The sequence below is a fragment of the Triticum aestivum genome, chromosome 6D, assembly GCF_018294505.1.
Source record: "Triticum aestivum cultivar Chinese Spring chromosome 6D, IWGSC CS RefSeq v2.1, whole genome shotgun sequence".
Taxonomy (NCBI): Eukaryota; Viridiplantae; Streptophyta; class Magnoliopsida; order Poales; family Poaceae; genus Triticum; species Triticum aestivum.
The window spans coordinates 131,397,466-131,676,723 of NC_057811.1; the positions used below are offsets into that span (position 1 = coordinate 131,397,466).

A 279,258-nucleotide genomic window follows, 5' to 3' on the forward strand; every position below is an offset into this window, starting at 1 on the left:
CTCTAGGCCTCCCCGTGCCGAGCTTTTTCTTCGGCGATCCCCACGCCACCGCCCCGCCAACGCCCCGCCACCGCCGGCGACCACCGCCCCCATCCTGAACCCTAAGATAGATAGTGGGGTACCTCTCCGGCGAGCCCCCTCCCCGCTGCGGTAGGTTCTTCCTTCACCCCGGCGAGCCCCCCTCCCCACCCCTCGAAAATCGACTGACCCAAAAGTTGATTCAGTCGACTGAAGTGTAGCTAAATCGGAGCAGCATCACAAGCAAGAGCAAGAGCGAGAGCAGCAGCGCGAGCAAGAGCAATAGCAAGAGCAGACAAGGCAGGGGACCGAGAGCAAGAGCAGAGCAGCAGCTCCTACTGATGTGGACGTCGCCGCCGAGGGAGCGACGCCATGGAGGAAGTGGCCAGCGACGCCGCCGTGGATGGAGCCGCGCCCTGGCGGCTCAGGACCGAGCGCCGGCAGCACCGTGAGATCGAATCAAGAAGAAAATGCGGCGATTAGTGTACAATCTCTTTGGTGGCGCCGATCAGGCCGCAGCTTCATCCGAGGAAACGGTGATGATGATGCTCTTCCGGTGGTGCAGGTGAAGACGGTGGTGTGGGAATGGAGGTGGCGCGAAAGACGAGGGGAACGTCGGGGCAGCTCCTTCGAGGTGGAGGACAGGGTGGCTGAACCAGCGGGATGATGAGATCGATGACGGATCCTCATCCGGTACGGTGGATGAGGGACGTCGAGGTGTTGCTGTGGACGACGTCGTCGGGGAAGAGGCTCCGGCTGGGTGGCGGACGGAGCAGGGTGTGGGGTTTCGTCACGGGTTTTCGCGGCCTCGGTGTACGAATGGGTGGGCGGATAGGATGGCAGTGGGGAACCATGGCTTAGAGACGCGCTTGTCCGAAATGTGGGGTAAGTTACGAAAGTGCCCCCACCGATTTGAGGCGGTTCTTTCGGTTCAGGGGTACCACGGGCATTTCACGTGTCGGGATTTCACAGGAGGTGGGAGTTTTCGGCGCGTTGTAATTTCGGAATAGCAAGGCGCGGGTTGAGATGGAGGGAGTTGTCGGAGCACAACGAGACAAAGATATATCTTAAATATTTCAGGCTAACAAGGCGCGGGTTGAAATTTCCGGACAAGCCTAACGTGTACTGTACCAAATCAATGCGCACTACAAATGTCATTCAAAACTTTGAATTCATGTTATGTTCAATTAAAATATTTCGCTACGTGTATAATGCATGCAACCTACTACTCAAATGAACGTTTTAGTGCATTCCAAACGTATATACTACCACTTCAATATGAACTAAATTTGAATTCGTTTCTCTATTTGAATAAGATATACAGTAATGATTGTTGTGAATTCAAAGCATTTGAATTCGTTTCTCTGTTTTAATAAGATCTACAATCATCATTATTGTCAAGTTAAACCATCGTTTGTGTATTATCTTCACAGCACACCACATGATTAGTCTCGAGTTACATATGAACTATGTGTACTATATGAACTCGAACTAGATTTTTTGAATCCACTTTATTTTGATTTCAAATCACATTACATGTCTAGCTCTAGCTAGATCTTCATAATCTAAACCATGTCTCATATGTATAATGTGTTTATCACATTATGTATGGTGCCCCGCCCCCTACGCCTACAAGTATTTAGATGTGAGTTGCAAACACCACACATTACCACAAATTCAAATAAAATGTGAGAATGTTCGATATATAGTATTGTTTAGATTGTTCGATATTTAGTTGTAAGCTGCAAACGCCACACATTATCACAAATTCAAATAAAATGTGAGATTGTTTGATGTATAGTATGGTTTAGATTGTTCGGCATTTAGCTGTGAGTTGCAAACGCCATGCATTATCACATTATGGTATAACATGTGCACAGCACGTGTATCACCGCTATATTCATTCATGCAATGTTTAAAACACTATGATCTCCTATTCAAATATATGAATCCGCTTTCATATCAAATTATGATCTTTGTTAGTCTCTTACACCCACACAATCCTCTAACCTTTGTAGCTACCACTAACTTTCTCTTGTGCATGCACACGCCCTCATCGCCCTCCCCCTCCCTCGGCATTCTATCCACCGGGCACATTCATTTTTTTCTTTAGGTCGTTCTCCCAGAGTCTCCACAACTCCTTTCCGACACACACCGATCGATAAACCTCTCCAGTGATGCCTGCCTACAACATACACACACACCTCTTCAATCTCCTCCTTTATGTGTCCTTGCCTCGTGTCTCTCATACGGTCAGACACACGTGTAAACTCTCGCCCCTCTTTTCATCGATCTCACAACCGCACACTCCTCCCCCTATCTAGCTAGTAGTTGGGCCTCTCGCACCACCTCCTAGCTCCATTCTCTCTGTCTATCCATCTCGCTGGGCCTTATTTGCCTCTAACAAATGGACGTACACCGACCGATCTCTCGCTATACATATAGCTAGCTAGGTCCTTATAACTCGTTTTTACCCACACGTCAATCGATCTACCTCATTAGTTGTGTCTCTCCCTTCCTCTGACAAACAACAATTGATCTACCGATCTAGTTAGGTTTGCTTACCAAACACTTGGTTCCCCTTCATCATCCATGGATGCGTCCCGACAGATCTATCACGCACAGGTACACACAGAAACACATCCCCACTCTTATCGATAACATTGCAGTTCCACCCTCAGTTTGTCTAGTAGGCCTCTCCCACCATCTTCGAGAAGCAACTCCATCACCCATCCAGCACTCTACCCCTCTCCCTCCCTCTCCCTCCCTCTCTCTCTCCTCTCTCTCTCTGTCCCATCATATTTCTCGTCCTTCAGTTATGTGTGGATGTCGACCGATCTCCCTCAAGACATAGCTGGGTCTCTCCTTCTCAACACATATACGAGTCGTTCTACCTCTATAGTTAGGCCTCTGCCTACCTCTCCCCCACCCCCCTCCCCCCCACACACACCGATACATCGAGCGCTCTAGCCAGTCGCCCTATATCTTTGACTTGCACACACACACAATTTTGATGGCTCTCTTCATCGATCTCGCACCCACCCACTTGATCCTCTCTTCGACTCTATCGATAGCTATGACCCCTCCCTCTCTTCTCGTGGATTGCCCGACCCTCTATGTATGATATGGATAGGCCTCCATTTCACACACATTGCATGCAAAAATTTGTTTGAGATGTCATCGACACATATTCCCACAAATAATTCACGAAATCAACCCCCCACCCCAAAACAAAAAAACACTCACGAACGCAGTTTGTATCTCTCACACACACCCACGTAGGTGGGGGACGTGCACGAAGAGAAGAGGTGCATGCACGGCGCACGTACTCCCGTCTCTTTCCCAACCACACCCGCGCGGGTACACGGTGGAGCTCATTTCTGTACGAAAAAGGCAGCCCACGTGGTAATTTGGCACGTGTACTAGTTGTCCACTTGGTGGAGGGAGGATCGTCTACCACGGGTGAACAAACAAATTGCGACTTGACGTGTTATGTTAAAAGAGAGGCAAACCATGTGGGGCCTACCTTAGAGGCAAGGCTCTATACTGGAGTACTTTTGATGTGTCCCGTCAACTCGCAGAACGAGGAGAAGCTTGCTTAGTACGCCGTCTCCCCCGCCCACGGGCGCGGTGGCTCGCAGGATGAGGTGAAGCTTGCTCCGCCTTACGCCCGCTCCCTCGCCCATGCGCGCGGTGGCTCGCAGGACGAGGAGAAAAATTTACTACTCCCTCCGTTTACTCCTCGTCCCTACTACCTTGGTTATAGAGATTATATCATATTGTTTGGAATATATATGTCCTTTAGTAGATTTCAATATGAACTACTAGTACATACTCCAAACAGTGATGTATATAGACGTATTTTAGAGTGTAGATTCACTCATTTTGCTCCGTATGTAGCACTCTCCCTTGCCCCTCGACCCTCGCCCACATGGTGGACGTGCAGCAATTCATTCGGTCTCATATAGCCAGAACGATATATACTGCACTACCATTATTGCTCGACTTCCTGAAGAGGCGAAGAGCCAATCGCAAGGTTAATATTTTGGAGATGCCAAGCGCAAGGTTATAGGAGAACGAGTAGTAGGTGTCGCGTCATTTATAAATAAAGTTTTATTTTCTTCAGTGGCACGTACGCAATATGATAGGTTCATATGGAGAGAAAAGGAAACCGCTCCACTATATACATAGTCAGGACGGGCCAGCCTACACGGTTGCTTGCTGGGGTTGCTCTCTTCACACTCTCTCGCACAAAACGACTGTGGCCACATCTCTAACATCCCGGCGGATCATGTTCGCTTGGGGAAGGGGTGGATGCTTAGTGTAGATGCGGTGGCCGTCGCCGACGGCGAAAACCCACTGTCGGCACGTCCCGATCAGGGGTCCCCGCCGTTCTCTCTCACAAAGCCGGTGAGGTTGCCTTCATCCCTTGCTCACTGCCGCGACGTGGGCAGTTGCCGCCTCCCGCCGCCCTCCTCAAGGTTGAGCTACGTCCCTCAGGTACAACTCCCTTTACAGCCGGCTTGCACCACTGCTCCAGCTGCCCACATCACTCCCTGTGGATATTTCTCTACTTCTTTGCCCCGCACATACCTCTACTGGCTTCTATGTACTATATTTGTGATGAGTTTATGTCTCAACAACTAGTCCCAGTAATCTTATTCTAATCATGCTTCTTCAATTTCTTTGCCACAGGGATGCTCATCTCGATTTTGGTGAAACTGCACAAAATGATCCGATGGTCAAAAGGTTGCAAACTTCATTTATTAGGAAGCTCGAACATTGTGAGCAAATTGAAGCCTGGTCAAGGTTCACGGTTCAAGGGCTAGGGACTGCATGGATCGTTTTTTTCTTTAGCTGCCTCTGTTCCAAAATAAGTGTCAACTTTAGTAGTAGTACAACTTTGTACTAAAGTTTGCACAAAGTTGAGACACTTATTTTGGAACGAAGGGAGTACATATTTGCTATGATCTGTCAATCATTGAGATGCAATAGCATGCATGTTAGTCTCCTTCGTATTTGATGAAATGTTGCAACGGGCAACCTTGGACGCAAGATACATGTAACAGAAGCTGGAAGCTTCATAGCATTGTACAAATTTATCTCGCTGATAAATTACAGTACGTACTATACTAGTACTTCCTCCGTTCCTAAATATAAGTCTTTGTAGAGATTTCACCATGAACCACATGCGGATGTATATAGATGCATTTTAAGTGTAGATTCATTCATTTTGTTCCGTATGTAGTGGAATCTCTACAAAGACTTATCTACCAGTAATAGCTAGCCCCCACTACTAGGAATTCTCTATCCTCTCCTTGAGCCACATCATCAAAATTGATGTAGCCGTTAGATGAAGTAAATCAGTCCATAATAGTCGTCTGATCTAGACGTTGAGAGGCTCCGCACTAAGCCACATGCAAGCATGGCAGAAATACCGTGGCACATGCATGTGAGTGGGTTTTAAATCACATCAACATGTCTACATGCAAGCATGCACCGGTAGCATGCATGTAAGTGAGCTTTTAAGTCCCATTAACATGTCAAAAAGAAAAATATAATCCCATTATGCAGTAGGAGTTGGCTGATCTTTTTTCCTTACGTGGGATGATCTAAATGATGATGGGAGTTTATTTAGTTTGGCTACCACATTTGTCATGCGGTTATAGAGTTTTTTTTAGTTCTATGAAATCGATAATTTTGTGCAGAGAGATATACCGCTGTTCCGCGGCAACGCGCGGGGACTCATCTAGTAATATTTAGGAACGGAGGGAGTACTATGTAAAGAGTTAGGTGTCGCACGGTGATAGTGTGAGGTGGGCCATGTAATCACTGAGCCTGTGTGTTTTCAGTGCTCTTGCACGCCTCCGCTGTAAGAATGGAGAAAATTGTAATCTAGTAGTAGTACCTCCTTTCGCCGAAAGCGTGGGACATCCAGCAGTCCTACCACCTCAGTAATAAAGACCAATGAGCCGTCAAATCACATAGACCCAGCAGTAAGTTGGACGGACGAAGCAACCATCACTCTTGCGCCAGTGAGAGGTCGCGTCCGCTCTGCCCGGGCATGAATGCGGCACCGATTCTTTGGAGCGGCGCTGACCGTTTCGGGCGGGAAGCGCGCGCGGGCGATGGAGGGGCTTTGGGTGGGCCAGGCTGGTCAGGAGCGGGCGTGGCAGCTGTCCACATGTCCCTACCGGACACGCCCAGAAACAAGAGGATGCACCGACTCTCGCGGCTAAAATCATACTACACTACACAACATCTCTCTATAGGAGTAGGTCGATCTGTCGCTCTCTCTAACACACACATGCTGTTAAACACACACACACACACACACACACACACGCACCTTGGTCCCGTCGCACCTTCTAACGTGACTTATTACACCTAGACGGAGGGAGTAGTAAGTATACGAGATACGGTGGCACACTGACTTAAGTCGAATACAAGTGCCCAAAATTTGTGTGCATGTTATAATAAGGATTCACTTAAAATAGTACGTGAGCGAACAGAGGGAACAATTGGACAGTGTTCCCAAGCAGTAGCGAGATGTGTGAGGTAAGATACACCGCTGGCGCTTTTAATTTTTCTTATTAATTTGTTTGTTTCACCCTCTGACTGGTGGGACCCAACGTACTACGTGGAGAGAGGTAAGGTGACTAAGGCTGCATTATTTCTGCACCACTGTGGATAGTCTTACCACCAAAGCCACATGACACAATTATGATTGAAATCCCAATGACTCCCACACACACACACACAAAAAACACAGCATGCTTGTCACACAAATGCAGGAATGTATAAAAGGTTATTTCCCTCTCGTTGAACATAACGGGAGGGTTGTGTAGCTGGTTAGCCTGTTCGCTCATCAAACTTGAGGTATCGGGTTCGATAACTACACTTGAGCATAATTTGTGCCAGGAGGATTCTTTGTCTGGTCAAAATGTTTTCTAGGGTTTGCATGCTTCACTCTCTCCAGTATATATACACGCTGGAACCTCAGCGCTTGTAGCTGCTCTCTTCACACTCTCTTGCCCTCTCCCGCTGGAGCCTCAGCGCTTGTAGTTGCTCTCTTCACACTCTCTCGCCCTCTCCAGATCTAAACAAGACTTCGTTGGCCTCTCTCTCCCCTCACTGCTGCTCAAAGAGCCGGCAGGATCCATCCGCCGGGAAGGGAAGGAGGCTTAACGCTGTCGCCGTCGGCGAGGGACTACCGGCGCAGCTGTTCACTTTCCACCCAGCGGCGGCGCGGGAGGGCCTCCGACCCCTTCTTCTTCGCCGCTGTCCTGTCGCCCACCGAACCACGCCCCAAGAACCTTAAGGTATAATTTACTTACTCCACATGCATTGCTCTAGCTGCATGTATACCATGAATCTAGGACGTGGTTCAAAGAGGAAAGGAGTGGGGGAAAGTAGTGGGAAAAGTTGTATATAGCATGAATCTAGGGACGTGGTTCAAAGAGGAAATGAAGGGGGAAAGTTGTATAGCATGAATCTAGGACGTGGTTCAAAGAGGAAGGAATGGGGGAAAGTAGTGGGGAAAGTTGTATCGCATAAATCTAGGACGTGATTCAAAGAGGAAAGGAAGGGGCGAAAGTACTAGTTCAAAAAGGAAAGGAAGGACAAGGCTGTAGAGTTTGAGCAGGACTAGATTTGCTGCGCTCACATAGGAAAGGTGTCTAAAGATAACAAAACTGGGACCAACACAAATATGCTCCTTGGTTGTTTGTTCTTTGTTGCAACAGACTGTGCATGACCACAGTACATCGGTAGATGCACTTGGTGCTGGTGCGTCCACTGTCCCGTGCAACTCATTAGCTGTTGTTAATCTAAGGCCCTGTTTGGTTAAAAACTCCCTAGTCCCTACCTGCTTGGTTCCAGGGACTAAACATGGACTAGAGGTTATTAAATGACATGCTAAAAGACCATGTTACCCCTAGTAATGAACTAATAGAGACAAGGTGCGATGCGTGGCAGGGGCAACTGTTTGGAAAAAGTCCCAAAAAGACTCCCTCGGGGTCTTCTTTCTTTAGTCCCAAATGCCCACTTTTAGTCCCTAAAAGTCCCTCCTGTTTGGTTTAGATGGGACTGACACGGAGTTTTTTTAGTCCCTACACCAAAATGTCCCTGTAAACAAACACCCTCTAATAATGCCGCTGGAAAATTGATGCAATGCCACAGTTTAAAAGCAAATTACATGTTTAACGAATTTTATTGTTAATATAATCTCTATGTTAATATTAATCAATGCCACCGTTTGAGAAATGCTACTGTCTTGCTTTCTTTCCCATTTAGATAAGGTAGATGCTTCTTTTTGTTGGCTTCTGTGTCATCCACCGTTATTGACCACTAATTGTTTCCTTTGCACCTCTGTGTAAACAGGGTTATCTACTTCACCTCGTTGCCATTGTGACCTTTTGTTGCACTGCACAAAACACTTTTGTTTTAAGAGTGTTTTGTGCAGTTCAACCAAAATGTCACACCGACAACGTTGCTTGATTGCTTGATCTTAGTGGAACTGCACAAGAGGAGATCTTACTTCCTATCCGTTAAGGCGAATTTGGTTCAGATCTTCTTCTTGTGAGTTGTTTGAATTCTGCATCATGAGAGGTCAGTACTAGCCTTCTTTCACATGATTCTGCAGTGTGCTTTCATATGTTGTGCTACTTGTACGATAATGTTGCTTGATTTTAGTGAACTGCACAAATGGAGACAAGACTTCCAATCTGTATGTGCACCGTAATATCCCATTGAGGTAAGATAAGGATATTTCACAACTGCTGGCCTGTATTTTTGCCACTTTCATCAGAAAATTAAGTTTAGTACTATACTTGTGCTCCCTAATTGACATGCCAAATCTTACATTGAAGGCGAAGCTTGTCTGTTATTGAACCAAGTGATGAAGGGGAAGAACAAGCGGAAGAAAAACAAAAATCAACTCCCGGTGCTGTAATGAAGCACTGGAACTGTGATGACACAAGTAATGATATAGTTTTGCATCTTAATTTATTGCTATGGCTGGAACGAGCAATTGTTTTGCCACTGATTTGATGCCACTCTTAATGTAATATGTAATTATCTCTACTTGTGCAAACAGGGATCTTCTTTGAAGATACCATATATTTTAGTGGAACTGCACAAGAAGATGTTGGAAACATTAAACTAATCGAGGAGTATATAGTAAGCATGGCCACCACCGTAGATAGCAACAGATGGTTCCGGAGAAGTGCTTCATCTGTATGCTCTACACAATAAGCCTCCTGACAAAGGTTGGTACTCGCCCACTGATTTCATCCATATGATTGAGCTTTGTCATCTCTATTGGTGTTGTGCTACTGTTTAGATACTGTCATGAAAAAGTGGTATTGTCCTTGAGAAGTGCTTCATCTGTGCTGTTTTAAATATTTCCTTTCCTTTTTTCGAGCAAACAGGGATGCTAGCATTTAGTAGTCCTCTTGTCTTTGCACAACAGGATCATCTTCCTCTGAAGAAGAATATGGAGTACGTGAAGTGACTAGTTCCGATTATGCCAGGATGAAGAAGCCCTGTCTATCTTCTCATCAGAAGGAGCAGTTGAAGGATGGTTACATTACTCCCCACAAGACCAAACTAACTTCAGCTCAGAAGGACTGACAAATCTCCATTTTTTTGCTGTGATGCGCGAGTACAATGTTGTTCTAGGATTCTTTCTGGTGAGTTCCATTTTTCTAAAAGTGTGCTCTACATGGACCATGTATGTGCCTGTTGAAACTGTCAATTCATAGTACAGTTTGCTTTATACTAATCACTTTTTTGTATTTGTGCAAACAGGGGTGCTCAGCTTGATTTCAATGGGAACTGCACAAAATGTTCATGAATACATCGAATCATTCATTTCCACCACAAGAAAGGAGGTGCCGATAAGTTCAAGGCGTTGCAACATATGAGGGCGAAATCATACAAGCTACGCGCGAATTTGGTTGATTTTGGTGGAACTGCACAAAAAGAACAGCTGGTTTATTTAGCACGAGGTGCCATGTCAATGTCCGAACTGATGGCAAACCCTGCCCATTCCACAATCGTAGGCATTTGATATTTTGGAATGGGACAACCTTGTCAAATTTTGCTCATTGATTTTAGCAAGACATGCGTTTGATATTTTCGAATGGGACGCCCTTTGCTGTCAGCAGCGTCGATCAATTTTTTCTTTATTCTTTAGTTGTGAAGTAAATATTGCCTCTGACATGTGAGTCGCTGAGATGCATAATCATCGATTGTTTTGAATGTTCTCTATGAATTGCCAGGCCTGTGTGTTTGATTGCAATGTACAGAAACGCTAAAAAGCTGCTCAAACTCTTTGTACTCCTTCTGTTCCTTTTTACTTCGCACATTGTGAAAGTGCATACTTTTTTGTATAAGATTGGTCAAAGTAGAGATACTTTGACTGCAGACAAAACTTGTATGCAGACTAGAAAGGACCGGAGGGAGTACATGTGAAACTGCTGCAAACGAGGTGATCACCCTGGGAATAATGCTAGTACGTATTGTTTTGCATGTTCATCCAATGCCAGTGATACAGGAATTCGAACTAATCGAAATAAATTCATTCATACACGGTCGGATTTCATATAAACATGCCGGATTTCATTACATTTCATACATTCTTCAACTAAAAAGGGGTGCGCTGGAGGTATAATTAATTAACCGAAGCTACCCACCTGTGTCCCGCTGAGCCGAACAGAAGCTTCAGTGACTTAACTGCAGGTGCAGTTGCGTAACTGACATGTGGCCTGTTGGGCCCACGTGTCAGTCAGCCAACTGCACCAGCAGTTAAGTAGAAGCAGCGTTCTTCTCCAGCGCAGCTCTCCGACTCCACGTCGCCGCCAAGAAGCTAACCGGCCGTCAATGGTCAACCCGCCTAGCTTGGCTTCAACCGGAGGGTAGCAGCGGTGGCCTTACTTGGACCCGAGCGGCGGCGACCTACCGTGTTCTACTCTTCCTCGTTTTCTGTGTGGCGCGGCCTCGTTGGCAGCGGGGCGGGGCCTCGGCGGAGCCGGCGATGTCCTCTGTCTCGTTGCCGGCGGGCGGCGCCTCAGCGGAGCGGTGGAAATCCTCCCCCACGTTGCCGGCAGGGTGGGGCCTCGGCTGAGCCGGCGATGTCCTCTGCCTCGTTGTTGGCGGGCGGGGCCTCGGCGGAGCCGGCGGTGTCCTCTGCCTCGTTGTTGGCGCCGCGGGGCCTCGGCGGAGCAGGGCCTCGTCGACGCCAGCGGAGCGGGGACTCGTCGGAGCCGGCATTGTCCTCTGCCTCGTCCTCGGTCTCGCCAAACAGCGCCTCGCCCGCTTCATCGCCCTCTTTGCTAGCCTCTTTGTAGGCGGCCGCAGCCTCCGCCACCCGCATGCGGTACCGCCAGCGCTCGAGGCGGCCCTTGCGGGCGGAGCGGTACGAGTCGAGCAGCGCCTCCTGCTCCGCCCGCTCCGCGGCGATCTGCTCCTCCGCCTGCAGGTGCTCCTGGAGGAGATGGTGGTTGTAGGCGGCGTCGGCCTGCGCCTCCCGGAACTGCTCCTCACGCATCTGCCTCACCCTGTCCATATATTGGGCACGGGCCTCGCCGATGGTCATGGTGCAATGCACCGGCGAGGATGGCGCGGAGGAGGGGGTTGGCGCCGGATCGTCGACTACCATGTTCTCCATTGGGACGTCGTCGTCCTCCGGCTGCCTGCCGGCCAGCCGGTCGGCAGCAATGGCTGCCATCTCCTTGTGGTCCGTCGTCCGCCCGTCCCGAAGAGCGCTGGAGCGCGAGGAAGCCATGGTGGGCAGTAGTGGTGTGGACAGGAGAAAGGGAACGGATGCGGATGACTGCGGCTATGGCCGGCGCAGCAGTTTATATAGCAATGGTGGGCGGGCGGAGGGACGGACGTGTGGCGCCGGAGTAGCCGCCTCGGCAACCGCGTATCATTAATGTGGGCGGCAGATGGACGGACGGACGGCACTTGTGTCGTTTGAAGGCGGAGCAATCGCCTGCACCGGGAAGCGGGGCGGGCGGCGCTGACTGTTTCGGGCGGAAAGCGCGCGCGGGCGAGGAGATGACTTTACTTGGAGAGGATGACAATGGGGACCCACCAGGTCCATAGCCTCACGTACGCAAGTGCCTCCTTATTATATATATATATATATAACTATAATTTATTTTGCTTCCTCCTGGTTTCCTGACATCACGGTCCCACACCATTGTCAACCTATGTAGTAGTCAATAAACGAGAGAATTGCACAAGAAGCGGCCGACAGCTGGGACCAAGCAGCTCGAGCAGTATTTGTGTTTTTGAGGTGTGAGCACTGCAGAGTTTTTCGATGTTTAGCCCAGATATTAATTTTTCTCCTCTGAACAACAACGAAAACATCGCTGCAGGTATTAACTGGGCGGGCTGTGGCCCGTCTAGCCCAGGCCAGATATCCAGCCCAGATATTAATTTTTTTCAAGCTGAAAATGGCTAGCCCAGCTATACTTTTTTTAGGAATACCCAGGCAAGGTCAAGTTGTTATTCTCCGCCCCGCTGGGCTGCAAATCTTTCCTAGGAGGGATGCATTAGGCTTAACAAGAAAATGGGCTTTAAGAAATAATAAATGGGATGTAATTATAAAAACTGGGCAGTAACTATAAAAAATGCACCAAACACGTGATTACTTTATAAAATATTATTTTTGGATATTGAAAATTTTAATTTCATTAATTGTTGCGAGCGCAATGTTTCGTTGGATTTTTACGTAATATAAATTTATATTGAAATTGTATTTAATCTGACTAGAAATTTCGGGATAAAAATATTTCGGATCCCATCAAAATGTGGGAAATTTTATTGAATTCTGTTTTGAACGGTTGGTTGAAATGGGCTGTACTTTTAACAAACTGTAAATGGGCTGTAGTAAATTCCATTAGAATTCAAAAATGGGCTACACATTCTTACAAATCTCAAATGGGCTATAAGTTCTCTGCCACACACTTCTGGCCTTACTAAGTTGACGCGTCCCCTAAAAAACAGAGTTGACGCGTATGCAAGGCTTTGTCAACTTATAGTCAACACACGGTTCTAGCAGCAGTGGCCGTTGGATGTCCATCCAACGGATGCCGTGCTTCTTCTTCAATCTCGGATATTCTAGCTTCACCCGCCCAAAAAATGATTCCTCCCCCTGACATCTGGGGCGCACCGTTTCGGAAGCTGACCTGTGGGCCTACTAAGTTGACGTACCAAGGGCTTTGTCAACTTAGTCAATATAAACGATTCTAGCTGCAGTGACCGTACGATGTCCATCCAACGGCCGTCGTGCTTCTTCAACCTCTGGTCTTCTTGCTCCAGCCGCCCAAAGCAGCGCCGGTCATGCCGCCTGCTCCTGCCTCCCATGGCCGGCTATGCTGCCGCGGAGGCCTCACCGCCCCCTACTACTCCCCCCGCTGGCCAGGCCATCCCTCCACTCACCCACACCCCCTGTTATTCTGCGGCGACGGCAGCGCAGCCGAACCAGTGAACCCTCGTACTCCTCTCCGCGTGTGCATCCACTGCCGCGTCTTCCCCGGCTCCGCGTCGTCCCCTTCCTAGGCCTCGCCGTCGTCCACCGCCCTGGTGCTCTCGGTGCGGCGTGGTCAACGTGGTCAAGGAACGACTTCCATCGGACGTGGACTGTACGTGGAGAGGCTGACAGCTGGGTCCAGCTATATCTTCGCACGCAAGGAAGTGCCTCCTTATTACGCACCAAAAAATGAATACCCCCTGCTAGCTGGGACCCACCATAGTGGGTGGCTGACTTGTGGGCCTACTAAGTTGACGAGGATGGAGGGCTTTGTCAACTTAGTCAATATGAACGATTCTAGCTCCAGTGACCGTACGATGTCCATCCAACGGCCATAGTGCTTCTTCAACCTCTGGTCTTCTTGCTCCAGCCGCCCAAAGCAGCGCCGGTCGTGCCGCGTGCTCCTGCCTCTCGTGGCCGGCTGTGATGCCGCGGAGGCCTCACCGCCCCTACTACTCCCACCGCTGGCCCAGGGTATCCCTCTACTCACCCACACCCCCTGTTATTCTGCGGCGACGGCAGCCTCACGCCGCAGCCGAACCAGTGAACCCTCGTACTCCTCTCCGCGTGGGCATCCACTGCCGCGTCTTCCCCGGCTCCGCGTCGTCCCCTTCCTAGGCCTCGCCGTCGTCCACCGCCTTGGTGCTCTCGGCGCGGCGTGGTCAATGTGGTCAACGACCGACTTCCATCGGAAGAGTACTGTACGTGGAGAGGCTGACAGCTGGGTCCACGGCCACAGCCCAGTTTTTTTGTGATTTGCCAAGTAAGTCGCTTTGTCAGGCCTGTTGGGCTGCAAATCTTTCAAGACGAGGAGAGCTTCATTCGGCTGGCCGAGAAAATGGCCTATCAGTAATGAGAAATGGGTTGTACATTTTTAAAACACATCAAACCGGCAATTAGTTTCAAATATCTTTTTTTCATTTCGAGATTTTAAATTACATTAATTTTTATGCGTGGAGAATTTGTTGGATTTTATATTGATATACATTTATTTTTAAAATCAGTTTGAATGTGAGTCGAAATTTCGGGATTAAAAACAGTTCGGACCGCACCGAAATATGCAAAATTTCGTATATTTTTTTAACCGTGGCCACAATATGGGCTGTAATGCTAACAAAAACAATATGGGCTCCAAAAAAACCTTAAGAATTAGCAAATGGGCTGTAAATTATTAGAAATAATGGCAGATGGGCTGTATGCTGTTTTCCACAGATTTGAGGCTTTCCTAAAAAAAGGTTGACGCACAAGCAGTGACTGTTGGATGTCCATCGAACGGCCGTCGTGCTTCTTCAATCTCTGCTCTTCCTGCTCCAGCCGCTCAAACAAGCGCCGGCGGGACTGCCTGCTCCCTCCTCCCCGCGGCCGCTGTGCTGCCGCGCAGGCCTCACCGCCCCACTGTACTCCCATCGCTGGCCTAGCCATCCCTCTACTCACCCACACCTGCTGTTATTCTCCGGCGACGGCAGACGAACCAGTAAACCCTCGTACAGTCGTACTCCCCTCCGCGTGGGAAACAACTGCCGAGTCTTCCCTGCCTCCGTGTCGTTCCCTTCCTAGGCCTCGCCGTCGTCCACCGCCCTGGTGCTCTCGGCGCGGCCTGGTCAACGTGGTCAACGACCGACATGCATCTGAAGTGGACTGTACGTGGAGAGGCCGACAGCTGGGTCCACGGCCGCACGCAAGGAAATGCCTCCTTATTACGCGCAAAATAATGATTCCTCCACCTGACATCAGGGACCCACCGAAAGGGCCTCTGTATTTCGCGAAAAAAACGTTACCGCCGCTGACAGCTCGGACCCACCAGCTATATCTTCGCACGCAAGGAAGTGCCTCCTTATTACGCACAAAAAATGAATACTCCCCCTGTTAGCTGGGACCCAGTATAGTGGCAGGCTGACTTGTGGGCCTACTAAGTTGACGGGGACGGAGGGCTTTGTCAACTTAGTCAATATGCACGATTCTAGCTCCAGTGACCGTACGATGTCCATCCAACGGCCGTAGTGCTTCTTCAACCTCTGGTCTTCTTGCTCCAGCCGCCCAAACCAGCGCCGGTCGTGCCTCGTGCTCCTGCCTCCCGTGGCCGGCTGCGATGCGGCGGAGGCCTCACCGCCCCCTACTACTCCCACCGCTGGCCAGGCCATCCCTCTACTCACCCACACCCCCTGTTATTCTGCGGCGACGGCAGCCTCACACCGCAGCGAACCAGTGAACCCTCGTACTCCTCTACGCGTGGGCATCCACTGCCACGTCTTCCCCGGCTCCGCGTCGTCCCCTTCCTAGGCCTCGCCGTCGTCCACCGCCCTGGTGCTCTCGGCGCGGTGTGGTCAACGTGGTCAAGGAACGGCTTCCATCGGACGTGGACTGTACGTGGAGAGGCTGATAGCTGGGTCCATGACCGCAGCAAGGAAGTGCCTCCTTATTACGTGCAAAATAATTATTCCTCCACTTGACAGCGGGGACCCACCGGACGGGCCACCGTATTTCACGAAAAAAACGTTTGCCCCTGACTGCTGGGACCCACCAGCTACATCTTCGCACACAAGGAAGTGCGTCCGGGCAAAAACAACGATTCGCCCCTGACTGCTGGGACCCACCAGCTACATCTTCGTAGGCAAGGAAGTGCCTGACAGTCGGGACCCACCTGGTCGAAGCGTACGTAGCGTTGTCATTCTGGTCGCGAACGTGTACGTACATATATACTGGTGGATGTAGAGGCGCGCACGTGTCGTAGTAGGGGCTCGTACGTGTCGTAGTAGAGGCGCGCACGTAGCATGTACACGTACGTACAGCGGCCAGGGTGCAAGAAAGAATATACGGCCACGTATATGTGCATACGGGCGGGGTCTCGAACGCCTACTCGCGCATACGTTCGGCTAGGGCTCGTGTACATGGCTGGGTCGAAACGGAGAAACAACGTCGTCGTCGTGTTCATGGGGAGGCAACGGAATGCGTCGTGTTCATGGGGAGGCAACGGAATGCGTCGTGTTCATGGGGAGACAACGGAATGCGTCGTGTTCATCGGGAGGCAACGGAACGCGTGGGAGCCAACCGGCTGGGTCGGAACGGAATGCGTGGTCGTGTTCATCGGGAGGGCTTGGACGTAACAGGCGATGGAAATGAGGCCCGGCGTACCGCAGAACGGAGGAAACGGACCTCCTACGGTCGAAACGGGGGTCCTGTTGATCGGGAGGGGTGTGGCGTACCGCAAAACGGAGGAAACGGACCTCCTACGGTCGAAACGGGGGTCGTGTTGATCGGGAGGGGTGTGGCGTACCGCAAAACGGACGAAACGGACCTCCTACGGTCGAAACGGGGGTCCTGTTCATCGGGAGGGGTGTGGCGTACCGCAAAACGGGACTCCACGGGATACTGTTCATCTCCACCGTCGACCTCCTCCAGCCTCCACGGGCTCATGTTCATCCAGCCTCCACCGCGCGCTACTCCACCGGCTACTGTTCAACCACCCCTCCACGGGCACCCCTCCACCGTCTACTGTTTATCCAGCCCTCCACACCACGGGGTCCTATTCAACCACCCCTCCACGGGCACCCCTTCCCGTCTACTGTTCATCCAGCCCTCCACACCACAGGGTCCTGTTCAACCACCCCTCCACGGGCACCCCTCCACCATCTACTGTTCATCCAGCCCTCCACCACACCACGGGGTCATGTTCATCCAGAGGCAACGACACCGCTCACTGTTCATCCAAACCCCCCCCCCCCGCAACGCTCACTGTTCATCCAGAGGCAGCATCGATCGGCTTCAGTTAGCAGCAGTAGCGAAGGAATCGCTCGATCGGGTTCAGTTAACAGCCATCGATCGATCGCTCGGGTTCACAGTAACGTGTAGCCTGCAGTGCAATCGCTCGGGTTTAGTTAGAGCCCAACGCCTCGCTCGGGTTCAGTTAGAGCCAACGCCTCGCACACACGCGCATACGTGTACGAGAGAAACGCGCATCACTCGGCCCCCGACCTCCACCGTAACCGGGAACTCCCCGAAATTTTCCTCGCCCTCGATTCTACCACGGTTTTTTCCGTCATGGACGGCCCAAAGAATGTCATGCAGTTGCGTCTCCGGCCCGCCCAGGACGAAAAGCCCATTTTCTGTCATGATTTTTTGTCATAGAAGTAGGAGCCCACCACATATATGATGATACCGGGTTTTGTCACAATTATCGTCATAGAAGTGTCATATGTATGACAGAAAAAAAAAAATTGTTCGGCCCAAAATGTCACGGATGTGTCTTTGTTTACTAGTGCAGGTTAATTAGTAAAGGGAAACTTGCTAACCCGCATGCATGTGGATGAAACAATTATAATTACGGTGGAAGACAAACGTACCGAAACTACAAGGATCCCATGCAAAAACAGTTCCACGAGTGGTGGAAGCAAACACAAGATCCTCGTATTCAATTGCATCATAGTACTCATCATCCGTGTACAGAAACTGATTTTTGAGCAATATCGATGGACGAACTGTGGAATTAGTAACGACGGCAACAAGCTTGTCGAAGATAGCAACAACTTCATAGTTCTTGTAATTCCAAGAGCGGTTGGGAACTCGACAAATTGCTATCTTCCGTAGACGACAGCCACCATGATTGTATTTGAACGTACGTAGATCATCTGTGTGCTCAACCTCAGGGCACTCTGAGATTTTTGGAAGTGGAATCCACTGACGAGTGTACACATTCACAAGTTCCCACTCGCAATTGTACCCAATATAAACAACCGAGGCCTTACCCTTAAGCGATGGCATCTTGACATCACACGTATCATTATCAAGCGGCATCAACTTGCACAAGGCGAGGCTTCCCTCGTCCCCGCGCCAGTCAGCAGGGTCACGGCGAAGAAGATAGAGGAGATCAAACCGCTCCTGGACCCTTGGGTTCCTTGTAATGATGTTATTAGTTGAGTCGAGAATGGTCTTGAACGAACCTACCATGCTAGCCGAGGTGATGACGTCGCACCGATCAATGAGTTCCCCCACCACGTCATCTTTCAGATCGGGGCAAGAATAACAGGGTCGTTTCCGGCTTGTTCCCTCCATGGAGAAGACGATCGAACAATGGCAGAAGGAAGGGTGAAGGCAAATGGAGGAGGGAGGAAGAGTGTGCGACAGCAGTTCCAAATCGAGAGGGAAAGCCGAAGAGTCGGTGGACGGTTGCCAGTTTGCCACGGTACACGAAGAGGCGCCCCGGCCTACACATCCTTTCAGAAATTGTACAAAAGGACTCGCTGTCGTCTCACTGACATGTTTGTCGGGGGGATGGACCCGGGCAGGCAACGGAACCCGGATCCTCTTCAAAAAAACAACGGGGCTGGCACCGCCCCTCAATACCGGCACGCGCTTGGCCGGGTCGCTCGACCCGGCCAAGCCCCGCAAGCCGGCCAGACTAGCCGACCCGGCAAGACACATCGACTCGGCCTCAACAACTAGTGCAAGACAGCCGAACCCGGCACGGCCAAAGCCTCCTCAACAAGCCAGCACCACCCATGGCGTGCTACGCAATCCAGCCGCGGGTCAACTCCCGTCCCATCCAGGCCGTATGACGGGGACGAGACTTCAATCAACGATGACCGAGGCAACAGTGCCCCGCCCATGCCTCTGGTCAGCAGGATTGTGGCAACAGTGCCCCTCACCTACCCACTGACCAGGGCCGGCGTGGCTACAGTGCCCCCGCCCTCACCGCTGACGACAGCAAGCGGCAACCTGACGGAGAGCACTGTACGCGACTCAACTCGGCCACGCCCTGACGATCGACAAGACGGCGCACAGTCCCCCTAGGCATGCGGGGCCCGCACCTAGGGGAACCCGGCGAACCACAAGCCCTCAGCGGGACCCGGCCTGGGTCCCCGGACACCGACAATACGGACCCACCGACTTGTAACATTACCATTGTACCCCCGGGGGGTTGGACTATAAAATCCCCGGGAGCCCACGATCATTCGGGGGGCGAGCGAGAGGACTAGCCACAAAACAGCAACCCCGGAGAGAAGGAGCAGCCCAAGCCTTGGCCAGCTTCCTTCCTCCTCCATACAGCTCCAGGAGCAACATTGTACTATCAATCATCCAACTACACTCGGCAGGACTAGGGGTATTATCTCTCCGGAGAGCCCCGAACCTGGGTATGTCCGGCGTCCCGCGCTCGCTCATGCCAACCTCGCCTCTGGAGTCCACCAGCACCCTCGAGCCTCCTCCTCTCTTTAGCCATCCCTTGGCATCTGTCGTGCGCCCACCACGACAATGTTGGAACGGGACCACATGTCAACGAAACATGGTGTGTAGTTTCTCGTGCAAAATGCGATCTGGCCGCGTTGGCCCAAAGTGCCGCATTATTTCTCAACTTTATTTTTTTAATGGCGTGCCGTTCAGTTTTGAAGCACGACTAACTGGTACTGTTTGTAGAGAAAATATAAACTACTCTACCACTACTCCACCTCTAGTACTAGTAGTATAAAAAAGATATAAAGGCTGGAGCTTCAGAGCTTTCTTGCTAAGGGCTGCCCACTTGCTTCTCACACTATCACCCTCTCTCCAAATCTAAAAAAGACGGCCTCTCTCTCCCTCCTCGCCGGTGGTCACAGATCCGCCGAGGAAGAAAAGGACGTGCAGCATTGACGCACTCATCGTCGGTGAGCGAGGTCACGCACTGACGACAAGGCCGTCCTCTCAGACCTAGCGCCCGCGCGGGATGGCCTCCGTCCCCAAGCTCGCTGCCGTAGTGCATGCGGAGGACGACGACCACGAGCGAAGCCACTTCCCGCCGACCCTCAGGTATGAAACCTCTTTTCGAACCATACCCTTGTTCTATTGCCCCATCTGCCACGTTGCTGCATGTGGATCTTTTTCCACTCCACCATCTTCCCAGTTTGCTATCATCTGCTCTGCTGGTCACGCAGACGAAAACCTTAATTTGCACTATTAAAGGAAACCCTACTTCATGCAGAATAATCCATGTCTGGGTTGAATAAGGAAAGTAAGGGAGACTGTACTGTCCAAGAGAGTAGGCATCGAACCCGCATCTAGGTTGAAAAGGGGAAAATCAGTAGCTAAGGAACGAGTCTCGTGTCTCTTGGTTGAAGAAGGGTAGAAAGGAATGACAACGCAATAGAGAATGACCAGGTCGGTTGGTTTGTTGTCCTCACATAGGAAAAAGGTGGCTAAAGAGAAAAAAAATGGGACGTAATCCACATATGCTGCCTGGATATTTGTTGCTCTGGGCAACCATACCTCCCTCACCACTCTATGCGTCCGTGGAGGTACATCGAACTGGTGTGCCCACTGTCCGAATGGGCCTCCCATGCTCTTATTGTCACTTTTTTGCTGTTAGTATAACGCCAGCAGTCAAGTCAAGCAATGCTACTGCTAAAGTGATGCCACATTTAACTAATGCCGCACTCAGTCTAATGCCACCGATAAATTTAAGCAATGCCATTTAATGTCATTGGATTATTTCAGGGTTAGCTGTTGATTGTGGGTGTATTAAAGATTTTTCAGCTAAGGCATTCTAATGCTGTTGCACAGCCAGTATACCAATGATGAAACTTGTTACTACCTTCAGATTTTTGCACTGTTAATGCTTATAGAGTACATACCTCACTTTCATGAGATAAGTTAATTTTTTTGTACAGTGTCACCAAAATGCCAAGGCGCTTATGTCATTTTATTTTGGTTAAACTGCACAAAAAATTATGAAGACAAGAGGAAAGGTCAAGAGTGGGCACGTCCTCCTCCGGTTATTCTCTTGATTCGTTCGATCAAGTTTTTATGTTTGATCAATTATCAAGATTGGGATAGCAATTTTTAAGGTCCCCCCGAGTTCGAAATGATATTTACCTTGGAGGTACATAGTTTGCAAATTTTTTATACTATCATTAGTTAATAATGCTAGTTACCTTCAGACTTTTGTATTTGGTTTAATGCTCATGCACAGCTAGTATACCAATGCTGAAATTTGTTACCTTTACATTTTGTATTTTTAATTCTTATAGAAATCTTCCAGTGCTAGAGTTTATTGAAATCTGTTCAGTAAAACCATTGTACTGTACCCTGTAATAAAATAACTACTCTACTGTTGTGATAACCCACAAGTATAGGGGATCGCAACAGTTTTCGAGGGTAGAGTATTCAACCCAAATTTATTGATTCGACACAAGGGGAGCCAAAGAATATTCTCAAGTATTAGCAGTTGAGTTGTCAATTCAACCACACCTGGATAACTTAATATCTGAAGCAAAGTATTTAGTAGCAAAGTAGTATGGAAGTAACGGTAACGGTAGCAAAAGTAATATTTTGGGGTTTTGTAATGATTGTAACAGTAGCAACGGAAAAGTAAATAAGCGAAGAACAATATGTGAAAAGCTCGTAGGCATTGGATCGGTGATGGAGAATTATGCGGATGCGGTTCATCATGTAACAGTCATAACATAGGGTGACACAGAACTAGCTCCAATTCATCAATGTAATGTAGGCATGTATTCCGAATATAGTCATACGTGCTTATGGAAAAGAACTTGCATGACATCTTTTGTCCTACCCTCCCGTGGCAGCGGGGTCCTAGCGGAAACTAAGGGATATTAAGGCCTCCTTTTAATAGAGTACCGGACCAAAGCATTAACACATAGTGAATACATGAACTCCTCAAACTACGGTCATCACCGGGAGTGGTCCCGATTATTGTCACTTCGGGGTTGCCGGATCATAACACATAGTAGGTGACTATAGACTTGCAAGATAGGATCAAGAACTCACATATATTCATGAAAACATAATAGGTTCAGATCTGAAATCATGGCACTCGGGCCCTAGTGACAAGCATTAAGCATAGCAAAGTCATAGCAACATCAATCTCAGAACATAGTGGATACTAGGGATCAAACCCTAACAAAACTAACTCGATTACATGATAAATCTCATCCAACCCATCACCGTCCAGCAAGCCTACGATGGAATTACTCATGCACGGCGGTGAGCATCATGAAATTGGTGATGGAGGATGGTTGATGATGATGATGGCGACGGATTCCCCTCTCCGGAGCCCCGAACGGACTCCAGATCAGCCCTCTCGAGAGAGTTTAGGGCTTGGCGGCGGCTCCGTATCGTAAAACGCGATGAATCCTTCTCTCTGATTTTTTTCTCCCCGAACGTGAATATATAGAGTTGGAGTTGAGGTCGGTGGAGCACCAGGGGGCCCACGAGGCAGGGGGCGCGCCCTAGGGGGCGCGCCTCCCACCCTCGTGGAAAGGGTGTGGGCCCCTGTCCTTGATTCTTTCGCCAGTATTTTTAATTATTTCCAAAAATAATCTCCGTGAAGTTTCAGGTCATCCCGAGAACTTTTGTTTCTGCACAAAGATAACACCATGGCAATTCTGCTGAAAACAGCGTCAGTCCGGGTTAGTTCCATTCAAATCATGCAAGTTAGAGTCCAAAACAAGGGCAAAAGTGTTTGGAAAAGTAGATACGACGGAGACGTATCAACTCCCCCAAGCTTAAACCTTTGCTTGTCCTCAAGCAATTCAGTTGATAAACTGAAAGTGATAAAGAAAAACTTTTACAAACTCTGTTTGCTCTTGTTGTTGTAAATATGTAAAGCCAGCATTCAAGTTTTCAGCAAAGATTATGAACTAACCATATTCACAATAACACTTAGGTCTCATGTTTACTCATGTCAATGGCATAATCAACTAGCGAGCAATAATAATAAATCTCGGATGACAACACTTTCTCAAAACAATCATGATATGATATAACAAGATGGTATCTCGCTAGCCCTTTCTGAGACCGCAAAACATAAATGCAGAGCACCTTTAAAGATCAAGGACTGACTAGACATTGTAATTCATGGTAAAAGAGATCCAGTCATAGTCATACCCAATATAAATTAATAGTAATGGATGCAAATGACAGCAGTGCTCTCCAGCTGGTGCTTTTTAATAAGAGGGTGATGACTCAACATAAAAGTAAATAGATATGCCCTTCGCAAAGGGAAGCAGGGATTTGTAGAGGTGCCAGAGCTCAATTTTAAAATAGAGATAAATAATATTTTGAGCGGCATACTTTCATTGTCAACATAACAACCGAGAGATGGCGATATCTTCCATGCTACACACATTATAGGCGGTTCCCAAACAGAATGGTAAAGTTTATACTCCCCCTCCACCAACAAGCATCAATCCATGGCTTGCTCGAAACAACGAGTGCCTCCAATTAACAACAGTCCCGGGGGAGTTTTGTTTGCAATTATTTTGATTTGGTTTGCATAAAGCATGGGACTGGGCATCCCGGTGACCAGCCATTTTCTCGTGAGTGAGGAGCGGAGTCCACTCCTCTTGAGAATAACCCGCCTAGCATGGAAGATACAGACAGCCCTAGTTGATACATGAGCTATTCGAGCATACAAAACAGAATCTCATTTGAAGGTTTAAAGTTTGGCACATACAAATTTACTTGGAACGGCAGGTAGATACCGCATATAGGAAGGTATGGTGGACTCATATGGAATAACTTTGGGGTTTAAGGGATTGGATGCACAAGCAGTATTCCCGCTTAGTACAAGTGAAGGCTAGCAAAAGACTGGGAAGCGACCAACTAGAGAGCGACAACAGTCATGAACATGCATTAAAATTAATAAACATTGAGTGCAAGCATGAGTAGGATATAATCCACCATGAACATAAATATCGTGAAGGCTATGTTGATTTGTTTCAACTACATGTGTGAACATGTGCCAAGTCAAGTCACTTGAATCATTCAATGGAGGATACCACCCTATCATACCACATCACAACCATTTTAATAGCATGTTGGCACGCAAGGTAAACCATTATAAACTCCTAGCTAATTAAGCATGGCATAAGCAACTATAATCTCTAATTGTCATTGCAAACATGTTTATTCATAATAGGCTGAATCAGGAACGATGAACTAATCATATTTACAAAAACAAGAGAGGTCGAGTTCATACCAGCTTCTCTCATCTCAATCAGTCCATCATATATCGTCATAATTGCCTTTCACTTGCACGACCGAACGATGTGAATAATAATAATAGTGCACGTGCATTGGACTAAGCTGGAATCTGCAAGCATTCAATAAACAGGAGAAGACAAGGCAATATGGGCTCTTGGTTAAATCAACAATAATGCATATAAGAGCCACTTCAACAATTTCATTATGGTCTTCTCCTCTCGACCCCCAAAGAAAAGAAAAGAAATAAAACTATTTACACGGGAAAGCTCCCAACAAGCAATAGAAGAACAAGAAATCTTTTTGGGTTTTCTTTTAATTATTACTACTACAGCAAGAAAAGTAACTAGCTAAAAGCTACAACTGATTTTTTTGTTTTCTTAAGGTTTTTCAAACACACAAGAAGAAAGCATAAAAAAGGAAAATAAACTAGCATGGATATTACAGTGAAAAAGTATGAGCACCGACAACTAGCAATGAGTGTGTGAACATAAATGTAATGTCGGTGAGAAATACATACTCCCCCAAGCTTAGGCTTTTGGCCTAAGTTGGTCTATTTCCACGGCTGGCCTGGCGGATATCCGAAGTTGTAACTGGGGTCGTACTGAGAAGAAGCCTCGGATTGCCACTGGTTGGCAATCACCTCCGGATCCCACTGGTAATCAGACTGTCGTGGAGGATCAAATTGTGGTCCCGGCTCTGGCTCTGTAGCTGATGTAGGGTTTAGATGGCGCGAATAGTCTCCGGCGGAACAAGTACCTGCCTGCAGACAAATCAAACAAGGAAGGAGCAGGCAGAGTAATAGTCTCAGGGTGATTTTTACCAAATATTAATTTGTACTTAAGCGCCCTTTCCCTATTCTTAACAATAAAATCATGTGCTACCATACTCTTATAGTCTAGAAAAGCAGGAGGCAACAATTTTTCTTGTTTCTCATAATGCCTAATAGGTATATTATAGTATGCAACGAGGCGCGAGGCGAAGATGCCTCCCAAGATGGGTCCCTTAGTACGGTTAAGGTTTAATCGCTTTGCAACAATAGCGCCCATACTAAATGTGTCATCACGAAACAAGGCATGGCATAAAATAACAATATCAGGGGCACTCAGGTTTCCACAGTTTCCGCGACCAATTAAGCATCTGCTAGCAAATATAGCAAAGTAGCGTAGAACAGGAAAGTGTATGCTAGTGACTCGTGCGTCGGAAACCTTCCTCGTTTCCCCTACAGCAACTGTATCAATAAACCCTCCACATCGTCACGATGTGGTTCCTCTATGATGCCCGGAAAGGGCAACTTGCAAACCTCACAAAATTCATCAAGGGTCATCTCCTTATACTCATCATATAAATAAAAATCCACCGTAGGTGGTGACCTCCTAGAATGGAAATGAAAATTTTGCACAAAGATATTGGTGAGTAAGAGATACTGTTTGCGTTGGTCGCGGAGGAAGTCGGTGAGGCCTGCATTCTCAGCCAACTCATAAAAATCATCATAAATCCCGGCTGCTCTCAAGAAATCATCACAAGGCCATTCACACGGCCGAACCTCCGCGGTGCGAGGTAGATTATATTTGGGCCTCTCTTCTTCTTCACTTTGCTTATCCTTCGAGCTTCGGCTCGAAGAGCCCCTCAAAAATCTCTTCATCATTTTCTAAAAAAATTAGTAACTTCAAATAAAAGTGAACCAAACTCAACAAAATTGATAGCAACTACTCCTACAAGTGCCTAGAGACTATATCATGCATTAGAATTACTTGGGACCATATAAATTTGACATGCAAGCTCAAGAACATGGTCACCTAAGCAGCAAAAATTTGCAATGAATAAGGCACTAGAACAAAAACTAATTGGACCATTGGAGGAGTCACATACCAAGGAACAATCACCCAAAGCAGTTTTGTGAGAGGTGCTTTGAGCAAGGAGATCGAAAATTGCAGCAAAATGAGCTAGAACTCGTGATTGAGCTGGTTGGTGATTTTTTTGGGAGTAAGAAGGAGTGTGTGGGTGCAGGAATAAGTCGAGGGGAGCCACCATGGGCCCACGAGGCAGGGGGGCGCGCCCTGTAGGGGTGGGCGTGCCCTGGACCCTCGTGGCCTGGTGCTTGCTCCCCTGCTGTGTTCTCAGTGCCAGATATTCTCAAATATTCTAGAAAAAATCATATTTCAATTTTGAGGCATTTGGAGAACTTTTATTTTCAGGGTATTTTTTTATTGCACAGATAAATCAGAAAATATTATTTTTACTTTATTTCAACTAAACAACAGAAAGTAAAAGGAGGGTACAGAACGTTGTGCTTTCTAACTTCATCCATCTCATGCTCATCAAAAGGAATCCAGTAACAAGGTTGATCAAGTCTTGTTAACAAACTCATTCCGAATAACATGGAACCGGAGAAATTTCGAATAACACTATGTTACCTCAACGGGGATATGCACATCCCCAATAATAAGAATATCATATTTCTTCTTGATAGTAGGAAGAGGAAATTCAAAACCTCCAAAAATAATCGATGGAAATTTACCAATAGAGTTGATACTATGAACTTGAGGTTGTTTCCTCAGAAAGTGTACCGTATGCTCATTACCATTAACATGAAAAGTGGCATTGCCTTTGTTGCAATCAATAACAGCCCCTGCAGTATTCAAAAAGGGTCTTCCAAGAATAATAGACATACTATCGTCCTTGGGAATATCAAGAATAACAAAGTCCGTTAAAATAGAACGTTTGCAACCACAACAGGCACATCCTCACAAATACCGACAGGTATAGCAGTTGATTTATCAGCCATTTGCAAAGATATTTCAGTACTTGTCAACTTATTCAAATCAAGTCTATGATATAAAGAGAGAGGCATAACACTAACACCGGCTCCAAGATCACATAAAGCAGTTCTAACATAATTTCTTTTAATGGAGCATGGTATAGTGGGTACTCCCGGATCTCCTAACTTCTTAGGTATTCCACCCTTAAAAGTGTAATTAGCAAGTATGGTGCAAATTTCAGCTTCCGGTATCTTTCTTTTATTTGTAACAATTTCTTTTATATACTTAGCATAAGGATTCATTTTGAGCATATCAGTCAAACGCATACGCAAAAAGATAGGTCTAATCATTTCAGCAAAGCGCTCAAAATCCTCATCATCCTTTTTCTTGGATGGTTTGGGAGGAAAAGGCATGGGTTTCTGAACCCATGGCTCTCTTTCCTTACCGTGCTTCCTAGCAATAAAGTCTCTCTTATCATAACATTGATTCTTTGATTGTGGGTTATCAAGACCAACAGCAGGTTCAGTTTCTACATCATTATCATTGCTAGGTTGAGCATCAATATGAACATTATCATTAACATTATCACTAGGTTCATGTTCATCACCAGATTGTGTTTCAGCATCAGAAATAGAAATATCATTGGGATTCTCAGGTGTGTCAACAACAGGTTCACTAGAAGCATGCACAGTCCTATCATTTTTGTTTTTCTTCCTCTTAGAAGGACTGGGTGCATCAATATTATTTCTCTGAGAATCCTGCTCAATTCTCTTAGGGTGACCTTTAGGATACAAAGGTTCCTGAGTCATTTTACCAGTTCTAGTAGCCACTCTAACAGCAAAATCATTATTCTCACTATTCAATTCATTGAGCAAATCATTCTGAGCTTTAAGTACTTGTTCTACCTGAGTGGTAACCATAGAAGCATGTTTACTAATGAGTTTAAGTTCACCTTTAACTCTAGACATATAATCACTCAAGTGTTCAATCATATAAGCATTGTGTTTTAATTCTATACCAAAATAAGCATTGAAGTTTTCTTGCTTAACCATAAAATTATCAAACTCATCCAAACATTGGCTAGCAAACTTAGTGGGAGGGATTTCAGCTTTATCATGTCTATAGAGAGAATTTACCTTTACTACCTGTGTCGGGTTATCAAGACCATGTGTTTCTTCAATAGGTGATGGATTAAAACCATGTATTTCTTCAACAAGCGGTAAATTAAGACCATGTATTTCTTTAATAGGAGGTAAATTCTTAACATCTTCAGCTTTAATGCCCTTTTCTTTCATAGATTTCTTCGCCTCTTGCATATCTTCAGGACTGAGAAATAGAACACCCCTTTTCTTCAGAGTTGGCTTAGGAGTTGGTTCTGGAAGTGTCCAATTATTTTCATTGGTCAGCATATTATTCAATAGAATTTCAGCTTGATCAACAGTTCTTTCCCTGAAAACACAACCAGCACAACTATCCAGGTAGTCTCTGGAAGCATCGGTTAGTCCATTATAAAAGATATCAAGTATTTCATTTTTCTTAAGAGGATGATCAAGCAAAGCATTAAGTAATTGGAGAAGCCTCCCCCAGGCTTGTGGGAGACTCTCTTCTTCAATTTGCACAAAATTATATATTCCCTTAAAGCAGCTTGTTTCTTATGAGCAGGGAAATATTTAGCAGAGAAGTAATAAATCATATCCTGGGGACTACGCACACAACCAGGATCAAGAGAGTTAAACCATATCTTAGCATCACCCTTTAATGAGAACGGAAATATTTTAAGGATATAATAGTAGCGAGTTTTCTCATCATTAGTGAACAGGGTGGCTATATCATTTAATTTAGTAAGATGTGCCACAACAGTTTCATATTCATAGCCATAGAAAGGATCAGATTCAACCAAAGTAATTATATCAGGGTCGACAGAGAATTCATAATCCTTATCAATAACAAAGATAGGTGAAGTAGCATAAGCAGGATCATATTTCATTCTAGCATTCAGAGTTTTTTTGTTTCAGCTTAGCTAATAATTTATTAAGATCACTTCTATCATTGCAAGCAAGAAAGTCTCTAGCAGTTTCTTCATCCATAACATAGCCCTTAGGCACAACAGGCAATTCATATCTAGGGGGAGAATCTTCATCATCACTTTCATCAATATTAGCAGTTTCAATAATTTCATTCTCTCTAGCCCTAGCAAGTTGTTCATCCAGAAATTCACCAAGTGGCACAGTAGTATCAAGCATAGAAGTAGTTTCATCATAAGTATCATGCATAGCAGAAGTGGCATCATCAATAGCATGCGACATATCAGAATTAATAGCAGAAGCAGGTTTAGGTGTCGAAATCTTACTCAAAACAGAAGGTGAATCAAGTGCAGAGCTAGATGGCAGTTCCTTACCTCCCCTCGTAGTTGAGGGATAAATTTTTGTTTTCTCGTCTTTCAAGTTCTTCATAGTGACCAGCAGATATAAATCCCAATTGACTCAAAGAATAGAGCTATGCTCCCCGGCAACGGCGCCAGAAAATAGTCTTGATAACCCACAAGTATAGGGGATCGCAACAGTTTTCGAGGGTAGAGTATTCGACCAAAATTTATTGATTCGACACAAGGGGAGCAAAGAATATTCTCAAGTATTAGCAGTTGAGTTTTCAATTCAACCACACCTGGATAACTTAATATTTGCAGCAAAGTATTTAGTAGCAAAGTAGTATGGAAGTAACGGTAACGGTAGCAAAAGTAATATTTTGGGGTTTTGTAATGATTGTAACAGTAGCAACGGAAAAGTAAATAAGAGAAGAACAATATGTGAAAAGCTCGTAGGCATTGGATCGGTGATGGAGAATTATGCCGGATGCGGTTCATCATGTAGCAGTCATAACATAGGGTGACACAGAACTAGCTCCAATTCATCAATGTAATGTAGGCATGTATTCCGAATATAGTCATACGTGCTTATGGAAAAGAACTTGCATGCCATCTTTTGTCCTACCCTCCCGTGGCAGCGGGGTCCTAGCGGAAACTAAGGGATATTAAGGCCTCCTTTTAATAGAGTACCGGACCAAAGCATTAACACATAGTGAATACATGAACTCCTCAAACTATGGTCATCACCGGGAGTGGTCCCGATTATTGTCACTTCGGGGTTGCCGGATCATAACACATAGTAGGTGACTATAGACTTGCAAGATAGGATCAAGAACTCACATATATTCATGAAAACATAATAGGTTCAGATCTGAAATCATGGCACTCGGGCCCTAGTGACAAGCATTAAGCATAGCAAAGTCATAGCAACATCAATCTCAGAACATAGTGGATACTAGGGATCAAACCCTAACAAAACTAACTCGATTACATGATAAATCTCATCCAACCCATCACCGTCTAGCAAGCCTACGATGGAATTACTCACGCACGGCAGTGAGCATCATGAAATTGGTGATGGAGGATGGTTGATGATGACGATGGCGATGGATTCCCCTCTCCGGAGCCCCGAACGGACTCCAGATCAGCCCTCCCGAGAGAGTTTAGGGCTTGGCGGCGGCTCCGTATCGTAAAACGTGATGAATCTTTCTCTCTGATTTTTTCCTCCCCGAACGTGAATATATAGAGTTGGAGTTGAGGTCGATGGAGCACCAGGGGGCCCACAAGGCAGGGGGCGCGCCCTAGGGGGGCAGGCGCGCCTCCCACCCTCATGGAAAGGGTGTGGGCCCCATGGCCTTGATTCTTTCGCCAGTATTTTTAATTATTTCCAAAAATAATCTCCGTGAAGTTTCAGTTCATTCCGAGAACTTTTGTTTCTGCACAAAGATAACACCATGTCAATTCTGCTGAAAACAGCGTCAGTCCGGGTTAGTTCCATTCAAATCATGCAAGTTAGAGTCCAAAACAAGGGCAAAAGTGTTTGGAAAAGTAGATACGGCGGAGACGTATCATGTTGCACTAGCCACTGGATTAGTGTATATTTGTAGTATTCGGATGGTGTTGGATTAGCGTATGGACATAAATAAAGTGTGGCAAGCTTTCCCAGATATGTGCTCAAGAAAACTACTACCTGTTTTTCTAAATACTAGACATTTGGGTACTTTGAATTGAACCACGAAACGTCTTATATTAAGGAACAGAGGGTGTAGAGTTCACTCAAATTATCCCGATAAAGCTAGTCACACCTTTGTTAAAGTAATGTTCATTATGTTATCGGAGGAGGTTTGTATGTTTGTCTCTAATGCATGTCGACTACATACTTGACATCATGATGTAATGTTAAGTCGTTTCCTTTTGTAGAGTGTCACTGAATTGTCAAGGCGGTGATGGCATTTTATTTTAGTTGAGCTGCACAAAATATGCTTAAAAGAAGAGGAAAGGTCAGGAATCGATCATTCTTTCAGAAAGAACTATATATGCCTTTCTGACATCAGCCGTTGTTGCCTTATTTATTCCTTCAAACAGGTGGTTAGAAATAGTCTTGCTACCTTTTCCCATTAAGAAATTGGAATGCTTATATTTGTGAGTCTATGCTTCAACTAGTGCCACTTTTATAGTAATCACGCTTTCAATATCTATGCAAACAGGGATGCTCGATTTTAGTGGAACTGCACAAAAAGTCCAACTGGTTCAACTTTAGGAGCATGTTTTCTTCCAAACCTTTATATCCAATTGGTGGCTCTATGAGCTGTTCATTACGAAGGTACATGGTTTGCTACTATCTTGCTACTCTTTTTGTACTGTCATTAGATAGTAATACTAGTGGTTTGCATGTGAATTTATTGGCAGGGTGGGCCTACATTGGAGGTGCAGGACAGGATTCAATGATTGGATGCTCAATTTCGGTTGTATCGATTTCACCTCTTCCATCACTGCGAACATGGATATCCTTGGTCTGATGAAGAATAGGCGCTATATTTCTGCTCTGAACCAGCAAATCAATTCAGTATGAAATTGTCCAGGGCAAAACATGACTGTATCAAATTGTCCAGTGCAAAACATGACAGATGCTAAGCGGAAGAGACATATTTAAACCGGAAAACAAGGTGGGGTATATGTTTACTAGCTGCTTGATATTTGTGCAGACAGAGATGTCTACCCGTTGCTATTCGGCAAACACACAAAGTGACCGCAATTTTGGTTAAACTACACAAGAGAATAGTATAGTCACTGCATGCAGTGCCATTTGAAAATAGACACAGAAAGATTGGGTAGTCACTTCATGGACTGCAGAAAAGTAGTATTGTACTATTTATTGGCCAACACTAGGTGCTTCATTGCTTTGGTCTGATTATACAATGGGCATCATTTTGCCTAAGTTAAAGTTTGTATTCCGAAAATAGTCTCGCCGTGTGATCGAGAAAAGACCAAATCATATTTCAATGGATGTTCCTCCGTCATGTGTGGTTCATTCTCATGGTTCCAACTGTTGGTGAAACCACTTACGTTTGCAAGAGGAATTGTAGACTTCACAAACAAATTTGTCTTTCAGTCTGTACTGAATGTTGGCCAAGAGAAGCATCCATGTTAGTAGGAAGAACAGATGTTTTTTCTAGATCTTTGCTTTTGGAGCTACATATTTGTATATCATCTGTGAATCATTGAGATGCATTAACATGTTGATCTTATGTATGGGAATCGTACTAGTTGGTTTTAGTTGCGACGCAAGATCCGAAGTGGCTGATCTTTGCTTTTGGAGCTACATATTTGTATATGATCTGTGAATCATTGAGATGTATTAACAATTCCTTATTTCTGTTCGCTTAGTGTTTACAAGTTACTGATCGATCACTAGCTAGCCTACTAATGCGCTCCTGGCAATTTTAGTTGTGACGCAAGATCCGAAGTGGCAGTTTTTTGAATAAAAATGCCTACCTCTAAAGAAACTGACAAGCTGCTCTAAAGAAAATGTCATGCGAATCTGAAGAAACTGCCAGCGAAAACGTTTGCAAATGCCTTATCTCCCAGCTAAAGTTCATCAACTAATGTGATCGTACACATACACCATCCGACATACTCGATCCTACACGTACACTATCCGACCTACTCGATCCTACACGGATAAATAGTGGATCACGCACGTACTACCTCCTTTCCGGTTTGCAGGGCTCAATTCAAGAAACGACCTACTCGATCCTACACGAATAAATAGTGGATCACGCACGTACTAGTACCTCCTTTCCGGTTTGCAGGGCTTAATTCAAAAATCTCACCAACCAAGGTACTCCCTCTGTCCGGGTTTATAAGTCCCGTAATTAAGGCAGCTAACTGATGCAAAAAAAGATGCACTTTAATTGTTGCGGGCCTTTTAAATCCGTGGAATCATTATTGACAAGGAGGGATATGATTCGAGTGCACTCGTTTGACCGTCATGCCGGCGTGCGACCCAGCACGGACGGGACAGGACGGCACAGTCATAATTTCAGTTTCTCTAGTTTTCCACGGCAAGCTGGCGTGCTAAGCCATGCCTGCTTATGCATTGAATTCCGATGACCGTCGCGCTACCTTCCGCCTATAAGTACGGTTTCCCGGCCTTCTCCGGTGGCATCGTGACCCAACTCGCCCTATCCTCATAAGCCCCCACCGGCCCAACGTCGCTCGCCACTTATCCTCGCTCTCGCCACGTCCGCCATGCCCCCGCCCGTCCGCGATAGGCGAGGCCAGAGGCGGTCACCGCTGGAACTAATGTTCGGTTTTTCACCGGAAGGCAAACGAAGGGAGGAGGCATTCTATCGGTCTTTAGATGGCAACGCAGAGATCGAGTACTTGTTGGAGCGCGACCACCTGGCGGAGGAGCAGGAGTTGTTGGAGCGCGACCACTTGGCGGAGGAGCAGCGTATCGCCGATTTGCACCGCCAGCGGGACATGGAGCAGCAGCGCACCGACGCTCTGAGTCACGAGCAGAGCGCCTGCAACTGGGCCGACTACGTGGAGGTCGGCGCCCGACAAATAGCCCTGGAGGCTGTCGGGCACGCACGCGTACGCGACGCCGATTTTTACTACCAGCTCGTCAAGTGGGTTTCCCGCTTAGAAGCTGTAGCGACCCGACCTCAGACGGTCAAGTCTCTGTGCTTCAGTGTCATTCCTGGATCGGTAATGCTGACACACACAGTACTCGAAGGATTTATAACAGAGTAGCAATCACACACTCATTACATTGAATGTCTCCAAAGAGAACTCATTACAGTAAATATGGCTTAAGGCCATCTAAATAAGATAACAGTGGAAGGCTTGGAAGATAAAGTGAGTCCATCAACTCCAACGGCATAGCTGAGTGCATGACAAACGACCTAGCGCACCTTACTCCTCATCTGAAAAGTCTGCAACATGATATTTTGCAGCCCGAAAATGGGTCAGCACATGGAATATGCTGCCAATATAACACAGTAGAGCAATGAACAGATAAATACTATCACTACATGCATATTTGGCTGGTGGAGGCTCTATGGTTATATGGTTTTGAGAAAAGCCAATTTTTCCTACAACAAAGGCATAAATTTTATTTAACTATCATGGTGGTTGAAACATCATTGCGAAGGTTCCTCCAACTCAATCCCATTTAAAGTAATCATAACCCAACAAATTAATTTTAGAGTGATGAGATCAAATCAATAATTCAAGTACCAGATACTCAAGTTGTCCATAACCGGGGACACGGCTAACCATGATTAGTTTATACACTCTGCAGAGGTTTGCGCACTTTTCCCCATAAGACTCGATCTCCTCCATTGGATTTCTCGCACTGCATGGTGTTTGAGAAATGGATGACCGAGACATAGTCTTTCAGAAGCAATAACTCTAACCCCGGGTAGACCGTACCAACCTACATCCCCTACATCTGCTAGCCTACCATTGGAAGAGGTCATGCAACATACTCAACTATGCCAGAGCCCATAATGGCTTGTGGCTGCACACGTAAGTTTCTAGCATGAAAAATCTTATGATCCCTTTGAGCCTGGGTGGCGGACCGTAGGATGATCACACGGGTACTCCGGGATATCCTAGGACAACACTGGATTCTCCAGGTGCCCACAAGCAATCCACCCAGATGTGTGTTAAAGTTGCCACCTTAAGTTGAACCATTAATTAACAATCTCACATTTGTCATGGATACACTCAAACCCAATCCACGTCTATGAGCATAGCATGGCAATATAAGCTTAACGTAGAAGTAACTCCCAAGGGTTTGATAATAAAACAGGTAATAGGTCCCACCTCATCATCTACTTCCCAAACCCACATGTTAAGAGAACCTACTCATGCAATGTGTGAGGGTTGTAACTACTGCATAAAAACTGGGTAATAAAGGGGTATGATCAATGTGTTACTTGCCTTGCTGACGATCTGCAAATCCTAAAGACTCGTAGTAGCACGCTTCGCACTCCGGGAATTCTGTCACAAAAAAACAATAGCATACATAAGCAATAAAGCAAATATGCATGGGTAAATCTCAAATAATAAGATCTAACCAGAAAGTTCAATTGAAGAACTCCGGTTTGCAAAAAGAATCAAATCAAACGGAGCAACGAAACTCAAACTGCGAAAGAAACAAGATCCGATTACTATTCTAGACGAAAGTCAAATTTTACAGTACCAAAATCATGTTCAAGTTGGTTAAACAGAAAGAAGGCTTCGAGACAAAGACCTAGGCGCTTGAATCGCCTGATTCCGATAAACGAGCGAAAAGTTATACTAAAACAAAAATCAGGGCAGAAATCGTGATCGAAAATAATCGCGAAAAACCCTGGAAAAAGAAAAACTGACGCACAGGCTAACGAACGGACGTTCACTGTCTGCGGCTAACGGGCGAACAACCTTCGTCAAAACAAATGTACGAACGAACGTCCGCTAAATAAATAAACCGACGGAAAAACCGAACCGATCTATTAAAAAACGGATCTAGGGTTTCTAAAAAACCGAACGAACCGAAAAAACAAACGGTTTTCTCGCGAAAACCGGTGACGGCGGCGGCGCTACCTCCGGCGAGGTCGGCTACGGCGGCGGCGGGGTCGCGGGTCGGTGGCGGCGGGCGGCTCCGGCGGCGGGGCGGCGGGACGACGGCGCGGCGCGGCGGCTGGCGGTGGCGTGGGCGCAAGGCGGCGGCTAGGGTTAGGGTTGGGCACGGCGTGGGCTTCGGTGGGCTGGGGCGGCTCGGGCGGCGCGGCTTATAAAGGCCGGCTGGGCGGTGTCCTAGTCGGGCACGGCCCGGTTAGGTCGGTTACCCTTTTTAAAAAAAATCCGACGCGCAGAAAAATATAGAAAAGAAATACTAAACGGACTCCAAAAATCCCGAACTAAATTTTCCCCGTCCTCTAAAAATATGCCGGACAAAGTGAACATTTATTTGGGCTTCTAATGCAATTTTGAAAAACGCGTATTTTTCCTAATTCGAATAAAATTGCAATAAAAACCAAATAAAAATCATTTATTTGATTTTAATATTTTTCCTCCAATATTTCATTTATTTTGGAGAAGTCATATTATCTCCTCCTTATTTTTGATATGAAATATTTTCGGAGAGAAAAATCATTAAAACCAAAATGATCCTTGTTTCAATATTTGATAAAATTCAAATATGAGAAACGTGAAATCCCCAACTCTCTCCGTGGGTCCTTGAGTTGTTTAGAACTTCGAGGATCGAGAAACGAAATGCAGTAAAATATGATATGCATGAATGACCTATGTATAACATTCCAAATTGACAATTTGGGATGTTACAAACCTACCCCCCTTAAGATGAATCTCGCCCTCGAGATTCGGGTTGGCTAGAAAATAGGTGTGGGTGGTCTTTGCGTAGATCATCCTCTCGTTCCCAGGTGGCTTCATCCTCGGTATGGTGGCTCCACTGAACTTTCCAAACTTGATAACCTTGCTGCGAGTAACTCGGCTGGCAAACTCAAGAATCTTGACAGGTTTCTCCACATAAGCCAAATCACTATCCAACTGTATTGCTTCCAGGGCACTGTATCTCTCAGAGGAATATCGGCCATCTCGGCATGGCACTTCTTCAACTGGGAAACGTGAAACACATCATGAACTCCTGACAGTCCTTCGGGTAACTCCAACTTGTAGGCAACCTCTCCCATGCGTTCCAAAACACTGTACGGCCCTACAAATCTCGGGGCTAACTTTCCCTTAACTCCAGAACGCTTAACTCCTCGAAGAGGTGACACTCGCAGATATGCTCTGTCTCCGATTTCATAGACTACCTCGTTGTGTTTCGAGTCTGCATAACTCTTCTATCTGGACTGAGCTACCTTCAGTCTATCTCGAATCAGCTTAACCTTCTCTTCGGACTCCTTAATCAAATCCGGTCCAAACAACTGGCGGTCTCCAACTTCATCCCACATCAACGGTGTTCGGCATCTTCTTCCATACAGGGCTTCAAACGGTGCCATCTTCAAACTGGCCTGGTAGCTGTTGTTGTAAGAGAACTCCGCGTAGGGCAAGTTGTCATCCCAACTAGATCCATAATCTAGCGCACAAGCTCTCAACATGTCCTCCAGAATCTGATTGACTCTCTCGGTCTGTCCATCTGTCTGCGGGTGAAAAGCCGTACTGAACTCCAGCCTGGTTCCCAAAGTTCGGTGCAGTTGGTGCCAAAACTTTGAAGTAAACTGTGTTCCTCTATCTGATACGATGGTCCTCGGAACTCCGTGCAGACATACGATCCTGGTCATGTATATCTTGGCCAACTTTGCACTGGTATAGGTGGTTTTCACTGGGATAAAGTGAGCTACTTTGGTTAGGCGATCCACCACTACCCAGATAGAATCATATCCCGATCGGGTCCTGGGTAATCCGGTGATAAAAGCCATGCCAAGCTTGTCCCACTTCCATTCAGGAATCGGCATAGGCTGCAGTAATCCTACTGGTTTCTGATGTTCTGCCTTCACTCTCTGACATACATCACATACCGCTACATACTCGGCAATATCCTTCTTCATTCCGGTCCACCAGAAACGCTCCTTCAAATCCAAATACATCTTAGTATTTCCGGGGTGTATCGAGTATGGCGAATCATGAGCTTCCTGTAGTATCAACTTCCTAATCTCTGCATTATTGGGCACATATACACGGTCATCAATCCACAAGGTGTCGTGCTCATCCTCACGAAAACCTTTGGATTTTCCTTCACTCATCTTCTCCTTTATTTTGGCAATTTCTTTGTCATCCTTCTGAGCTTCTCGAATCTTTTCCAATAATGTTGACTGAACCTCTACTGCTGCAACAAAACCTTTAGGAACTATCTCCAAACGTAGCTCCCTGAGATCTTCTACCAACTTTGGCATACCTCCGCTTACGAGGGTATTGACATAACTCTTCCGGCTCAAAGCATCTGCTACGACATTGGCCTTGCCTGGATGATAGTGCAACTTCATATCGTAATCCTTTATGAGCTCCAACCATCTCCTCTGCGTGAGGTTCAACTCCTTCTGAGTAAAAATGTACTTCAAACTCTTGTGATCCATGTACACATCGCAACGGTTACCGTTAAGAAAATGTCTCCAAGTCTTGAGCGCATGTACTACGGCTGCTAACTCCAAATCATGCGTGGCATAATTTAACTCATGCGGTCGAAGTTGCCATGAGGCATATGAAACAACTCTTCCGTCTTGCATAAGTACTCCTCCCAGTCCTAAGAGAGAGGTGTCGCAATACACTTGGAAATCCTTGCGTATATCCAGCAGAATCAGCACTGGGGCTGTAGTCAAACGTTTCTTCAACTCCTGGAAACTTGCTTCACACTCTTCAGTCCCATGGAACTTGGTGTCCTTCTTCAATAATGCCGTCATCGGCTTCGCAATCTTGGCGAAATTCTCAATAAATCTCCAGTAGTATCTCGCGAGTCCAAGAAAACTGCGGATCTCTCCAACTAAGGTGGGTGCCAACCACTCCGTGACTGACTGGACCTTGGTAGGATCCACTGCGATACCTTCTCCTGATATAACATGCCCAAGAAATCCAACTTCCTTCAACCAACACTCACCTTTGCTGAACTTGGCATATAACTGATGTTCCCTGAGCTTCTCGAGAACTAATCGCAAATGTTCCTTGTGTTCCTCTTCGTTCTTCGAGTATACCAAGATATTGTCAATGAACACCACGAAAAACTTATCCAAAAACTCCATGAACACCTTGTTCATCATACTCATAAAATAGGCAGGGGCGTTAGTCAATCCAAATGACATAATCGTATACTCATACAGCCCGTACCTGGTGGTGAAAGTTGTTTTAGATATATCTTTTTCTCGAATCTTCAGCTGGTGATATCCTGATTGCAAATCGATCTTCGAAAACTCTTTAGCTCCTTGCAGCTGGTCGGACAAATCATTGATCATCGGCAGTGGGTACTTGTTCTTGATTGTTACTTCATTCAACGCACGATAATCTACAACCATTCTTAACGATCCATCCTTCTTCTCAACCAAGAGCACTGGGGCTCCCCATGGTGATGAACTTCGTCGAATGTAACCTTTCTCCAACAACTCCTTAATCTGCTTCTTAATCTCCTCCAGATCATTTGCGAGCATCTGGTATGGTCTCTTCGATATCGGTCCGGTGCCTGGCAATAGTTCTATCAAAAACTCGATGTCTGGCGGCATGCCTGGTAACTCCTCTGGAAATACATCTGGGTAATCCTTCACTACCGACACTTCCTCCTGAACAACTCCCATGAGAGAATTTACTTGGGTCCTCCTCGGCGCATGCCTGGAAACATACTTGATCCTTTTTCCCTCCGGGGTGGTGAGTAGAATAGACCTGCTAGCACAGTCAATGTTTCCTCCATACTTCGAGAGGCAATCCATTCCTAGTATCACATCCAAACCTTGTGATTCCAAAATTACTAGGTCTGAGGGGAAAACATGGCTACCAATGGTTAAGGGTATCCGATCGCACCATCGGCTGGCCATATACTCTGCACCTGGTGAGCTTACTAGCAAGGGTGTCCTAAGGGCTAAGGTGGGTAACTTAAACTTGTCGACAAATCCCCTTGAAATGTATGAATGCGATGCACCAGTATCAAAAAGAACAACTGCAGTAAATGACTTAACCAAAAACTTACCGATAACTGCATCAGGCTGATTTTCAACCTCCTCCACGTTCACATGGTTTACTTGTCCCCTATTGAAAGGGTTGGGCTTCTTCCCAGCGCTTCCATTGCCATTACCGTTCTTTGCCTCAGGGCACTCAGTGGCATGGTGTCCAGTCTTCCCGCACTTGAAACGAGTAATGTGACTTAGGTCCCTCTTGGCGGGTGTGGCTGGAGTGGAGCGGTTCTGATTACTACTTGCTCCATTCCCATTCCCATTCTTGGGGCCATTGTGGTTATGCGAACTTCCTCCACTCTGAGTATGGCCTCCATGGTTATGGGTATATCCTCCGAGTTTGGGGTTAAACGAGGCTTCTGCTGAGCTCCAGAATTGTACTTTCCTTGTCCATACTTCCTTTTGCGGCTCTCAATCTGCTGTTGCTTCCCTTCCATCATAAGAGCCTTGTCTACCAACTCCTGGTAGTTGTTAAATGTTGCCAGCATCAACTGCATGCTCATCTCATCATTCAGCCCTTCCATAAACTTCTCCTGCTTTGCGGCATCTGTGGCCACATCATCAGGGGCATAACGGGATAGCTTACTAAACTCATCTACGTACTGAGCCACAGTATGATTTCCCTGGCGCAAGTTGCGAAACTCACGCTTCTTCATGCTCATAGCTCCAGTTGAGACATAGGCTATGCGGAATGCTTGCTGAAACTGATCCCAAGTGATATTGGCTATCGGGAAGGTGGCTGTGTAATTCTCCCACCATGATGCTGCTGGTCCATCCAATTGGTGTGCGGCAAAACGCACCTTCTCAGCATCAGTGCAACCTGCGGTGGTCAACTCCCTTCCAATCTTGCGTAACCAGTCATCCGCAACTATGGGCTCGGTGCTACTGGAAAACACCGGTGGCTGCAACCTCAGAAAGCGGGCTAAGTTGTCAACAGGGGAGAGATTAGAATAGAAAGGAGGTCTAGTGAGAAAGCACTACCCATATGCACATGAGACAAACACAATCATATCATATCACTCAATCAATCAAGCAAGGGCATACAATCGGTCTAGAACTAGCATTAAAAGTGCTCAGACTACTACTATATACAGGGTGAATACTACTAATCATATGGTGGTCATCTAGAAATTTTGATCGGTGGAAGACTCCATGATATCCGCTCCAGCTTCGTCTTCATAATCATCATCACTATCATCGGGGTCGGAGTCGGTGTCGTCGATGATGATGTAGTTCTCCGGACAAGTGGAATCGTCGTCCTCTTCCCCTGGCGCGGGGTCTCCCATGAAAACTCCTAGCTTCATTGTCAGGTCGTCATTCTTCTCCACGAGTATCGTCATTTCCTCCTCATATCCATCGCGTGTAGACTTGAGCTCCTCTTCTAGCTCGGTGATCCTTGTCATTTCCTTCTTCAAATCTATCATGCTTGCGCACAATTGGTTCTCCTGGCGTCGAATGTGCTGGTTTAGGTCCTGGATGAATGCTGCAATGGATCTGTCCCCCCTCGTGCTGACTATCTCCCATTGCTCATCTCGGCGCCCACATATCTGGTAGATAGTATCCTTGAGATCCTTGTGGTAAACTTCGCCGATGCATCCCATGGCGATGTGGGCTGCCATGCTCTTTTCTAGACTCCAGGTTGGTGCATCAATGGAAAATTCTATGGGCTCTGTAACTGGCGTGAATGTCCTTCCTGGAACTTGAACTCGAATCATCCATCGCTCCTCTTCTGGTAAAGTGGTGGTGTAGGTTCTGGTGAAGCTTGGTATTCCGATGTTCGGGTATCTAGTGACTTCCTTCAAGTGTCGTCCAAAGGGTGTGTCTTCATCCGATTGTGCAAACTTGTTCCCTGAGTCCGCCATCCTAAAGAGTAGAAAATGGGGAGGAGTCAGAAATGAGTAGAGAAGAGTGACCTATGGCTTTTCTTAGTGGTCGTGTCCTACATTCAGCGTGTGCTCTGATACCATCTTGTAGCGACCCGACCTCAGACGATCAAGTCTTTGTGCTTCAGTGTCATCCCTGGATCGGTAATGCTGACACACACAGTACTCGAAGGATTTATAACAGAGTAGCAATCATACACTTATTACATCGAATGTCTCCAAAGAGAACTTATTATAGTAAATATGGCTTAAGGCCATCTAAATAAGATAACAACGGAAGGCTTGGGAGATAAAGTGAGTCCATCAACTCCAACGGCATAGCTGAGTGCATGACAAACGACCTAGCGCACCTTACTCCTCATCTGAAAAGTCTGCAACATGATACGTTGCAGCCCGAAAACAGGTCATCACATGGAATATGCTGGCAATATAACATAGTAGAGCAATGAACAGATAAATGCTATCACTACATGCATATTTGGCTGGTGGAGGCTCTATGGTTATATGGTTTTGCGAAAAGCCAATTTTTCCCTACAACAAAGGCATAAATTTTATTTAACTATCATGGTGGTTGAAACATCATTGAGAAGGTTCCTCCAACTCAATCCCATTTAAAGTAATCATAACCCAACAAATTAATTTTAGAGTGATGAGATCAAATCAATAATTCAAGTACCAGATACTCAAGTTGTCCATAACCGGGGACACGACTAACCATGATTAGTTTATACACTCTGCAGAGGTTTGTGCACTTTTCCCCATAAGACTCGATCTCCTCCGTTGGATATCTCGCACTACATGGTGTTTGAGAAATGGATGACCGAGACACAGTCTTTCAGAAGCAATAACTCTAACCCCAGGTAGACAGTACCAACCAACATCCCCTACATCTGCTAGCCTACCATTGGAAGAGGTCATGCAACATACTCAACTATGCCAGAGCCCATAATGGCTTGTGGCTGCACATGTAAGTTTCTAGCATGAAAAATCTTATGATCCCTTTGAGCTTGGGTGGCGGACCGTAGGATGATCACACGGGTACTCTGGGATATCCTAGGACAACACTAGATTCTCCACGTGCCCACAAGCAATCCACCCAGATGTGTGTTAAAGTTGCCACCTTAAGTTGAACAATTAATTAACAATCTCACATCTGTCATGGATACACTCAAACCCAATCCACGTCTACGAGCATAGCATGTCAATATAAGCTTAACGTAGAAGTAACTCCCAAGGGTTTGATAATAAAACAGGTAATAGGTCCTACCTCATCATCTCCTTCCCAAACCCACATGTTAAGAGATCCTACTCACGCAATGTGTGAGGGTTGTAACTAATGCATAAAACTGGGTAATAAAGGGGTATGATCAATGTGTTACTTGCCTTGCTGACGATCTGCAAATCCTAAAGACTCGTAGTAGCACGCTTCGCACTCCGGGAATTCTATCGCAAACAAACAATAGCATACATAAGCAATCAAGCAAAGATGCACGGGTAAATCTCAAATAAGAAGATCTAACCAGGAAGTTCAACTGAAGAACTCCGGTTTGCAAAAAGAATCAAATAAACGGAGCAACGAAACTCAAACTGTGAAAGAAACAAGATCCGATTACTATTCTGGACTAAAGTCAAATTTTACAGTACCAAAATCGTGCTCAAGTTGGTTAAAAAGAAAGAGGTCTTCGACAGGAAGACCTAGGCGCTTGAATCGCCTGATTCCGATAAACGAGCGAAAAGTTGCACTAAAACGAAAATCAAGGCAGAAATCACGATCGAAAATAATCGCGAAAAACCCTGGAAAAAGAAAAACTGATGAATAGGCTAACGAACGGACGTTCGCTGTCTGCGGCTAACGGGCGAACAATGTTCGTTAAAACAAACATACGGATGAACGAACGCTAAATAAATAAACCGACGGAAAAACCGAACCGATCTATAAAAAAATGAATCTAGGGTTTCTAAAAAAACCGAACGAACCGAAAAACGGTTTTCTCGCGAAAACTGGCGGCGTCACCGGTGCTACCTCCGGCGAGGTCGGCAACGGCGGCGGCGGGGTCGCGGGTCGGCGGCGGGCGGCTCCGGCGGTGGCGCGGGGCGGCGGCTGGCGGTGGCGCGTGCGCAAGGCGGCGGCTAGGGTTAGGGTTGGGCGCGGCGCGGCGCGGGCTTCAGTGGGCTGGGCCGGCTCGGGCGGCGCGACTTATAAAGGCCGGCTGGGCGGTGTCCTAGTCGGGCACGGCCCGGTTAGGTCGGTTACCCTTTTTTTTAAAAAATATTCCAACGCGCAGAAAAACGAAGAAAAGAAATACTAAACGGACTCCAAAAATCCCGAAATAAATTTTCCCCGTCCTCTAGAAATATGCCGGACAAAGTGAACATTTATTTGGGCTTCTAATGGAATTTTGAAAAATGCATATTTTTCCTAATTCGAATAAAATTGCAATAAAAACCAAATAAAAATCATTTATTTGATTTTGATATTTTTCCTCCAATATTTCATTTATTTTGGAGAAGTCATATTATCTCCTCTCATATTTTTTTTGATATGAAATATTTTTGGAGAGAAAAAAGATTAAAACCAAAATGATCCTTGTTTCAATATTTGATAAAATTCAAATATGAGAAACGTGAAATCCCCAACTCTCTCTATGGGTCCTTGAGTTGTTTAGAATTTCGAGGATCGAGAAACGAAATGCAGTAAAATATGATATGCATGAATGACCTATGTATAACATCCCAAATTGAAAATTTGGGATGTTACAGAAGCTGAAGCTTCGGTGGACCACGCCGGCATGGAAAGGGCCAACACGCGCGAGCAACGCGCCCTATCGCACCTCTGGCAAGTCCGAGGAGAGGCGGAGGACGCCGGTGCCGGCGTTTTAGCGTGTACCGCAGATGGCGGACGACATCGTCTAGTTAGCTAAGAGTAAGTTAGTACTTGTACGCTACTAGAGTATTAGTGGGAGTAGATAGTTAACTTGGCTATGATGGTTGTCAACGTGGAATTCAGTACTCGATATGTGGATCAGACCTGTTACTTTGCTATGAATGTTTAACTTTCCGTTTGAATGTATGGAATGGGCTGTTATTTTTTTAAATGGGTTGTATTTGTCCTCCACGGGTTTAGAGGCTGACTTGTGGGTCTATCAAGTTGACGCGTACACAATCAGGAGATGATTGTACGTGGAGAGGATGACAGTAGGGACCCGCCAAGGTCATGGCAGTACGCAAATAAGTGCCTCCTTATTTCAAGCCAATAAAAAAATGGCTCCTCCTAATGGATTTTTGACATCTGGGTCCCATGCCATTGTCAACGTAGTCAATAAATGAGAGAATTGCACAACGAGCGGCTGACACCAGGGACCCAGCAGCTCGCCAAGTTATTTGTTTTGGGTTAATTGATAAATGCCACTCCAAATCTGGTGTTTCCGAGAAATGCCACTGCAATATCCAAACTTTGAAAAATGCCATTTCATGCCATTTCCAGTGGCATTTCTCGAAGTCTGGAGTGGCGTTTTTCAAAGTTTGCAAATTGCAGTGGCGTTTTCCAAAGTTTGCAAAAATTGCAGTGGCATTTTTCAAAGTTTGGAAATTGCAGTGGCATTTTTATGAATCGCCATAATTGGAGTGGCATTTATCTAATTTGTTTTTGAGACGGAAGAGGGGTGTCAACTGGGCTGTGCGGGGCACTCTGGCCTGTCTAGACAGCCCTCTCTTTTATGTTTACCACAGACCAGCCCAGTAGTTTTTTTCTTCTTTCTGAAAATGGCTAGCCCAGTTTTTTTGTGATTTGCCAAGTAAGTCGCTTTGTCAGGCCTATTGGGCTGCAAATCTTTCAAGACGAGGAGAGCTTCATTCGGCTGGCCGAGAAAATGGCCTACAAATGGGCTGTACATTTTTAAAACACATCAAACCGGCAATTAGTTTCAAATTTCTTTTTTTTCATTTCGAGATTTTAAATTGCATTGATTTTTATGTGTGGACAATTTGTTGGATTTTATATTGATATACATTTATTTTTAAAATCAGTTTGAATGTGACTCAAAATTTCGGGATTAAAAACATTTCGGACCGCACCGAAATATGCAAAATTCCGTATAATTTTTTAACTGTGGCCACAATATGGGTTGTAATGCTAACAAAAAGAATATGGGCTCCAAAAAAACCTTAAGGATTAGCAAATGGGCTGTAAATTATTAGAAATAATGGAAGATGGGTTGTATGCTGTTTTCCACAGATTTGAAGCTTTCCTGTTGACGCACAAGCAGTGTCTGTTGGATGTCCATTCAACGGCCGTCGTGCTTCTTCAATCTCTGCTCTTCCTGCTCCAGCTGCTCAAACATGCGCCGGCGGGACTGCCTGCTCCCTCCTCCCCGTGGTCAGCTGTGCTGCCGCGTAGGCCTCACCGCCCCACCGTACTCCCATCGCTGGCCTAGCTATCCCTCTACTCACCCACACCTTCTGTTATTCTCCGGCGACGGCAAACGAACCAGTAAACCCTCGTACAGTCGTACTCCCCTCCACGTGGGAAACAACTGCCGAGTCTTCCCTGGCTCCGTGTCGTTCCCTTCCTAGGCCTCGCCATCGTCCACCGCCCTGGTGCTCTCGGGCGGCCTGGTCAACGTGGTGAACGACCGACATGCATTTGAAGTGGACTGTACGTGGAGAGGCTGACAGCTGGGTCCACGGTCGCACGCAAGGAAATGCCTCCTTATTATGCACAAAATAATGATTCCTCCACCTGACATCTGGGACCCACCGAAAGAGCCTCTGTATTTCGCGAAAAAAACGTTACCACCGCTGACAGCTCGGACCCACCAGCTATATCTTCGCACGCAAGGAAGTGCCTCCTTATTACGCACAAAAAAATGAATACTCCCCCTGCTAGCTGGGACCGAGTATAGTGGGAAGTTGACTTGTGGGCCTACTAAGTTGACCGGGACGAAGGGCTTTGTCAACTTAGTCAATATGCACGATTCTAGCTCCAGTGACCGTACGATGTCCATCCAACAGTCGTAGTGCTTCTTCAACCTCTGGTCTTCTTGCTCCAGCCGCCCAAACCAGCGCCGATCGTGCCTCGTGCTCTTGCCTCCTGTGGCCGGCTGCGATGCTGCGGAGGCCTCACCGCCCCCTACTACTCCCACCGCTGGCTAGGCCATCCCTCTACTCACCCACACCCCTTGTTATTCTGCGGTGACGGCAGCCTCACACCGCAGCGAACCAGTGAACCCTCATACTCCTCTACGTGTGGGCATCCACTATCGCGTCTTCCTCGGCTCCGCGTCGTCCCCTTCCTAGGCCTCGCCGTCATCCCCCGCCCTGGTGCTCTCGGCGCGGCGTGGTCAACGTGGTCAAGGAACGGCTTCCATCGGACGTGGACTGTACGTGGAGAGGCTGACAGCTGGGTCCACGGCCGCAGCAAGGAAGTGCCTCCTTATTACGCGGAAAATAATGATTCCTCCACCTGACAGCAGGGACCCACCGAACGGGCAACCGTATTTTGCGAAAAAAGTTTCCCCCAGACTGCTGGGACCTACCAGCTACATCTTCGCATGCAAGGAAGTGCGTCCGGGCAAAAAAACGATTCGCCCCCCTGACTGCTGGGACCCACCAGCTACATCTTCGCACGCAAGGAAGTGCCTGGCAATCGAGACCCACCTGGTGGAAGCGTACGTAGCGTTGTCATTCTGGTCGTGAACGTGTATGTACATACTGGTCGATGTAGAGGCGCGCACGTGTCGTAGTAGAGGCGCGCACGTAGCATGTACACGTACGTATAGCGGCCAGTGTGCAAGAAAGAAAATACGGCCACATACGTACATACGAGCGGGGTCTCGAACACCTACTCGCGCATACGTACGGCCAGGGCTCGTGTACATGGCTGGGTCGGAACGGAGAAACAACATCGTCGTCGTGTTCATGGGGAGCCAACCGGCTAGGTCGGAACGGAATGTGTCGTCGTGTTCATCGGGAGGGCTTGGACGGAACAGCCGATGGAAACGAGGCCTGGCATGCCGCAGAACAGAGGAAATGGCCTTGTGTTCGACGGGCCATGTTCAAAACGGGATCCTGTTCATCGGGAGGGGTCTGGCGTACCGCAAAACAGAGGAAACGGACTTGTGTTGGACCTCCTACGGTCGAAACGGGGTCCTGTTGATCGGGAGGGGTGTGGCGTACCGCAAAATGGAGGAAACGGACTTGTGTTGGAGCGCTACGGTCGAAACGGGGGTCCTGTTCATCGGGAGGGGTGTGGCGTACCGCAAAACGGGACTCCACGGGATACTGTTCATCTCCACCGTCGACCCCCTCCAGCCTCCACGGGCTACTGTTCATCCACCGTCGACCTCCTCCAGCCTCCACCTGCACTGTTCATCCACGGGCTCCTGTTCATCCAGCCTCCACCGCGCGCTACTCCACCGGCTACTGTTCAACCAGCCCTCTCCACGGGCTCCTGTTCAACCACCCCTCCACGGGCTACTGTTCATCCAGCCCTCCATCGTCTACTGTTCATCCAGCCCTCCACGGGGTCGTCCTGTTCATCCAGCCCTCCACGGGGTCCTGTTCATCCAGCCCCAACCGGCTCGATCGATTGGGGTCCTGTTCATCCAGAGGCAACACCACATGGTCCTGTTCATCCACCCCCAACGGGAACTGTTCATCCAAACCCCCCAGCAACACTCACTGTTCATCCAGAGGCAGCATCGATCGGCTTCAGTTAGCAGCAGTAGCGAAGAATCACTCGGGTTCAGTAACGTAGCTAGTGCAATCGCTCGGGTTCAATTAGAGCCCAATGCCTCGCACACACACGCGTACGTGTACGAGAGAAACGTGCATCGCTCGGCGCCCCACCACCACCGTAACCGGGAACTCCCCGAAATTTTCCTCGCCCTCGCTTCTACCACGGTTTTTTTCGTCATGGACGGCCCAAAGAATGTCATGCAGCTGCGTCTCCGGCCTGCCCAGGACGAAAAGCCCATTTTCTGTCATGATTTTTTGTCATAGAAGTAGGAGCCCACCACATCTATGATGATACCGGGTTTTGTCACAATTATCGTCATAGAAGTGTCATAAGTATGACAGAAAAAAAAATCGTTCAGCCCAAAATGTCACGGATGTGTCTTTTTTGTAGTGGCTGCCGCGCACCCGAACTAGTCAAGTTTCCCACTCCTCTCCATCTGCGACTCCAGTGCTGCGTCTTCCCCATCTCCGAGTCATTCCAGTCTGGGGCCTCGCCGTCGTCCATCGGCCTTGGTGCGCTCGGCACGGTGTGGTCAACGTGGTCAACAACCGAGAGTCATCGGAAGATGACTGTACATCAGAGGCTGACAGTGGGGACGCACCACGCCCATGGACGCATGCATGCAACTGCATCCTTTTTACCCTGAAAAATAATGTTTTCTCCCCCTGACTGCTGGGACCCACCAGCTACATCTTCGCACGCAAGGAAGTACGTCCATATTACGGGCAAAAAAATGATTTGCCCCCTGACTGCTGGGACCCACCAGCTACATCTTCGCACGCAAGGAAGTGCCTGACAGTCGGGACTTGTTAGGGAACGCAGTAATTTCAAAAAAATTCCTACGCACACGCAAGATCTATCATGATGGTGCATAGCAACGAGAGGGGAGAATGTAGTTCACGTACCCTCATAGACCATAAGCGGAAGCGTTATGACAACGCGGTTGATGTAGTCGTACGTCTTCACGATCCGATCGATCCTAGTACCAAAAGTACGGCACCTCCGCGATCTGCACACGTTCGGCTCGGTGACGTCCCACGAACTCTCGATCCAGCTGAGTGTCGAGGGAGAGCTTCATCAGCACGGCGGCGTGATGACGGTGATGATGAAGTTATCGATGCAGGGCTTCGCCTAAGCACTACAACGATATGACCGAGGTGGAAATCTGTGGAGGGGGGCACCGCACACGGCTAAACAATCAACTTGTGTGTCCATGGGGTGCCCCCCTGTCGGAGATGGGGTTCCGGCAAAACCCTTAGGGTTCGAACTCTGGGGTGCGCACGAAGTTCTTTCCCTCCTACCGATCCACGCCCTAGCTCGCTAAGATCTCGCGGACGAACTCGACCCGCTCTTAACACAGAAAGACACGAGGTTTATACTGGTTCGGGCCACCGTTGTGGTGTAATACCCTACTCCAGTGTGTGGTGGTGGATTGCCTCTTGGGCTGATGAAGAATAGTACAAGGGGAAGAACAGCCTCCTTAGGTTGAGGTGTTCTTGTGCTTTTTGGACTGGTGGATGAGAACTCGGTCCTCTCTACTGTGGTGGCCAGCTCTACTTATATAGGCCCTGGTCCTCTTCCCAAATATTGAGCGGGGTGGGAGCCAACAACGGCGGGCGAATTTGACAGGGGACAGCTAGTACAAGCCATCCTGACAAAAGCGGTCTTCGCCTGCAAAAGGCTCTGGTGGTGACGCAGTCTTGGGCTCCACGGTGACCTCCGTCTTGCCGTCCTGCTGGTCTTGGTCTTGTTGCACCGATATGGAAACCTTTGCCTGATGCCTCGGTACTCTGCGCCTGCGCTTGCTTCCTTAGCACCAAAGAGAAAACAAGGACGCTGCGTGCGCCGGCGCCCGCCTGATGCCGATCGTCATGGCTCACGTCACATGAGCCTCGTGAGGTTTGCACTGCCTTGATATCTCCACTCCTCGCGAGGCAGCCTAGTGAGGCCGCTCCTGAGGAGGTCTTGTGTCATCCGCCTCGCGAGGCTTGGCCCCTCGCGAGGGTCTTCAATGCTTTGCTGATGAAGATGGGCCATACAGGCCCGCTAGCATAGCCATGCCGTGGGCCGTAGGCAGGCAAGTCTGGGGACCCCCGTTCCTAGAACGCCGACAGTAGCCCCCGGGCCCAAGGCGCGCTCGGGCTTGGCTTCGCGGCGAAGCCAGGGGTCAAGTACGGAGCGCCGCGGGCCCCAAAAGCATGCGGCCTTGGTCGACGCGTGGCGGTTGATTGGACGTGGGCGTCTCCACTTCCCCACGCTGCCTCGGCAACTACACGACTTGACAAGTCCCTGCGACATGCAAGGAAAACCATCATTACCTGTGATCGTGGGGGGCGCCGGATAGCCTTCTTCCACTATAAATGGTAAACGGGGGGCGGAGCCCCCGTCGCCCATCTCTTCCTTGCTCGCTTGCTTCTTCCTCCTTGCTCCATTGCTAGCAGCGTCACCAATGGCACCACGACGGAAGTTCTCTGCCGCCAAGAAGGGGGAGGCCCCTCGCGAGGGACCCGGCTCCCCGGCGCCCAAGCGCGGACGCGGCCGTCCGCGCAAGCACGTCGCGACCCCCGCCGCGGCTCACCATCATGGCGGCGCCGCGGCACATGGAGGGGGTCGTCCCAGCCATGGCGGCCCAGTTGATGAAGGGAGGCGTGCCATGGTGGCGCGGCCTCCCCGTCCACGCTTCCATTTGGCGGAAGTGTCGCCGGAGTTCGTCGTCTGGTCGGAGAACCCGGCCAGCAACTGGCTCCAACTTCGACGCTTCTTCATTGACGAACTGTCGGCCTCTGGTCTAGGCGGGCTTTGGTTGCAGGCGGATGGTTGCTGCAGTAAGGCCTCTTGGGTTGCGGTCGAGACTTCCACCACATGCAACATAGCCATGTCCCGCAGCTGGCAGACGTTCGCCCGCGCGCACGGCCTGGGCAGGCGGTGCACCCTCCACTTCAAGTACGATGGTGGATCGACCCTCTATGTGAGGGTGTTTGGGGAAGATGGTCGCCGCGCCGGGTGCTGCCCCGAGGCGAACGACGGCGAGGAGGTGCTCGGCCTTGGTGACGGTCGCGACGAGGATGAGGGCGAGCCTGCCCTCGGCGGCGACCGTGTCTCATCCAGCTACGGTGGCTCCTCCTCCGGCGACAGCTCTAGCAGTGGTGGCTACGACCAGCCGCCGCGCCGGTGTGCCCGCTTTGAGGGCGGCAGCGGGTCATCTCGTCGCCGCGCCTCCGTGAAGCGCGAGGAAGGGTCTGGCTAGGCTCGGGGTGTCGCTAGGGGCCTGCCTCCGCGGATCGCTGCAACACCGCTTTTGTTTTGCTCTTTTTCCTGCATCAAAAATGAAACCAGTATGGGCCTAGAGGGGCGTGTATCGAACTGTGGTTCCTTGGTTATTGCACTGTGCGTGTTGTTCCCGTGTCGTATTGTTACTTTGCTCAAAGATAACTTAACTTGGTGCATTCGGGACGCCCTCTTCCTTACGAGGCGTTTGTTTCCTCGTGTCCATCTTGACCTGGTGGTCTGTGTTTGCTCAGGAACTGCAAAAATTTGTTAGGAGGTGCGCTAGAAGATTTGCCGTTCACCCAAGCCTTGACCTGGCGCTTTGTATCGCGGTACCCGGGGGCACGGACTAGGAGAGATGCGCCGGTTTTTGGGCTCGAACGAGGGTGGCTCGCGAGAAGGCAGAGAGGAGAAAAATACTCGCGAGGGCACCTGCCTAGCCCCCTCGCGAGGTATGCAAGAGAGAGAACACGCGCGAACCAAAGCCGGAAAATGCGGCAAGAGGCGAGGGAACCGAATCAGCAAGGAACACCAAAAGCAAACTTCGATTAAGGAAACGCGAGCCAACTACGGAAAGCAAATGAAAAGCCGCGTCCGGCACCTAGTCTAGTCTTCAAGTCTTCTCACCAATGCGGAGCTAAGTGCTGCCACTAGGCGTGGGCGGGAGCCCCAGGGCCTGAGGCCGGCGCTCCTGAGACTCCGGGGCGTGTACAGCCCCATTCATTACTAAGTGAGAGTGTCACGGGCGGTGATTCTTCACACGCACCGGGCCTTCTTCACAGGCTCTGGGCCTTGCTTCATGGGTAGAACTTCCGGAGGTGTTGGATGTTCCAGGCATTCTGGATAGGTATCCCGTCCTGCGTCTCCAGGCGCGCGGTGCCAGGCCTGGAGACATGGACAACCCTGAACGGGCCCTCCCACATGGGTGAAAGCTTGTGCATCCCTTCCCTGGAGAGGACCCGCCTCAGGACGAGGTCGCCTACCTCGAGTGTCCTGGAGCGGATGCTGCGGCAGTGGTATCGCCGCAGCACTTGCTGGTACCTTGCCGCCCTTAGTGCGGCTTCGTGACGTCGTTCCTCCCCAGCACGAGGTCCATCCCCTGCGTGGCGTCCTGCTGCATTTCATCGAATGCCAGGACCCGTGCGGAGCGATGCTTGACCTCGTGAGGGAGGACCACTTCAGCTCCGTAGACAAGGAAGAATGGGGTCTCGCCCGTTGGCTTGGTGGTGGTGGTGCGGATGGACCACAGCACGGACTGGAGCTCGTTGTACCAGCCCCTGCCATAGGCCTCAAGCTTCTTATTGAAGGTCCTGGTCTTGAGGCCCCTTAGGACCTCCGTGTTGGCGCGTTCGGCCTGACCATTGCTCCTGGGGTGCGCCACCGAAGCGTAGCAGACCTGCGTTCCAAGGTTAGCACAGTAGGTTTTGAAGAGGTTACTAGTAAACTGCAAGCTGTTATCTGTGATGATGCGGTTGGGGACCCCGAAGCGGCTCACGAGGCCCTTGATGAACTTGACAGCAGAGCCGGCTGGGATGGTGCGGACGGCTTCCACTTCCGCCCACTTGGTGAACTTGTCGATGGAGACGTAGAGGTAACGGTAGCCCCCAGGCGCTCAAGGGAATGGGCCCAGGATGTCCAGCCCCCAGACCGCGAACTGCCACGTGAGCGGAATGGTTTGGAGGCCCTGAGCCGGCTGATGAATTTGCTTGGCGTGGAACTGGCAGGCTTCGCAGGACTTCACCAGCTCAGCTGCGTCGTTGAGCGCAGTGGGCCAGTAGAACCCATTGCGGAATACTTTGCCGACGAGGGTCCGTGACGACGGGTGATGCCCGCAGTCACCACCGTGTATTTCAGTTAGCAGCTCCTTCCCCTGGTCTTTGGAAATGCAGCGCAAGGAAACGTCGTTTGGCCGCTTCCTGTGCAGCTCGCCATCCCTGATGCAGTACGCCGTGGCTTGCCGAACCACATGCTCTGCATCCTCCTCCTTCTCTGGCAGCGCCCCTTGCATCAGATACTCCTTGAATTCCTTGGTCCATCATCCCTCCTGAGGTTCAAGTGCCAAGAGCAAGCGAGCCCCTGAGGTCGGGCCACAGGCCGGGGCTCCTGAGGCAGGAGTCTGTGGAAGCTCCTCCCGAGGCTGAGCTGTGCTTGAAAGTGGTGGTGTCGCCGATGGCTTGAAGAGCCGTTCCTCAAAGACGCCGGGCTCTTGTGGCTGTCGCTTGGATGCTCTTCGGGCGATGTCATCGGCTTCCTTGTTGGTGCCCCGGGGCACGTGCTGCAGCTCTAAGCCCGAGAACTGCTTCTCCATCTTGCGCACCTCTGCGAGGTATGCCTCCATATGCTCGCCCTTTGGCTCGTATACTTTGTTGGAGAAGTTGACGAGGAGCTGCGAGTTGCCTCTGACGGTAAGGCGCTTCACCCCCAGAGCTGCCGCGGCCTTCAGGCCAGCTATGAGGCCTTCGTATTTTGCGATGTTGTTGGAGACCTTCTCGCCATGCTGAAAGCAGAGTTGCACGGCGTAATAGAGCTTATGCTGAGTGGGCGAGATTAGTACTGCTCCAGCCCCTGCGCCTTGGTGCGCGAAGGCGCCATCGAAATACACGACCCAACCGTCCGGTGCCTCGCTTCCTGGCGAGGTGGATCGGTCTTCACCTTCTTCGAGTGTCGGGGCATCTGTCCATTCTGCCACAAAATCTGCGAGCGCAGCCCCCTTGACAACCCTGGTAGTGCTGAACTCTAACTGGAATGCTTGCAGCTCGATGTTCCACTCGGTGACCCTTCCAGCTAAGTTGGGGCTCCTGAGCACCCTCTCCAATGGGTAGGCCGAGACAACCTTGATGGGGTGGCCCTGGAAGTAGTGCCGCAGCTTGCGTGAGGCCACCAAGAGCGCGAGCAGGAGCTTCTGAGGCATGGGGTATCGTGTCTTGCGTCCCACAAGACCGTGCTGACAAAATACACCGGGTCCTCGACAAGGGCTGGCGCGTTGGCGAGGCTCGGGTCTTGCGGAGGTTGGGGCGTCTCCTGAGGTGGAGGGGCTCCTGAGGTCTGAGTGCCTTCGGGAATCTTGTCGACGTCGTCTTGCCTGACTTGGTCCTCTGGTGCTGAGGCTTTTGCGGTGCCTTCCTGACCCTGCATTACTTTAGTTGTAGCTTGGCGCGGCGCGCCCTTGGCTTGGTGCTCCTCCCGAACCGCCACCAGTGCTACACTGGCGGAGTACGGGGTGGCAGCAAGGTAGAGCACTAAGGGCTCGAGAGGTCGTGGTGCCACCATCACCGGAGGGCTGGTCAGGTATTTCTTGAGGTCTTGGAAGGCTCTGTCGGCCTCTGGTGTCCACTCGAATGGGCCCTTCTTCTTCATGAGCTTGAAGAAGGGTAAGGCGCGCTCTCCCAGCTTGGAGATGAAATGCCCCAAAGCGGTCACTCGTCCCGCCAGCTTCTGCATCTCTTTGAGGGTCTGCGGCAGGCTCATGTCCTCGATGGCCTTGATCTTCTCCGGGTTCGCCTCGATCCATCTGTGGGATACGAGGAATCCCAGCAGCTTGCCGGAAGGGACACCGAACACACACTTCTCCGGGTTAAGCCGCAAGTTCACCTGGCGCAGGCTCTCGAAGGTCTCCTCCAAGTCTTGAATCAAGGTTCTCGCCTTCCGAGACTTCACCACTATGTCGTCGACATAGGCCTCTGTGTTTCTCCCGAGCTGCCGCCCCAAGGCGATGTGCATCAGCCGCTGAAAGGTCGCGCCCGCGTTGCACAGCCCGAAGGGCATGCAGGTGTAGCAGTACACCCCACACGGGGTCAGGAAGGCTGTCTTCTCTACATCTTCCACCGCCATCTTGATCTGGTGATACCCCGAGAATGCGTCCGGGAAGCACAGCAGGTCGCACTCGGCGGTGGAGTCGACAATCTGATCGATGCGTGGGAGCGGGAATAGATCTTGGGGGCAGGCCTTATTGAGCTTGGTGAAGTCGACGCACATCCGTTCCTTCCCGCCTTTCTTCGGCACTACGACGGGGTTCGCCAGCCATGTGGGATACCGAACCTCGCGAATAGCACCCGCCGCCTCCAGCTTACGGGTCTCCTGGACGATGAAGGCTTGCTTCTTCGTGGATTGCAGCCTCGCTCGTTGCTTGACAAGGCGCACATTGGGGCACACCCTTAAGTGATGCTGAATCACCTCTCTCGGAACCCCCACTAGCTGATTGGGCTCCCATGCGAATATGTCCTTGTTTGCGCGCAAGAACCCCACCAGCGCCTCTTCTTGGACGGAATCGAGGCCGTCACCTATGGTAAAGGTGGCTCCTGAGGGTCCGTCCTCATTGACTGGTACCTGCTTGGTTTCCGCCTTGTCTTGGGTGAACAGCTGCTTCTTCTTGGTAGGCGTGGCCTCCTTGGCTTCGGGGGTACCGGCGCCGGCAGGCTGCGCCGCCGCTGCGGTCTTGAAGGCAAGCCTGAGTGCCGTTGCGGCCTCCTTGGTGTCCTCCTTGATGGTGAGGACACCCTTGCTCCCAGGCATCTTCATGAGGTTGTAGGCCGGGTGAGTCGCCGCCATGAACTGGGCGAGAGCTGGGTACCCGAGGATGGCGTTGTACGGGAGGCCGATGCGGGCGATGTCGAAGTCGACCAGCTCGGTGCAGTAGTTGTCGCGCGTGCCGAAGGTGACTGGGAGACGGATCTGTCCCAGAGAGTGGGCAGCGCCGCCACCAACTCCTGAGAAGGGCTTGCTGAGACTGAGCCGCTCGAGCGGCACGTGAAGGAGGCTGAAGGCCTCCACGGAGAGCAAGTTGAGGCCGGCACGGCCGTCGATGAGGGTCTTGGTAATAGCCACATTGCAGATGGTGGGCGTGCAGAGCATTGGGAGCTCGCCCGAGCCAGCAGTGGAGTCGGGATGGTCTTCTGAGCTGAAGGTGAGGTCGGCCTCTTGGCGGAGCCCCCGGGCGCTTGGAAGCGGCCCCAATCTGACGGAGGAACGGCTTGACGTGGCGACCTGAAGGCGGTGCTTGAGAGCCGCCCAGCAGGGCTGCGACTGCGTGGTGCACCGGCACCGCGTAGCAAGCAGTGAAGAGGTCGCGGAGTTCCCCCTAGGACGTCACCGTGGATCCAGGGAGGTTGAGCAGCCAGGCGCGTGGCTCGCTGGTAGGGCCATGGGGAACCAGTTGGCCATGACCTTGTCGTTGCCCCCGGCCTCGAGGACAGCCTCCTCGTACGCCAGTAGGAACGGCGACGGGTCCGCCGCGCCGTCATAGCGCGGCGGCATCTCCGGCCTGAAATTGGGTGGCCATCGCACCCATCGCAGGGCGGGGGCCAGGGCTCGGAGCCCCCTGGCCCCGTCGTCAACACCGGCCGCAGTAGCGGATGGCGGGGCACCCGCCATGGGGGGTGAAGTGCGGCAGCACGGGGCGTAGGCCGGTGGACATAAGTTATGGCGCACCCCTACCTGGCGCGCCAAATGTCGGAGATGGGGTTCCGGCAAAACCATTGGGGTTCGAACTCTGGGGTGCGCGCGAAGTTCTTTTCCCTCCTACCGATCCACGCCCTAGCTCGCTAAGATCTCGCGGACGAACTCGACCCGCTCTCAACACAGAAACACACGAGGTTTATACTGGATCGGGCCACCGTTGTGGTGTAATACCCTACTCCGGTGTGTGGTGGTGGATTGCCTCTTGGGCTGATGAAGAACAGTACAAGGGGAAGAACAGCCTCTTGAGGTTGAGGTGTTCTTGTGCTTTTTGGACTGGTGGATGAGAACTCGGTCCTCTCTACTGTGGTGGCCAGCTCTACTTATATAGGCCCTGGTCCTCTCCCCAAATATTGAGCGGGATGGGAGCCAACAACGGCCGACGAATTTGAAAGGGGACAACTAGTACAAGCCATCCTGACAAAAGCGGTCTTCGCCTGCAAAAGGCTCTGGTGGTGACGCCGTCTTGGGCTCCACGGTGACCTCCGTCTTGCCGTCCTGCTGGTCTTGATCTTGTTGCACCGATATGGAAACCTTTGCCTGATGCCTCGGTACTCTGCGCCTGCGCTTGCTTCCTTAGCACCAAAGAGGAAACAAGGACGATGCGCGCGCTGGCGCCCGCCTGATGCCAATCGTCATGGCTCACGTCACATGAGCCTCGTGAGGTTTGCACTGCCTTGATATCTCCGCTCCTCGCGAGGCAGCCTGGTGAGGCCGCTCCTGAGGAGGTCTTGTGTCATCCGCCTCGCGAGGCTTGGCCCCTCGCGAGGATCTTGAATGCTTTGCTGATGAAGATGGGCCGTATAGGCCCGCTAGCATAGCCACGCCGTGGGCCGCAGGCAGGCAAGTCTGGGGACCCCCGTTCCCAGAACGGCGACCCCCCTAGGCTCCCTTCTCCTCTCTCCCACTATGGCCCAATAAGGCCCATATACTTCCCGGGGGGTTCCGGTAACCTCCCGGTACTCCAGTAAATGCCCGAACTCACCCGGAACATCAAAACACATAAACTCATAATACCGATCGTCACCGAACGTTAAGCGTGCGGACCCTACGGGTTCAAGAACTATGTAGACATGACCGAGACTCATCTCCAGTCAATAACCAATAGCGGAACCTGGATGCTCATATTGGTTCCTACATATTCTATGAAGATCTTTATCAGTCAAACTGCACGACAACATACATAGTTCCCTTTGTCATCGTATGTTACTTGCCCGAGATTCGATCGTCGGTATCTCAATACCTAGTTCAATCTCGTTACCAGCAAGTCTCTTTACTCGTTCCGTAATGCATCATCCTGTAACTAACTCATTAGTCACAATGCTTGCAAGGCTTATAGTGATGTGCATTACCGAGAGGGCCCAGAGATACCTCTCCGATACTCGGAGTGACAAATCCTAATCTCGATCTATGCCAACTCAACAAACACCATCAGAGACACCTATAGAGCATCTTTATAATCACCCAGTTACGTTGTGACGTTTGATAGCACACTAAGTGTTTCTCCGGTATTCGGGAGTTGCATAATCTCATTGCCATAGGAACTTGTATAAGTTATGAAGAAAGGAATAGCAACAAACTAAACGATCATATTGCTAAGCTAACGGATGGGTCAAGTCAATCACATCATTCTCTAAAGATGTGATCCCATTTATCAAATGACAACTCTTTGTCCATGGCTAGGAAACTTAACCATCTTTGATTAACGAGCTAGTCAAGTAGAGGCATACTAGTAACACTCTGTTTGTCTATGTATTCACACATGTACTAAGTTTCCGGTTAATACAATTCTAGCATGAATAATAAACATTTATCATGATATAAGGAAATATAAATAACAACTTTAGTATTGCCTCTAGGGCATATTTCCTTCAGTCTCCCACTTGCACTAGAGTCAATAATCTAGATTGCATTGTAATGATTCTAACACCCATGGAGTCTTGGTGTTGATCATGTTTTGCTCGTGAGAGAGGCTTAGTCAACGGGTCTGCAACATTCAGATCTGTATGTATCTTGCAAATATCTATGTCTCCCTCCTTGACTTGATCGCGGATGGAATTGAAGCGTCTCTTGATGTGCTTGGTTCTCTTGTGAAATCTGGATTCCTTTGCCAAGGCAATTGCACCATTATTGTCACAAAAGATTTTCATTGGACCCGATGCACTAGGTATGACACCTACATCGGATATGAACTCCTTCATTCGCTGCTTCCGAAGCAGCTATGTACTCCGCTTCACACGTAGATCCCGCCACGACGCTCTGCTTGGAATTGCACCAACTGACATCTCCACCATTCAATAAAAATACGTATCCAGTTTGTGACTTAGAGTCATCTGAATCAGTGTCAAAGCTTGCATCGACGTAACCGTTTACGACGAGCTCTTTGTCACCTCCATAAACAAGAAACATATCCTTAGTCCTTTTCACGTATTTCGGGATATTCTTGACCGCTGTCCAGTGACCCTCTCCTGGATTACTTTGGTACCTCCCTGCTAAACTAATAGCAAGGCACACATCAGGTCTGGTACACAGCATTTCATACATGATAGAACCTATGGCTGAAGCATAGGGAATGACTTTCATTTTTCTCTCTATCTTCTGCAGTGGTCGGGCATTGAGTCTGACTCAACTTCACACCTTGTAACACAGGCAAGAAACCTTTCTTTGCTTGATCCATTTTGAACTTCTTCAAAACTTTGTCAAGGTATGTGCTTTGTGAAAGTCCAATTAAGCGTCTTGATCTATCTCTATAGATCTTGATGCCCAATATATAAGCAGCTTTACCGAGGTCTTTCACTGAAAAACTCTTATTCAAGTATCCTTTTATGCTATTCAAAAATTCAGTATCATTTTCGATCAACAATATGCCATCCACATATAATATCAGAAATGCTACAGAGCTCCCACTCACTTTCTTGTAAATACAGGCTTCCCCAAAAGTCTGTATAAATCCATATGCTTTGATCACACTATCAAAGCGTATATTCCAACTCCGAGATGCTTGCACCAGTCCATAAATGGACCGCTGGAGCTTGCACACTTTGTTAGCACCTTTTGGATCGACAAAACCTTATGGTTGTATCATATACAACTCTTCTTTAAGATATCCATTAAGGAATGCAGTTTTGACATCCATTTGCCAAATTTCATAATCATAAAATGCGGCAATTGCTAACATGATTCGGAAAGACTTAAGCATCTTTACGGGTGAGAAGGTCTCATCATAGTCAACTCCTTGAACTTGTTGAAAACCTTTCGCAACAAGTCGAGCTTTGTAGATAGTAACATTACCGTCAGCGTCAGTCTTCTTCTTGAAGATCCATTTATTCTCTATGGCTTACCGATCACCGGGCAAGTCAACCAAAGTCCATACTTTGTTCTCATACATGGATCCCATCTCAGATTTCATGGCCTCAAGCCATTTTGCGGAATCTGGGCTCATCATCGCTTCCTCATAGTTCGTAGGTTCGTCATGGTCAAGTAACATGACTTCCAGAACAGGATTACCATACCACTCTGGTGCGGATCTTACTCTGGTTGACCTACGAGGTTCAGTAGTAACTCGGTCAGAAGTTCCATGGTCATCATCATTGGCTTCCTCACTTACAGGTGTAGGAATCACTGGAACTAATTTCTGTGATAAACTACTTTCCAATAAGGGAGCAGGTACTATTACCTCATAAAGTTCTACTTTCCTCCCACTCACTTCTTTCGAGAGAAACTCCTTCTCTAGAAAGAATCCATTCTTAGCAACGAATATCTTGCCTTCAGATCTGTGATAGAAGGTGTACCCAACAGTCTCCTTTGGGTATCCTATGAAGACACATTCTCCGATTTGGGTTCGAGCTTATTAGGTTGAAGCTTTTTCACATAAGCATCGCAGCCCCAAACTTTAAGAAACGACAACTTGGGTTTCTTGCCAAACCATAGTTCATAAGGTGTCGTCTCAACGGATTTAGATGGTGCCCTATTTAACGTGAATGCAGTCGTCTCTAAAGCATAACCCCAAAATGATAGCGGTAAATCAGTGAGAGACATCATAGATCGCACCATATCTAGTAAAGTACGATTACAACGTTCGGACACACGATTACGTTGTGGTGTTCCAGGTGGCGTGAGTTGCGAAACTATTCCGCATTGTTTCAAATGAAGACCAAACTCGTAACTCAAATATTCTCCTCCATGATCTGATCATAAAAACTTTATTTTCTTGTTATGATGATTTTCCACTTCACTCTGAAATTCTTTAAACTTTCAAATGTTTCAGACTTATGTTTCATCAAGTAGATATACCCATATCTGCTCAAATCATCTGTGAAGGTAAGAAAATAACGATACCCGCCGCGAGCATCAACACTCATCGGACCGCATACATCAATATTTATTATTTCCGACAAGTCTGTTGCTCACTCCATTGTTCCAGAATGGAGTCTTAGTCATCTTGCCCATGAGGCATGGTTCGCAAGCATCAAGTGATTCATAATCAAGAGATTCCAAAGGTCCATCTGCATGGAGTTTATTCATGCGCTTTACACCAATATGACCTAAACGGCAGTGCCACAAATAAGTTGCACTATCATTATTAAACTTATATCTTTTGGCTTCAATACTACGAACATATGTATCACTACTATCAAGATTTAGTAAAAACAGACCACTCATCAAGGGTGCATGACCATAAAAGATATTATTCATATAAACAGAACAACCATTATTCTCTAATTTAAATGAATAACCGTCTCGCGTCAAACAAGATCCAGATATAATGTTCATGCTCAACGCTGGCACCAAATAACAATTATTTAGGTCTAAAACTAATCCCGAAGGTAGATGTAGAGGTAGCGTGCCGACGGCGATCACATCGACTTTGGAACCATTTCCCACGCGCATCGTCACCTCGTCCTTAGCCAATCTTCACTTAATCCGTAGCCCCTGTTTCGAGTTGCAAATATTATCAACAGAACCAGTATCAAATACCCAGGCGGTACTGCGAGCATTAGTAAGGTACACATCAATAACATGTATATCAAATATACCTTTCACTTTGCCATCCTTCTTCTCTGCTAAATACTTGGGGCAGTTCCGCTTCCAGTGACCAGTCCCTTTGCATTAGAAGCACTCAGTCTCAGGTTTAGGTCCAGACTTGGGCTTCTTCACTTGACCAGCAACTTGCTTGGTGTTCTTATTGAAGTTCCCCTTCTTCCCTTTACCCTTTTTCTTGAAACTGGTGGTCTTGTTGACCAGCAACACTTGATGCTCCTTCTTGATTTCTACCTCCGCAGCCTTTAGCATTGCGAAGAGCTCGGGAATTGTCTTATCCATCCCTTGCATATTATAGTTCATCACGAAGCTCTTGTAGCTTGGTGGCAGTGATTGAAGAACTCTGTCAATGACACTATCATCAGGAAGATTAACTCCCAGTTGAGTCAAGTGGTTGTGGTACCCAGACATTCTGAGTATATGTTCACTGACAGAACTATTCTCCTCCATTTTGCAGCTATAGAACTTATTGGAGACTTCATATCTCTCAATCCGGGCATTTGCTTGAAATATTAACTTCAACTCTTGGAACATCTCATATGCTCCATGACATTCAAAACGTTGTTGAAATCCCGGTTCTAAGCCGTAAAGCATGGCACACTGAACTATCGAGTACTCATCAGCTTTGCTCTGCCAGACGTTCATAACATCTGGCGTTGCTCCTGCGGCAGGTTTGTCACCTAGCGGTGCTTCCAGGACGTAATTCTTCTATGCAGCAATGAGGATAATCCTCAAGTTATGGACCCATTACGTGTAATTTCTACCATCATCTTTCAACTTAGCTTTCTCTAGGAACGCATGAAAATTCAACGGAACAACGGCATGGGCCATCTATCTACAACAACATAGACATGCAAAATACTATTAGGTACTAAGTTCATGATAAATTAAATTTCAATTAATCATATTACTTAAGAACTCCCACTTAGATAGACATCCCTCTAATCATCTAAGTGATCATGTGATCCATATCAACTAAACCATGTCCGATCATCACGTGAGATGGAGTAGTTTCCAATGGTGAACATCACTATGTTGATCATATCTACTATATGATTCACGCTCGACCTTTCGGTCTCAGTGTTCCGAGGCCATATCTGCATATGCTAGGCTCGTCAAGTTTAACCCGAGTATTCTGCATGTGCAAAACTGGCTTGCACCCGTTGTATGTGAACGTAGAGCTTATCACACCCGATCATCACGTGGTGTCTTGGCACGACGAATTGTAGCAACGGTGCATACTCAGGGAGAATACTTATACCTTGAAATTTAGTGAGAGATCATCTTATAATGCTACAGTCGAACTAAGCAAAATAAGATGCATAAAGGATAAACATCACATGCAATCAATATAAGTGATATGATATGGCCATCATCATCTTGTGCCTTTGATCTCCATCTCCAAAGCACCGTCATGATCACCATCGTCACCGGCTTGACACCTTGATCTCCATCGAAGCATCGTTGTCATCTCGCCAACTATTGCTTCTATGACTATCGCTACCGCTTAGTGATAAAGTAAAGCAATTACATGGCGGTTGCATTTCATACAATAAAGCGACAACCATATGGCTCCTGCCAGTTGCCGATAACTCTGTTACAAAACATGATCATCTCATACAATAAAATTTAGCATTATGTCTTGACCATATCACATCACAACATGCCCTGCAAAATGAAGTTAGACGTCCTCCACTTTGTTGTTGCAAGTTTTACGTGGCTGCTACGGGCTGAGCAAGAACCATTCTTACCTACGCATCAAAACCACAACGATTTTTCGTCAAGTGTGCTGTTTTAACCTTAAACAAGGACCGGGCGTAGTCACACTCGATTCAACTAAAGTTGGAGAAACTAACACCCACTAGACACCTGTGTGCGAAGCACGTCGGTAGAACTAGTCTCGCGTAAGCGTACGCGTAATGTCAGTCTAAGTCGCTTCATCCAATAATACCGCTGAATCAAAGTATGACATGCTGGTAAGCAGTATGACTATTACCGCCCACAACTCTTTGTGTTCTACTCGTGCATATAACATCTACGCATAGACCTGGCTCTGATGCCACTGTTAGGGAACGCAGTAATTTCAAAAAAAATCCTATGCACACGCAAGATCTATCATGGTGATGCATAGAAACGAGAGGGGAGAGTGTAGTCCACGTACCCTCGTAGACCGTAAGCGGAAGCGTTATGACAACGCGGTTGATGTAGTCGTACTGTTGGAGATATGCCCTAGAGGCAATCATTTATGATGATATTTCCTATGTGTTTATGAATAAAGATAGTCCTTGGACATTGTCAATGATGTGTATCAGCAAGTATGTGACTTGTTTGTGGGACTATGCATTGTATGATGACTGTCCTAAAAGGTCCTTAGTCGAAAGGGCTGTGTGGACGCGCAGCCGACTAGACTAGCATATGACACGGTCGATGGCTTGGTCTCACTAGCCATGGAGCATTGGATGCTAAATGGATAATATGGACTTGGAAAGATCTGGTCGGATTCGACGTAGTCGGATCCGAGTCGAGATAAGGTCCGAGTCGGACAGACCCAACTATGAGACGCAGCGATATGTCATCTGTGAGTCTCTAGTGCAACATATGTTCTATGTCCTAAGACCTGAGCTGGCGCATGTACTCGGGATAGTGACAGACTTGCTTTGGGCCGACCAAACGCTACTCCATGACTGGGTAGTTACAAAGGTAGGTTACAGGCTTGTCCTGACCCATGCTGCGAGACATGGTCGAGCAAGATGGGATTTGCCCCTCCGATCAGGAGAGATATACTCTGGGCCCCTCGTGTGATCCGACCAGGATAAGCATGGCCATGTGACAAGGATTATGAGATAATCCGGATAGTGGTCGGCATCACTGGAACGAGAAAGAGGTCGGGCTAGCACAAGGATGACAGACTCGCCTTGAGCCCGACAACATATATCATGTGGCAAAAGGAATGGAAGTATGATGTACAGGTTCGCCTAACCAGCTTCATAGTCTGCTTGGTATTCAGCATGCCTTGCTAGAGGCCGCTACCAATCATGCAGTTCGGAGGTGATCCGAACTATGACCAAGCCGGCTTGAACCTAAGGGGTCGCGCGCTTAAGGGAAGGAACCTACGAGGTCCGGTCTGGGGACACTGGTCGGATGTGATCCGAGCTGTATCCAGATTGTGGCCGAGTAGACTTATGGGCTTTTAGGGTCCGTGCAAGGCCCAAGTGTTGAGCCCGTGACGGACGCCTATATAAAGTGGGGTGTGGCACACTCATGCGGTTGATCGCTTCGGCGCTGTCACTAGGGTTTGCATGTGTTGCGAATAGACACCTCCACTCACCGCCGGTTGTGTGATCGGACCTAGCAGTCCCCCGCACAACGTTCCTCCTGCACGCGCGGATACCGTTAGAGGTGGTGCACCTGCGCCGCTCCGGTGAACTTGTACGTGGGATCGGACGACCGACTGTTCGAGGGAGATCGCACGAGGAGGAGACAATCCACGCGGATGCGCTGTCCCAACTCTTCTTCCACTGCACGGCACTGCGCGTCTAGTGGTAACGAACTGTGATCCATCTCCCGTAGCATGTTCTTGGTTGTTCTGCGCGTAGGAAAATTTTAATTTGCAGTCAACGCACCCTATCGTAGAACCCAACAGTGGTATCAGAGTCTCTGCTATAGGATTTGGTTTCAGATCGTATGCATATTAGATATGTGGAGGCGACAGATGAGATCTATTGTCGTTGATAAGATCGTCTATGTGCACGGTTGATGAGATCAACTGCACATGGGGGATGACGTGGCTATGTTTTCTGATAATCGGGATCGATGAGGTCGTGACACAATCTACCCCTACTAGTCATTCATCCACCATCGGGGTTAACAGTGAAACGTAAATCCGAATCGGATTCGCGATGATCGATGAGATCGGTCAGATCAGAGAATTCAGCGTGATCGGAGTTCAGATGTGATCTGTGATTTCCGAAAACGTCCGGCGCTGCCCCTTCGAACCCCGCCCGCTAACCGGCTAGCGGGACCGCCGTGTGCGTAGCGCCTTGTATTTCGTACCCGACACACAAACCGGTAGAATGCGATTCTATGCATAACTTTGTTTTGCAGGTTTGATGTGAATAGTATGGCTCATGTGTATGTGATGCATGTGTGTAATTTATACATGGCCTGCGCGTTGTGTTTGTTAGCCGGCAGGAGCCAAAGTGCTATCATTATATTGTATAACGACCTGCGTGTCGACTTGTGACTCTATGTAAAATTCATTACTAGTTGTAGTAGTTGGATAATAGAGATCAGGTTGGTGGCTTGGCGTCCGGGCGTGACAAACAAGATGGAGTTCCTAGATGGTCATCGGAGTTGGAGCCGACCTGGAAGAACGTCCATGAAGGAGCCATACTATTTCACAATATATGTTTATTTGTGATTGTTATGCTTCTTGTTTTCTATGCATGTTAGAATGGTAGAAAGATCCCTCATGAATATCAAGCGAATTGCCATCCCCGATGTTGCACCTTCACACGTCAAGTACGTCTAGTAGTGGGCTCATAAAATTGAGGTGCTGCTGGATGTCCTTGAACTGAAGGGTTCGTGTCGGACACGGACATGCACTGCATCAGGTTAACTTGACAAGGCTATCAAAACGGTTTTGGGCCTTGTGGCAAAGAAGGTTGGGGGCCGGGGTATGAGATACCTTCCCGACCGACAGGAGTCGTATAGAGATACGATTAGCAAGGAGTTGCTTACCGAATAGGCATGTTGTCTAGCAGTCACGCTAAAGCTCACTAGTCGCATGTGCTAGTCGGATCCTGAATCACTGAGAGTTTGCGGAGGGATGCCAACTTCAGTGGGAGTATTATCGTTTAAGGCTAGAATTACTCTACATATACACATTGCTTAGTGATTGCATATTTTCTGTTGTAGATCAATGGCACCACCTGCTCAACCCAACTTTGTATTGAAATCAATTCTGGAAAAGGATAAACTGAATGGAACAAACTTTACCACCTAGTATAGAAATCTAAGAATTGTTCTCAAGCATGATAAAAAGGAACATGTTCTAGAGGATCCACTTCCAGGGGAACCTGCCGATAATGCTAGTGCCACAGCTAAGAATGCCTACCAGAAACTCGTTGATGAATCAACGGAGATCAGCTGTCTGATGCTGGCTTGTATGGAGCCTGATTTGCAACAGCATTTCGAAATGTTGAGGCTTACGATATGATCGAGAGTCTCAAGAGCATGTTTCAGACACAGGCTAGGACCGAAAGGTTCAACGTCTGGCGATCCTTGATGGATTGCAAGCTGAAGGAAGGTGATCCACTGAGCCCACATGTGATCAAGATGATCGGATATGTGCAAGCTTTGGATAGGTTGGGCTTCCCGCTCTTGGATGAGCTGGCTACAGATGCAGTTCTGGGTTCTCTTCCGCCTAGCTATGGGACGTTCATCTCGAACTATCATATGCACGGCATGGATAAGAAGCTCACTGAATTGCATGGGATGCTCAAAGTGGCAGAGCATGATATTAAGAAAGGCACGCATCAAGTGTTGATGGTGCAGAAATTGGCTAAGTTCAAGAAGAGTTGGTCTAAGAAAAAGGCTAAGGCAAAGGGCACAGAGACGGTAACCTCCGCCGCTGCGCTAAAGTCTGGACCGAACTCAAAGACCATTTGCTACCATTGCAAGGAAACTGGTCATTGGAAGAGGAACTGTAGCAAGTGGCTTGCAGAGCATGGCAAGAAGGCCGGAAATGCTTCTTCAGGCAAAGGTACACTTGTTGCATATGTTATCGACATTTACCTTGCTGACATACCTAGTAGCTCTTGGGTATTTGATACCGGATCCGTTGTTCATATTTGCAACTCGATGCAGGGGCTGGTAAGAACTAGGCGTGTGGCACAAGGGGAGATTGACATCAGGGTCGGCAACAAAGCAAGAGTTGCTGCGTTGGAGGTCGGCACGATGCAGCTCCAGCTTCCTTCTGGATTTATTTTGGAATTGAATAATTGTTATTACATTCCTGCACTTAGTCGGAACATTATTTCTGCCTCATGTTTGATGAGTCAGGGTTATGAATTCAATTTAAAGGACAATGGTTGTTCATTTTATTTGAATGGTATGTTCCACGGCTATGCACCCATTGTTGATGGGCTATTTATATTGAATCTGGAACAGGAACCGGTCTATAACGTGAATGTCAAGAGGCATAAGCCTAATGAGATAAATCCGACATACTTCTGGCATTGCCGGCTTGGACACATTAGTCTGAAACGCATGAAGAAGCTCCATGATGATGGGCTCCTAACTTCGTTCGACTTTGGGTCGTTCGAGACATGTGAATCATTCTTGCTCGGCGAGATGACTAAGTCTCCTTTCGCAAAGAGTTGCGAGAGGGCATCCGATCTGTTGGAACTTATACATAGTGATGTGTGTGGTCCAATGAGCACAACTGCCAGAGGTGGCTATCAGTACTTCGTGACTTTCACCGACGACTTGAGTAGATATGGATATATCTATTTGATGAGGCACAAGTCGGAAACTTTTGAAAAGTTCAAAGAGTTTCAGAACGAGGTTGAGAATAAGCTCGGCAAGACTATAAAACTTCTACGATCAGATCGTGGAGGTGAGTACATGAGCCAGGAGTTTGATGACCATCTGAAAATCCGAGGTATAGTACCTCAGCTCACACCTCCGGGTACGCCACAGAGAAACGGCGTGTCGGAACGGAGGAATAGGACCTTGTTGGACATGGTCCGGTCTATGATGAGCAAATCGGATTTACCCTTGTCATTCTGGGGATACGCTCTAGAAACTGCAGCTTTCACACTTAACAGGGTACCATCAAAATCCGTAGACAAGACACCACATGAGATGTGGACCGGGAAGAGTCCCAGATTGTCTTTTCTAAAGATTTGGGGCTATGAAGCATTTGTCAAGCGACTTATGTTAGACAAGCTTACACCTAAGTCGGATAAGTGCATATTCGTGGGATATCCGAGGGAAACCTTGGGATATAGCTTCTACAACCGGGAAGAGAATAAAGTGTTTGTTGCTCGTAACGGGGTTTTCCTTGAGAAAGAGTTTCTCAGTCGGGAGGCCAGTGGGAGGACGGTCCGACTTGAAGAAATTCGAGGACCACTTGGGGACGGCTTGGCTGGTGATGAGATCATACCGGAGTCAGTCAGGGAACCCGTAGTGGAAGCGGCACCGGAACCACGGAGGTCAGAGAGATTACGCAGAGTGCGCGATGTATTGTTGCTGGAAAGCGACGAGCCGGCCACATATGCAGAAGCGATGGTGAGCCTAGATTCCGAGGCATGGCTGGAGGCCATGAGATCCGAGTTAAAGTCCATGGATGAGAATCAAGTCTGGGACTTGGTTGATCCGCCGCCTGGCGTAAAAGCCATTGGTTGCAAATGGGTCTTTAAGAAGAAAACCGATGTGGATGGAAATGTTCAGATCCACAAAGTTCGGCTTGTCGCTAAGGGTTATGGACAAGTTCAAGGAATTGACTACGACGAGACTTACTCGCCGGTAGCGATGCTGAAGTCGGTGAGGATCGTACTAGCTATAGCTGCATATTTCGATTACGAGATATGGCAGATGGATGTCAAGACGGCTTTCCTCCATGGAAATTTAACCGAGGACGTGTATATGATACAGCCCGAGGGTTTTGTCGATCTGACTAGCACTAGTAAGGTATGCAAGCTCAAGAGATCGATTTATGGGTTGAGGCAAGCATCTCGGAGCTGGAATATTCATTTTGATGAGGTCGTCACTGGTCTCGGTTTCATTAAAAGCGAAGAGGACGCTTGTTTATACAAGAAGTTAAGTTGGAGCTCGATAGTGTTTTTGATCTTGTATGTGGATGACATACTACTGATCGGAAATGATGTTTCGATGCTGAACTCGGTCAAGGAGTCATTGAATGGCAAGTTTTCGATGAAGGACCTTGGCGAGGCAATGTACATTTTAGGCATCAAGATCTATAGAGATAGATCGAGGAGGCTGCTCGGCTTAAGCCAAAGCATGTACATAGATAAAGTGTTGAAGTGGTTCAACATGAGTGAGGCAAAGAAAGGGTTCTTGCCACTCTCACATGGTATAAGGCTAAGCGAGACTCAGAGTCCTTCGACATCTGATGAGCGAAGCAGGATGAGTAGGATTCTGTATGCCTCGGCAACCGGATCCATCATGTATGCCATGATATGTACAAGGCCCGATGTTGCTTTTGCAATAAGCCTAACAAGCAGATACCAGGCCAACCCAGGTGAGAGTCACTGGGCAGCGGTAAAGACTATTTTGAAGTACCTGAAAAGGACTAAAGAGATGTTCCTAGTTTATGGAGGTGACAAAGAGCTCGGTGTAAGGGGTTACGCCGATGCTAGTTTCCAAACCGACAAAGATGATTGTCGATCACAGTCCGGATTCGTGTACGTCATGAACGAAGGAGCAGTGAGCTGAATGAGTTCCAAGCAAGATACGGTGACCGATTCTACCATAGAAGCCGAATACATTGCGGCTTGTGAAGCTGCGAAGGAAGGTGTTTGGATCCGGAACTTTCTGGATGATCTTGGTATTTTCCCAGCCTCGGTAAAACCGTTGGACCTTTATTGTGATAATTCTGGTGCCATCACACAAGCCAAGGAGTCGAGGAATCACCACAAGGTCAGACACATAGATCGGAAATATCACCTGATACGAAAGATCTTAAAGAATGGTGATGTAGAGTTATGGAAAATTCACACGGATGCAAATGTTGCAGATCTGTTGACTAAGACGCTTCCACAACCCAAGCATGAGGGGCGCGTTAGAGCTATGGACATTCGATGTCTATTTGATTGACTCTAGTGCAAGTGCGAGACTGTTGGAGATATGCCCTAGAGGCAATCATGTATGATGATATTTCCTATGTGTTTATGAATAAAGATAGTCCTTGCACATTATCAATGATGTGTATCAGAAAGTACGTGACTTGTTTGTGGGACTATGCATTGTATGATGACTGTCCTAAAAGGTCCTTAGTCGAAAGGGCTGTGTGCACGCGCAGCCGACTAGACTAGCATATGACACGGTCGATGGCTTGGTCTCACTAGCCATGGAGCATTGGATGCTAACCGGATAATATGGACTTGGAAGGATCTGGTCGGATTCGATGTAGTCGGATCCGAGTCGAGATAAGGTCCGAGTCGGACAGACGTAGCGATATGTCATCTGTGAGTCTCTAGTGCAACATATGTTCTATGTCCTGACCTGAGCTGGCGCATGTACTCGGGATGGTGACAGACTTGCTTTGGGCCGACCAAACGCTACTCCGTGACTGGGTAGTTACAAAGGTAGGTTACAGGCTTGTCCAGACCCATGCTGCGAGACATGGTCGAGCAAGATGGGATTTGCCCCTCCGATCAGGAGAGATATACTCTGGGCCCCTAGTGTGATCCGGCCAGGATAAGCATGGCCATGCAACAAGGATTATGAGATAATCCGGATAGTGATCGGCATCACTGGAACGAGAAAGAGGTCGGGCTAGCACAAGGATGACAGACTCGCCTTGAGCCCGACAACATATATCGTGTGGCAAAAGGAATGGAAGTATGATGTACAGGTTCACCTAACCAGCTTCATAGTCTGCTTGGTATTCGGCATGCCTTGCTAGAGGCCGCTACCAATCATGCAGTTCAGAGGTGATCCGAACTGCGACCAAGCCGGCTTGAACCTAAGGGGTCGCGCGCTTAAGGGAAGGAACCTACGAGGTCCGATCTGGGGACACTGGTCGGATGTGATCCGAGCTGTATCCGGATTGTGGCCGAGTAGACTTATGGGCTTTTAGGGTCCGTGCGAGGCCCAAGTGTTGAGCCCGCGACGGACGCCTATATAAAGTGGGGTGCGGCACACTCATGCGGTTGATCGCTTCGGCGCTGTCACTAGGGTTTGCATGTGTTGCGAATAGACACCTCCACTCGCCGCCGGTTGTGTGATCCGACCTAGCAGTCCGCCGCACGATGTTCCTCCTGCTCGCGCGGATACCGTTAGAGGTGGTGCGCCTGCGCCGCTCTGGTGAACTTGTATGTGGGATCGGACGACCGACTGTTCGAGGGAGATCGCACGAGGAGGTGACGATCCACGCGGACGCGCTGCCCCAACTCTTCTTTCGCTGCACGGCACTGCGCGTCTAGTGGTAACAAACTGTGATCCATCTCCCGTAGCATGTTCTTGGTTGTTCTGCACGTAGGAAAATTTTAATTTGCAGTCGACGCACCCTACCGTAGAACCCATGACGTACGTCTTCACAATCCGACCGATCCTAGTACCGAAAGTACGGCACCTCTACGATCTGCACACGTTCGGCTTGGTGACGTCCCACGGACTCTCGATCCAGCTGAGTGTCGAGGGAGAGCTTCGTCAGCACGACGGCGTGATGACGGTGATGATGAAGTTATCGACGCAGGGCTTCGCCTAAGCACTACAACGATATGACCAAGGTGGAAATCTGTGGAGGGGGGCACCGCACACGGCTCAACAATCAAGTTATGTGTCCATGGGGTGCCCCCTCCCCCGTATATAAAGGAGTGGAGGAGGGGGAGGGCCGGCCCTCTATGGCGCGCCCAAGTGGAGTCCTACTCCCACCGAGAGTAGGATTCCCCCCCCCCATCCCTAGTTGGATTAGGAGAGGAAGGAAGGGGAGAGAGGGGAAAGGAAAGGGGGGTCGGCCCCCACCCAATTCGGATTGGGCTTGGGGGGAGCGCGCCCCCTCCTAGGCTCCCTTCTCCTCTCCCCCACTATGGCCCAATAAGGCCCATATACTTCTCGAAGGGTTCCGGTAACCTCCCGGTACTCCAGTAAATGCCCGAACTCACCCGGAACCATTCCGATGTCCAAACATAGTCATCCAATATATCGATCTTTATGTCTCGACCATTTTGAGACTCCTCGTCATGTCCGTGATCATATCCGGGACTCCGAACAACCTTCGGTACATCAAAACACATAAACTCATAATACCGATCGTCACCGAACGTTAAGCGTGCGGACCCTACGGGTTCGAGAACTATGTGGACATGACCGAGACTCATCTCCGGTCAATAACCAATAGCGGAACCTGGATGCTCATATTGGTTCCTACACATTCTACGAAGATCTTTATCGGTCAAACCGCACAACAACATACGTAGTTCCCTTTGTCATCGGTATGTTACTTGCCCGAGATTCGATCGTCGGTATCTCAATACCTAGTTCAATCTCGTTACCGGCAAGTCTCTTTACTCATTCCATAATGCATCATCCCGCAACTAACTCATTAGTCACAATGCTTGCAAGGCTTATAGTGATGTGCATTACCGAGAGGGCCCAGAGATACCCCTCTGATACTCGGAGTGACAAATCCTAATCTCGATATATGCCAACTCAACAAACACCATCAGAGACACCTGTAGAGCATCTTTATAATCACCCAGTTATGTTGTGACGTTTGATAGCACACTAAGTGTTTCGCCGGTATTCGGGAGTTGCATAATCTCATAGTCATAGGAACATGTATAAGTTATGAAGAAAGCAATATCAACAAACTAAACGATCATATTGCTAAGCTAACGGATGGGTCAAGTCAATCACATCATTCTCTAATGATGTGATCCCGTTTATCAAATGACAACTCTTTCTCCATGGCTAGGAAACTTAACCATCTTTGATTAACGAGCTAGTCAAGTAGAGGCATACTAGTGACACTCTGTTTGTCTATGTATTCACACATGTACTAAGTTTCCGGTTAATACAATTCTAGCATGAATAATAAAAATTTATCATGATATAAGGAAATATAAATAACAACTTTATTATTGCCTCTAGGGCATATTTCCTTCAGGACCCACCCGGTCGAAGCGTACATAGCGTTGTCATTCTGGTCGCGAATGTGTTCGTACATATTGGTCGATGTAGAGGCGTGTGTGTATCATAGTAGAGGCGCGCACGTAGCATGTACATGTACGTATAGCGGCCAGGGTGCAAGAAAGTAAATACGGCCACATACGTACATACGGGCGGGGTCTCGAACGCCTACTCGCGCATATGTACGGCTAGGGCTCGTGTACATGGCTGGGTCGGAACGGAGAAACTGCGTCGTCGTCGTGTTCATGGGGAGGCAACGAAATGCGTCATGTTCATCGGGAGGCAACGGAACGCGTGCTTTTCATCAGGAGCCAACCGGCTTGGACGGAACAGCCGATGGAAACGAGGCCTGGCGTACCGCAGAACGGATGAAACGGCCTTGTGTTCGACCGGCCACGGTCGAAACGGGATCATGTTCATCGGGAGGGGTCTGGCGTACCGCAAAACGGAGGAAGTGGACCTCCTACGGTCGAAACGGGGTCCTGTTGATCGGGAGGGGTGTAGCGTACCGCAAAACAAAGGAAACGGACTTGTGTTGGAGTGCTACAGTCGAAACGGGGGTCTTGTTCATCGGGAGCGGTGTGGCATACCGCAAAACGGGACTCCACGGGATATTGTTCATCTCCACCGTCGACCTCCTCCAACCTCCACGGGCTACTGTTCATCCACCGTCGACCTCCTCCAGCCTCCACCTGCGACTGTTCATCCACGGGCTCCCGTTCATCCAGCCTCCACCACGCGCTCCTCCACCGGCTACTGTTCAACCAGCCCTCTCCACAGGGTCCTGTTCAACCACCCCTCCACGGGCTACTGTTCATCCAGCCCTCCACCGGCTACTGTTCAACCAGCCCTCCATGGGTTCCTGTTCATCCAACCCTCCACGGGGTCCTATTCAACCAGCCCTCCATGGGGTCCTGTTCATCCACCGGCTCGATCGATCGGGGTACTGTTCATCCAGCGGTAACGGCCTCTACTACCACGGGGTCCTGTTCATCCAACCCCCCACTGGGAACTGTTCATCCAACCCCCCCCAACAACGCTCACTTTTCATCCAGAGGCAGCATCGATCGGCTTCAGTTAGCAGCAGTAGCGAAGGAATCACTCGGGTTCAGTTAACAACAAGGGATCGATCGCTCGGGTTCAGTAACGTAGCTAGTACAATCGCTCGGGTTCAGTTAGAGCCCAACGCCTCGCTTGGGTTCAGTTAGAGCACAACACCTCACACACATGCGCGTACATATGAGAGAAACGCACATCGCTCGGCCCCCGACCACCCACCGTAACCAAGAACTCCCTGATATTTTCCTCGCCCTCGCTTCTACCACGGTTTTTTCCGTCATGGATGGCCCAAAGAATGTCATGCAGCTGCGTCTCCGGCCCGCCCAGGACAAAAAGCCCATTTTATGTCATGATTTTTTGTCATAGATGTAGGACCCCACCACATCTAGGATGATACCGGGTTTTGTCACAATTATGGTCATAGAAGTGTCATAAGTATGACAGGAAAAAAATTCGTTCGGCCCAAAATGTCACGGATATGTCTTGTTTTGTAGTGTATGTATGTTAATCTCCTTCGAGAGCTATTCGATCCTCTGTTCGGCCTTTCTACGCGAACACCGAACAGAGTCTCAGGGGCTACTATCTATACACAAGCATTCCTTTTTTATAGTTAAAAAGTATTACATCACATACCTCAAAGCCTCTCAGAAGGCTAGTATAGGCCTCGTTCAATCCGCTTTTAGTGGACCGAACCTTTTCAACCACCGTACCCATAAGGGTACGATGTTCCTCCACAATGGAGGCACTTTGAAGTGCTTCCACCAGAGTGTCCGGCGCCTCCGGATTGATAGAGGTCGCTGGTGGGGTTGACGCACCCCCTTCTTTTGACGGAGGCTGCTCACCTGATTCCGGAACCGTGCGGGTCTCCGGAATAACATTTGTTTGTGGGCCAAATTGGACATGACCCCCGTCGCCAGTCTCCATGGGGGTCAGTTCCCCCATGTTCTCGGCAGCAGAGGTATCACCCTCTGGCGCTGCCTTGACGGCTCCCCGCACCTCTCCCTGACCCGGAAGGGTCCTTCGGGACAACACTTCGGTGTTGTCTGTAGCAGTGGGGGGAGGCCGGTGGAGGTGACTCGCTCTCCATCATGTTCGGACCCAGCGAATTCCCAGAAGATGAGGATCGCTGGGGAGGTCACGAGCCAGACTACAACACGCAATTCAATGTGTTAAAATCACAAGGCGAAAAGCCGAATATACATACAGTGCCCTTGAGTACTTACGATCCGGCCAGGGGCTTCGCCCTGGGGCGCCACTCGGGGACGTCGGCGGCATCCGATTCGGAATCATCCGTAAGGGAGATTCTCCCTTTCTTGGATGCCTCCGCCTCAAGATCCACGGAGGCCCCCCTTTTCTTCTTTCCCCCCTTAAGGGGAGAATTGCTCTCTTCCTCCTCTTCTTCATCGTCGTCATGAGAGGAGAGAGTTTTGGTATCTTCGGACACTACGTCTGAAGCGCCTTTATGGCGGAGGCCACCTTTGGCCTCCTTGACCTTCTTATTTTCCGGTGCCTGATACGGCGCCGGAACCAGCATCCTCGTTAGCAAAGGAATGGCTGGGTCTTCGGGTAGTGGAGCCGGGTAGTGGATCCGCTCCGCCTTCTTTGTCCAGCCCTGTGAGGAGAGCGGAAAGCTTAGTATACTCCTCGGATCTACAAATTAAGGTTATCAGAAAACTTACGGGAGTGGCCGGACGAGTGTGGTCGAGGCCGAGGTCTTCGGTCGTTTTCGGCCACGACTTCTTGGCCTTGAAAAGTAGCTTCCATATGTCTTCGTGCGTTGTGCCGAAGAACCGCTGCAAGGTCCGGGGACCGGCCGGATCGAACTCCCACAGATACTGAGTCCGGCGTTGGCAGGGGAGAATCCGGCGAAAAAGCAACACCTGGATCACACTGGCGAGACTGGTGTTCTTATCTATCACGTTCTTGACGCGCTTCTGCAGTGTCATTACCTCGTCGGACGACACCCAATCCAGGCCCTTGTTGAGCCAGGATGTGAGCTGCATTGGAGGCCCGGACTTAAACTCGGGAGTGGCGGCCCATGCGGTATCACGAGGTTCCGTGATATAGAACCACTCCTGTTGCCATCCCTTCATGGTCTCCACAAAGGTGCCCTTGGGCCAGGTGACGTTGGGAAGCTTGCTCACCATAGTGCCGCCGCACTCTGCATGTTGACCATCAACCACTTTCGGCTTCACATTGAAGACCTTGAGCAATAGGCTGAAGTGTGGGGGATGCGGAGGAATGCCTCACACACGACGATGAACGCCGAAATGTTGAGGAAGGAATTCGGGGCTAGATCATGGAAATCTAGCCCGTAGTAAAACATGAGACCGCGGGCGAAAGGATGGAGGGGAAACCCTAATCCATGAAGGAAGTGGGGGATGAATACTACCCTCTCATTGGGCTCCGGAGTGGGGACGATCTGCTTTTTGGCCGGAAGCCGGTGGGTGATTTCCTTGGCTAGGTACCCCGCCTCCCGAAGTTCCTTGATGTTTTCCTCCATAACGGAGGAGACCATCCACTTGCCCTGCGCTCCAGATCCGGACATGGCTGGAGTGTTTGCGGGGGATGGAAAGGATTGAAGCTTGGGCGCTGGAGCTCGAGGGTGGATGGGCTGAGGAGGAAGAAGGCGTGGGGTAAAAAGGTGGATCCTTACCCTCTTATAAAGGCATTGAATGTCAAGTGCCCCCTCCTCGGCCTTAAAATTTGCCTACTCCCAAGGCGTCGTGCGGATGGCGCGGTTGGATTACCCAAGCCCTCATTGATAAGAATCCCATAATAAGGGGGCACGATCTCTGCTTTCACAAGACGTGTCACCAGAGGTTGCATCTCAAAACGCGAAACGGGAGGTCAAGAAATGATTTGAAATAATGAAGTGTCCAGATGTAACGTCTCACTAGCAAAGCTGTCAGCAAAGACATACCATGTTCTTTGTATTATGCTCTTGCGGTTGTGGATTGTAACTGTTAGACAGAGCCGGATATAGTTCTTTTGATCAACTACTTTGAAGTGTTCGGAGGAGGAACCCACCTTGCAATGCCGAAGACAATCTACGCGCCGGATACATCGTCATTGAAGCCTGGTGCAGGGGCTACTGAGGGAGTCCTGGATTAGGGGGTCCCCGGGCGTCCGGGCTATGTGACATGGGCCGGACTGGTGGGCCGTGAAGATACAAGATAGAGGGCTTTTCCCCGTGTCCGGATGGGACTCTCCTTTGCGTGGATGGCAAGCTTGGCGTTTGGACATGAAGATTCCTTTCTCTGTAAACCGACTCTGTACAACCCTAGTTCCCTCCGGTGTCTATGTAAACTGGAGGGTTTAGTGTGTAGAGGCAACCATAATCATCATATAGGCTAGACATCTAGGGTTTAGCCATTACGATCTCGAGGTAGATCAACTCTTGTAACCCATATACTCATCAAAGTCAATCAAGCAGGAAGTAGGGTATTACCTCCATTAAGAGGGCCCGAACCTGGGTAAACATTGTGTCCCCGTATCCTGTTACCTTTGATCCTTAGACGCACAGTTCGGGACCCCCTACCCGAGATCTGCCGGTTTTGGCACCGACACCGACAACTTGGGTTTCTTGCCAAACCACAGTTCATATGGTGTCGTATCAACGGATTTAGATGGTGCCCTATTTAACGTGAATGCAACCGTCTCTAAAGCATAACCCCAAAACGATAGCGGTAAATTAGTAAGAGACATCATAGATCGTACCATATCTAATAAACTATGGTTACGACATTTGGACACACCATTACGCTATGGTGTTCCAGGTGGCATGAGTTGCGAAACTATTCCACATTGTTTCAAATGAAGACCAAACTCATAACTCAAATATTCTCCTCCACATCAGATCGTAGAAACTTTATTTTCTTGTTACGATGATTTTCCACTTCACTCTGAAATTCTTTGAACTTTTCAAATGTTTCATACTTATGTTTCATCAAGTAGATATACCCATATCTGCTCAAATCATCTGTGAAGGTCAGAAAATAACGATACCTGCCGCGAGCCTCAACACTCATCGGACCGCATACATCAGTATGTATTATTTCCAATAAGTCTGTTGCTCGCTCCATTGTTCCAGAGAACGGAGTCGTAGTCATCTTGCCCATGAGGCATGGTTCGCAAGCATCAAGTGATTCCAAAAGTCCATCAGCATGGAGTTTCTTCATGCGCTTTACACCAATATGACCTAAACGGCGGTGCCACAAATAAGTTGCACTATCATTATTGAACTTGCATCTTTTTGCCTCAATATTATGAATATGTGTATCACTACAATCAAGATTCAACAAAAATAGACCACTCAACAAGGGTGCATGACCATAAAAGATATTACTCATATAAATAGAACAACCATTATTCTCTGATTTAAATGAATAACCGTCTCGCATCAAACAAGATCCAGATATAATGTTCATGCTTCACGCTGGCACCAAATAACAATTATTCAGGTCTCAAACTAATCCCGAAGGTAGATGTAGAGGTAGCGTGTCGATGGTGATCACATCGACTTTGGAACCATTTTGCACGCGCATCGTCACCTCGTCCTTAGCCAATCTTCGTTTAATCTGTAACCCTGTTTTGAGTTGCAAATATGAGCAACAGAACCAGTATCAAATACCCAGGGGCTACTACGAGCATTAGTAAGGTACACATCAATAATATGTATATCAAATATACCTTTCACTTTGCCATCCTTCTTATCCGCCAAATACTTGGGGTAGTTCCGCTTCCAGTGACCAGTCCCTTTGCAGTAGAAGCACTCAGTCTCAGGCTTAGGTCCAGACTTGGGCTTCTTCACTTGAGCAGCAACTTGCTTGTCGTTCTTCTTGAAGTTCCCCTTCTTCCCTTTGCCCTTTTTCTTGAAACTAGCGATCTTGTTAACCATCAACACTTGATGCTCCTTCTTGATTTCTACCTCTGCAGCCTTTAGCATTGCGAAGATCTCGGGAATCGTCTTATCCATCCCTTGCATATTATAGTTCATCCCGAAGCTTTGTAGCTTGGTGGCAGTGATTGAAGAACTCTGTCAATGACACTATCATCAGGAAGATTAACTCCCAGTTGAGTCAAGTGATTGTGGTACCCAGACATTCTGAGTATATGTTCACTGACAGAACTATTCTCCTCCATTTTGCAGCTATAGAACTTATTGGAGACTTCATATCTCTCAATTCGGGCATTTGCTTGAAATATTAACTTCAACTCCTGGAACATCTCATATGCTCCATGACGTTCAAAACTTCGCTGAAGTCCAGATTCTAAGCCGTAAAGCATGGCACACTGAACTATCGAGTAGTCATCAGCTTTGCTCTGCCAGACGTTCATAACGTCCAGAGTTGCTCCTGCAGTGGTGCTTCCAGGACGTAATTCTTTTGTGCAGCAATGAGGATAATCCTCAAGTTACGGACCCAGTCCGTGTAGTTGCTACCATCATCTTTCAACTTAGCTTTCTCTAGGAACGCATTAAAATTCAAGGGAACGGTAGCACGGGCCATTGATCTACAACAACATAGACATGCAAAATACTATCAGGTACTAAGTTCATGATAAATTAAAGTTCAATTAATCATATTACTTAAGAACTCCCACTTAGATAGACATCCCTCTAGTCATCTAAATGATTACGTGATCTATGTCAACTAAACCGTGTCCGATCATCACGTGAGATGGAGTAGTTTTCAATGGTGAACATCACTATGTTGATCATATCTACTATATGATTCACGTTCTATTTTTCGATCTCAGTGTTCCGAGGCCATATCTGCATATGCTAGGCTTGTCAAGTTTAACCCGAGTATTCTGCGTGTGCAAAACTGGCTTGCACCCGTTGTATGTGAACATAGAGCTTATCACACCCGATCATCACGTGGTGTCTCGGTACGACGAACTGTAGCAATGGTGCATACTCCGGGAGAACACTTATACCTTGAAATTTAGTGAGGGATCATCTTATAATGCTACCGCCGTACTAAGCAAAATAAGATGCATAAAGGATAAACATCACATGCAATCAAAATAAGTGATATGATATGTCCATCATCATCTTGTGCCTTTGATCTCCATCTCCAAAGCACCGTCATGATTACCATCGTCACCGGCTTGACACCTTGATCTCCATCGTAGCATCATTGTCGTCTCGCCAACTATTGCTTCTACGACTATCGCTACCGCTTAGTGATAAAGTAAAGCAATTACATGGCGATTGAATTTCATACAATAAAGCGACAGCCATAAGGCTCCTGCCATTTTCCGATAACTGTTACAAAACATGATCATCTCATACAACAATTTATATATCATAACGTCTTGACCATATCACATCACAGCAAGCCCTGCAAAAACAAGTTAGACGTCCTCTACTTTGTTGTTGCAAGTTTTACGTGGCTGATACGGGCTTCTAGTAAGAACCGTTCTTACCTACGCATCAAAAACCACAATGATTTTTCGTCAAGTGTGTTGTTTTAACCTTCAACAAGGACCGAGCGTAGTCAAACTCGATTCAACTAAAGTTGGAGAAACAGACACCCGCCAGCCACCTGTGTGCGAAGCACGTCGGTAGAACCAGTCTCATGAATGCGGTCATGTAATGTCGGTCCGGGCCGCTTCATCCAACAATACCGCCGAATCAAAGTAAGACGTTGCTGGTAAGCAGTATGACTATTATCGCCCACAACTCATTGTTCTACTCGTGCATATAACATCTACGCATAGACCTGGCTCGGATGCCACTGTTGGGGAACGTAGTATTCCAAAAAAAATTCTTACGATCATGCAAGATGTATCTAGGAGAAGCATAGCAACGAGCGGGGAGAGTGTGTCCACGTACCCTCATAGACCGAAAGCGAAAGAGTTTAGTAACGCAGTTGATGTAGTCGAACGTCTTCGCGATCCAACCGATCCAAGCACCGAACGTACGGCACCTCCGCGTTCAGCACACGTTCAGCTCGATGACGTCCCTCGAGCTCTTGATCCAGTTGAGGACGAGGGAGAGTTTCGTCAGCACAACGGCGTGGCGACGGTGATGATGAAGTTACCGGCGCAGGGCTTCGCCTAAGCACTACGACGATATGACCGAGGTGTGTAACTGAGGAGGGGGGCACCGCACACGGCTAAGAGAAACTTTGGTGTGTCTTTGGGGTGCCCCCTCCCCCGTATATAAAGGAGGGGGGAAGAGGAGGCCGGCTGAGGGAGTCCTGGACTAAGGGGTCCTCGGACATCCGGCCTGTTATTCATTGGGCCGGACTGATGGGCCGTGAAGATGTGAAGGCCGAAGACTATAGCCGTGTCCGGATTGGACTCTCCTTGGCGTGGAAGGCAAGCTAGGCGACCAACTATGAAGATTCCTTCTTATGTAACCGACCCCATGTAACCCTAGATCTCTCCAGTGTCTATATAAACCGGAGAGCGTAGTCCGGATAAGGGGATACTCATTACCATATTCACATAGGCTAGACTTCTAGGGTTTAGCCATTACGATCTCGTGGTAGATCAACTCTTGTAACACTCATATTCATCAAGATCAATCAAGCAGGAAGTAGGGTATTACCTCCATAGAGAGGGCCCGAACCTGGGTAAACATCGTGTCCCCCGTCTCCTGTTACCATCGATCCTAGATGCACAGTTCGGGACCCCCTACCCGAGATCCGCCGGTTTTGACACCGACATTGGTGCTTTCATTGAGAGTTCCACTGTGCCATCGATGAAAGGTTTGATGGCCCCTTCAATTGTCAATAATGACGCTGTCCAAGGAAGAACCTTCCTCCCCGAACAGATTTTTGTGTTCGGCGGCTTCGTACTGCGGGCCAACTCGCTTGGCCGTCTGGAGCAGATCAATAGCAATGCCCCTGGCCACCAGGAGATGGATCCTGTTGCTGCAACGGGCCCAGAACCAAAGCAGATCGTGCCCTCCGAAGCCACAAAGTCCGCGGCGTTGGAGCCGCACACGGACTCGACATCTTGCAATGTTTGCGTCAATGGAACTCCGGACTCGTCTCCGGCTATACGTTCCGGACCAGGTACGCCTGCGGACACCGAGCTGGATCGGTTATCGATTTTCGAATTTAGCGTCGCAGACATCTTCCAGCATTCACCTTTGGGTGACGTGCTAAACTCTTTAAAGAACTTGTCCTTGGAGAAGGACTCACAGCCGAACTATATTCGGTTCGAGCTAGAGGCGGACGACGAGGAATTTTGCTTCCCACCCGCCACCCACTTCATAGCCACTATCGATGACTTAACCGACATGCTTGACTATGGCTTCGAAGACATCGACGGTATGGACGACGATGCCGACAAGGAGCAAGGCCAAGACCCGCCATTCACTGGACGCTGGACGGCCACCTCTTCGTACGACGTGTACATGGTTGATACACCCAAAGGATCTGGCGACGACAAAGAAGAACCAGATGCGAATAAACCCTCCGAGACGCAGTCCAAGCGCCGGCGCCCCAAACGCCGTTCTAAGCCTCGTCGCTCAAAAGATGGCAACACTGGCACCGGAGAAAATAGTACTCCGGGCGACGCCGAAAACAATGAAGACCCTGTCGGAGCGGCATCCGAACAGGAGGAACATGACAACAGGCAAGACAACCCTGATGAACAGGCCATAGAAGATGGCTCGGAGGACGATAGTTACCGTCCACCCTTCGAGGAGGAGACAAGCCTCGGCGACGAAGACTTCATCGTGCCTGAGGATCCTCTGGAGCAGGAGCGCTTTAAGCTTCAGCTCATAGCCACTGCAAGGAGCCTGAAAAAGAAGCAGCAGCAGCTTCAAGCTGAACAAGATCTGCTCGTCGACAGATGGACTGATGTCCTGACAGCCGAAGAATACGGCCTCAAGCGCCCAGCCAAGAGCTACCCGAAACGCAGACTGCTACCTCAATTCGATGAGGAGGCACCGGAGCGCACATCTCCCTCGCGTAATGCGGAACGACCACCACGTGGTCGAGACAGGGCGGCCGACCGGCCACCCCGCGGTCGGGATAAAGCGGCAACTCAGGCCGAACAGCAGCCTGCCCCACCGCCCCGCAAAAATAGAGACGAAAGAGTTCGGGGTCACACGTACGACCTCCGGCAGACCCTGGACAGTAGAGCAGGACATACAAGATCGATCTACGGATCGCGAGGACGTGCCTCGAGGCACGACGACGGCTGCCTATTCGGACGTGATAAACCCAACCACGCTCGGGCCGAATGCCGCAGATGGACTCCATCAGAGCTACGCCGCGATGCGGCCCGGTACAGAGGTGCCGCACACCCTCTCTGCTTCACAGATGAAGTACTTGATCATGAATTCCCCGAGGGGTTCAAGCCCGTCAATATCGAATCATACGATGGCACAACCGATCCCGCAGTATGGATCGAGGACTTTATTCTCCATATCCATATGGCTCGAGGAGATGACCTCCACGCCATTAAATACCTCCCACTAAAGCTCAAAGGGCCAGCTCGGCACTGGCTTAACAGCCTACCTGAAAATTCTATCGGCAGCTGGGAGGACTTGGAAGAAGCCTTCCTGGACAACTTCCAAGGAACCTATGTCCGGCCACCAGACGCCGATGACTTAAGCCACATAGTTCAACAACCTGGAGAACCAGCCAGAAAATTCTGGACTAGGTTCCTAACCAAAAAGAACCAGATCGTTGACTGTCCGGATGCTGAGGCCTTAGCAGCCTTCAAACACATCATCCGCGACGAATGGTTAGCACGCCACCTCGGCCAAGAAAAGCCGAAGTCCATGGCAACCCTCACGGCACTCATGACCCGCTTTTGCGCGGGTGAGGACAGTTGGCTGGCTCGTAGTAACAACACAGCCAGCGAGACGGGCCCCTCCGAGGCCAAGAATAGCACTGGCAAGCTCCGGCGCAATAGACACAAACGCCGAAGCAATGGCGACAACACCGATGACACCACAGTCAACGCTGGATTCACTGGCTCCAAGTCCGGCCAACGTAAGAAGCCCTACAAAAGAAACAATGAAGGACCTTCCAGCCTGGACCGCATACTCGACCGTCCGTGCCAGATACACGGCACCCCGGATAAGCAGGCCAATCATACCAACAGGGATTGTTGGGTTTTCAAGCAGACTGGCAAGTTAAATGCCGAAAACAAAGAAAAGGGATCACAAAGTGAGGACGAGGACGAAGAGCCCCGGCAGCCGAACACTGGGGGGCAGAAGAAATTTCCCCCTCAAGTCAAGACGGTGAACATGATATACGCCACACACATTCCCAAAAGGGAGCATAAGCGAGCACTTAGGGACGTCCACGCGGTAGAGCCAGTCGCCCCAAAATTCAATCCGTGGTCATCGTTCCCGATCACCTTCGATCGTCGAGATCACCCAACTAGTATCCGCCATGGCGGTTCAGCCGCACTAGTCCTCGACCCAATTATTGACGGGTTTCACCTACACGAGTCCTGATGGACGGTGGTAGCAGCCTCAACCTGCTTTATCAGGACACAGTGCGGAAGATGGGCATTGAGCCCTCACGAATCAAACCAACAAAGACTACCTTTAAAGGAGTCATACCAAGCGTAGAGGCCCGCTGTACAGGCTCAATCACGCTGGAGGTGGTCTTTGGTTCTCCGGACAATTTCCGAAGCGAAGAGTTAATCTTTGACATCGTCCCCTTCCGCAGCGGCTACCACGCACTGCTCGGACGAACATCGTTTGCTAGATTCAACGCAGTGCCACACTATGATTATCTCAAGCTCAAAATGCCCGGTCCACGCGGCGTCATAACAGTCAATGGCAATACGGAACGCTCCCTCCGAACAGAGGAGCACACGGCCGCCCTAGCAGCAGAGGTACAGAGTGGCCTTCTCAAGCAGCACCATAGTGCGGCTGGCGAGCCCCTGGACATCATTAAGAGGTTCCGGACTACACTGCAGCAGGACAGCGCGGCTCATCAAGAGCTCGATTAGCAATTCGGCCTCCGTCCCAGTCCCAATGAAGTAGTGGCACTCGCACCACACGTACATAATTACGCACTCAAAATCCCATGGACATCGACGGAGGCAGAAGCTAACCCGGGATCTACAGTTCGGCTAGACCGATCCCGGACACACATACTTTCACCTTTTTTTTCAGGTTCCTTTCCCCACGGGCCTGCTGACTAGTCCCTTTGAAGGATTGGCATATAAAGGATGCAAGCAGCATAGGTGCGTAGAGTAACCTCTATACGTCTTCTTGACGGTATTTATATTCATTTCTCAAGACCCGCACGCTGCGCCCTCTTGATTCCGGCATGTTAAATAGCTCGGATGCTTACCGCAATATTTGTACTAGATACGCCTTGACGTATCCATCAAGTTATAATGAAAATATTTTGTGGCACAGTTCCTGTGGTTTTCGCTTCCTACTTCATTTTATTTCGATCTGCTTATCGACTGCACCCGTACACTTTGGTACGTTTCATATTCGCCAGGGGCTCCCCATCGCCCCATCATACGGCAGCAAAGTCCGAACACTTCTTATATATAAGTTCGGCACCCCGAATTTAGCATTATATGCATTGGCTCCGAATCATGTCTTTGGTCAATAGTTGGGTTGCCCGGCTCCTGTGCTTGCTACCCTACGTTCCGCTCCATCGGCTAGGGTAGTAAGGGAGAACTACTGCGATTGTGCCCTGGCCTTGACTGGATGAGCACCTCAGTAGAGAAAGCCGAAAACTGACTGTCATGATACGGCGAGAGCCGGGCAACTGTTCGAGGGTTACAAAATCGTTGGAGATTTTTTCCGTGTTATGCGAAGGATCGGCACTTCCCAATCAGATGCTGACAGCCCCCTGGCTTGGACCAGGGGTTGTGCACTGGTTTTATTATAAACTCCTATGGCTAAGTGAGGGCGTTTAAGCCGTATAGTCTGATTGCCTTGTTCGTTGTGCTAAACAACTCCTTCAAAGGACCATATAATTGGATCAAGATTGTTTAGATTCCATCCCGAACACCTCCGTACTACCTACGCGAGGGCAGAAGCCGATGACTGGCCAACCCTCAGATTACAAATAACACGGACGCACAGGAGGAAACAATTAAAGCACAAAAAATTTACATTACAGGCTTTGTTTCCATAATACAAGGCAAGGGCAACATGAATACATTTATTCAAATAAAATGTCCTGCGAACATTGAGCTGCCACAAGTCGAGACCCTTCTATGACATCCGCAAAATATCACTCGGGTGTGCGGTGCTCCTTGCCCATAGGCGGCCCGCTGGCAACTTCAACGGCGTTCATCTTCGCCCACCACATCTTGCAACGAGCGAAGGCCATACGAGCACCTTCAAAACAGGCAGAGCGCTTCAAAACGTCCAGCTGCGGATAGGCTTCCACTAGCCGCCTCATGAGTCCGAAGTAGCTACCGGGCATAGCTTCGGCTGGCCATAGCCGGATCATCAAATCCCTCATGGCTAGTTCGGCCACCCTGTGCAGCTCCACCAGCTGCTTCAGTTGATCGGTGAAGGACACAGGATGCTCTGGCGCCGCATACTGCGACCAGAATAGCTTCTCCGTAGAACCCCCTCCTTTGGCTCGGTAGAACTCCGCAGCGTTTGATACGCTGCGTGGCAGATCCGCAAAAGCCCCTGGGGAACTCCGAACCCGGGTTAGTAAAAGGTACTGCTTCTCTGCATACTTGCTTTGCATCTTAAATGCCTTACCCGCCGTGATCTTGTTGGCCTCCTGGATCTCCTGGAGGGCGGCCTGGGCCTCATTCCGTGCGGTCTCCACGCTCTGACGAGCCTTGGCGAGTTAGGCCCCTTGAACCGACCGCATCATGCTCCAAGGACTCACATTTTTTCACTGCATCCTGGAGCTCCGGCTGGACCTCCTTGACCCGGGCCTTGAGCTTTTTCCGGGCGGCTTGCTGCTGGACAGCCTTCTCCTCGGCCTCGCCCAGTGCCTTCCTTAGGGCCTCGACCTCGGTCGCGGCTCCTGCACATATTATGACACTACAGTCAATACACAGCGCCTATGCTTTCCGAATACACAGCAATTTGTTACTTACCTTGCTGCTGGAGCCGAACCTTAACCTCGCCGAGCTCGCTCTTGGTCTGCTCCAGCCTCTGCCTCAGTTCAGAGATTTCGGCGACATGCGAGGTTGCGGCCAACAGCGACGCCTGCTTATGCATACATATCACGTTAGTCTCCTACAATAAAAGATTGATCCCCTGTCCGGTTCTCCTCGCCGAGCACCGGACAGTGTCTCAGGGGCTACTGACTACATGGGGTTTTTCTCTTCCTATGTCACTTACCTCGAAACCTGTCAACAGGTTGCTGCAGGCTTCGTTCAGTCCACTCTTGGCGGACTGAACCTTCTCAACCACCGCGCCCATAAGGACACGGTGCTCGTCCATAACGGAGGCGCCTCGTAGCGCCTCCATCAGGTTATCCGGCGTCCCTGGATGGACAGGGGCCACCGGCAGAAGCGGCGCACCTCCCTCTTTCAAAGGGAGCTGCTTGTCCGACTCTGGAGCCATATGGGTCTCCGGAATCGTATTCGGCTGAGGGCCGAGCTGGATGCGGCCCTCTTCGCCAGTCTCCATGGGGGTCGGCTCCCCCATATGTCCGGCAGTGGAGGCTTCGCCTCGTGGCGCCTCCCGGACAGCGTCCTGGGCTCCTCCCCGGCTCGGAGCAGCCCTCCGGGACAACACTTCGGTGTCATCCCTGCCCCCAGGGGAATAAGCGGGCGGTGGTGACATGCTCGCCATCTCCGATGGAGCCAACGAACCTCCAGACGAGGATCGTTGGATTAGGTAGTGGGCCGGACTGCAATAGTACAGTTAACTATGTCAAGATAATGGAGAGAAAGGGCCGGATGTGCGCACAAGCGAGCCATGTCACTTACGATGCGGCCTGGGGCTTAGCACGGGGGCGTTGTTCCGGACTGCTATCAATGTCCCACGCGGTGTTGACTGTCGGGACGCCCTTCCCCTTCTTGGGCGTTTCCGCCTCTAGATACGCCGAAGCCGCCCTCTTCTTCTTCTTCTCCTCAGGGGGAGGGTTGTTTTCTTCCTCCTCCTCCTCTTCCTCGTCATTATCCTCAGGGCAAAGGAATGGGCTTCGTCGTCTTCGGACGTCACATCCGAAGTGCCCTTGCGACGGGGGCCACTCTTGGCCCCCTTTGCCCTCTTCTTGGCCTTCTTCTCCGGCGCCTTGTATGGCGCCGGCACCAACATCTTCGCCAGACGCGGGATGACTGGTTCTTCAGGCAGCGGAGCCGGACACTGGATCCGCTTCGCCCTCTCCATCCAGTCCTGAAAAGGCAATAATAAAAGCTCACACATCATCTTTGAAAAAATTAAGTTGAGGGTACATAAAAAATACCATACCTCGCTGGCGGGGTGTTTACAATCGTGACCACGGTCCGAATCCGTGGCCGGAGGTTTCTCGTTGCCCTTAAAAAGCAACTTCCAGGCGCCTTCGTGAGTAGTCTCGAAGAGCCTCACCAAGGTCTAGTGCTTCTTCGAATTGAACTCCCACAGAGGGCGGCTTCGGTGCTGGCACGGAAGAATCCGGTGAACTAGCATCACCTGGATTACATCGACGAGCTTGACATTCTTGGTCACCATGCTTTGGACGCGTGTCTGCAGCGCTATCAGCTCGTCAGGCGAACACTAGTCCGGACTCTTTTCGACCCAGGAGGTGAGTCGCATGGGAGCGCCGGGGCGGAATTCGGCAGCTGTGGCCCAGGTGGTGCCGCGAGGTTCAGTGATATAGAACCATTGCTTCTGCCACTCCTTTACCGTGTCCACAAAGGTGCCCTTGGGCCAAGAGACGTTGGACAGCTTACTCACCATGGCTCCTCCGCACTCCGCGTGCTGGCCATCCACCACCTTCGGCTTCATGTTCAAGACTTTGAGCCACAGCCTGAAGCGGGGTTGGATGCGGAGGAAGGCCTCACACACGACGATAAACTCCGAGATGTTGAGGAAGGAATTCAGGGACAGATCATGGAAATCTACCCCGTAATAATACATTAGCCCGCGGACGAAAGGGTGGAGTGGAAACCCTAGCCCGCGGAAGAAATGAGGGAGGAATACTACCCTCTCCTTGGGCTCCGGCGTGGGGACGATTTGTCCCTCGGCCGGCAAGCGGTGGGCGATTCCCTTCGCCAAATATCCGGCCGCTCGGAGCTCAGTAATGTCCTCCTCCTTGACGGAGGAGACCATCCACTTGCCCTGACCGCCGGATCCGGACATGGTTGCTTGAGTGGAAAGGAGATGAGAACTTGGGCGCTGGAGCTCGAGATTGGAAAGGCGGAGACAGAGAGAGAGCGTGAGAAGAGGAAGAGGGAATCCTTATCCCCTTATAAAGGCAGCATATATTAAACGCCTCCTCACTCGCCTTAAGATCCGCCTATTCCCAAGGGCTATATAAACGGCACGATTGGGTTACCCATGCCCGCATTGATGAGAATCCCGCAATAAGGGGACACCATCTCTGCTTCGACAAGACACACCAATAAGAACCACGTCTTGAAACGTGGGATGGCAGACGAAAAACGATTCGAAATTATGACCGGACAGACGTGATGTTACGTTGCAAAAAGCTGTCAGCAGATGGAACTCGTGTAAAAATATATACTCTCTCTGCGGTTGTGTGTGGTGTGTGTAACAAGTCCGGATACAATCATCGCATCCGAAGACTATTCTGGAGTTCGGAAGGAGGGAACCCGCCTTGCAATGCCGAAGACAATCTGCGCGCCGGACTCCTCGTCATTGAAGCCAGGTTCAGGGGCTACTGAGGGAGTCCTGGACTAAGGGGTCCTCGGACGTCCGACCTGTTATTCATTGGGCGGGACTGATGGGCCGTGAAGACGTGAAGGCGGAAGACTATACCCGTGTCCGGATTGGACTCTCCTTGGCGTGGAAGGCAAGCTAGGCGACCAACTATGAAGATTCCTTCTTATGTAACCGACCCCATGTAACCCTAGATCTCTCCGGTGTCTATATAAACCGGAGAGCGTAGTCCGTATAAGGGGATACTCATTACCATATTCACATAGGCTAGACTTCTAGGGTTTAGCCATTACGATCTCGTGGTAGATCAACTCTTGTAACACTCATATTCATCAAGATCAATCAAGCAGGAAGTAGGGTATTACCTCCATAGAGAGGGCCCGAACCTAGGTAAATATCGTGTCCCCCGTCTCTTGTTACCATCGATCCTAGACGCACAGTTCGGGACCCCCTACCCGAGATCCGCCGGTTTTGACACCGACACCGGCCCTAGAGGGGGCGCGCCAAAGGGGGGAGTCCTACTTGGACTCCCGGTCCAAGTAGGATTCGCCCCCCCCTTTCCTATTCCAACTAGGAGAATGAGGGAAGGGAGAAGAGGGGAGAAGGAAAGAGGAGGCCACCCCCAACCCTAGTCCAATTTGGTTTGGGCATCGGGGGTGCGTGCCTCCACCTGGCCGCCGCCTCCTCCCTCCACTAGGGCCCATTAACTCCCCGGGGGGTTCCGGTAACCTCCCGGTACTCCGAAAAAATGCCCGAACATCCCGGAACCATTCCGATGTCCAAACGCAACCTTCCAATATATTAATCTTTATGTCTCGACCATTTCGAGACTCCTCGTCATGTCCTTGATCTCATCCGGAACTCTGAACAAACTTCGGTTCATCAAATCACATAACTCATAATACAAATCGTCATCGAACGTTAAGCGTGCGGACCCTACGGGTTCGAGAACTATGTAGACATGACCGAGACACATCTCTAGTAAATAACCAATAGCGGAACCTGGATGCTCATATTGGCTCCTACATATTCTACAAAGATCTTTATCGGTCAAACCGCATAACAACATACGTTGTTCCCTTTGTCGTCGGTATGTTGCTTGCCCGAGATTCGATCGTCGGTATCACCATACCTAGTTCAATCTCGTTACCGGCAAGTCTCTTTACTCGTTCCATAATGCATCATCCCGTAACTAACTCATTAGTCACATTGCTTGCAAGGCTTATAGTGATGAGCATTACCGAGAGGGCCCAAAGATACCTCTCCGATACACGGAGTGACAAATCCTAATCTTGATCTATGCCAACCCAACAAACACCTTCGGAGACACCTGTAGAGCACCTTTATAATCACCCATTTACGTTGTGACCTTTGATAGCACACAAGGCGTTCCTCCGGTATTCGGGAGTTGCATAATCTCATAGTCAGAGGAACATGTATAAGTCATGAAGAAAGCAATAGCAATAAAACTAAACGATCATTATGCTAAGCTAACGGATGGGTGTTGTCCATCACATCATTCTCTAATGATGTGATCTCATTCATCAAATGACAACACATGTCTATGGCTAGGAAACTTAACCATCTTTGATTAACGAGCTAGTCAAGTAGAGGCATACTAGGGACACTCTGTTTGTCTATGTATTCACACATGTACTAACTTTCCGGTTAATACAATTCTAGCATGAATAATAAATATTTATCATGATATAAGGAAATATAAATAACAACTTTATTATTGCCTCTAGGGCATATTTCCTTCATAGCCTACCCTAAAATAGTGGTCCTCGACCCCTCGACAACAACACAACCATATAGACCCTACCCCAAAATAAGGGTCGTCGACCCCTCGACAACTACCCGACCTAGCCTACCCTAAAATAGTGGTCACCAACCCCTCAACAACAACCCAACCATATAAACGGATAAACCTTACCCCAAAATAGGGGTCATCGACCCCTCGACAAAAAACCAACCATATAAACCCTACCCCAAAATAGGGGTCGTCGGCCCCTCGACAACAACCCAACCATATAAACCCTACCCCAAAATAGGGGTCCTCGAACCCTCGACAACAACCCAACCATATAAACCCTACCCCATAATAGGAGTCATTGACCCCTCGACAACAACCCAACCATATAAACCCTACCCCAAAATAGGGGTCATCGACCCCTCGACAACTACCCAACCATATAGACCCTACCCTAAAATAGTGGTCATCGACCCCTCAACAACAACCCAACCTACCCTACCCTACAATAGGGGTCATCGACCCCTCGACAACAACCCAACCTACCCTACCCCAAATAATGGTCATCGGACTCTCGACAACAACCCGACCATCTAAACACTATGAATAGCATAATTCTATTACTCACAACATGTCTCATGTGTCAAAAATATGGCACTTTCATCAAACACAAAATAGGTAGAAATAAGGCATTAATAGCATAATCCAGTAACATAATTAAATTCAGTAGAAGCACAAATTTCAGTACAAATGTCTTGCAATTTTTAGCGATATAAATAGAAGATACTAGTACAACAACATTAAATCATTCATCAACTATCTCCTTGATCTTCCTGATCTTCCCCTTGGTGGCCTCCTTCTCTTTGAATAGATCACCTATGATGTACTCCAGGTGCCTTTTCTCTTGCTTGAACTTCTCCCTCTCCTCCAACAAATTGTCCCTCTCCTGCTTGATCTGGTCCATCTCCTGCAGCAGCTTCACCTTCTCTAGCTTCTCTTGGTCTCTCTCTTTCTCTGCTTTGGCCCTTAGCACCTGATGGATGTTAGTGTCTGCTTTGACAACCAACTTATTTTTCTCAAGCTCTTCCTTCAGGTGACTAAGAGCTATCTGTGCATTGCCTAACTGGGCAATTGCATCCTCCTTGTCAGCCACCATTTTAGCAAAGTTAACTTTAAAGAACCTCAGGTCATTTTCCATCTTCCTCTTATATTCCAGTACCTTGCAGACTTCTTCAGCATTAACTACATTCTGTCTCAACCTCTCGGTCACCTCCTCCTCATACATAGTCCAGATCCTAGCTAAAGCTTGCTTCAATGGGATTGGCCACTCATAATCAAACCATTCCACATACTTGCACTTAGGTCCATCCTATGAATGTGTGAAAAAGGAAATAACATTAAACCAATGCAGAACCAATTTAGTGAAAACAATGCAAAACCACTTAACCAATTTAATTGTGCTAATGTTCTACTTGTAGAAATATAAGATAGAGCTAAAATATAAGAGCCTTAAAATTTTATATCAAGACTAATGGACGGAGCATAAAAAACTGCCTCCCTACTTATGTCAAGAATTATGAGCAAAACATTACACTTTTAACATCCTGATTGCAGACCTAATTCTATCAGTCAACTAAGAAGATAACAATTCATAGATTCCACAAAATCACTAAAACAACTAAGCAATAAAATTTGTACACTTTAACACCTAATTGCACTACTAGGTTACCTTTTTTGCACAGCCTAGAAACCTCCTGCCACTATTAGTGGATTCAAACGCCACCAACTTTTCACAGGGGGGCTCGATGCTCACAACGTGCAGGATGATTCAGAGCCAGGCCGCTCCATTTCGTGCACTCCATGGTCACATGTGGCTAAACATAAGGAAAATGAGTTCAATTTCTACCGGGAACAGATATTCCCCTTTCTCCCTAGAACCACAACCCTAGATGCACATGAGCAGAAGCTAACCTGGGTCACACAATTATCGCCAGACGACGAGGACGAGTCAAAACCATCAGACCAAGAAACCATGTCTTCCTCCCGTCAGCGGTGCAAAGTGGTCGCGGCGGCGGATGGCGGCAGGTGCTGCGCGAGAGGGGAACAAACGGAGAAGAGAGCGGTTGGATGAAATGCCCTACCGCGCGCGAGGAGGCAGCAGACTTAACGAGCGGTGGTAACGACCGTCTGGCCTCGGCCGTTAGCCCTGGCCACGTGGTTCCGACAAATGGGGTCGATATGTCAGCTTTCCAATTAGTCGCGGGTCACAACTCGTTTAATGTGTTTTGTTATTCACTTACCACATAAATGATGGTCTTTTGTTACTTTCGGCAAAGATAATAGTTTTGGAGTACCATAATCACAAACGTGATAGTTTTAAGCAATTTACTCCCTCAAGCGCATTTTACCGGTCGGCCAGTTGCGGGATCTATGCTCTCATTACAAAATTCGGACAAAGCTTGGATCTGACGTGGTGCTGTATACTGACCAATTCGAAAAAGGCATTGAATCAGTGCTTGCCGTTTGATTTCCCCAACGTTTATCAACTCGTCTTCCCCAGATCTCCGCCGCACACGCTCCTCCTCCGCTCCCCCTCCCCTCCGCTCCTCTCCCAAATTTCAAATTCTCCTACGCTCCCCTCCCATTCCATCCGCCTCCTCCCCGAAACCCTAACCGCCGCCGCTGCCATGGGGGGCTCGCACAGCCGGGAGGACCACGACCTCTCCGACTCCGACGACGACGACACCTCCTCCCGCGCCTCCGACGCCTCCTCCGACTTCTCCACCCCTCCCCCCGCCTCCGCCTCCAAAGCCGCCAGATTGGCGACCCCGGCCTCCGTCGTCGACGACATCGACCACCACCTCCGCAACCTCCAACTCAAGTACTCCGAGCCCATCTCCCCGAACCCTAGCCCCGCCCCCAACCCCGGCGCCTCCGCCTCCGCCGTCAATGCGGTCAAGCTGTACCTCCACATAGGCGGCTCCACGGCCGCCGCCCGCTGGGTGAACTCCGAGCGCCTCGCCGCCGTGTCCTTCGTCCGCTCAGGCGAGGGCGCCTCCGACCCCGACGAGGACGACGAGCCCACCGGGCCGTGGTTCCTCGTCGTGGGCTCCAAGATCCGGGCCAAGGTCGGGCCCGAGCTGCAGCTCAAGACCTTCCCCGTGCAGCGGCGCGTCGACTTCGTGGCCGACGGCGTCTGGGCGCTCAAGTTCCTGCACGCCGACGGCTACGGCGACTTCAACGCCAAGTACCAGAGCTGCCTGTTCGAGAACAGCTACGGCGTCGAGGCCACCGACGAGGGCCGCGCCAAGGTGTTTGGAAAGGAGTTTGCTGCGTGGGCGCGCCCAGAGTGTGGCGATGAGTCCATCTGGGAGGACGCCAGTGATGCTTTCTCGCCAGGCCCCAAGGGCAGCCCGATGCCTGCACGGAGCCCGATGCTGAGACCTCTGATGGAGGATTTCAGGGAATTTGAGGAGCCTGTGGAGGAGGGTGATGGTAACATACAGAGCCTTGCGCTGGGTGCTCTTGACAACAGCTTCCTTGTTGGTGATTCAGGCATTCACGTGGTCAAGAACTTTGAGCACGGCATACACGGGAAGGGTGTCTCTGTGAAGATCTCTGGAGGGGGAACAAACTTCACCACACCAAAGAAAGCACTTCTGATGCGTGCCGAGACTAACATGCTCCTGATGAGCCCAGCAACTGATGGGAAGCCACATGCCAAGGGGGTGCATCAGCTTGACATTGAGACAGGGAAGGTGGTCTCACAATGGAAGTTCGGGAAGGATGGAGCTGACATTAACATGAGGGATATCACTAATGATAGCAAGGGCGCACAGATGGATGCGTCTGAATCCACATTCCTGGGACTAGATGACAACCGATTGTGCCGGTGGGATATGAGGGATAGGCATGGAATTGTGCAGAACTTGGCTAGTTCGATGGAGTCCCCAGTGTTGGAATGGACCCAGGGCCATCAGTTCTCCAGGGGAACAAACTTCCAGTGCTTTGCATCAACTGGTGATGGGTCCATCGTGGTAGGCTCGTTGGATGGGAAAATTCGGTTGTACTCAAAGAGCTCTATGAGGATGGCGAAGACGGCCTTCCCAGGGCTGGGTTCACCAATCACTCATGTGGATGTGACGTACGATGGGAAGTGGATACTGGGAACCACTGATACCTATCTGGTACTCATATGCACCATTTTCATTGACAAGGATGGGAAGGAGAAGACAGGATTTGGTGGAAGAATGGGGAACCGAATTGCTGCACCAAGACTGCTCAAGCTCAGCCCACTCCACTCTCATCTTGCAGGGGACAACAGCAAGTTCCGTGAGGGCAGGTTTTCATGGGTCAGTACATCTTACCACTTCTGCTATTGTGAATTCCTGCTCAAATTTACTTATTGTTGCATTACATGAAGACTTGATCAAATTTACTTATTTGTGGTCTGGTATATAGATGCTATGTTGCATTTAAGTTGGGACTGATCGGTGATCAGATGACTGAAAGTGACATTTCTTGATATCTTGAATATTAGTAACCACCAATTTATGAGGTCTACTCCACATCTTATGGGCATAGTAATTCTGTAGAAGGTTTTCGGTCACACACGGTGCTAGATTCTATTTTGTGGCTTCTGCTCGTCACTTTTTGGATTTCTACCTTTATGTTTACTTATTTTTACTTTTATAGGTCATGTATGCTATATGATTGAATATTTGTGCAGGTCATTTATTTGTTGATATTGCCATATTGGCTATGAAATAATTGATGTATCGATTACATGGCAAGGCATATGCTAGTGTGTACTCTTGAGTCATATCACCTCCATTTTTGGCACTAGCATATAGGACCAGCAAGCCGGTTTGACTTTTTGTAGAAATTGAAATTTTGTCACTGTCATATTTTGTTCATACATGGCAGAATATTTGTAGCTACTGCAAATACCATTGTACCTTCCCTGTCTAATATGTTTAATATTTTGTGTTAACTATAGAGTGTCTAGGTTTCAATGTTTGAGCTTCTTTTGCATATTTACACACGGTAGACATTTGTGGTCTTATGCATGGTTAGGAAATCTGGCTGCATTTTTTGTTGCTTCATTGGCTGCAGTTCTGTGGTTCTATGTTTGAGCTTCATTATCTTTGTTGATGGGTAATGGTTGACTCTGCTGCATTTAAATCACCTAATATTCTTGCACTATAAACAAAATGGCAACGAAGCCATTCTTCTAGCTATCACAATAGCCTGAACGATCCTCTTTTGCATTGAGAAAATTTTCTGCCTGCACTGAACAATGTGTGTGCATTTACTATCTGGTATCAAGCACTCAATCTAGTAACTACGTAGGTCACGGATAATGGCAAGCAGGAGAGGCATCTCGTGACGACCGTGGGGAGGTACAGCGTGGTGTGGAACTTCCTCCAGGTGAAGAACAGCCACCACGAATGCTACAAGAATCAGGAGGGGCTCAAGAGTTGCTACTGCTACAAAGTGATCCCCAAGGACGAGTCCATCGTGGCCAGTCGCTTCATGCACGAGAAGTACGACGTGAGCGACTGCCCCGAGGCGCCGCTGGTTGTCGCGACACCCATGAAGGTCACCTCCTTCAGCGTGTCTAGCCAGCGCTAGCTCCGCGCTCCCCCCTCTCAGTGTTCTTTTTTTCAGTTGGGCTGTTGGTCTCCGTGCTGTCATGTAACTTCTTGACCTGCGGATCTGGACTTCCAAGTGTGGTGATGACTATCTATCTTAGTCATAGCTTGTTACAGGATTTATGATTATGTGGATTGCTAGCAAAACTATCTTACGGAGTGATGATTTGTACTGGCTAGATTGATTGTGAACTTCTTTGAACGAAGGAATGAATTTCAACTCTGCAAACATGATGTATTCATCTGTCCATGTGTCATGGTTTGATTCCTTTGGCCCTACGGCAATGCAAGTGCCCATTTTTGTTGAAGTTAAACTGTTTCCTGCGCAATCTCCACAAAATCATAGATTGCAGCTGCTTTACAGTATCTAAGCATGGACAAAATTTGCTCTTTAATTAATACTACGCCCTCTGTAAACAAATATAAGAGTGTTTAGATCACTATTTTAGTGATCTAAACGTTCTTATATTTCTTTACGGATGGAGTACTTGTTTTTGAACTTAACAAATATGTACTACTTGTTTTTGAACTTATAAAGGCCTCCTTTGGTTCAGAGGGATTTTGTAGAAAAAATTCCTTTGGAGCCCTTTGGTTTGTAGATGGATTCCTATTCCTATGTAGGATAGAAACCAATTCTTCACATTTCAAAGGGAAAAAACATTAGTCTAGACTCAATGAAAAGATCTTATTCTATGAATCAAGTGACATCTCTTTCTCTATAGGAATTGACATGTCATCTCACTTCCTATAGTTTTCCTATTTCTATCCTATGAACCAAAGGAGGCCAAAAAGTCTATATACTAATATCTGTGGTGGCGACATACTGACATGTGGTTTTTAGTTTTTATGGAAGACTGATTCCGAATCCTGGTTTGTATGAATTCTATAGGATGGAATTCCTATAGGAAATTTTCCTTCAGAGCCTTTTGGTTTAAAGGAATGATTCCTTATTCCTATGTAGGATTGGTTCCTATCCTCTCAAACAAAGAAAAACATTAGCTCACATGTAATGAAATTTGTCTTTATCAACCAAATGGCATCTTTTTTCCTATAGGTCATCCAATACACCATCATTCCTATGATTTTACTATTCTTGGTTCATAGGATAGGGCATAGGAACATGAAAATTATAGGGAGTGAGATAACATGAAAATTATAGGGAGTGAGATGTCATTTGATGCATAGGGTAAGAATTTTTTCATTGAGACTTTTTTTTCTTTGAAATGTAAAATATTGGTTTCTATCCTATACATAGGAATAGAAATAAGTTCCAACAAACCAAAGGGCTCCAAAGGATTTCTTTTTTCTCCTTTGAGAATCCTATCATATAGAATTCCTACAAAAAAAACCTGCAAACCAAAGGAGGCCTGCCCTTTTTTGAGCGAAGAATTGACTTTTGTCCGTGTGTCTTTGTTTGGTGTCTCAGGCCCTTTCTTTGGCAATGCAAGCAACATTTTTGTTGAAGTTAAACCGCTTCATCTGCAATCCCCACTAACTCAGAGATTGCTGCTGCTTCACAATTCTAGGCATGGCAGTGTGAACCCATCGTATTTGTTCATCAAGATACGACCAAATCGATGAATAAATCTAATATCGCTGGTGGTGATCCATTTATCAGCGGCCCTTAAATCTAATTTAAAATGTTTAAGTAATACTTCAACTATCTTGGGCTCCCAGCTAGTAGTACATGCTATGACATAAACATAGCATTTCCTTTTGGATAATTACGCATAGAGCTTGATGAAAGTATGAAGGTCAAGGCAGCATAGCAAACTGCACCTGAGAGGAAATGATAGGGTTTCAATTCTTGTCATTCACTGCTTGATATTACGGTCTAGCCGGAATCAGGTTCAAAACTGCTCCAGGTCTACCAATACAACTGTTTCAAATGAAAACACAAGGGAACTGTCCTCTACAATGAAGTCCTAAATGAATTGCTTTAAGGTACGAGGATAAGAAAACCAGCGCCGCCTCCATGAATGGACACCATCCTCTCGTCCTGCGGCCCCTCACCTGGGAAAGAGTAACAGAAAACCTTAGACTGGTCACGATGTCGATATAGCAAAATAAATTCACCAGGAGCAGAAGGAAAAAAACATGTGCTAGCAGGTGTGACTAGGGGTTGCAGCAGACACATCAGGCCGATGATATTACTTGTGTGACGCACAACAATGATGCCAAGATTGTAATGATATGCACATGGATCGCCATTTCATTAAGCAATATTGCATACAGAATGTGAACTCCACACGTCCTCAGAATTAAACATACCATACCAATTGATCAAATACAAAGTTGGGTGATATGTTTAATGTTTGAGGACAAGAGTAATTGCAATTTCATAATTGATGAAAGCAGCCCTCTTGGAATAGCAAGCAAAATGCAATGAAGCCTAACCAACTCAAATGGTTGACAACCAGCTTCTATCATGAAAATGTTGGGCTCATGACTAACTTGTCTTAGCACTGGTTAAGGGTTATAATCCAGGATTCAAGGTTTAGAATATATTTGCTATAAATTCAACTTAAATAATTTGCAGGTTATCAAACAAAAATATTTGGCATATTCCAGTCTTATATACCATCAGAAGTTGCAAAGTTTAGTTTGTTCAGACATATGTAGTTCAACAATGTAAGATCACATGTTTTCTGAATCCTGAATCAGACACACTCACAAATTAAAATGCAAATATAAGGAGGCACACATTCTTCTGATATATCAGATGGATGTCGTTGACTGTGATCACATGAATACTTGAAAATATCAGCATACGGTTATTTAAAAGGACCTGGTGCATAAAATACTGCTTCCACATGCAGGCACACAAGCCTAACTTATCATCACCATGGTTCTACCTTGCAATTTTATATAGGGTAGAGCAGGTCACTGAATGAAACATTGTCAAGATGATCAAAACAGCGTGAATAATGAAAACCACAGTAAGCCTCTAAAGCAGATCAAACCAACTGTTTAGAGGATATTAGCTTGGAAGTTTGCACTTCTAAACGCAGGCGAACAAAAAAAAGGCACAAATAGAGGCATTTAATTTCATCAAGAATTGAGTATATAGAATAAAGAAAATAACTACCTGTGTATGGATAGTTAAATATAAGCACACATTGTTCAAGTTTGCACTGGCTGTTACAATGAAACATTTGACACAGAAGGAGATGATGCATATACTACTTATGGTGACTCCCTTAGGGCATCTACAGCCGGGCTCCTCAAATGCCCTCCTATACGTCCAGGCAGATGGCCCGGTCAGTGACCGGTTACGAAATCACGACCAACCGGGCTCCTCCAACCAAGTAACTCGCACCTCTAGGCTTCAATGCTGGTAAGGTAAGTAACTTGTGAGAGGCTAAGAGCATGAGAATACCCGGCCAGAGCCCAAAAATCGGCTCCAAACCAAAAACACTACTCTAGCACACAAAAATGGAAATCACGGAAGCCACTAGAGTCAATTCAGTGAGCACTCGTCTCAAAACTATGGCACCCTGGTGAAAACGAACCAAAATGACAATTCTAACCCAAACATAGGACCACTGCATCAATCACACTACCGAATAGACACGAACATAACACACATAATTGGAGCCAGTTCTGCCAAGTAACCCATTCGATCTCACAGATCTACGATGCCATACCACAAGGGAGAGTTTCACGACGGCGAATCGCACGCACAACATCCACAGACAAACGTATCCGGACAACGGGCGCACAGAATTTCCCACGAAGAAACCAGATCCCAGATCGGAGGGGGGGGGGGGGGGGGGGGTGCGTGGAGCGAAGAAGTACCTGCGGAGACGAGATCAGCCGGACCCGACGATGATGTTGTTGATGGGGATGAAGATGAGCTTGACGAAGAACCCGACGAAGCCCATGACGACGAACCCGATGGCCGTCCGAATGGCCACCTTGGTGAACTCTGCACACGCCAGAAAACGATACGGCGTCAGATCTGGGCCAGAACTACGACCGCCGCGGCGGCGGATCCGATGCGCCGGAGGAGATCGCCGGGTCCTTACCCTTTCGGTCGGGCTTGTGGCAGCGCTTGACGAGGCGAACGCTGTCCTTGGCGAACTCCCGGAGCGGGTCGACCACGGAGTCCACGGCGTCCATGGCTGGCTGCGGCGCGGGGCGGAGAGAGAGATCTCGCCGGAGAGGTGGGAGGCAGAAGGTGGAGGTGCGTTTGCTCGTGTCTGACGATGTGGATGGACGATGCGTGTTTAATGAGACAAGTCTGCTGCTTTCTTGGATGGGCCTCCTGGGGTTGCAGACTGAAGAAAATGGACCAATTTGGGCTTCAGTGAGCCCAATTGCTTGCAGACTAAAGAAAAGGGACCAACTTTCGTATTGCTGTTTGGGCTTCAATGCGCCCAATTTTATTGTGTATATATATCTGGGTTCCTGTTGATTCTCGAAAAAAAAAACTAAAAAAATCTGGGTTACTGTCCCTCAAAAAGAAAACTGGGTTCCTTGGAAATGACAATATTCCAGGGAGCACAAGCAGTTATCAAGTATTGGCGCGTTAACAAACGTAGCAGTTGGAAGCCGTATGAGAAGAAGAGAGGCGACGACAACTGGGGGGGGGGGGGGGGGGGTCATATCCTTCCAGGCATGTTTAAAAGTTTTCAAGTACGATTTTTATGGTATTTTATGTTCTTGCGGAGGGTGCAATACCGGTGAGAATAAAGTTACTTAGTTTTTTCTATTGTGATGATGCCTTATCAGGTAGTATCACAGCTAGAGATGTCTTTCCTACGCAGGTCTGATCTTGCGGAAGTTGGATTTATGTCTTCGCAGATGCGTTCACACGGATTTGTGTTAGTGTCTGCTGCTTTTGTTTGTATGATCTCTTGTGGTTTGGTGTGCTTATCTGACATCTTGGTAAAGAGTTTGTGGTTCGACGACCTATATTACTAGGGGTTGTCCCCGGACCAAGAACGTTCCACACTCACAACTTCCCATATTTTTAGACGTAGGGCAGCTCATAGAGCTTCAGAAACCTTTTAAGGTAGTTAAGTTTATGCAGGTATACGGATGGCAGTGCCACGACTTCAGACTAACCGCATTATCTTTGTTGAAGCCTGGGTAGTAATTCATGTTGCAAGGATTGTCACCACAAAGAATAAAGCCATCAAGAGATTTCATTGTAATTCTTAGAAACATGAGCCATTATGTAATTTTTTGGGTCTATGATCCAAAGCATCTGTACCCATAATGGTTGCCGAGTTTGAATAAAATTACACGTGACTCTAAAAAAGGGCATGCGCTCAGTGGGCCGGTCCATGCTTCTTCTTTTTTTCTTAAAGATTTTCTAATTTTAGAGAAAACATGACATATATTTATTTTTAATTGTTTTTCAAAAAACTGAAAAATTCTTTAAAACATTTTTTAAATGTGATTTTTTTTCTGAAAACCCAAACATTTGTAGATTTTTTGAAATTCTAAATTCCAAATTTTTGATTTTTTTTCTTTGAAAATAATAAATAAACCTTTTTTACAATCAAATAGTAAGTAAAACTAAAAGGCCGGTAAGGGAAAAATAGAACAAAGAAAACCAAAGAACAACCCAGACCAAAATCATTTAGAAGGTTCCTCGCGAAAATCCTGGCTAAATAGGCGGGCCCGTTAAGTTGCTTGGTCTTTAGCTCTGCGCGATTAGCGAAATGGCCCGATCACTCAGTTGCTTGGTCTTTCGCGAAGCCCGAGTGGGCTTCGCCCGCTTTTGGGAAGATTTCACATGTTTTTTTTGGGTTTTTATTGGTTTCATCAATTTCTATGTTTGTTTTTCGGGTTTTATTTTCATTATGTATTCCTTGTCTTAGTTTTCCCTTTTATCTTTTCAATTACATGTCAAATTTTAAAATATATGTTGTACATTTTTAGTAGACAAGTTGAACATGTTTCAGATATACATCAAACATTTTCCAAATATACAATGAGTGTTTATCCGAATACATGCCAAACATTTTTTAAATGGTCACTGAACATTTTTTAATACACAATGAACATTTTAAAACACATAATGAATTTTTTTGGTGAGATTTGCTAACATTTCGTAAGTGTGTATGAACATTTGATTTAAATGTAACAATTTTGTTATGTGTGATGAACATTTCGAACGCAATTTTTTAAATGTCACAAACAATTGCTTGGATGGTGCAATCATATTTGACAAATTATGTGAGCAATGTTTTACATTTTCATGAACATACATAGAAAATGTCAAGACCATATTTTAAAACGGGCGGACATTTTAAAATGACACAAATGCTCTTTTTGAATGGTATGAGTTTTTTTAAGAAAATTGCACGAAGAAATTTTCACAAATATTTTTACAATACTTTCATTTTTCCAAGAAAAAATATAAAAATTAAAAGGGACCACTCCTTTAAATCTATATTAAGCGACAGGGGTTTCTCTACTACCGCAAGTTCAACACCATTTCATGGTTGCATGTTGCGAGCAAGTGCGTTTGATGAGGTGTCTTTTGAATTCTGTTCTACTGAAGGCGACATGGCAGCTCATGAGGTACCTAGATTAATTTCTACATTGTCCGAATTTTGTACTTGGGTTGATGAACCTCTAGTTTACTGCTCATAAATGATGTAACCATGTTCGATAATGAATAAATTGGCCCGAGGGATTTCCTGCAAAAATAAATCAAACGATGAATAAATTAGCCCGAGAGCTTTCTCAAAAAAATAATTTATGTTTGACTTTATCGTTGCTGCAACCTGCTTATTACCCCATGTTAGCAATGTGGACTCAGCTGGATTTTGATTCGTAATGGCTTGATCTTGGTATCAAACATTGGATGCAACTTGTTGGAGGTAGAATCAGACTCCTTTCTTGCTGCTTAAGCATTGCAGAAAGATGAGAAGTCCTACATAGTCGATCATGCGTGCAATTACCGCACGGCTATGCAGTAGGGAGACGATCATGCATGCAATTACAGTTACAAAAATGCTTATGCTTTTAACTCGTAAAAAATGTGAGGAGTTTCAGTTGGGAGCGACTAAATCTCAAGTATCTAGAAAAATGATTCATGATAGTTACTCTTTTACTGTTTGTTAGACCTGCATCCAGCGGTTTGGAAGTAGTCTTGCTCTTAACCAACTTCTTCATGAAGCCACAATCCTATCCAAGGGCGGAGCCAGGATTTAGGCATGACGGGGGCGAAGAAGATAATCATAGCTAAAGAGAAGGAAAAGGTCCAATATGGACTGGACTTTGGCACATTCATGCGTCCTTGCCCATGTCCATGTAAGTCAATATGAATATCGCTAGCAAATTGAACTGTGGGGAGCCGGTGGCAGCACAAAAGTCCATTCCATGTGTTTTGTCCATATTTTCCCTGTTATGTTAATTCCCAATGCAACATTGATATGAAATCATAACAATATATGTTGACTATTAAAAAAGTACTATATTTCTCCTAGAAGAAATTTAGATCTATGGTTGTGAATAAGATCAAACCAAATTAGTTTTTCTTGTATTTTATGTCGAATATAGATTAATCTGTTGAAACTGAAATAATACAATCACACTAGTGGACTATAATCCATAGGGGGAAAATCGTACTGGTAAAGTTGTAATTCAGAAAATCACATCGAATCTAATTGAGAAAAGGCAAATCCAGTCAGAAATTAATCAATCCATTGCACGTTTATGCAAACAAACTAATTAACCAGACCACTATAGTTTCCAGTTCATGGAAAATCATGCTAGTAGAATGTAATCCATGGAAAACACTAATTACTAGTGTACCTTCAGGAATGAAGAACAGATGAGATCCACGAAGTTGAAGTTGGAGCGAAGGCAGGATTAAATAGAGGCTGGACGCCATGGGTAGCAAGCAAGAAAGCGATCTGTCAGTACTCGGTAAGATCGGTTAGGCGACAACGGCGGCTAGGTCTTTGCGTGAAGCGGTGAAGGTCCAGACCCTAGCGAGCGTCTTAGATTTTTGTAACGCCACGGTGGCCTCAATGGCCTGAACATGGGCTGAATTAGTGGGCCTTTGTATGTACAGTATAAAATAGAATTAGGATTGGGCTTAATGAAGTGATTAATTAACAGCTACGGAGATTAGCACGCTACGCATTGGTGGGGGGGGGGGGGGGGGGGGGGGGGGCCTCCCCCCCCCGTCTCCGCCCCTGATCCTATCTAGCCCTTGCATAACCTTCGACCCGCTCGCCCCATCCGCCCGCCCCCACCGACTCACCGCTTCACACTGTAAACCCTCTGCCCTCATGTTCCGACGCCGACAGCCTCCACACCCGCACGAGTCAATCTGCTTCCTCGCCTCTACCTCAGACGTCGTAGCTCGCTATTGCTCCAAGCGTTTTCCCCGTTTTCGGCAAGGTCCTGGCTCGGCCTCGTCGGAATCGACTCACGTCACTGTGCTCCTCACGCCGCCCTCACCTTCTGCCTCCGGCGAGGCAGAAAATTGACTGACATGCGAAAATGTTTCAGGCACATGCATATTAGCAAATTCGGTTAAAATCTGAGGGAAATGGATGGAGAAAATGTAAGCAGTTCCATTAGGTACGTGCACTATGCAATTTTGGCTACCACGAGCAGCGCACGTCAATCATTGCACTTTTCTGAAAGATCTAAAAGTAAGTTGTTTGAAAGATCTCAATTATTGCACTTTGGTTTGTACTGTAACAATGAGCACAGTACGCCCCCTTTCTTGGTCTGCTGGTGATACAGAAAAATGGGTGACATCCCATCGACTCACGCAACCACCTAAACTTTCTACTACTGTTTATCGTCATGGGCGGAGTGTCTGATCTGACAGATAATGCGCATAATAAAAGAGCCAATGCAACGGAAGAAGGTCTGCATGCGTGATCCGAGCCAAGCTCGAGCAATCCACCGCGCGACTTCCCGAGAATCGACATGGTCTGTGGCGAGAGCATGCCATTGGAACGCAAGAAGGTATGCGTGATCGGAGCCGGGATGGCCGGGCTCGCCTCAGCCCGCGAGCTGCGCCGGGAGGGCCACGACGTGACGGTGCTGGAGCAGAACGCCGACGTGGGCGGGCAGTGGCTGTACGACCCGAGGGGCGACGGCGCCGACGACCCTCTCGACGCCGCGGGGCCGGTGAAGGTGCACGGCAGCTTGTACGCGTCCCTCCGCGTCATCAGCGCCCGGGAGAACATGGGCTTCACCGACTTCCACTTCGCGCCCAAGGATGGCCGCGACGGCCGCCGCTGCCCGGGCCACCGCGAGGTGCAGCTCTACCTCAAGGACTTCTGCGACGCGTTCGGGCTCATGGAGGCTGTCCGGCTCAACACGCGTGTCCTGCGCGTCGCCATGGCGGTGGCACCGACGCGGCAGTGGGCGGTGAGGTCCGTACACGAGGGTACGGAGGAGGAGGAGAGGAGGTCTTCGACGCCGTCGTCGTCGCCAACGGCCACTACTCGCAGCCGAGGCTGCCAAGCATCCAGGGCATGGAGGCGTGGAGGGGGAGGCAGATGCACAGCCACCCGTACAGGCTGCCGGAGCCGTTCCGGGGCGACATGGTGGTGGTGGTGGTCGGGTGCGGGGCGAGCGACAAGGACATCGCCATGGAGGTCCGCGGGTAAGGAGGTTGTTACGCTCTCAGTTCGATTTGGGTACAGAGAGTCTCGGATTACACGAATTTTAGGAAGGTAGCTGGGGATCTAAGCCAGAAAGAAAGGGGAATCAGAGAGGGATAGCCGCCGCCGTCAGGAGTCGTCTCGTTTCTGCCGGTTTCTTCTAGTCTCTCCTCGCTGAATAAGTTTTTTTTGAGGGGAAAGCCAGTTCTTTATTGATCGAATTCCACAGAAAGTGGGATAATGCTTACATCATGTGGTTGGCCAAACTACACATGACGCCCAGGTGCTAGATTAAGAGCGTATCTAGCTAGGCGGTGAGCTTCTACGTTGCTATATCGACTTTCAAAAATAAAACTACAGGAAAAAGCAGTAGAACGGGCTTTGATCTCGTGGACAATTGCGCCATGTTTGTCGTGGGAACCTTCAGCAATATCTCTCACCACCTGTTTTGCGTCTGACGCGACCACAAAACTCTGCAACAAAAGATCCTCAGCTGCACAAAGTGCCTCCCTGCATGCTATCGCCTCCAAAATCATTGGGTCATCCACTCCTTGCACCACCAGGGCTGTGCTGCCCAGGTAGTTTCCTTCGGCATCCCTGCATACCACTGCTGCCGAACCACCTCGCCCTGGTCTCACGGCCGCGTCCACATGAAGCTTAGCATGGTTTGCCGGAGGAGCTCTCGGGCGAGTTCTACGCTGCAAGTTCCCCCCCCCCGTCCCGTCCTTGATATCCCAGCCGGTTTGCCTTCTTTAATGCTCTCGAGCTCTCCAATGAATCTGGTGGTGAATGAGAAAATTGATTGGGGACTTTGGAAAATCCCCTCGTGGATGGACTTCCTCCTTGCCGACCAAATAGCCCACAAAGTGACGGCTAGCTTGACGAAATGAGCATGTGATAATGCCTCCATTTGTGTGAAAAGCCACTGTTTGGCTTTCGGCTCGCTATTGCGCACCAGCAAATGCCCTATTTCCTCCTCTACCAACGCCCAAGTGCATCTGGAGGTAGTACACTCCAGGAGTGAATGGCGCCATGAGTCCGGTGCCCCACAAAGGCCGCATGCCACAAAGTTTGACATATGTCGGTGAGTACGGACATCCTCGGTTGGCAACGAGTGTTTTGAAAGTCTCCATAAGAACATTCTAATTTTTCCGGGCACTTGCGTTTTCCATAGAGTTTTCCACTCGTTCTGCTCGGCCGTGTTGGTAGACGAGCTAGCATTGCCGTTTAACCAAGCCTCACGGCGATTCCTTGTTGATACAAGCATGTTGTATGCCGATCTGACAGAAAATTGTCCATTTTTCTCAAAGTGCCAGCTCCATAAGTCAGTTATATTACGAGTGCACAGTGGTATACTAGTAATGACTTTCACATCCATGGGGAGGAAAGCCTCTCGGACCCTCTGTATGTTCCATGTCGCTGTAGTTGGGTCTATGATTACTGACACAAACTGAGGCAGGTTCTCTGTCATACAGCCATATGGACGTAGCATCTCATCCCTAGGTAACCAGTTTTCAGTCCAAATACTTGTATTCTGCCCATTACCGATTCTCTTTATTAGCCCTTGCTGGAGAATATCTCTTCCTTCTATTATGGCTCGCCAAATCTGACTCGGGTGGGATCCGAGGCTGGCTTCAAGAATAGTTGAACCTGGATGGTAAACGCTCCTGAGGATGCGAGCACTTAGTGAGTCTGGGTTTTGAAGCAAGCGCCACGCTTGTCTAGCCAGCATAGCCAGATTAAAGAGCTCAAAGTCTTTGAAACCCAAACCCCCCATGCCTTTTGGTTGAGTCATGTCCTTCCAAGAAACCCAATGCGGCTTACGATGACCTTCTTTACTCCCCCACCAAAATTTCCTTATGAGCATATTCAAATGTTCACACAGCCCTCTTGGTAATTTGAAACAAGACATAGAGTATACTGGCACTGCCTGAGCAACCGCCTTAACGAGAACCTCTTTTCCAGCCGTGGACAAGGACTTCTCTATCCATCCTTGAATCCTACTCCACAATCTGTCCTTCAAATATTTGAAAGCACCGTTCTTTGAGGAACCGATGTCAGAAGGCATACCCAAATATTTTTCGTTCAATGTCTCATTTGGTACATGCAAGACGCCATTTATTTCATTACGAATATTTTCTGGAACTCCTTTGCTGAAGAAGATGGATGATTTTGCATAATTAATCCGCTGGCCAGAAGCTTGACAATATATATCCAAAACTTGGTTCACCTCCATCGCACCCATACCATTCGCCTTGAAAAACAGCAGGCTGTCATCTGCAAATAGCAAGTGGTTTACCGGTGGCGCCGTGGCTGCCACTTGAATCCCACTCAAGTTTGATGACTCACTTTTTGATTGTAGGAGGCACGAAAGGCCCTCTGCTGCTAACAAGAACAAGTATGGAGACAACGGGTCCCCTTGTCGGATTCCACGAGATGGTTTAAATTCTTCTAGTTTCTTCCCATTGAACAAAACTGAAAAATTAACTGAGCTCACCAGATTCATGACAATATCCACCCACCTGGTAGTGAAACCCAGCTTCAGCATAATTGCCCGCAAGTAGGGCCATTCAACTCTGTCGTAAGCTTTCGTCATATCAAGTTTCAAGGCACATGATTGATGCTTCTTTGCCTTGTTGCGCTTCATGAAATGCAGGCATTCATATGCTGTAATGATGTTATCAGTAATGAGCCTCCCAGGCACAAAAGCAGACTGCTCCTCCGAGACTATATCCGGTAATACTACCTTAAGGCGGTTAGAAATCACCTTCGAAGCTATTTTGTATAACACATTGCACAAACTGATTGGGCGAAATTGCGACAAAAGTGTGGGATTTTTTTACCTTAGGTATAAGAACTAGGATGGTGTTATTTATGCACTCCGCCGACTCAGAGCCCTCCACAATCCTCAGAACCACTCTAGTTACCTCGTCTCCGCACACGTCCCAGTGTCGCTGGAAAAAATGTGCTGGAAATCCGTCGGGACCCAGCGCCTTAATGGGGAACATCTGGAACAAAGCTAGCTTGACTTCTTCCTGAGTATACGGGGCATTCAAGGATTCATTCATAGCTGCAGTCACCTTTACTGGAACAGTATTGAGCACATGATCCATGTCCTGCACTCCTTCAGAGGTGTATAGCTCTTTGTAGAATGAGGTTGTCAAAGCTTCCATCTCATCTTTATCATCGGTCATCTGTCCGTCCGGGCGCTGCAGATTTTTGATTTGATTCTTCCTTCGTCGTCTACTAGCTCGGAGGTGAAAGAAATAGGTATTTTTATCTCCGTGAACTAGCCACCCACTTGTGGGCTGGGTAGCGCTCGCTGGGCCTTCTCACCCTCTCGGCTGGTTACTGGGACTGCTCGCCGATGGGTCCGTAGTCGTACTGGGTTGGGCCGTAACAGTCCCCCCTTCTTGAGAAACATCTTGTCCTCAAGCTGGAGCGTTGGGGTAGTACTGTTGTAGCTCGTCGCGGTCTTCCTATGTAGCCAGCGACGCCGGTTGGTCCGTCCACCGGACCAGCACCTGCTGAACCGTGGTCACGCTGCACGTTGCGTTGTTGCTGTCGATTGGCGAGGATCTCCACCGGTGCCGGACTTGGCACATCATCGACGGGTAAGTCGTCGAGGGCTTGCTCCGTTGGTGGTAGAGCCCGCCGCAGTTGTGAGACGTGGATGACGGGATGGATGGTGCACGTCTCGGGAAGTTTGAGCTTGTACGCCACTTGACCAACATGCTGGATTACCTGAAAGGGGCCAAAATATCTGAAAGAAAGCTTCTGGTTAGCTCTTGTCGCCAGAGAGCGCTGGATGTATGGCTAAATCTTGAGGAACACCCAGTCATCCACGTTGAAGGTTCTTGCAGACCGATGCTTGTCAGTAGACTCCTTCATTTGTTGCTGAGCGCGGAGCAGGTGTTGTCGGAGCAAAGCCTCCATCTGGGCACGATCTTGTAGCCAATCGTGCAGGTCCGGAGCAGCGCATGCCACCGGGTCCATGATGCCGAAATGCCGTGGAGCATGACCATACAAAGCTTCAAATGGAGAGATCCCCAATGCTGAATGAGGGGAAGTGTTGTACCAGAACTCTGCTAGTGCCAGCCACGAGGACCACTTGGACGGGCACGCATGCACAAAGCACCTTAGGTACGTCTCGAGGCACTGGTTCACCCGCTCAGACTGCCCATCGGTCTGCGGGTGTCGTGCCGTGCTCATGCGCAGCTTTGTGTGAGTTAGTCTGAACATCTCCTTCCACGTGGTGCTTGTGAAGATAGGGTCTCGATCCGAGACGATGGCCTCCGGCAGACCATGGAGCTTGTAGATGTTGTTCACGAAGGCCTGAGCGACTTGAAACGCCGTGAATGGGTGGACCAAAGGAATGAAGTGTGCGTACCGTGAAAACTTGTCCACGACCACCAGGATAATGTTGTAGCGAGAGGATTGTGGCAGCCCTTCAACAAAGTCCATGGTAACGAGCTCCCATGCCTGTTTGGGCACGGGCAGTGGCTCCAACAATCCTGGGTAGCGGACACGCTCCGGCTTCGCCTGTTTGCACACTTGGCACTCCTCAACAAATAGCTTCACATGCTGCTTCATACTCGGCCAAGTGAATAGCCGACGGATGCAGAGGTATGTGGCGTTGAATCCTGAATGACCGCCAATGGCCCCGGAGTGGAGGGCTGCTAGGACTTGCTTCTGTAGCAGCACGTTGTGCCCCAGCCAGACACGCCCGTTTTGCTTGATGATGCCGTTATGTAGCTGAAACCCGTCGTGGCCGTTTGGCTCTGTAGCAAGCCGAACCAGCAGTTTCTGGGCCGCTGCATCAGTGTTGTAGCCTTGTTGCACCACCTCCAGCCAGCTAGGTACTGCCACCGTGACCACGGCCAAGTCTCCTTGTGGTGGTCCGGGGCGTCGGGACAGCGCGTCAGCCACACGGTTGTCCTCTCCTCGTTTGTATACGATTCTGTATCTCAAACTGAGCAGCTTCGCCATAATCTTCTACTGCCAAGGTGTGGCCAATCGTTGATCTTCCAAGTGTACCAAGCTACGCTGGTCCGTGTAGACGATGAACTCATCATTCTGAAGGTACGTGCGCCAGTGCTCCACTGCCAGCAGAATGGCCAAACCCTCCTTCTCATAGGTGGACAAGGCATGGTTCTTGGGTCCCAGTGATTTGCTAAGAAACGCCACTGGGTGTTTGCCCTGGCGTAGCACCGCTCCAATGCCTCAATCTGAGGCATCCGTTTCTAGCTCGAACTGCCTCGTGAAATCAGGGAGGGCTAAAACCGGCGCCGTGACTAGCGCCGTTTTGAGCTCCTGGAATGCTGCAGCTTCGAGCTCAGTACAACGGAAGACCGTGTTTTTCTTGACCAGGTCCGTTAGTGGCCGATTGATTATGCCAAAATTCTTAACAAACTTACGATAATATCCTGCTAAGCCGAGGAACCCTCGCACCTCATTGACATTCACTAGGGTCGGCCATTTCTGAACTGCCGCCACATTTTTTTCGTCTGTGCGAACTCCATCTCCACTGATCTCGTGCCCTAGATAGGTGAGGCTGGGCCTTGCGAACGAGCACTTGCTCAGCTTGATCTTCAGCCGGTGCTCGTCGAGTAACTGAAACACTTGTCGCAGGAGCTTGATGTGTTGCTTCATCTCGGCGCTATAAACCAGGATGTCATCGATAAAAACTAGCACTCCCTTGCGATTCAGCGGTACCAACACGATGTTCATCCCCCCTTGAAAGGTAGCCGGGCCACCAGTGAGTCCATATGATAGCATCCAGAACTCGAAGTGACCATGGTGAGTTTTGAAGGCCATTTTGTGCTCATCCACCGTCCTCATGCGGATTTGATGGTACCCAGCTCACAGGTCCAGGCTAGTGAAGAGATTGGCACCCGCCAATTCATCCAGCAGTTCGTCGATGACGGGTAGCGGAAATCGATTCTTCATCGTCACAGCATTGAGGTGCCGGTAGTCCACGCAAAAGCGCCAAGTAAGATCCTTCTTTTGTACTAGTAAAACCGGTGACACGAACGGGCTGGTGCTGGGCACTATAATGCCGTGAGCTAGCATGTCAGCCACTTGTCTTTCAACTTCGTCCTTTTGTGCCGGGCTGTACTGATACGGTCGGACGTTGACTGGTCTTGCCCCAGGCAGCAGGGGTATGGTGTGGTCGAACGCGCGCTGCGGTGGCAACCTGCGCCTTGCAAGAGATCTGTAATTGCGGAAGGAACTGGCAGTTCTGTGGCCTTGATCTCTTCGTCCACCATAGCACAAAGGTGTACCACCTGCGCCACTCCGGCACGCTGCAACAGTGTGTGCAATTCCTGACTGGAGAGCTGCTGACATTGTGTTGTATCTGCCCGCGCACCTTGCAAGTGAATGTGTTCTCTAGCATGATCAAAACTCATGGTCTTCTCCCTCCAGTGCACCTTCATCGGACTATGCTGCGCCAACCAATCGATCCCGAGAATGACATCATAACTGCCCAGGGGAAGCACCTTGAGGGTGGTGGTGAAGGTGATGCCCTGAGTGCGCCACTGGCAGTCTGGCAGCTCACGATCACTGCGCATCACACCCCCCATTCGCCACCCGCACGGTCAACGAGCTCTTGGAGGCTTGCACTCCCTGCAAGTGGTCTACCAGGGCCTCACATATGAAGCTATGGGTGGAGCCCGAGTCCACCAGCATGATAACTTCATGATCCTGAACCCAGCCATGGAGGCGCATGGTGGTAGGAGATTCTGCACCCTCCACTGCCTCCTTGGAAATAACACAACAGTATGCATCTTGCTCGCTAGAGATGTCCTCGCCGTGCGCCTCTTCTCTACCCGGGGACCATGGGCGCATCGATACGCTCGCAGCGCCGCCATCCTGTTTTTGGTGGTGGCGTGTGTGCCGCCTCCATGGCGCGGCGGTCCGTACTGCACGCTTCGGAGGAGGCCGCCTGCTTGGGTGGAGCCATTGGTGGAGGTGGTGGTAGAGGCAACACCGTTCGTGGCACTACGCGCGTCACAGTGGGCACGGAATAGTGTCGCTCTTCGCGCTTGTCCTCCCGGTGCATCGTTTCCATCACCTCTTACTGTAAACAAGCAAGATCGACGGCAGTATCGAGAGATTTTGGTCGATGCAAAACTACAGCTGCTCTAATTTCCTTCTGCAACCCATTAATGAAATGAGTAATAAAGTATGATGGCTCCCATGACTCATGATGTGCCATGAGATTGTGCATGAGATGAGTAAATTTTTCAGCATACTCTGTCACTGAATCATTCTGTCGAAGCCTATTAAACTGGCGCAGGAGGGATTGAAATTCCTCTCGCCCGAATTGAACACAGACGGCCTAAACAAAGGTGTTCCAATCAGTGTAAATCAAGTGAGCCTTAGTGGATTGCAACCACGCTAGTGCCCCGTCGATGAAATACATCGCGGCGCAGCTCACCCATGTATCTGGACTAAGAGTACACACTCCAAAGTAGGCCTCACATTTCAAACGCCAAGCTCTGGAACCATCCCCGTCGAACAACGGAAAATCAAATCGAGGTGGTGGTGGAATCGGTGGTAGTTTCGGTCCCCAAAACATGAACTCTCCCCGGGCGGAAACTGAGAATTGTGCGTACCCATGACCGGAGGCGCCCGCGGGGTGTGCTCCCTCAGTGACATCCCCCGGTGAGTTGTTGTCCTGCCGTGGCCAATGGGCCCGTGGCCGTCGCCACCAGGAGCTTGTAGTGGCTCCCCCACCCGAGGGAAGGACGCGTCCGTCACATGGCCTGGGATCGACGACAGGTCCGCCAGTCGGATCAGCGATGGTTGGAGAAGCAGCGGCGCTTGGTGCTGTGCCTGCGCCTGCGGAAGAAGCAACACTTGTGAAGGGCCCGTCGGCGAGGGAGCGCGCGACAGCGTGAATGAGTCCGCCGCCTTGCCCTTGTCCAACAGCTGCTGTAACACCCCAAAAATTTATTCATATTTTCATTAAGTAAAAGTTGGTCAGAAATAAATTTTTTGAGCTATTCGTTAATTTCACAGCCTTTTCCGTTTTATGTTTTACAAAATTATTCCCTCCATAGAAGATTATTTTGTAGAATGTTGTGGTCCTTGGTTGTTTTGTAAATAATTTCATTTATATCATAAACAACAGTAGGAAACATTTTCATAATAAAATTTTCCACAAATAATTCTTTTACTAGCATTTCCAATTCTTGAAATGCTTCTGTTGCACTACAAAGATTTTAAACAATTGTTTTAAAATCCCACAAAAATTATGAGAGGTCAGGTGATGCCTGTATGTCACTTTTGAGAAAAAACCTAACTATGTCCTTTGAAAATTTTGAGTGAAACATCCTCTTTTCATTTCTGCCCCATTCTTGAGTTATAACTACAACCCTCTTTTTCCTAGCTCCAATGATTCTGAAACTTTTCCATCTTGTAGTCCTTCCAACCAAAACCTTAACTCCAGAAGATCAACTCCATTGGAATCTTTTTAGTCCACCAAACATGCCTCTGAAGTTTCTGTCTAGAACTGAATTCTGGTAAAACTTGCACTAGCAAGTTTCTCATTTTGCCAAACTAACTCCTCCATCACCTCTATCATCTAAAGAGACCCCACCCTGCCAAGTTTCAAATCCATCAAAGTCCTCTAGCTTGCCCTAGCATTCTATCGAACACCTTCAGCTCATGATAGGATTTGGCAAAGTCCTCTATCATTTGGCAAAACCAGCATGTCCATTAGCTCTCTCACAACTAGGCTCATAGTACTGTTAATTTGCACTGGCATCAGAGGCTCCTAGACCACTGAAGCATTTTGTCGAGCAAGGTACGTGCACGTCTGAAGCGTGTCCAGAGCACGCGTTTGGCACGCGTCGGCACCGAGCTGCTGCCGCCGCTCTGCTGCCTCCCCCTCTCATCCTGATCCTTCTCTAGATCGGCTCGACCACCTGGAAGCTCGCCGACACCCTCGCTTGCCCCTAGCGCCGTCCACCGCCATCTACGACGACCAGGACCGCCGCCCGATGAGTCCCACTTGGCCACGTCTCTGCCCAACCTGCGTGGCGCGTCCCGAGCAGCCCAGCTCCTCCCAGGAGTAACTGCGGGCTGCCACCGTCCTCACCGACCACCCTGCCGATGGCCTCACCTGCCGCCGTAATGATCGCCACCGCCGTGCTTATCCTGTGGACACCGCGTAGCCGACCCCCTCGCCCTATAAAAGCTCACCCCAGGGCTCTCTACGATACTCACCACACTCCCCTCCCCCTCTCTGATCCCCCCTCAAGCACCCAAGCGACCGGACGAGGTCATCTTCCTCGACTCCGGCCAGGGCACCCGCCACCAACTTCCGGTCGATTTCGACGCCACTAGGGCCTCCCCCTCTCCACTCTCTTCACCACTAGCCTCCTGGACCCCCCGCTGATCCACTCCCCCTTCCAATTTGGCTTGGGAGCCGCCGGAGGCAAGAGCCCACCTCTGCCCGACGGCCGCCGGCCGCTGCAAAGCTCGCCGCCGGCGACCCTGTGTCCTTCACGGGCCATGCAGCACATCGGACTGACCACCGTGACTCCCTGAGCAAGACGATGGCCTCCTCTTCCTGAACGGTGCCACCGTTCGCCGGCAAGCCTTGCCGGAGCGCCACCTCTGTTCGGCCAGAGGAGAAGACGCGGGTGGCTGACCAGTCAAACCTGACTGGTGGGGCCCTAGGGACCACTGTCAGCGACCGAAGCCACGCCGGCGTGTCCGTAAGTGGAGTCGGGTTCCGTCGGAATTGCTTTCCCACTGGGAAAGCGTATTCCGGGCAATACACCTTCGACGTCATCAGCCCTCCCGCGCGGCCGAACGGCTGGGCTCGGCCCAGTTGTGCCAGACGGCTAAGTCTCGCCCAGTGCGCACTTCTGCCCTTCTCTTTTTCTTTTCCAGCAGATCTCAAATAATTCTACAGCAGTCATTTCTCATCCAAATTTGATTGTTCAAACTTCTACGTACCTGTAAATTCATTCTCTATTTTATCAAATAGGGCGAACATTTTTCCTAGGCCTGGTTTTTGCTGGATCTAGTAAATAGTCCATTTCCTTGATTATTCCAGCTTAGTAAATCCATAGGAAAATCATATGAACTCCAAATGACTTGATTTTTTTTCTGTTAGTTCTCAAATTTCATCTAGTTATTTTAGTATTTATTTCAAAAATTTCCAACTAACTTTTTAGCACTGTTTTGGATTTATGTGGTAATTAAAATATTTTGAAAATAGGAAATGGAGGGGAGATATATTTCTCAAAGTTTTTGGAGTGCACCCGATCTTTTTGCATGCTCAAGGCAAGCATCTTGAACACATGATATGGTGAATGCATAGTTGTTTGCTTGCATGTAGAATTGAGTTATGACTATGTTAAATTCATATAGAATTTTCATGGTACTAGTCATACATGCATGATCCCCCTTGATGGTGTTTATCCTTCACTTAAACATGAAGTATAAGTAAGTACGGTTGTTTTCATGTGCCATATGTGCCTGTGTTGGTCCGGGCTAATTTGCAGGAAGAATCAGTCACGAGAAAAGTGACCGTGAGACTGAAATCTCGTGGTGACGAGAATGATCAGTGAGGGTATGTTGGGACATACCAGGTAGTGACCCTGTTGGGTACTGCCAAGGAATTATGTTGTGCTAACCACTGTAGGAAAAACTTAAACCTCCTGAGTTGACCGTAGATCGAGTCTTGTTCCGCTAACCCACATACTGGTTTCGTGCTACCACTTGTCCCCCGCCACAGGCAAGGTACGGTTCAGTAAGTTGTTAACCCTTTTCCCTGCACACACTGTATAGAGAGGCCACGATGAGGGTTTCCAGGTACCGACTGCAATGCCAGTCATCGGGCCATGGGGCATGGGTGTATCCTGCTGGGCCGAGAGGGGGGCACCCGTTGTAATCCGCGCGTGTTAATAGTGATCCCATGCTACTCGAGACGATGGTCTCCCCGCCTTAGAGTTTCTCTTGAACGGTGCTTTGGGTGATTCTTGGCATCCAGAAAGTTAATCTGGTGTGTGCTGGTCAGGTGTGTTTTCATCCCAAAGACCGTAATCGGAATTAGTCAGCGTCTCGGTGTTGGCTAAAGAAATCCTTTACTTGTGGGTAAAGAGTACACCCTCTGCAGAGTTATATATATTCGAATAGCCATGTCCATGGTTAAGGACTACAGTCTGGGTTGGTCAAGTGTCGGTCTTAGTGCCAATCTCCAAAGGAAATAATTAAATTGATCATGATCCATTCGTAGGATGTTCATTGTCAGTACTAGTGCTATGATGTATATTGTTGTTGACCTGAGTATTATTATGGACTAACCTTTTCCTCTTTATGTGAAATCTTGAGTATCTCTTGGGATGGCTAGACTACTCGGGATACTCGTTTTGTTTTCTTTCCTGAGTATCACTTGGGATGGCTAGTCCACCTGGATACTCATGTTAATTTCTTATAAGCCCTTTATGACGCGTCGCTTCAGACACCCGACCATGGCATTTATTTTCAAGACCTCTCGAGGCGTCGCTTTTAGACACCCGTTTGGCATTTCTTTTCAAGACCTCTCGTGGCGTCGCTTGAGTTCTCGGGCAGTCCTGTCTCGCCCGATTCTCTTTTAGACACACGTTTGGCATTTCTCTTGGAACTCTTCGGGCAGTCCAACGCCCAACGTTCCGTTTCATTTCTTTGATTTACTAATAACATGACTTATTTTCTGTATGAATATTTGTCATGCCATGCTTTAATACTCAGTCAGCACATGCATATAATTTAATTCATCATGAGCATATGCATCCGGTATATCTTTTGTTCTTGATGTTTGCGAGTACATTCAAACGTACTCACTGGCTTGTCCCTGGCTATTGTCTTGGCTAGATCATGATTCAGAGAGGAGCACTACGAAGACACCCCCGCAACCTAGGATTCGGAAATAGCAGCCATGCGAGATAGGGGTCAGCTGTTCCTGTGGGAATGGAGTTCCATCAATCTTGGAGATCCATGAGTCGCTTCCATCATCTGCCACTGGAAATCATTGTTGCACCCAATGGACCTATAAGGTCTTGTACTCAAATCCTTGTAATTGCTTGGAATTCTGTATCAAGGAAATATCCACCAGCAACAGTAATCCTGGGGCTGGTGGTGACATAAGGGTCGTTTGCTGGGAATTTATGTCCGGAAATCCGGCCACTACAACCTTGGTATCAGAGCCAGGCTGACCACTGACTAATCCTATCTTAGCCTGGTCACTATCCCTAGGTTTCCACACCGTCCATATCTTTTCTTATCCACCGTCAAGCTCATCCTATCCGATAGCCTGCACAGTGGCGAGCCTGAGGTCTTCCTTTGATCTTGTTGGCTACTCCGATCAGACTATGTGGGTGACAAGGTTGATAGAAAGTCCACTTCAGGTACTTATCAATTTCTTGGTAGATCTCTTGTGTCTTGGTCCTCCAAGAAACAAAACTCGGTATCCTTATCCACCGTCGAAGCGGAATACATTGCTGTCGGTTCATGTTGTGCTCAATTACTTTGGATGACCCAAACTCTTAAGGATTATGGGATAAATGTGAAACATGTTCCATTGCTTTGTGACAATGAAAGTGCTATTAATATCGCTCACAATCCCGTGCAACATTCTCGAACTAAGCATATTGAAGTTCGTCATCATTTCATTCGAGATCATGTTACTAAAGGTGATATTGATCTTAAGCATGTTCGTACCGATAAGCAATTGGCGGATATATTCACCAAACCGCTTGATGAGAAAGTATTTTGCCGTTTGAGAGGTGAATTGAACATCATTGATGCTTCATACTTGGAGTAGGAACTCCATGTGGATACATGCAAGGCATGAGCCTATGACTAATCCTTGACTTCTCTCTTATGATGATGATCATGTGTCTTGGATATATTTGTACCCTTGCATGCTAACCATTGTAGGTACTTGGATGAATATAAATCCATGGGATTTCAACTCACTCACATCTTGAGCAACCTCTACATCACCAAGTCTCTACACCAAGGTGGTTGAAAACAAGAAAGCATGAAACCCTTCAACATATCCTTTGACTAATCAAATTTCATTTGGTATCAAATCATGATTGTCATTTTGGATACACAAGTGCTCTTCCTTGCAAGACTAACCCATGTAGGTAGATGAACTCAAATCCAAGGGGTGCTCCAAATCCTTGATGCGCTACATCAACCTTGAGCATCCCACGCAAGTTCAACTACATGACCAAGTTCAACACCACCACCCCAGGTATGATATTCCATCTTAGAGAAGCTTTACCCCAAGTTATGGGTCAAAGCAGCTCAACAAGATGTGAATACATCAAAATGCTTAAACGAAAAATGGTAACCCCATTTTGATCTTAAACGATGAGTATGACTTACGATCAAGTGTTCTCACTTGACTCCTCAGTCAATATACTCTAACATAGGTGACTTTGTCGCCGCCCAATTCTAGATGAAGTTATCTAGTGTTTCTCTAAGTTCTTGCATTTGTTCCTTGCATATTTGTTTGCCTTCTTTTTCAAAAAAAACTTCATCTATATTTTCTTTTCTTTTCTCTGTTTTGTTCTGCATTTCCTACATCAAATTCATTGCAAATCCTTCAGTTAATTCCTTGCAAATCTTTGTGAGATCTTATCTGCCTAGTGAGCTGAGGTGACAAACATTCTCTGTGTGTTGAACTCGGTCACACCAGTCTGTCACTTTCGGTCAAACCGAACCATTTCGGTGCAACCGAAGAATACAACTCGGTGTCACCGATTTCACTGCACAGAAGACAATTTGCCACTTGTTCCTGCATATTTTTTCCAGCTCCGCTCAATGATTATTGTCCTCTACCTGCATCACATTCTACATGCTGCTCTGTTATGTGACTCAATGACCAAACCTATTTTGACTCACACTCCAGAAGATCCCTTCTTGGAAATTGATGTCAAAGGGGGAGAGAGAGCTCACATCAAAGCTTAATCACATCGAAAGGGGGAGAGAGGTAATCGCATCAAAGGCCCCAGATGCTTGGTGTTCAAGAGGAGAGAAGACACATGTCTTTAAGAGGGGAAAGACATGTTAGTTTATGTTATGTTCTGTGCTCTGATCTGTTTTGCTCTGATTTTGTTTCCCTATTTTCTCCCATTATCCAATATAAGATTCAGGGGGAGAAAGACTTCTAGGGAAGGAAATATTTGAATTCATTGCACATCTTTACCCTTGGGGACATGTCTATATCCAATAGGAGTACCTGGTACTCATTCTCTACATGTCATCCCAATCTTGGTACTCTTGTGGCTCTTTTGTTTGCTTTGTCTAGTAGATGTATCTGTGTTATCTAACCTTGTTTACTCAGGTTCATCTCTTCCTAAGCCAGCTCAAGACCATGAGGTAAGTATATGCATCACACTCATGTGCATGAAGATCTCTTGCTAATGTACATATTGTTTGCAAGAAGGACTCATGAACATGAAGGTACAATTCCCATATTCACATCATTTGCTCTGATGCATATAGCCAAGATACATGTAACTCACTGCTTGCTCTGTCATGCTTATGCATTCACATGCCCTTACATTCTATATTTACATGATTGCATACATGTAGGGGGAGCCTACGCATGCTACATGTCTTTCCAAAGCTTTACTTGCTATTCCTTATATCTTTATCTAAGGCTTTGATGTATGTTGTCATCAATTACCAAAAAGGGGGAGATTGAAAGCACAAGTGCTCCCTGGGTGATTTTGGTAATTAATGTCAACATATCTCTTGTTGGACTAATGTTTTTATCTAGTATATTTCAGATAAGTTCAACAGATGGAGTGGCGTGGACAAGAGGATGTGGAACCCTTGCAAGATGCTAAGGACAAAGGATTGGCTCAAGCTCTAAGGCTCAAGACTCTGCATTTTCATTTTAGTGATGCAAGATCACATTGAGTCCTTAGGAAAGCCAATACTATTAAAAGGGGATGAGGTGTTGCTTAATGGCTTGCTTGCTCAAAGTGCTTAGTGATATGCTCCAAAGCCCTCAACCACTTTCTCATATCTACATATGTCCCAAACTAAAAGTCAAACTCGGCCCCACCGATTTGATCTATCCGGCGCCACCGAGTTCATTTGACATAGCCACTGCCAAAAACCCTAATCAATTCGGTCTCACCGATGGGATCCCGGTGTCACCGAGATGGGCTTGCAAACTCTCTGGTTCCTATTGTAATAAATTCGGTCTTACCGAGTTTTGTGATCAGTCTCACCGAGTTTGCTTGACCAACTCTCTGGTTAGCTTATCGCCAAAATCGGTCCTACCGAGTTTGTGTAATCGGTCAAACCGAGATGAGGTTTTACCCTAACCCTAGAACATCGGCCCCACCGAGTTGATCATACCGGTCCCACCGAAATGCCTAACAGTCACATTATGAACTAAATCGGTCCGACCGAGTTTTCTGATTCGGTCCCACCGAGTTTGGTGAATTGTGTGTAACGGTTAGATTTTGTGTGGAGGCTATATATACCCCTCCACCCACTCTTCATTCGTGAGGAGAGCCATCAGAACATGCCTACACTTACAACATACATTTTCTGAGAGAGAACCACCTACTCATGTGTTGAGGTCAAGATATTCCATTCCAACCAGATAAATCTTGATCTCTAGCCTTCCCCAAGTTGCTTTCCACTCAAATCATCTTTCCACAAAATCCAAATCTGTGAGAGAGAGTTGAGTGTTGGGGAGACTATCATTTGAAGCACAAGAGCAAGGAGTTCATCATCAGCACACCATCTATTACCTTTTGGAGAGTGGTGTCTCCTAGATTGGTTAGGTGTCACTTGGGAGCCTCCGTCAAGATTGTGGAGTTGAACCAAGGAGTTTGTACGGGCAAGGAGATCGCCTACTTTGTGAAGATCTACCCTAGTGAGGCAAGTCCTTCGTGGGCGATGGCCATGGTGGGATAGACAAGGTTTCTTCTTCATGGACCCTTCGTGGGTGGAGCCCTCCGTGGACTCGCGCAACCGTTACCCTTCGTGGGTTGAAGTCTCCATCAACGTGGATGTACGATAGCACCACCTATCGGAACCACGCCAAAAATCTCTGTGTCTCCAATTGCGTTTGCACACTCCAATCCCATCCCTTTACATTCTTGCAAATTGCATGCTTTACTTTCCGCTGCTCATATACTCTTGTCATGCTTGCTTGATGAATGTTTAAACTTGTGCTAAAACTCCAACTTAACTTGAAGAAATTAAAAACTGCCACTTTTCTTTGCTAAGAGTCTATTCACCCCCCTCTAGACACCTCTTCTCGATCCTTTCAGGGCACCACATAAGAGCATCCCTACCGGTTCACCAGAAGGACGACCTCCGACGAGCCCCAAGCCATCCAACTTGCAGCCCGAGAGGGTATAGTTCATCTTCGGCATTTGTCGCCAAGGGTTAACAACCGCCCTTTCTTCTACTACCCTAGTCGTGAAGGCTATAGTAGCCCGACCCAGGTCGCCAACGGAGACCATGAGTCGGATCCTTCTCTAGTGCATCTGGTGCGCTACGTGAGAGCTCAAGAAACACTATTCGATCAGGTCACCAATGATCTGATTGTGACCCGCGGAACGCTTGCTATCCTGACACCGGTGAGAAGTGAAGCTGCAACCGACACCGACACCCCGATAATGCTGCTTGGGAGGCCAGTTGAGCCCCCAAGGTCTGCCCCTGTCATCTACCCTGGCAATGCCTTCGCCTCCCCAGGGGAAACTCCGTCGTCTCTTGGAGACCTACTCCAACTGGATTGTGACCACGAGACCCCATGAGGGGCATCATCGCTATCCCAACACAATAGCTCCACATCCCACCCCAAACAACTCCGACACTGAAGCTCACGGAGAAGCTTCAACATCTGCAAGACACGCCCGACTAGATGTCAACGAGGTGGAGGAGTGTTGTTAAATCTTAGTAGTCCTGTTGTCTTGTATTTTCAAGGTAGCAATCGCATGGCATAGTGAGCTTGTAAGTTACCCGCGTGCCATTGTTTTAAATGGTACTATGTGTAATCTAGCGTAAGGGGTTGGCGTATGGCGACAGAGTAAATGCTAGACGTGACTGCCGACACACATAGTAATACGTCACACTCCTTTTGAGTAGTGGTGTCCGAGAATTTGACTTGGACAACCCTATGTCGGATCTGATGCACAAGTCGTACTAGTGCAACATCATGTTTCCTGACCCAGGCACCTTATAAGGGGCCGTATCCATACACCACACCAGCCACCACCACACTTGAGCATCGCTCTTCTCCATTCATCCTTCCATGTCTCACCCCGGAACCTACCTACGAACTCCAGATGCAAGCCCTGGTAGTTTTGTTAAGGTTTTGTGGGATTTGACCCGCAATACACTTGGTTCTAGCCACCCACCCCAGTACGAGTGAGGGAGTCCTGGACTAAGGGGTCCTCGGGCGTCCGACCAGTTGGCCATGGGCTGGATTGATGGGTTGTGAAGATACGAAGACCAAAGACTGCACCCGTGTCCGGATGGGACTCTCCTTGGCGTGGAAGGCAAGCTTGGCGATCAAACATGTAGATTCCCTTCTTTGTAACCGACCCTGTGTAACCCTAGATCCTCCCGGTGTTTATATAAACCGGAGGACTTAGTCCGGAGGAGGGAGATATACATTACCATAGTCATACAGGCTAGACTTCTAGGGTTTTAGCCATAACGATCTCGTGGTAGATCAACTCTTGTAATACTCATATTCATCAAGATCAATCAAGCAGGAAGTAGGGTATTACCTCCATAGAGAGGGCCCGAACCTGGGTAAACATTGTGTCCCCCGTCTCCTGTTACCATCGACCTTAGACGCACAGTTCGGGACCCACTACCCGAGATCCACCGGTTTTGACACCGACATTGGTGCTTTCATTGAGAGTTCCACTGTGCCGTCCCTTAAAGGTTTGATGGCCCCTTCAATCATCAGCGACGATGCTGTCCAAGGCGAGACCTTCCTCCCTGGACAGATCTTCGTGTTCGGCGGCTTTGCACTGCGGGCCAACTCGCTTGGCCATCTGGAGCAGATTGATAGCTACGCCCCTGGCCACCAGGTCAGATTTGGGAGCTTGAACTATGTTGCGGACATCCGTGGAGATTTGATCTTCGCCGGATTCGAGACCGCGGCAACCACTCTTGGTCACCCCGATGAACATGACCTAAATCTGTCATTGGATCGCATCCAGGAGACAACTCCTGTAACCGCTCTGGCCTTAGATCCGGAGCAGACTGTGCCATCCAAGGACGGGAGGCTCAACCCCACCACGGAGGCCACATATTCCCCGACGTTGGAGCCGCACATGGACTTAACCTCACACGATATCTGTGTCACCGGAACTTCGGACTTGTCTCTGGTTATAAGTTTCGAACCATGTGAGCCCGCGGACGCCGAACTTGATCGTTTATCGATCTTTGAGTTCAGCGCCGCAGACATCTTCCAACACTCGCCCTTCGGCGATGTGCTAAACTCATTAAAGAACCTGTCCTTGGCGGAGGACTCACAGCCGAATTGTATCCGCTTTCAAATGGAGGCTGATGATGGAGAATCTCGTTTCCCACCCACCGCCCACTTCATAGCCACTGTCGAAGACCTAACCGACACGCTCGACTATGACTCCGAAGACATCGACGGTATGGAGGACGATGCCGGAGAGGAGGAGGCCCAAAACCCGCCGTTCACGGGACGATGGACGGCCACTTCCTCATATGACGTATACATGGTGGATACACCAAAAGATAATAGCGGCGACGACAAGGAAGACCCAGAGAAGAGTGACCCCCTAAGACACAACCTAAGCGCTGGCGTCAGCGGCGCCGCTCTAAATCGCGCCGCACCAGAGACAGCAACATCGGCACAGGAGACGACAACACTCCGGATGGCGCCGAAGACACAAAGGAACCCGATGAACAAACTGCGAACAAGACAATCGGGAAGATGGGCAAGTCAGCCCTGACGAACAGGCCATAGAAGAAGACTCGGAGGACGGCAGTTATCATCTGCCCTCCAAGGAGGAGGTGAGCCTCGGCAACAAAGACTTCATCGTCCCTGAGGAACCTCTCGAGCAGGAGCGCTTTAAGCTTCAGCTAATAGCCACTGCGAGGAGCCTGAAAAAGAAGCAGCAGCAGCTTCAAGCTGATCAAGACCTGCTCAACGACAGATGGACCGATGTCCTGGCAGCTGAGGAATACGGCCTTAAACGCCCAGCCAAAAGTTACCCGAAGCGCAAATTGATACCTCAGTTCGATGACGAGGCGCCAGAGCCCGCACCAGCATCACACAATGCGGTTGATCGGCCACCGCGCGGTCGGGATAAAATGGCAACTCGAGCCGAAAACCAGACTATCCCACCTTGCCGTAAAGGCAGGGATAAGACAGCTCGAGGCCATACATATGACCTTCGTCAAGACCTGGACAGTAGAGCAGGACATACAAGATCGATCTACGAATCGCGAGGACGTGCCTTGACACGCGAGGACGGCTATCTATTCGGACGTGACAAACCTAGTCATACCCGGGCCGAAAATCGTAGACGGACTCCATCGGAGCTACGTCGCGATGCGGCCCGATATAGAGGTGCCGCACACCCTCTTTGCTTCACTGACAAAGTAATGGACCATGAATTCCCAGAAGGGTTCAAACCCGTAATAATCGAATCATATGATGGAACAACCGATCCCGCGGTATGAATCGAGGATTTTATTCTCCACATCCACATGGCCCGCGGGGATGACCTTCATGCCATCAAATACCTCCCACTAAAGCTTAAAGGACCAGCTCAGCACTGGTTAAACAGCCTGCCTGAAAATTCTATTGGCAGCTGGGAGGACTTGGAAGAGGCCTTCCTCAACAACTTCCAAGGTACATATGTCCGGCCACCGGACGCCGATGACTTGAGCCACATAGTTCAACAGCCTGGGGAGTCAGCCAGGAAGTTCTGGACTAGGTTCCTAACTAAAAAGAACCAGATCATCGACTGTCCGGATGCCGAAGCCCTAGCGGCCTTTAAACATAGCATCCGCGACGAATGGCTCGCCCGCCACCTCGGCCAAGAAAAGCCAAAATCCATGGCAGCCCTCATGGCACTCATGACCCGCTTTTGCGCGGGTGAGGATAGTTGGCTGGCTCGCAGTAAAAACACAGCCAGCGAGGCAGGACCCTCCGAGGTCAAAAACAGCAACGGCAAGCTCCGACGCAACAGACACAAAAGCCGAAGCAATGGCGATAATACCGATGACACTACAGTCAACGCCGGATTCAGCGGCTCCAAGTCCGGCTAGCGTAAGAAGCCGTACAAAAGAAACAATCAGGGACCATCCAGCCTAGACCGCATACTCGATCGCCCGTGCCAGATACATGGCACCCCAGACAAACCAGCCAATCATACCAACAGAGATTGTTGGGTTTTTAAACAGGCCGGCAAATTAAACGCCGAGAACAGGGAAAAGGGATCGCAAAGTGAGGACGATGACGAGGAGCCCCAGCAATCGAACACAGGGGGACAGAAGAAGTTTCCCCCTCAAGTCAAAACAGTGAACATGATATATGCTACACACATCCCCAAAAGGGAGCGCAAGCGCGCACTAAGGGACGTCTACGCGATAGAGCTAGTCGCCCCAAAATTCAATCCATGGTCATCATTCCCGATCACCTTCGATCGCCGGGATCATCCGACTAGTATCGTTCATGGCAGTTCAGCCACACTAGTCCTCGACCCAATCATTGATGGATTTCACCTGACGCGCGTCCTTATGGACGGAGGTAGCATCCTCAATCTGCTCTATTAGGATACAGTGCGAAAAATGGGCATTAATCCATCACGGATCAAGACCACAAAGACTACCTTCAAAGGAGTCATACCAGGTGTAGAGGCCCGTTGTACGGGCTCAATCACGCTAGAGGTTGTCTTCGGATCTCCGGACAATTTCCGAAGCGAGGAGTTAGTCTTCGACATCGTCCCCTTTTGCAGCGGCTATCACGCGCTGCTTGGACGAACCGCATTCGCTCGATTCAATGCAGTACCACACTATGCTTATCTCAAGCTCAAGATGCCCGGCCCACACGGCGTCATAACGATCAATGGAAATACGGAACGCTCCCTCCGCACAGAAGAGCACACAGCTGCCTTAGCAGTAGAAGTACAGAGCGGCCTTCTCAAGCAGAACCTTAATTCGGCTGCCAAGCCCACGAACACCGTTAAGAGGGTCTGAACTACCCTGCGGCAGGACAGTTCAGCTCGTCAGGAGCTCGACTAGCAATCCGGCCTCCGTCTCAGCCCCGATCAAGTGGTGGCATTCGTACCGCGCGTACATAACTACGCACTCAAAATACCATGGCCATAGATGGAGGCATACCTACCTTGTGATCCATAGTACGGCTCGATCGCTCCTGGACACATATACTTTCACCGTTTATCTTCCTCTTTTTAGGTCTCTTTTCCACAGGCTTTTCCTGAGGGCTTGATCACCGGTCCCGTCAAAGGATAAACACACCAGGCTGGCAAGAAGCACAAGCGTACAGGGGAATTCCTAGGTGCCTTCTCTAACAATCACTCTACCTGTTTTCAGGACCCACACGCAGCTCTCCCTTGGTCGTGGCATGTCAAATTGCCCGTTGCTTATCGCACTATTTGTAGCAATGCGCTTTGACGTATTAATAAAATTGCAATGAAAACAGTTTGCGGCCCAAATTCTGCGGCCCCAGCTCATTACCTTTGCTCCTTTTCTGTTTTCCTTTTCTTTCTGTTAACAACCTTATTAGATAGCACTCATACACCCTGGTATGCTTCACATTGGCCAGGGGCTTTATAGCGCCCTGCAATACGACAATAAAGTCCAAACACTTTTTACAATATAGTTCGGCACCCCGGATTTAGCACTATATGCATTGGCTCTGAATCATGTCTTTGGTCAATAGTTGGGTTGCCCGGCTCCTGTGCTTACTACCTTATGTTCCGCTATATCGGCTAGGGTAGTAAAGGGAGAACTACTGTGATTGTGCCCTGGTTCATCCGGATGAGCACCTCAGTAGAGAAAGCCGAAAACTGACTGTCATGATACGGCGAGAGACAGTCGGCTCTTCGGAGGTCTCAAATTGTTAGAGGTTTTTTCCGCATTACACGATGAATCGGTTCTTATCCGATCAGGTGTTTACAGAATCTCCCCAGTTCATACTTCCGAATACTAGGGGCTGCGCCTAAATTTTTATCGTCGAACTCCTATGGCTAAGTGAGGGTGATAAAGCATTATAGTCCGATTGCCTTGTTCGTTGCGCTGAACACCTCCTTCAAGGACCAAATAATTGGATCAAGAGTGTTTAGATTTCATCCTGAACACCCCCGTATTACCTACATGGGGGCTGAAGCCGACGACTGGCCAACTCTCAGATTTAATAAAAACGGCCGCACAAGAGGTAAAAATCTAACACAAAGCATTATATTACATAAATTGTCTTTGTTTCATAAACAGGGCGAGACAAAATACGAATGTATTCATTCAAAGATCACGTCTTTCGCACACTGCTCCGCAACAATGCGGGACCCCTCCAGGATGTCTCCAAAATATTGCTCGGGTGTGCGGTGCTCCTTGCCCTCGGGCGGCCCTTCGGTCGCTAGCTTGGCGGCGTCCATCTTCGCCCACCACACCTTGACATAGGAGAAGGCCAGGCGCGCGCCCTTGATGCAGACGGACCGCTTGACGGCATCCAGCCGAGGACAGGCACCCACCAGCCGCTTCACAAAGCCGAAGTAACTGCTGGGTATAGCTTCGGCTGGCCACAGCCGGATTATTAAATCCTTCATGGTTAGTTCGGCCACCCTGTGTAGCTCGACCAGCTGCTTTAGCGGATCGCTGAAGGGCACCGGATGTTCTGGCGCAAGATATTGCGACCAGAATAGCTTCTCCGTGGAGTTCCCTTCTTCGGCTCGGAAGAACTCCACGGCGTTGGACACACTACGTGGCAGATCAGCAAAAGCCCCTGGAGAACTCCGAATCCGGGTTAGTAAAAGATACTTCCTCCTTACAAATTTGCTTTTCATACTGAATGCCTTACCCGCCGCGATCTTCCTGGCCTCCTGGATCTCCTGGAGGGCACCCTGGGCCTCACTTCGGGCCGTCTTCGCACTCTGATGAGCCTTGGCGAGTTCGGTCTCTTGAGCCGACACATCGCGCTCCAAGCTCCCGCACTTCCTCACTGCGTCTTGGAGCTCCTGTCGGACCTCCTTGACCCGGGCCTTGAGCTTCTTACGGGCGGCCTGCTCCTTGACAGCCTTCCCCTCGGCTTCTGCCAGGGCCTTTCTCAGGGCCTCGACCTCGGTCGTCGCTTCTATACATATCATGACACTTCAGTCAATGCATATCATTTTACCTTTTTCAAACATATAATAGGTTATTACATACCTTGTTTTTCTTGGAGCTGCCTCCTCACCTAGCCGAGCTCCTCCTCGGCCTACTCCAGTCTCTGCTTCAGTCTGGAGACTTCAGCAGTATGCGAGGCTGCGGCCAACAGCGACGCCTACGTATTCATTTTAGACAAATTTAGTTAGTTTCCTGCAATAAGGGATTGATCCTCTGTCCGGCTTTTTCTTTCCGAACACCGGAAAGTGTCTCAGGGGCTACTGTCTATATTGGGATTTTTCTCTTTCCGCGTCGCTTACCTCAAAACCTGTCAGCAGGCTGCTGCAGGCTTCGGTTAGTCCACTCTTGGTGGACTGAACCCTTTCAATTACCGTGCCCATAAGAACACGGTGCTCATCCACAATGGAAGCGCCTCGCAGCGCTTCCAGCAGATTATCCGGTGCCCCTGGTTGGACAGGGGTCACCGGCGGAATAGGCATACCCCCTTCTTTTGAAGGAGGTTGCGCGCCGGATTCCGGAGCTGTATCGGTCTCTGGAATCGAATCCGGCTGAGGGCCAATCTGAATACGACCCTCATCGCCAGTATCCACGGGGATCGGCTCCCCTTGGTGTCCGGCAACAGAGGCTTCGCCTCCTAGTGCCTCCTGAGCCTCTCCCCGGCCTGGGAAAGTCCTTTGGGACAGCACCTCTGCGTCATCCTTGGCCTTGGGGGAGTGAGCGGTCGGCGGCGACTCGCTGGCCATCGCCTTTGAATCCAACGAACCTTGTGACGAGGATCGCTGGGAGCTGTCATGGGCCGGACTGCAATAGCATAACTAATCATGTTAGTACAACGAAGAGGAAAGGCTACATTTATGGGCATGTATAAGTCCTAGCACTTACGATGCAGCCCGAGGCTTAGTGCGGGGGTGTCACTCCGGACTGCTGTCGACGTCCCATGCGGAGTTATCCGCAAGGGAGCCTTTCCCTTTCTTGGACGTCTCCGCCTCCAGGTTCGTGGAGGCCGCCCTCTTCTTCTTTCCCTCATCGGGGGGAGGGTTGTTCTCCTCCTCCTCCTCCTCCTCCTCGCCATCCTTGGCGGTGGAGGAAAGGGTCACTTCATCTTCGGATGTCACGTCCGAAGCACCCTTGCGACAGGGGCCACCTTTGGCCCCCCTTGGCCTTCTTCTTGGCCTTCTTTTCCGGCGGCCTATAGGGCGCCGGAACCAGCATCTTCGCCAGGAGTGGGATGACTGGCTCTTCGAGCAGCGGAGCAGAACTATGGATCTGCTCCGCTCTCTCCCTCCACGCCTGAAAGAAATAAAAAATATAGCAAATGTTAGGTATCCTCCTTGAACAAATAAGTAGAAGGTACGCCTTAAAGAACTTACCTCATTGGCGGGATGGGTGTGATCGTGCCCATGGTCCGAATCTATGACCGGTGGCTTTTCGTTGCCCTTAAAGAGCAACTTCCAGGCATCTTCGTGAGTAGTTCCGAAGAGCCCTCCCAGGGTCTGGTGCTTCTCCGGATCGAATTCCCATAAAGGAAGCTTTGGCGTTGGCAAGGGAGAATCCGGCGAACCAGCATTACCTGGATCACGTCGACGAGTTTGATGTTTCTATCCACCATGCTCTGAATGCGCGTTTGCAGTGCTATTAGCTCGTCTGACGCAGACCAGTTGGGGCCCTTCTCCATCCAGGAGGTGAGCCGCATTGGAGCTCCGGCCTTAAACTCGGGAGCCGCCGCCCAAGTGGCGCCGTGTGGCTCTGTGATGTAGAACCACTGCTTCTGCCACTCCTTGACAGTCTCCACGAAAGTGCCTGTGGGCCAGGTGACGTTGGGCATCTTGCTCACCATGGCGCCTCTGCACTCCACGTGTTGACCATCCACCACCTTCGGCTTCACGTTCAAAACCTTGAGCCATAGGCCGAAGTGGGGATGGATGCGGAGGAAGGCCTCGCACACGACAATAAATGCCGAGATGTTGAGGAAGGAGTTCGGGGCTAGATCATGGAAATCTAGCCCGTAGTAGTACATCAGTCCGCGGAAGAAGGGGTGAAGTGGAAACCCCAATCCACGGACGAAGTGAGGGAGGAAAACTACCCTCTCGGTAGGCTTCGGGGTGGGGATGACTTGCCCCTTGGAGGGCAGACGGTGGATGATTCCTTTCGCCAGGTACCCCGCCGCCCGGAGCTGGGTGATGTCCTTTTCCTTGACGGAGGAGACCATCCACTTTCCTTGGCCTCCGGATCCGGACATGATTGAGTGCTTCCTAGAGATGGAGAAGATGGGAACTTGGGCGCTGGAGCTCGAGAATGGAAGGATAGAGAGGAAGAGAAGGCATGGGTGAAGGAGGGGAATCCCTATCTCCTTATAAAGGCCGTGAATATTGAACGTCTCCCCACTCACCTTGAAACTCGCCCATTCCCAAGGATTGTGTAAACAACACGGTTGAGTTACCCATGCTCGTATTGATGAGAATCCCGCAATAAGGGGACACGATCTCTGCTTTGACAAGACGTGCCAATGGCAACCGCGTCTCGAAACATGGAGCGGCAGACGAAAAATGGTTCGAAATTATGACCGGGCAGACGTGATCATGCTGCAAAAAGTTGTCAGCGGGTTGGACTCCTGGAATATTATATTCTCTCTGCGGTTGTGTGTGGTGCGTGTGTTACAGGTCCGGACATGTTTAATACGTCCGAAGACTATCTTGGAGTTCGGAAGGAGGAACCCGCCTTGCAATGTCGAAGACAGATCTACGCGCCGGATACCTTGTCATTGAAGCCAGGTTCAGGGGCTACTGAGGGAGTCCTGGACTAAGGGGTCCTCGGGCGTCCGGCCAGTTGGCCATGGGCCGGACTGATGGGCTGTGAAGATACGAAGACCAAAGACTGCACCCTTGTCCGGATGGGACTCTCCTTGGCATGGAAAGCAAGCTTGGCGATCAAACATGTAGATTCCCTTCTTTGTAACCGACCCTGTGTAACCCTAGATCCTCCCGGTGTCTATATAAACCGGAGGACTTAGTCTGGAGGAGGGAGATATACATTACCATAGTCATACAGGCTAGACTTCTAGGGTTTTAGCCATAACGATCTTGTGGTAGATCGACTCTTGTAATACTCATATTCATCAAGATCAATCAAGCAGGAATTAGGGTATTACCTCCATAGAGAGGGCCCGAACCTGGGTAAACATTGTGTCCCCCGTCTCCTGTTACCATCGACCTTAGACGCACAGTTCGGGACCCCCTACCCGAGATCCGCCGGTTTTGACACCGACAACGAGTTGTTCAAAAATGAGGATCACCCCTGATTCCTCAAAATATTGGGCAGTTGTGCACATCCCACCGGAGGATTTAAATCAAGGCCCTCCATATGTTGTCTTTGTCGGGAGATCCATGCCAACCTCAGGCATGGCTATTGAGGCTGCTGCTTATGAAGCAGTTACCCGTCTTCGATTCACCGTACCCGCTGCCAGTGAAAGGAAATACTACTATTTCCCGAGCTGCGCAGCTTCTGGAGCAGAATCCACGTTCCGTTCTGAACGTATAGAGAGGGATCCAGCTCTGGCCAATCTCATTCAATATGTGATGGCCCAGGAGCATCTAACCTAGCAACTAATGGATTACCTCCATTATCTTGCTGTCCTGAATCCCCACGTCGCCATTGGTGGACCACCATGGCCAACTCCGGAAGGGCGTGTTCTTCGTTTACTTCCTTCACTTTCCCCGGAAGAAGAAGAATGTGCTCCAGCACCAGGAACCCTTCCACAAGACCCTTTAGATCTCACCTTCGAACCGTAAACGGTCATTGTTGTTGTACATAGCACTAGTTTACGTGATGCAACCGTTGTATTGTATTTCAGGGCGTATGTCATAAGTGCATTGCCATGATTGCATTCTGCATATATGATCATTTGTTGTGATTTGCATTCAGTTCTTCTGCCCCTAACAAATCTCGAGGACGAGATTTTTCTTAAGGAGGTTAGAGTTTGTAACACCCCAAAAATTTAATCATATTTTCATTAAGTAAAATTTGGTCAGAAATAAAATTTTTGAGCTATTCATTAATTTCACAGCCTTTTCTGTTTTCTATTTTACAAAATTCTTCCCTCCATAGAAGATTATTTTGTAGAATGTTGTGGTCCTTGGTTGTTTTGTAAATAATTTCATTTATATCATAGATAACAGTAGGAAACATTTTCATAATAAAATTTTCCACAAATAATTCTTTTACTAGAATTTTCAATTCTTGAAATTCTTCTGTTGCACTACAAATATTTTAAATAATTGTTTTAAAATCCCACAAAAATTATGAGAGGTCAGGTGATGCCTGTATGTCACTTTTGAGCAAAAACCTAACTATGTCCTTTGAAAATTTTGAGTGAACCATCCTCTTTTCATTTCTGCCCCATTCTGGAGTTATAACTGCAACCCTCTTGTTCCTAGGTCCAATGATTATGAAACTTTTCCATGTTGTAGTCCTTCCAACCAAAACCTTAACTCCAGAAGATCAGCTCCATTGGAATCTTTTTAGTCCACCAAACATGCCTCTGAAGTTTCTGTCCAGAACTGAATTCTGGTAAAGCTTGCACTAGCAAGTTTCTCATTTTGCCAAACTAACTCCACCATCACCTCTATCATCTAAAGAGACCCCACCCTGCCAAGTTTAAAATCCATCAAAGTCCTCTAGCTTGCCCGAGCATTCTATCGAACACCTTCAGCTCATGACAGGATTTGGCAAAGCTTTCTGAACTTCATTGGACACTTGATCATTTGGCCAAACCAGCATGTCCATTAGCTCTCTCACAACTAGGCTCATAGTACTGTTAATTTGCACAGGCATCAGAGGCTCCTAGACCACTGAAGCACTTTGTCGAGCATGCTACGTACACGTCCGGAGCGTGCCCAGAGCGCGCTTTTGACACACGTCGGCACCGAGCTACTGCCACCACCCTGCTGCCTCCCCCTCTCATCCTGATCCTTCTTTGGATCGTCTCGACCACCTGGAAGCTCGCCGACACCCTTGCTTGGCCCCTAGCACCGTTCACCGCCGTCTACGATGACCAGGAGCGCCGCCCGACAAGTCCCACTCGGCCACGTCTCCGCCCAACCCGCGTGGTGTGTCCCGAGCAGCCCAGCTTCTCCCAGGAGTAACTGCGGGCTGCCACCATCCTCACCGACCACCCTGCCGACCTCAACGGCCTCACCTGCCGCCGTAATGATCGCCGCCGCCGTGCTTATCCTCTGGACACAGCGGAGCCGACCCCCTCGCGCTTTAAAAGCTCACCCCGGGGCTCTCTACGATACTCACCACACTCCCCTCCCCCTCTCTGATCCCCCCTCAAGCACCCAAGCGACCGGACGAGGTCATCTTCCTTGATTCCGTCCAGGGCACCCGCCACCACCTTCCGACCGATTTCAACGCCACTAGGGCCTCCCCCTCTCCACTCTCTTCACCACTAGCCTCTTGGACCTCCCGCTGATCCACTCCCCCTTCCAATTTGGCTTGGGAGCTGTTGGAGGCAAGATCCCACCTCTGCCCGACGGCTGCCGTCCGATGCAAAGCTCGCCGCCGGCGACCCCGTGTCCTCCACGGGCCATGCAGCACACCGGACTGACCACCGCGATTCCGTGAGCAAGACGATGGCCTCCTCTTCCCAATCGGTGCCGCCGTTCACCGGCAAGCCTCGCTGGAGCACCGCCTCTGTTTGGCCAGAGGAGAAGACATGGGCGGCTGACCAGTCAAACCTGACTGGTGGGTCCCAGGGGACCACTGTCAGCGACCGAAGCCACGCCGGCGTGTCCGTAAGTGGAGACGGGTTCCGACAGAATTGCTTTCCCACTGGGAAAGCGTATTCCGGGCAATACGCCTTCGATGTCATCAGCCCTCCCGCGCGGCCGAACGGCTGAGCTCGGCCCAGTTGCTCCAGACGGCTAAGTCTCGCCCAGTGCGCACTTCTGCCCTTCTCTTTTTCTTTTCCAGCAGATCTCAAATAATTCTACAGCAGTCATTTCTCATCCGAATTTGATTGTTCAAATTTCTACGTACTTGTAAATTCATTCTCTATTTTATCAAATAGGGTGAACATTTTTCCTAGGCCTGGTTTTTGCTGGATCTAATAAATAGTCCATTTCGTTGATTATTCCAGCTTAGTAAATCCATAGGAAAATCATATGAACTCCAAATGACTTGATTCTTTTTCTGTTATTTCTCAAATTTCATCTAGTTTATTTTAGTATTTATTTCAGAAATTTCCAAATAACTTTTTAGCACTGTTTTGGATTTATGTGGTAATTAAAATAATTTGAAAATAGGAAATGGAGGGGAGATATATTTCTCAAAGTTTTGGAGTGCACCCGATCTTTCTGCATGCTCAAGGCAAGCATCTTGAACACATGATATGGTGAATGCATAGTTGTTTGCTTGCATGTAGAATTGAGTTATGACTATGTTAAATTCATATAGAATTTTCATGGTACTAGTCGTACATGCATGATCCCCCTTGATGGTGTTTTATCTTCACTTAAACATGAAGAATAAGTGAGTACGGTTGTTTTCATGTGCCATATGTGCCTGTGTTGGTCTGGGCTAATTTGCAGGAAGAATTAGTCACGAGAAAAGTGACCGTGAGACTGAAATCTCGTGGTGACGAGAAAGATCAGTGAGGGTATGTTGGGACATACCAGGTGGTGACCCTGTTGGGTACTGCCAAGGAATTATGTTGTGCTAACCACTGCAGGAAAAACTTAAACCTCCTGAGTTGACCGTAGATCGAGTCTTGTTTCGGTAACCCCCATACTGGTTTTGTGCTACCACTTGTCCCCGCCACAGGCAGGGTACGGTTCAGTAAGTTGTTAACCCCTTTCCCTACACACACCGTACAGAGAGGCCACGATGAGGGTTTCCAGGTACCGATTGCAATGCCAGTTATCGGGCCAGGGGGCATGGGTGTATCCGGCTGGGCCGAGAGGGGGGCACCCCTTGTAATCCGCGTGTGTTAATAGTGATGCCATACTACTCGAGACGATGGTCTCCCCGCCTTAGAGTTTCTCTTGAACGATGCTTTGGGTGATTCCTGGCATCCGGAAAGTTAATCTGGTGTGTGCTGGCCAGGTGTGTTTTCATCCCAAAGACCGTAATCGGAATTAGTCAGCGTCTTGGTGTTGGCTAAAGAAATCCCTTACTTGTGGGTAAAGAGTACACCCTCTGCAGAGTTATATATATTCGAATAGCCGTGTCCATGGTTAAGGACTACAGTCTAGGTTGGTCAAGTGTCGGTCTTAGTGTCAATCTTCGGAGGAAATAATTAAATTGATCATGATCCATTCGTAGGATGTTCATTGTCAGTACTAGTGCTATGATGTATATTGTTGTTGACCTGAGTATTATTACGGACTAACCTTTTCCTCTTTATGTGAAATCTTGAGTATCTCTTGGGATGGCTAGACTACCCGGGATACTCATTTTGTTTTCTTTTCTTTTCTGAGTATCACTTGGGATGGCTAGTCCACCTGGATACTCATGTTAATTTCTTATAAGCCCTTTATGAGGCGTCGCTTCAGACACCCGAGGACCTCTCGAGGCGTCGCTTTTAGACACCCGTTTGGCATTTCTTTTCAAGACCTCTCGTGGCGTCGCTTGAGTTCTCGGGCGGTCCTGTCTCGCCCGATTCTCTTTTAGACACCCGTTTGGCATTTCTCTTGGAATTCTTCGGGCAGTCCAACGCCCGACGTTCCGTTTCATTTCTTTGATTTACTAATAACATGACTTATTTTCTGTATGAATATTTGTCATGCCATGCTTTAATACTCAGTCAGCACATGCATGTAATTTAATTCATCATGAGCATATGCATCTGGTATATCTTTTGTTCTTGATGTTTGCGAGTACATTCAAACATACTCACTGGCTTGTCCCTGGCTATTGTCTTGGCCAGATCAAGGCTCAGAGAGGAGCACTACGAAGACACAGCAGCCACGCGAGATAGGGGTCAGCTGCTCCTATGGGAATGGAGTTCCATCAATCATGGAGATCCACGAGTCGCTTCCATCATCTGCCACTAGAAATCATTGTTGCACCCAATGGACCTATAAGGTCTTGTACTCAAATCCTTGTATTTGCTTGGAATTCTGTATCAAGGAAATATCCACCAGCAACAGTAATCCTGGGGCTGGTGGTGACATAAGGGTCGTTTGCTGGGAATTTATGTCCCGGAAATCTGCCCCCTACAGCTGCGCACGCAGGTCGCCGACTTCGGCTCGTAGTTTTTCGACCGATCGCTCGATCGTCGGCCTCCACCCTTGGAACTGAAGGACGACTGGATGGATGTCGTCGATCTTCGCCGTCATCGCTGTTATCGCTGCCTTCAGGTCAGCCAACGCCTTGCTATGCTCTTCCATGGAGTTGGCCTTGCCATGCCTTATCTGAATAATCGAGGGAAAACGCCCCGCCAGGTTTGATCTGTCGGCGGAATTGGTGGGAAGTTGATACGTCTCCAACGTATCTATAATTGTTGATTGTTCCATGCTATTATATTATCTGTTTTGGATGTTTAATGGGCTTTAATATGCTCTTTTACATTATTTTTCGGACTAACCTATTAACCGGAGGCCCAATGCAAATTGATGTTTTTCCCTATTTCAGTGTTCGCAGAAAAGGAATATCAAACGGAATCAGACCTTCGCGAGGATCGTTTTTGGAACAAACGCAATCTAGGGGACTTGGACTGGAAGTCAAGGAAGCAGCAAGGAAGCCACGAGGCAGGAGGGCGTGCCCCAGGGGGGTAGGCACGCCCCCCACCCTCGTGGGCCCCTCGCAGCTCCACCGACCTACTTCTTTCGCCTATATATACTCTTATACCCTGAAAACATCCAGGGGAGCCACGAAACACTTTTCCACCGCCGCAACCTTCTGTACCCGTGAGATTCCATCTTGGGGCCTTTTCCGGCGCTCCGCCGGAGGGGGAATCGATCACGGAGGGCTTCTACATCAAAACCATAGCCTTTCCGATGATGTGTGAGTAGTTTACCACAGACCTTCGGGTCCATAGTTATTAGCTAGATGGCTTCTTCTCTCTCTTTGGATCTCAATATAAAGTTCTCCTCGATCTTCTTGGAGATCTATTCGATGTAATTCTTTTTGCGATGTGTTTGTCGAGATCCGATGAATTGTGGGTTTATGATCAAGATTATCTATGCAAAATATTTGATTCTTGTCACGGATATACCCCGCGGCGTAACCCGGCCGGAAGTATAACCCGGTCGGTCTTGGCGGTTTACTTGAGATCCGGCTAAGACTTGACGATTCACTGGCGACCCGTTTGGACCTGGTGGTTTATGATTCATTGGTAATCCGGCAGGCGGGTCAGAGGAGAGACAAGACCCGGTGGCCCAACGGGCGGTTCATGAAGGCCGGTTCATACTATGGTGGGCCGGTTTACAAGGAAAGGCATAAGGAATATTTGCCTTACAAGGAGTTAAGACCTGGACTTGTATCCGGTTTGTATTAGAAGGTAGACTAGTATTAATCCTAATAGGACTCCACATGTAACCCGCCCCTTCAACTTATATAAGGAGGGGCAGGGCTCCTCAAAGAAGGACAAGCAAAAAGAAACAATCTCTAGGGCTAGACACAAAGAGCCGGTTTACCGGCGACTCCCTCGTGATCATAATGAGACCTAGCCTCAAACAGCATGTAGGGTTGTTACCGGATGATGTTTCCCGGGGCCCGAAGCTGTCTAAATCCTCGTCTTGTGTTGCGTCTCTCGATTCCGCTAAACCCCTCTCAAGCTACTACATAGATGTGTTGGCCTCACGACTAAGTCCTGAAACTAGGACATCTGCCGTGACAATTCCACGGCAGTTGACGCCCACCATGGGGCGTGCGCACGGTGGTGTTGAGTTCTTGGAGGGATTTCTTCAGGGATCGAGAAGCTCGCGATAAGCCGGATGAAAAAGAGCCGGCGCAGAAGATAACATCATCAACGATCAGTCAAAGCGAGATATACAAGATCTTAGATCAAGAAAATTAGGGCAGCATTTATGCGCCAGCACACGAGACCAGATGCGTATCTGCAGAAGGAAAATACAAGTCATCGGTTCAATCCGATTTGCAGCGAAACTGAGTGTTGGACCCAGGCCTGATCATCGTATCAATGAAAGACAGACGTGACGAAAAGAATAGCCAAAATAAAGTCAATGGGATCTGTCCATGTACAGAACTGTGGGGTCGATGGCATCCAACCACACGGGAATTATTTAGCTTGGCACGGATTTCGAGCAAGTTCAGTGAATCTACCATATGAAGCTACTAGTACAATACGGATCGGACTTTTCTCAGCTTACTATATTGAGCAAATCAACAAGTTATTCCGATTCAGACAGCTGGACGATCATCAATGGGAAGTCGGATCGGTCTTTTTGGTGTGTCATGGAAGGAAACTGAGATATCTCGCAAGTTTTCTGTTTTGGTTTCGTCGAGCTCGCCGATGCAGCCTGAGCCGGCGTCGTCTCCGCTGGCCTCGACCGAGCCGCCACCTCGCACTGCTACAGCTGCTGCCTTGGGCCGGGCCGTTCTTATGGCCGCTACTAAACCGACTTGGTTCCCGCCACGGGTCGCGAGTGTCATCGCCTGCCGCGGCCACGAGCCGGCCCACCTTTATCGCTACGGCCTCGTCATGCTGCAGCCAAACAACAACGTATGAAGGCATCAACTCAGGACGCAGACAACAACTCCAGATTTGACCGGTCATTGACTCCTCTCAGGAAGACCAAAAACAAAGCATCAACTGGTACACCATTGTCCACTATGACGTACGGAGGCACTAGTACAGAGTGTTAGTCCAAACTTTATTTTTTACCATCAGATGTCACGGCCGCCGAGGCATATCACTAGTTGCAAAAAGTTGCTACACAGCAGAATTCACCGATCTATGCCGTATTGCTAGCGTGTTAAAAAAAAGGGAATGGTCAAACCAGCCACGACCCGGAGGGAGAGTTGGTTGTGGGGCACAGACTCGCACTGTCTCCGAGCCGCAGGAGCAGGCTTCGGATCGCCGCAGGCCTCTTCAGCCGCAAAATACATCAGGTGATATCCATCGAGTTTACTTTTATCAGTACTTATTTTTTTGAAAACAACCACTCTGCCCTATAGTGTTGTTATATACAGCCGTCGCCCCTGCGGTCCGGTTTACATCAACGTGCCGGCCGACTCGCCCATCCGCATCACCTTACAACGCCACGGACGACTCGCCCGTCCGCCCTCGCGGCCGGTTCATGTATCCGCGCCAGCTTACAACGTGGAAGACAACTCGCTCATCCGCGACGGTCTACAACACTATGGGCGATTTACCCGTCCGACCCCGTGGCCGACTCTCCCGTCCGCACCGGTTTATAGTATCGCGGTCGACTCATATGTCGGCTCCCACGGTCGACCCGCCCGTGATTGATTTTAGCTTCACCGTGGTGATCATTAACTCCACGGTGGATAATTTTCGCCCTAACACATAAGGTGATATCCATCTAAGTTTGTTTTATTAATATATATTGTTTTTGTCAAAGAACAGTTTATCTTTGCCTTGGTCTGCAATACTATTGATGCAGGACAACTGTTCACTACATCAACACGACGTGGCTGATTTACTTGTCCGCGCGGCTTACAACACCCGCGATTGACTCGCCCGTCCGCGCCGGCTTACAACACCGCGGCCGGTTCATCTATCTGAGCCGCTTCTGATGATGCGGTCGTCTTTGCTGTCCGTCTCTCGCGGCCTGGTCTACATCAACATACCGGGCCGCACATGTCTGCACGAGTTGTTTATGGAATATGAGCAAGTCACAGCTTGGGTAGCCTGATTTTCTTTCAACAAAATGGAGGCAAATTATCATATACCATCAACCGCCGTCTGCACTGGGTGGCCCAATGGGCAGGCACACAAGTCGCCGCCACTACAGTTTGGTTAAACTTCAAAACAGCCAGTTGGAAGGAACCATTGGCCGAGTTGCTGACACGGCTCATACGGGATCATTTGTAACCCGCCGCAGTCACCTCAACCTTCTGTGGATTCACATCGTGCTATCAACACCAATGATATACAAGTTATGCCGGTTTATATCACAGTCAAATATGGAGAGTTTCAAGCCAACTCCTCGAGTCACCTTTGAGACTTGGGGGCTACAATGATATGACTCAGCAAAGGTTGCCGGTTTTTCAGTGAAGTCAAGAACCCCAGGACGCTGGAGGGAAAGATAACCCGGTCCCAGAGGCTACTACCATATTGATGACAATTTGAAGGCCGTCACAAAATTTCCGGTTCAAAATAAAGAATGCCGGTTTAAAATCCGGTTCAAGGGAAATCTGTTCTCCCACAAGGCTCTGAAGCTCTTAAATCCGGATTAAGAATTTCCGGTTCAAGAGGAGTTAATCTCTCGCAAGTTCGAGCTGAAAGGCCGTTAGAAAATTTCCGGCTGAAAATGAAGGTTCCGGTTTAAAATCCGGTTCAAGGGAAAGATGTCTCCCATAAAACATTGAAGCTCTCAATATCCGGTTCAAAATCCCGGTTCAAGAAGAATTTATCTCTTGCAAAAAGTTAAAGGTAGCCGAAGAGGGCCTGTTGCCATGATGCACGGTTCAAACATGAGTATCCCGCCTTATTGGCCTGTCATATTATTGATCACATGGGGGTTTCTGCTTTATAAAGCGGCGTCCGATTTACCCCTTGATTCGGCTTATCAAAGCTTCCTACAATATCACTTGGGGGCTTGGTCGTATCCGAACCATAGCTACACCTCTTGATCAGCGCAATGCCACAACATCACTTGGGGGCTTGGTCGTATCCGAACCATAGTCACACCTATTGATCGGCTCAAAGCCAAATCAATCCGGGGCCAAAGAGGGTGTTGTAAAACAACAACTCAAACATAGGCACCCACTGAGCACAACTCAAAATGTTACTTGGGGATTCTTTGCTGTCGAAATGAACAAAGAATCTACACCTGTAATAGGCTATCAAGCCATGGCTTGGAAGCCTGCTGTATACACCTAAAACCCCGGGTTAGCCTGCCTATTTAAGTAAGTCACTCCGCCCAGGTAAACCTGGTATGACCCTTCGAACTTTGACAAGTTACTCCAGAAAAGGACCCTGAACTTGTCAAGTTAAAACGATGATTGGTTAAGGATTGAGGACCATCTTAAAAGGCTTTGTGAAATGGTTTAACTCAGTGGCCTGGCTGCCCATGAAAAGCCTCGAATTTGGGGCCTGGCAGCCCGTGAAAAGCCTCGACTACAAGTTTTCATTTGCTTTTTGCCAAGTTTTTCTCTCTTTTGACAAAGTTTATGATGTTTTCTGTTAAAACCGGTGTTAATTAACCCGGCTACGCTGTCAACTGCAAGTTGTCAGTATATGATCAGTCATAATCCGGAGATTATCAACCCGGTCTGGTTTTGACTACAAGTCGCCAGTATTACATATGGATAACCCGGTGTTTATCATAACCCGGTATGATTTTATCATAAACCGGCACAATATGGAAGGAGTTATCAGTACTCAAGATTTGGGTTATCACCCTTACTACAAAAAGTTGGTAAACCAACGATGTGATTCAATGTCACAGGTATGATATATTTCATATTTAATTATTCTTAAGTGCAGCCTTGATTATAAACCCAGGTTATATGTTGGGCATTATGACCCGTCCGGCGGTAAACCGCCAGGACACTTTAAACTTGTTGTATGCAGAAACAGGTTGAATAAAGCATGATTATAAATCACCGGCGTTTATTAAACCGGCCTGGCTTTCGACTATATGTCGCCAGTATGATGATAAATTATCCGGTGTTTATTAAACCGGCCTGGCTTTAAGACGATAAGTCGCCAGTATATGATGAGAAATTATCCGGTGTTTATTAAACCGGCCTGGCTTTGGAATATAAGTCGCCAGTATATATTTGGATTGCGCCATTGGAATCATGCGCTTATAAATCATTGGGTTATATTATTCAAATAGCCAAACTTGGCTGAATTTTCATTATGATATTGAATGAATAAGGTTTTCATACCGGATTATATTATCTTGAATAGCCAACATGGCTGGATTTTATTATGGTTATTAATAACCGGTATTATTGAGGTTTTCAAAGTCGCTTTAGCGCAATGGCTATTATTTTATCAAAGGATATGATTTATTCTACAATGGAAGGAATAGTCCCGAGTCGCTGCAGGCTTACGACCCGGCACTTGGGGGCTACATTATTCAAGCTGAGATTACATGAAATATGCAAGTCCCATGTCACTGCTAGCATGCGCCATGGCACTTGGGGGCTAATGCAAAGTCATTTTTTGCTCATCTTATTAAAGACCCGACTCATCACATCATAATGAGCCGGCCCTTGGGGGCTACCAATTGCTCCTGTCAAACATTCAAGGTATACAAGCATTAATCCATTAAATTAAAGGGTTCATTGCTCAGTTGGTAAAGCACAAAGCTCTTAACCTTGTGGACATGGGTTCAAGCCCTACGATGGAAGCTACATTATAAGATGTTATTTTCATTGAAGTATATATCAAGTCCCGGTTCAGTATTATCTTACTAAGCCGGCCCTTGGGGGCTACACATCACTGCTCAAGTCTACATGATTATATTTACAAAGTCCCTGCTCATTATTGCATAATGACCCGGCCCTTTGGGGCTACACTGATTGAAGTTTTTATAAGCAATTACAAGTCCCAGGTTGCTGCAAGCATGACAACCCGATACTTGGGGGCTACATATATGGAGTATTCAGTTTTTTACTAGAGATGAACAACATGGATTTCTTCAAAGTGGCAGTAATTATATGAAAACAAGTCTCAAATCATCACTTTGTTCTGTTCAAAACTTGGGGGCTACAGGTAATATGGATAAAAGAGAGAAATATCTTCCAATTTCCAGTTTTGAGCTAACCAGATTGATCCGGTGTCTGCAACAACTATGACCCGGTGTCTGCAACAATCATGACCCGAAATTATCAGTTTTTATAACCCGGCAGTTTTTGGCAATGATAAACTGGCAAGTTTTACATCTTCAAACCGGCTGAATATCAGATAAGTATTTCAAGACCCATATTTCTTAAACCGGCGCTTTGGAAGCCGACTCAAGTGGATTATTCTTCACAATATTTCTCTGTGAGAAACCAATGTCAGAAAATTGAGTATGAAGCTGGCTTGTTGACCCGGATTTTCTAGAAGGACGAAATGACAAGGACTTAAGGATGATCAGATGCCGGTTTACAAGAATTCTTAACCCGGAGCATAATCTGTCAAATTTGTTCTTGTGTTTGTTTTACAGGATCAGTTTAGCATGGATAAATCCAAATTAAACTGGGGGCTAATGTCAGGGATATACCCCGCGGCGTAACCCGGCCGGAAGTATAACCCGGTCGGGCTTAGCGGTTTACTTGAGATCCGGCTAAGACTTGACGATTCACTGGCGACCCGTTTGGACCTGGCGGTTTACGATTCATTGGTAATCCGGCAGGCGAGTCAGAGGAATGAAAGACCCGGTGGCCCAACGGGCGGTTCATGAAGGCCGGTTCATACTATGGTGGGACGGTTTACAAGGAAAGGCATAAGGAATATTTGCCTTACAAGGAGTTAAGACCCGGACTTGTATCCGGTTTGTATTAGAAGGTAGACTAGTCTTAATCCTAATAGGACTCCACATGTAACCCGCCCCTTCAACTTATATAAGGAGGGGCAGGGCTCCCCAAAGAAGGACAAGCAAAAAGAAACAATCTCTAGGGCTAGACACAAAGAGTCGGTTTACCGGCGACTCCCTCGTGATCATAATGAGACCTAGCCTCAAACATCATGTAGGGTTGTTACCGGATGATGTTTCCCGCGGCCCGAAGCTGTCTAAATCCTCGTCTTGTGTTGCGTCTCTCGATTCCGCTCAACCCCTCTCAAGCTACTACATAGATGCGTTGGCCTCACGACTAAGTCCTGACACTAGGACATCTGCCGTGACAATTCCACGACAATTCTTCTCTGAATTCTTATATGCATGATTTGATATCTTTGAAAGTCTCTTTGAATTATCGGTTTAGTTTGGCCTACTAGATTGATCTTTCTTGCAATGGGAGAAGTGCTTAGCTTTGGGTTCAATCTTGCGGTGTCCTTTCCCAGTGATAGCAGGGGCAGCAAGGCACGTATTGTATTGTTGCCATCGAGGATAAAAAGTTGGGGTTTATATCATATTGCTTGAGTTTATCCCTCTACATCATGTCATCTTGCCTAATGCGTTACTCTGTTCTTATGAACTTAATACTCTAGATGCATGCTGGATAGCGGTCGATGTGTGGAGTAATAGTAGTAGATGCAGAATCGTTTCGGTCTACTTGGCACGGACGTGATGCCTATATTCATGATCACGCCTAGATATTCTCATAACTATGTGCTTTTCTATCAATTGCTCGGCAGTAATTTGTTCACCCACCGTAATATATGCTATCATGAGAGAAGCCACTAGTGAAACCTATGGCCCCCGGGTCTATTTTACATCATATTAGTTTCCCGTCAACTAGCTATTTCTGTCGCCGTTTATTTTGCAATCTTTATTTTCCAATCTATACAACAAAAATACCAAAAATATTTATCTTATTATCTTTATCAGATCTCACTTTTGCAAGTGGCCATGAAGGGATTGACAACCCCTTTATCGCGTTGGTTGCAAGGTTCTTGATTGTTTGTGCAGGTACTAGGAGATTTGCGTGTAGTCTCCTACTGGATTGATACCTTGGTTCTCAAAAACTAAGGGAAATACTTACGCTACTTTGCTGCATCACCCTTTCCTCTTCAAGGGAAAACCAACGCATGCTCAAGAGGTAGCAAGAAGGATTTCTGGCGCCGTTGCCGGGGAGATCTACGCTCAAGTCAAGACATACCAAGTACCCATCACAAACTCTTCTCCCTCGCATTACATTATTTGCCATTTGCCTCTCATTTTCCTCTCCCCCACTTCACCTTTGCCGTTTTATTCGCCCTCCTTCCGTTCGATCTTGTGTTACCATGTGCCTTCTTTTTTGCTTGCATCTTCGCTTGCTAAGAGTTTATGGATCCTCATCCCCTTGCTAATCTTTTTAAGAGATCCAATTATGATGAACCAATTTCTAGTGATTTGAGTGCACTAGATTATCTTTATGAGGTTTTGCTTAAAATTCGTAAATCTGAAAATTGTGATGAAGAAATTTATGAAGAGATTCACGATAGCTCCTTGAATAAAAAGCATGATTGCAATGATTTTACTATAAATTCTCTTGATGTCAATTGTGCTAATAATATGCAAAACCCTAAGCTTGGGGATGCTAGTTTTGCTATATCCTCTACTTGTTGCAACGATCATGATTGGGGTGATTCTTCTTATGATCTTGAAAATTTATTTAAGCCTCATGATGAATATGAGATTGATAATAGTGTTTGCAATAATATTGAAAGTGGGTTTGGAAGAGTGTCAACTTTAGATCCCACATATTTGGAGAATGTTCAATCTTATGGTATTTTTGATAAAAGTGGGTTTGGAGAGGTCATGACTTAAGTTAATGATAATCCCACTATTTTGGAAGAGTGTCAACTTCGCATGCATGTGGATCTTGTTGATAATATGTTATGTGATAGCTATTTTATTGAATTTACCTACCATCCTACATGTAATTATTATGAGAGAGGAAAATATGGTTGTAGAAATTTTTATCTTACTAAATTACCTCTCGTCATGTTGAGATTGCTATCGTCTCTTTCTTCTTCCTTGCATATGCTAATTTTTGCTTGCTATGATAGTTTGTTTGCTTATAAAATGCCTATGCATAGTAAGTATGTTAGACTTAGATGGGTTTATCACGTGTACTATGATGCTCTCTTTATGTTTCAATTGCTATCTTTCATGTGAGCATCATTAAAATTATCAACGCCTAGGTAGGGGCGTTAAACGATAGCGCTTGTTGGGAGGCAACCCAATTTTATTTTTGTTCCTTGCTTTCTTCTGTTTAGTAATAAATAATTCATCTAGCCTCTGTTTATATGTGTTTTTATGTTTTAATTAGCATTTGTGCCAAGTAGAACCGTTGGGAAGACTTGGGTGAAGTCTTTACGATCTTGCTGTAAAAAACAGAAACTTTAGAGCTCACGAGATTAGCTGCCATTTTTTACTGGAGAGTGATTTTAGGTTGATTCCTTTTGAAGATGATTAATAGACAAATTCCTCACGTCCATCAATTTATTTCAGAATTTTTTGAGTTACATAAGTTTTCGTTTTATACAGATTACTACAGACTTTTCTGTTTTTGACAGATTCTGTTTTTTGTGTGTTGATTGCTTATTTTGATGAATCTATGGCTAGTATCGGGGGGTATGAACCATAGAGAAGTTGGAATACAGTAGGTTTAACACCAATATAAATAAATAATGAGTTCATTACAGTACCTTAAAGTGGTGGTTTGTTTTCTTACACTAACGGAGCTCATGAGATTTTCTGTTGAGTTTTGTGTTGTGAAGTTTTCAAGTTTTTGGGTAAAGATTTGATGGATTTTGGAATAAGAAGTGGCAAGAGCCTAAGCTTGGGGATGCCCAAGGCACCCCAAGGTAAAATTCAAGGACAACCAAAAGCCTAAGCTTGGGGATGCCCCGGAAGGCATCCCCTCTTTCGTCTTCGTCTATCGGTAACTTTAGTCGATGCTATATTTTTATTCACCACATGATATTTGTTTTGCTTGGAGCGTCTTGTATGATTTGAGTCTTTGCTTTTTAGTTTACCACAATTATCCTTGCTGTACACACCTTTTGGGAGAGACACACATGAATCGGAATTTATTAGAATACTCTATGTGCTTCACTTATATCTTTTGAGCTAGATAATTTTGCTCTAGTGCTTCACTTATACCTTTTTAGAGCACGGTGGCGATTTTATTTAGTAGAAATTATTGATCTCTCATGCTTCACTTATATTATTTTGAGAGTCCTTTAGAACAGCATTGTAATTTGCTTTGGCTATAAAATTAGTCCTAATATGATAGGCATCCAAGATGGGTATAATAAAAACTTTCATATAGAGTGCATTAAATACTAGGATAAATTTGATACTTGATAGTTGTTTTGAGATATAAAGGTGGTAATGTTAGAGTCATGCTAGTTGGGTAATTGTGAAATTGAGAAATACTTGTGTTGAGGTTGGCAAGTCCCGTAGCATGCACGTATGGTAAACGTTGTGTGACAAATTTGAAGCATGGGTGTTCTTTGATTGCTTTCCTTACGAGTGGCGGTTGGGGACGAGCGATGGTCTTTTCCTACCAATCTATCCCCCTAGGGGCATGCGTAGTAATACTTTGCTTCAAGGGCTAATAAACTTTTGCAATAAGTATGTGAGTTCTTTATGACTAATGTGAGTTCATGGATTATACACACTCTTACCTTTTCGCAATTTGCTAGCCTATACGATACCGTGCATTGCCTTTTCTCACCTTGAGAGTTGGTGCAAACTTCGCCGGTGCATCCAAACCCCGTGATATGATACGCTCTATCACACATAAGCCTCCTTATATCTTCCTCAAAACAGCCACCATACCTACCTATTATGGCATTTCCATAGCCATTCCGAGATATATTGCCATGCAACTTTCCACCGCTCCGTTTATTATGACACGCTCCATCATTGTCATATTGCTTTGCATGATCATGTAGTTGACATCGTATTTGTGGCAAAGCCACCATCATAATTATTTCATACATGTCGCTCTTGATTCATTGCATATCCCGGTACACCGCCGGAGGCATTCACATAGAGTCATATTTTGTTAAGTATCGAGTTGTAATTCTTGAGTTGTAAGTAAATAGAAGTGTGATGATTTTCTTTATTAGAGCATCGTCCCATGTGAGGAAAGGATGATGGAGACGATGATTCCCCCACAAGTCGGGATGAGACTCCGGCCGAAAAAAAACACATAAAAAAAAAGGCCAAAGAAGCCCACATGAAAAAAAGAAGAAAAAAAGGAAAAAAAGAAAAAGAGAGAAAAAGAGAGAAGGGACAATGTTACTATCCTTTTTCCACACTTGTGCTTCAAAATAGCACCATGATCTTCATGATAGAGAGTTTCTTACTTTGTCACTTTCATATACTAGTGGGGATTTTTCACTATAGAACTTGGCTTGTATATTCCAATGATGGGCTTCCTCAAAATGCCCTAGGTCTTCGTGAGCAAGCAAGTTGGATGCACACCCACTTAGTTTCTTTTGATGAGCTTTCATACATTTATAGCTCTAGTGCATCCGTTGCATGGCAATCCCTACTCCTCGCATTGATATCAATTGATGGGCATCTCCATAGCCCGTTGATTAGCCGTGTCAATGTGAGACTTTCTCCTTTTTTGTCTTCTCACATAACCCCCATCATCATATGCTATTCCACCTATAGTGCTATATCCATGGCTTGCACTCATGTATTGTGTGAGGGTTGAAAAAGCTGAAGCGCGTTAAAAAGTATGAACCAATTGCTCGGCTTGTCATCGGGGTTGTGCATGATGGGAGCATTTTGTGTGACAAAAATGAAGCATGGCCAAACTATATGATTTTGTAGGGATAAGCTTTCTTTGGCTATGTTATTTTGATAAGACATAATTGCTTGGTTAGCATGCTTGAAGTATTACTATGTTATATGTCAATAATAAAACTATGTCTAGAATCTTTTGGATCTAAACATTCATGCCGCAATAAAGAGAATTACATTGAAAATTATGTTAGGTAGCATTCCACATCAAATTTTTTTTTATCATTTACCTACTCAAGGACGAGCAGGAATTAAGCTTGGGGATGCTTGATACGTCTCCAACGTATCTATAATTTTTGTTTGTTCCATGCTATTATATTATCTGTTTTGGATGTTTAATGGGCTTTAATATGCTCTTTTATATTATTTTTGGGACTAACCTATTAACCGAAGGCCCAGTGCAAATTGCTGTTTTTTTTGCCTATTTCAGTGTTTCGCAGAAAAGGAATATCAAACGGAATCCAAACGGAATGAGACCTTCGCGAGGATTGTTTTTGGAACAAACGCAATCCAGAAGACTTGGAGTGGAAGTCAAGGAAGCAGCGAGGAAGCCACGAGGCAGGAGGGCGCGCCCCAGGGGGGTAGGCGTGCCCCCACCCTCGTGGGCCCCTCGCAGCTCCACCGACCTACTTCTTTCGCCTATATATACTCTTATACCCTGAAACATCCAGGGGAGCCACGAAACACTTTCTCCACCACCGCAACCATCTGTACCCGTGAGATCCCTTCTTGGGGCCTTTTCGGTGCTCCGCCGGAGGGGGAATCGATCACGAAGGGCTTCTACATCAATACCATAGCCTCTCCGATGATGTGTGAGTAGTTTACCACAGACCTTCGGGTCCATAGTTATTAGCTAGATGGCTTCTTCTCTCTCTTTGTATCTCAATATAAAGTTCTCCTCGATCTTCTTGGAGATCTATTCGATGTAATTCTTTTTGCGGTGTGTTTGTCGAGATCTGATGAATTGTGGGTTTATGATCAAGATTATCTATGAACAATATTTGATTCTTCTCTGAATTCTTATATGCATGATTTGATATCTTTGCAAGTCTCTTTGAATTATCGGTTTAGTTTGGCCTACTAGATTGATCTTTCTTGCAATGGGAGAAGTGCTTAGCTTTGGGTTCAATGTTGCGGCGTCCTTTCCCAGTGACAGCAGGGCAGCAAGGCACGTATTGTATTGTTGCCATCGAGGATAAAAAGATGGGGTTTATATCATATTGCTTGAGTTTATCCCTCTACATCATGTCATCTTGCCTAATGAGTTACTCTGTTCTTATGAACTTAATACTCTAGATGCATGCTGGATAGCGGTCGATGTGTGGAGTAATAGTAGTAGATGCAGAATTGTTTCGGTCTACTTGACACAGACATGATGCCTATATTCATGATCATGCCTAGATATTCTCATAACTATGCGCTTTTCTATCAATTACTCGGCAGTAATTTGTTCACCCACCGTAATATATGCTATCTTGAGAGAAGCCACTAGTGAAACCTATGGCCCCCGGGTCTATTTTACATCATATTAGTTTCCCGTCAACTAGCTATTTCTGTCGCCGTTTATTTTGCAATCTTTATTTTCCAATCTATACAACAAAAATACCAAAAATATTTATCTTATTATCTTTATCAGATCTCACTTTTGCAAGTGGCCGTGAAGGGATTGACAACCCCTTTATCATGTTGGTTACAAGGTTCTTGATTGTTTGTGCAGGTAGTAGGCGATTTGCGTGTAGTCTCCTACTGGATTGATACCTTGGTTCTCAAAAACTGAGGGAAATACTTACACTACTTTGCTGCATCACCCTTTCCTCTTCAAGGGAAAACCAACGCATGCTCAAGAGGTAGCAGAAGTGGCTCTGATTACCAAATGTTACGCTCTCAGTTTGATTTGTGTACAGAGAGTCTCGGATTACACGAATTTTAGGAAGGTAGCTGGGTATCTAAGCCAGAAAGAAAGGGGAATTAGAGAGAGATAGCCGCTGCCGTCAGGAGTTGTCTCGTTTCTGCCTGTTTCTTCTGGTCTCTCCTCGCTGAATAAGTTGGCTAGGCCACCCACTTTTGGGCTGGGTAGCGCTCGCTGGGCTTTCTCACCCTCTTGGATGGTTCCTGGGACTTGCTCGCCGATGGGTTCATAGTTTTACTGGGTTGGGCCGTAATAGAGGTGCACCTCGTGGCCAAGTCCATGGAGGAGGTCACCCCAGGGCTCGCCAAAGTGCTCGCCATGCATAGCGCCAACCTGCACCTGCAACTGCACATACATACTTACGTCCATTCCGTGCTCCGGTCAGTCACGTCGGTCGGTCTCCTTGTCTGAGACCATGCCAAAATGAAATGATTGACCCGTACATGGAAAGCTATTAGGTGGAGCGTCTGTGCGAGGTCGGGCGGGTGGTGTTCGGCGGCGGCTCTGGCGTCCTCGCCGACACCATCATCTACTGCATAGGGTACAATTACTCTTTCCGTTCCTGGACACGGCGGGGGCGGTCATCGTTGGCAACAACCGCGTCGGCCCGCTGTTCGATCACATGTTCCCGCCGTCACTCTCCTTCATCGGCATACCCATAAATGTACGTGAAAGTACAGGCATTACAAAAGATCTTGATGATACTCATCGAGGTGGAGCAGAGACATCTTGGGTTCTTTCTGACACGTACCGAAACAAGTTAATCAATATGTCTAGTTCACATGTGTTTGCACCATGGTTCTTCGAGGCTCAGGCGAAATGAGTGGCACAGGTGCTGTCCGGGAGGAGGACTTTGCCGCCAGAGGAGGAGATGATGCGGTCCGTGGAGGAGTATTACCGCGTTAGGGAGATCGCCGGCATGCCCAAGAAGTGCACGCACGACATCTGCTTGTCTGAGACCATGCCCATGGTATGAAACAACAACTTTAGCAGACTCCCTAGAAAGTAAGGGACCGACTGTGCATCCTACCTTTAAAAAAAACTTCTATCAGTCACTTATATTCTAGACCGTTTGATATTCATTGAATGGCTGTAAATAGACCTGACATTGCTCATACTCAACCTCTAGTTTCTTCTTCCTCCTTTGTAGCCACCGGCTAGCCCAGGCCTAGTCGCTGCCTCCGCCCCCGTGGCCGACGGCTCGCACCACCTCGTCGCCCCGCTCTCCCTCTACCTCTCCACACCGTGATGCTAGCCTCCACCTCGACCATCCCTCTAACCCCCGTCACACCGGAAACAACTCTGGCGATCCCCTACACCCCACCACCCCCTAATATAGATAATGGGGCCATGGCTCCCCCTAAGATAGCTTCTCCGGCCAACGTGAAGGAAGGAAGTTTTTCCGGTACCTGAGAATTAGCAAAACCAAAAAAATGGATTTGCTAATTCTCAGCCGACTCTCAGTCGACACAGAGTTCCAATCCATCTGACTTTGAGGTCCATGTAAGTTATTTTTCGGATCCCGATAACGTTCGGACATCATTTTTTTACCATGTCAAATCGAATGTTTTTATGGCAATTTTAATGACGCGAGGATGACAAGTTTAGTTAGCAAGCATGAGAAATCAATGCTCAGTGCATTTATTGCTAGGGAATTGCCATGTGTGTCAACTTTACTTGCCATACTCGCGTCACTAAAATTGCCATAAAAAAGTTTGATTTTCCATGGTCAAATTCCGAACGTTCGGGATTCATCATTTTCATTCTTCTTAGTTTGGAAACATAAACTATAAATTCTCATGCACTAGTCTAGATGAACAATTTTTAATAACACAGTGAACTTCTTTCAAGATTTGTATTAACAAATTTGCAAAATCTCAGTCGACTGACCACTAGTTGCTCCAAAATTGTTTTAAAGACTTTAAAGCAAGTGTGCAAAGTCAGACTCACAAAAACTACAACATTTATATTTTTACCACCATGTGGAGCCTACTTGTCGATGTGATACACATTTTTTTACTTTTTTTGTTTCACCTACATTCTTCCCCCAACCATGCCGCAACAATATCTCCGTCGTCTACCACTTTCCACACCACCCACAAGCTCATGTCGAGGCATCAGTCGTTGCTACTAGAGGGAGTGCAATGTGAAGCCCCTGGACATCACGAGTGGAGAAGAAAGCGGCGCCAGAAGGTGCAAGATGGGCGACAACACACTCAACAACTTGATGGAGCAAGGGAGAGATGACCTCATCGTTGCTAGCCATGGCGGCATTCATACTGGCCGCCGACCTATCGCAAGGTGACGACGAGGGTGGGCGGTAGCGAAAACTGGTCCACGGTGTCAGATGGAGGTGGTTGGTGCTAGTTCAATGGCGTTGTGACGAACCCTCCCCCCATACCCCCAACACACGGAAACAGTGGTTACATAGGGGCGTGGCTAATAGTTAATCGACTCAAAACTGGTTTTGTGTGGGTCGATCATTTTGGACATTCGGATGCAAAATCAACAGCGAGATTGTACTCTTCAATCTCCGGCTCATCTTCCACCTCTGACCACCTCGTGTATCACTGGCCGGGGCGCCTGCTCCCCCTCCCTCTGCGGCCGGCGGCGCTCCCGCGACCGCCTCGCCACACCATCCTCCCTAAACCGCCGCCCCGGGCCATCCCACTAGCCCCAGGCGATGACCGATTTTTCTCCGGCGAACTTGCACCACCGCCGAGCTACCCCCACCACCACCGATGTGCTGCCTCCCCCACCCCCACCCTAACATAGATGATAGGGTAGCCTGGCAGCGAGCTTCTGCGTCTCCTCCAGCGAGCTTCTTCCTCCCCTTCGGCAGTTTCTCCCTTCTAGCGATATCGACTAACCCAAAATAAAAAATCAGGGGACTGACATTTATACCTCCCCTCCCTCCCTACCCCCTACCCCCACTACACACACAAACTGTAGTTATAAAGTGATATTTATACAACCATCCCCTCCCCCAAATATAAATGCCAGAGGACAAGTTTGAAGTGTCTTTAGAATAAATGGAGACGGTTTAAGACTCTGCCATCATAGATTATTCTTTACCCCTAGCCTTAGATTAACCTATTTTAAAAGTAGATAATTTGGTGAATCTGTTAGACTTGCTCTAGCAATGCTTGAATGCCAGCAAGAATGGACATTGGTTAGCCCCTCCAAGAGGAGGGTTCTTCTTGGTCTTGAGGCCATGTAGCATGCTTCGGCCAAACCATCTTTACGTTCTCTAGCTGCGAAATCTATGCCTAGGAAGCATGCTATGTTTGCCACGTTCATGCAATACCCTGCATGTAAAGGTTATAGTTATGGCCCAACCTCTGATGAGGTGACCACGATCAGGGCAGCTGGTTATCAGGTCTCGGCGTATGAGGAGACCGGAGTTTCTTCTCTGGCGCTGACCTCGCCGTCGCCGGTAAGGCCAGCTATTCAGTTTGGAATGGTTCCTCTTTCCCTGGAAGGTTTATCTCCTGCTTGTTTTAGCCCCGGATCTTTGGGTGGGCGGCTGTTATTTCCACCTGAAAGTTTGGATTCTTTCAAATCTCCTTCGGTTTCCCCACCGGGCCATAACCAGGCCCTAGGCTCTAGGACCCAGCCCATTTGCCTGTCTAATGATGAAATTGAGAGCCCAAAATACCCGACAATTCGCTCTCCTTCTCCATAGGATATTATCAGAGATTTGCACAGTTTTGATGATATGATCGAAGATATGGATGCTAGTTATTGGGACTGTCAACATTGTTTGGCTATGCGCCACACGTCAGAGACCTGCATGAACCCAGTTCGGTGTAGAAATTGTTTTCGTTCGGGTCACATTAAAAAGGATTGCACCGGCCAACCCCCTGACTTGTCCATCTGGGTGCCCAAAGTCCCATCGCCGGGTTTTGGTAAGCGAGCCAGGAAGGAGGACTCCTCTCTCTCCCCTGCCTCTTCAGTTTCCCGAGGACAAACGCCCCCATAGCAAGAAGAAACCCCAACCTCTGCTTCTCCACCGCCGCCATCATCGCCGCCACCGTGCCTGGCCTCGCACAACAAGCTTGCTCGAGCTCTGATCCTGCCCTACCGCCCCCAATGGCGGTGTATGCGATTGATCCTCATCGCTTCATCCCTGCTGGGCTCGTCTGCCCCGTACCTTCTACACCCCGGCGATCCCACCACCTCGGGCACATGAGCAGTACATGGTGGCTATTGTGGAGCCGATCCCACCTCCCGAGCTGGTTGCAGTTCGTCGACAGTAGGTTCTTGGTTTCCTAGTACAAACCATGCATGTCCCAGTTATTTCAGCACAGACATGGTTTCAAGGGGTTGGTTTGTTTGAGATGGAGGATCCGGTTGTTTGTGGCTCTTTTACTTTGCATCCGCCATTTCCTTTAGGAGTTGATGAGGAGGGCAATGAGTTTTTCATCAGATTTATTCCCCATAACCAGGGAGAGGGGTTTCGAGTGATTCATGGTCACAGAACTGGGTGGTTGATGTTCATAGGAATCCCTTTGGATTATCATAACACTCAATGCATTGTGGACGTCGTCAGTACCTTTGCACAGTTTCATTACTGGAATAGCACAGACAGGGGCAAGGTCAGATCTTTTGTCCGTGCTTCTTTTCCGGATAATGCTATGGTTCCATGCTCTGTCACCTTTTGAGAGTTTGATAATTGGGGGGGGCACAATTGTCTCATGGTCGGCTGGTTGTTATATTATCTCTGGGGAGTTTGCTGAAGCCATGATCGCGGCTGATGAGGATCCCATGCCACTCAATGGTAATCCACATCCAATGCCAGGGGTCAATCCACCGCGGCCATTCTGGGCAATGCCACCTTACCCTGCTCTTGGTTGGAACGCTGTGCCTCCAGGACATAACCAAGATCACAATGCAGTGGACGGATGGGGCCACAATGTGCAACATGACGTTGGATGGGGTCCTTGGAATGAACCAACTAATCCCCCCGAGCAGCAACCAATTGAAGATGTTCCACCTGGCCAGGATCAAAAATCTATTATTCTAAACCCTTCTTTGAACATACCTGCAAGTTTGCCTGGGTTCTCTCTGTCATCTCTGCCAATTAAGTTTGGGTCATCTGATCTCGAGCAGCGCTTCTTGTCCATGACTGATCAACAAGATTTTGTTGCACCTCCTAGGTCCTCGGTGGTGATTGAGGAATTGCCTGTAGATGATCTCACACAGTCCAGCTCTGATCTACCACAGTCCCTCTCCTAGCTGGATTCTCAGGAGGAGTTTCAGTTCATTTCAACCACTCCTACGCCATTGGGCAAGAGGCCACGGCAGACACGATGCTCCAAGCACACTGTTACTTTGGTTGAACCTGAATTGGACTTTTCCACAAGGAGACTGACTCATAGTTGTGCTAAAAGGAGTCGTATGAGGCTAGGCTTTGCAATTCCAGTGAAATCTGCTCCGCTACATCGCCCCAAGGCCATGAAGCTCAAGACTGATGCCGAGTCGAGCCAACAGCTCCCCCTGCCGCTTCCAACACCAATCCCAGCAATGCAAGCTATCGGTTTGTCTCTGGGTATTGACCCGACTGAGTTATCTATGGAGAAGCTTATGGGTACTCCGCGTCCAACTGAGAATGATGACGTTTCCCATGATGATTGAAGACTTGAGAAGATCGATGGAGAGATGGGCATTTTTGGTCCTATGCCCTTTTGTTTTTAATTTCATCTACATGTTTGCCTGTCTGAACTTGTCTGAACTTATTGTACGCATCTCTGCTACGGTTATGCCCTTGTTGTTAGGGAGCTGGGCTCATTGTTATCTTCCTTTGATGGTTATCTATGGATAGTAACTCTTATCGTAATTGGCATGTCCTGTGTTGGAATGTGCGTGGGTTAAACTCTGAAGCTCGGCAGCGTGACGTAAGAGCGAAAATTGAAGAGAGCCGATGTTCTATTATCTGCTTGCAAGAGACTAAATGTGAGCATTTTGATATTAGAATGATTAGGTCCTTTTTTCCTCGGAGATTCGATCAATTTGCCTTCTCACCCTATGTCAGCGCGTCAGGTGGAATCTTGGTCATTTAGAACTCCTCTATCTTTGATGGCCACCTAATTGAAGTTCAACGTTTTGGGGTTGTGGTTTCCTTCAAGTCTGTTCATAATTCAGATAATTGGACTCTTGTTTCTGTTTATGGACCATGTGAGGGCCAGCCCAGAGATGATTTTGTTGGCTGGCTATACCATTTAAACATCCTCACAGATGATAATTGTTTACTCTTAGGTGATTTTAATTTTATTCATTCATTAGATAACAGAAGCCTCCCGGTGGTGATGTTAATGATATTTTCCTTTTTAATGAGGTGATTGGGCATCTGGGCCTCCTCGAACTGCCATTGAAAGGTCGAAGCTTCACTTGGTCCAATATGCAGCAAAACCCATTGCTCGAGCAGCTTGATTGGTTCTTTACAACCGCTGATTGGATCTCCCATTATCCAAACACGGTGGTGCATCCCTTGGCCAAAACGGTCTCCGATCATGTGCCTTGCACTACAAAAAAAAGACACATCTGTGATATTTTGGGCCGAACGAATTTTTTTCTGTCATACTTATGACACTTCTATGACGATAATTGTGACAAAACCTGGTATCATCATAGATGTGGTGGGGTCCTACTTCTATGACAAAAAATCATGACAGAAAATGGGCTTTTCGTCCTGGGCGGGCCGGAGACGCAGCTGCATGACATTCTCTGGGTCGTCCATGACTGAAAAACCATGGTAGAAGCGAGGGCGAGGAAAATATCGGGGTGTTCCCGGTTACGGTGGGTGGTCGGGGCCGAGCGATGCGCGTTTCTCTCATACACGCATGCGCGTGGGTGCGAGGCGTTGGGCTCTAACTGAACCCGAGCGATTGCACTGCAGGCTACGCGTTACTGAACCCGAGCGATCGATCGATGGCTATTAACTGAACCCGATCGAGCGATTCCTTCGCTACTGCTGCTAACTGAAGCCGATCGATGCTGCCTTTGGATGAACAGTGAGCGTTGCTGGGGGGGGGGGTTTGGATGAACAGTTCCCGGTGGGGGTGGATGAACAGGACCCCGTGGTGTTGCCTCTGGATGACCAGGACCCCGATCGATCGAGCCGGTTGGGGCTGGATGAACAGGAACCCGTGGAGGGCTGGATGAACAGCACCACCCCGTGGAGGGCTGGATGAATAGTAGACGGTGGAGGGCTGGATGAACAGTAGCCCGTGGAGGGGTGGTTGAACAGGAGCCAATGGAGAGGGCTGGTTGAACAGTAGCCCGTGGAGTAGCGCGCGGTGGAGGCTGGATGAACAGGACCCGTGGATGAACAGTCGCAGGTGGAGGCTGGAGGAGGTCGACGGTGGAGATGAACAGTATCCCGTGGAGTCCCGTTTTGCGGTATGCCACACCCCTCCCGATGAACAGGACCCCTGTTTCGACTGTAGCGCTCCAACACAAGTCCGTTTCCTCCGTTTTGCGGTACGCCACACCCCTCCCGATCAACAGAACCCCCGTTTCGACCGTAGGAGGTCTGTTTCCTCCGTTTTGCGGTACGCCAGACCCCTCCCGATGAACAGGATCCCGTTTCGAACGTGGCCGGTCGAACACAAGGCCGTTTCCTCCGTTCTGTGGTACAGCAGGCCTCGTTTCCATCGGCTATTCCGTCCAAGCCCTCCCGATGAACACGACGACGCATTCCGTTCTGACCCAGCCGGTTGGCTCCCCATGAACACGACGACGACACTGTTCCTCCGTTCCGACCCAGCCATGTACACGAGACCTGGCCGTACGTATGCGCGAGTAGGTGTTCGAGACCCTGCCCGTATGTACGTACATGGCCGTATTTTTTTCTTGCACACTGGCCGTTGTACGTACGTGTACATGCTACGTGCGCTCCTCTACTACGACACGTGCGCGCCTCTACATCGACCAGTATGTACGTACACGTTCGCGGCCAGAATGACAACGCTACGTACGCTTCGACTAGGTGGGTCCCGACTGTCAGGCACTTCCTTGCGTGAGAAGATGTAGCTGGTGGGTCCCAGTAGTCAGGGGCGAATCATTTTTTTTGCCCGGACGCACTTCCTTGTGTGCGAAGATGTAGCTGGTGGGTCCTAGTAGTCAGGGGGAAACGTCTTTTTCGCAAAATATGGTGGTCTGTCCAGTGGGTCCCCGCTGTCAGGTGGAGGAATAATTATTTTGCGCGTAATAAGGAGGCACTTCCTTGCTGTGGCCGTGGACCCAGCTGTCAGCCTTTCCACGTACAGTACTCTTCCGATGGAAGTCGGTCGTTGACCACGCCGCGCCGAGAGCACCAAGGCGGTGGATGACGGCGAGGCCTAGGAAGGGGACGACGCGGAGCCAGGGAAGACGCGGCGGTGGATGCCCACGCGGAGAGGAGTACGAGGGTTCACTGGTTCGGCTGCGGTGTGAGGCTGCCGTCGCCGCAGAATAACAGGGGGTGTGGGTGAGTAGAGGGATGGCCTGGCCAGCGGTGGGAGTAGTAGGGGGGCGGCGAGGCCTCCGCGGCATCACAACCGGCCACGGGAGGCAGGAGCATGAGGCACGACAGGCGCTGGTTTGGGCAGCTGGAGCAAGAAGACCAGAGGTTGAAGAAGCACTACGGTCGTTGGATGGACATCGTACGATCACTGGAGCTAGAATCGTGCATATTGACTAAGTTGACAAAGCCCTCCGTCCCCGTCAACTTAGTAGGCTCACAAGTCAGCCTCCCACTATACTAGGTCCCAGCTAGCAGGGGGTATTCATTTTTTTGTGCGTAATAAGGAGGCACTTCCTTGCGTGCGAAGATATAACTGGTGGGTCTGAGCTGTCAGCAGCGGCAACGTTTTTTTCACGAAATACAGAAGCCCTTTCGGTGGGTCCCAGATGTCAGGTGGAGGAATCATTATTTTGCGCGTAATAAGGAGGCATTTCCTTGCGTGCGGCCGTGGACCCAGCTGTTAGCCTCTCCACGTACAGTCCACTTCAGATGCATGTCGATCGTTGACCACGTTGACCACACCGCACCGAGAGCACCAAGGCGGTGGACGACGGCGAGGCCTAGGAAGGGAACGACACAGAGCCAGGGAAGACTCTGTCGACGTTCTGGGAACGGGGGTCCCCAGACTTGCCTGCCTGCGGCCCACGGCGTGGCTTTGCTAGCAGGCCCGTACGGCCCATCTTCATCAATAAGGCATCCAAGACCCTCGCGAGGTGGACGACGCAAGACCTCCTCAGGAGCGGCCTCGCCAGGCAGGCTCGCGAGGGGTGGAGAGATCAAGGCAAGGAAAACCTCGCGAGGTTCTCGTGACGTGAGCCATGACGATCGAGCCCAGGCGGGCGCCAGCGCGCGCAGCGTCCTTGTTTCCTCTTTGGTGCAAAGGAGGCAAGCGCATGCGCGGAGTACCGATGCATCAAGCAAAGGTTTCCATATCAGTGCAACGAGACCAAGACCAGCAGGACGGCAAGACGGAGGTCACCATGGAGCCCAAGGCGGCGGCACCACCAGAGCCTTTTGCAGGCGAAGACTACTTTTGTCAGGATAAGCTGTACTAGTTGTCCCCTTTCAAATTGGCCGTTGTTGGCTCCCTTCCCGCTCAATATTTGGGGAGAGGACCAGGGCCTCTATAAATAGGACTAGCCGCCACAATAGAAGAAAACGAGGCCTGAGCTGATCAAATCCTCACCCACACAAGTTCGCCAAGCACAAGAACACCTCAACCTCAAGAGGCTATTCTTCCTCCTTGTACTGTTCATCCTCAGCCCAAGAGGCAATCCACCACCACCACACTGGAGTAGGGTATTACACCACAACGGTGGCCCGAACCAGTATAAATCTTGTGTCCCTTGTGTTGTGAGTTTGCCGAGTCAGTCTGTAAGATCTTAGCAAAACTAGGACGTGGATCGGTAGGGGGGAAATCTTCGTGCGCACTCCAGTGTTCGAACCTTGAGGGTTTTGCCGGAACCCGTGATTCGACATTTGGCGCGCTAGGTAGGGGTGCGCCGAAGCCTCCCTCCCTTCGATCTGCACTTCGTTGCTTCATCGTCTCCATGGTGGACGCTTGCCGTGCTCGCGCTGAGCGCCGGGCTGCCCTTGCCGCCCGCGTTGCTTAGACGGCTCCCGTCGGTGGGCCACCCCATCGTTCTCCGTCGCCTGCCGCCAACGCCGCCACCGGCCCGGCGGGGAACGAGCAGCAAGGATCCTCGCTGCACCCCTCGGTGCGGCGGGACGGCCGCATCGCCACTCCATCGCTGACCCCGGCCGGTTCGTCATCCCATGCACGTCGCGCTCCCGTGGATGCGCAGGCTGCTCTGTGCATGGCGCGCGAGCTCCTGCGCTACCGCCCCATCGACGACCTCTACGAGGACTGGCTCGACCGCATCACCGAGCTTGTCAACGCCGCAGGGGGCTCCCCTGCGCCGTCCCTCTCGCTGCCTCGTCCTCCGTCAGCCATGGGTGGTGTGGCCTATGGAGCGCCTCCGCCACCTCTGCCCCAAGACGGAGTCTTGGCGCCAAGGCGAGCGGCCCCACAACACGACCTGCCGCGCCCGTGCAAGAAGAAAGAAGCTACCAAGAGGTCCCAATTCCATGAGAAAACGCCCCCCCGCTCCCTGCACCACCACGGCAAGACCGCGTGCCACCTGCGGTGGCGGTGCGCGGACCCCATCAAGAACAAGTTCTCCACCAGCGTCGAGTCCCTGTGACCATGGCGGGCTGCCGCGCCTTCACCCCTGAGCTGCGTAGCGTCGCCTGGCCCGACAAGTTCAAGCCGGACCTGCATCCTCGCTACGACGGCACCCCCGACCCCGCGGAGTTCCTGCAGCTCTACGAGCTGAGCATCGAGGCGGCCAACGGCGACGAGAAAGTCATGGCGAACTGGTTCCCCATGGCTCTCAAGGATGGCTCCCGCTCCTGGCTCCTGAACCTGCCTCCAGGCTCGATCTCCTCCTGGGACGAGATGCGCAACCGTTTTGTTGCCAACTTCCAGGGCACTCGCGACCGCCCGCCGGCCGCGGGTGACCTGCGCCGCCTCAAGCAACAACCAGGAGAGACCCTCCATAAATACATCCAGCGCTTCAACAACATTTGCCTCAAGATTCCCAAGGTGACGGACGAGGCCATCATCTCCGCGTTCTCTGATGGCGTCCATGACGTCAAGATGAAAGAGGAGCTCGCCATCCACGAGGAGCTATGCACGTCTCTGGAGCTGTTCAACCTGGCGACCAAGTGCGCAAGAGCTGAGGAGGGGCGCCTCTCCCTCCTCGAGCTCCCGGCCGCGGACCCGGAGGAGAAGAAAGCCAAGGCCAAGGACGTGAAGCGTAAGGGAGCAGTCGTGCTCGCGGCAGAGCCGAACACGAAGCGCGGCAGGGACCAGCCCGAGTCATCCAAGAGCAGCCGACCGTTCTGCGCCTTCCACAACCTCCATAGCCACAACACCAGCAACTGCCAGGAGCTCAGAGCCATTCGAGAAGGACGCTTCGGTCGATGCCCCGAGCGCAACGACCGGGGCTACGGCCAAGGAGGAGGACGTGGTGGCAGACGCTGGGATGACCGCGGCCCGCGCTAGGAGTGGCACAACCGGCCTCGTGAGGACCGCTGGCAGGATCAGCCTCGCAAGGGCACCTGGAGGGATCAGCCGCGTGAGGATCGTCCTCAGGGCAACGCCGGTCTTCCTCCGCTACCGCCACCACCAAGAAGGAACGACGACCACCATCAAGACGAGGGGGCTGGGGGCTTTCAGGAGCCGCGTGCTATCGCCTGCATCTTGGAAGTAGCTGAAGCCCCAGCCTCGCAGCGTATCTTCAAGCAGTTTGCTCGTGAAGTGAATGCAATCCTCCCCAAGCTCGAGGCCACGCGCCCGCTCAGTTGGTCCAAGTGCCCCATCACGTTCAGTTCGGCAGATCAACTCAAGTGCGCAGCTACTGTAGGCGTCCACCCAATGCTTTATTCACCAGTCATCAGCAACGTGCAAGTCACCAAGACCCTCATCGACGGTGGCGCAGGGCTCAACGTCCTGTCCGTCGACACGTTCGACAACCTCCAAGTGCCGTATGACCAGCTTCAGCCTACCAAGCCTTTCTCAGGAGTGACCGACGGTTCCACCACACTGATAGGGTAGGTCCGCCTCCCTGTCACCTTCGGAGAACGCAACAACTACCACACCGAGCTCGTTGACTTCGACGTCGCCTACATCCGCTTGCCATATAATGCGATCCTTGGGTACCCAGTCCTGGCCAAGTTCATGGCGGTGACCCATCACGGCTACAATGTCCTCAAGATGCTGGGAAGCGGCGGAATCATCACAGTCCCGTGCGAAGAAAGAGATGCGGTGTGCTCCTTCAAGCGTGCCTTCCAAGCTGTAGCAATCGACGACCCCGACAGCAAGGGCGAGCGCCCTCCTGAGGCCACCCCCAAGAAGAAGAAGCAGCTGCACCGTGCAAGACCTCAAGCAAGCGGCGCCTCGTCAGGATCGGCGCCTGCTCCTGGGGCGCCTCCCTCCATCGCATAGGAATGCGCGCCCGGCGCCCCTCTTGGGCAGGGCTCAGGGGCTCTCTTCTGGAGGGCCTCAGACTTTGCCAACATCACGAGGGAGGCACTTGGGCACCACTTGGAGGCGTGCTTCACGGCATGTTTCCCTCAGGAGGATGCAGGGCGAGGAGCGCCCACCACTCAGGAGTTCATCACCAAGACCACTCAGGTACTGCAAGACGCAAGGGCCATGCGCGGCGGCCGCCGCTCACCAGGCGCAGCTCCCCATCCAGGCGAGGATGCCGGGCTGTGCGTCTGCATCGACGTCCCAGGGCTCAACAGGTCCGCATCTCAGGAGCTTTTCTGGCCTTCGCGTGTGCGACGCTGTGAAGGCCCACCTCACAGATACGTTCGCATGCCTTTTGGCTTGCCGAGCGTGGCGTCCGCCTATTAGCGCAACCTGCGGAGCATCCTGGCGGCTCAGGAGGCCAGGCATCACGCCGTCCTGACGGAGCTGGAGACGGTCCTCAAGGAACCACCAGGACCCCCAGAGCCTCCCAAGGTTCAGGGCCCGGGTGGCTCATGAGGAGCAACCCCTTCGCCGCGTACCTTCAGCTGCCCCAACTCTCCTTCATCAACAGAACCAGGTGACATTTTCCAAGTTTATTTAGCTGGGAGCGCCCCCAGGGCTGCATCATTCCCAGGCTGCGTGGGTCCGTCCCTGTGGCATGTATCCCTTTTATGTGTTTAGCTTACCTCGCTGGGAGCGCCCCTCGAGCTGCATCATCCCCAAGCCGCTCGGGCCTGACCCAGTGGCATGTATCTCCCTTGCACTTACTTAAGCCTGCTGCTTCCATGCTTAATCTACTTTTGACTACTACTCGTTCGATCGTCACCCACCATGGGGGCCGCGCGCCGGCCGTCTTTCTTCAGGATCCTTCGCGTGAGTAGGTTAAGCACGACGTCTGTGCTCGGGACCGTCCCTGCAGCGTCGATAAATCCAGCGGCTGAGCTCTATCTGGCGGGCCGGCCCCGTTCACGTCACCTCCTGGGGCCGTTGGTGCCTGGCCTCCTCACGCGATAACCTTAGGAGATTTGTTCGGCGCAGGTTGTCTGACCACCTCACAGGACCAGCGCAGCAAACAAAAACCAAGACCAGGCGCAACCTGCCTTGAGGTAGGGCCTCGTGAGCCCCGTGCTGGCTCACGAGTGCCCAGATACAGCTCGTCTAGCCCTGCCGTGCAAGCCACGTGTCAGGGCGGGGCTGTACACGCCCCGGGGGCTCTCCGCAGTAGGGAGTCCCCCACCCACGCACCAGTGGAAGCACCATGCTCCGCGCTGGTCGTCGACACTGCCGAGGAGCGGCTATGCCCGTGCACAAGCGGAAGCACTACGCTCCGCGCTGGTGATAAACAACTGAGGGCGGCCTCACGGCCGTACCAACCTCAGGGAGCCCCAGAGCTCAGTGTTCGGCCTCACCGCAACGCCTCCCCTCGGGAGAGCTGCGCGAGGGGGCTGGGCACAGGGGCTGCGCTCGGGTCACGCCCAAGCGTACGCCACCCAACCAGGTCCCTCGGACCTGGTCGTCGCACGCCCCTCCCGAGCCGAGCCTCGGCAAGGGCAAAGGTATGGAGGTTGTTTGCATGTCAAGGGGGACTCCTGAGCATCGCGACTTAGGAGCCTAACTAGTCACGTAGCCCCTCACTCCTTGGTCCGTCCTGGTCTCCGGTCGGCCCAACGACGGTTGAGGTATGAGCGGGGCCGGGCTCTGCCGACGTAGAACATTAACCTATCCTCGCGTCTCCTTCCTATAAGCTGTTTGCGCGTCAAGGGGGACTCCTGAGCATCGCGACTCAGGAGCCTAACTGGTCACGTAGCCCCTCACTCCTTGGTCCGTCCTGGTCTCTGGTCGGCCCAACGGTGGTTGAGGTATGCGCGGGGCCGGGCTCTGCCGACGCAGAACACAAAGCAAATAGGAAGAAAACCGCAAAATCTCAAAGCAAATATTACAAGACATATTGTTCTCACAATATCAAACGCAAGTTTAACGCCTCCACTAGGCATGGTTCATGTCACAGGAATAAAACAGGAAAGGAGCCGCAGGTCATCCTTGAACACCATCGATGCCCGTAAGAGGCACTCCCCCCTTGATGGCGTCGCCTTCGTCTGGGCCGCCAGCCGGAGCTGCAGGAGTGCCGGCACCTTCGGTCGAAGGCGTGGAAGTGAAGCCGCGGAACTTCTTCAGCAGGGCCTCCACCTGACCTTTCACGGTTGCGGCGGCAGCCGTGCAGTGTTCATCAACTACAGGCTCCAGCAGCTCGTCAAGACGAGCGCTGGGGTCATGAAGGTGCAGGTGGCTGAAGACCCGCGTCAGCGCGGCTGAAGAAAAGACGCGAGCCTCTGCCTCCGCCATGGGACCGATGCCCTCCATGACTTCCTCGAACGCCTTCACCAAGAAGGGAAGCAGCTGAGCAGGGCCATCCTCGTCGGTGGTCAGCGGCCTCTCCAAACCCTTCTCGTACAGTGCCTTCAGCGCCACGCGGGACCTCTCCTCGAGGAGTGAGAAGGCCGCGCGGTCTTCGGCCAGGACCTTCGCCTTGGTGTCAAGCTCGACCTTCTTTGCCTTCACCTTCCGCTCCAGCTCCTCCAGCCGGCTGCGCTCCGCGGCCCGCGTCTTCGCCAACTCCCCTAGCTCGGTGTCACGGTCCTTGATGGCGTCCTCCCGAGCCCTCATCTCCTCCTCCTTATCCTGGCGGCCACGAGCTTCTTCCGCGAGCTGGTCGCGCAGGCTCTTTAGCTCGTCCTCCAGCGCCCGGCAGCGGTCGTGGGCAGCCTCAGCGTCCTTCTGTGCCGCCTCGCGATCAGCTCTAGCCTTGGCGGCGGCCAGCTTCTCCTTCTCGAAGGCCGTCGCGGCCTGACCCAGTGTCGCTCGAACCGCCGAGTCAGAATGAAGCCAGCCAGAGGCGAGCTCCAGGCGCCCGGCCACAAGGCGCGGGTCGGCGCCCAGGAGATCTTCCCGCAGCTGGGTCATCTCCGAAAGGGCACGCTCCAAGACAGCGGAGGAGGCAGAAGAACCTGGGAATAGTGGCGCAGCAGGAGGAGGAGATGGCATCGTCACCAGAGCCTGGGAGACCAAGGGCTCCTGAGCTTTTGGAACCTTGGCAGCCGAGCCAGACATCGGCACTTTCGGAGCCAGCGGGACCTCGGGGACTGACTCCTCCTGAAGATGCTCCTCCTGGTCTCGTGAGGGCGACCGGGCCGGGGAGGTGCGAGTGCTGTCGCCTCTTTTCTCTGTGGAGGGGGGCATGGCCGCAGCATCCCGCTTCCTCTTCTTCACCGAAGGTAGCGGCCTGGACAACCAAGGACGAACGTCAGGAAGCAGCAGCATAAGCAAGGACAAGGCAAAGACTAGAGCACTTACTGGTCCACCACGGCGTAGTCCACCCTCCGCTTGGTGAGCTTGAAGCCCGAGAGCCTCGAGGCTTGAGGTGCGGGCGCGCTGGCTCCGAGAGCAGAACCTGGCGCAGCGGAGGGGCCGGAAGCAGCTCCAGACGGCGCCACGGCAGGAGTAACATCTCGAGAGACCAGCGATGACCTGCCCCTCGTCGGGATGACGGGCGGCTCCCCTTTCTCCTGGCGGGTGTCGGCCTCGGCGTCATCAGGTAGGGCGCGGAAGATGTCGGCTTTGCTCAAGGGGGAGGTCTCCCCCGTCCCTTCGGGGGTCACCTCCGAGTCTTCCTCCTCCCCCTCTTCCTCCCCGCGGGACTCGTCAGAAGACAGCTGCACCGGCTTCGGCGCCGCAGAGACCCCGGTAGGCGCCGGCGGCACCAGCCCGCGACTGTCGAAAGTTGGCCGGGAGGCCACGATCTGCTCCCAGTCCTTGCGGTGGAACAGAGGAACAAAGGCGCTCGATGGGTACTCTTGGTTGTCCCCGACCAAGAGGCGCAAAACTGCGGACAACTCGTCGTCGGGCAAGGCCTCCGGGCTCAGGCGAATCTTGTCCTCTTCGTCTCCAAGCCTCCACAAGGGGCGCGCATGCGCTTGAAGAGGAGCAACGCGCAGCGTCAAGAATTCCCTCAAGAGCATGGCCCCTGTCACCTTGGCCGCCCTCGCATTACCCGGCTTCAAGTCGACCTTCATCTGCTCCAACATCGACGATGCCCGCTCATCAGTAAGCTTCGCACAAGACCACCCCTTGTCGGACTGGGGCATCTCCGTCGGCAGCGCCAAGCGCGGATGGATGCACTTGGCACCCATCATAACCCATTTGGCTCTGAGGTTGACGGCCTTCTTCCCGGTGTTCGAGATCGAGTTGGCCTTGCCGGCCACGATGAAATTGGCGCACCCGGAGATGTGACCCTCGCTGACGCGGAGGAAGAAGAAGTGGCGCAGAAGAGCCACGGACGGCATCACGCCCAGACACGCCTCACAATAGTAGGCGAAGATGGACAAGAGAAGGATGGAGTTGGGAAGGAGATGCAGCGCCTGCAGCCCGTACTGGCCGAGGACCTCATAGTAGAAATCAGAGAAGGGAGGAACCAACCTTGCGGGGATGCTGCTCGTGAAGAAGGGGAAGAACGTGCTTCCCTCGGGCTCCGGCACGTCGGAGGCAACCCGGAGCTCCGTCTTCCCCCTCTCGTTGCTGTCCCCCGCCGTCAGCAAGCGCGTGGCTGCGAGGCTCTTCTCCGAGATGTTGGGCGCGTCAAGAGCAGGTTCGTACCAAGATGGCGACGTGGAGGGCTTGACCTTGCGCGGCACCATTAGTCACTGATGCGGAAGAAGATGGAAGCAAATCTGAGGATTTCGGAGGCAGGGCGCAAGAAAGGGGATCTGAGCAAGGCGAAGGGAAGCAGTGAAGACAAGCGCTACCCACGCCAGCCTTTTTGTCAAGTTGGGCAGTTGCCGAGGCAACGTGGGGAAGCGGAGATGCCCATGTCCAATCAACCGCCACACGTCGACCAAGGCCGCAGGCTATTGGGGCCCGCGGCGCTCCGTACTTGACCCTTGGCTTCGCCTCGAAGCCAAGCCTGAGAGCGCCTTGGGCCCGGGGGCTACTGTCGGCGTTCTGGGAATGGGGGTCCCCAGACTTGCCTGCCTGTGGCCCACGGCGTGGCTTTGCTAGCAGGCCCGTACGGCCCATCTTCATCAACAAGGCATCCAAGACCCCCGCGAGGGGCCAAGCCTCGCGAGGTGGACGACGCAAGACCTCCTCAGGAGCAGCCTCGCCAAGTAGGCTCGCGAGGGGCGGAGAGATCAAGGCAAGGCAAACCTTGCGAGGTTCTCGTGACGTGAGCCATGACGATCAAGACCAAGCGGGCGCCAACGCGCGCAGCGTCCTTGTTTCATCTTTGGTGCAAAGGAGGCAAGTGCAGGCGCGGAGTACCGAGGCATCAAGAAAAGGTTTCCATATCAGTGCAACGAGACCAAGACCAGGAGGACGGCAAGACAGAGGTCACCATGGAGCCCAAGGCGGCGTCACCACCAGAGCCTTTTGCAGGCGAAGACTACTTTTGTCAGGATAAGCTGTACTAGCTGTCCCCTTTCAAATTGGCCGTTGTTGGCTCCCTTCCTGCTCAATATTTGGGGAGAGGACCAGGGCCTCTATAAATAGGACTAGCCGCCACAGTAGAAGAAAACGAGGCCTGAGCTGATCGAATCCTCACCCACACAAGTTCGCCAAGCACAAGAACACCTCAACCTCAGGAGGCTGTTCTTCCCCCTTGTACTGTTCATCCTCAGCCCAAGAGGCAATCCACCACCACCACACTAGAGTAGGGTATTACACCATGACGGTGGCCCGAACCAGTATAAATCTTGTGTCCCTTGTCTTGTGAGTTCGCCGAGTCAGTCCGTAAGATCTGAGCAAAACTAGGACGTGGATCGGTAGGGGGGAAATCTTCGTGCGCACCCCAGTGTTCGAAGCTTGAGGGTTTTGCCAGAACCCGTGATCCGACAAACTCGGCAGTTTTTTCCCACGCGGAGGGGAGTACGACTGTACTAGGGTTTACTGGTTCGTCTGCCGCCGCCGAAGAATAACAACAGGTGTGGGTGAGTAGAGGGATGGCTAGGCCAGCGATGCGAGTACGATGGGGCGGTGAGGCCTGCGCGACAGCACAGCCGGCCATGGGGAGGAGGGATCAGGCAGTCCCGCCGGCGCTTGTTTGAGCGGCTGGAGCAGGAAGAGCAGAGATTGAAGAAGCACGACGACCGTTGGATGGACATCCAACAGTCACTGCTTGTGCGTCAACCTTTTTTTAGGAAAGCCTCAAATCTACGGAAAACAACATACAACCCATCTGCCATTATTTCTAATAATCTACAGTCCATTTGCTAATTCTTAAGGTTTTTTTGGAGCCCATATTCTTTTTGTTAGCATTACAGCCCATATTGTGGCCACGGTTAAAAAATTATACGAAATTTTGCATATTTCGGTGCGGTCCAAACTGTTTTTAATCCCGAAGTTTCGAGTCACGTTCAAACTGATTTTAAAAATAAATATATATCGATATAAAATCCAACAAATTGTCCACGCATAAAAATCAATGCAATGTAAAATCTCGAAATGAAAAAAAAATTGGAACTAATTGCCGGTTTGATGTGTTTTAAAAATGTACAGCCCATTCCTCATTACTGATAGGCCATTTTCTCGGCCAGCCGAATGAAGCTCTCCTCGTCTTGAAAGATTTGCAGCCCAACAGGCCTGACAAAGCGACTTACTTGGCAAATCACAAAAAAACTGGGCTGTGGCCGTGGACCCAGCTGTCAGCCTCTCCATGTACAGTACTCTTCCGATGGAAGTCGGTCGTTGACCACATTGACCATGCCGCGCCGAGAGCACCAAGGCGGTGGATGACGGCGAGGCCTAGGAAGGGGACGACGTGGAGCCGGGGAAGACGCGGCAGTGGATGCCCACGCAAAGAGGAGTACGAGGGTTCACTGGTCCGGCTGCGGTGTGAGGCTGCGTCGCCGCAGGGCCTGGCTAGTGGTGGGAGTAGTAGGGGACGATGAGGCCTCAACGGCAGCACAGCCGGCCACTGGAGGCAGGAGCAGGCGGTCTCGCCGGTGCTGGTTTGGGCGGCTGGTGCAAGAAGAGCAGCGATTGAAGAAGCAGCAGGACCGTTCGATTCAAATCCAACGGTTACTGCTGCTAGAATCGTTTGTTGACTAAGTTGACAAGCCCTGCGTACGCGTCAACTTAGTAGGCCCACAGGTTAGCCTACCAACCGGTGCGCCCCAGATGTCAGTGGGAGGAATCAATTTTTTTCGTGTAATAAGGAGGCAGTTGATTGCGTGCGGCCAGGCCAGCGGAGGGAGTAGGGTGGGCCGGGGAAGCCTGCGCGGCATCACAGCGGGCCACAAGAGGAGGGAGCAGGCAGTCCCGCCGGCACTAGTTTAGGCGACTAGAGCAGGAAGATCAGAGATTGAAGAAGCACGTCGGCCGTTGGATGGACATCCAACAGTCATTGCTGCTAGAATCGTGTGTTGACTGACAAAGCCTTGCGTAAACAAGTCAGGCTCGAAATCTGTGGCGTGTACAGCCCATTTGCTATTATTTTTATAAATTTTCCCGATTTTCTAATTCATATGGAATTTATTGCAGCCCGTTTTCCATTTTTAGAATTGATGCCCATTTTCTGGTCAGTACCAGGGTTAAAAAAATTAACTAAATATGTGGGAAATTTTGAAAATTCGCAAATTTTTGCTGGGGAACAAAATATTCTTAATCCAAAAATTAGTAGCCATACTAAAACAAATTTAAAAATAAATTAGTACTATGTCATGTTAAATCCAATGAAATACTCCCTCCGTCCCAAAATTCTTGTCTTAGATTGGTCTAAATACGGAGGTATCAAGTCACGTTTTGGTATTAGATACATCCGTATCTAGACTAATCTAAGACAAGAATTTTGGGACGGAGGGAGTATAAGATATCAGTGAAGAACAAAAACAAAAAAAACTAATATCCCATTTGCTATTTTTTTTGGAATTTTCAACCCCTTTTGATATTACTTTTAACAGACACTGACCATACTCTTTGGCCAGGCTGGAATGCATCCCTCCTCGTCTTGAAAGATTTGCAGCCTAGTAAGTCGGAGAAAACAAATAGGCCTAGCTTGGGTATTCTTCAAAAAGAAATACTGGGCTACCTATTTTCCCAAAGAAAAAACTGCTGGGCTGGTCCTGTTGTTAGACGGGCCACAGAGACCGCACAACCCAGTTTATAGCCTACTCCTCCGAATTACTACTAAAAAAGTTGTGCAATTCTGTCGTTAATTGACTATACGTTGAAAATGATGTGGGTCCCAGATATCAGCAGGGTGGATTAGAGTAAAAAACGTGGGGTTCATCTGAGTAGTAAAAGAGGCGCTTGCTTGTGTTCGGGAGTGGACCTGGTGGGTCCGTACTGTCATACTCACAACTATAGTCCTCTCCCGATTCACTATGTTGACAGGGACCGTTTAAAAAAAACTATGTTGACAGGGCCGGGCGGCGGCGCCGTGGCGAGCGCACCAAGGCGGAGGATAAAGTGTTGTCGCCAATGTGCTGGGCTGGGTTGGACATTCTTATTGAAAAATAAAATGGACCGGATCTATTTACGACATTGACTACGATTTGCATGGGTCCGCTGGTTGCAGGAAGAAAATGCTGGGAGAAAGAAGACTGGTCGCTATCTTTGCCGAAGAATAATATCAGCTAAATGTAACGACACTATCATAGGAAATAATATCCTCCTGTTAAATCATGAATAGAACTGGTGCATGAGCATTTAGCTTTATTTATTTACTTATTTATGTTTAGGGGACCATGAGCATGTACCTGGGCCGGATTCATGTGAGAGCCTCCCTTCCAGTTAATTATGGGCTTCTCTATTGGGCCTTCATCAGTGGGCTGCATGTTATCAACAAGTGGAAAATGTGTTCCGTACGAAAAATAGTATGCGCTACGTACGGTACGGGGCACTAAAGGATCGAACCATGCAACGACTTCCAAAACATTGTGTTTGTCGTTCTAACAACACATTTATTCAACCAACAGACGAAATATACTACTGATTGTACATTGAAAACAGCAGCAGCAACAACCAGGGCTGGGGGTGCAATAGAAGCAATAAGCAGGCCAGAAGAGTGAAGACACATCTCTCTCTTCCAAACCAAACATCAGCCATCATTACAAAAGGGCTACCAAAAAAGAACAAGTGTATGCATCAAACTAAATAAAGATCCTACTACACCAAGTGTACACATCTAACTAACTGGCTCAGTTAGACGTTACTATTTATTAAGCTGTGGAGATTGGCTGACGGCTTGAACCAGATGGGTGCCTGACGGGGGAAACTCCAGCCAGCATGTCGAAGTATGATACTTGCGACCCTCTCTCCTACTTTGGGCTGCAGAGCGTGGCGGCACATATCAGGGTATGGTGCATGCAGAGACACATGGTACGCTGTGTACACACAGTTTTGCCTGATGAACGAAACCGCGCTGCCATCATGATCCTTGCCGTCGGTTATCTCCTGGTTAATCAGATAATTCAGTCCGACAAACAGAGAGCGTGTACCAAGGCTACTTACCAACCTCCGGTCAAAAATTCCTGAAGGCCCAGAGAAGCTGGGATCCTGCTCAAAGACCTTGCAGTGACTGTGATTGTATTCCGCGAAACAACACGTCCGGTACGTGCGAACGATCATCAATTGTTCACCGTTGTCTGATCGAGCCAGGAACCACCTGCAACTGCCATGCTGCTTTTCTTTGAAAGGTTCTGGGATTAGGAAGGGTAGGGACACCAGGCGGCCTACAACATCATATCAAGTTGGAGTCAAATAACCCTCAAAAAAAGTTGGAGTCAAATAAAAAAGGGCTCTTGATGTAGTCAATCTTAAGAACAACATGTTATGAGCATGAATATTTTTTCAGTAAATGTTGACAGTAATATAAGCAAGCCATCATGATATCATAGGAAAGTAACATACTGCTGTAACAGCCATTTGTAGCAATGACTGGAGTAGGCCAGCAATACGTCTAGCCATAGAAGGAGTCGACAGCGTAAATGAAGCCCTTGTGTTCAATGGCATCAGAGAACCATGGAGGATGTATGATCCTGCGATTGACGTGCAGATTTATCCATTTACCGCAGTGACCTGTCAGATAGGCGAGACCGCGGTTGAAGAACGCAATTAGCCTGAAGTCTTTATAATTCACAGATCTTGTGGGCACTTGGCAGATTACAACCTTGAGCAAATCAAAATTGGTATCATGTTGGCTACTGTAAGATTCCGAGTATTCTGAGCAGCGGTGCCAAAGCAGTGCAGTGTTAATCGAAGGAAGGGGGATCAATCGCTGGGTGTAGACCTCCACGAGCATCCAGCTGCCGCGATCGTCGACGAGCACCATCCAAGACGTGTTCATGACGACCCAGTACATACCGTTAATGTAGTTGAGGGTGACGGGGATCGGATCGCAGTCAAGGGGGTTGATGCTCGCCACCCTACGATCGTTATGCTGCGTGACACGCCATTTCTGAAGATCAGGCGGCATCAGCAAGCAAGGAGCTAGCTTAAAAAGCTCCGGCCTGAGGGCTTTGAGTAAACGGTACAGCCCTGACGAGCACGCGGGGAGCGGCATGGTACTGAGATTGTCCACATGCGAAACAATGAGCTTGATTACCTCTGTGGGGAGCGAATTCCAGCCAGTCTTTCGGCGGACGCTGCTCGGTTCTGCCATTGTTAGTGCTTGGGTTTCGGACGAGGGGGAGGCGCCTTAGCGGGGATGGAAGATTGGACGAGGGGGGGGAGGCGCCTTAGCGGGGATGGAAGAGCGGACAAAGATGGAGAAGCGAATATGTGATGCGGGAAGTGGACTGGTGATGATGACTACAACACGCCGCTTGACTTACGAGACACATACCAGTAGCGTAGGGTCATATCGAAGTCAGACAACTTGCTTGAGTGATCACAGTACTGGTACTCCCTACAGTACCTACTACTATGCCCTAACTTGCTTGAGTAGAGTAGTAGTGGTCCGGGCCGGATGCTCGCAGCGCGATGACCTGAGTTCGAATTCTGTCCTAAACTTTAGCTTTTTATAATTTTTTAATATATACTACTTCTTTCGCTACTGTACTGGCAGTGGAACCCACAGAGTACTTAGAATACAAGATTAAGGATGGATTTGTTTCTTTTTAACTTTCTGTACGAATCTGTAGCCAGCCTGCAAGTCATGTACACTGTACTCACAGTGGAACCCACAGAGTACTTAGGATACAAGATTAAGGATGCAATTAACTTTTTATAGAGGGAGAATCATACACGCAATTAACTCAAATGGATTGGATGTGACTCTATTATTCTCCAACGGCAACCGGCAAATTTCCTCCCGCGGGCCGGAGTAGGTTTCTTGGTTTGCATGCGGGTTTAACAGAGGGGTTTGATGGAGGCGAGGAGGCGTGTTCAGCCGGGCGTGCAGTGGACGGCGCAGTACTATTCAATTTGACAACTACAACTAGTATATTATAAAAAACAAAGAAGAGTAGTAGAGATAGAGATAAGAATAGAGACTAGGGAGGAGCACCATCTACTGCTTCGTGGGCTACTCCTGCGCTCCATTCGGCAGCCACAATGTCCCCTACAGCCACTCCCTCCTACGCTCCATTCGGCGGGCGCTGTTAAAATTTGGGGAGCGCACTCTCGCGACTGCTAGCAGCGACGACTTCACCGACGACGACTTCTTCCCCAACCTCGGCAACCTCTTCCTCAACGACATGGCCGACAACCTCAACGCCAATGGTGCTACTCCCGTTGCACCGTATGTGTTTCTGTCCTTCTTGTTCGAAATCGTGGTAGAATTCATGTTTCTAGTCTGTGTCCTAGATTCGATCTGTTCATCTACTATGCTAGTCCGCATGATTAGTTTAATCTCTGTTATAGCCGTCATGATTTATTTTGTGCTTATTCGGACTAAATCTCGTAGTAACTTGCTCATATATTCAACTGGCGGAACGTCCCCTACAGCCACTCCCGTTTCATGGACGGCCTGGTCGATGCCTCCAAGGAGCCCTTCGTCTACTGCTATGAGTGCCCGGTGCCATTTTGGGGCTCGCCGGCGGACATCGTGCATCACCTGACGCAGGCGTGCGGCGATCACTACTGGACCTTGGCGAAGAACATCAAGTACAAGACGTGCTTCCCGTTCACCGTGCTGGAGTCGCTGGAGGATCACCGCCGCCTGCTAGTCTCGGAGGAGGACGGCAGCGTCTTCCTCTGGATCGTGGGCACAGGCGAGGCCCGCGCAGGCCGCCGCCCCGTCTCTGTAGTGTGCATCAGGGGCGACGCCGCTGACGCTGACACTGACACGAGGCCGAAGTACGGGTGCGTGCTCACTATTACTACCCCTCGGAGGTACGTGGGCGGCGACACTAGCTACGACAAGCTGACTTGGACTCTGCCGAGCTAGGACCTTCCCACCGATGTGGACAAGGAAGACGCACGGTATTATTTGACCCCCAACAATGTGCACGGGGACTCCAAGGAGGTTCACCTGGACATCTGCATTATCAAGTTAAATGTTGATCATTAGTCTTTGCTCAATGTAATCTGCTATCTAAGCATGTGGATACTTCCATGCATGATCTTGCTCTATTGGAGTATCGCGCATGAATAAAAGTGTATCCATTTATGGTTTAGTCTAGAATCTTCCATGTATGAATTTTTACTACAGTACTGGTGAAAGACTTATGATGAACCATTTCTTACATATCCTCTGCCCCCTTCCAAGTCATCCTGATTTAATCCCTCCCTCTAGGTGTATAAGGGCATGGTTAATACTTAAATAGTATAGCCAACTGTTGACTATAAGAAAGTGCCATGTCATCTGTAGCCAACATGTATAACAATGGATACTCAAAAACTAATTCTTGAAGATCATTTCTTGCAAAGCACAATAAGAGTTATTTCTTTACAAGTTTTGGATGCAGGTTGAACAGTTGAACGCTTTTGTTTGCAAAAGATACTTTTTTATCTATTTCACCCGGATGTTTGTGAGCTCTAGAGATGAAATAGTATCCGAACAAACCTATTGATACCCGTTACACATCAGACGACCCCCACATCCTTTGTCAAAATAAACAACTCCCCGATCAATGCATTTTACTCTTCCGTGCAACGCACGGGCACCTTACTATAGATTAGTACGACCAAAAATTGAACTAACATTATATATAGTACGATAAATGATGATGCATGTCACCTAAAATTATATCATTGAAAAATATGTTCAAATACGAATCCAACGATATTGCTTTTGTTGACATGCACTAACATTTTGTCAGTTAAATCTTCAGTCAAATTCAATGGGGGATAAACCACGACCGATGTAGTACTAGTGTAGAGGGCGGCGTTGCACGGAAGTCTCACCCCGCTTGTAGCGCGGCAGTAAAGCCGTCATATCACAAAACCCAACCACTCCCAGTAATAAGGGTCCTGGTAAAATAAACGGACAAGCAACCATCACATCCCTCCGTCTTTTTTGCATTTCATCTCTCTGCATTTACTTTCTCCAGTTCATCTCCCACACTCGATCCCTAGCAACTACTCCTAGTATCCCTAGCTACTACTCCTAGGGCCAGTTCTTTTGGCGGCTTCCCCAGCTTTTCCCATAAGACTAGTCACAGTGGAGAGTAACATTCAGGCGCCTCACTCATTTATTTGGGCTTCTAAACTACTACTACTAGTACCTCCGTCCTGGTTTATTCCTCACCATTGTAATTTGTGCTAAATTTTTACCAAAGATTTAACTCATAAAATGTTAGTGCATGTGACATGCACTAACATTTCATTAGTTAAATTTATGATCAAAATTTGACACAGATTACAATGGGGACCAATAAACCAGGACGGAGGTAGTAGTTATGGGATTACTAATCTAGAAGCCTAAAAGAACTGGCCCATGGTACTCCTACTAGTAGTAGTACTCAAGTTGGAATTCCAATTGCACGGCACAACTTGTTAGGCAAAAAATTCGATACAGGGAGTACAAAGTACGACAGAGAAATAACCACAGAGAAGGAAGCTAAAAGTTTGTGCGATAGTATATAGTAAAGTTTGTGCTATATGCACGTACTTACAAAATGCGTACGAATACACAAGGTCTCCGAACTTTCCCTTTTACATACTTAATTAAGGACGCTAATAATTCCTGAACGTTCGGGATTTATCATTTGCGTCCCAAAACTAATGAGATCGCCTTACGAAACAAAAATTATACTCCTACTAAAAGCCACGGCGCTCGCAGGAGCGCTTGCGGTGCGCCACGAGTGCCCTGGTGCGCGGCCGTTTCCCAGCGCGCCGACACAACGCCTCTTCCTCAGCCTCGCAACTCGTGAGGTGCTGATTGGCGGCTTGCCGGCGGGCGAGCGCGATCTCACCGGTGTGGTGATCCGGCACCAACAGGTACTCCTCCTTGCTGGAAGCGTGCACTCGGTCCACGTACCGCCAAGCGTAGATGAGGCGCTTCGGCCCGACTGCACTCAGGGCTTTGGCACGGGCGTCCTCCGCCACCCTCACGGCCCTCGCACGAGCCTTCTGCCAAAGAGCCAATTGACTGACTCTCTCGGACGCGACATAGGCCTTCCAGGCAGCTTGTCCCGCGGTGCGCTTGTCTTCCTCGGCCTTCTTCTCCGCCTCTATTTTGGCGCGCTCTGCTGGAGGCAAAGCCTCCCACAAGGCGACATCCATTTCTTTCCGAAGCTCCTCAAGGCTGGAGGGCTCGGCGGGCGGCGCGGCGTTCTCCTCGTAGCGGGGAGCCGACGCGTCCTCGACGCGGTGCTGGCGAATTGAACACCGACGCGTCCACCTTGACGCGTGCGCGAGGAGCGGAACCCGAGGGTCCTCCTCGACTAGTGCGGCAGGAACGAACGCGACGCGTCCACCTCGACGCGTCGCGGCGAGGAGCGAACACCGACGTCCCCCTCGACTAGTGGCGGTGAGACGGAACGGAAGTGGAACGCCGACGCTCTCTCCGTGGCGCGAGGCCGCACGTGACCGTCCGCGCGGTCTCAGCGGAGGGCCTACGGCTTGGGAGGGGCGATGGCCATGTGTGGTCGACGTTGAGAGGGAGGGGAGGAGATAGCGATGAACGTGGGAGCATTTCTTCCGAATGTCGTGGGAGGCGCAGTATTATAGCGAGCAATGGCACACCTACGTAAGATATGGACTGAGCTGCACTGACTTAACTGCAGGTCCAGTTGCGTCACTGACATGTGGGCCAGACCCCTGTTGGGCCCATATGTCAGTGACCCAATGCACCTGCAGTTAAGTAACTGAAGCAGCGTCCCGGAAGATATGTTGCGTGAGTAACAGCTACGTGGGCATATTTGTTGGAGTAAATTACGGGGGAGGGAAGGGGTGGAAATATTGCTAGTCACAACGGATTGGACGGGCGCGGGGGGAGGAGAGTCATGCATGCAGATTTTTTCCACACGGGGTGGAGTGGTGGGACCGCCGGAGGGAGAAGGAGAGTCTGGCAGGCATATTGTTTCCACACATGGAGAGGAAAAGATTTGGAGACGAACGGGCTTCCTGCAGGTATGGGGAACAGTGCATAATAAGTCTCATCTTGCATCTCGGGCTAGGTATAGTCTCAAGTCATTAAAAACATACACGCCCCACACATGTTCATATTTGAAGGTGCACTAAATTATTGCATGCGATGGTTAAGGCTGGCCATAATGGTGGTATCTTAGCTGGTATCATGCACACGGGAATAGCAAACATGCTGATGTGGCAAAGAATTAAAGAAGAGAGGGGGGGTTAGAGTAACTACTAGTGTTCATGCATTCATTGGTAAACACATTTTTTTGTGAAGAACGACAACATTAGTTGAGTACTTTTGCAGACTACAAAAACTATTCCACCGCCTCTATCTTGCTAAGAGTAGGTGAAATTTTTGAATCGAGCCCTTTAAACTAGAAGGGAGGTAGTAGTACTCTAATAGCTAACCTTGGCCCTGTTTGGATCCATGGGTTAGAGTTAGTTTGGGTTAGTTTGAACTCAACTAACCCAAAAAAATCTAACCCACCCAAGAGGTGCTTATTTGGGTTAGTTCTTCTCGGGACACTAAAAAACACATTTTTCTCTCGCTCTCCTCGCAGCAGATCCCTCCCCACTTCCTCGAAGCTTCTCGTCCTCTCCCTCCTTCCCTCCCTCTCGCACCGCCCATGAAGGCACCTCGCCGTATCCGCGCTCCATCTAACCCTATCATCCCAACACCTCTTTCGCTAGAGTTACTTCAGGGTTAGTTCAGGATTAGAATCTTTAACTCATCTAATAGTAGTTCTTATACTCATTATAATCAGTATTGTAGATATTGATATTTTTAGTATAAATTTGGTCAAACACTTTGCAAACGGTTGACGGAAGTAAAAAGGACCAGAGGGAGTATCATGCATGCGGAGTAGGCAAAAAAATTGCTCATTTATAGCCGGTCGAAGTCTCAAAGGGCGCAACCGCGCGAGAGAGGCGAAGGTCGTGGGAGGCGCGACGGTTGACGGAATTAAGTGAAGTTACCCACACACTGGCATGGCGTGCGAACAAGCAGAAGCTATACCGTCAGCCCTACGATATGGGTCTAGTAGACATGACATCTAGTGGGTCTCGCATAGTTCTCGAGAACTCTTTGGGGGCTTGCACCATTTATCCACCGGGCAAGCCAGCAACCCCACGCCGTTCACACGCCCTACTCGTCCCCGTCTTCTACTTGTACAATACCTTACAATAGTTCGCTCCCAGTCGTCCCGTCCTTTCACATTACACCAGTTCAACTTCTCCTAACCCTCCTCCAAAATCCATGGCCTCCCAAATCTCCATGGTCGCCGCTGAGTACCAGGTTAGAGCCATCACCGGTGATGAGTTCTTCGTCATCTACACACGTGGATCCGCGACGGTGAAAGCATGCCTTGCTCGCTTCCTACGCATGTTCAACAGTTCAACGGATGAGTGGGTCGCTGGGCTAGATGTTGAGTACACCACAGTCCTGCAAAGAGAGAAGAAACTAAAGGAGGCAAAGAAGAAGAAGCCCGTCGTGATCCAGGTTTGCGTACATAACGTGTGCTTGGTCTACCACATATGCCATGCCGACGTTGAGTGCCAGGATTTTAAGAACTTCCTCAAGGACGAAAGAGTGAAATTCGTTACTGTAGACTTTAGGAACGACAGGGATGTCCTGGGTCGGATAGGCCTCGTTGTAGGCCAGCCCTTTGATCTCCAGAAGGCAAGCCTGGTGTCCTCCTCTCAGCCTTCAATGCTGACCCTGGCAGCAGCCATGATTGATCCTTCGTACGCTAAACTGAAGAAACCTCACCACGAGTTTCATCATGCATGGGAGTCGAAGACATTAGATGAAGATCACATCCTGTACGCAGCAATGGATGCCTACCTTTGTTTAAATATCTACAAGGGTTGGATGAAGAAGCAGAGCCCAGTGTCCGGTTCAAGCAAAGAAGCGTCGGCGAAGAGGAAGAGGACGAAGTCGAGGACGTGGACTCGGACTCCGAGTAGGTGGCAGTGCCGTCGCTCATGCTGGTTCTACTGCAGTGTCAAGCGGACTAGTTGCTTAGTTTATTTTCAAGGGTGTGTTGTGCTGAGGCCCCAGCAGAACTATGTTTATGTTCTTTCTCGTTATTTGAACTCTTTAGTACGTACAGTAGTACTAGTACTATGTCTTACTACTGTTCTTCTTGCAGTTGGTACTACTGCTCGTATCTTCGAGTTCCTACTGTACTTAATACGTTCGTACTAGTAATATAATTTGGGTCAGTTGATTTGTGAAAGAAGTTCAACGGAGTGAAGGAACAAGACGGCAGGGTGCCCATGATCTATCTTATGAGTGTTGGATGTGGAATGTCGTTCGCCGGAAAAAAATGGATCGTGCCCGAGGTTAAACGGATGGCGGGGGTGGGGGGAGCATGGCGGTGGCAGGCGGTTCAGGGGAGGGCGTGGCGGCGGTGGCAGGCGGTTAGGCGTGTGGCGGGCTGAGAAGATGAACCGTGCATCTATTTTGGAGGTTGAAGAAGCCCTTCTAGCCATCCATGTTGCATCAAATGGCTCACAAGAGTCGACTGACCCAAATTGCCCCTTCAGATTGCAGGATCCACGTGGCATTCAAGGTCTCGAAGGTAGATTCCGCGTCCGCACCCGGTTTGCGGGCTCGACGCGCGCGCGACCGGCTTCCGCCGCGACAGCCACCAAGCGCGCCTCCTCCGCGCGGGCAGAGACGACAATGACACGCTAGTTCCTCCTCGCCGGCGTTCTGGAGCACGCGCTCGTCCTCCTCTTCGTACGCTGCGTGCATAGACGCGGCTCCACTAGCTGCTCGCGTGCTTGGCAGCACGGCGGCATCGCGAGGAGGGACTGCAGACGACGTGAGCGGGCGAGCCTTCGGCTTGGCGGCGACACGGCGGCGATGGGCGAGAAATTGTTGGCCGGAGTAGGCGGGCGCCAGCATGCGCAACGGCGGTGGCATATTGACGAGTGCGCGTATGGGAGCTTAGTTTAGTTTTATATGGGGTTGGTCAAATTTAAAATAAAACCATACTAGTCCATGTAAACATTAGACTTAGGCAACGCTTTTATTAGTTACCACAACCGCGATACGGAATCCTGTGCAAGCGTGTGAACCACGGCCGCGCGGTCGATCGAACGGTGCGTCACCGTGTCACGCTCAAAGGACATCCACCAAACCTTTTTGTGTGTGTGAAAACAATCCCCGAATATTACTCAACTTTTTTTCCGGGAAAAGTTCTTGACGCTACATATTTCCATATATTTGAATTTAGCTCCAGTTCGTGTTTATTTGGATTTGGACGTTTTAGGCGCGCCCTAGTTTTTTTAATACTGATTTTGTGTGTGTGACTGAGAGAGAATGTGTGTATGTGTCCATACGTGTGTTGTGGCGGAAGGGCAATGTGGAGACGGTGTGCGTGTGATAGAGACATAGAGATGTGTGAATGTGCAAATGATCATGCATGAGTGAGACATAGACAGGTGCCGATACGTTGTGTATACATGAGAGAACGGTCTTCTATTTTACTTGTGTGTGTGTGTGTGAGAGAGAGAGAGAGGAGCATCCGTAACACAACAACCATCTCTCTCGATTCGTCCGTCCCTCGCACGATCGCATGTAACACATGCATCAACGCGCACATTTTGACACCCTGACCCGGCCCCTGCCCACCTCAAGGCCCGCACATCGCTCTCTATCTCGCACGCACAATCTCTTCGTGAATACCCTGTTTAGCATGTAGCTTTCCGTCACATACACACACATTTCTCTCCTTAGGTTTGTTTTCTCTCAATATCTAACACACACACACACACAGCACACACACACACCCCCTCCCCCGAGCACACAATTCATCCCCATCCAAGGTTATATGGTGACCACTCCCGCTTGTGCTTCTTTGCACCCCAGCATGCACAACACCTCAATCTTCAAAGAGGGCATCGAGGAGATCGAAGACGGCGACCACACTGCGCTAGAGAATGCGGGGCCATTTGGAAGCAGGATGATGTGACGACGGCTGACTGACTCCTCCCCCACCCTCTCTCTCTCGCACAAAATTACCAATCCCTCTCTCCCCCGCACAAATTTATCAATCCCTCAACCCACGAGATCCTTCCCCTCTCGTCCATGTTTTTCCAGCTCTCTCATCAAACCTGTTGTCTCTTCTCCTTCCACGTGTACAGAATCCGGATGCACACGCATCTCACGTATATTACATGTCTCCATCTTTCTCACAGACCTAACTTCTTCCTCTCTCTTTCTCTCTCTATCTCCCTCTCTCTGTTTTGTTAGGTTTGTCTCCTACTCTCTCGTCCACATACATACAATCTTTCCCGCCCTATCTGCTCCATCTTCGCAAGCTCTCTCTGCACGTTTCATTCACACATTGGGATATGTTCAAAATGTTGCTTTTATAATGGCTGATGTAGAGTTATTGTTGGTTTTGTTGCATCCTACAAAGTAATAACTATGAAATGCATTTTGATTGTCATTTGACTGGGATTATGCGAGTTTGAGCATGTTGTGAAGTACTATAGACCTCGTATACATCTTGGAATTCGACAATGATTGTAACTATTGAATTGTATAGACCATTACATTCGAAGTCAGTAGCCTAATATATTTATTTCACAATTTCAACAAATGATTAATTCACTACATACTAAGAAAACAAATGTGTACACCCTCCGTTTTTATTTAAGTCCGCGTATTAGCATTGGTCAAAGTCAAGTTTTGTAAACTCTCAGAAAGTTTATAACAAAAAATATTAACATATACAATAACAAATAAATACCATTAGATTCATTATTGAATGTACTTTCACATCATACATATCTGTTATGGTAAATGTTTATATTTTTCTATAAACTTGGTCAAACTTTACGAAGTTTGACTTCGGTCAAACCTAATATGCAGAGTTTACTAGTACTACTCGCTAGTTGCTTAGCCGAATCACCCAACACGCCACACGGGGAGTTCAGTGTCACAAAATTTTGAGGTCGGCGGGAAAATCTCCCGCGACCCTGATTCGAGCAGTGGGAAGTTACCATCATAGCCTTCGGAACAGGCCTACGGATGACGGTTGGTAGGGGGCTGTTTTCGTAACTTCAGGTTCACCCTACCCAGCCAACCCCACCCCGGCACCCAGAGTAGTACACCTGAATACTCCCCATTTTCTATCCCCACCGCAAAATAGACTTCTCCACGGCACCACAGCCTTCATGCTCCTCCCCTTCTACATCAGCGCACTCGTCCACCGCAGCGCATCTGCCTCATCGACGACCTCGTACGCCGCACTGGAGCCGGTCCACCGTCGTCGTCGTACACGGAGCCTCTTCCCCGGCACCGTCTTCCACGGTCTCGGATCTGCTTCCCGGAAGCCGACGCCAAGCGCAGAAGCACCACCGTCATGGACAATGAACTGACTCCCGTTGCCGACCATGACTCACAGAGGCCGCCGCGACCATCGTTCTCCTCCCCGATTGGTAATGTGTGTATTGAATCACTTAGCAGTACATGTGCAGTTCCAATTTTGTTCATACCTACCCTTCAAATTTCCTGGGTGCTATTGTTCCCGTAAAAGTAATTGGTTATAGCCTCCATTGTCCAACAGAATATCAGCTTGTAATTGTGCGTCGCTCCTGTATCGCGCTGTGCTTGGGTAGGTTTTCATCTGCAACCAGTAGTGTGGCAAATGATGGAAAGTTTTTTAGAACTAGCAAGATGCCCATGCGTTGCATGCATCAAGATGCATTTGTATGAGTAGTTTATCTTGTGGGAGAAAAGGATGAACGAGGGAATGCCTTATTTGCAAATGCGGAGAGGGGTGTGGGTATCTTTTTGCAAAATTGCCACAGTTTCCTTCCTATCCGTCGGATATAAATCGGATGGCCTGTATTGCAGGATGGCAAGAACACCATCATCGCCAACTCTGTTTTTTATAAGAGTAGGGAAAAAGTAGAGAGTAGAGAAGTAGAGATAAATATAAAATAAATATAACAGTAGAGAAGAGAGTAGAGATAGCAGATACGTCGGGAAAGGATTGCGCGCGCGCGGGAAAAAGCGGCCGGGCGTGCGCTAGTTTTGGCGCGAGGCGTCCGGCGCGCTTTACAAAATCCAATGCCCTCCCACCACTCTGTGCCTTGCCACCGCTCTCTCCCCGCTCTGTGCCTCGCCACCGCTCTATCCCCGCTCTTTCTCGCTTCGCCGCCGCCGCGCCACCATGCCGCCGCGTTACTGGGAAACTTGGGGATACCGCGGCGTCCGCGCGCGCCCCTCCGGCGGCTTCTCCGCCGAGATCCGGTTCCGCGGGATGCGCCTCGGCCTCGGCAATTTCGACACGGCCAACGAGGCCGCCCGCACGTACGACGCGGCGGTGTGGCGCCTCCGGTGGCCTCATAGAACATTGAACTTCCCCAACATGCTGACGCGGGAGCGGGCACAGGAGCTCGCGCCTCTGCCGCGGCTTATCACCGACGAGGATCGTCGCGACAACCGGAGGCGGGAGCACCGTCTCGGCATCACCGAGATAGACGAGGATGCCATGGCGCTGTGGCGCCAAAGCTTCCCGCAGGACATCATCTACGAGCGCGAGTTCTACGAGCAAAGGAGGGCGGAGAGGGATAAGAGGAGGGTGGAGCGAGCCGCCTATCGCGAGGACAAGCGTAGGCGAAAAGCGGACGCTCAATTCAACATGAGGCTAGGAGCAGCATCGCCCTGGAAATCCGCCGACGATCTGTATCTTCATGCCTACAGTCAGACGTCGGAGGAGGACATCACCGAGGAGGAGTCAGACGACGAGGAGTAGTTGAATAATCTATTTTTTATCTATCTATGCTGAGAACTATCCTCTACTCTCTAGTCTCTGCTCTCTATCTCTACTTCTCGATCTCAGCACTGTAAACGCTTTTTTAAAGCACCGCGCGTTGCGATTTTGTTGGAGGTGCGCTAACATGGCAGACGAGTGCTTTAATGTTGCCCACAAGATGCGCGAGTATTACTAGTAGTATATTTTTCTTGCCATGTTGAGATTTTAAAACCACGAGTGCGAACATGCAGAGGAGCAATGAAGACCAAACACGGGATATTGGGGACATCTTCAAGGAGTGTGGCAAGTTAAAGAGGAGCTGCACCGAACGTGTAAAACGAGCTTTGGTAAGTAACACCTTTCAATTACTTTCATTTAGCCTCGTGTTCTTCGATGTGTATATGTTGTAGTTTCTGTTTCTCTTAAGCCTCGTGTTCTTCGATGTGTCATAAGAAGAGTCTTAATCGTCCTAATGCTTTCGTTTTTAGCTTGATGTAGGAAGTGGGTGTTCTCACCTTGTAGTCTGTTTTTATATTTTTTTCCTTTTGAATTCACTTCTCCCAGTTCTGTTTATCTGGCTTCTACTAAATGGATCTGGGTTGCTCTGAGTATTGATCTAAAAAAGAAGTAACTTCATGTCAGGATGCAGTTCCTGCGAGGAGGGAAGTATGGTCAACCTCGAGATCATGTTTCCAGAATGAGGCTGGATTACACACAAGGTGCCAGTTCCCTAATGATGCTGGATTAGACACAAGGTGCAAATTCCCAGATGATGCTGGATTACACACAAGCCAGGTGGAGTCGTCAGCTGTTCGTGTCCTCGTGGCTCTAGTAAAGGCTGAAAGAAAGCGTGCAGCAGCCCTTGAGAATGTAGCTGAGTTCCTGAAGAAGCGAAAAGAGCAATCAGATGCTCTCTTCACCCATGCCAAAGAAGAGATGGAAGAAGCCAGAAATAAGCTAGCAGAGGCAGAGCAGGCTAGGCGTCTCCTGCTATCTAAAACTGTTGTCAATACAAAATTTCCGTCATAGTAGCTAGGTTCAAATGTTTATCCAGTCAGCATGCCTGTTGTGATGTCCGTGCATCTACTGATGTGGCACAAAATATATTTTTTCGGGTCATGTAATAACAACAATTACTTTCCAAACAATAACAGACAAAGCATTGGACATGGTATAGTTCACGCGCAAGCCCGACATTCCAAGTTCAACTTCCACATCAAACTCATGTTCACAGAAATCTCCACATTCATACATAATGTCCACAACCATGATTCACTTCAAAGCCAAAAAAAAATTGAGGAGAGTTATGAATAAAGAAAAACCTCTAGTTCCTGCTACCAGTGCGAGCACAACAAGTCAACCATGCGTAATTAATTATATTTTGGTCATTTTTTGTTCTAAAATGTCGGCCGGCTCGCGGAAGGACGTGTTGCCGGCACACGCGCGGAAAGCCGGTTGCATGCGGCGAGGAGGCGTGTTCGGCCGGGCCTGCAGCGAGTGGGGCCCTCTTGGCCAGCGCGTCGGTTCAATGCCTGCGCTATGAGAGGTCGCGTCCGTGTCAGACAATCACTCCCTCCAGTCCTTTTTTGTTTGCGTATAACAAAATCTCGTTTTCCATTCACATTTTACAAGTAAAATTCGTGGACAAACTTTGAACCAAAATATGATGGGGACTAGTAAACCAGAATGGAGGTAGTAGTTTTTTTAATCAAAGAAGGGTTTCCCCCTTCCGATTTTCATTTCTGAAAACCAACATCTAAATCTAAACCATAGTATTTGCCCTAGAACTACCAGGTTCAACATCTCGCAACATAAACCCATACAACCATACGCCAAGCCACTGGCGGAGGACCCCGGTGGGCGAGGGGTGGCAGCCGCCATACCTTGATGCGGTGCAAAAAAATAGTATACCTACGTGCTATCGGCTGGCTGGGTACGCTCGTTGCCTTGTTGACTCGTTGTATTGCTAAAGTCGCCGTTTGCTGGAATGGGCCACGCAGACGCAGGCCCATGTTTCTCGCCACTCTCATTTACAATGGATCGCACCAGAACGCATGACGCCAGCCAGCGACCCGAGACGCACTTCGGCACACGCATCAACCCTAGCGAAACTTCGACGTTTTCCTCTTTGTTTCCTAGCGCGGTGGTGGCTGGCCAGGCCAGCACGAGGCGGATGACGAGACGGCCAACGGCGGCCGTGGGCTGGGCGTTGAGCCAGCATGAAGGACTACGGCTGGGGCCCGGTAGTAGCGAGCAGCACGACATTAGCCAGCTGCCCAGCTCTGCCTCCTTTACGGGTCACGGCCGGTAGGCAATAGTGTGGCATGTCGCCACACCTTGAAAAAATTTCGTCCTCCGCCTGCCAAGGAGGTACGTAGTCCTATGAATTCCATTTTCGCTCCATACCAATCGTTCTAAAAAACTACTTAGTACTTATAATGCGCCATTGAAAATCAGAACTCTTAACCCCGCTAAAAATGATATTTTAAACGTGGCTACTCAATCTGTGGCAACTGGCGAGCTACCGCCTCCAAGTCGTTCACCTGTGGTCCCGACCATCAACTCCTACGGATCAAATTATCACGCGAGCTGACTATTCCTACAAAGGTGCGCTCCACCACGTACCCGGTACCCGCGAATGCAGCAATCGTGCACCTAGGGTTTTAGGGTTTATTTGTTAACGTTGCCTTTACGTAACACTCATGTGTGGAGACAGCGAGAGACCGACTGCGTGCGTGCACCTCTTCTCTTCGTATATGTACTCCACCGTTTGTCTGGTGTCCAAAAAATTATAATAACTACTAGCAATGTGCCAATGCATTGCCACATGATCAAAATAGATTAATACATATTCACCAATTTGATAGAAAAAAGTCTAGTTTTGAAATACGTATATCACTAAAAAAATGTTATGTTTCACTCAAATATATTCCTTTGGCGGTTTTGATGAGATAAGGGAGGAATGTTGTTGGTTTCAAGATTCGAGAAGTGGTATATGTCTAATTTCTACTCTTACTAGCAAGATGCCCGTGCGTTGCACGGAACATCAAGATCTTGTGGGAGAAAAGGATGAACGAGGGAAGGCCTTATCTGCAAATGTGGAGAGGAGTGCGGGTAAATTGCCATAGTTTCGTTCCTATCCGTCAGATATAAATCGGACAGCCTATATTGTTGGATGGCAGGCCCACCATCATCACCAACTCTGTTTTTTATCCCTACTCTTATAAAAAGCATAGTCGGTGATGATCGTGTGCCTGCCATCCTGCAATATAGGCCGTCCGATCTATATCTGACGGATAGGAAGGAAACTATGGCAATTTTGCAAAAAGATACCCACACCCCTCTCCACACTTGCAAATAAGGCCTTCCCTTGTTCATCCTTTTCTCCCACAAGATAAACTACTCATACAAATGCATCTTGATGTTCCGTGCAACGCATGGGCATCTTGCTAGTTGTTGCAAAAAGCCCATGTGTGTGAGAGAGAGAGGGAGAGAGGAGGAGGACGGAGTGCATGTGTGACAAAGACACAAAGAGTGTGTGTGCGAGAGGTATCAGCTTAAAATGAGGCGATAGTGTGTGTGTGCACGATCGAGAGGGCGTGTCTCAAGAAGGGAAGAAAAATCTACATAGATACAAGGAGCGGGAGAGAGACATGTATGCGATAGTGGAAGCACGAGTGTGCGGGTGTATAAACCTATCTAGAGGCTAGTCGATAAATGTTTGTGAGAGAAATACGAGTCGGGGGTGCGAAAGCGAGAGTTTTGTGTGTGTGGAGAGAGAGACGGTAGTCGGGAAGGGGAGTGGAAGCAGGAGTTTGTGTGTGTGTGAGAGAGAGAGGGGGGAGTTTGTCTGATCGGTAAACAAATGAATAATGTCAGTCTGGGATGGAGACGAAAAGGAGACCGCAACAAATGTTGTGTCTACAGGAGAGAGAGAGAGTAATTTTAGTGGTATGATTCATATCTGGAGACATATAGGGTGTGTGAGAGAATCCCATAGAGAGAAAGACAAAGTGAAAGACGAGTGGAGACTGTGTGTGTGGCGGTGAAAAAGAAAGCTTAGGTACCTAGTGATACGAGAGAACGGTAGAGACGTGAGAGATAATGAAAACCGTGTAATGTATAATGATAGGGAGAGTGTGACACTTCTGAAGGGAGACGTCGAGAGACCATGTTTGCGAGGATAGGAGAAACGTGAAGTGAGCGTGCGGGTGAGCTGGAGACAAGAGAGTGATAGCTATATGAAGGAGCATGCATGCGAGAGAGATGGGCGTGAAAGGAGTGAACATAAAAGGGATTCAAATATTTGAATTCGAGATGATGATACATGTAATCCATACTCGAACCAAAATTGATCTATCAAACATGCATACTCATATGAATTCACGCGCATCTATGTTATTTAATATGTAGATATTACTGATTCATACATTTTAGTAGAACATAATTTGGTTTTATTTTTTGAATTCCACCTTATGATTTTGAGATCATTGTATTTGTAACTTGTTGTGCTTTTGAAAGTATATATAAAAAATGATGTATATAGAATTTTATTCCAATCGAACATGGATCCCGCCCGAAAAAAATAGAATACAAACGGGATTCGAATTGAGTTGGCACGGTAAACGTGCACTCTTCAAAATTTGAACGAAGCGGGGAAAGTCGCAGTAACCGCCCGAAACCAAAATCTGCGAGATGGAAATTACTACTGCCTATCCCTGCCACGCAAAGCCTATCTGCTCAATTTCTATAGGTTTCGATAGGGGTAGGTTTGTAATTTCACTCAAACGTGACATAACCGCCTCTCACCCGGATTCATACATGGTGGGCGCCAAAACACAGTGTGTCCTCGGCCGAAATCGACACCCTCCCCGATTTATACACGGTGGGCGCCAAAAACAAACTCTTGTCGGCAAATATTTGGTGTATGCGAGATTACCATCCTATCCCCAATCGACTAATATTGCTGTGATGTAGGGAATTTGAAACGGGGGCTAAGTTTGTAAATTTCCTCGCATTTGAGACAAGCGCGCCCTGAAGACATGGTTCCCCCTTCCTCTCCACCTCCATTTCCCCATTCGTACTCCGTGGGCGCCAAAACACCCTCTCCACCCCAGCCTCCTCCGTCCGCCACCCCATCCACCGCCGTCCTCCTCCACCATGCCGGAGCTGATACCCCAACGCCGCCGTCCATTACAAGAGATCGACCTCTCTCATCCACGGCTTTGGACAGGGATCCTTGCATCACGTCCTCTCGCTTCAGCCCCGCCGTCGTCCACCTTGCCGGCGCCGCTCCTATGACCGTCTCGTCCACCGCGCCCCGCCGCCACCGTCTACCCTCCTAGATCTGCTTCCACGCTGCCGACAGCCATCGCTACCGCAGCACCGTCAAATTCTCAGCAGATGCATACACGGCGCCGCACCAGAGGCGGTACTCTTTCGTATCTGCTCAACTTATTTATCACAGCAAGAAAATAGATCGCCACTGCTTTACTCTGATTTCTTGTCCATCACTTACTTGCTAGTTGAAAGCAAACATTGGTTGCGAAGTTGCCTTTATCCGGTTTGCACCTTCATATCCGCCATGTCACGCTCAACACTATACTCCCAATGCTTATGGTTTTCCCCTTTTATATTCCACACTAGTTAAATCACAGTAGACTAAATTTCAAAATTGGGTCAGTCGATTTTCAGAGCTCGCCGGAGTTCACCGGTGCGAACGAAGGGGCTCGGGTGGGGACTTTGGTTGTGGGGGCGGTGGTGGGGCCTCGCCGAACAAAGAAAACTCGACGCGGGTGGGGGCGGGGGTGGGGGTGGGGGTGGGGGTGGCGGAGGAACACAGGCGGTGGGGGCCGGTGGTCCGGCCGGCGGCCCGTGCGGTGTTCTGTATGGGAAGAATCAGAGACGAGGAAGAAGAAGGGTTAGGAGACGTAGGATCTTCATCCAACCGCCTGAAATGGTCGACTGACCCAAATGACAAAAGTCACGCGACTTGCATGCAGACATGCCTTTATATTCAGTACCATCATCGTACCTGCTTAGCACTGCTCCTGAATCCATCAAGCTAAACAACGTGCCACTCATAATTCCAAACTTGTTGCTCAAGTACGAATCTGATATGATGCTGATATTACTAAAACAGATAACATTTAATTGGTCAACTAATGTTCCTACTTTACTTTCGAAAAAGCACGTGCACCACATATAGAGAGACAGCAGGGAGTTGCTTTCTTAATGCGCTCTGGTTCATCATGTGTGGGCACTGCGCAACGAACATTTTATTATCCAAAATCTGCTTGCTCTTCTTTAGCATGTTCCTCTTCCGTTCTTCTTTAATAAGTACTCTCTCCGTTCCTAAATACAAGTCTTTGTATAGATTCCACCATGGACTACATATGGAGCAAAATGAGTGAATCTACACTCTAAAATGTATCTGGATACATCTGTATGTGATCCATAGTGGAAATCTCTACCAAGACTTATATTTTGGAACGGAGGGAGTATGATAGTAGTACAGTATGTTCCTTGTAGTGAAGATGAGCAGGGACATTTGCAGTGTAGAGGTCTATACGGTCGGTTGGTATGGACACTTTGAACTCTTCGGGCCTCTTTGATTCGTAGGATTTTGTAAACATGGGAATAGGATTTGTAGTGGCCTGCCCACTTGAATCCTATAAGAATAGCAAGGAAATGCGGGGAGCTGTGTCGCCTTTGAGAGTTACACTGATATTAACAGTACCGCACCTTCAGTTGAAGAGAGCTGGTATCTGAAGCCTTTCTAGCCGTACCGGCAATACTAGCACATATATTCCAGCAAGTTCCACTTTGCTGATTTTACTCTGATGCTTACGGTTTTCCCGTTATATCTACACTATGATCTGTGTAGCTGCTTTGTGTCGCACTAGCAGCAGTCCACTCTTGAAGCTAAACACCGCAATGACTTACAAAATTGGCACCAAGGCATTGAGTGCCATTCTGGATGCAATGAAACTCATACGCTCCCCACCTGTTGATTCTTGTTCAGAATATGATCCTAATGACTATTCTAACCTCGAGGAGTCAAAGGCAGATGGCCTGTCCTGTTCACCCATCAAGGTGCCTGTTCTAATTTGGCAAGGTTTTATTGATTGCGCGTATCTTGCATATGTTGTCTTGCATTTCTTCTACTTTGTTGCACCGCCATCTGCTTAGTTTACTCATCATATATGTCGAGATGCCATCCCCATCCATTATCAATACATATTCCATCTGTCATCATACCATGTTTTTCCACTCAAATGCTGTTCTTGTGTATCAGACATCAAAAAGGAAGAGGGTGATTGCCGAACCTGAAGGAGCACCAGCAAAGTCCTTGAAAAACGTGGTTGTGCCGGAGAAATCAGACAGCACCCCACTTATATTGGTTGTACAACCAGTGACACAAAACGTAGGACCGACTCCAGTAGACTGTACCCATACTTCACTGGCCACACCACTAGCCGCACCACACAGGACCTACACTCCAGCAAAAGGTATGCCGATTTCAGTTGCCATAGCACCAGCCGTACCACAGAAAAATCCCACTCCAGCAAAAAGTACAGCAAGTCCACCGGCCGAAGACCTATCCCAACTGCAGAGACGGCCAATTCCTGCAGATTGGAACCCCATTCCAGTTATTCCCAGTTTAAAAGACAATGCTTTCAATGTTGTTAGGGACTACGTGCATATATTCCCATCATGGGAAGATTATAGTGAAGACAAACACCATTTTCACATCTTCCTGTCCCACTTACGTGTAAGTGCTATTATTCATGGTGATTATTTTCCTGTTTTCTGCTGATTGAACACATCAATGATTTACATTACATTGTTGTAAGTAGGCGAGGGTCAATCTGGATAGTCATGACGAGCAAAGCTTGCTTGCGCTTTTCAAGGAAGCATTGCAGCAGTATTGGTGTTACCTGAGGAAATCACACTTTGATGGCAAGTCTATAAACGAATTTCTGGTGAAGTCTCCTGTGCTAAATTTAGAAGACATTGAATGGAAAAACCTTGTTATGCACTGGTCTCGTTCCGAGGATGAGGTACTGTCTATGATATCGCATGACAATTTGAACTTCTACTTTTCCGCATGTGCCTTACGGATCTTTTTTGCAGGAAATCTGCTCGAAAAAGAATTCCGGTTTGAAAAGAACGACAGGATATCGCAAATATGCTGCCCGCTGCTTTGCTCTTGTTAGTACCATTTGTCCTGTATCACTGTACTTGCATACATACCTGGTTCATTATGTGACAGCAGTATGCATGATAGCTTGCTTATCAATTGTTCGCTCCAAATTATCTGATCTGTATGAATGGTTACATTAGTGTAGAATATATCCAATGCCAATGAATTTTTTTAGCTCTGCATTGTTCTTGTAAGTACCTGATGTCCTTTATCAGTGTACTTATATTGACAGGTAGTTGTTCATGTACCATCACTCTGCAGCTTATTTTCCTTTGCCCTCCATTTTCTACACATAAGATCTATATTTACTCTTACCATAAGGTTGGATAACACCGATGGTACTGAAGAAGTTTAGCTCTGCATTGCTCTTGGCTGTACCTTTTGCCTGTATCGCTGTACTTACATTTATAGCTACTTGGTTATGTAGCATCACTCTTCATCTTATCTTAAATATTCTCCATTTTTTCTTATATTGTCACATCTATATTTACTCTTAACAAAATGTAGAATAAAGGCAATGCTTATGAAGAAGATTCTGTGGTAAACTTCTTGAATTGCCCCCCCATCAGCATGGACAAGGGCTTTATAGAGCCTGCCTTCACCAATAATGTAAGTTTGTCCTTCTCAAGCCTTCAAACTTTGTTGTGTATATTTGGTTAGGCATGACTGCAACAGCTGTTTATTTTTGGTGTTTGCATTAAATTGCATGTTTAAAGTTTATTATGTAGTTCATAAACAAAAGTTTGTCCTTCTCAATTTAAGTTTTCAGTTGTACAACCAAGTTCCTTCTTCATACCATGTAAATTAAACTATACAGAGCAAGTGATCTTCTTTTGCACTGCATGTATGCTTCTGTTCTTGATCCGTAATCCAGTGGTGTGGTGAACCTACCCACTACAGCACAATGTCATATTCTGCAATGTCTTAACTATGAACAATGTCATATCATTCTACTATTATTTAAACCGTCTCTTTATTTGCCAATCTGAAATGGGATAAATTGACAGCACACTAACCATTGATACTTATGAGTTCTTGATCTGTAATCGAGTGGTGCCGTGAAGCTGCCAACTCCTTCACAATGTCATTTTCTACCATGTCTTGACCTGAACAATACCATATTGTGTTAATGCAATTTTAAACTGTGTCACTTTATTCGTCAGTATGAAATGTGATGAATTGTCAGCACTGATACTTTTATGTGGAAAACCTGTCATCTGTCTGCTTGTTTATCTTTCAGAGTGAGGAGGATATAAGTGTTAAACAAGCGTAGTCTCGTCAGCTTGCTCAGCTGCTTGCGCTGCAGCTCCCCAGCAGGGCTAACCTTTCTTGAACTCTATTGAAGTGCTGTCGGTTTTGTATATTATTTTGTCGGCATGTTTAGTTGCACCGGTGGCGATCTTTGATGCCCCGTGTATGTAATCTGTTGTCTGCTTGTGCTTTATTATCACGGTGGCGAACTTTGATGCCCAGTGGATGTAATATGCCGTAATTTCTTTATTGTATAGTCTAGGTTTTTTCTTATTCACGATGCTGCAGTTACTTTACTGTATATATATCCTGTCTTCGCAGTAAACCGGCCAAACCGTAAAATTACGGTACATAATCGGGCCGTCATGCAATCACGATGTATGACCCGCATCATGGGCCCCGTCATCTTGGTCCGTTAGAAGGCCTAAATGTAAACTGGCCCACTAGTAGATTTGGGCCTTTAATAGGCCGAGTAAACCGCCGACCCTCTTTTCGCAAGAAAACTCAATGGGCTTTTAGGAGGCTAAGAAGTAGGTTGGGCCTGAAACGTGCCGAACAGCTCACGGGCCGGCAGATGCCCGAAATGGACCCCGGCCCATGATTGTGCCAATCAAATCACGGGCTTTTAACAGGCCAAAATTGTCTCGGTCCTTGTTTGGCCCAATAGGATTATCGGCTGCGAGTAGGCCGGGTGCAAACCGGGCCGTAGTTAGGCCCAACTATATGACGGGCTTTTAACATGCCAAAATTAATATAGGGCCGAAATGTTAAACGGGCCCTTAACAGGCCGAAACTAATATCAGGCCAAATTACTAAATGGGCCTTTAGCAAGTGGGCCCAAAAGCATAGCGTCCAGTTGACGGGCCGAATCTGATATGGGCCATAATTTAGCCCAAAGCCTCTTAAAGGGCCGGACCTGATCTGGGCCGTAATTTGGCCCAGAACGTGGTAGGCTTTTACCGGGCCGGATCTCATATGGGCCATTGTTAGGCCCGGAACGTGGCATGCCATTAATGGACCGGATCAAATATGGGCCGACATTTGGCCCAAAACATGGCAACTATTTAATGGGCCGGCCTACTAGGGTCCTCAAAATCTTGTGGGCCAACAACTGGGCCGGCCCATTAATGTTGGCGAAATCTCGTGGGCATTTAGCTGGGCCGGCCCATTATGGTCCACAAAAATCTTGTGGGCCTTCACCTAGGCTGGCCCATTATGGCCCACAAAAATCTTGTGGGCCTTTACCTGGGTCGGCCTATTATGGCCCGCAAAATCTTGTGGGCCTTTAGCTGGGCCGGCCCATTATGGTCCGCAAAATCTCATGGGCCATTAGCTGGGCCGGCCCATTATGGTCTGCAAAATCTTGCGGGCCTTTAGTTGGGCCGGCCCATTTAAACTTTGTAAGTGCATCTAGTGCCACCCCTAGTTGGTTTTGGAGTATTGACGACAAACCTGGTTGAGGGACTAATGTGTTTGTGAGAATTGCAGGATAACACAGGTAGTAGTCCCTCATTGATTCGGTTTACCTACCAGAGATGACCCCTAAAAATGTATGAAGACATTGAAGACGATGGTGGTATGTGAAGATATTCACATTGAAGACTATGACAAGAGAAGGCATTGTGTGAAGACTATGGAGCGCGAAGACCTAGTTGTTTCGTTGTTTCCTTTTCTTCTTTGTTGAGTCGTAGGAACCACCGTACTGTTAAGTGGGGTCCCAGTGAACAAAGTCAGAGTGACTGAAGTGATGCTCAACCAAAATCCTATGTCTTCGAGCGAAGACAATGAGAGCAAATCTTATCCAGAACTGGATGAGTCAGCTTTACTTGTAGCCCAAGTAAAGTTGCCGCGTGTGTTTGAAATCTAACCGTTGGAACACGTGTCAGTTCCTTAGTGACCCAGGGTCATTTCGGACAAATCAGGTCGGGTTGCCTAGTGGCTATAAATAGCCCACCCCCTACACCATAAATTGGTGGCAGCTCAGAGTTAGTGCACGGCTTTTGTCGTTTGAGAGCAACCCACCTCCGAAGCTTTTGAGAGAGAGAAATCCTTGCGAGGACTAAGCCCAAACACCCAGAGCCAAACAGTGTTAGGCATCTCATAAGTCTTTCTGTCCGCGTGACCTGAAGACTTGTTACACTTGAGGACTGTGAATCCTCCAGCCGGTTAGGCGTCGCGTTCTGAGCATCCAAGAGTCATTGTGGATCACCGGTGAACCAAGTCTGTGAAGGTTTGGAAGTCTACCTTGAAGACTTACCAGAGTAATTGGGCGAGGACTGGGTGTCCTTAGCTCAAGGGGAATAAGGTGAAGACGCGGTCTTCTGAGTTGAATCTCAGCCTCCCTAACCAGATGTACAGTTGTCACAGCAACTGGAACTGGTCCAACAAATCATGTGTCCTCAACAAGTGACTGGTTCTATCCTCTCCCTCTCTTTACCTACAGTTTGTCTTCGTGAAGTAATTGCTTGTTTGCTTTACCTATTTGTCTTCACTGTGTGATTTCTATCGTTGTTTGGCTTCATACCATCTTCCATCCTGATCCGTACTACCTAGCTGCTATTAGTCTTCGCACTTTCACTTCATTGAATACTTGACTATGGCTTGCCTAGTGTAGTCTACCTTCCGCTGCATATCAATAGGTTCATTTCTATTGTTTGTCTTCGAAACTCTCATGTTTTGAAGACTTTCATAAAAATCACCTATTCACGCCCACCCTCTAGTCGATAACTAGCACTTTCAATTGGTATCAGAGCAAGGTACTCCCTTGGTCTGTGTGATTCGGTTTAACCACCTGGAGTTTTAGCTATGTCGACTGCAGGGATAATCAAAGTCTCCGCTGCTTGCCCCGTCTTCGATGGAACTGAATATCCCTACTGGAAGAATAAGATGCGCATGCATCTTGAAGCCATTGATGTCGACCTCTGGTATGTCGTCAAGAATGGTGTTCCCAAGACTGGTGAAGGTGTCACCCCTGCTGATGTTAAGAAGTTCATTCAACTGGATTCTACTGCCAAGAACATCATCTGTGGTCATCTGACCAAAGGACAGTATGGCCGTGTGAGTGCTCTGGAAACATCGAAGCTAGTCTGGGACTGGCTCTCCAAGATCAACGAAGGCGTCTCAACCCAGAGAGATCAAAGGATTAGTGTTCTTCGCAACCTCTTCAACCGCTTCAAGAGAAACGACAATGAGAATGCCCAGCTCACGTTTGATCGCCTCACTGACATCACAAATGAGCTTCGTGCTCTCGGCGCCACTGAGATTACCAAGCATGAAATCGTCAAGACACTACTGAGATCACTTGACAGCTCGTTCGACACCCTTGCCCTCATGATACAAGAACGCCCTGACTTCGAGACACTCGATCCGTCTGATATACTTGAGAGGCTCAACACACATGAGTTCCAACTATCTGAGAAAAGAGATATCTATGGTCCCAACTACGGCCGAACTCGTGCTTTGAAGGCAAAAGCTGTTTCCTCATCTGAAGAAGAATCTGACTGCAGTTCTGATGACCCTGAAGACATTGGAACGGAACTTGCTATGCTTGTGAAGAAGTTCCAGAAGTTCACTAAGAAGAAGGGCTTCAGAAAGTCTTCACGATCCAGCTCAAGAAATGACGAGGCTTCCACTCATGACTACAAGAAGAGAACATGTCACAAGTGCAAGAAACCTGGACACTACATCTCTGAGTGTCCACAGTGGGACAATGAGAACAAGAAGAAGAAGAAGAAGAGCAAGGAATATGATTCTGATGACAAGAAGAAGAAGAAATCCTCAAAGTCTTCTTCGAAGTCCTCATCCAAGTCTTCATCTCATAAGAAGAGCTCATCTGGCAAGGCTCGTGCTTTTGTCGGCAAGGAGATGGATTCAGAGGAGGAGTCTGCTTCTGAGGAGGCGGAGGTGGAGTCTGAGGAGGAGTCCGACTCTGGCGTTGCAAGTCTGGCTCTAGCTACAGCCTACGTTGCCAAGTCCATATTCAACACTAAAGACAATGGCTCCGTCACCAACGCTGAAGCTAATGACACGGACGAATATGCTCCCACCTACTGCTTCATGGCACGTGGTGCCAAGGTAAAATCACGCGATGCTTACTTTCAAACATCTAGTGAAGATGACTCTGAGTGTGAATCCAAACCCAGCTACAAAACACTTGCTAAAATTGCAACTGAACATCAGAAAGCTATGGAACATACTCAAAAACTGTTAGATAAAAGCGATGACCCGTTGGACGCTGAAATGACCCGTTCTCAGTCCTTAATTGAAGACATAAAAATCTTCATGTTAAGTACCAGGAACTTGAAAGTCGTCATGAAACGCTCTCAACAACTCATGAAAAGCTCTCCTATGATTATCTTCAAAGGAAGTAAGAGCTTGAGAAATTGAGAGAGACTCATGAAGATCTTCAAAAGGAGAATGAGTCACTTCGCGCTCAACAGACCAGTTCCGCTCAGGAAGGATTTGAACCACCATGTCTAAAATGCCTTGAGCGTGATAACGCTACTTCTGTTGCTGAATGTTCTACTGCTGCTACTGTTGCAATATCTTCAACTGCTGATGTGGTAACTAACCCCTTTGCTGAGGATACCACTACTATTGCTGATCAAAATGCTAGGTTGAAGACATTGCTTGAAACAGGGATGTACAAAGTCTCAAAGGGCATCAGACACTATGCGATGTCCTCAAAAAGCAGATTCTGAACCGAAACCCTAGGAAAGAGGGTGTTGGGTTCGAGAGGAAAATGAATGTTGATGGCTCCTGCTGGAAGCCTAAGCAGTACCCCAAAACCACATGGGTTGCTGCAAAGGGACCTTCAGTGGATCCATCCACCTTATCTGGCTTCACCTATGCTAACCCTATTATCATTGATGAATCCTTTGATGCAAACTATAAACTGTTTAAGAATCAGAATGGTGAAGTGTTTGCCAGGTATATTGGTACTAACTGCAGGAATGGGCCACCTATGAAGAAGATCTGGGTTCCCAAAAGTTGTCTTGAGAATCTTCCTGTGAATGTCATCATGACATCACCTGGGAAGAAGAAAAATCCCAGACCAAAGGCTTCATATGGCCCAAAGGCTTCATACAGACAGAGGATTCACCGGAGTCACCCTAACGCCAATGTCTTGCAGGGAAACCATACTCAGACTTATGAATATGAGCGTTTTTCTTCAAACCGCTATGTTCATAAGACTAAGAACTTTTTTGCTTATTCATATGAGTATCATTCATCTCCTGCAAGGTTATTTGCTAGGGCTCCAAAGCCGAAGTTCTCAGATGCTGCACTTAGACTCATTGCTTCTAAGCCACCCCTGAAGATGTGGGTGGTTAAGAAGAATTAACTTTCTTTTGCAGGGAAAGGTCTCCAGCCGGAAATCAAAGGCGTCTGATGCTATTGCTGGGGACCTAAAATATCTTGTAGGGCGCAAGATCAAATGCCCAAATGGTCTCACTGTGTATTTTGTTCCTGAATCGTTTGCCAATCATCCTATCAGTCCTAATCTTGATCTGAGCTTTGATAATCCTCTTGCCCGTCAAATGTTTATGCTTCACAATACTCTTGGTGAAGCCTATCCCCCTAACTGTACTGTAGGGTATGACACCTCATGCTTCAGAATGGATTATGGACATCGGATGCACTAATCATATGACTGGTGATCGAAGTCTTCTCATGGACTCAACCTTACGTCCATCTGACAAGAGTCACATCACATTTGCTGACACTGGTAAAAGCAAGGTATTGGGTCTAGGTAGAGTTGCAATCTCAAAGGATCAGCACATGGATAAAGTGATGCTTCTTGAATCCCTTGGTTTCAACTTAATATCTGTCTCAATGCTTTGTGACTTGAACATGATTGTGATATTTGGAAATATCATTGCCTTGTACTTATGGAATCTGACAAGTCTCTAGTCTTTGAAGGGTACCGGAAAGATGATCTATACATGGTAGATTTCTCAACAAGGCCACAGCTTGTCGTATGCCTTCTTGCAAAGCTTCAGAGTGCTGGCTCTGGCATCGGAGGCTAGGGCATGCTGGCATGAGGAACTTACACACTCTCGCAAAGAAGAAGCATGTCATAGGCATCGAGGGCGTCAAGTTCAAGAAGGATCATTCGTGCGGTGCCGGCGAAGCTGGAAAGATGACTAGGGCCAAGCATCCCTCGAAGACAATCATGATGACATCTCAACCCTTCAAGCTGCTACACATGGACTTATTTGGCCCTACTCACTACTCTACTCTCACTACAACTGCTTGTCTCTATGGCTTCGTCATTGTTGATGATTATTCAAGATATACATGGGTTCACATAATTCTCTACAAGACTGAAGTGTAGGATGTCTTCAGACGCTTCGCCAACCGTGCCATGAACAACTATGGCATCAAGATCAAGCATATCAGGAGTGATAATGGCACAGAGTTCAAGAACACCGGCCTCGATCGGTACTTGTATACATTAGGCATCACTCATGAGTTCTCAGCTCCGTACACCCCTCAGCAGAATGGCATCGTGGAGCGCAAGAACAGAACACTCATTGAGATGGCTCGGACGATGCTCGATGAATACAAGACACCCAGAAAGTTCTGGTCTGAAGCTATTGATACTGCATGCCATGTCATCAATCGTGTTTATCTTCACAAGCTTATGAAGAAAACATTGTATGAACTCCTCACTGGTAAGAAGCCAAATGTCAGCTACTTCAGAGTACTTGGTGCTAGGTGCTGGATCAAGGATCCACATCACACTTCAAAATTTGCACCGAAAGCACATGGAGGTTTTATGCTCGGTTACGGAAAGGACTCGCACTCCTACAGAGTCTTCAACCTCTTTCACTATAAAGTGGTTGAAACTGTGGATGTGCGGTTCGATGAGACTAACGGCTCGCAAAGAGAGCACCTGCCAAATGTGCTAGATGAAGTTCCACCCAGTGAATCCATCAAGCTAATGGGAACTGGAGATATCATACCGTCTGAAGCACAGCCTGAAGAGGAACTTATCATTTCTGCACCTAATCAACCTGAAGACAATGCTCAGCCCGAAGACAATCCTCCCAACGATGACAATGATCAGCAAGAGCAAAATCTTCGTCCAGTTCATCCTCGTGTTGCAAATGAAGTACAGATTGAGAAGATAATTGATAGCATCAATGCGCCTGGTCCACTCACTCATTCAAGAGCAACACAACTAGCAAATTTCTGTGGGCACTTTGCTTTTGTCTCAATATCTGAACCTAAGAAAGTTGCTGAAGCCTTCATGGAACCTGAATGGGTTCAAGCTATGCAAGAAGAGCTTCAACAGTTCAAGCTGAACAATGTCTAGGAACTTGTCAAGCGTCCTCACCCCCGCAAGCACAACATAATAGGCACAAAATGGATATATCGCAACAAACAAGATGAGCATGGTCAAGTTGTCAGAAACAAAGCTCGTCTCATTGCTCAAGGATACACTCAAATTGAAGGGATTGACTTTGATGAAACATTTGCTCCTGTGGCTAGGCTTGAAGCTATTCGCAAATAGAAAAGGGTGTGGAGGGCGGTGGCATAGGGCCGGCGGGCGAGGAGGAGCTCACCTCCATCGGCCGTTTCCCTGCAGCTGAGGGCTCCGTCCAACCCTCGACTGAGGAGGGCGTAGAGCCGCGCTCCTCTCCACCAGCCCGTTCGATCCCGCGGCGGAGGAGGCGCCGACGACCGCATCGACGTTGTCTGGATTGTGCTTGTCCTGCTGCGGCTTCCTTGGGACGAGACCTGGCGGTGGCGCCCGCCTTGCTATCGGGACCGTGGAGAGGCACAGCGCTGAACCTTTCTACGAGAAAGTCACCAAGAGGAAAAGATCTGCCGGTGAAGCCAGCCTTCCTTCGGTGGCCAGCGCCGGAGGATCAATGGGGGCAGCGGCGGCGGCAGCAACAACCCTCGATGGGGAGTGGGGAGAGGAGGTTGCGTGTGGGAAAAACAAAGGAGAGATATTTCTGGGATAGCAGGCCTGCTCCGACGACACGATTGTCCAGGCACAACGCAAAGATTGGCCACAGTGCGCCTCGATGACATGGCTAATGCTAGCATTAGCCCTTTGCGCCACTCCTATTGTGTTTGATTTCCATCTTGGTTGTCAGGAGGCCCAGGCACGCCCTGGTGGGTTGTGCCCACCTCGGGTGCCCCCCGGACCGCCTCTTTGCTCTATAAATACCCCAATATTCCAGAAACCCTAGGGGAGTCGACGAAATATTCATCAAGCCGCCGCAGAGTCTAGAACCACCAGATCCAATCTAGGCACCATCTCGGATGGGGTTCACCACCTCCATTGGTGCCTCTCCGATGATGTGTGAGTAGTTCTTTGTAGACCTTCGGGTTCGTAGTTAGTAGCTAGATGGCTTCATCTCTCTCTCTGAATTCTCAATACAATGGTCTCTTGGAGATCCATATGATGTAACTCTTTTGCTGTGTGTTTGTTGGGATCGATGAACTTTGATTTTATGATCAGATCTATCTTTTTATATCCATGAAAGTATTTGAGTTTCTTTGATCTCTTTTATGCATGATCTCTTATTGCCTCGTATTTCTTCTCCGATATTTGGGTTTTGTTTGGCCAACTTGATCTATTTATCTTGCAATGGGAAGATGTGCTTTGTAGTGGGTTCGATCTTACGGTGCTTGATCCCAGTGACAGAAGGGGAAACGACACGTATCTATCGTTGCTACTAAGGATAAAACGATGGGGTCTATCTCTACATAGATAGATCTGGGCTACATCATGTCATCGTTCTTATTGCATTACTCCACTTTTCCATGAACTTAATACACTAGATGCATGCTGGATAGCGGTCGAGTGTGGAGTAATAGTAGTAGATGCAGGCAGGAGTCGGTCTACTAATCTTGCACGTGATGCCTATATAATGCTCATTCCCTGGATATCGTCATGATTATTTGAAGTTCTGTCAATTTCCCAACAGTAATTTGTTTACCCACCGTTTACTATTTTTCTCAAGAGAAGCCACTAGTGAAACCTACGGCCCCCGGGTCTCCTTCTCATATATTTGCCTTTGCGATCTACTTTTTCCTTGCATTTATTTTCAACTCTACTAAACCAAAAATACAAAAATACCTTGCTGCATTTTATTTCTATTTATTTTATTTGGCGTTCGATCTATCAATCTACTATAATTTTATCTCACGTCCGTTTGCCTATCTTGTGGCGCCATACCCCGGAAGGGATTGACAACCCCTTTAACACGTCGGGTTGCGAGGATTTGTTATCTGTGTGCAGGGGTTGTTTACATTGTGTTGCTTGGTTCGATAACCTTGGTTTCATATCCGAGGGAAATGCCTACCGCCGTTGTGCTGCATCATCCCTTCCTCTTTGGGGGAATACCAACGTAGCTTCAAGCGACATCAGGAAATTATCTCTCGAAAACATCAATGGTTCTCTCATCACTCTCATCCCAAAGACCATCTCTCCTGAAGGACCATATACTTTCGTCCTATATCCCTCACCAACACTTGCTTAAAATTTCTAACAAAGTTGTTGGCCAACAGGTTGCAGAAAGTTATATTAAAGTGCATACATAAGAATCAATATGGGTTTCTGAAAGGAAGATCAATACAGGATTGCCTAGCCTGGGCTTTTGAGTATATTCATCAGTGTAAATAGTCTAAAAGGCAAACCATAATTCTCAAATTGGATTTTGCCAAGGCCTTTGATACTATGGAGCATGAGGTCATTCTTCAGATGTTTAAACATAAAGGGTTTGATGATAAGTGGTTGGGCTGGGTTAAGGAAATTCTTTCCACAAGCTCCTCTTCGGTTCTGCTCAATGGTATTCCTGGGAAGCAATTCAAATGCAAGTGTGGAGTTAGGCAGGGTGACCCTCTTTCACCTTTGCTTTTGTTCTAGCAGCAGATCTCTTGCAATCAGTGGTAAACCAAATGTTGGCCCATGGATCTCTATCTCTGCCTATTCCATCTCATGATGTGGATTTTCCGATCATCCAATATGCAGATGATACAATTGTCTTCCTGTCAGCCAAAGAAGAGGAGGTTGCTGCCCTTAAGAACATGTTGTATACTTTTCAGCAATCCACTGGTTTGAAGGTGAACTTTGCAAAATCTTCCATGATACCCTTGAACATGGAGGAAAGTGAAGCTACTAGGTTGGCTGCTGTGCTGGGTGTAAAATTGGTCAGCTTCCCTTCACCTACCTTGGACTGCCCTTGGGAACTACCAGACCCAGGATAATTGACCTCATTCCCCTAGTTGACAGTCTGGAGAGGAGGCTGACTGCTAGTTCTTCTATGTTGAATCAAGGTTCTCGTCTTCAGTTACTCACTTCTGTCCTGACTTCAATGCCAATATACTTCCTGTGTAGTCTACAAATTCCACCAAGGATCATCAAACAGCTAGATAGAATTTTTAGGCAATGCCTCTGGAGGGGCAATAGTGATGCTCCAAAGCAATCCTTGGCTGCATGGGACCTGGTCTGCAGGCCAAAGGACAAAGCAGGCCCTGGGGTGATTAACCTAAACATCGAAAATAAAGCCCTTCTCCTCAAGCACCTCCATAAATTCTATAACAAGGCTGATATACCTTGGGTGGCTCTGATATGGAACAGTTACTATGATCTTGGGGTTCCTCATGCCACCACCCCAACTGGCTATTTCTGGTGGAGGGATGTGCTAAAACCGCATGATGCTTATACTGCCATTGCCTCAGTGCACATCAATATGGGAGATTCTACCCTGTTTTGGACTGATGCTTGGCACACTGGGGGCTCTTCAAGGCCTTTGTGTTGGAGATTGCCTCGGTTGTTTTCTTTTGTCAATAATGACAAGATATGAGTCCAAGAATTCCTTCAGTCCCAGGATTTATTCTCCATGTTCTATTTGCCTCTATCTCATGAGGCTGCATCAGGGCTGCATGTGCTTGAACAGTGGATTCTGAATTTAAACAGAGACCCCTGCATTCCAGATGTTTGGGTATGGACACGCAAGTCTGGTGATTATTCTGCCAAAAGCTTTTACACAATAATGCACTCACACTCGCCTACCATCCAGCCTTGCAAATGGTTGTGGCAGAGTAGGTGCACCATGAAGATCAAGGTTTTTGGTTGGTTGTTATTCTTTGACAGACTCAACACCAAGGATATGTTGGTTCAAAGGCATTGAAGATCTAGCCAGGAAGACAACCTTTGTCTCATTTGTAATGAATATGTGTACGAGGACATGATTCATCTGTTCTTCAATTGCAGTTTTAGCTCCAGGGTGTGGAATTATTTATGCATTGATTGGTCTAGGAGCTCTGATATCCAATAGTGTATCCATCATGCCAGGTCCAGCTTCAAGCATCCCTTCTTATTTGTGTTTATGCTAACAGCAGCATGGAATATTTGGATTCTAAGGAATGGCAGAACTTTCAGAGCAGAGAGAGCCACTTTCAGTGCCTGGAGGTGCAAATTCATCCATGATATATCTCTTCTAGCTCATAGGTTTAAAGATAGTAATAAACATAAGTTGCTTGCTTGGCTTGGTACTTTGTTGTAATTCAGGTAGGCATAGGTAGGTCCTTTTCCTTTCTTAGCTTTTGTACATAGTTACTTCTATTTGTACAGTTCTCCCTATTTTTTAATAAAGGGCTATGGGGCTTTGCCTCACAGTAAATATAAAAAAAACGCTTTCATACCTAGCTAGCTGATCAAGATATTTACCTTCGGGGTATTTTTTTGTTCCTTTGATCTGCAGTACATGGATGATTTCGGGAGCAAGTACTGCGGCTTCCCTCGCGTGGAGAGATGGCATCACGAGTTGGTCGTGTCATTGTTTGCCAACATGAACGACAATCTTGAGACCTTCCGTGATGACTACCAAGATAGCGACTCCATCCGCAAGGGTGTGGAGGAGTGGCACTTGTCTACACAACAGGCCCAAGCTGCTCCTGCTGGTAAAAAGATGTCGCTTGGTCTTTCGTGAACAAGCACAATGGTCTGTGCACACCCTTCATGAAATGGCGGGCCTTCCATGCTTCCACAGTAATCATTGATATGTTTTATTCTTTTTGTACTTTTATAAATCATATGCCCGGAAATGCGACAGATAACTTATAAATGCGTCTGTGTGATTTGTTATTTGTAGTAAATTAAGTTGCACACATAGTCGGTGCGGGGATCGAGAGATGTTTTCCCACCATTTTCAAAATAAAATGTTTCTCAAACTGTTGAACACTTGAGTTAGTGATGAGACCTTACAAGTTACAAGATAATTTCTTAGCCATCTTTGATGATTAAGAGGAGAACATTATATTAGAATAATTCTAGGAAAGGAGGCTGAAGTGACATAAAACCAAACCCCAAATTTATGAGTTATAGCACGTGGAATAAATATGGACCCCATATTTTAATGCTATGGTTAGATGTATATACCTTAATTATTCATAGCAGTTGTGGATGCTTACTAAGTGTATACTCATAAGTATGCAAGTCAATGGTTTTGTAGCACATAAGCCTATGCTCTATCACAACAACGATAAACAACAATAGGTAATGCAAGGAATTACGGGTAATAACAACTAGGAGATATTCCATCTACACAAGAGAAACACATCAAGCTTGCCTTTAGCACGATTAATGATTGATGAGGCACTTGCTGCACTCCTTTTCTTTTATTGATACTTCAATTCTTGTAACCTTTCAATCAAACAAGCCCAACAACAACTCTTTCTAGCACTTGTAGTGATTCCTGGCTAATTTCCACGCATCAATTCCTTTTTCCACTCGTTGGGCTCGACACTTTTACTTATTGAAAGTTCTACAATTGAATATCTATGCTTATCGTGTATCAACACTCTTTTCTGGCGGCGTTTCCAGGGAGTGTATCACTTTGGTATGTGAAAACCAGCCATGTGTGAATTTTACAGTCATAGTTTCTCTTGTCCAAAGTGGATATTCTCGGATATTTTCTACTTTGTCACTGTAACCTCCCTCGTAATCGATATAATTGCAAATATGAACAAATCTCCTTCTTTAATTGTACACTCGCAGAAATGGACGTATTTAGGAGGGAGGGAATAAGGACATATACAGAAAGTATAAGAGGAGAGGATCATATCCATATAAAATGGGTTGCCATTGGAATCTCCATAAGTGAAGACGACCAACATTACGAGCACAGAGGTCGCACCGCCTGCCATTGTCTCTATGACGTCAACACAAGACTCTTTGATATTGGGCTTGAGGATTCACATGTAGTCATCCTCAAAACACCAATCCGTTCTTAGACACTATATGAAGGAGAGGGAGAATACCCTAACGACTACTCAACCCATCACCAGTTCCATCGTCATCGCTGCCATAGTCAACACAACCACCATGTCCATCTACCTTTAGATTAAATACTTGTAATCGAGATCGCATCATGGTAAGCGATATTGTAAGATGGTTAATCATTCATCTTCAAGTAAACCCATCTAAAATTGCTCTTTTCTGTCATCCATTTTCGATAAATGGGTAATATCCTCAAGCTAAGAGTCAAGACGCAGCCTAGCACGCCGCGTACGAGCAGCTATATGATAGACAGTATGATTTTCTTTACATATTTATGTTTGTATAATAATATGTTCCTTGTCGCCTATTCGATCCTAGGACTCGCTGGTATCCGATGCACCGACGATCTATACAAGGAGAGGAGACACACAAGGGAGTGTGGAAGGCTATACGGAATACCAGTGATGGTAAAGCTAGTACAGTCGCCAAAACTAATTCGTTGGAGGGACAACGATGTAGTCACGAACTGGTAATGCAATGGTTATTCTTTAATAATTTAGTTACCCCTGTGAGATTAGGGCCAAGGTAGGATGACTCAATCCTTGATTCAGCGTAGTCAGTCATGGTGTCAAAGGGACGCATCACCCACGTATCTAGTTACAACAATTTTATTATTTATTTATCATACCTTGTTTATTGTCTATTTTATAATCCCATGCATGTTTACACATCTATAGGTGAAACCTCTGCTTTGGCCCATTTTATCGTATTGTTTACAACCGCTACCTGATGTCGGCTAGGACCACATCGGTATTTCCCCAAAGAGGAAGGGATGATGCAACACAGTGACGGTAGGTATTTCCCTCAGTGAAGAAACCAAGGTTATCGAACCAGTAGGAGAACCAAGCAACACAACGTAAACAGCCCCTGCACATAGATAACAAATCCTCGCAACCCACGTGTAAAAGGGGTTGTCAATCCCTTTCGGGTAGCGGCGCCCCAAGATGGGCAAACGGACATGAGGAAATTATAATAGATTGATAGATCGAACGCCAAATAAAATAAATAAGAATAAAACGCAGCAAGGTATTTTTGTATTTTTAGTTTAATAGATCTGAAAATAAATGCAAAGGAAAAGTAGACCGCAAAGGCAAATATATGAGAAAGAGACCCGGAGGCCGTAGGTTTCACTAGTGGCTTCTCTCGAGAAAAATAGCAAACGGTGGGTAAACAAATTACTGTTGAGCAATTGATAGAACTTCGAATAATCATGACGATATCCAGGCAATGATCATTACATAAGCATCACGTCCAAGATTAGTAAACCGACTCCTGCCTGCATCTACTACTATTACTCTACACATCGACCGCTATCCAGCATGCATCTAGTGTATTAAGTTCATGAAGAAACGGAGTAATGCAATAAGAACGATGACATGATGTAGACAAGATCTATCTATGTAGAGATAGACCCCATCGTTTTATCCTTAGTAGCAATGATACATACGTGTCGGTTCCCCTTCTATCACCGGGGTCAAGCACCGTAAGATCGAACCCAGTACAAAGCACCTCTTCCCATTGCAACATAAATAGATCAAGTTGGCCAAACAAAACCCAAATATCGGAGAAGAAATACGAGGCTATAAGAGATCATGCATAAAAGAGATCAAAGAAACTCAAATACTTTCATGGATATAAAAAGATATAACAGATCATAAACTTAAAGTTTATCAGATCCCAACAAACACACCGCAAAAGAGTTACATCATATGGATCTCCAAGAGACCATTGTATTGAGAATTCAGCGAGAGAGAGGAAGCCATCTAGCTACTAACTACGGACCCGAAGGTCTACAAGGAACTACTCACGCATCATCGGAGAGGCACCAATGGAGGTGGTGAACCCCATCCGAGATGGTGTCTAGATTGGATCTGGTGGTTCTAGACTCTGCGGCGGCTGGATCAATATTTCGTCGACTCCCCTAGGGTTTTGGGAATATTGGGGTATTTATAGAGCAAAGAGGCGGTCCGGGGGCACCCGAGGTGGGCACAACCCATCAGGGCGCGCCTGGGCCTCCTGGCGCGCCCTCGTGGGTTCTGCTCTCCTCGGAGCACCCCCCAGGCGCAACCAGGGCCCATTACGTGTCTGCTGGTCCATAAAAATCTCCGTAAAGTTTCGTTGCATTTGGACTCCGTCTGATATTGATTTCCTGCGATGTAAAAAAACATGCAGAAAACAACAACTGGCACTTGGCACTATGTCAATAGGTTAGTACCAAAAAATGACTATAAAATGATTATAAAACATCCAAGATTGATAATATAACATCATGGAACAATAAAAAATTATAGATACATTGGAGACGTATTACTACCATTTTCGTATGTGTTTGTACACTAGCTAATATTGTAGCGCATTTGTTCAGAGAACAGTGAGTTACACGATAACAAAGAATAATAGAAGTGTGTCCTCTATCTTCACTGTAACTTCCTATTTCGATAAACCTAGGTCTCTAGGGAACACCGGTGGTTCCCATCGCTATCTAGCACCAGGGAAGTGTCTTCGACAACATGGTTTGCTGCAGTATGACTCACGCTAGTCTGGAGTGGCAGCGACCAGATCCGCAGCTCGACATGGGCGGTCTGCTGACAGACGTGGGGTGTTTTAAGGTGGGGGGTCCCACAAATTTGCTAGTGCCTTTTTGGCCAGACTTGGAGTACTAGCGGATGCAATTATCGAATGAATTGTCTTGAAGATGTTGATTGGAACATCGTTTCATGTCCGAGATGAAAATTCTTCTCCTAAACGTTATTGCCCGTGCTTAGAAGCGACGAACTTGCATCGTTATCTTGCTGAAGACGTCGTATACTTAATGTTGTGTTGGTCTTCATTGGCCGGTCACGGCAACCAAGATGGAAATCAAACACAATAGGAGTGGCGCAAAGGGCTAATGCTAGCATTAGCCATGTCATCGAGGCGCACTGTGGCCAATCTTTGCGTTGTGCCTGGACAATCGTGTCGTCGGAGCAGGCCTGCTATCCCAGAAATATCTCTCCTTTGTTTTTCCCACACGCAACCTCCTCTCCCCACTCCCCATCGAGGGTTGTTGCTGCCGCCGCCGCTGCCCCCATTGATCCTCCGGCGCTGGCCACCGAAGGAAGGCTGGCTTCACCGGCAGATCTTTTCCTCTTGGTGACTTTCTCGTAGAAAGGTTCAGCGCTGTGCCTCTCCACGGTCCCGATAGCAAGGCGGGCGCCACCGCCAGGTCTCGTCCCAAGGAAGCCGCAGCAGGACGAGCACAATCCAGACAACGTCGATGCGGTCGTCGGCGCCTCCTCCGCCGCGGGATCGAACGGGCTGGTGGAGAGGAGCGCGGCTCTACGCCCTCCTCAGTCGAGGGTTGGACGGAGCCCTCAGCTGCAGGGAAACGGCCGATGGAGGTGAGCTCCTCCTCGCCCGCCGGCCCTATGCCACCGCCCTCCTGAACAGCTCCAGGGCGACTAGGCCAACGCATCGCCGCAGCATGCGCTGGTAAGCTCGATGCGCCTAACCCGTGTCCCTGCTCTATTTGCTAAGACGTTGAAAGTTAGTGACAAGTTATTTTGAAGAGTGGGGAGTATTAGCAGGTCTACGAACTGTTGCTTGATCTATCTCGTGTGTGTCTGGATGCCTGCTTCTGCTTGATCGGGTTCACGGTTTGTTTCCAGCAATGTGAAATGCATGTTTGCATTGAACTGACTAGATTGTGCTCATTTTCTCACTCCTTTTCTGTACAAATGGAACAAACTCGCGTTACGAGCAGAGTACAGTTGGTCGTCCTCCTTGCTTGAGTTTATGAGGTGTCATATATTCATATATATTACGAATACGTTGCCGCAAGCATGCAGTTTCATGTATTGGAGCAGGTTTGCATTGGCCAATGGTCAGAAGATAAAAGACATGCCCACACTATGTTGCTCTTTTAATTCCTAGGTGATGTGGTGTTTGTGCCACATCTATTTGGTTCTTCAAACCAATTTGGTGCTTGTTTGGCTGGATTCGGATCAACCTTTGGATGGGCAGGATAACTGAACAAAAAGCCGAAACAACAAAATTCGGAGAACCTGAATTTTGTTAGGATGTGAATCTGGTAATTTGGTTGGTCCAGTGAATTCATCTTCTGACAGCCCAAACAACAAAATTTGGCGAACCTGAATTTTGTTTTCATCAACTGTCAAGTGAAATGAAAAACAAACCTCGAATTGACTGTAAATTTGGCTTGTTAGGTTTGCCGTCGTGTTCTGATTTTGGCTTTCCTGTGCTTTGCCCAACCTAGGATTCTGTGTCGATTGGGATCTGTTACTTAACTCATAGGATGGCATAGACAATGTTGTCTATTCTTTAATCTAAGTCATATACTTCCACTTATTGCATAAGATATGGTATTCATCATATGCTTTTGTAGGAAGAAGACCTCTGTACGATGACATTTGGGCGGCCTTTGAATGGTGAAGGTGATGGTAAGTGTCTATCAGTTCTGAACTCGTTTGAAGAGACAATATCTCGTGAACTACGTGCATGTAAATCCCAAGCATTGTTGAAGAAAAAAAACACTAGAAGGTACTTGTATTGTCATGTCAGATATCCTTTGATGCAATTACATGTTCATTATTTTGCATTGCGTAAAACCTTGTTCCTTGTTTTTTCAATTTGCTGATGTCACGGTCCTCGGTCCTAGCTCCAGTAGTAATCTTGAGCTCATGCATACCAAGATAAAATCTATCCTTTTACTAAACATACACCAAATATATGTCCTTGTTTTTTTTAAATTACAACTAGCTTTCATTTAGCTCTGAAATTTTTGGACTGCTGATTAGTTTGCATCAAATTGTTTTGTACATGAAGTTTTTGAAGTAAGTAGGTACTTCATGTTAAGATACTTCTAACTTAGTATTTAGATTGCAACACGGAATTAATAAAAGAATTTGGACACTGGGCATTGGAAATGAAAGGGAAGTTATTGAATTACTTGGTAAATGCTTGGCATATTTAATTTGAACATACACGTGGTGTGCAATTTGTAGGTTTTGTGTTGTTAACTAGAAAGTTCTATTAGGACATATTTTGAATCGCTACAAGATAATCCTGAGCTGGAAGAGGGTTACTGCAGAGCCTTGTTGTGAGATTACATTTTCGTAAGGTCTTAACCCATGTTTCTTTTCCAATTCTTTAAGTTGCTCAGTCTGCTTTCCTTAATGCTGATACTTGATGTGTGTATGATTCATGAATCATATTGGTCATCTATGTTTGTGTTGTATTATTGTGATAACGCAATGGTTTCAAATTAAATAATGGCAAATCAAGTTATAAGCTGGTGCTATCCAAATTGGGAAGTTTTAAGAATTTGCCACTGCATTCATTGGCAGATGCGGATTTACCACTTGATGTTTCATGTCATTTGGGTCCTGAACAACTGTCATTGAGATAATGGAGTGAGACTGAAATGCCATTGAATTGAGTGGCAACCCTCAGTTTCTCTTTAAATTGTCGGTGAGAGGGGAGGGACAAAGAGTTTGTTTCGGCACACCACTTTACCCACTGTATGCATTGATTGCAATTATTGTATTTTTACTAGAACTAAATGTTATGTCGTATATCATAGGGAAACAAGGTTTTTTCAAGAATTAGGCGATGAACGAGCATTTTTCCTCCGCTTTGCCGTTTCTGAACGAAGCGCACACCTAAGCATAATAAGCGCACGTTAAGCGCTGGTGGTTTTGCCTCCGGTCAGCACATAGGAGCACCGAACTTTCCACTGTAGGGAGATGTGCAAATAAAGACCACTATAGCTGAATGCATAAATGAAGGCCAAGTTTAGTTCCGTGTGATCATCTGACCGATGCTTAAGAGGGGTATTCATCAATTTTTAAATGTCATCGCACTTCTGTATGGCCGTGTAGCACTTTAGCATGTCATTGTGTGCATGAGCAAACCTCATGCATGAATACCGTCATTTCTGAAGATGATACATAAGAGGATTTTAATTGATTTCTGAATGTCTTCATATTTATCCGTATTATTAACAATGTAGCTAGTTAGCTTACTTCTGCAAATACCCATCTATTTTTGTTTCATTGGTATATCCATAACTGTTTTTTAGGAGTCTACCGTTTCATTGCTATTTTTCCTTTATAATAAATGATCCCTCGTATATAAATAGCTTTGAGGTTTTCTTAGTCCAGTAAAGCTCATTTATGATGTAAAATTGAATTTCTGATAGCTGGCTCATTTTTTATTCCATTAGGCCCTCTTGTAGAAATATGATTTTTTCCCTGTCCTAAGTCTCATCCTGGCAAATATGTATTCAGTGAGTTACTATGTTATTGTTTCCCTCTTACATTAACAATGATGCAAAAATTGAAACATACCTTACTTGTTCAGGATGGCAAGCTTTATGGGCGAGACTTGTTTTGTGATGTAATTTCAAGGGCCATGTCATTAATGGACATTATAGGAGATAAAGAGTTCCAGTCGAATGAGTTTGTAGTGCAACTAGGTCAGGTCAGCCACCAGGGTTATTCCTTTTTTCAACCTTTACGTCGTACATAATTGTTTCTTGGTTATTACTCCCTCCGTCCCAAAATAAGTGTCTTGAGCTTAGTACAAATTTGTACTAGAGCTAATACAAATTTGAGACACTTATTTTTGGACGGAGGGAGTATTACTCATGCAGTCATAAAAATATATCTGGACTTCTGACGTGGTGGTCGCTCAGATCCCAGCCTTGCTTCCACAGGTGTACCAGTTCCTCTCTGTATATTCTTTGATTTTTTCAGTCCAGTTCATCTTTCATAGGTAATCCTTTGCAACAATTTTATAAGATGCTGAAATCAAAGGTGTGGGCTCTATTTGATGAGCAAAGTCTACTATAAAATCAAGAACACAAGGAGGAGTATGGGCCTGCACGTGCCTATAAGAAGAAGATGGCTTGAAGTGATTTGTTTTTTTTTCCAGTTGCGTCGATGATGAGATCTTCGTCATGGACCTCAACAAGGGTGTTGTCTTCATAGGTAGCTCCCTCCGCCACTCGATTTGTCTCATGTGGGTCTCGTGAACACTTTGGAGCCATGACCTGACATTATATACTAATGAATCAAAGAGCAATATGTTGGGGAACGTTCCATGGAAAACAAAAAAATTCTACACACATGCAATGATCTATCCATGGAGATGCATAGCAACGAGGGGGAGAGTATGTCTACGTACCATCGTAGACCGTAAGCGGAAGCGTTTCACAACGAGGTTGATGTAGTCGAACTTTCTTCACGCTCCAACCGATCTAGTACCGAACGCACGACACCTCCGCGTTCTGCACATGTTCAGCTCGGTGACGTCCTCCGCCTTCTTGATCCAGCAAGACAACGAGGTAGTAGATGAGTTCCAACAGCACGACGGTGTGGTGACGGTGATGGTGAAGTGATCTTCACGGGGCTTTGCCTAAGCACTACGAAAAATATGATCGGAGGTGTAACGGTGGAGGGGGGCGCTGCACACGGCTAGGCAATTGTATGTTATGTGCTAGGCGCCCCCTCCCATATATATATAGGTGGGAGGGAGGGAGGAGTAGACAAAGGAGGCGCCCAAGTAGGAGGAATCCTACTTGGGGTCCCTCCCAAGCCGCACCCCCCTTTCCTTATTTGGAGTGCGGGGAAAGGCAGGGGAGGGTGGCGCCCCCCCCCCCCTTTTCCTTTCTCCCATGAGAGGGAAAGGCAGCAGGGGCTAGGCCTCCCCTTTTTCCTTCCCTAGGGCTGGACAAACAAGGGAGGGGGCGCACCAGCCCCATTGTGGGCTGGTCTGTCCCCTCCTTTGTCCCATAAGGCCCATATCTTGCTGGGGGGGGGGGGGTGCCCGGAACCCCTTCCGGTGACCCGATTCTTTCCCGGTACGTCCCGAAACACTTCCGGTGTCGAAATACCATCGTCCTATATATCAATCTTTACCTCTAGACCATTTCGAGACTCCTCTTCAGGTCCGTGATCTCATCTGGGACTCCTAACAACATTCGGTCACCAAAACATATAACTCATCTAACACTATATCGTCAATGATCGTTAACTGTGCGGACCCTACGGGTTCGAGAAGTATGTAGACATGACCGAGACACCTCTCCGGTCAATAACCAATAGCGGAACCTAGATGCCCATATTGGCTCCTACATATTCTACGAAGATCTTTATCGATCGAACCGTTATGACAACATACGTAATTCCCTTTGTCCATCGGTATGTTACTTGCCCGAGATTCGATCGTCGGTATCTTCATACCTAGTTCAATCTCGTTGCCGGCAAGTCTCTTTACTCGTTCCGTAATACATCATCTTGTGACTAACTCCTTAGTCATTTGCTTGCCAGCTAATGATGTGTATTACCGAGAGGGCCCAGAGATACCTCTCCGATACTCGGAGTGACAAATCCTAATCTTGATCTATGCCAACTCAACAAACACCTTCGGAGATACCTGTAGAGCATCTTTATGATCACCTAGTTATGTTGCGACGTTTGATAGCACACAAGGTATTTCTCCGGTATCCGGGAGTTGCATAATCTCATAGTCGAAGGAATAAGTATTTGACATGAAGAAAGCAATAGCGATAAACTGAATGGTCATTATGCTAAGCTAACGGGTGGGTCTTGTCCATCACATCATTCTCCTAATGATGTAATCCTGTTATCAAATGACAACACATGTCCATGGTTAGGAAAATTTAACCATCTTTGATCAACGAGCTAGTCTAGTAGAGGCTTACTAGGGACACAATATTTGTTTATGTATTCACACATGTATTGAAGTTTCCGATCAATACAATTCTAGCATGAATAATAAACCTTTATCATGAATAAGGAAATATAAAATAACAACTTTATTATTGACTCTAGGGCATATTTCCTTTAGTCTCCCACTTGCATTAGAGTCAATAATCTAGTTCACATCGCCATGTGATTAAACACCAATAGTTCACATCATGATGTGATTAACACTCATAGTTCATATCGCCATGTGACCAACACCCAAAGGGTTTACTAGAGTCAATAATCTAGTTCACATCGCCATGTGATTAACACCCAAGAGTACTAAGGTGTGATCATGTTTTGCTTGTGAGAGAACTTTAGTCAACGGGTCTGGCACATTCAGATCCGTATGTATATTTGCAAATTTCTATGTCTACAATGCTTTGCATTGTGCTACTCTAGCTAATTGCTACCACTATCAATATGTATCTAGATTGAGACTCCGAGTCATCCGAATTGGTGTCAAAGCTTGCATCGGCATAACCCTTTACGACGAACTCTTTATCACCTCCATAATCGAGAAATATTTCCTTAGTCCTCTTAGGTAACTAAGGATAAATTTTGACCGCTGTCCAGTGATGTACTCCTGGATCACTATTGTACCCCCTTTTTAAACTCATGGCAAGGTACACAATAGGTCTGGTACACAGCATGACATACTTTATAGAACCTATGGCCGAGGCATAGGGAATGACTTTCATTCTCTCTCTATCTTTTGTCGTGGTCGGGTTTTGAGTCTTACTAAACTTCATAGCTTGCAATGCAGGCAAGAACCCTTTCTTTGACTCGTCCATTTTGAACTTCTTCAAAACTTTGTCAAGGTATGTGCTTTGTGAAATTCCTATTAAGCGTCTCGATCTATCTCTATAGATCTTGATTCCCAATACATAGGTAGCTTTACCGAGGTCTTTTGTTGAAAAATTCTTATTCAAGTATCCTTTTATGCTATCCAGAAATTCTATATCATTTCCAATCAACGATATGTCATCCACATATAATATCAGAAATGCTACAGAGCTCCCACTCACTTTCTTGTAAATACAGGCTTCACCATAAGTCTGTATAAAACCGTATTCTTTGATCACCTCATCAAGGCGTATATTCCAACTCCGAGATGCTTGCACCAGTCCATAGATGGATCGCTCGAGCTTGCACACTTTTTAGCACCTTTAGGATCGACAAAATCTTCTGGTTGCATCATATACAACTCTTCTTTAAGACATCCATCAAGGATTGCAGCTTTGACATCCATTTGCCAGATTTCATAAAATGTGGCAATTGCTAACATCATTCGGACAGACTTAAGCATTACTACCGGTGAGAAAGTCTCATCGTAGTCAACCCATTGAACTTGTCGAAAACCTTTTGCGACAAGTCGAGCTTTGTAGACATTAACATTACCATCAGCGTCAGTCTTCTTCTTGAAGATCCATTTATTCTCTATGGCTTATCGATCATCGGGCAAGTCCACCAAAGTCCACACTTTGTTCTCATACATGGATCCTATCTCAGATTTCATGGCCTCAAGCCATCTGCCGGAATCTGGGCTCATCATAGCTTTTTCATAGTTCGTAGGTTCGCCATGGTCTAATAAGATGACTTCCAGGACAGGATTACCGTACCACTCTAGTACGGAGCGTGCTTTTGTTCGACCTAGGAAGTCCAGTAGTAACTTGATCCGAAGTTTCATGATCATCATCATTAGCTTCCTCTCTAGTTGGTGTAGGCATCACTGGAACGGATTTCTCTGATGTGCTACTCTCCAATTCGAGAGAAGGTACAATTACCTCATTAAGTTCTACTTTCCTCCCACTCACTTCTTTGGAGAGAAACTCCTTCTTCTAGAAAGGACCCATTCTTAGCAACAAAGATCTTGCCTTTGGATCTGTGGTAGAAGGTGTACCCAATTGTTTCCTTAGGGTATCCTATGAAGACACACTTCTCCGATTTGGGTTCGAGCTTATCAGGCTGAAGCCTTTTTACATAAGTGTCGTGATACGTCCATTTTGCATCATGTTTTCCTACTGTTATTTACAATGTTTTTATCTATAATAATGCTTTTTGGAGTAATTCTAATGCCTTTTCTCTCATAATTTGCAAGGTACACACCAAGAGGGAGAATTCTGGCAGCTGGAAATCTGGACCTGAAAAAGCTACGTCAGGCTACCTATTCTGCACAACTCCAAATGAGCTGAAACTTCACGGAGATTTTTTATGAAATATTTAAGGAATATTGGAACCAACAACTACCAGAGGGGGGCCACCAGGTGGGCACAACCCACCTGGGCGCGCTAGCCCCCCTGGCACGCCCTGGTGTATTGTGCCCTCCTCGGCCCACCTCCGGTGCCCATCTTCTGGTATACAAGTGCTTTTGACCTAGAAAAATGATAATAATACTTTCGGGGTGGAGTGCCGCCGTCTCGAGGTGGAACTTGGGCAGGAGCACTTTTGCCCTCCGGCGGAGCGATTCTGCCGGGGGAAAATCATCGTCATCATCATCACCAACAACTCTCCCATCTTGGGGAGGGCAATCTCCATCGACATCTTCACCAGCACCATCTCATCTCAAACCCTAGTTCATCTCTTGTATTCAATCTTGTTGTCGGAACTATAGATTGTTGCTAGGGGGTGACTAGTAGTGTTGATTACATCTTGTAGTTGATTACTATATGGTTTATTTGGCGGAAGATTATATGTTTAGATCCATTATGCATATTAATACCCCTCTGATTTTAGCATGTTGATGAGTTGTGAGTAGTTACTTTTGTTCTTGAGGTCACGGGATAAATCATGTTGCAAGTAATCATGTGAACTTGATATGTGTTCGATATTTTGATAGTATGTATGTTGTGATTCCCTTAGTGGTGTCATGTGTGTCGGTGTCAAAACCGGCGGATCTCGGGTAGGGGGTCCCGAACTGTGCGCCTAAGGTCAATGGTAACAGGAGACAGGGGACACGATGTTTACCCAAGTTGGGACCCTCTCTATTGAGGTAATATCCTACTTCCTGCTTGATTGATCTTGATGAATATGAGTATTACAAGAGTTGATCTACCACGAGATCGTAATGGCTAAACCCTAGAAGTCTAGCCTGTATGACTATGGTAATGAGTATCTGTCCTTTCCGGACTAAGTCCTCCGGTTTATATAAGCACCGGGAGGATCTGGGGTTACACAAGGTCGGTTACAAAGAAATGAATCTACATATCCGGTCGCCAAACTTGCCTTCCACGCCAAGGAGAGTCCCCTCCGTACACGGGTGCAATCTTCGGTCTTCACATCTTCACAGCCCATCAGTCTGGCCCATGGCTAACAGGTCGGACGCCCGAGGATCCCTTAGTCCAGGACTCCCTCAGTAGCCCCTGAACCTGGCTTCAATGACGAGGAGTCCGGCGCGCAGATTTGTCTTCGGCATTGCAGGGCGGGTTCCCTTCTTTCCAAACTCCAAGATAGTCTACAGACGTGATGATTGTATCCGGACCTGTCACCGCACATGACCACAGGGAGGATATAATACTCCACGAGTCCAATCTTCTGGCAACTCTTTTACAACATGACATCATGTCGGTCCGGTCATTATTTCGAACCGTTGTTTCGGCTGCGGCCCCCCACGTTCCAAAACATGGTTGTTAATGACACGTCTTATCCAAGCAGAGATCGTGTCCCCTTATCAAGGGATTCGTTTATCGACACGGACGTGGGTAACCCAACCGTCTTCAAGGTACAACTCCTTGGGAATAGGCAAATTTTAAGGCCTGGGAGGAGGCGTTTGATATTCTCGGCCTTTATAAAGGGGCATAGACCCGCCCTTCCTCTCCATGCTTGCTTCTTCCTCGACTCTTACTACCCCGAGTTCCAACACCCAGGTTTCACCCTCCGTAAGCCTCAGTCATGTCCAAATCCAGCCGTCAAGGCCAGTGGGTGGCTTCTTCTGTCACAGAGGAGGATATCGCAAAGCTTCAAGCGGCAAGATATCTGACCGCAGAAATTCTCCATCGGCTTCCGACGGAGGGGCAAATTATCCCTACCCCTAGATCTGGCGAGAGGGTCGTGTTCGTTTCCCACTTCCTCCAAGGATTAGGGTTCGCCCTCAATCCCTTCGTCCGGGGGCTCATGTTCTATTACGGATTAGATTTTCACGATCTCGCCCCGAACTCTGTTCTTCTCATCTCGGCGTTTATCGTCACGTGCGAGGCCTTCCTCCGAACTCCTCCACACTTCGGCTTGTGGCTCAAGACCTTCAATGTGAAGCCGCAAATGATAGAGGGGGAGCAGGCGGAGTGCGGTGGCGCCTTAGTGAGCAAGCTTACCAGTGCTATCTGGCTAAAAGGATCATTCAAACAATCCTCCGACTTATGGCAGTAGGAGTGGTTCTATATCACCGAGCCCCGCGGTTTCAAGTGGGCAGCTGCGCCTACGTTTCGATCCAGCCCCCCAATTCAGCTTGCATCGTGGAAGAGGTGACGAGGATCAGTTGACTGGGGATCAGTTGACGAGGTGTGGACTCTGCAAAGTCGCATCCGAAGCCTCATTGAAAAGGATATCAATATTGTCAGTGTTATTCAGGTAATGCTAGTCCGCCGAACCCTGCCGTGCCAACGACGGCCTCTCCGCCTGTGGGAGTTTAACCCAGAAGGGCCAGGGACTCTTCAGCACTGAGCAAACCATCTTCTTCCAGGGCTGGATAAAGAAAGCGGAACGGATTAGGTGTCCGGCCCCTCTTCCCGAAGACTCAGCGGACCCCTTGTTAACAAGGATGCTGGCACCGGCACCGCACCAGGCGCCAGCAGGGGAGGGCAAGGTGGAGAGTGAGAAGACTCGGGGTGACCTTCGTTCCGGAGGTAAATTAGATACTGAGTCTAGAGAAATCGACATTTCCTCACCCGAAGATGAAGGCGAAAGAGAAGCCAGTATCCCTTCTCCCTTCAGGAAGAAAAGGGCCGCCTTCGAAGACTGGGAGGGGCAGTCTCCTAAGAGAGGCAAGATGCTACCGTCGAGCGGCTTGCGACTGGAAGGCGATGCCAGTGAACAGCTCCATTTTGAGGAAAAGCCCTCAACCAAACCGTAAGTGAATCCGGGGTGCTTTGATAGCGTCCCTCTTCTTTCCTGTTACCGAAGAGATACGTAACGTGCCTGTGTATTTTTACAGTCCGGCACAGATTTTTTTCGGGGCAATCCTCTTCTTCAGGAGATCTCCTCCCAGAGATGATGGAAAGCGAGACGCCTCCTCCGACCTCCTCGCCCAATAAGGCGGACGACTCCAAAGTGTCATCTTGGAGGGTTATTATTGATCAACAAGCGGTGCAGGGGACGAAGGAGGCAATACCCGAAGGTGGACCTCCAATCGTTCGGGATTCGGGGGCCAATAATGAAGGCCTCGGACTGTCCGGCTTTCAGCCAACGATGATTCTGGAGATGGGTGAACGGGTTCCTTTAAAGGATGGTCATGCTCCTTCAGCGGCTTTCGGAGACCCGGCGGCGCCGGATATCTTGAGGGATATGTTGCAAAAAGCATCTGTCTCGGGGGAACAGCGTACCTTGATGGGTACGGTGGTCGAGAAGATTCAGTCCGTGAAGAGCGGATTGAATGAAGCATTCATGAGCCTGCTAAAAGGCTTCGAGGTTTGTGATGTAATATTTTCAACTATATTTGATTTGCAAAGATGCACCTGTGTATATGTAGTATCCCCTGAGACTCGGGTTGGCTCCCCATGGGAGGCGAACGGAGGATCAAAAAGAAATACTCAAGGACTAATCTGATTAACTGGAACACATGCTGCTTCCCCCTGGCTACTTCCCAGACTACGGGGATTGCCGAGCTGCAGCGGAAGCTTGATGTGGCAGGGGATGACATTGCGTTAATCAATATGCCTCTTGACGAGTCGCAAGGTATGTATTTGGGGCAGTCCCTTCACATACATTTTTGTGATATAAGCATGACGCTGAAGGTTATATACTAGAATATGCATGACTGCAGATGGTGCTGCTGCCGTTGAAACTCTTCGGGCGGAGCAGGCCCGGGCTAAGGAGCAGGCCCGGTTTAATAATGCGGCTGTTGAAAAGGCATCAGTTGATTTAAGAGCCGAACAAGCTGCTCGGCGCCAAGACGGGGAGAAGATATCCACTATGGCGCTTGAATTAAAAAATGCTGCTAGCCGCTGTGAACTTCTTGAGAAGGAAAATGAGACCAAAACGGCTGATCTTAACAAGGCCTTACGAGAGGCGAGGGAAGCGCGGTCTGAATCCAGAGCAGCCCGTGAGGAGATCCGGCAAGATGGGGAGATTGTGGCCGGTAAGCCCTTTCTTCTACAGAGTAAGTTCGGCGATCCGAACTATGCTCAGCTTAGCCAAGTGTGGAGTTCTCCGGACGAGTTTTTAGACTTTCCGAAGAGTTCTTCTGATGCAGCGCGGTTTTACCAAGCGCGAGAGGGGTATGCAACAGAGAAGCTTTTCTGGTCACAATTTGGTGCGTCAAAGCACCCTCTGTTGCTGAATGAACAGATGTCTCAATGGGCCGAGCTTCATAGGATATCCGGCGCTGCCATGAAGAACGTCATAATCCGGCTGTGGCCGACTGAGCCTGTTTCGAATAGCTACTTCGGCTTGGTGCAGCGGCTCATTGATGCGGTGCCATGTATCGACGCTGTGAAGCGGTCGGCGTGCATTGAGGGTGCACGGATGGCCTTTTCCCATGTCAAGACATTCTGGGGGAAGATGAGGGCCATCGATGTTGCGGCGAAAAGTCCACCCAAGGGCAAGGACCGTCACGCACCGGAGCTTTATTTTGAAGACGTCCTAGAGGCCGCCCGCTTGATAGAGGGTCAATGCTCGAAAGACATAATATTCGAATGAGGTGTATGAGAATTGTAAAAGATAATTTTATAGTTTAATCTATTTTTATGTTTTGCTCGAAAGCTTATGTCCCTCCTGTGCGGCCGTTTTAATATAATCTAGAAGTTTTCCAGTCGTCGGCTTCAGCCCCCTCGTAGGAAGTACGGGGGTGTTCGGAAAAGCATTTAATCACTCTTGATCCAATGTCTTGGTCCATGAGGAGGTGATAATGCGGCGAACCAGGCAATCAGACTATAGGGCGTTAACACTTTCACTTAGCCATAGGAGTTTTATAGGGGGGGGCTACGATATAGCCCCTGGTATGTGTACGGCTTATTCCAATATGGTGCGTTACATATATGACCTGAAAAAAGGTCCTTCGTGTGACACGGAGGGAATCGTGGCAGATTCCGGTAAGTCATCGAGTGGTTGACCAGCTCTCGTAGCATCATGACAGTCGGTTTTCGGCTTTCTCTACTGAGGTGCTTGACCAGATGACCCGGAAGCACAATCGCAGTAGTTCTCCCTTTACTACCCTAGCCGATAGAGCGGAACGTAAGGTAGCAAGCACAGGAGCCGGGCAACCCAACCATTGACCCAAGACATGATTCGGAGCTGCTGCATATAAGGCCAAACTCGCGACGCCGAAGTACGCTTATAAAGCTGTTCGGACTTTGTTGGCGACTCATTTGTTCCCATACCGAGCCCCTGGCAGGTTGTGCCGAGGTATGGCTATAAAACAGCTATAGGGGCCGAATTCATTTGCAAAAGAAACGAATGATTAATGCGGATTATATTTACTCGGACCTGAGCGATATGCCAATGATTACTTTATATATATAAATACCACAACCCCGGCTATTTGACATGCCCGGGGTCGAAGGCGGAGGAAAAAGGCATATTACAGGCTCGAAATAAGAGTGCGGTCCACAAAAAGTTATTTTGGACCTCCTGTCGCATGTCTGCGCTGCCTGTCCTCGGCGAGGGGAATCCTTGACGGAAGTAGCCCCTTAGCTGAGTGTACGGATCCGAACTCCGATGGAGTCGGTTTAGATGCTTGTCCTTTGCGTCACCTATTTTTAAGAAATAATGAAGAAAGAAAAAATGAAAGTAGATAAAAATGTTACGGGAATGCTTGCCAGCTTGTCCGTATTGTGCTTCCGCCAATGCCCATGGTATCTTAAGTGCATATTGATGTATACGCGGTGCGAATTTTGCGGGTATATGAGGTGGGCAGTGGAAGCCGGACTGCTATTTCCGCTCCGGGGTTGACCGATCCTCAGGGGGAAATTGCTTCTGACTCCCGGTATTTGGTTGGTGAACCTCTCCGTCGTCCCTATCTCCTGGCGGCCTCCTCCCCTTGTGTTCGGCCCCGAACATAAGGGGAGGAGGCCGCCAGGCGATAGGGACGACGGAGAGGTTCACCAACCAAATACCGGGAGTCAGAAGCAATTCCCCCCTGAGCTTGCCGGCCTGCTTGAAGACCCAATAGTTTCTATTGGTATGATTAGCTGGTTTATCGGGGTGGCCGTGAATCTGGCAGGGTCGATCTAGTATCCTGTCTAGGTTGGATGGTCCATCTCGATTCGCCTTGAGTGGCTTTTTCCGTTGACCGGGTTTGGGATTGCTGAACCGGCGTTGACCGCTGTGTCGCGTGATCTTTCATTATCATTGCAACTGTTGTGTTTGCTTCGTCGTGGTTTGCCATTGCCGTCTCGGACTTCGGAAGTGCCCGAGTCGCTGATGCTGCTGCTCCTATGAGCGAGCCAACTGTCTTCTCCCGCGCAAAAGCGAGTCATTAGAGCGGTCAGGGCTGTCATGGATTTAGGTCCTTCTTGACCGATGTGGCGTGCAAGCCATTCATCCCGGACGCTGTGTTTGAAGGCCGCGAGGGCTTCCGCGTCCAGACAGTCGGCAATTTGGTTCTTTTTAACTAAGAACCTAGTCCAGAGCTTCCTGGCTGACTCTCCGGGCTGCTGGACAATGTGACTTAAGTCATCGGCGTCCGGTGGCCGGACATATGTCCCTTGGAAGTTGTCGCGAAAGGCGTCTTCCAAATCTTCCTAGCTGCCAATGGAATTTTCCGACAGACTGTTGAACAAGTACCGAGCTGGTCCTTTGAGTTTTAGTGGCAGGTATTTGATGGCATGAAGGTCATCTCCGCGGGCCATGTGGATATGGAGGAGGAAGTCCTCGATCCATATTGCGGGATCCGTTGTTCCGTCGTATGATTCGATATTCATCGGTTTGAACCCGTCTGGGAATTCATGCTCCATTACTTCGTCTGTGAAGCAAAGAGGGTGTGCGGCGCCTCTATGTTGGGCCACACTGCGACGTACCTCCGATGGAGTCCATTTGCGGTTTTCGGCCCGGGCGTGGCTAGGTTTGTCACGTCCGAATAGGTAGCTGTCGTCGCGTGTCGAGGCACGTCCTCGTGATCCGTAGATCGATCTTGCGTGTCCTGCTCTACTGTCCAAGTCCTGTCGAAGGTCATGTGTACAACCCCGAGTTGTTTTATTCTTGCCTTTACGGCGAGGCAGGGCGATCTGGTGTTTGGCTTGAGTTGCCGCTTTATCCGGCCCAAGTTGTGATCGGCCTGCTGCATTGTGCGATGATGGTACGGGCTCCAGCGCCTCATCATCGAACTGAGGTAGCAATCTACGCTTCGGGTAGCTTTTGGCTGGGCCGCTAAGGCCGTATTCTTCGGCAGCCAGGACTTCGGTCCATCTATCATTGAGCAGATCTTGGTCCGCTTGAAGCTGCAACTGCTTCTTTTTCAAGCTTCTTGCAGTGGCTATTAGCCGGCGTTTGAAGCGCTCCTGCTCGATAGGTTCTTCTGGCAAAATGAACTCCTCGTTGCCGAGGCTCTCCTCTTCCTCGGAGAGCGGAAGATAGTTACTGTCCTCCGAGTCTTCGTGTATGGCCTGTTCATCCTGTTCGGGGGTTGCTCTAATAGGGTTTTCATTGTCTTCGGCATCGTCCGGAGTATTGTTTTTGTCCGGTGCCCGTGTTGTTATCTTTTGTACGTCGTGACTTAGAGTGGCGCCGCTAACGCCGGCGACTGGGCTTTGTCTCAGGAGGTTTGTCTTCAACTGGATCCTCTTTGTCGTTGTTATTAGTTTCTTTAGGCGTATCCACCATGTATACATTGTAGGAAGAAGTGGCTGTCCGTCGCCCAATGAATGGCGGGTTCTGGCCCTGCTCCTCGTCGGCATCATCGTCCGTACTGACAATGTCTTCGGAGCCGTAATCAAGCATGTCGGTTAAGTTTTCGATAGTGGCTATGGAGTGGGTGGCGGGTGGGAAGCAAAATTCCCCATCATCAGCCCCTAGTTCGAACCGTACATAGTTCAGCTGTGAGTCCCCCGCCAAGGACAAGTCCTTTAATGAGTTTAGCACATCGCCCAAGGGCGAGTGCTAGAAGATGTCTGCGCCGCTGAACTCAAAGATCGATAAGCGGTCAAGTTCGGTATCCGTGGACTCACATGGTTCGAAACTTATACCCGGAGAAGAGTCCGGAGTTTCGATGACACGAGTGTTGCGTGAGGTTAAGTCCATGTGCGGCTCCAACGCCGGAGAATCTATGGCCTCCGGGGTGGGGTTGAACCTCCAATCCTTGGATGCCACAGTGTGCTCTGGATCTAAAGCCGGAGTGGTCACAGGAGCTATCTCCTGGATGCGGTCTGACGACAGATTTAGGTCATGTTCGTCAAGGTGACCGGGAGTGGTCGCCGCGGTCTCAAATCCGGCAAAGGTAAAATCTCCACGGACGTCCGCAGCGTAGTTCAAACTCCCAAATCTGACCTGATGGCCAGGGGCGTAGCTATCGATCTGCTCCAGGTGGCCAAACGAGTTGGCCCGCAGCGTGAAGCCGCCGAACACGAAGATCTGTCCGGGGAGGAAGGTTTCCCCTTGGATAGTATTGTTGTCAACGATTGAAGGGGCCATCAAACCTTTCTGGGACGGCACAGTGGAACTCTCAATGAAAGCACCAATGTCGGTGTCAAAACCGGCGGATCTCGGGTAGGGGGTCCCGAACTGTGCGTCTAAGGTCGATGGTAACAGGAGACAGGGGACACGATGTTTACCCAGGTTCGGGCCCTCTCTATGGAGGTAATACCCTACTTCCTGCTTGATTGATCTTGATGAATATGAGTATTACAAGAGTTGATCTACCACGAGAGCGTAATGGCTAAACCCTGGAAGTCTAGCCTGTATGACTATGGTAATGAGTATCTTTCCTTTCCGGACTAAGTCCTCCGGTTTCTATAAGCACCGGGAGGATCTAGGGTTACACAAGGTCAGTTACAAAGAAAGGAATCTACATATCCAGTCACCAAGCTTGCCTTACACGCCAAGGAGAGTCCCATCCGGACACGGGTGCAGTCTTCGGTCTTCGCATCTTCACAGCCCATCAGTCCAGCCCATGGCTAACAGGCCGAACGCCCGAGGACCCCTTAGTCCAGGACTCCCTCAATGTGAACGTCGACTACATGACACTTCACCATCTTTGGGCCTAAGGGAATGCATTGTGGAGTAGTAAATAGATGGTGGGTTGCGAGAGTGACAGAAACTTAAACCCCAGTTTATGCACTATTCTGTAAGGGACCGATTGGATCCTAGAGTTTAATGCTATGGTTAGGATTTATCCTTAGTACTTTTCTCGTAGTTGCGGATGCTTGCGGGAGGGTTAATCATAAGTAGGAGGTTTGTTCAAGTAAGAACAACACCTAAGCACCGGTCCACCCACATATCAAATTATCAAAGTAGCAAACACAAATCAAACCAACATGATGAAAGTGACTAGATGAAATTCCCGTGTACCCTCAAGAACGCTTTGCTTATTATAAGAGACCATTTTGGCCTGTCCTTTGCCTCAAAAGGATTGGGATACCTTGCTGCATACTTGTTACAATTATCGTTACTTGCTCTTTATAAATTATCTTGCTATCAAACTACTCGCTACTTACAGTTTCAGCACTTGCAGACATTACCTTACTGAAAACTACTTGTCATTTTCTTCTGCTCCTCGTTGGGTTCGACACTCTTACTTATCGAAAAGAGCTACAATTGACCCCCTATACTTGTGTGTCCTCATGTCGCAACCCCAAATTTTAAGAAATGACAGCTTAGGTTTCTTGCCAAACCACAGTTCATACGGTGTCGTCTCAACGGATTTAGACGGTGCCCTATTTAATGTGAATGCAGCTATCTCTAACACATAACCTCAAAACGATAGTGGCAAATCACTAAGAGACATCATAGATCACACCATATCTAATAAAGTACGGTTACGACATTCGGACACACCATTCGCTGTGGTGTTCCAGGTGGCATGAGTTGTGAAACTATTCCACATTGTTTTGAATGAAGGCCAAACTCGTAACTCAAATATTCGCCTCTGCGATCAGATCGTAGAAACTTTATTTTCTTGTGATGATGATTCTCCACTTCACTCAGAAATTCTTTGAACTTTTCAAATGTTTCAGACTTGTGTTTCATTAAGTAGATATACTCATATCTGCTCAAATCATCTGTGAAGGTCAGAAAATAACGATACCGGCCGCGTGCTCAACAGTCATCGGACCGCATACATCGGTATGTATTATTTCCAATAAGTCATTGTCTTGCTCCATTGTTCCGGAGAATGGAGTTTTAGTCATCTTGCCTATGAGACATGGTTGGAAGCATCAAATGATTCATAATCAAGTGATTCAAAAAGTCCATCTGCATGGAGTTTCTTCATGCGCTTTACACCAATATGACCTGAACGGAAGTGCCGCAAGTATGTTGCACTATCATTATCAACTTTGCATCTTTTGGCATCAATATTATGAATATGTGCATCACTACGAATGAGATTCAATAAACCATTCACATTGGGTGTACGACCATAGAAGGTTTTATTCATGTAAACAGAACAACAATTATTCTCTGACTTAAATGAATAACCATATTGCAATAAACATGATCTAATCATATTCATGCTCAACGCAAACACCAAATAACATTTATTTAGGTTCAACACTAATCCCCGAGGTAGAGGGAGTGTGCGATGGTGATCTTATCAACCTTGGAATCGGTTCCAACACACATCGTCACCTCACCCTTAACTAGTCTCTGTTCATTTTGCAACTCCTGTTTCGAGTTACTAATCTTAACAACTGAACTGATATCAAATACCCAGGGGCTACTATGAACACTAGTAAAGTACACATCAATAACATGTATATCAAATATACCTTTGTTCACTTTGCCATCCTTTTTATCCGTCAAGTATTTGGGACAGTTCCGCTTCGAGTGATCATTTCCTTTGCAGTAGAAGCACTCAGTTTCAGGCTTGGGTCTAGCTTTGGGTTTCTTCATGGGAGCGGCAACTTGTTTGCCATTCTTCTTGAAGTTTCCTTTCTTTCCCTTTTCCTTTTTTTCTTGAAACCAGTGGTCTTGTTAACCATCAACATTTGATACTTTTTCTTGATTTCTACCTTCGGTGATTTCAGCATCGCGAAGAGCTCGGGAATCGTTTTCGTCATCCCTTGCATATTATAGTTCATCATGAAGTTCTAGTAGCTTGGTGATAGTGACTAGAGAACTCTGTCAATCACTATCTTATCTGGAAGATTAACTCCCACTTGATTCAAGCGATTGTACTACCCAGACATTCTAAGCATATGCTCACTGGCTGAGCTATTCTCCTCCATCTTGTAGGCAAAGTACTTGTCAAAGGTCTCATACCTCTCGACACGGGCATGAGTCTGACATACCAATTTCAGCTCTTGGAACATCTCATATGTTCCATTGCATTCAAAACATCTTTGAAGCCCCGATTCTAAGCCGTAAATAATTGCGCACTAAACTATTAAGTAGTCATCATATCGAGCTTGCCAAACATTCATAGCGTCTGCATCCGCTCCTGCAATAGGTCAGTCACCTAGCGGTGCATCAAGGATATAATTCTTCTGTGCAGCAATGAGGATAATCCTCAGATCACATACCCAGTCTGTATCATTGCTACTATCATCTTTCAACTTATTTTTCTCTAGGAACATATAAAAAATAGGGGAGCTATATTGTGAGCTATTGATCTACAACATAGATATGCAAAAACAATTAAGACAAGTTCATGATAAATTTAAGTTCAAGTAATCAAATTACTAATGAACTCCCACTTAAATTAACACCCCTCAAGTTATTTAAGTGATACATGATCCAAATCAACTAACCCATGTCCGATCATCACGTGAGATGGGGTAGTCATCAATGGTGAACATCTCTATGTTGATCATATCTACTATATGACTCATGTTCGACCTTTTGGTCTCGAGTGTTCCAAGACCATGTCTATACATGCTAGGCTCGTCAAGTTTAACCCAAGTATTCTGCATGTGTAAAACTATCTTACACCCGTTGTATGTGAATGTGGAGTCTATCACACCCAATCATCACGTGGTGTCTCAAAACGACAAAACTTTAGCAACAGTGCATACTTAGGGAGAACACTTTTATCTTGAAATTAAGTGAAGGGATCATCTTATAATTCTACCACCGTTCTAAGCAAAATAAGATGCATAAAGGATAAACATCACATGCAATCAAAATATGTGACATGATATGGCCATCATCATCTCGTGCTTTTGATCTCCATCTCCAAAGCATCGTCATGATCTCCATTGTCACCGGCTCGACACCTTGATCTCCATCGTTGCATTGTGGTCATCTCGCCAACTATTGCTTCTACAACTATTGCTAACGCATAGTGATAAAGTAAAGCAATTACATGGCGTTTGCATTTCATACAATAAAGAGACAACCATAAGGTTCCTGCCGATTGCCGATAACTTACAAAACATGATCATCTCATACAATAACGTATATCACATCGTGTCTTGACCATATCACATCACAACATACCCTGCAAAAACAAGTTAGACGTCTTCTACTTTGTTGTTGCAAGTTTTATGTGGCTGCTACGGGCTTCTAGCAAGAACCGTTCTTACCTACGCAAAAACCACAACGGTGTTTCATCAAGTTTGTTGTTTTAACCTTCTTCAAGGACCGGTCGTAGTCAAATTCAATTCAACTAAAGTAGGAGAAACAGACACCCGCCAGCCACCTTTATGCAAAACTAGTTGCATGTTAGTCGGTGGAACCGGCTCATGTACGTGGACATGTAAGGTTGGTCCAGGCCGCTTCATCCCACAATACCGCCGAATCAAAATAAGACGTTGGTGGTAAGTAGTATGACTATCACCGCCCACAACTCTTTGTGTTCTACTCGTGCATATCATCTACGCATAGACCTGGCTCATGATGCCACTGTTGGGGAACGTTGCATGGAAAACAAAAATTTTCTACGCACACACAATGATCTATCCATGGAGATGCATATCAACGAGGGGGAGAGTATGTATACGTACCCTCGTAGGCCGTAAGCGGAAGCGTTGCACAACACGGTTGATGTAGTCGAACTTTCTTCGCGCTCCAACCAATCTAGTATCGAACGCACGACACCTCCGCGTTCTGCACACGTTCAGCTCGGTAACATCCTCCGCCTTCTTGATCCAGCAAGACGGTGAGGTAGTAGATGAGCTCCGACTGCACGACGGCGTGGTGACGGTGATGGTGAAGTGATCTCCGCAGGGCTTCGCCTAAGCACTACAAAAATATGACCGGGGGTGTAAACAGTGGAGGGGCGCCGCACACAGCTAGGCAATTGTCTTTTATGTGCTAGGCACCCCCTCCCACATATATATAGGTGGGAGGGAGGGAGGAGCAGCCAAAGGAGGCACCCAAGTAGGAGGAATCCTACTTGGGGTCCCTCCCAAGCCGCGTCCCCCTTTCCTTATTTGGAGTGCGGGGAAAGGCAGGGGAGGGTGGCACCCCCTCCCTTTCCTTTCTCCCATGAGAGGGAAAGGCAGGAGGGGCTAGCCCTCTGACGGTGTCCTGGACTAGGGGGTACTCACCACGTCGTCTCCCGACCAGCTGGATTGGGCCGAGGACCCCCCCCCCCATGGCGGCTCACTCATGGGCCCTTCGGGCAGCCCGTGCCACATACAAGGAAGATCCCACGAGACTTGGTGCACAAGACGAGGACTCTCATAAACCCTAGGCCTCTGGTGTGTTATATAAACCGAGGCCAGGCTAGTCAATAGACAATCTCGTATTCATTACTACAATCTCGTGGTAGATACATGTACTCTGTACTACACCCATATGAATAGAATCAAAAGCAGCATATAGGGTATTATCTCTTCGAGAGAGCCCGAAGCTGGGTAAAATCCCGTGTCCATGTTAGCATCGCTCCAAGACGCCTAGCTTAGGACCCCTACTACGAGATACGTCAGATATAGAACCAACATTGGTGCTTTCATTGAGAGCCTGCTGGGCGATCATCGCAGTTCGATGGGTCATCCTCATCTACATCGGTTCCGAACTCGTCGGTCAGATCGGATGAAATTTCTGCGGTGACACGAACCAGGTGTTGTTTTTCTAATCTACTATCACCGTTTAATCTATGTGAGGACGTTATCTGTTGGCCCGTACTATCTCTTGTTCGCAGGTCTAACTAGAATCAGTATTATACTCCTGATCTGATTTGATCTGTGATGGCGGCCACCGTGCGATGTCAAATCAAAATCAAATACGCGTACGCTGCTGAGTCTCTACTGCTTCTGGAACATAAAAATCACAGATGATTAGACAGCTCGCTGCTGCTATAAAAGTCATCATGTGCATGTACGGGCTCGTTGTTTTTGCTGTGCGCAAGTGCCCCAGGCCGGCAAAGATTGGGCTCGATCGCAGTGCCGACAGGGAGATTCCTTTCTGTTTGCTTTATTCATTATTTAAATATATGTGGAGGCATTCTGCACTTTCGACTAGTAGTTTGCTGTTCGTCTACCCTTTACTTAGTGACCTACACCTCTTGCGTACTAGTATTGGTAATACTACTTACAACTCTGCGTGGTGGCCGTTGGAGCAGACGCAAAGTGCTACCCTAGTAGTACTAATTGAAGCACTCTTTGCGAGTTCGATTATTCATCTGTTTGTCTTTAATTTGGCTAGTCTCGTATTACTACCATACTACCTCTCTGCACTATTTTTAATACCTTTTTCTTCTCTCTTGAGAACTATTACTTCAGCCAGTGTTATCTTTTTTACACAGGTAGTGTATGGCCCCAATTATTACGTTTGGAGAGTTCATGGTTCATCGCTATGTTATATTGGCATTGTCGTTCCACACGCCCTGAGCCGATGCCCCGCGGGTTCGGACCAACAATGACGTCGTCGCCGCGTCACTCCATCAACCCCACCGTGTCACCACCCAGGCCATTATTCCTTTAAACAATATGTTTTCAAAAATTAATTATGCAAAGATGTTTATCATTATTATTGTTTCTTCTGGCTTGTGCAATTTACATATGGGCAGGAAATCTACTTTGTGTGCGCCACCTTGGCGAGCATCGTTTATTTTGTTTGCAGTCAGATCAGAGAAGAAAATAAAGATGGTGACGCCCGCCGTCAGGCAGTACGTCGGATCCGGACTTTGCTGCAGCGACGAGCAACACACCTAACTCATGCAAACATTCAACCCCGCGCGTCTTGGCAATTCTTGGAGAAGCAAGCGATCCAGGCGAGGGGACCATGCATGCGCAGCTTTGCGCCGACGAACATTAAGCCCGATAGCAGCACACATTAGGGAGAGTTCGTTCTTTTCCTTTTTCATATTCAGCATCTAGTCGGCCCCTGGTTCTCTGCTACTTTTACTAAAAAGGTACACAGACCAAAAATACTGCCAACCAATTTGGGAATAGTTTTGCAGCACAGTACCCAAAATCCAGTACTATTGCTTTCATGTATTGGTGGATCCGGTAAAAGATCAGAGCAATTTGGTTCTCGTTGCTAGTTCATTATGGATTACTTCGTCTATTCGCATCAATCTGCTACAGTCATCACTCCCAAACAGGTTTTATTTTTCCGAACTATTCGGTCAGCCTCTAAAATTATGGCACGCAGAATATTTTCTGTTGTTTTGCACTGCATTATTTTTGCAGAAATATTTGTCGACACTTGTACGTGGCGTCGGTCAGGTCAGCCTCTCACCCTCGTCTGGGTCGGCACCTGTGTGGACATTGCCACGCCACAACGCCGTCACGTCATCAAGTCGACCTAGGCGCCCAGGCTACATCTTTTTAACAATTTACTTTGCGTATTTTAAACATGCGATAATTTTTTGTATATTTATATTATTATTTTTGGATTGCACTATTTCCTGTGTGTAGGTAAACGACTTCGACTGCGTCATGCGGTCAGTTCGGCAAACCGACGTCGTCGTCCCAATCAGCATAAATTGGCTCGCATGCTCACCTTGTTGGTCAAATTACCATACCGACATGTTCGGTTGCCTCGAGGACTTCGGTATCACCGAAAGAGCTATACCTCGGCGGGTGTTCGGCGCACGGGCCATATTGCTATTATTATTTGCTTTGCTTAAAATATTAGTTGTGCAACGATTTTTTTACTTTATTATTATTACTTCTGCCTTGCACTATCGTATGTGTGCAGATAATTAATTTTTTGCTGCGTCACGCAGTCACCTCGGCGTACGGAGTCGTCCTCTCGCCTCCATCAACGAAGTTCCACCGTCACCATGGTGTGATACCCTGTGTCGCCATCATCGCGTCGTCACTTCATCAAACTAACGTTCACCATGCCGACCTGTTTCGACACGTCGACTGACGTGGGGTATTCATTATCATGCTGCCGAACTACTCTGTCTCCTCGGCTGGACCGGGGACTTCGCCTCGGCACTTCGGCACTGTCGTGCTATCACTTAATCAAGCCAAGCTTTTCGCTTGGGTACGCCACGACCGGCTTGGGGATTGGGACCTTGAGCCGCTACAAGCTCGGCCCACGTCACACCGAGCATATTAACCAGCTAAGTCGCTTTCGTGCTCCAAAACATTTGGTTTTAAATTTTGTTCGGTTTTACCAAGTGTTATACTCTTTTGTTAAAAAGTCATTTGCGGAAAACTTTCTTTGTCAAAACCTTGTTTGTGACACACAAATTCAAATACCCCGTTTACTTGGGGGCTTCCTTTATGAAGCCTTTCCTCTTGCATATGATTATACTTGTATGGCTTCGTTCCTTGTTCGTGTATTACGCCACAATATGCACCATGTTGACTTAAGTGTTCCGCAAGATGGGTTGCCTTGCTCCTGTGTTTACCCGTACGTTCCCGATTGTTCGACTAGGGAGTAAAGGGAGCATCTCTGCGATTGTCACGATCGGGTCATCCGAGCTTGGACCTCAGACTGGGTGAAGCCGAAAGCTAGCACTCTTATTGTTTTCAATCATGGTCGGCACACAACGGAACTCATGAATACAAAAAATCTATCGCACAAGTCTCATAGAGACAATCAGCAACCGAAGAAAGGTATCGGTGGAGGTACTATTTTCTTCGAAGATGCCTCTTAAACTTCGTCAGTAATATAGCATAAGTTCCCTAAGCGCGCTTTGTCTGTTACAGCCTTATGGCCTGATTGCCTGGTTGTCGAAAACACCGTCAATATTCTCGACAGGTGGAGTACATAACACTTTTCGGCCCTTGACCGAAGAGGGAGAAGCCGACGATCGGTTAAGACGCGTTTAAAGTTCGGGTGGACACAGATATGATATAAGTACTTCGGTACATACAATCATTATAGATAAAATTCTTTTACCCAAGTCACTTGGGGGCTCTTAAATTAGTATGAGCCATTTTATAATAGATGTTTTCTTCTTAGTCGCTGCACAGTCTTTTTCTACCACTCCTTTTCGACTCAGGTGTATGATCAATAGCCGGGTAGCCTGGTTTCTCTCTAAAGCCGCTCGCGTTTAGTTCGCTAAACTGGCCTGAGAAACACTCCGCCTTCGGGAAAGGGAGGTTGAAGCCGAAGGCTGATCCACTTGAAGTCTAGAGATCAGATGTGTCATGTCAAAGCACGACGAAAGTACAATTTTAAGACCAATTTCATATTGGCAGCAAAACAGCTTGTTTCAATCTAGACGAAGCGGGACATTGTCTTGGTTGAGGTGTTCGGCGTGAAACTCTTTTCTAAAAAATACAGTTCGGCACCTTTCCTGCTGAACTCCACCTCGGTATTGTCAAAACATACATGACAGTTGAACTTGTTGCCGAGGAGGTACGATCCTAGGGTCGGCCATTTTGCCCAACCCAATTCTCGGGGGCTACTGCATTGACAATCCAATGCAGACAATTTAAGTGCAATATAGTTTTCGAGGATATTATGATCCTCAGGTTGGTCGGCCGCACCCAACCTGAGTCTCGAGGACTTTGCACACCGCTTTTTGTGTCCCGAAGTATTCTGCCGAGCTAGGAGTTGATCCTCAGGCCGATTTTGCGAATCAACCTGAGTCTCAGGGCTACTGGGATCAGCGGTCTTATGTCATCCTTCAGGTGCATCTCGGGTTTTAGACCGATACACACCTTGAGGGCTACTGGCTATATATCTCGGCAGAGAATAAATTGCACCAATCAAAAATATTGACAAAAAATCGGCCCGCAGTCGGGGTGGTGCACCACCTCGGAAGCAGACCGGCATAAAGCTCGGGCGCCAGTGGCTGGCTCCATAGAGGGCATTTCCGGCATTAAGCTCGGCTAAACTCCTTCAACTTTTTTGAACCAAGGTGATCTATGACACCTCGGATATAGTCGGGCGTTGGAGCTCGGATACAGTCCGGCGTTGGAGCTTGGACATAGTCCGGCGTTGGAGCTCGGATACAGTCCGATGCTGGAGCTCGGATGCAGTTCGGCGTTGGAGCTCGGCTGTAACAATACTCTTCAGATACAGTCCGGCGTTGGAGCTCGGATACATTCCGGCGTTGGAGCTCGGAAGCGGTCCGACATTGGTGCTCGGCTGCAAAATATACCTCGAATGCAGTCCGGTGTTGGAGCTCGGACGCAAGAGGACACTGCCGTCCGGGAACAACTTCAAACCCGAGGTGGGGCATAAAAATAACAAGGCATTGATAAAGGACGGAAACTTAAAGGGGCTCCTTGGATACCGGGCGTGTAAACTCTTCGGATGCACTTCGGCGATCCTCGAGATCGAAGATGAGAAGATTTGTTGAACCAGTTTTCAAGACCGACGACTGAAGATGAAGAACAGTTCGGAAGAATCGAGGAGCGTCCCCAACTTGAAGACCGGTTCAGGGGGCTACTGAGGGTACTCACCACGTCGTCTCCCGACCAGCTGGATTGGGCCGAGGACCCCCCGTGGTTGTTCACTCATGGGCCACTTCGGGCAGCCCGTGCCGCATACAAGGAAGATCCCATGAGACTTGGCGCACAAGACGAGGACTCTCATAAACCCTAGGCCTTGTTGGGGATCGTAGCACAAATTTAAAATTTTCTACGCATCACCAAGGTCAATCTATGGAGTCATCTAGCAACGAGAGAGAGGAGTGCTTCTACATACCCTTGTAGATCGCGAGCGGAAGCGTTCAAGAGAACGGGGTTGATGGAGTCGTACTCGTCGTGATCCAAATCACCGATGACCGAGCGCCGAACGGACGGCACCTCCGCGTTCAACACACGTACGGTTGGGGAAGACGTCTCCTCCTTCTTGATCCAGCAAGGGGGGAGGAGAGGCTGATGGAGATCCAGCAGCACGACGGTGTGGTGGTGGAAGCAGCGGGGATCTCGGCAGGGCTTCGCCAAGCTCAGCGAGAGGGAGAGGTGTCACGGGAGGGAGAGGGAGGCGCCAGGGGCTTGGGTGCGCAGCCCTCCCTCCCCCCTTCTTTATATAGGGGTCCAGGGGGGCGCCGGCCCCCAGAGATCCCATCTCAAGGGGGGCGGCGGCCAAGGGGGGGGGACTTGCCCCCCCCCAAGTCAAGTGGGGCGCCCCCCCACCCCTAGGGTTTCCAACCCTAGGCGCAGGGGAGGCCCAAGGGGGGCGCACCAGCCCACCAGGGGCTGGTTCCCTTCCCCACTTCAGCCCATGGGGCCCTCCGGGATAGGTGGCCCCACCCGGTGGACCCCCGGGACCCTTCCGATGGTCCCGGTACAATACCGGTGACCCCCGAAACTTTCCCGGTGGCCGAAACTGGACTTCCTATATATAATTCTTCACCTCCGGACCATTCCGGAACTCCTCGTGACGTCCGGGATCTCATCCGGGACTCCGAACAACTTTCGGGTTACCGCATACTAGTATCTCTACAACCCTAGCGTCACCGAATCTTAAGTGTGTAGACCCTACGGGTTCGGGAGACATGCAGACATGACCGAGACGACTCTCCGGTCAATAACCAACAGCGGGATCTGGATACCCATGTTGGCTCCCACATGTTCCACGATGAGCTCATCGGATGAACCACGATGTCGAGGATTCAATCAATCCCGTATACAATTCCCTTTGTCAATCGGTACGTTACTTGCCCGAGATTCGATCGTCGGTATCCCAATACCTTGTTCAATCTCGTTACCGGCAAGTCACTTTACTCGTACCGTAATGCATGATCCCGTGACCAAACACTTGGTCACATTGAGCTCATTATGATGATGCATTACCGAGTGGACCCAGAGATATCTCTCCGTCATACGGAGTGACAAATCCCAGTCTCGATTCGTGCCAACTCAACAGACACTTTCGGAGATACCCATAGTGCACCTTTATAGCCACCCAGTTACGTTGTGACGTTTGGCACACCCAAAGCACTCCTATGGTATCCGGGAGTTGCACAATCTCATGGTCTAAGGAAATGATACTTGACATTTGGAAAAGCTCTAGCAAACGAACTACACGATCTTGTGCTATGCTTAGGATTGGGTCTTGTCCATCACATCATTCTCCTAATGATGTGATCCCGTTATCAATGACATCCAATGTCCATAGTCAGGAAACCATGACTATCTGTTGATCAACGAGCTAGTCAACTAGAGGCTCACTAGGGACATGTTGTGGTCTATGTATTCACACATGTATTACGATTTTCGGATAACACAATTATAGCATGAACAATAGACAATTACCATGAACAAGGAAATATAATAATAACCATTTTATTATTGCCTCTAGGGCATATTTCCAACAGTCTCCCACTTGCACTAGAGTCAATAATCTAGTTACATTGTGATGAATCGAACACCCATAGAGTTCTGGTGTTGATCATGTTTTGCTCTAGGGAGAGGTTTAGTCAACGGATCTGCTACATTCAGGTCCGTATGTACTTTACAAATATCTATGTCTCCATTTTGAACATTTTCACGAATGGAGTTGAAGCGACGCTTGATATGCCTGGTCTTCCTGTGAAACCTGGGCTCCTTGGCAAGGGCAATAGCTCCAGTGTTGTCACAGAAGAGAGTCATCGGGCCCGACGCATTGGGAATAACTCCTAGGTCGGTAATGAACTCCTTCACCCAGATTGCTTCTTGTGCTGCCTCTGAGGCCGCCATGTATTCCGCTTCACATGTAGATCCCGCCACAACGCTTTGCTTGCAACTGCACTAGCTTACTGCCCCACCATTCAAAATATACATGTATCCGGTTTGTGACTTAGAGTCATCCAGATCTGTGTCGAAACTAGCATCGACGTAACCCTTTACGACGAGCTCTTCGTCACCTCCATAAACGAGAAACATATCCTTAGTCCTCTTCAGGTACTTCAGGATATTCTTGACCGCTGTCCAGTGTTCCATGCCGGGATTACTTTGGTACCTTCCTACCAAACTTACGGCAAGGTTTACATCAGGTCTGGTACATAGCATGGCATACATAATAGACCCTATGGCCGAGGCATAGGGGACGACACTCATCTTTTCTCTATCTTCTGCCGTGGTCGGGCATTGAGCTGTGCTCAATTGCACACCTTGCAATACAGGCAAGAACCCCTTCTTGGACTGATCCATATTGAACTTCTTCAATATCTTGTCAAGGTACGTACTTTGTGAAAGACCAATGAGGCGTCTTGATCTATCTCTATAGATCTTGATGCCTAATATATAAGCAGCTTCTCCAAGGTCCTTCATTGAAAAACACTTGTTCAAGTAGGCCTTTATGCTTCCCAAGAATTCTATATCATTTCCCATCAACAGTATGTCATCCACATATAATATGAGAAATGCTACAGAGCTCCCACTCACTTTCTTGTAAACACAGGCTTCTCCATAAGTCTGTGTAAACCCAAACGCTTTGATCATCTCATCAAAGCGAATGTTCCAACTCCGAGATGCCTGCACCAGCCCATAGATTGAGCGCTGGAGCTTGCATACTTTGTCAGCATTCTTAGGATCGACAAAACCTTCCGGCTGCATCATATACAATTCTTCCTTAAGGAAGCCGTTAAGGAATGTCGTTTTGACGTCCATTTGCCATATTTCATAATCGTAGAATGCGGCAATTGCTAACATGATTCGGACGGACTTCAGCTTCGCTACGGGTGAGAAGGTCACATCGTAGTCAACTCCTTGAACTTGTCGATAACCCTTAGCGACAAGTCGAGCTTTATAGATGGTAACATTTCCATCCGCGTCCGTCTTCTTCTTAAAGATCCATTTATTTTCTATGGCTCGCCGATCATCGAGCAAGTCAGTCAAAGTCCATACTTCATTTTCATACATGGATCCTATCTCGGATTTCATGGCTTCTAGCCATTTGTCGGAATCTGGGCCCGCCATTGCTTCTTCATAGTTCGAAGGTTCACCGTTGTCTAACAACATGATTTCCAAGACAGGGTTGCCGTACCACTCTGGCGCGGAACGTGTCCTTGTGGACCTACGAAGTTCAGCAGTAACTTGATCTGAAGCTTCATGATCATCATCATTAACTTCCTCCCCGGTCGGTGCAGGCACCACAGGAACATCTTCCCGCGCTGCGCTACTTTCCGGTTCGGAAGGGGTGACTATCACCTCATCAAGTTCCACTTTCCTCCCACTCACTTCTTTCGAGAGAAACTCCTTCTCCAGAAAGCATCCATTCTTGGCAACAAAGACCTTGCCTTCGGATCTGAGGTAGAAGGTATACCCAATAGTTTCCTTAGGGTATCCTATGAAGACGCATTTTTCCGATTTGGGTTCGAGCTTTTCAGGTTGAATTTTCTTGACATAAGCATCGCATCCCCAAACTTTAAGAAACGACAGCTTAGGTTTCTTTCCAAACCATAATTCATACGGTGTCGTCTCAACGGATTTCGATGGAGCCCTATTTAAAGTGAATGCGGCAGTCTCTAAAGCATAACCCCGGAATGATAACGGTAGATCGGTAAGAGACATCATAGATCGCACCATATCCAATAGAGTGCGATTACGACGTTCGGACACACCATTTCGCTGAGGTGTTCCAGGCGGCATGAGTTGTGAAACTATTCCACATTTCCTTAAGTGTGTGCCAAATTCGTGACTCAAATATTCCCCTCCATGATCTGATCGTAAGAATTTTATTTTCCTGTCACGTTGATTCTCAACCTCACTCTGAAATTCCTTGAACTTTTCAAAGGTCTCAGACTTGTGTTTCATTAGGTAGACATACCCATATCTACTCAAGTCATCAGTGAGAGTGAGAACAGAACGACAGCCACCGCGAGCCTCAACACTCATTGGACCGCACACATCAGTATATATGATTTCCAATAAGTTGGTTGCTCGCTCCATTGTTCCGAAGAGCGGAGTCTTGGTCATCTTACCCATGAGGCATGGTTCGCACGTGTCAAATGATTCGTAATCAAGAGACTCCAAAAGTCCATCTGCATGGAGCTTCTTCATGCGTTTGACACCAATGTGACCAAGATGGCAGTGCCACAAGTATGTGGGACTATCATTATCAACCTTACATCTTTTGGTACTCACACTATGAATATGTGTAACACTACGTTCGATATTCATTGAGAATAAACCATTAACCAGCGGGGCATGACCATAAAACATATCTCTCATATAAATAGAACAACCATTATTCTCGGATTTAAATGACTAGCCATCTCGAATTAAACGAGATCCTGATACAATGTTCATGCTCAAAGCTGGCACAAAATAACAATTATTGAGGTTTAAAACTAATTCCGTATGTAAATGTAGAGGTAGCGTGCCGACGGCGATCACATCGACCTTGGAACCATTCCCGACGCGCATCGTCACCTCGTCCTTTGCCAGTCTCCGTTTATTCCACAGCTCCTGCTTTGAGTTACAAATATGAGCAACTGCACCGGTATCAAATACCCAGGAGCTACTACGAGCGCTGGTTAGGTACACTCTATAACATGTATATCACATATACCTTTGGTATTGCCGGCCTTCTTATCCGCTAAGTACTTGGGGCAGTTCCGCTTCCAGTGACCACTTCCCTTGCAATAAAAGCACTCAGTCTCAGGCTTGGGTCCATTCTTTGGCTTCTTCCCGGCAACTGGCTTACCGGGCGCGGCAACTCCCTTGCCGTCCTTCTTGAAGTTCTTCTTACCCTTGCCTTTCTTGAACTTAGTGGTTTTATTCACCATCAACACTTGATGTTCCTTTTTGATCTCCACCTCCGCTGATTTCAGCATTGAATATACCTCAGGAATGGTCTTTTCCATCCCCTGCATATTGAAGTTCATCACAAAGCTCTTGTAGCTCGGTGGAAGCGACTGAAGGATTCTGTCAATGACCACGTCATCCGGGAGATTAACTCCCAGCTGAGTCAAGCGGTTGTGCAACCCAGACATTTTGAGTATGTGCTCACTGACAGAACTATTTTCCTCCATCTTACAACTGAAGAACTTGTCGGAGACTTCATATCTCTCGACTCGGGCATGAGCTTGGAAAACCATTTTTAGCTCTTCGAACATCTCATATGCTCCGTGTTGCTCAAAACGCTTTTGGAGCCCCGGTTCTAAGCTGTAAAGCATGCCGCACTGAACGAGGGAGTAATCATCAGCACGCTGCTGCCAAGCGTTCATAACGTCTTGGTTCTCTGGGATGGGTGCGTCACCTAGCGGTGCTTCTAGGACATAATCTTTCTTGGCAGCTATGAGGATGATCCTCAGGTTCCGGACCCAGTCCGTATAGTTCCTGCCATCATCTTTCAGCTTGGTTTTCTCTAGGAACGCGTTGAAGTTGAGGGCAACATTAGCGTGGGCCATTTGATCTACAAGACATATTGTAAAGATTTTAGACTAAGTTCATGATAATTAAGTTCATCTAATCAAATTATTCAATGAACTCCCACTCAGATAGACATCCCTCTAGTCATCTAAGTGAAACATGATCCGAGTCAACTAGGTCGTGTCCGATCATCACGTGAGACGGACTAGTCAACATCGGTGAACATCTTCATGTTGATCGTATCTTCTATACGACTCATGCTCGACCTTTCGGTCTTCCGTGTTCCGAGGCCATGTCTGTACATGCTAGGCTCGTCAAGTCAACCTAAGTGTATTGCGTGTGTAAATCTGGCTTACACCCGTTGTATTCGAACGTTAGAATCTATCACACCCGATCATCACGTGGTGCTTCGAAACAACGAACCTTCGCAACGGTGCACAGTTAGGGGGAACACTTTCTTGAAATTATTGCGAGGGATCATCTTATTTAAGCTACCGTCGTTCTAAGCAAATAAGATGTAGAACATGATAAACATCACATGCAATCAAATAGTGACATGATATGGCCAATATCATTTTGCTCCTTTTGATCTCCATCTTCGGGGCGCCATGATCATCTTCATCACTGGCATGACACCATGATCTCCATCATCGTGTCTTCATGAAGTTGTCACGCCAACGATTACTTCTACTTCTATGGCTAACGTGTTTAGTAATAAAGTAAAGTGATTTACATGGCGTTATTCAATGACACGCAGGTCATACAAAAATAAAGACAACTCCTATGGCTCCTGCCGGTTGTCATACTCATCGACATGCAAGTCGTGATTCCTATTACAAGAACATGATCAATCTCATACATCACATATATTTCATTCATCACATCCTTTTGGCCATATCACATCACAAGGCATATGCTGCAAAAACAAGTTAGACGTCCTCTAATTGTTGTTGCATGTTTTTTACGTGGCTTCTATAGGTTTCTAGCAAGAACGTTTCTTACCTACGTAAAACCACAACGTGATATGCCAATTTCTATTTACCCTTCATAAGGACCCTTTTCATCGAATCCGATCCGACTAAAGTGGGAGAGACAGACACCCGCTAGCCACCTTATGCAACTAGTGCATGTCAGTCGGTGGAACCTGTCTCACGTAAGCGTACGTGTAAGGTCGGTCCGGGCCGCTTCATCCCACGATGCCACCGAAACGAGATAAGACTAGTAGTGGCAAGAAAATTGGCAACATCTACGCCCACAACAGGTTTGTGTTCTACTCGTGCATAGAAACTACGCATAGACCTAGCTCATGATGCCACTGTTGGGGATCGTAGCAGACATTTAAAATTTTCTACGCATCACCAAGATCAATCTATGGAGTCATCTAGCAACGAGAGAGAGGAGTGCATCTACATACCCTTGTAGATCGCGAGCGGAAGCGTTCAAGAGAATGGGGTTGATGGAGTCGTACTCGTCGTGATCCAAATCACCGATGACCGAGCGCCGAACGGACGGAACCTCCGCGTTCAACACACGTACGGTTGGGGAAGACGTCTCCTCCTTCTTGATCCAGCAAGGGGGGAGGAGAGGTTGATGGAGATCCAGCAGCACGACGGTGTGGTGGTGGAAGCAGCGGGGATCTCGGCAGGGCTTCGCCAAGCTCAGCGAGAGGGAGAGGTGTCACGGGAGGGAGAGGGAGGCGCCAGGGGCTTGGGTGCACAGCCCTCTCTCCCCCCTTCTTTATATAGGGGTCCAGGGGGCGCTGGCCCCCAGAGATCCCATCTCAAGGGGGGGGGGCGGCCAAGGGACTTGCCCCCCCAAGTCAAGTGGGGCGCCCCCACCCCTAGGGTTTCCAACCCTAGGCGCAGGGGAGGCCCAAGGGGGGCGCACCAGCCCACCAGGGGCTGGTTCCCTTCCCCACTTCAGCCCATGGGGCCCTCCGGGATAGGTGGCCCCACCCGGTGGACCCCCGGGACCCTTCCGGTGGTCCCGGTACAATACCGGTGACCCCCGAAACTTTCCCGGTGGCCGAAACTGGACTTCCTATATATAATTCTTCACCTCCGGACCATTCCGGAACTCCTCGTGACGTTCGGGATCTCATCCAGGACTCCGAACAACTTTCGGGTTACCGCATACTAGTATCTCTACAACCCTAGCGTCACCGAACCTTAAGTGTGTAGACCCTACGGGTTCGGGAGACATGCAGACATGACCGAGACGACTCTCCGGTCAATAACCAACAGCGGGATCTGGATACCCATGTTGGCTCCCACATGTTCCATGATGATCTCATCGGATGAACCACGATGTCGAGGATTCAATCAATCCCGTATACAATTCCCTTTGTCAATCGGTACGTTACTTGCCCGAGATTCGATCGTCGGTATCCCAATACCTTGTTCAATCTCGTTACCGGCAAGTCACTTTACTCGTACCGTAATGCATGATCCCGTGACCAAACACTTGGTCACATTGAGCTCATTATGATGATGCATTACCGAGTGGGTCCAGAGATACCTCTCCGTCATACGGAGTGACAAATCCTAGTCTCGATTCGTGCGAACCCAACAGACACTTTCGGAGATACCCGTAGTGCACCTTTATAGCCACCCAGTTATGTTATGTCGTTTGGCACACCCAAAGCACTCCTATGGTATCCGGGAGTTGCACAATCTCATGGTCTAAGGAAATGATACTTGACATTTAGAAAAGCTCTAGCAAACGAACTACACGATCTTGTGCTATGCTTAGGATTGGGTCTTGTCCATCACATCATTCTCCTAATGATGTGATCCCGTTATCAATGACATCCAATGTCCATAGTCAGGAAACCATGACTATCTGTTGATCAACGAGCTAGTCAACTAGAGGCTCACTAGGGACATGTTGTGGTCTATGTATTCACACATGTATTACGATTTCCGGATAACACAATTATAGCATGAACAATAGACAATTATCATGAACAAGGAAATATAATATTAACCATTTTATTATTGCCTCTAGGGCATATTTCCAACAGGCCTCTGGTGTGTTATATAAACCGAGGCGAGGCTAGTCAATAGACAATCTCATATTCATTACTACAATCTCGTGGTAGATACATGTACTCTGTACTACACCCATATGAATAGAATCAAAAGCAGCATGTAGGGTATTATCTCTTCGAGAGAGCCCAAAGCTGGGTAAAATCCCGTGTCCATGTTACCATCGCTCCAAGACGCCTAGCTTAGGACCCCTACTACGAGATACGCCGGATATAGAACCGACACCCTCCCCCTTTTCCTTCCCTATGGCTAGCCAAACAAGAGAGGGGGCGCACCAGCCCCCTTGTGGGCTGGTTTGTCCCCTCCTTTGGCCCATAATGCCGGGGGGTGCCTGAAACCCCTTCCGGTGACCCGATTCCTTCCCGGTACGTCCCGAAACACTTCCGGTGTCCAAATACCATCGTACTATATATCAATCTTTACCTCTCGACCATTTCTAGACTCCTCTTCAGGTCTGTGATCTCATCCAGGACACCGAACAATATTCGGTCACCAAAACATATAACTCCTATAACATTATATCGTCAACGAACGTTAAGCGTGCGGACCCTACGGGTTCGAGAACTATGTAGACATGACCGAGACACCTCTCCGGTCAATAACCAATAGCAGAACCTGGATGCCCATATTGGCTACTAAATACTCTACGAAGATCTTTATCGGTCGAACCGTTATGACAACATACGTAATTCCCTTTGTCCATCGGTATGTTACTTGCCCGAGATTCGATCGTCGGTATCTTCATGCCTAGTTCAACCGGCAAGTCTCTTTACTTGTTCCGTAATACATCATCTTGTGACTAACACCTTAGTCATTTGCTTGCAAGCTAATGATGTGTATTATCGAGAGGGCCCAAAGATACCTCTCCGATACTCGGAGTGACAGATCCTAATCTCGATCTATGCCAACTCGACAAACACCTTTCGAGATACCTGTAGAGCATCTTTATGATCACCCGGTTACGTTGTGACGTTTGATAGCACACAAGGTATTCCTCCGGTATCCGAGAGTTGCATAATCTCATAGTCGAAGCAATAAGTATTTGACATGAAGAAAGCAATAGCAATAAACTGAACGATCATTATGGTAAGCTAACGGATGGGTCTTGTCCATCACATCATTCTCCTAATGATGTGATCCCGTTATCAAATGACAACACATGTCCATGGTTAGGAAACTTTAGCCATCTTTGATCAACGAGCTAGTCTAGTAGAGGCTTGCTAGGGACACGGTATTTGTTTATGTATTCACACATGTATTTAAGTTTCCGATCAATACAATTCTAGCATAATAATAAACCTTTATCATGAATAAGGAAATATAAAATAACAACTTTATTATTGCCTCTAAGGCATATTTCCTTCACAGTAACCTAACATACTTTATACTGAAGCATGTTATGGTGTAAAGGTCTCTCGACAAACAGGTGCAAGGAGGGCTTTGTTTGGTGCAGCGCAAGGGAATAGCCAATAGATGTTTAAATGGCAGATGTTTAGACTGCCAAGGATTGGATTGTATTAGTCAATACAATGAACATGTTGGTTTGTCGCCAGTTGCTGTAAGCCACTTCAGATGTTGGTTTGTCGCCAGTTGCAACGGGAGCGATATATATTTTTATTTTGCGAGAAGCAACAGGAAAGATAATTGGTGTGTCCATCAAAAACGGTCTCCGCAACGGTGGGCAACAGAGCAATGAGTTGCGGTCTTCTCGCTGGACATCTTTGGCCCGCGAAATCGGTGGGGTTGGTCGGCATGGCGGCGAGCACCCAACTCGTGTCTTTTTTCCCTCCATGTCCGCCTCCATCTCGGGGTTGTGCCTCCCTCCTCATTTGGTGGCTGCTTGGCGACCTTTGAGACACGGTTACTTCAACCACTCTCTCCTACGAAGACGTAACCAGATGATTTAATAATCGCATCGCATAAATCTCGTTTCATTAGCATAATCAGGCATGGATGTCCCTTCTTTATCAGAGTGTGTATTCTCTTTGATTATTTTAGCGTTCACGCGCTCACATTTTTTTTCCTCATTAGAGCCAAACAACATATTCTATTTTAGCATTTGCCCATAATTTCTTTCATTTATAGCTAACCAGCATAGAACAAACCGCGCTACTAACCAATGGCCAGCGCGAATAGATAAGAAAATACTATATCATCAAATTCAAAACATTTTGATTTTTTACGTTTTTGAACTTTCAGAAAAAAATATGAACTCCCAAATATTCTTGGAAATATGAACAATTTTTAAAATCCTGATCAGATTTCAAAAATGCGAACATTTTTTTTAAATTCCATATATTTTTGGAAAAACACAAACAAAATTAGAAATGGGAAAAGTTTTTGAAATACACAAACAATTTTTGGACAACATGAACCTTCTATAAAAACATTTTTTTTGCATTTGTGACTATACTTTCAAATGGGAACATCTTTTGAACATTCAGAACAATTGTAGAAAATGTTTCCTTAGACGCAAACATTATTTTGGATTTGTGAAAATATCAATAACAAGAATATTTTAGAATATGAAACATTTTATAAAATGTTATTTTCTTAGAAAAATCTCGAATTATTTTGGGAAAACACAAACATTTTTTTTACAAATATGGGAACATTTTTCAAATGTTGAGAAAATATTGGAACGAGAACAAAAAAATAATGTTTTGAACATTTTTCAGAATAGGAATAAAATTTTGGAATTATGATTTTTTTAATATTAAAACAAAAATTGAAATTCTGTAAAAAAAATAGTACACAGAAAAATAAAAATAAATAAGGGAAAAATGAAAAAGAAAAATGAAAGAGAAAGAGAAAGGAACGGGAAAAAAAATAGAAATAGAACACTGAGAAAACGAAAACGGCAATTAAGGTCTTCCATGCGAACCTTCAAACAAATAAGGTCTTCCTACCTGTGTGGGCAGGATAATATGTGGGCTATCTTGGTTGGGCCAGAGCACGTGCGGCCTAAGTATGGAATACTGGACAAACGTTTTTCCTTTTCTAGCAGATAGACATATAAAAATTTAGTACCACCTCGAATAGAAAAGAAATCTCTTCAGCGTTGAACTGACGAAAAAAACATGAAAACGAACCTTGCTTATTAGTAAAGTAGGTATAGATGTTTACTGCCTTGTTGTCTATGCTTTGTACTCTGGTTCTAGTTAATAAGAGTGGATGTGTGCAACACAATGAAGCACAGGCAGGTGGTTTCAACCTCCTAATTTTTGAAAAAAAAACCTCAATGGCATATGAAATATTTTTCTTTTTCTTTTTCTTTTTAGGAATTCATTTTTGTAATGGTTTGTGGTGGTAATAAGCAAACTAAAATTAAAGTTTATATGCAGATTTATGTGTGTGGTTCATGTTAACCTTTTGAATATTAGCATTCTCATGATTATAATTGCACATGTGCGAATGCACACGAACTCCTTAAGAAAAGTTCTTCAAAAGTTCCCTATGAAAGAACCGTTTCAAGCATCTGGTCATCACAAATGTTTTGACTACTCGTGGAGCCAAAACGGACTCCATATGAGTCAGATAATTTGGCATGAAAAACTTTAGTTTCGTGACAATTTTTGTTAAATTTTAGACAGGAAGGGCCTATTCTTTCTAACCTTGTTATTTTTGTCAACTCCAATAAATCGTTTTGCTCTAAACAGATGCCTTGGCTGATTATTTACTTTGCTGTCCTGGAAGGGCACTAGCGGCACTGTGTTAGGCTTAACAAATGTTCCTTGCTCCTCTTTCTGATCAGACGGCAGCAGCAGATTTGCACTATGTCTAGCTAGCTCCCTACCTAGCTTGGTGCCGAAAGTCAGAGCTGTGATGCTTCTTTTGTGCCTAAAATAATTATGATATTTTTCACCTGGTAGATCAGACGAGAATAGATGTCACCAAGTGGCTCACAGAGGTCAGTTCAAGCTTTAGCATTAGCAATGTCCATTGAGTCCGACTTGTGCAATTAAGCACTACCTGTAGCATTAAGTAGCATCATCGTGCGGTTTAAAGTGATGCCCTGATGCGAAGGAACTAAGATAGGTCGGTGGCCGACCTGACCTTATGCGTACAATCCTTCTTTCCGTTCGTGGATCAGGCGACTAGACAAGGACGGCCTCGAGGTGCGACCTAACCGTGAGGTCGTCACGGCCGTCGGGCCCACAAGGGTGCCGGTGGTATGAAGTTAAGGACGTGGCGGCGGCCGCCGGTGTTATGAACTGGATTGGGATCGCGCCTTGGCGCGAGGGTGCCGGTCACAACGTTTTGATTAAGCGGATAATGTGAAGTCAGTAGTAATCCAGGTATAGCATATACATTCATACATGATAACAATACAATGAAGAAGAAACATTCAATTGTGATGGAAGCGATACATAGTGATACTCATTATCGGCGTCACACTATAAGGCATGATCAATTTTAGTGTGTTCATAAGATCACAAAACATAGCCACTCGACAGGAAGTTTGAAACCAAAAGCACAGCCACTCGGCATGAACTTCGGTACCAAAAACGCTATAATAGGAGAGGGGGTAATAAGCGCCGGATAGGAGAGACAACTACCGAGTCATAGCTACTAAGCATACTAATAAGTGTCTTCATTCAACTGCCTTTAGTGACATGTTTCAAGCCATCAAAAGAAAAGCTTTGTACAAACTAAATGTGATCAAAGTAATACAACCTTACGGTGCCTTCAACAAAAGGAAATTTTGGTTTCGATGCGGCAATTTCCTTCAAAAAAGTTGAGCAAAACATGGCTAACAAAGAGCCCAACACATCTGTTGATACATCAAGTCATCGACTAAACCAAGTCGATTTAGAGCAAAAGTGCATATGCAGCATAGCCTCGATGTAAAATGTATCAAACCAAGTGATGCACCTGCCTAAATAGGGCGAGATTTGTAGTGACCATCAAAAGCAGTAAATAACGATCACAGTAATCAAAACAGGGCAATTGCTATGGAACAATTCACATTGATTAAATACAAAATTCAAGACGCACAAAAAATGAAAACATGGAAGGGCATAAGACTCACCTCAGGTACCCTACCTTTCTCTCGGGACTTTAGGTACACAAAAAAACCTCACCGTAAGAGTTTACCCCCATTGCCGCAGCATGGTAAATTTCCATACCGCAACAACAAACATGCAGTTTCATAGCCTACAAGATTGACACTGCTGCTATGCATTATTGCTTTTGTTAATTTTGAATGTACTATACTCATGATCAAAGCATGAATTGCATATTCAGATAGACTGCACCCGCCGTCCACAAATCACACACTCGAGTGTAAACATGACCATTATCTGAAACAAAGAAATAGGAAAGAGATGCATAAACCGCATGAAACATGGAATAAGTTTTTTTTTTAATTCTCGGCAGAAAAGCACCACCAGCGACCCATCATCAATGAAGGAGCTAGTAAACTTAACAAACCCTAACCACACTATGAATCACAGCTGCCAAGGTATCATGCGTCATGAACTCAGCAACGAGCAGCCGCTCGCCACCCTTGTAGCATCATCCGATGAGGTTGGACAAGCGAACGCTCTGCAGCAGCCCAACTGCCCTAGCCTCCTCCTGTGCATCAAAAAAAATGACAGCCAAATTCAGTTCAGACTCCACGACAGAGGCCAGTCGAACACTGGTGCATACGAGGTGACGATCCACCCCCGCGAAGCAAAACAAACCAAAGCAAGGGGCACGAACCATGAATTGGCGTGTGTCAGGCCAGGCGGAGCGGTAGAAGAGCTTGATGGCGACGGTGGTGCCAGAGCTGAAGAGGGCCCGTGGTAGATGGTGTTAGGCTCCTTCTCGCAGTGCTCGAAGACGATGTGGTCCGTTGCGAAGCCGTCGGTGGAGGCGCGGAGCTCGTCGAGGTTGTACTCCGCGAACACGGGCACGCCGCTGCCGTCCTCCCCGGTGACGCCATTCTCTGCAGGGGCACGGAGACTGGATCAGCAGCGGATCGAGCCCCCGACCAATCAGTAAAATGAGCCCAATGCAAGGTAAGCAAGGCATAGTCAATCCACAGGATAATTGATTTCCATGGTCACGACAAAAGCAAGAAGGGGATCGGTATTGAACTGGACACTAAAACTGAACATTTTTATGATATTCTAAAAGCTTTCATACACATAAATGATGCATTTCACAAGGACTGAAACATACCAGCACATGGTTTACATGATTAAACTGAAAAAACCTCGAAAGGACCACTTAAATCTAGAGTTAATCCAGCCAATTATCTGAGCGCACCTTCTCTGAACATATTTCTACCACATAAATTTAGAATTATCTAAATAGTATCTACAATATCAAGTTTGAGGCAACCGAACACAAAATAGAGAAGGGGGGAGGAGGAGCGAGCTGTGGCGGGCTAGCTGTACCTACTTGAGCTGGCCCTCCTCCTCTTAGAGAGGACAACGATCTGGCAGTTAAGCGTCTTCCAGGCGCCATCCTTGAAGGAGAGCTCGACGATGTCCTTCCTAGTGCTGGCCACATCGCCAGCCAGGCAACACTGCTTCTCCGCATTCAGGAGTGACTCGATTGCCATGTCGACGCTGTTGCCCTCCTGCCTCACCACAAACGACCATCGTCACACGTGCGGTAATAGCACATCAATCGGAAACCCTAGGCACGGGGACGATAACATGTGAAGCAAAGCAGATCCGCGTGTTACCTCGTGTGTGCCTATGTAGATCCATGTACGCCTAAGTATCTACATACATCTAAATAAATTCATATACCCGGTGAAGTGTGTAAGGCTGAACCAAAATGTAGAACAAAGGAGCTGCTCGATCGAGTATTTAGGCTGAACCAAAATGTAGAACAAAGGAGCTGCTCGATCGAGTATTTAGGCTGAACCAAAATGTAGAACAAAGGAGCTGCTCGATCGAGTATTTTCCAAGCCCAATTCATACCAACAATGTTTAATGGGGTTTTAAAGTTCTAAAATTGGTCACGACCATCTTCAATCAGGAGAAGCACCAAAATTAATTAAAGAAAACTTGCACATGTATTAGTACTATGAGTAACTCTACTGATTGCTCGCAACCTCTGAGATTATCCTAACAAAATCTCACCCAAGCAATCCGTTTAACTCGCATGGAGAAGAACCGCCGTTTCAATGATGCTACTGGCTGGGAAACTAATACAGAATTCAGTTTGCATGCATTTACTAATCAACATCTCTACGTATCTACACGAAATGCGCCATGGAGAAAAGCAGCTAGCTACACATGTATAGATCAACCGAAGGTTCCAAAGAGTAAGCCAGTAGTATTACCAGCTCCCAGTAAACAGCAGGCTCTTTGATTAGTAATATAGTTAATTAATCAGTGTCTGAGATTAGTAATATAGTTTACCAACTCCCAGTAAACAGCAGGCTCTCTGATCAAATGCTCCATTACTTTGAGATATTCAATTGCATTTTGTGCCTAGAACAAATACATTGGAATAATTTATCAGGTCATCTGAACAAACGAAGGATAAAATGTGTGATTGTGGCAACAAAGAGTGAAAAGAAAGGTACCGATAGAGACTCAGTTACTGCAAGGTCGAGATAAAAATTCTGAGATGCTCCCAAGCCGCAAGCTTTTTATTTGCAAACATGGGTTGGAAAGGGGTTCTCAGAAGTTCCAGTATCTGGTAGTCAGCGAACAAATTATATACATGATCTGGATAGAGATGGAAGCATTACCCTGATTGAAACTAAGATGGATAATAAAGAGAAATTAAGATGAGCAATTAATGGTCACCTGATTCTTCTTTAATCTGTATTATAGAAACCTTGCAGCAAATTTTTAGAACTGGACCAACAAGCACATGTGGACGGGAGAAGAAAATGTTGAAAGTGTCATCCACTTGTCATACTTGCATACCAGCCGATTTACTCCAAGGCCATGCTAATTGATCTTGAGACATCAATTTCTTTCAAATCACAGAGAACTGCATCAAATAAAGATTGATCTAGTTAGAGGATGCACAAATCTGCATACGACAAAGTGTATTGATGCAAAATAATGTAATGAAAGCTCTAATTGATGCACATGCAGCCAATTGAGCTATTACCGTTCGACTCCATAGAAGTACTAAACTTGATGATAAACAAAGAGTATACATGGATTAGCCAATTGAGCTATTCCCACAGCCATTGCTAAGCGTCTTATCTGCAGAGAAACTTCTGGATACGTGCTTGTCGCACTAACCTGCCAAAGTAGATTTTATCAACGGTGCAAATCATTGAACTATCTAAAGAGCTAGTCAGCAACTTAATTGAACAGATGGTGAGCAAAAACCGTATTGAAGCTAGGTTATGAATAGCCCATAAGGCACCCTCCTACCAATGCGGCTGCAGGCCATTGGAATATTAAGAGTTTATGTGACTACTCGGCTAATCAATATTTCAGCCACTGAACACTGAATCATTGCAGCTTGTAAATCAACTACTAATGAACAGTCCTCCCCCCTATGGATCCTGCCACAGACAGCAGAACCATCCCAGATCAGAAGCCCGCACACCACTAAATGAATCTAATACTCTGAAATTGAACTGGGCACATGATAAACTCATACTGTGTAGAAGAGAGTAAAAGGAGAGGAGCTACCTTCAAGCAAACTTGACCCAAAATCAGAACCCACGCTCGGGGCCTAGGCTCTCCCTCTCCCTCTGGCGCATGGTGGTGGAGAGGTGGACGGGTGTGGTGCGTGTTTCTGCCAGAGAGCTCATCCCGGCGTGCCCATCATCGGCGGCTCGCTGTGTACCTCCTTGTCCACATCGGCCGCTGCTCTCCACGAACAGAGCCCAAGGGGGAGGAGCGGTAGCGAGACCATGGGGAGCAGGAGGCACACGCCCGGGCTCGAGCTCGTCCATGGCCGCCACCTCGCCCGGATCCGGATCCGGAGCACCCTTCGACCCCTCGGCGCTCAGCAAAAGGAGCTCTGCTCGCCGCCGGGCCTCACGGGACTGGTCGCCGCCCCGCCGTCTTCGGATCTTGACCCGCCACTCCCCCTGCGCACACTCCTCCTATGGCGGTGAGAGAGCGAGCGAATGAGACCTCTGTTGTCTCTGCGGCCGACACACCTCCAGCTGGGCCGTGAGGTACGGCGATGGCGCCACAGGCAACTCGACCACCTCGTCATCTCCGTGGCTCGCACTGCTCCTCCTCTGCCTGGTCCCGACGGGGAGGAAAACAGAGGCGCACAGGAGAGGTCGTGGCTTGCGCTGCAGAAAGGGAGGACGAAGGAGGAAAAAGGCGGGATGGAGATGGCGCTCCTCACGTCGGCGGTGGCGCGGAGAGATGTGAGGGAGAGAGAGAGACGTGAAAGGAGAGAGAGGTGACCTAGGTCTCACCCGATTGGGGATGAAGCAATGAATCGAGGGAAACCGTGTGGCAAGGGGTAGGTGAAATCCCAATAATGCCCTCGGCGGGGCACTGAATTTACTGGCGGTGGTAGCAGATATTTACCACGGGAGGTAACTATTCATTGCTACATGGCTTCGGTTATGATCCGGCGGCCCAGATCATCCGGACGCTCGATCCGACGGCCGGAAACGCATCAAAAAATCGATCGAATGGCCAGAATGATCTAAACTCTGAGAACGCTCGGGAGCTCCCAACTAACATAGTAGTCTGATGTGCCCGCCAGGATCCGCAAGAGAGAGAGAGGAAGAAGGTTTGCAAAACAGAGTTTCTACAAAAAACGACTACGGATTAGTTAGAGTAGGCAAGCAGGACGTTTTTCTGGTTTATATAGAAAGGATTATGTACAAGCCATCTATCCAAAGGTACCTTCAAATCGCTCATAACTAAAATAAAGATTCTGGGAACAAGTTGGCAAAGAAGTGAAGCGTGCCTAAGTTGTGCTATCCATTGTAAAAAAATACTGAGCTTTTGAAATAAAAATAGGACTACCCTGCATAATATCGCATCTCACAAGCCAATCTGGTGGAACCACAATATGTAATCAAGTCACAAAGCCAATCAAGCCACATAACTGTAGTGGTCAGACAGATCAGCTAAGGAACAATATGCATCAGCCAAATTGTTCATCAGCGTACAGATCAATACATCATATATTTAGATCAAGCAAACTAACACCAGAATAAAAATGCTCCCAAGTTCATTGCTCTTATGCATTTACCAAAAAAATGTGACTGTGCACAACTTACATCCATGATCCAGAAAGTTGAGGGTTGGAAGGGAGGAATGAGAGAAATAGGACCTTCGCCCCAAGCGTCATAGACCCAGTCTTTGAATGATAATTTTCCTGATTAACATGCCCTGTTGCATGCACTGCCAGCCTCTGATCTCCCCGCAGGGCCCGGGATCTCTGAATAACACGGTATATAATATAGTGAGTAGATACCAACAAACATACCCACATATACACACACGAATGATTACACAGAAAGAAATATTGCATAGAAGGTCATGATTCACACGAACTATGTCTTTCATCCAAGATAGCCTGACTGTAATATTAGGACGATATGAAATATTAAGATGCCTGAAATAAAGCTTTCTCTATTCGTAATAATATTTCTCCCAGAAATATTACAGTCAGGCTATCTTGGAATAATTACATGACAGGGGGCATCAACACATCATTATACCAAAATAAAGGAGAAAAAAAGAAGAACAGGAAAAGTTTATGTTCGAGTAATTACTACCTGAAATATCATCATAGTAATTTCGGTTGTCCCTTGATGCTCAACTATTGCCATGCGACAGCCAGACCACCTTGAGCACCACGGTCCGGAAGCCAAGAGCATGAGCAAACCAAAATCAGAATGGATTAACCAGGAAACCCTAGACAAATCCCTAAAAAACAACAAAGCCCTTGATGAGCACATACACATCACAAAGGGAAAGACAAACAAGGGAGCAAATAATCACCTCAGCCATCTTAGAAGCCCACTCGGTGTGCTCCCTCTCCGGCCAACCCGCAAGACAGCCCCAACGCCACGCCACCGTCCCAACCGTGAAACAGCCAGAGAAGCAAGGAAGATGGTAAGAAACAAGCGAAATAAAAGGTAGTGGGCTCCAATACAAACATTAACCAGCCAAAAGACGCTGTTATTAGAAACATGACACTGTGGTTTCTGCTGGTTTATCAACAAATTGAAACAAGCCATTGAACCGACAACTTGCTTACTCTTAACCAGATGAAATCAAGGACCAACAACAAACAATAAAAGTCAAGAACAACTTATATGCAATAAAGGTACGAGAGAGAAGAAATATTCACATAAGACGGCTATAAACACTGGAGCATAAATAAGCAACACCTTTAAATACAAATAAAAAGGGTTCAGGGTTCAATGCATAGTGGGCTCAGATTTGCCTTTCCTCGATCATATAATCTACCCCCGCCATCTCTTGTCACCAGATTAATCTGTTTATACAGTGGAGCTGCCCTGGTTATCACTCAATAAGAATAACCATCCAAGGACATCACATGATCAAAAAGGATTCTAGAGACAAGAGGGAGGACCCAACTTGATACCCACAGGTGCCTTGATTGCTCAAAGGCACACTTATTTCAGCCACAGCGAATCATCATCGCCCTAGCAAGGATGGCTTCCGACCGGTGGGGCACGTGCGAATAAAAAGGGTTCAGTGTTCAATGCATATGGGCTCAGATTTGCCTTTCCTCGATCATATAATCTACCCCCATTATCTCTTATCACCAGATCAATCTGTTTATACAGTGGAGCTGCCCTGGTTATCAGTCAATAAGAGTGACCATCCAAAGGACAGAACAATAAGTATCACAGGATCAAAAAGGATTCTAGAGACAAGAGGGAGGACCCAACTTGATACCCACGGCTAATCATCATCGCCCTAGCAAGAATGGCTTCCGACCGATGGGGCACGTGATTCAAATGCGGTGGCACGAGATATCTCATTTTAGGAGTAACTATTCATTCCAGCAGTAACTATTCATTCCAGCAGAAAGCCATGGGCACCGAAGTGGCCAAGGAGGTGAGGAGGTGATGTATAGCACATCTAGGAGCACCATCAGAGACGACCGGGGCAACGAGCGGGCAGGGAGAGAGGCGAGGCGGCGGGAAGAGGAAAGGGCGCGACGCGAGTGCAGGCCTACAGGGAGCGGAACATCAGCTATTTTTTTCTTTCAGAGTATATAGGAACTATCAAACATATCATATAAGTGCAATCATCTTTGATAATATAAGAGAGCATAGAAATCACAGAGCTTGTTTAAGATATTTTGTCACATCAAGTAGTTTAGATAAGAAAAGCCTAACCCAGAATTACAAATAATTGGAGCGAGCGATAGATTTATTATTCTGATAATTTGGTAGTAACTATACATAAATAATTCATTTGCCAACAGTAAAAAAATATGCGATGCATTATTTACACAAAACAATATTTTTTGTATAGGGTCAAAAAGACATTTCAGCATTCAAATCAAGAAGGCTGAAATAATCTAAGAGTATTATCACTACAGAGCAACAATTTATGAACTCGCTGTCAGTCAAAAGTAATAATACATGGAAATCTATCTTGAAGTGCAAGAGTTCAATTTAGCAGATCTGACACACCAGACACGAATGTGCTTACCTGCTTTCCCAGGCGAGCCTAATCAGCTCTCTTTTAACTGCAATCAAAGATAAGATTTGTTAGCACATTCTTGTGGGCAAAACTTATCATCATGCAAGCAATGGGCCTATCTATTGGCTGCTTGTAGTGCCTAAGGTAAAATCGAAAGGTCTTTTACTGCCACCTTGCATGAAGAGTTTCTATTCACACATGTGTACTGCTATATGAACCTGCACATGCTGACTAATTAAACAACAAAAGCTACAGAGGTGAACTGACCTTTCTCTAATCATACTCTCTGGACAAACCAAGAAGCTCAGATAAATACGCTGCTGGGCAGAACACATAATCTAGTACGGTATAATACTGACTAAGCCTAGGTTTGTGGCCGGAAGGAGAGACCAGAAAGCTATATAAAGCACACGCCCAAAGAAACTAAAACTGAGCAGAGCATTGACTGAATAGGTAGCAAAAGCACATATATCCAAATTCCATAAAAAACCAAAGGAGGTATAATCACTAAATTAGAAATCTAATTAACTTAGTAAACAAACCTAAATTAAGCAGCCTAACTCAAATGGACAACAGTAAATTGAAGCCTACATACCTCAATATCACAACAGAGGACGAGCAGGACCAACCGACAAACCAGCAGGCTATTGGTATAAAGCCAAAAAATAAATAGTAAATAAAACAAAGAAAAGAACAAAAGCACCCAGAATCATGTGCAAATGAACAAAAAAAACCTAGGGCCTAGCACGATCCAGACAAGGAACAAGAAGCACACACCTATAATTCAGGAATTAAGGAAGATAGGACACCACATAAATCCAACCAGGGAATAATACCCTTTGCCTCTCATTGGCCAGCCTGCACACAATAGACCGAATCTAGCAGCGTACTCATATAGAAAAGACAAGGAATATACACTACTTCACAAATGTAACCCTAGGTCTGGAAAGAAGAGAAGCACAAAGAAGGAGAGGAAAAACAGTCGACCTGTACATCCCTGGATGAAGACGCAGCAGGCTGGCCCAGATCGAGGGACGAACTGACGAGAAGAACGAGCACCTGCAAACGATGGATCAATCCGCAGCAAAATCAGAGACAAAATCACGGTTAAGCTGCAGGGAATGACCAAGAACGGGGCAAAATAAATGCCTACCCACAAATTGATGAACGCACCATCAGATCTAGTGCAACGACGGCAAGAATAAGGAACACCGACGTCGCACAGCGAATCCATCACATTTGACGCAGCAGGCTGGCACAGATCGAGCGACCAAATGACGGCAAGAACGAGGGGGCCATCTTCTTCCTCCCCCATAGCCTCACGTTCCTCTCCCCGTTGCTCCCCCATCGAGCTCGAGCTCGTCCATGGCCGCCGCGGCGGGCGGGGCCGCGGTCATCGGCCATGGCCATGGCCATGGCGAGCGGGACGGGCGGGGCAGCCCCTTGCTCCCCAGTCGAGCTCGAGCTCGTCCATGGCAGCCGCGGCGGGCAGGGCGGGACGGCGGGGCCGTGCCCATCGTCCCCGAGGAGGTTGACCCGCGGCGCCCACGCCTCCGGCAACCACGGCGCGAATCCGCGGAGGCGCGCCCACAACCGGCGACGCCCTCTGGCGGCGATGCGCGTGGTGGCCGTGGACGGGGAGGATGGCCAGCGAGGAGTGGCGGCTAGGGTTCAATCGCGGGCGGGGCGAGTGGGCGCCTGCGAGAAGACATGGTGCGGGGTCGCGGGGAGGAGAGGAGGCAGGCGGCGACGCGCGAGAAAGGGAGCGAGGCGGCTAGGGTTTCACCACGGGTGCCGCCTCCTTTTTGTACCCCTGTTGGTGAAATGACGGAAATGCCCTTGGTGGGGCAGCAGAATTACGCGCGGTGGCACGAGACGACGGTAACTATTCATTGTAGCAGTGTTAGTTTTTGATCCGACGGCCAGGATCTTCCAGGAGCGACATCCAACGGTCCAGAACGCATCAAAAATCCGATTCGACGGTCATGAATCGCTGTACTCTGAGAGAGCCCATGTTCTCTCAATTAACATATATCTGGATGCATGCCTCGTCCTCCGTTCGTTCGATACAGTGCGTGTCTCGTCGGCAAGCACCGGTCTAGCGCTCTTTTGATCGGGTCCTCTTCCCCGTGTCTCTACTCTTCTTTGGCATCTCGGCGTACGCCTTTCCGGCCTTGAGCTTATCCGGCGCTGAGCGTGCAAACAGTGGTAATGTGGCCGGCACACTTATGGCGGTGGGTCATGCATGGTCCCTCGCATAGTCGCATCTAATTTACCGAGTTCACCCACTCGATGTCACAAAATCTCGATCACTATCTAAACGCTCTAATATTTTTTGAAGTACTTAAAAAAGAAAAAAAACATTTCAGTCTCCGTTACACCAAGTTATTGATCTCCCATTTTAGAAGAAAAAAAAAAGATACTGACCTCCAATAGTCTTCGTCCCATATTTACAACGACGAAGCTAAAGGTGACCAAGTTTTCTGTAAGGTGGGGTAACCTTTAGTGATTTTAAGAACCGTATCCAAGTTAATTTTTTAAAAACCATATTCACGTTCATTGCTCAGAGTTTAAACTTTTTTCTTCAGACGGTATGCTTTAAAGTTGAAGGTTTGCACATATACACACATGCACGTGTGTTGAAGAATCTATCCATGTAAATCTTCTCTCTTGTACTAAGAAATAAACTGGGCAACTACACAAATGGAACTCTCGGGTCAAGTACTCAGAATTTTTTTGCCAAGGATAATGATATTCTGAATCATGACTAAATCCAACATACTATGCTGATTTCTTACGGAGTGGCTTAGATGGATGAAAAATTGACAATGTCAATACTTTTTAGAGACACGGTAAAACACATACACCTACTAAGCATGCACAATCAACTCCCATGGGCACCTCCGAGAGACTGAGCTGGTAGATTTTAAGATTGATAAAATCGTCACAGAAACCTTGTAGTTGAAGGGCGCGCCATACTATTGAAAGAATAGTGTAGGGAAGTCTGAAATAAATAAAGAAATTGCAAACATCGGGCTAAATTTCGGACTTGAACTTGGCGGACAGGTCCGCCAAAAGAAATCTAACCAACTGAACTATGATCATTTTGCATTGACAGTGGCGACTCGTATGAGCATACACAACAAACACGCCGAGGAGTTCCAATGGGCCTACATGCTAGCACAAACCAGGTAACCAAAATGATCGTATCAAGCCTGTGAATTCCACGGGCGGAGCACTCAGTTGAGTAGGGAAACCACTGCCAATTTGTTGTTGATTTGCCTAACAAAGCCATTGAATAGAAGACATAAGCAAAGGGTCATCTTGATTGTGATAGCCCAACCAATTGCATCATCCAGGAGTGGAGTTGAATCAACAAGGGATTTGCTTTCAGTCGTGTCCAACTAATAAAGGTGGCAAATTATCAAATGACGTGCGCATGCAGATTCTTCACCTTTTTGTTGCTCTATCCCAAAGATATCATATTCTTATTTCAAAATTGATATACAATATATGATGTACTGCATCACTCACATAGTAATGTTCATCTTTATAATTGAAGATCAATGACATTTGCAAACATGAAACACTGTTTTTTTAAAACTATTGCAACATAATGTATTATAGCTCATTGTTGTAGTTTTATTTATGGTCAAATTTATTGTATACGGATGGCAGCACCAGAATGCTCGGCTAAGTTGAATATAGATGACAGTTCTACGAGATGTGCGAGCTTGGAGCCGTCATTCGCAACCGCCGAGGTGCGGTTATAGAGTCTCTAAGGGCATACACGACCGGCCCAGTAGAGCTCAACGATCTGCACCTGGAAGCAAATGAATTCATGGTTGTAACACCTAAGATGAAGATATCCTAAACCAAGAGAGAGTGTTATAGTGTACCTTGTGAATTGGTGCTCTCATCCGAGCGGACTGCAATAATGGCATTATAATCCGTAAAGCATAGTAATTGTATCTATATACTTTATGCAATTTCTTCTAAAAGTGCGCAACTTCCTTTAGCCACTTTGACATTAGGAAAATGCACACCATTTGAAAGTTTCGTGTTGGCAAATTGTAACTAGATGATGTCTCTGTCTCACAAGAAAATAGTAATTATGAATAATGATTCGCCTACCATGAGATAAACCAAAACTCCTTTATGGAGGATACGGCTCACAATATCCTGATTCTAACCCACTCTAGTTAGCCATTATGGAGTTTGTGTGATTGAGATTAGCTCTTCTTCTGTTAGATACATTCACTCGTATGTGGTGAATTTTTCATGCATTCTTACGAATGCTACATGCATAAGGTGGAGAAAAGTGAGAGCGGCCTTCTTGCCTTGTGTTGCATTCAAGTTCTTTTGTGATGTATTCAAGCTGTCATTGTCAACAACCCCCAGCACACTTCTCTTCCAAAAAGCTCCAAAACACTAATAATCGCCTAAATTATGATGGATTGGTGCCTTTTGAAAAGGAAAAGAGATGTAAGAGTCTAAGATAGCAAGGAGGAAATGCACTAGCAAATTCCTATTTTTATAATAATGATTGATCTATGACGTTAGATTTTTCGTAGCTTTTTATAACCACTATGGAGTACATATTTGATCAAAAAGACCACTGATGTAGTTTTCATTTTCCAAATTCCTACAAGCATTGTCCATAAAACTGAAACTCTTGCGATGTCTTAAAAATCCCAAATTATTGACGTGAAGTGTGCGGCAGCCAAATGGACAGTGGAGAGGCATCTAATTGTATTTTTCTCATTTTCTAATTTGGTTTTATCCAGTCTATGTATTTCTCATATTTTTGGATACAAACAATTCAAGATGGGACTCCAGAGATTGCTTAGCCATTTTGCAAGCCATACAAGCAGTTGAACATGTAATGATGCATGAGTTGTATCATGGATTTACTACTCGCTTTTATGCGATAGTTTTGCATAAATTTGTGGATCAGTGCATGATTGATGGAGAGGTCATAGTCCCAACCTCCTTTAGATATTTGTCTATGAGCTATCAATTTTGAGTTACGAGGTTTAGGTACTCAACCGCTTGTAGTTATACAACACAAAGAGAAAGAATTCATATGCAAAGATTGGCCATGACCATGTTTGTTTGGGATTGGTTATGGGCATGTAGAAAACATATTTTAGGTTTACTCCTTCCATGTCTAGTAGGAGCGCGTGCTTCTTATTGCCTTTGGTGTGTTGTATATCGACAAACCCATTCGATTTGGTTCATTATACCGGTTACATGATACAGGTAGCATACTCATCTGGATGTTTTTGGTAGTTAGTTAAATTATTAATTATTATTTTTGACAACCTAACTACTTTTCAACTAATTATTCAAAACAACTAACTTAACAAGTTCATCATAGGACATTTTAGCAATAGCGGAGAAGACCTTAGTTGTTACTCCCTCCGGTCCTTTTTACTCTGCCTATTAGATTTTTGTCAAGTCAATCATTACAAAGTTTGACCAAATTTATATTAAAAAATATTAACGCCTACAATACCAATTATATATATACCATGAAACTACATTTTATAGTGAATATAATAATATTCATTTGGCATTGTGAATGTTGTTACTTTTTTCTATATGTTTGGTAGAGATACTTTGACTTTGGACAAAACTTATATCCAGACTAAAAAGGACCAGAGGGAGTATAAAACCTTTTCTTTTACCAAAATGATATATTCTAATTTCACGTAAAATTGACCAGTATAGATTAGCAATGGCACGACTTAGAAATGAAACACCATCGTTGTGGTCTTTTTTTTTTTGCGGGGGAGCACCATTATTGTTGTCAATCCTTAAAGCCAACGTAGCATACTAGGATTCAGCTAAACCCGACTATCTTTTGCTAGTCTGGTATTGAACGTTGTTTAATTAGTGCCCTGCAAAAATATTATTGTTTAGTGATATGGTCATTTGGTTTAACCCAGTCGTCCAATAATGAATCTTGTGGTCATTTTTGGCTTTTTCGCTACCTGTGTGTGGAAGTTATGCAAATATTTTCCGGAACTTTATATTCCACTTCTAAGCTCTTCGGTGCTATCCTTTCCGCTTGGGGAATATATGCAAATGGTTTTCTAAAGTTAGCAAACGTCGTTAGCCATCCATGTAATGCTCGATCCACTTATGATTAATTAATAGTATACATTCATCATGCATGTCGATTATGGATAACAACATGACTTCATTATTGATTTTAGTTCTGATCCCTTGGAAGTGCTATGATATTTGCCTTTTTAGGTGAAACTAGATAAGAAGAAATGAAGGAGCATATTTTTTATTCAAGTGCTGCAACTTTCTGAAATGCCATGATCACTCAGCATAGGAAAAACTTTCCAAACATCATATAATTAAGCAAGGCACATCAAACCTAGGGTTCTGTTATTTAAATTTCTATTTAGTTGTCTCATGGAACCATCACAAAAACCTAACTATTGCCAAGATATCAGCCGTATTACTCGAGGAGGCACCAGTAAAGTAGTTACAATATGGTTCAATTCATTTTAATAAGGTGTATTATTCTTACAAAACTCAAACTCTCCAACCGCTAACCAAATTTATAGGAAACCTGATACAATATCAAATCAGTATCATTAAATGTTCATGATCGATCTGATGATGCTCATTCGATATTGCACACATTGATAGTTTTTCCTATCAACTTGATAAAAATAGAAACAATTGACTTTTGCACAAATTAATACATCTTCTAAAATAGTATTGGGGAGTAGAATGATTCTCGATGTAGTGTATCCACTTAATTTCCAAAAATTAATAACAAAAACTGAGTTTCCAAGTTTTGGCAAAATGTAAAGATCACACACGTAGGAATGAGTTGAAACTTGCCCATGTAAACTACCGTTAATAATATAACAAACTGCGACATGCATGAAAATGAGAATGATAATGCCGTCTTCCTACCTGTGCTCCAGTTTGGGAATTGGTGCCGCCTCGATTCCTTGCCGAGCTAGCGCGATGGACCATCAACAGTGGATTAGTCATCGTCCTCGGACTTGGCCGGCGATGCCGGTTGTGGATCTGCCGGCTACGGGCTGCAGTCTCACACCCTCCTTCCGGTCGATGGTTGTGTGTTGTCAGAAGCTCGCAGCTGCCCAATTGGGGCAAGGTGGGGTCGATTGTGCGGGCGGGTCCCATCCAAATCTAGCGTCCACAGTAGGCGGGGCTAGATCTGATGACCCTATAACCGTCATTGCAGTGGCGGTTGGCAGCCATTGGAACAGGACTGGTTGCGGGCCAGATTTGCTCGTGCTCACAGGTGAGAAAGGGGGTTGGATGTTGTCTAGCGGCGGGAATGAGTTGCCTTTCCTCCCTCTCCTACGTGCTCATGGTGTTAGGCTTTGGGTGGGTCGGGCTCGGGGCCAAGGGTGCCAGGGCCGCGACCCTGTATGGCGGGCTACACGGATTGGCTCTCTAGTGAGCAACGTGGTAGTTGGGCCTGGCAGTGTGCTTCGTCCATGTAGGTGGTGAGGTTTGTTGTGGCGGGTGGTCCTAGAGAAGCTATTGCCGGAGGTGGAGGTCGAGCTCTGATCTGGATATCGAGTCTCTGGTCCGTGGTGGGGGTTCTCCATCGGGATACTTCTCCATGCGATGTGGTGGATGGGGGAGGTCAACAAAAGCTCTGCACCTTGGCACCGACGATGGTGATATCTGTTCATGTATCGTTCCTCTTGGGGCATCGCTTTGTTCCCTCCCTTACATTCAGGGTGAAAACCTTCATTCGCCTGGGGCTGAGCAGTGAACTTGGCACTCGTGCCATGACCCTATTGAGGGCATCGTCGATGCATGTGGGTCTCAATCGAATGTGACAACGTGTCTCGCGCGCTTCCTCTCAGTGACCTTCTGGGACGTTCAGTAGTGCACGGTTGTGTGTATTTAAGCATTTTCGCCTAGTTTTTTCGTGTATTTTGTTTTATCGGCTTTTGAGGGATTCCTTGATACCTTGTATCGTTTGACCATTTGGCTTTATTTATATATATATATAAAGCGGGGCAAAAATATGTTTTGGGAGTAGTTTTTGAAATTTTAAATGTAGCTCTTTCTCATTTCTCATGTTTTACCAAGGTCACAAATGGACATATTAAATTGAAAAACGTGTATAAGTATATACCACCACCTATGTGCATGAATTTTCTTGTAATTTTTTAGAATATATCAGGTTTGTGAAATGTGTTCCGGACTTCCAGTATATCAGATTCCAAAAATCTGCTCTTGTGGGAGGGCCAGAGAAGAAAATGTAGAAAATAAAAGGATATTGCATTACTTTCTTTAGTTGGTTCCACTACTCGGGTTTGCACCTAGTTTTTTGAGAGTTCTTGGATTTGCCCCTAATTTGTTAGATGGCCTTATGGAAATGCCCTTCCATCTCGTTTCCATCTGGTCAGCATCGTTTGACCACTAAGGGGGATTACTACATATATTTTTTCTTAAAACATCCTAAGCATATCTATAGTTTTACTATTATTTTCGTTGGAAAATATCTAAAAAAGACTGCAGCCATTATCTTATCGACGACATAGCCTGGAGTTTAGTCAAATTTCTCTTTGGGGTGAAAACCATCATCTAACCTCAATGGTTGGGGTCCAGCGACAACAGTGTTGGCGTGTCGTTCACTTTCAAGAGGTATGGTTGTTGAAACACCTATCATATTTCCCCGGGGTTCCCATCATTAATGGTTGATGCAAATATTTGCTGCAATTGATCTAGTAATCATTTTCTGTGTGCATCATCGATGCCCTGACTAGCTCTTGAAATCATGTGCAAGGATCAGAGTGTAGGTTGATATCGTCTTCATATTAGTATATTCTCTTTATCAAAAATGATATTAAATACAACTTCAAATGAATTAATATATGCTATTTATTCTCTTTATCATAATTCTCTTTCACATTCTTGTTGAAATTATGTCAAATATGTACGTGTGTATTGACTACGGTTAGACTGAAGTATGAGGCAAAAAAAAAAAGACTTGAAGTATGAGGAGGATATGTGTTTGAGTTGAAGCATGTAACTCGGATCAATTATATGAAAGCACTGCAGGGTAGCCAAAATAGGCTCAGTGAACCTGGTAGGATCGTGGCAGGGATGCCTGGAACAGGTCATGGGGTGGCAATCGAGCTATGTCACATGGCTTTGGCGGGCGTGTAGTTGATATGTATGGATTTAGTACAGGAGATGAGCGTTCATAGTCATATACCGGAGATGTAACTCATGTTTGATAGGCGATGGACCTCGTTAACAAAATATTGTCTTTTTCATATACTTTCTGCAATGAACTAATCACGCGTAAACCCTAATACTAGTTCTTATGACACGTCGAAAAGTCAGCTGACGTTGTGCTTTTGCACGTTGCTCCCAGAAATCAAGACCATTTCCTCACCCGCCGGTCTACTGTACTGTGAGCGCAGCTTCGCTAATGGACCTCTATATATAATGGACCAGAGCAATTAGCGAGTACTGCCCCTCCCATTCCTACGGGAATTTTATGTGGAACGTAGCAGCATCACACCACCCAGACAACAGACAACACAGACAACAGAGAGGCATACACTGCTGTCATTGGAACGGTAGCGACCCATGCCATGAGGCCCGGAGCCGAGTACCCCATGGCCCACGGCCCCGCGGCGGCGCCGCGCTCGACGTGGCAGACGCCGGTGCCGTACCTCTTCGGCGGGCTCGCGACGATGCTGGCCCTCATCGCGCTCTCGCTCCTCACCCTGGCCTGCTCCTACTGGAAGCTCTCCGGCGGCCTCGCCGGCCCGGACGAGGACCAACCCCCGGGCTCCGACGGCGAGAAGGGCTCGGCCGCCGGGCCCGCGAGGGAGTGGCTGGGGCACGTGGTGGTCATCATGGCCGGCGACGAGCAGCCGAGTTTCCTGGCCACGCCGGCGTCGATGACGAGCAGTGCCGCTGACGGCGGCGCTGAGACCGCAGCCGGCGCCGCGGCGTGCTGCGCCGCGTGCAGGTCGGAGGAGAGGAAGATGGAGGATGCGCGCGAGGCCGGTGCGCAGCCAGCCGGCTCCGAGGACGACGCGCGGCCAGCCAGCCCAAGTGAGCTACCAAGTAGCAGTACCAGCTCTGTAATTAGCAGCTAGCGAGATAGTACAATTTACATGGAAGGTCTTTTTACATGGAAGGTCTTTTTTTTCTGTTTATGTTGCAGTTTTCCTCTGCGGGGTTTTCTGCTGTTTAATTCAGTAGCTGTAAATTTTCTACTGTGGCGATCATTGAAGAATACCTCGTTTAGAAAATTTTGATCGTTTGTATCGTATATAATCAAGCACAACAAAAACTTTACAGAGAACATCAACTTGATTTCGCCTTTATATGAGTAGCTAACATGTGCTTACAAAACACACTTAACTTGCAAGTGATTGAGGACAACCATGGGAGAGATTTCTAACAGATGGAAGGAAGCAACATGATGGCAGTGTAGACTTTTTTTTTTGAAAGGGATGGCAGTGTAGACTTGGAGCCAGCCTATGGATGAGTGGGGTCTGAAGACAAGCTCTCGGTGAGCCGTCAGGTCGTTTTTCTTTTGTCCGCATGGATCCATCGACGCATGCACGTGAGCATGTCATACATATCCGGTCCAGCTATCCGAACATGTTGGAGTTACAAAACCGATCGAGATTACTGACAGTATACGTGCTAGAATAATGTGTTGTGTATATGTATTGGTGGCGTACGTGCGTGTAGTTTTCCCTGTAACACGCACGACCCCACGCTCCCGCTCACGACCAGCCCACGATCACCATCGTGGATTCGTGCCCTCTCTGTAACCTCATATAAGCTGTCCGATGGCAATACGATTGTTGTGTTCAATCTCTTATCTCTTTTGTTGAGTATATATTGTATACGTGTATATTGTGTATTGAGCCCACCTCCTAGTTTCTCGCTCGCACCTAGCGTTCCTAGCTGCATGGAGTAAGCCGTTGCCAGGTGTGATGGACCCCTTTATTGCTAAGCTCAAGGCATTTCGGAAGGGAGTGATCTTTGCTCACCTCCGCGGATACTCACATGTGATCATGCAGGTCGACTACCTTGAGCTAGTCAACCTATGGTACTCGCGAGACAATACGCGGTCTATTGCCTCGCCTATCCTGCCAGAACTAGGTGATATGATACTCAATTTTGCTTCTTTCTTAGACATTCATGTTGGGAGGACTATCAATCAACCGGCTCATCTTTGTGCCCAGCGCGCTGGTGCTCAAGATGGAACGGAGAGCTGGCTCGATGTGAGCCCTAGTTTTCTTATTAGTAGCCTTCGGGCAGATTGTAATCGACTTCTAGTTCAGTAATAAAGCTCTCTAGTTCGTTGCAAAAAAAAAAGTTTCTCTGTATAGTCGAGGTTGTGGCCCCCCTTTATACTTATACTAGTTGAGTGCCCGTGTGTTGCTACGGAACAATAAATTTATGTTGCTCACCATTATTGCTAGCCGCTGACTCTGATTCAACCTTGTCAGTTGTCTCGCCACCATCGTTATAAATCCCTTGTCCCTCATCGTCGTCAACCAACGGAGGAGGGGTTTTCTGTCGCCCTAGCAACCCCTCCACTAAAAGCGTTCATCGCATAAAATGTCGCCTTATACTTTCTTGTCCTATACAATGTACCACTAAAACAAAATACATGTGCCTCATACTTGAATTTCAGCTGAACATGAACGAGTCAATATAAATTTATATCCTCATGCTCTTGATCAAAACTCATACAAGTTGAAGGATATTGGACCCCAAATAAATGCTCGAAGTTATCGAGGAACTATAAATTTAGGTAGAGATAATTATATACACGTGCAACGCTATGAAACATCACAAAAATATAACAAAAAATCTAATAGAGCATCTTACCTACATTCTCCCTCTTCAATCATGCATCACATTTCCTTCTTTCTTTCTCTATGTTTGCTTGGGTTTTTTTATTTGAGGGTTCCTCTATGTTTGCTCATGGTCAGCTCTGCAATATCTGCGCCGGTGGATTTCAGGCTAATCTATATAAGCGGCATTTTCTCAGTCGTTGTTTATGGCCTTTCCCATTAGTTGTGATCTGGATCTACAAGGTAACAACTTTTCATGTGTACCAATGATCATTAAACAAAAAAAATGGGGAATCCATCCTTGTTTTGAAGTTATAACAATGTTTTCGATGCCTAAACCTGAGCTTGGCTACCCAAATGATGGTCGCTCGTTAGATGGGCAAATAGAATTACAGTGATTCAGTTGGTTATTTTTATTAATGCTTGGATCTGATTTCAGTGTACTAAATGCTATGTGCACTAATAAGAATTAATATGAATGACCCCCCTAAAACAATTTTAAATGAGCACGTCAATGTTATACCTAATGAAACAGACTTCATATACAGATTCAGTCTCCTACATAACAAGTTGCAACTGATCGGTGTTCAACCTCCATTACCATGTCCAAGGCATCTGATCCAAACCAACCTGAGCTTTGCCTTCACCTGCTTCGCATGCTCATCTTCATGCTTAGGTTGTGCTGCCCCTTTTCTTATATGCCATAAGAATTGAAAAGGATTAAACAACATGAATTGTTTGGTTCAACAACCAATTAGATCAAACCTAATGACAATTCCTGAATCTCACAAGTTGTTTGCTATGGTATCCACAATGCAGTCATGATCACAATAGATCCCTGCAAATCTTTATTAAATTAATCCCTCAAACCCACATGGAAATTTATCCTCAAAAAGCAGATCACCTAAGCGAGCACCACATTGCAATGCAATCTTTTGTACGTGCCTTAGCTGAGTCACAAACCATCTGGCCAGGCTCCTGATCCATCTTTGCCCTTATACTCTCATCTCACTCCAATTTTTAACACTACACTCCAGCCTGCATAGTCAAAATAGATGTGTTCCCTTGAATAAAGAATGTTAATGGTACCGGCCATGTATACAGTATGTAAGCGCACAATAAAGATGGTAGCATGTTCTATCAGACATGTGTATGTAACACGAAAATGACCTACATAGTTGGCGACAAAGCCCTAAAATTTCTCAATTTCAATAGATCCCAAAGCTTGACACATCAACAGTGGCATTTTAGGGGGATGGTAAAAATATCATAATAATGAAGGCATCCAACATTGTGCACACTATTTTTATGGGGCACATGCATAATGGCAGGAAGTTACTATTTTCAGAGAAGGATATAGCAGTATTGGGTCCAACATGCCCCTCAAACTTTGAAATATCTGACTACAGACAAAAAAAAAGTTCCATTCGGAAATATATATCAAGCGCAGACATGTGTGACCATCTGAAACGTATTCCTGACAATTGCAGTATGAACCTGAGTCTTCACATACAAAATTTTCATAAACTTCAGTAGTTCATGTTCCAAGGATGAGAACATTTAGGTGGAAAGACGCATATGTATATCCTGAAGCCTCTGCCAATCTGATAAAAAATTAGCACTGCATACACATGTATGCAAGTGCACACATGGGAACTGCTGAATGTAGCCTATGCGAGTGGACCTGTGAGAAGGCAGGAACATGTTAAAATATCATAGAAGCAGCAAGGGCCATCCCTCGCAGCGGCCACAAAATACTTCTGAATCACATGCACAGTAATAGCTTTGACCTGAGATTTTAAAATAAAAGAAATTCAGTTTAAAAACATGATTTGGTCAAAATGAGGAATATTTTACGAAAAATTGATCCCAAAAGGACAGTAACTCTAGAAAGAAAACATTACTCACAATGGTGCAAGTAGGGGCATATGAAAGAAACACTATCCAACAATAGAAGTATGGAAGTGCACTCCATGTCTGGTAAAAGAAGTTGCTATGTTATCCATACCATTCCTACTGTCAAGTGTCAAGATAGAGTGAAAACATATTTCTTGAGATATTAGCTTCTATTCTATATTAAGTGAATGGTAAACTTGGTTGCTCCAGAACTTAAATGACCAAATTTAAATTTTGTTCTTGAAGCTTCACAAGTAAAATTCTAACCATCAACTCAACTCATTGATGAATACACAGAAGCGTGCCATTGAGAAATTACCTTTAGGGTCTCTAATGAAGAAGATAAAGTGCTTGCATAAACTGAAAAACTCTACTCCTCAAAGTGTTGGATATTTCATTCTACAACATTTCGTATCTGACCATCATTGGATTGCATAGCTAGCAGCAGGACCTCAGTGATAACCATTAGCTGAAACAACCTGTAGTGTGAAGATGACCCAGTAGAGCATATAGGATATTATTATCTCAAGGAAAAAATGAAAAACAAATTGGCTGGATCCTCTTTTTTTTTAAAAAAAAATTGCGTCCCTATGTCTCATAGAAAGAGTAAAGACAGTCTATTTTCAAGCCACTTTGCCTAATGGAATACGAACCAGTAATTTAAACAAGTGAGAATTAACTTCTCCTGTCCTAGATAAGAAGAACAAAATAAAGGCTCTTTTACAATCTATATTCTCCCCATCTGCAAAACAATTAGTGTCAGTACATCTATCACTACAATTTACGACACCATTGACGTGCAGATCTAGCAAGGACGACACCACCTGAGCTGTCACCATGGTTAACTCAATAAAGGGCAAGCAGTGTGCTCCTGCTCTGCGTCTCTCGCCGCAAGCGTCCATGTCCACAGCTATGGGCGCTCACATGGCTGCCGGTGTTCGAATCCATCGCTAGGGCTGCACTTTCATGGGCAAACTGATTTAGGCATGATCTTGTTTTAAACTACATCATTTAATAAGAAAAAGAAGCACAATCCATGACAGCACAAATCTGCAAAATAGCAGAAATATTCCAGGAGAATCGACAATAGCACATTCTATAAAACTATTGTACACAGTAGCAAAAAATTGTGCACAATAACTCAACATTACGGCACACTCTCCACAAATAGCATTAAATATCTCACATTCTCTTGAAAGATAAAGAACACAAAGGAGTTGGGAGGGAGATAGATGCCACACTCGATACCTTTTATAGCTGCCAATGCATGGAGCAGCACGTTGCGGAGGAGATCAGGGGGGAGCTGGCTGTAGGGAGAAGAAAATGATATCCAGGCGGTGCTTGAACATAGAACGAGATGGCTGCGGAGGGTCGAGCTCGGGGTGGGGCCTGAAGATGAGGAGGTCGACAACAGAGTCCGGCGCTTGAACAGTGTGGCCGTTCTCCATGGCCACCCGCCTCCCGTGCTTCCTGCCGGCAAACACAGCAGTGCGGCCTCCAGCTCCAGCCTTCACGCCCGCTTCCTCTGCTGCTGTACAGGGGCGGGGCCGCCCGCAATAGAGACGAGGGTGGAGGTGAGACGACGGCTTGCCTATTTGGCGACGAAGGCGCGAAGTGAGATGGGCCGATTGCGGCGGCGGCGCGTCCGGGACGGAGGAGGTGAGACGGCGGCGCCAGGTGAGATGGCTCAGCAGCGGCGGCAGCGCGTCCTGGATGGCCGCAGCAAGGCGAGGAAGTGAGACGGCGTCTTTTTTGAAAGTTAGTGAGACGGCGTCTTTTTTGAAAGTTAGTGAGACGGCGTCTTGCCTCCTTCTGAGATGGCTCGGTCGTGGCGCTGCAGTTTGAGGGACGGCTCCTCGCGACGGATCAAGATCTAGACCGGCGAAATGGCGTGCACAGGATGGTGGGCGCGCGGCGGCAATTTTTCCAAGGAGAGAGATGCGATCGGGATGGAGGGGTTCCGAGAGATGGGGGCATGGGTGAGTTCATGGATCACGGTTGTTTTCTCTTTCGGTTTCTGTTTCTCAGCTTTGGTGGGTCGTGCTCGTGTGGGACGCCTCGAAGCAAAAAAAGAAAAAAGAAAATCGTGCGGGATGTGCGAGGTAGCTATCGATAGGAGGGGGTTAAAGCGAGGTCGAACCATCACGACGTTCGATTCTCCTTTAATAGTAGAGATATACGTGCCTGGTGCACCGATCAATGCATTGCGATTGCACAACCCATACTTGTCATTCTACATGGTATCTATCGCAGCACGGTCCTAAACCCTAGCCGCCCTTCTCACCGGCACCCGCGGATGGCGCGGACTCGCGTGACCCACACCGCCCTTGTCGCCGGCACCCGCGGGGGCCAGGCCCCGCCAC

General features: G+C 47.7%; 5 protein-coding genes, 2 long non-coding RNA genes and 1 pseudogene across 15 annotated transcripts; 5 read left to right on the forward strand and 3 right to left on the reverse strand.

Moving 5' to 3' along the window:
* The first annotated feature begins 95,638 nt into the window (after nt 1-95,638).
* LOC123144087 (protein CYPRO4) lies at nt 95,639-99,048 on the forward strand. The gene is made up of 2 exons (XM_044563103.1): nt 95,639-97,504; nt 98,505-99,048. Exons 1-2 carry the CDS (start codon nt 95,840-95,842, stop codon nt 98,784-98,786), a joined length of 1,947 nt encoding a protein of 648 aa, XP_044419038.1. The 5' UTR covers nt 95,639-95,839; the 3' UTR covers nt 98,787-99,048.
* Nucleotides 99,049-100,596: 1,548 nt separating this feature from the next.
* LOC123144089 (protein transport protein Sec61 subunit gamma) lies at nt 100,597-103,071 on the reverse strand. The gene is made up of 3 exons (XM_044563105.1): nt 102,835-103,071; nt 102,605-102,734; nt 100,597-100,819 (listed from the first exon to the last, which is right to left on the reverse strand). Exons 1-2 carry the CDS (start codon nt 102,926-102,928, stop codon nt 102,619-102,621), a joined length of 210 nt encoding a protein of 69 aa, XP_044419040.1. The 5' UTR covers nt 102,929-103,071; the 3' UTR covers nt 100,597-100,819; nt 102,605-102,618.
* Nucleotides 103,072-105,146: 2,075 nt separating this feature from the next.
* LOC123144090 (uncharacterized) lies at nt 105,147-106,729 on the reverse strand. 2 transcript variants are annotated; one of them, XR_006471259.1, is made up of 3 exons: nt 106,583-106,729; nt 105,561-105,667; nt 105,147-105,462 (listed from the first exon to the last, which is right to left on the reverse strand). It is a non-coding gene; the product is annotated as an uncharacterized lncRNA (long non-coding RNA). The 2 variants fall into 2 exon arrangements; XR_006471260.1 differs by having other exon boundaries at nt 105,550-105,667.
* A 506-nt stretch (nt 106,730-107,235) lies between these two features.
* LOC123144088 (flavin-containing monooxygenase FMO GS-OX-like 8) lies at nt 107,236-120,948 on the forward strand. The gene is made up of 2 exons (XM_044563104.1): nt 107,236-108,401; nt 120,274-120,948. The coding sequence occupies exons 1-2, from the start codon at nt 107,717-107,719 to the stop codon at nt 120,330-120,332; spliced, it is 744 nt and encodes a 247-aa protein (XP_044419039.1). The 5' UTR covers nt 107,236-107,716; the 3' UTR covers nt 120,333-120,948.
* Nucleotides 120,949-137,414: 16,466 nt separating this feature from the next.
* On the forward strand, nt 137,415-210,493 carry LOC123142528 (flavin-containing monooxygenase FMO GS-OX-like 9; annotated as a pseudogene).
* A 4,233-nt stretch (nt 210,494-214,726) lies between these two features.
* LOC123144091 (uncharacterized) lies at nt 214,727-218,937 on the forward strand. Its single transcript, XR_006471261.1, has 2 exons — nt 214,727-215,313; nt 216,227-218,937. It is a non-coding gene; the product is annotated as an uncharacterized lncRNA (long non-coding RNA).
* Nucleotides 218,938-254,759: 35,822 nt separating this feature from the next.
* On the reverse strand, nt 254,760-259,894 carry LOC123144092 (probable serine/threonine-protein kinase BSK3). 8 transcript variants are annotated; one of them, XR_006471263.1, is made up of 8 exons: nt 259,170-259,894; nt 258,634-258,770; nt 258,321-258,510; nt 258,095-258,207; nt 257,243-257,999; nt 256,954-257,134; nt 256,270-256,495; nt 254,760-256,140 (listed from the first exon to the last, which is right to left on the reverse strand). XR_006471263.1 is itself a non-coding variant. In XM_044563106.1 (8 exons), the coding sequence occupies exons 5-8, from the start codon at nt 257,967-257,969 to the stop codon at nt 256,038-256,040; spliced, it is 552 nt and encodes a 183-aa protein (XP_044419041.1). In that variant the 5' UTR covers nt 257,970-257,999; nt 258,095-258,207; nt 258,321-258,510; nt 258,634-258,770; nt 259,170-259,894; the 3' UTR covers nt 254,760-256,037. The 8 variants fall into 8 exon arrangements, 6 of the variants coding, with proteins under 6 accessions (XP_044419041.1, XP_044419043.1, XP_044419045.1 ...); XM_044563106.1 differs by having other exon boundaries at nt 257,928-257,999; XM_044563108.1 differs by having other exon boundaries at nt 257,928-257,999; nt 258,095-258,239.
* Nucleotides 259,895-272,653: 12,759 nt separating this feature from the next.
* Nucleotides 272,654-273,337, forward strand: LOC123141338 (protein GLUTAMINE DUMPER 2). Its single transcript, XM_044560513.1, has one exon. It carries the CDS (start codon nt 272,765-272,767, stop codon nt 273,275-273,277), a length of 513 nt encoding a protein of 170 aa, XP_044416448.1. The 5' UTR covers nt 272,654-272,764; the 3' UTR covers nt 273,278-273,337.
* The last annotated feature ends 5,921 nt before the right edge of the window (nt 273,338-279,258 follow it).

Excerpts from the sequence above, each read along its gene's own strand:
- LOC123144092 (XM_044563112.1), bottom strand. The coding sequence starts at position 257,969 with ATGGAGCATTTGATCAGAGAGCCTGCTGTTTACTGGGAGTTG. Across the intron at positions 256,496-256,953 it reads GAGGAGGAGGGCCAGCTCAA|AGAATGGCGTCACCGGGGAG; the intron begins GTAGGTACAGCT and ends GTGCCCCTGCAG. Across the intron at positions 256,141-256,269 it reads CTGACACACGCCAATTCATG|GAGGAGGCTAGGGCAGTTGG; the intron begins GTTCGTGCCCCT and ends TTTGATGCACAG.
- LOC123144088 (XM_044563104.1), top strand. The coding sequence starts at position 107,717 with ATGGTCTGTGGCGAGAGCATGCCATTGGAACGCAAGAAGGTATGCGTG. Across the intron at positions 108,402-120,273 it reads ATCGCCATGGAGGTCCGCGG|ATCATGATTCAGAGAGGAGC; the intron begins GTAAGGAGGTTG and ends TGTCTTGGCTAG.
- LOC123144089 (XM_044563105.1), bottom strand. The coding sequence starts at position 102,928 with ATGGACGCCGTGGACTCCGTGGTCGACCCGCTCCGGGAGTTCGCCAAG. Across the intron at positions 102,735-102,834 it reads CCACAAGCCCGACCGAAAGG|AGTTCACCAAGGTGGCCATT; the intron begins GTAAGGACCCGG and ends TGGCGTGTGCAG.
- LOC123144087 (XM_044563103.1), top strand. The coding sequence starts at position 95,840 with ATGGGGGGCTCGCACAGCCGGGAGGACCACGACCTCTCCGACTCCGAC. Across the intron at positions 97,505-98,504 it reads GTGAGGGCAGGTTTTCATGG|GTCACGGATAATGGCAAGCA; the intron begins GTCAGTACATCT and ends GTAACTACGTAG.
- LOC123141338 (XM_044560513.1), top strand. The coding sequence starts at position 272,765 with ATGAGGCCCGGAGCCGAGTACCCCATGGCCCACGGCCCCGCGGCGGCG.